General features: G+C 45.3%; 4 protein-coding genes across 11 annotated transcripts in view; 2 read left to right on the forward strand and 2 right to left on the reverse strand.

Annotated features, from left to right (window-relative positions):
* Positions 1-7,616: 7,616 nt before the first annotated feature.
* Positions 7,617-82,051, forward strand: TRAM2 (translocation associated membrane protein 2). Of its 5 annotated transcripts, none has more exons than XM_036869207.1 (12): positions 7,617-7,829; positions 47,483-47,546; positions 63,900-64,009; positions 64,488-64,604; positions 70,203-70,261; positions 71,424-71,508; positions 72,061-72,131; positions 74,493-74,597; positions 74,795-74,938; positions 75,702-75,865; positions 76,305-76,399; positions 76,963-82,051. In XM_036869207.1, the coding sequence occupies exons 1-12, from the start codon at positions 7,710-7,712 to the stop codon at positions 76,984-76,986; spliced, it is 1,158 nt and encodes a 385-aa protein (XP_036725102.1). In that variant the 5' UTR covers positions 7,617-7,709; the 3' UTR covers positions 76,987-82,051. The 5 variants fall into 5 exon arrangements, with proteins under 5 accessions (XP_036725102.1, XP_036725104.1, XP_036725103.1 ...); XM_036869209.1 differs by having other exon boundaries at positions 75,769-75,865; XM_036869208.1 differs by having other exon boundaries at positions 71,424-71,499.
* A 3,198-nt stretch (positions 82,052-85,249) lies between these two features.
* EFHC1 (EF-hand domain containing 1) lies at positions 85,250-144,715 on the reverse strand. 3 transcript variants are annotated; one of them, XM_036870587.1, is made up of 11 exons: positions 144,481-144,708; positions 136,222-136,443; positions 128,010-128,297; positions 123,412-123,561; positions 122,064-122,256; positions 113,236-113,456; positions 107,894-108,034; positions 104,577-104,790; positions 104,073-104,220; positions 86,860-87,070; positions 85,250-85,476 (listed from the first exon to the last, which is right to left on the reverse strand). In XM_036870587.1, exons 1-11 carry the CDS (start codon positions 144,541-144,543, stop codon positions 85,405-85,407), a joined length of 1,923 nt encoding a protein of 640 aa, XP_036726482.1. In that variant the 5' UTR covers positions 144,544-144,708; the 3' UTR covers positions 85,250-85,404. The 3 variants fall into 3 exon arrangements, 2 of the variants coding, with proteins under 2 accessions (XP_036726482.1, XP_036726484.1); XR_005021992.1 differs by having other exon boundaries at positions 85,255-85,476; positions 86,860-87,538; positions 144,481-144,715; XM_036870589.1 differs by lacking the exon at positions 136,222-136,443 and having other exon boundaries at positions 144,481-144,703.
* Positions 144,716-154,747: 10,032 nt separating this feature from the next.
* On the reverse strand, positions 154,748-196,457 carry PAQR8 (progestin and adipoQ receptor family member 8). Of its 2 annotated transcripts, none has more exons than XM_036870413.1 (2): positions 196,282-196,457; positions 154,748-161,995 (listed from the first exon to the last, which is right to left on the reverse strand). In XM_036870413.1, exon 2 carries the CDS (start codon positions 161,974-161,976, stop codon positions 160,912-160,914), a length of 1,065 nt encoding a protein of 354 aa, XP_036726308.1. In that variant the 5' UTR covers positions 161,977-161,995; positions 196,282-196,457; the 3' UTR covers positions 154,748-160,911. The 2 variants fall into 2 exon arrangements, with proteins under 2 accessions (XP_036726308.1, XP_036726309.1); XM_036870414.1 differs by lacking the exon at positions 196,282-196,457 and adding an exon at positions 164,586-165,163.
* A 75,318-nt stretch (positions 196,458-271,775) lies between these two features.
* The window catches only part of MCM3 (minichromosome maintenance complex component 3), an 18,011-nt gene continuing 1,428 nt past the window's right edge, over positions 271,776-288,358 (forward strand). Inside the window, exons 1-16 of the mRNA XM_036870275.1 lie at positions 271,776-271,950; positions 272,833-272,945; positions 273,374-273,582; positions 274,051-274,181; positions 276,443-276,681; positions 277,146-277,254; positions 277,949-278,102; positions 278,437-278,568; positions 279,182-279,390; positions 281,676-281,850; positions 282,192-282,318; positions 283,121-283,271; positions 286,032-286,172; positions 286,663-286,766; positions 287,271-287,356; positions 287,786-287,855. Of these exons, the coding sequence (XP_036726170.1) occupies positions 271,873-271,950; positions 272,833-272,945; positions 273,374-273,582; positions 274,051-274,181; positions 276,443-276,681; positions 277,146-277,254; positions 277,949-278,102; positions 278,437-278,568; positions 279,182-279,390; positions 281,676-281,850; positions 282,192-282,318; positions 283,121-283,271; positions 286,032-286,172; positions 286,663-286,766; positions 287,271-287,356; positions 287,786-287,855 (2,228 nt within the window). The 5' untranslated portion in view covers positions 271,776-271,872. The remainder of the gene's footprint in view (positions 271,951-272,832; positions 272,946-273,373; positions 273,583-274,050; positions 274,182-276,442; positions 276,682-277,145; positions 277,255-277,948; positions 278,103-278,436; positions 278,569-279,181; positions 279,391-281,675; positions 281,851-282,191; positions 282,319-283,120; positions 283,272-286,031; positions 286,173-286,662; positions 286,767-287,270; positions 287,357-287,785; positions 287,856-288,358) is intronic.

The raw sequence follows: 288,358 nt of genomic DNA on the forward strand, positions 1-288,358 counted from the left end.
TAAACCGCTGTGGTATCAGAGGCAAGAATGTTGTGCCTGATATAATATGCTGGACCGTCGGAGCACCAACACTACACTTTGTCAAGCTGGAGCTCCATCAGCGAGACACTTCAACAGTGACTGGTAGGTGTGTGACATTTGCAAAGTTCATGTGTCTACTGTACGGAAACCAGAAAGCAAGACTCATTTTGGGTAAGAGTGCCATGAGTCCCATGAAGAAAAGAGGTGAGGGCTTCCTTGGTGGCGCAGTGGTTGAGAATCTGCCTGCCATTGCAGGGGACACGGGTTCGAGCCCTGGTCTGGGAAGATCCCACATGCCGCGGAGCAACTAGGCCCGTGAGCCACAACTACTGAGCCTGCGCGTCTGGAGCTTGTGCTCCGCAACAAGAGAGGCCGCTACAGTGAGAGGCCCGCACACCGCGATGAAGAGTGGCCCCCACTTGCCGCAACTAGAGAAAGCCCTCGCACAGAAACGAAGACCCAACACAGCCATAAATGAATGAATAAATAAATAAATGAATAAATTAAAAAAAAAATTAAAAAAAAAAAAGAGGTGAAAATATATAGAGTAAGAAGCCCTGACAAAAATTATGGTGCAGATGCTTCTGGAGGCCTGCTCCATACTAGTTCCCCACCTTTTTTCTTGCCAGGATCTAGTCAGAATCTTCAAAGGAGGCTGAATGTCTCCTCATCTCTTCTGAGTATGCCTTCCTGGTGAGGTTAATCTAATCATGTCAGTTCCACTCACCTTGCCAATGACTGGTTTAGGAATGGGCATGTGATGCATTTCTGGCCAATGAGGCATGAGGGGAAAGTCTGGGATTTCTGGGAAAGTTTTCTTCACTCTTCAAAATGTCCCCCTCTTTCTTTTCTGAATTTTGGGTCTTGTTGTAAGAAAGATAGAATGCTTGGAGCTGTTGCAGCCCCTTTGTAACCATGAGGGACAAGTCTGAGACAAAAGCAAACACACAGTGGCAAAGTGGCCGGACAGTGAGACTCCAGGTTTGGATGAATCACTTACCCCTGGGAATGAACTAACTCAGGACTTCTTGTTATATGAGAAAAGACATTTTCCATTTCCTGGGGTTAGTGGTCACACTTATACCGGCCATGGCAACAGCATCTCTCTTTCAATCATTTATTCACTAAAACAACACTTGGTGAGAGCACACCACGTGCGATTATTGTGTTTGGTGCTGATGGAATATGAGAGTGAATGGCTAGATTCCTGCCCTAAAAGGTGACACCATCCAAAGGGGGTGTAAAACTCATAGACAAATCCACTGACTGCAGGAGAACTTGCTGCTACCTGAGAGGTGTGCACAGGTGCTATGTGACGCCTCCAGCCTAAGTGCCCTGAAGACAGCTTTGTGAAGGAAGAGGTACACACCCTTTATCTTCAAGGATAGTTACCTTATAGGCAAAGGGACATAGCACGAGGGCCTTGTGAGGGGAACAAAGACACAGAGATTGGAAACCACAGGGTCTGTTCTGGAGAGAGGGGCTACTCCAATTTAGTTAAGCATTGGTGTTTCAGAATTATCAGCTGCCACGATGGGACAGGTGGGGAGAGACAGATGGTGCTTACCTGATCAGTGCCATGCTCTAGGAAGCCTGAAAGGCTCCAGTTTGGGTGGGCAGAGGGGACCCTGTGCTGATCTCTAGTCTGAGTCCTGTTTCAGCTACCTGCTAATTATGTGGCCCTTGGTCTTTCATGTGTCTCAGAACAGCTATAAGAAGGGGTTGGTAATCACTGTCTTTCCTCCCTCACAGGGCAACTGTAAAGCACAATATAAACATGAAAGGTTATTATCTCCTCCACGTCCAGACCTAACTATATATTCACCCATCTTAGGTTGTTGCCCCAGCCTCAGAGGAGTTTCCCTTCTTCCTCCTGTTGCTGGAGTGACCCTCATGCCTCCTCCTTGGTTTCATCCATGATCTCCCATATTTCTAGTATTTTAAGTATTTCCCTCTCTCTCTCCTGAGTGTTTTTTCTCTGTCTCCAAATGTGTTCTGATCTTAAAAAATAAAGATCCTTCCTTGGATCTTCTGTATCTCCTAAGACACCATCCATTTCCCTTTTTCTCACCAAACTTCTTAAAATAATAGACTATTTTCTCACCTTTTCTCATCTTCTACCCACTGTTAACTATGCCTCCTCCAATGTCCAATTAAGAGTGGGCCCTCAGAACTCTCCTACACTGTTGGTGGGAATGTAAATTGGTACAGCCACTGTGGAGAACAGTATGGAGGTTCCTTAAAAAGCTAGAAATAGAGTTACCATATGATCCAGCAATCCCACTCCTGGGCATATATCTGGAGAAAAACATAGTTCGAAAGGATACATGCACCCCAATGTTCATTGCAGCGCTGTCTACAATAGCCAAGACATGGAAGCAGCCTAAATGTCCATCGACAGATGAATGGATAAAGAAGATGTTGTATATACACACAATGGAATATTACTCAGTCATAAAAAAAGAATGAAATAATGCCACTTGCGGCAACATGAATGGACCCAGAGATTATCATACTGAGTGAAGTAAGTCAGACAGAGAAAGACAAATATCATATAATATCACTTATATGTGGAATCTAAAAAAATGATACAAAGGAACTTCTTTACAAAACAGAAATAGACTCACAGACATAGAAAACAAACTTACGGTTACTGAAGGGGAAAGGGAGAGCAGGGATATATTAGGGATGTGGGATTAACAGATACATGCTACTATATATAAAATAGATAAAAAACAAGGCCCTGCTGTATGGGACAGGGAACTATATTCAATGTCTTGTAATAACCTATGATGGAAAAGAACCTGAAAAAGTATATATGTATATATATATAACTGAATCACTTTGCTGTATACCTGAAACATTGTAAATCAACTATACTTCAATTTAAAAAATTTTTTTAAAAAAGAGTGGGCCTCAAAGGCCATAATGCCAGCACCTAGGGGCTTCATCCTCTTATCCTGCCTGGTTTATTCACCTGCCCTGGTGAAATGCTTGCGTTATGGCTTCCTCAACCTGCCCCCCTTTCCTTTTCCTTCTCCCCCCTTCTCGGGGTTGGGGATCCCTCTGATTCTGCTGACCTCGGGCTTTTCCTCCCTCAGCACACTCTCCTGGGAACACTTAGTTAACCTCATGGCTTCCACAGTCCCCTTGCAGATGAAGCACAAATACCTTTAATTCTGACTTTCTCTCCCTTAATCCAATCCAATGGTTTCCAACTGACCTGTCAAAGCATCGATGTGAACATCCTGAGACTCCTCAGGCTCAGCTTGTGCAAAGCTGAGGCCAGCTTCTCCTCGCTTATGACTGTTCTTTCTCTGTTGTTCCATATATGTGTTTTTTTAAAAAATAATTAATTAATTAATTTATTTATTTATTCTTGGCTGTGTTGGGTCTTCATTGCTGCACGTGAGCTTTTTCTAGTTGTGGAGAGCAGGGGCTACCCTTCGTGTGGTGCGCGGGCTTCTCATTGCGGTGGCTTCTCTTGTTGTGGAGCACGGACTCTAGGCACGCGGGCTTCAGTAGTTGTGGCTTGCGGGCTGTAGAGCGCAGGCTCAGTAGTTGTGGCACATGGGCTTAGTTGCCCCGTGGCATGTGGGATCTTCCCAGACCAGGGCTGGAACCCGTGTCCCCTGCATTGGCAGGCAGATTCTTTTTTTTTTTTTTTTTAAACTTTTATTTATTATTTATTTATTATGTTTATTTTTGGCTGTGTTGGGTCTTCGTTTCTGTGTGAGGGCTTTCTCCAGTTGCGGCGAGTGGGGGCCACTCTTCATCGCGGTGCGCGGGCCTGTCACTATCGCGGCCTCTCTTGTTGCGGAGCAGAGGCTCCAAACGCTCAGGCTCAGTAGTTGTGGCTCACGGGCCCAGTTGCTCCGCGGCATGTGGGATCTTCCCAGACCAGGGCTCGAACCCGTGTCCCCTGCATTGGCAGGCAGATTCTTAACCTCTGTGCCACCAGGGAAGTCCCCATATATGTTTTTTAATGGTCCCATCATCATTTATGTCATCGTAGCCTAAAGTTTTGACTCCTCCAACTCCTATACATCATATATTAAAGCAATCACCAAATCCAATTAATTAACCCGTGCAATGTCCCTGAAATAATTCACCTCTCTTTTATTCTTATCGCCACTATTCTTTGAGAAGGGTTTTGTTTTGTTTTGTTTTGTTTTTAACTGGGCTGTTCCAATAGTTTCTCAAGTGGTCTTCCTGATACCACTCTTTTTAAATCAAAACAATCTTTCATATTCCTGATGGTTCTCTCTTTAAAGACAGATTTGGTCATGCTTAAAAAATTCCCATTGTTTGCAGAATAAAGTCACAATTCTTTAAAAAATTTTTTTTCAGCTTTATTGAGGTATAATTGACAAATAAAATTGTAGGGTATTTATGATACACTGAAAGTCACAATTCTTTATCATGGCATTTGAAACCTGTTACAACCTAGCTCCATCTTAAGCCTCCAAAATTCATCTCCCACCCCGCTCCTGCATTCTCTATCAGTAAGATCCTACCAGATAAAGGTCCAGCCCAAATATCTTCTTCCCAATACCCCAGACAGAATTAAGTTACCTCTTCTTTGCACTCATAGGGTATGTATTTCAAGTTGTTCTTAGAGTCACCATCATCACACTGAATTGTAATGATGTCTCTGTCTCTTCTAATAGATTGTAAGCGCCAGCATACCTCTTGCTGCATAACCAGTGACAACAAGATTCAGTGACTTAAAACAGCAGATATTTATTATCTCACAGCTGCTGTGTGTCAGGAATTTGGGAGTGGTTACCTGGCTGGTTCTGGCTAGGGGGTCTCTCATGAGGTTGCAGTCAAGAGGTCAGCCAGGGCTGTGGTCATCTGAAAGCTTGACCGGGGCTGGAGGATCTGCTTCCAAGATGGCTCATGCAGAAGCCCGGCAAGTTAGCACTGGTTGTTGGCTGGAGGTCCTGGTTCCTGTCCATGTGGACCTCTCCCTAAAGCTGCTTGAGTATCCTCACAACATGGCAGCCCACTTTCCCCAGAGCAAGTGATCAAGACGAGAGAAAGGAGAAAAACAAAATGCCTTTATGACCTAGTCTTGGAAGTCACACACCATCACTTATTCTATTTGTTTAAAGTGAGCCACTAAATCCAGCCCATGCTCAAGGGGAAGAGGGGGATTAATTGCTATCTCTTGAAGGGAGGAATATCAAAGAACTTGAGGACATATTTTAAAACCACCAACAGGGGTTGTCCTATCTTTCTGTCTTCAGTAACTAGCACAGCATCTGGCACTTAGTAGGTGCTCAGTAGATGTTTCTAATGGAAAGATGTGTTGAAGGGGGGAGATACTGGAGGCAGTGTAACCATGGGTATTTTGTGTGGGCCCCGTGAAGAGTGGTGGAGGTGAGAGTTGGTGGGAGAGACTCTGAGGTAAGAATTCATGGGACTCCATGACCGATTGCATGAGAGGGGTTGGGAAGAGATCCATTTGGGGTTGAAGGTCTTGAAGCTAGGACTTAAGAGATGGTTGTGATGGCTGAAGTAGGCATCTAGGACTTCCTCCTTGGGGTTTCGAGGTAATGAAATATTAAATCATACAGCTAAGAACCCCATGTCTAGTTGTTCAATTATATTTGGAAGGGTCTGGAGCTGGCGGTCATCAGTATGAGCCCTAAGTCATCCCCTTTATTTCATGTTTCTCATTTATAAATGTGGAGGTTCTAGTACCTAACTATGTCCCAGGACTTTCCAACTAAACTCTTAATGTTAAGGGGATAGCAACATCCCACCTTTGCAAGAAATTCCCACCACCACATCCTCTACAAATGGTCATGTGGAAACACAAGGGAACTATTAGGTTGAACCATCTGAAATGCTGGTATTCTGGTTTTGACCTATAAAGAAATCAGTTTCATAGGGTTCAACCTAATAAATATGGCTGCAGTTTGAAGATTTGAACACCTTTTCACAGATGGAAAATTGAGATGTTCCAGAGTTCTGGATCTTTCTATTCCTCACGAGATTAAGGTCCAACTTTAAGAAAGGTCAGTCTTGAAGTTAAATTAGCTTTAGTCCGATATAGGCATTACTTTCTCATTTCCTTATGTCAGATAAAGGAATTAAAGACCAAAGACTAAATACTGGAGTCAAGAAACTTAAGATGGAAAATTTATCTCGGAACTCCAGATAAGTCCAGACTCAATCACATTTCATACACTGTGCCATTTCTAAGAAATTGTATTTACTTAGAAGTGAAATAGCTGTGGACCTAATAAAAAAGGGACTAGGAATTAAATAGTTCTTTTCTCATTTTGTATTTTTGTACCTCTGGAAAGTGATTAGTTGACTCCTTCATTACTGGTAGGAATAAATCCAATATTTGCCAATTTAATTTATGAAAAATACCTTTTGTCCTCCATTAGTACTTTTATATATTTTTTAAAATGTATTTATTTTAGGCTGCATCGGGTCTTCGTCGCTGTGCACGGGCTTTCTCCCGTTGCGGAGAACGGGGGCCACTCTTCGTTCCGGCACTCGGGCCCCTCATTGCGGTGCCTTCTCTTGTTGCGGAGCACAGGCTCCAGGCTCCCGGGCTTCAGTAGTTGTGGCTCGGGAGCTCCAGAGCGCAGGCTCAGCAGCCGTGGCACACGGGCCCAGGGCCCAGCTGTTCCGCGGGATCTTCCGGGACCAGGGCTCGAACCTGCGTCCCCTGAATGGGCAGGCGGATTCTCAACCACTGCACCACCAGGGAAGCCCTCCATAAGTACTTAAAAAACTTAATATTAAACAGAAACTTTCGATGAGAAAGTTCTTTTCTTCTTCAGTGTTTATTCTTCCACTTTTTCAGATCAATTAATATCGAAGGTAGACTTTGGGTAAAAAGTGTAAAACTAATTTATAGTAGCACAAAGTTCTCAAAAGTTAAGAGAGCACAACTGCACGGATCCATCCATTCCCGCCCATTGGAAAGCAAGCTCCCCAAGGGCAGGGTCTTTGCTGCATATTCCTAGCAATCTGAACCGTGCCTAACCCTCTCTAGCTCTCAGTGAATACTTGGTTAACCGTCCATTCATTATCATCCGTGCAGGCCGCTGTGGCCAACGAGGATGCCGGCCCGCACCGAACCTGCGCTGCTCTCAGCCCCCCAGGGCCACAGCCCGCACCTCCGGAAGCAGCGAGCTGAGCTGCCCACCCCGCGGCCTCCGCGGCCCTTCCCTTCCCGCGGAGGAAGGAGCGCACGCCGAGGAGTGGGAAACCCGGGCCCACTTCCTGTCCGGGCAGGGCCGTGCGTCCTTGCGCCCCTCTGCCGGCTCCCGGCCGGGAGAACGCGGCGGGGCGCGAGCCCCGGGCAAGGGGAACCCAGCCTGGAGCACCGCCCTCCGGCCCCGCCCCGGCCCTGGCCCCGCCCCCTCGCGTCCCCGGCGGCGAAAGGGTTAAACGCGCGGGGGGCGGGGCCCGAGTGAGCCAGGCGCAGTGAGTGCGGGCCGCGGGCGGCGAAGGGGCTGCGCCGGGGGCGGTCCCGGACGGCGGGGGCGGGGGCGGGCGGAGGAAGGGGGCGGGCCCCAGAAGTTGTTGGGCGCTGGGCCGGCGGCGGGAGGGTTAGAGGGCGGCGGGCCGGCGGGCGGAGTGGGCCTGGGCTCGAGAAGTTTGCGCGGCGGCTGGTGAGCGCCGGGTGCGGGCCCCGCCGGCCGTGCGCGCCCGCTGCCATGGCTTTCCGCCGGAGGACGAAAAGTTACCCGCTCTTCAGCCAGGAGTTCGTCATCCACAACCATGCGGACATCGGCTTCTGCCTGGTGCTCTGCGTCCTCATCGGGCTTATGTTCGAGGTGAGCGACAGCGGGGCGGGGAGCGCCCCTCTCACGCGCCGCCCGGCGTCCCCCTGCGCGTCTCCGGGGTCCGCGTCTGCGCCCGGTCGCCCGGCCGCCGTGTCGGTCCCCCGCACCCCCGGCTTTGTGCACTGTGCGCCCCTCGGCCTCCTAGTCAGCCCAGACACCGCCGCCAGCTCCGCGCCGTGCCCGCCTGCCCTGCCGCCCTTTGGGGCACCTACCGTACCCTGCAGCTCTCCCTGCAGCCCCGAATCCTCAGCCTGGCCTCGAACCAACCGCAGAGCTGCCACCCGGCCCGCCCAGCGCGTGTTCCTTTCTGGTGTCCGGGAGCCAAGCCCGGAGACTCCCAGACCCGCAGTCATTGCACAACTCCCCTTCCCAAGCCGTGGCTGCTAGCTCCTCTGGGCTTTTCCAGTGGGAGGGACCCCGGCCCTTTTCCTCCTCCCACTTGATTTTCGGGGTCTTTTGCATCCTCTGCTCTGGGCCAGACTCGGGGTGTTCACGTGTGGCCCTGGCCCCATCCCAGCAGTGCACTTCTGCCGTCCTCCCGCCACCCTCCCTACCCCCTTTTTTTTTTTTTGCTCTTGCCCAAAAGGCCAGTTTTCATAAACCCTGTTTCACTCTGTGAACTGTTCCTTCAGATCCATCTGTGGTGGACCCAGAGCTTCTCCTGTGACAGGAGCAAGGCGTGGGCCAGGGATACCCTCTGCTTTTAGGGGAAAGGTGATTCTCTCAAAGCTGTTCGGGTAGGGGGAGACGACGGGGACCTGCTCAGGACAGCTGGGGCAGGCCTCATAGAGCAGGGAGTTTTAGTAAGCCCGAATGGGGTCAGAATCCAAGGGGGCTGATGGGAAGGATTCCCTACTCCCGACAGCCAGAAAAATGTGATATTCACAAGTGGGGAGAACTGGCAAACGCTGGGTGTAGGACTTGCTGTGGTCTGTCTTGTCTCAAGGGTCAGATACGTGAGTGACACTTCGTCGGCAGCTTATCTGCATTCTCAGGAATGGGTTAGGAAGCTGTAACTCTCTATAAATTGCCTTGAAGATGGAAGATTCCTGGCGTGGCTAATTTCCTCTTCCGTGTCCCTCTGTCTCTGGGTTCCCTATCTCCTCTCTAAGGATGACAAGGGCCCTGCTTGGTCAGTGAAGCTGCCCTCAAGCTGGGGACATTCTTGTGGTGGCCGAGTCAGCGTTGGATGTCTGCATGTGTCCTTGGCTGGGCTTCAGGGTCTGCAGGCCTCCTTTACTCCTTCCACCCACCCCGACAGCTCTCGTGATGTATCAGCGGCGAGGGCTTTGTCAAGCCAGGGTGGTCCCCGTGTCACAGTCCCTGCTCTGTCACTAATCTGACGAAATAAAAAACAGATGCAGCCTCAGTTTCCCCATCATTACAGATTAGTAAAACCTGTCTTCCTCACAGGGTTATTGTGAGGTTTAACTGAGATCATGTGAGCAGCAAAAGCCATAACAGGTTCTACCAATGTGAAAGCAGGTCGTTTGCTCCTGAAACCCTGTTATTGTTGATCGTAATAGCTTAGCGGGATAGGAGAAAATTTGTTTGGTCCAGCCAGGGCTCTCAGTATCTCCTTGCTGTCCTCCATTCTAAGAGGCCTCCCAGTGCCTTGTCACCAGACTTGGAGGGTGTGGTTGGAAAGACACACATGACAGCTGTAGCCCTCACAGCCAGTGACGTCTCTTGCATAGCCTGGTGGGTCTCTCTGCTGTGTCTCTGGCATTCGTTAAGGGTGGTGGCTCTACCTGCTTTTACCTTTGCTCAGAAAGAGCTGCCGAGTATTTGAGCTCGGTATCTCCTTCCCTCGCTGCCTCTGGTCTGGTGGAAAGTCCTATTGGTTAAACCTGGCCGCCCATGGGAGGTGGAAAGTGCTAGGAGCCCTTAATCCCAGTACATGACAAGAGGAAGGCCCAGGGTGGAAAAAAAAAAACCCAAAAAAACTGCCCTGCCCTCCTCCCCCTCTTGGGATTGGACTGGGGAGTGTGGAAAGGGCCAGGGCTGAAATGCCTGCCTGACGGCTCCCTGTCCTACCACCCTCTTCGGGTAGAACCTTAGCCCCGCGGCATCTGTACGTACAGGACACGTTGTCTCCTCGGGAAGGTGCACTGGAGGTACGTTGTGGGTCGGTGCAGGCTGGTCTGGGAGGAGGAGGGCCGTGCCCAGACCTCCCTTATGAATCACGTGTGTTCTGCTGCACTAGGCACACAGTAGGTCTTCATTGTCTGTACCTACCAACTGACTCTCCACAGAGACAGGTATCGGGCGGGGGTGGGGGGCTCAGATTTCTGGAACTCTGCTCTCCCTACCAAATGAGAGCAGGACCTCAGAGAAACACGTGTGGGCATCCTCACAGGTGGGGTAAACCAGCAAGGGACTTACTATCACTCAGGGTCACCTGGGTTCTTCCCTGGAGGGGTGGTGTGTATGTGTGTGTGTATGTAGGGATGCAGATGGTGGGGGGCAGGCCAGCACTTAACACAACTCGCTTTTTCTTAGGAGTGAGGACGGAAGGAGATGGAAAGGGGAGGGGAAGGCAGGGAGAGAGGACGGCAGGTTTTTGGGTTTCTAACTTGGGCAGGGCTAGGATGCCTTCATTCAGAAGCTGAATCAGGAAAACTCAATTATAATTCTTCCCACAAAGAGCGAGTCTCTTGGCTACTTCTCCCTCTGGGGTCCCCTGCCCAGCCTCTGCCAATGAGCTGGGGCCCTCTCCCCCGACCCAGCCAGCCACAGCCTGGCCCTTGCATCTTAACTGGTCTCCACTTCTTCCCTGCCTCGCCCCTTCCCCAACTCACTGGTCAGCTCACCAGCGTTCAGAGGGGCTTTCGTTCCCCCGCAGGGACCCCAGGACTTTAGTTCTGTCCCCTGGGAGATGATGACTCCCAAGTTCCTTCCCTTGGGATCACTTCCTTTGGGGAACACACATGAAAGGGTTGCCCTCCCACCTCCGTTTGGTTCAGTTTTGAACCCTCCTGAGGTTCCTTCTCCCATTTCCGAGGCCAGGGGCAGGCTCTTCCCCCTGAGCCCAGGTTTTCTTTCCATCCTGCGGGCTGTTTGCAATAGAGCTGCTCTGTGCAGCCACAGCACTTGGCTAAAAAATGTCAGGAATGTGGAGCTTTATTTTCCCCCCTCCTTCCCTTCCAGCTTTCTCTTTCTTGACTCTGCTGGGGAGAGGTGGTGCAAGGGGGATTTCTACTCCACACTTTGGTCCTTCAGGCCTGTCTGAGGTGGAGCCCGGCCGGAGCGGCCTTCAGGGTGTGGGCAGCCAGTGGGGTGTGTGTCACATTTGAAAGCCGCCTCCCCTCTCCTTTCCCTTTCCAATGTCCTGTTCCTTTGGTGCCACGGTGCCACGTTTCAAACTGAAACAGGCAGGGGGAAGAGAGAGGAAAAGGCGCTCATTAGCGAGAACAGAGAATGAGAACAAGGGAGCACATCCAGCAGAGAGGAAGCCACTTGTACATTACCTACAAAATGTCATTTCGAGACAGACTTTTTCTGTTTGTTGCAAAGCTCATTTGCAGGCGCTGCTGGCTCTGCAGCACGGAAATGGTTCTGAAATTCTGGGCCCGTCATTTGGAGGTTGGGTTCCTGTTTGGTCTGTGATGACTTTAAGAATTTAGGACCCGGAGAACTTTGGGGGTAGTGGCTGGTTTTTGCTTTTTAATTGTTTTGGAGGCAGATGTGGTGGAGCCACCTTTTCTCCAGGAACTACCTTCTTCCCGGTTGCTGACACCACGGTCGACTTGTCAGGGTGATGTGTTTGCAGCGTGTACAGTGGGAGCCCGTCGTGTCACAACCTGGCAGGACACGGGTTCCGTGGCACCAGTCCACATCCTCCCAGGCATACCTGTAGACGTCAGGGAGCCTGAAGGGAGGCTGCTGGTCCTGCCCCTTAGCATTAGTGCTGTAAGACAGTTCTGCTCGCATTCTGTTAGGACAAAGAGCCGTGTATATGGCACAGATGTACATCTGAGGGCAGAGGTCGCTTTTACTTTAATTCCTAATCACTTTTGAAGACGTTCTTCTGCCAGCTGTTATAGTTCCTGACTTACGCATCTTCCTCTCCAGCCTCTGACGTGGCCCATCAGTGGCGTTCTAGAGAAATGAGTCAGGGGAAGCCGAGAAGGGCCACTTAGTCTCTTAGGTGCCCTTGTTCTGTGGTTGGATTTTTACCCGCATTTCAGTGATCTGAACAAAAGAGCAGAGATTTGGAGCTAGTGTTCCTCCTGGTCCAGCCTCAAGTGTAAGTAACCCTGTCCTGTGGGATGTAAGGGCACCTCGGTGATCCCTGTTTCTTCCTTTGGCAAAAATGTGACATCCAGAAAGGTGGTGTTTATCAGTGAGTGAGGTTTTTTTAAAAATTAATTTATTTATTTTTGGCTGTGTTGGGTCTTCGTTTCTGTGCGAGGGCTTTCTCCAGTCGCAGCGAGCGGGGGCCACTGTTCATCGCGGTGCGCGGGCCTCTCACTGTCGCGGCCTCTCCCGTTGCGGAGCACGGGCTCCAGACGCGCAGGCTCAGTAGTTGTGGCTCACGGGCCTAGTTGCTCCGCGGCATGTGGGATCTTCCCAGACCAGGGCTCGAACCCGTGTCCCCTGCATTGGCAGGCAGACTCTCAACCACTGCGCCCCCAGGGAAGCCCAGTGAGTGAGTTTTTAACCCTCACAGCAGGATAAAGGTACAAATGTCCCGCACTGGGCCTGGCAGACGGGGGCCTAATTGATGGTCTCAGCAACCACGCTGGTGGCCACTGTTATTGGCGTCATTGCTGGGTGTGTGAGAACACTTTCCGCCATCAGACTGGCTTGAATTTCAGTTTAGATAGGACCTGTTTTTTCCATGGGACCTTTCCCCCAAGTTCTCCAGTGCCAGCCGTCTGCTCCAAAGCGGGCGATCACTCTGCCCTGGGTGCCTCTTTCCCCTGCTCCACAGAGAACGTCTGTTGTCCCTCTGCCATCCATCTTATTGGAAGGTGGGCCGGGGGTGCTGGAGGGTCTCAGAGCTGCCGCTGTCAGCTGCCCCGCCAGCTCCGTCGGTGCCACTTTCCTCTTGCTCCCTCTGTTGTCTGCACCCTCAGCCGCTGCTTCCTGGGGGCACTGTTCGGCCCGGTCACAGCAGAGTGCCTTAGTCCTGCCTGTTTGCAGAGTTGCATGTGTTGCTATGGAGAAAACTTCACTCTGGCAGGCATGAGCTCCTTTCTGATCTGCTTCGTCGTGGGCAGGGGCCCCAGAAATCAGTCTGTGGCAGAGCTGATATATCTCCCGTTCCCACCCTGATAAATGCCTAAGCTGGAGGGTTGATAAGAGTGGATTAGAGTTCCCAAACTACAGAAGTGCTTTCTAATCAGCCTGAGTGCTATTAGCAAGCTTTGGTGGGAAACTTTACTGATACCATCTCTAAACCTTTTCATCCAGCACTGTGTATCTGGTGTCCATTGGTACCTAATGGTTAAAGAAAAGGGGGCAAAAAAAAGGGAAAAGAAAACAGTAAAGCTACTACCACGGCTCCTGACACAGCCCTTCTCATTTCACGAGCAGACCTTTGTCTCCTACACAGCCTGTTGCTTTGCCTTGACTTACCTCAATGTCTCAAGTGTCCCCGGTGGAAGGAAACCCAGCCCAACTTAGTCACCACTGGTTAACATTGGGAGTTGACTTTGCGGTTTGAAGAGCTTTGCAAGCAGGTCTCCTGGACAGTGTAGGTTCACACAGCTTTCCTGCATGAAGGAACGGAGCCCAATTGTGAGTGGGGGACTGGGAGGCCCCTGGAGGGAATTCGGGGGCACGCAGGGTTAGGTGAGCCGCTGCTCCGTGGCTCTCTGCCCGAGCCACGTTGCCTCATGACAGCTCCCCTCATCTGCCTCGAGGGGTTGGCAGCATTTTCCATCTGTGAAATGCTTTACTAGCCTCACCCTGTAATCTGGATGGTTTATGGGAGTTGTCATAGCCATCCAGAGCCTGGCTTCTAGAGGAGAGACTTGGCCAAGGACCATCCGCTCCGAGTTAGAGTTGGAGCCAAAACAAGAAGTCAGCCACGTCTGGCTCACATTTAGAGCTCAGCCCCGATGCTTCCACTAATGGGGCGTCTACGGAATATAGCCACAGGCCGCTCTATTTTTCTCTGTCTGAGTGGAATCTGTTTATTACCTGGAAGTAATGTCTGCGGGTCATTGTTCCACTTGGAGGCTTTCCTGCCTGGAAGCGTCGTTGCCATTTGCAGTGACTCCAGGGAGTGACCCAAATGTGTGTATCACATGTGACCGTGGGCGAGTGGGCAGAGGCTTTACCTCCTGTTTAAGTTACTGCCTGCTGTTAGCCCACATCTGCGTGAGAGTCGCTGCTTCTGGCTGCTATATCTTCATTGCCCGTATCATCAAGTGAATATCATGGCCATAGCTCAAGGGCACATCTTTTCTTCACGTTTTACAAGTCTAAGGGCTAAAGGGAAACCTAGACGTCATCTACTATGTTTACAGAAGAGGAAAATAAGACCCCAGAGGTTGGGTGATTTGCCCAGGACAGTAGAGTGAATTTCTGGTAAACTTGGGGCTTGAACCCCTATCGTCTGACTCAAGCCCAGTGCATTTTTTACACATCTGCTCACTGGCTTTCCCGACGCTGCCTTTGAATGCCATTGTGTGTGCAGAAGCCTCGAAATTGACAGATCCTTCCTAAACGTGCTGCGTTCATTTAGTCGGCAGCTGTTTGTTGACTGGGTGCCTGCCGTGTGCCTGTGTGGAGCTCTGAGAATGCAGATGAATAAGGTGGGGTCCCTGTCTTCAAGGAGGTCACAATGTGGTAGCTTAAAGCTGATAGACTGTTTGTGGATAGAAGTGAGGTCTTGAACTTGATGAAAGTGGCAGGTGCAATGTACAGATCATTGGGCCTCACCCTCAAGCCATTGCCGTTGGTGGAGGGGGAAGTTTATTGAATAGAGACCCAACACCCTGAGTGGTCAGCAGGCAGAAGACAAGCATGGCGGTGACTCTTGGGCATCTCGTATGTCACAGCTTTGCGGATGAGTGAACTGACCAAAGGCAGTGAGTGTGTATGTGTGTGCAAGGTATGATTTCTGGCACTCGGAGGCCTTCATTGATTGGAACCTTGCTTGAGGTTCAGAGAACTCTTCCGTAGGGTTTCTTAAGATTTTCAACATCAAACCCCAGCGGGATCTGTGATGTGCCTTTTGGGTTAGTGGGGGTGAGAGTCGCACCTGAGGTGAGAAGGACATCATCCTCAGAGCCTCAGTTGTCCTGCCTTTGAAGAGGGTTTCTTAATAAAGCTCCTTAAGTTTTAAGGACAGAGTATCATTAGTTTAATCAGTTTGTTCTTTCGTCTTTATCATAAAGGTGCAGATACTCTGTGTTTTCACGGAGAATTTTAAAAAGAGACTTTTAAATGATGAAGGCTTCCGTGGCTTTGGGGAGGGAGAGGGATGTGCCTACCTATGGGCAAAGCGTGGGGATGTAACGTATAGCCACATGCCTATCCCTGCTCTGTTAACCTCTGCCCCCTTGCTTTGAGGAAAGCCCGCGACCTCGCTGGTTAGTTAGCAAGTGTTTCTGGTCTGTTGTGCATGCCCGGCGCAGTGCTGGCATCTTCGAAAAGATAGCATTGAGAGTCAGTGAGAACGTGGCTTTGGGGTGAGAGGTGACAGGGGATGTATTATCAGCTCCTTTCCTGAAGGTTAAGGGCAGTCTGGGAGCTCCTGACCTGGAGGAGTGATCCCAGGATAGGCAGGCCTTCGCTCCATGATTCCCGGAGTCCTGCGGGAAGTCGCGGAGCCCCTTCACGATGCCCTGTTTCCTGCGGAGCAGGAGTCCTCGGAACTTGGGACGGGATGGGGTTTTTCAGACCCAGCGCTTCTGGAGTTTAGAGTGTGTTTGGTTTGCTCTCCGACTTTGTACTGGATCAACTTTTGACCTCGATGGGCAGGGAATAACTTGTTTGTATGGATTTTGTGACTGCTGTTTGGAAGAGGGAGGTGGAGGTGGAAAGGAATGGGGGATCGCTGATTTTTTCTTTTTTTGTAATTGCAGTTTGATCTCTGGTTTGGCGTGACGTGTGGGCACGTGCTCCTCTTCCAGGGTCCCCGTGACAGAGCCCGGGCTGGGAGCTGTGTGGTGGAGGGGTGAGGACTGGGCCCCGGGGCCTCTGCCCCTAAGTAGCTGTGCGGCCCCTTCTCCAGTCTGGGCCCCGCTGCTTCCTGGCGGTGTCAGTTGCCCTGCGGCTCAGTCATGCCTTCCTAAGATGCTGATGCAGAACAGGGCTGGCACATATGGGTAACACTTCAGTTGAAGGAGCACCTTCCCCCCAGCCACATAGATTCAGGGTTAATGAGAAAAAAGTTGCCCTCCACTACCTCCTGATGTTGAGGTAGTGGTCTCAACTTCTGCTTTTGGTTTCATTTCTTATTTGAGTCGAAATCTAGCCTGATATTGGGTTTGACATGTCATAGAGCTTAGTGGAACCAGCGGTGAGGGAGGAGAAGGCCCATATGTTAGAAAGGAATCACCTGGGATGGGAGAGGGGGTGGGCTCGGTCTGTGACTTTCGAGTCAGAGGCCGTGTGGCCCCTCCCAGGCTGACAGGGAACCCGGGAAGAGCAAGAAGAGGTCACTGTCCTGGGCAGGACGGCCAGTGCCTGCCCGGCCCGCTCAGTGTGCGTCGCGCCGGTGCTCAGGGTGGACGGGGCCCTGGCTCGAGCGTGTTTGCACGTTCAGGGGCCCGCTTGTTCCCCCCAACCACTCACGCCCCTAGGGGCCGGTTTATTTCGGCTCAGTAGGGTGAGCCTAGAGTGTGAAACGCTCTACAGCACCTACAGCAGCGTTCTTAAGGCGTTGCCCGGCCAGCTGATACACTCCCACTCCATCTACAAGGCCTGCAGCTCCTCTGCCCACGGGCATGCTTTCTGCCTCGAAATTATGAGAGGGAATTAACAGCGGTACAGAGGGGGAGAGATGTTGCGAGGAGATGCATCAGCACTTAGTGACATCCTCCTGAAGCCTAGTTTCAAGTAGGAATTATCTGTTATGGTTAATGTTTGACGTGTCACAGTTTTGGACTCACCAAACGTAGGCCTCACCTGTGCCGTCCAATAGGCAGCCACAAGCCACACCTGGCTATTTATTTATTTAGATTAATTAATTAATTAATTAATTTTTGGCTGCATTGGGTCTTCGCTGCTGCTCACGGGCTTTCTCTAGTTGCGGCGAGCGGGGGCTACTCTTCGTTGCAGTGCGCAGGCTTCTCATTGCGGTGGCTTCTCTTGTTGCGGAGCACGGGCTCTAGGCGCGTGGGCTTCAGTAGTTGCGGCACGTGGGCTCAGTAGTTGTGGCGCACGGGCTTAGTTGCTCCGCGGCATGTGGGATCTTCCTGGACCAGGGCTCGAACCCGTGTCCCCTGCATTGGCAGGCGGATTCTTAACCACTGCACCACCAGGGAAGCCCACACCTGGCTATTTAAACGTAAGCTCATCAAGATGAAATGAAACGAAAGATTCAGTTCCTCAGTCACACCAGCCACATTTCAAGTCCCCAGAAGCGCTGAGATGGAACATTTTGATCATCACAGGAAGTACTATTGGACAGCACTGGTCTCCACGTCGCTTCCTGAGAGTCTGGTTTTTGTTTGTGTAGTAATAAGTAATGAGGGGTCCTTGTGGTGTGGTTCTGTTAGGGACTGTTAGAGGCATGGATTATAGGCCTGAGGTCGTGGGCCTTGAGCCACATGGCCTGGGTCTGAATTCTGGTTTTCCATGTCCTAGCAGTGTCATCTTGGTAAATTATTTAATCTCTCCGTGCCTCAGTTTCCTCATCAGTAAAATGGGGATAATACTATGTATGAGAGTTGTTGGAAGGATTAGAAACATCAACACAAAATACGAAATGTTAATACAGACACAGCGCTCAGGAGATGGCCCGTTGCAGGGTGAGAGCCCAGCGCGTGTTCCCCGTTGTTCCTGTTACACTCGGGAGGTGTTGGAGCGATGCCTCGACCGTGTGGGGCCCCCTCAGCATCTGGAACGCAGCTGGGAACGGGATGCACGGAGAGGTCAGCACTGTGCCCTGTCCTGTGGCCTCCACACCGGGTGAGTCGCTCAGGCCCTTGCTGACAGCCACCTGCACACACTTTACGTACAGTTACGGGAAGCTTGGGTATCTGGTCCAAGGTTACCGAAGAAAGAATACGTTAAGATGGGAGCAGTGGCTGGGGCAGGTGGACGGTGGTGGCCGACAGCTTGAGACTTTCTCCCGGAGGCAGTGGGGGCCTTTGAAGAGCTTCGGGAGGACAGTGCTGTGAGGCTGTGTCCCCTGCTCTGGAGGTATGTGGAGGTGAGATTGGAGGTGAGTCTGGTCAGGAGGCTGTGGCAGTGACCCCCAGGAGAACTCCCCCAAACCCCCAACACAATTGCAGTCTCCACCCCAACTGAGAAGTATGCCCCGGGACCCACACACCTGAACTCCCTGGCTTCCACTCAGAGACTCTCCCCGTCTGCTCGGTGTGGCAGGCACGCTGTGCGACCCGGCAGTTGTGAGGAGCTGACTAGGGCGGGTGGGGCGGGGAGGGAGGAGGGCTCCGCCTGGGACCCGCTGTACCCCGAGGCTGCCCCGGTGCGGCGCTGTCCTGGAGCACCGGGGTCTCTCTGGGCCACTGTCTGGTGCTGGCTTCGCGTGACTTTATCACCAAAGTGTCCTTCAGACTTATTCAAACAGTATGTTTTGCATCTAATGTGATTTCTGATTTTTTAAGAAGTCGGGCCTCAGACAGGTGGAACATCTCCCCCCCGCCCCCCGCTTTTTTCTTTCGGCTGCATAAGCCGTGAAGAGGCTTACGCTCAAGTACAGCGGCCTGACCCGAGGAAGCTGGGTTTGTTCCAGTGTCAGAGGAGGTGGAGGACGGGGGAGCTCCTCTGGGGAGGTTTCCTGGGGATGGGCGGGGATGGGGCTGCAGGGGGTTGACTGGGGACAGAGGAGGGAGGCTTGGCCTGCGTGCAGCTCCGTTCACAGAGTTGCTGCGCTCACTGTACGTGAGGGGCTGCCGCGCTCTGTCAGGCGGTGCTGACAGGTGTCAGTCGTCATTCTTTGACGTGCGCTGGACAAGGTGAGGGCTGCCTGATCTGCCACGTGCCTTCCGTCTGAGCTGGTGCCAGGCCCCTGGAAACAGAAGGAGAGGATTTGCCCCTTGTCTGATTTCTCGCCCCCCTGGTGGAACCCTGGGAGTCTTCTTCCCGAGGCCTGTTGGTGATCACCCACGATTTTATGAAGTCCCCCTGACCCCCAGTGCCTGTAGTTTACATGGTGTGCGGAGGAGGGAAACGCTTTAAAGCAAGTGCATGTGTCAGAACAGACCCCCGTGGCCACTGCTCCCTTGCCTCGCCCCCGCGTCTGGTCACTGAGTCCCACCAGCTTGACCTTCTGCGTTGCTCTGTGTCCCCGCTCGAGCACTGCTCTTCGGCCTTAGCTCAGACCCCGGGCCTCTCTCAGCTGAACAGTGACAGCGAGTCCTACCTCGGTCCTCAGCCTGTTGTCTGGCCTCCCCTCTGGCCCCTCCTCCATGGAGCTTCCGCTGATGTCCTCAGACTCAGAGCTGGGCCTGGGTCTCCCTCCCTTACAGCCCTTTGGTGGTGCCCACCCGAAGCCTGGGCCGCTCAGCATGGCATTCAAGGCTCCCCTGGAGTCCGACCAGCCTTTGTCCTCCACGCTCGGCCCACCCCTGCCCTGACCGCTCATCACAAACCATCTAGCGGCTCCTGAACACTTTCCTTTCATGCCTCCCGTTTGTTTATGCACCCTTCCCCCATCTTCTCTCCCCCTTTCATTGGACTGACTGAGCTTCTCCCTTGACGCCCATCTCCTGTATCGCACTGGCGCCACCTGCTCAGAACGCTCTCCCTGGCCCCTAACAGAGTTCACACCTCCCTGCCGCCTGCCTCTGTATTTCTCTCGTTTATTCATTGAGCCCGACTCGCACTGAGCATTTGCTCTCTGCCACGCACTGTTCTTGGGGCCAGGGTCACAGGTGACGAGGCAAAGATGCTGCCGTCACAGAGCCCGGAGTCCTCTGGGAGGGGGCGGTGTCGTCTGTGCTTTTGTGTGCACGGGTACAGTGTGAGTCAGAGGAGGGCGCAGAAGCCCCCGGAGGGTTGGGGACAGTTCACTGTAAACAGGAGAAGTTTGCGCTGGGCCTGGAGGCCTGAGGGATGCTGGCCGGGCAGATGGGCCGGGGAGAGGGTGTTCCAGGCAGAGAAGGGACCTGTGTAAAGGACAGAGAGATAAGGGGGTGGAAGGTGGCTCTGTGTTGCCAAAGCTGGGGAGGTGCTTCAGGAAGGAAGTTATGGAAGATGCGTCTGGACTGGCAGGCAGGGCCGCGGAGGCCCGAAGTTTGGATTTGCTCCTCGGCTTAGGTAATAGGGAGCCACTGCAGATTCCTGAGCACGGGAGTGACTCCATCAGAGTTGTACCAGGAAAGTCACAGGCAGAAGGGACAAGGCTGGCTCCTTGCACTTGCTGCGAGTGCTCCCCAAAAAGAAGGGTTGCTTCACATTTTCTCAGTGTCCCCCACCCCTCTGTGCCTGACCCGTAGCCGGCGTGAAACGATCAAGGCTGGGCCAGTGCACACACAGGGAAGTGTGTCTTGAGCTGCCTTTCTGCTGCTGCTGGTGGTTGTTTGCAGCTTTTCCATCCACGCTTTCTTCTCTGGGTCCTCAGCTGCTCGTGAGCTCCCTAGGAATACTGGCTACTTTAGCATGTGCATACAGACGGAGAGCCTAGAATCTTGGCCTTTTAAAGCTTAAAAAAATAATGTTTTTGAATAGGTGATATTTGGCAATACAGTCACATTGTTCAAAAATCAAAAACATGTAAGAAGAATAGATTGAGAAATGTCCCTCCCCTACTTCTTCCCATCCAGCTCCCTTCCCCTGCCCCCAGGTAACCACTTTTATTAATTTTTGCATATCCTTCTTAGGTTTTCTGGAAAGCCCCCTTTGCCCTGGGCGGGGTAGTTGCTCCTGCCTCAGAGCTCCGGCCCCTGCACCTCCCCGTCTCTGCCCTTACTGCCCTACCTCCACCGTCTGGGACAAGCAGCTATAAATATGTGATAGATTTTCCACATACACACATGTATATATGTATGTGTATGTTATATGTGTATGTATGTATATGTGTGTATACACATACATACATATATATAGAGAGAGGTATATGTAGACGTATTCCTGCCTCCTTTCTTACGTGCCTTGCTTTTTTCTGCTTGCACAATATCCCTGAGATCTTTCCATGTCAGCACACAGAGAATTTCCTCATTTGTGTCCAGGGTTGCTTAGTCTTCCATTGTGTAGATTCTCTGTACTTCATTTAACCAGTCCCCTTTTGATGGACACTTGGGTAGTTTCCAGTCTTTTGCTCTTATAAACAATGCTGCAGTGAATATCTTAGTACGCACGTCATTTGGTACCTATACAGGCATATCTTGTAGCATATTTTCCCAGAAGTGGCATGATTGGTTCCAAGCATAAGTTCATTTGTATTTTTGATAGATATTGACAAATTTGTCCTCGTCCTTTTAAAATACCATGTTCAAACCAAGGAATCAGTTAGCCGTGGCCTATTTATTGTGTAGCCGTGAAAATACACGTTATATACTAAAAGCTGTGCCAGTGTCTGCATAGATCTGGTTCCCTGTTGTATTCTCAGCATCTAGCCCGACGCCTGGTACATGACAGGAGTCAAATACTTGTTGGATCTTTAAATTACATCATTTGGCACGTTTGAGTAACGAGGCCCTTCCCTATTGGTTATCTTTCAGCCCCACTGTGAGGTTTCTCTCGCCTCTGGCCCTTCATACAAATTCTTCCCTTAGGACACTCTGGCTTTTCATTTGGTCAGCTGGTCCTTGATCCTCAGACCACGGCCCCCTTTTTGTGGAAAGCCCCCCTTTGCCCTGGGCAGGGTAGTTGCTCCTGCCTCAGCGCTCCGTCCCCTGCACCTCCCCATCTCGGCCCTTACTGCCCCACCTCCCGCCGTATGGGACCTCATCACTAGGGCGGGAGAAGGGCTTGCTCACCGCGTGTCTCCAGCACCCGGCCCAGCACTTGGCGTTCCAGTGGTTTCCACATCGTATTCTTTCAATAAAGAAGTGGTAAAGTAGAATCACCTATTGATAACCAGTTTTGAAAGAATCTTTTTTGCATATTTAATAGAGATATAATTCGTATACTATAAAATTCAGCATTTTAAAGTGTATAGTTCAGTGGTTTTTTGGGTATATTCACCATGTTTCGCAACGATCACCGTTATCTAATTCTACATTTCCATCAGCCCACAAACAAAGCAGTTAGCAGTCACTTCCCATTGGTCTTACCCCAGCCATGAATCTACCTTCTGTCTCTTTGGATTTGCCTGTTCTGGACGTTTCATGTAAGTGGAATCATATAACGTGTAGCCCGTGACTGCCTTCTTTCACTTAGCCTACCGTTTTCAAGGTTCATCCATGTAGTAGTGTGTATCAGAGCTCATTCTTTTTGATGGCTGAGTAATATTCCACTGTATGCAAATGCTGCATTTCCTTTATCCGTTCATCAGTTGGTGGACATTTGGGCTGTTTGCATCACACCACATGAATAATGCTGTCGTGGACATTTGTGTACAAGTTTTTGTATGGACATAATATTTTCAGTCTTCTTGGGTATATACCTAGGAATGGAATTGCTGGGTCCTCAAATAATTTTAGTATGGAAAAGCAGCCGGCATGGAAACTATATTGAACTATTTGTCTTTTTGGTCTGAGAGTTAAATCTCAGGGCCAGCACTGCAAATATTGCCCACTACTATCCAGGCTTCACACAGCAGTGCTGGCTTTTGAAATTTATATTAGGTGGACTGCGTCCCAGTGACCATCTGCGACCCAGAGGCAAATACTTTTGGAGTTTACACAGTAGGATTTACTGAATTCTCACCATGTGCGCAGTGCCACCTCTATGAAGATGCCGAAATAGAGGGCACAGATCTTGCCCTAAAGTCATCATTCGTTTGAAACAACCTAAATATCCGTTTATATTGAACCAGTTAAGTAAATTGTAGTATAGCCATATGCTGGAATACTCTATAGCTGTTTAAGAGAGAATAAGGTCAACCTTTATGTATTGACATGGACTGATATCTGAGGAAAAAAATAGATTAGTATATAGAGCATGAGTCCATTTTAATAAAAAATTTATGTTTATATATGCAAAATCTGGAAAGATCACAGCAGACTGTCAACATTGATTGTCTCCAGGAGGTAGTTTATGGAAGACTTTAGCTTTCAATGTTATATCTTTCCCTTAAAAAATTTTTTTTACAGTAGGTAAAAAAGTAGCTTTTACTTATTTTTATTTAAAATTTATTTTATTTTTATTTATTTTATTTTTTTACTGCATTGGGTCTTTGTTGCTGTGCGTGGGCTTTCTCTAGTTGCGGCGAGCGGGGGCTACTCTTCGTTGTAGTGCGTGGGCTTCTCATTGTGGTGGGTTCTCTTGTTACGGAGCACGGGCTGTAGGCCCGCGGGCTTCAGTAGTTGTGGCTCGCGGGCTCTTCAGTGCAGGCTCAGTAGTTGTGGCACACGGGCTTAGTTGCTCCGTGGCATGTGAGATCTTCCTGGACCAGGGCTTGAACCCGTGTCCCCTGCATTGGCAGGCAGATTCTTAACCACTGCGCCACGAGGGAAGCCCCGTTTGTAGCTTTTAAATTCATTTAACCCCACCCCCCAGTTATGTTTTGGAAAAAAAGGAACTTGACATAAGATTTCTTCTATCTGAATCACTAGATATCAATGTAGGATATAATACTAGATATCAGTGTATGACTAAATGCCAGATACATTTTTAGTGAATATAGTGGTCTTCCACACCATGTAAGCCTGGAGGTGAAAACGCTTTTAGATTCCGGCAAGGGAAGCTTCATAAGAGAAGAGTGGGACTTGGCTTGGGCCTTATAGGATGCTGACATTCATATAGCACTTTACAGTTTGTAGGGTCAAAGAATGAAGTGTGTTGAGTGCTGACCTTGTGTCGAGCACTGCAGTGAGCGCTTTTCCTGTATCCTGTCATCCCATCCTCACAGTCACCCTTGGGGTGGGTACCATGATTGCTCCCATAGTACAGTGAGAGAACTGAGGCCTAGAAAGACCAGGGAACCTGACCAAGCTTCCATTGGTCAAGAGGCCAGAGTCAGAATTCACAGCCCACTTGTCTGATTTCAGAGCTCGAGTCCTTACTCCATTTTAAAGGGAAAAAGACTGAGGCTGAGAGAATTCAAATAACTGCCGGAGATCACACAGCTAGTAAACTGGGGAGCCAGGTCTGCACTTACGATATTCCAAATAATCCGTCACGTCTGTTACACTGATGTTTCCTGTTATGAGTTCCAGGCTGTTGAAATCCCCAGGGGTGGTAACAGGAGGCTGTAAGGTTCTGGGTCACAGAGGTATGTGAAACTCTTCCTTCCAGGCCCCCTTCCTTGGAGATTCATACACCACATATACCTATTAAAGAAGCAGAACATCTCAGACCTATTGGCCATCTCTTTCCAGTAGGCTTTAGTAACACCCACAGATCTGCTCTGTGGAATGCCACCCTCCCATCCTATAAGGAGATGGGAGTGAGGGAGGTTTGTGGACAGCTTTCTCTGTCTCTCCCGTAACAGGTGAGAGTGCCAGCTCTAAGGTCTGCGGATGGCAGGCTGTGAGGAAGAGTCCAAATTCTTGGATGGATTTGGGGCCTCCTCTCTAATGCTTTAGGACACCAGGAAGGACCTACTGAGTGTCGTATTTGACATCTGTTTGTGACATTTTGTTTCAGTGAATCATGATTCACTGTTGATAACAGTTACCTAATTAAACCCACCCCATACTTCTTAAACTTCCAATTATTGGAAGTTATTCAATAACTTCCAATTATTCAACCCACACAATGCCAGATTTCATACAATGAGTATTAGAAGTATCTGAGTGCCACCACCGGTTTTTTTCTGTAATACATGCTATTATTGTTTTCTTTAAATTGTGGTAAAATATATATAACATAAAAGTGTCTTACCGTTTTAAAAAGTTTTAATTATTTTTAATTGAATGAAAGATTCTTTAAATTCTATAGTGCTTTACAATATTCAGAAGTTTCACACTCATGATTTCATATAACCCCATAATAACCTTTTTTTCCCCTACCCCTATATTACCAATTTTCAAGTGTACAGTTCGGTAGTGTTAAGGACATTCACACTGTTGTACAACCATCACCAGAACTCTTTTAAATTTCTTCCCTAAATATTTATTGAGCACCTGCTAATTGAAGGTGCCTGGGACCTGGAGATGGTTGAGACCGGCTCCGTGCTCGGGCTCGTGCAGGGAGGGGTAAGAAAACCGATGGTTACAGTTCAGTGTGGCCATAGTCATGAGGGGCTCTGTACGGGTTGAATCCTTGCGGGGCTCTGTGCCTGGGGATGGGGCCACGTTTCCACCTCGTGCTGCAGGGCTCCCTCCCTCCTGGCTTCCCGTTGGCTCCGTGCTGGTTGGTTCTCACCCCATCACTTCCTGGAGTGGGAAGAGTCGGGGATTGTGCCTGCGTGAGAGCCAAGCCCTAGAGCCACGTGGCGGGCTCTGGGCGGGGCGGGTGGGAGAAGGGCGCTGCCGCCCAAGCCAGAGCTCTACCAAACCCCCAGTCAACGGTTTGCCCAAATACCGTATCCTAGCCCTTCCACCTGGCACGTTTAAGTTAAATAGACTGTCTTTCAGCTTGCAAGCTCTGCTGCCTCCAGGAATGACTTCTGTGATTAGTCCTGAGTGCCTTTGCTCCACTTTACTGCTAAAAAATGACCATGGTGACGTGGCCGAAGTCCCAGACAAGGGGCATGTGTAAACTAAACTAAATAGATCGGAGAGGACTGGCTCTAGGGCGCATTTGGTTTTGTGCATTTCCATGGTGACCTCCTGGAAGTGAAAGGCAGTGGTGGATTTCTTGTGTCGGTTTATTAGTATGGTTCACTCCCAGGCTCTCCTCCCTCTGGAAAACAGACTGCAGCTGTGAGGCTTGGCTGCCCTCGACGTCTGGGTGGGCACCCCGATTCCCAGTGTCACGTTGCCAGATCGTGCCGGGCTTGTATATACCATGAAGTGTGTACAGGTTGGGGGTGCAGGCTTTGCATTCACATTGCCTGGTTCTTTACCAGCTCCCACACTTCGCTAGATAATTTAAGTTACTCAACTGTACCCCATTTTTTTGGTCAGTAAAATGGGAATGAAAGTAATTGTGCCTACCTCATTGAGTTTTTGGAAGGATCAAGTGAGCTAATAGTGCCTCACTGAGTTTTTGGAAGGATCAAGTGAGCTAATAGTACCTGTACATACAGTGTTTTTTTACAGAGCTTGATATCAAGTAAGGGCTCCATCGATGATTGTTATTCGTGAATATTAATTAATTCCATGACCGTTGCAGCCGTCATTAGGCAGCTACTTTTCTGTGCCTCTCATTTTCACGTTACAGTTATATATAGTCCTGGTGCATCCATGCCATACCAGACACGCCATTTGCGCTCAAACGCTGCTTCCTGGGCCACCGAGACTGCTAAGAAATGTGGAAGCGGAGTCCGTTTGCTGAGGGTTTCTCCTTGGTAGGCGCTGAGCCCCCAACCCGTGGTTCAGTGGGCTCTCTCAAGCGCTCAAGCCTCAGAATTACCCCTCACCTCTTCCCCGTCTTCTCAAAGATCATACGGCTTCAGACCACTGTCTCCTTTTCGCCTTGGGAAGAAAACTGTGAGGTCCAATGAAGTGGAGATCAGCTGCTTGAAATATTTTATATTAAGGCGTGACCTATCATAGCATTTTTTAAGATAATGAGGAGTTTGCGTTTTATGAGTTATTTTTGTTGAACGACTTTCTTTGCTGTTTGAATACCACTTTTATAAACAGATTTCTTCGCGCTCTCCCACTTAGCACAATTGGTTTATGTCTGGACACTATGGTTTTTCATGATTGTAATAAAAATGCACAGACCAAATTCTGACTTTTCCCCCACTCAATGGTATATCCAAATATTTTGAGACGTTAGCATTTTTAAAAGATAAGGTTGTTCCTAAATGCCCACCAGCAAGGGATTGGTTAGATCGGTTGAAAATGGTGACATAAATCTATATGCAGTGTCACAGAAGGATTTCCATGACGTATGGGTGTGCGTTTTTTTTTAAGCAGGTTATAGAATGTCATGTCAGTGTGGTCCTCTCTAAAAGTTTGGATTTGTTTTATTTTTATAAAAAGACAGCTGTAAGGATAATGATCGAAATATAGTCAGTGGTTTTGTTTTCTACGTGTGGTAGAATTTCAAGTAATTTTAATTTTTTTCCCATGCTCGTATGTATCATACATGTATATTTTTTCAATGAAATATATATCGTTTTGCTAATCAGAAAAGGCACATTAAGGCTGTTACCATTTTGTAGATGGAAAGAAGGAAAGTTTGGATTGGGGCAGAGCCTGTTGCTTGGAGAGCAGGAAAGGCGAATGGAGAAATGGGGGGAGAGAGGCTGGAGGTGGAATTGTGTGTGTGTGTGTGTGTGTGTGTGTGTGTGTGTGTGTGTGTGTGTGTGTGTGTGTGTGTGTGTGTGTAGCTGGAGGAGGGCGTGTGTGTGTGTGTGTGTGTAGCTGGAGGAGGGCGTGTGTGTGTGTGTGTGTGTGTGTGTGTGTGTGTGTGTGTGTGTGTAGCTGGAGGAGGGCGTCCGCAGAGTAGCCAGGGGATGCTGTAAAGATACACTCGTGCCTGGATCTTAGAGATGTCATTCCCACCTGCTATAAATAAGAGTTTGCTTTTCAGAAGCCTTTTGAAGAGTGGCTCAGAGGGTGAAATGAGGGTATTTTAAACCATTCAGAGAAGCATCTACAAACGCATTGAGAAAAACGCAAGTCAGGATTGACCAGAAGTGGAAATGAAACTTCTCAGTTCCAGTTATTAACTGAACAAGTCACATGAATGAAAAGGCCTGTGGTGAAAATTTAAGCTTTTAAAAACAGCAATTGAAAAGTTCAAGTTTAAACCCTAACACGCACGGCAGCCCATTGTTGCCCAGTGTGGGCCTCTGGAAAGGGGCCGCCCGGTCCACTTTTTGGGTGAGACCCACTCGCTTTGGTTTCCCGAGAGCCTCCCCACCCTTCCAGGGTTGCAGAAGGCGGACAGGTGGTGGGGGGCAGGGCAGGATGGTAACGCCTCGGGGGAGGGGTTCTGGGAAGTTATGGGACTTGACTGCCTTGAAGAATCTTTGGACAGCCTCTTGCTCAGTGACCATAGCCCGGAGCTGCTGACTCCTCTTCCCTGTCCAGGGGTGCACTCACCTGGCTCCCTGGTGGAAGGGGAGCTGTTGGTGGCGGCGGCCTTATCAACACATTATTTGTTAAACCTGATTATGTAGAGGGGGTGGTGGGAGAAGCCTTGGGGCTTTCAGTGGTTTCCCATCTAGAAGACACACAGAAAATGATAAATGACAAAGCAGTGATAACCAATTAGAAGAAAAATGGCTAATTGTTACTTAGTGAATGTGTGGTGTGCCCGGCCTTGTGCTAGATCTGACCTTCTAATTGCACTAATCCCCGTAACAGTTCTCTTTAATAGATTCCGTTCTCTCCCTCTACACAGAGCAAGCCGAACAGCTCCATCTGCATTGCTGAGGGCAGAGCTGGGATTTAACACAGTCTCTCTGAATTCAGATTCCAGGCTCTTCACTGTCGTGCTCTCCTGCTTCTCAGGAAGGAGCATGGGCAGCGCGGGCTTCTGGGGTGACGGAAGGAAGCAGCACGGACGGCAGGGTGGGAAGAAGGCTTCCGGAGGAGGTGAGGCCAGAGCAGGCCCTCAAAGGGAAGTCGAGGCAGAGACACAAATGGAAGGCAGAACAGAGGGCTGGCGTTCTGGGCAAGAGAAGGCGTTCAGAGAACCGAAGAAAACAGTTAATAGAGGAAATGCTACAAAAGTTGTCGGGGCCGGGTAAGCTTGGGAAATGCGAGGCTAAACAGGTTTCTTTACCGCAGGACTTGTCAGAGCCTTTAATGTAGTAGTAAGCAGTAAGGAGTCTTGTATACCTGCAGCAAACATATTTGTTGACCTTGGAGAGTATTTCATGGAGTAATATTCTAGAATATTTTTTAGGACATCCGGGGCTGTTGTACTGAGTCTGGGGAGTTGTGATAATCAAGGGTGGAAAGGGAAGGAGGTTCAGGAATGTCAGATTGAAGGGTTAGACATTATCTTGAAAGCAGAGGGAGCTTGGAAGGGGGTTTATATTGTTCATATTATGTATAGCATGGCTGTTCTATCTAGGATGGTGGGAGGAGAGGGAGGAAGGTTGAGTCCTAAGGGAGAGAATCCAGTTAGAAGCCTCTTCTGTAGGCTGGTGAGAGATGAGGGTGTGACTGGAAATAATGGATTTAATAACATAATAAAGGAAAAAGCCAGCAGGTGGCTGTAAGGGATGGTGGGACTCCTTGTCTGCAGCCTGGGACATGGGCAGATATAGGGATGTCTCTTGGGTACCAGCTTTTGGAATAAAGATGCATAGTTTGATTTTTGGCATGCTGAATGGAGTTGATGGTGTGATGTTTAGGTAAAGATGCAGGAACGTCCCCCAGCAGAAGATCTGAGCAGGAAAAGTAGATCTGAGTGTCACTGGAATAGAGGTGGTCCCTGGGGCAGGATTTCTAAGGGAGAAGGGCCAGGCCTTGAACCCTGTACCTGGGGGGGTGAATCTCTGTCCTGGAGGCCTCCGTGTGTGAAAGAATCCGAGGGAGCAAAGGGACTTCAGAGAACATCCTTTAAAAGAGGAGAACCCCAAGGCCTTGTGAGTGGGGTAGTAGCCTGAGGCTCACATCTGGTTTGTGGCTGAGCTCCTAGGAACCGTCCTCCTCCCTGGGCTGTTCTCCTTCTGTTCTGCAGGGCCGCCTGCTTCCTCTTCTTGGTGGTGTATATTGCGTCGGGGTTAGATGTTTGCAGGTGCTTCAGGAGGGCTGCGGGTGGCTTCCTTGCAGGTGTGGCCACCAGTACCCACCAGGACTTTGGGCTTGGGTCACTTCTTGTCCCCCGCACGCTCACCCTGGGCAGCAGAAGGACGTGAGGGTCTGGTGGGCTTGTGGTCTCGTCCAGTGGTCCGTCTCCTCCCAATCCTTGCCTTCCGGACTTCGCTTGGGCGAGGCTGCAGCCTCTGTCTTTAAGGCTGGAGATGGGCTGGCCGCTGGGACTCTCTGTGCCCTGCCTGCCTGGCCTCGGGCTGGGGCCCAGTGTGGCCCGGGGCCTGCTTGTCAGCACGTGGCTTGGGTTCCCGTGTTAACGTTCCCGCATTGGGATCGCAGAGGATCGAGTGTCGAGCCGGCTGATCGCTGAGCCTTCTGGAGCAACCAGCTGTGGAACTTTCAAAGGGCCGTGTGTAACTGGCTTGGGAGATGTGGGGGGTGCCAGGGGGACCGAGATGGGGACAAAGAAGCCAGTTTGTAGAAGGAAAAAAAATAAATGAGCATAACAGCCTTGGGCCGTTTGGGTGGGGCATGGCGCTTGGGCACCTTCGAACCCCTTTCCTCTTCCCTTCGGACTTTTCCGCTTCCAGAGCCCCCTTTGGCCAGTGACCCCTGCAGACCCCCTCTGGGTAAATACAGCCCCTGTCTCCCACCCCCTCGCTCATTACGCATTCCTTTAATCCGGCCCATCTCCAGGTCGCCAGCTGGCAGAGACTCAGCAGATTCCAAACCCCAGCTGGTGCCAGAGTGTTTACACGGGGAAGCTTGGCAGACAACTTGCCCCCAGGCTGCTCAGCTGGAGGAAAAGGTAGAAGGGCGTCCCAGAGCTGAGGGCCAGTTTGTTTGCAGACTTTCCCTCCTCCCTCTCTCCCCCACCCCTTTCCCCCACCTTCCTTCAAGGCGCACTCTATCCCCAAAAAGTAAAAGGGAAAAGAATCCTCTCTGTCTGAGGAGGTGCTGGGCTGGGGACTCCCCAGCTCATCCCTTCCACCCACTTTCGTGCAGCGCTTGGAGCACATACAAGTCGAGAGCCTTTTACTTCCTGACTGGAGCAGATAAGATTATTGAGACCTTATTTGTCAGTGTAAAGTCAGTCCCCAGAGTGGGTGTGACTTTCCAAAATCAGTGCTAGAAGCTCTGTGGTCGAATATCTGTGGCCTGGGATTCCTTCCTGCAGCCTGAGGGCAGTGGTGTCCTCAGTAGAGGCCCCTGAACATGCAGGCAGGTGGTCGCTGGTCCACAGCGGGGGCTTGTCTTGATGGGAGTTTGTGAGAAGCCAGCCCCAAGGCGTCCTGCACAAAGAAAGCGGTTTCTCCTGGTTGTCAGCATCGTTGGTCACTGGGGACTCAGAGAGTGACTGTCTGCCTGCCTCCCACTAGTTTCCCAAGTAATATTCCCAGCATGTGTGGATGGGAGAACATTTTGCTGATTTGAAGTGCCCTGTTGCCAGTGGTTGTATTGATGAGGTTAATTATTGTCATGTGGTGTTAGTATTAAGCCTTTTATTTGAGGAGCCTAACGGCTTCCGTCAGGGTCCCACAGGAAACAGATGGGGTGATTGAAGGTTATTGAAGGCGCTCTTCACAAGGGTGGGGACGGGATGAAGGAAGACAGATTAGGGATGGTAAACCCCCCAGGGCTTGCAGTCGTGGAAGATAGCCCTAAACCTGAAGAGAACGGGGATGGAGTGGATGCAGAACTTGTTGAGATGTAAAGGCGAGAGAGAGGGAGAGGTCATGGCCACGGGAGCTGTGGCTGCAGGAGGGGGGCTGGACCTTTGGTACTGGATCTAGCCACTGCCACGTCGCCCAGTGGGGAGGGAGCCCGGCAGTGACCCCCTCCTGGTGCCCTCTCACCTCCTGTGGATTCAAGCGAAGCCAGGGGTCCAGGAAGCCCATTGCTGCACTCCATAAAGGTCATCCGCCCTCTGCCCTGGGCCCCGGGGCAGGATGGAGACTCACGCAGCCCAGTAGCAGTTGCCGATTCTCTTCTATCTCCTGTTTTGAGTCCTGCCTCCTTTATGCCCACGGGCAGTCAGAAAGGGGGGGGGTGTGGCGAAGCGAGACCGGTGCTCCTGAAATACTGCAAACGCTGACAACAGCCCTTCGGGACAGATGTTTCCTGACTGCAATAAGCCAAACCATGTAACGCGTTTACTTTAAGCTACTTATTACCCTGATCTCTGGTGAGACCAGGATTGCCCTGGCTTCTGAAAAGTGGCAGCACGTCAAATGCTTCCGCATCCCTCTTTTGCCCCAGTTCAGACAATACTCAAGTACCACTTAAACCCATTTCCTTCTCGGCCAGTGAGTGCTCTGTACCCTCGGCCCTCTGGGACCAAGAGGAGGTTCCAGGGGAGCATAAATAGGATTCTGATCATGTGTCCGATTACCACTAGTCTTGGAATATCTGTATCCATCGGGAGATTACTTCCCTGACAGTTTCAAGTGGAGGAGCTCAGACTCACTAGACTGTCAGGTAACTGATAAAATTTAATTGGTAAATTATGAAATGTGGGACAGCCTGTAGAGTTTTGTGGCTGGAAATAGAGTTTGAATTTTTATGTGACAGTGTTGCCTCCCTAATTGAAGGAAGCAGTTGTTTTTTCATCTGGGCTTGGCTAGATGTTGAAATGCCCACGATGCTGGAATGGACAGCATCCCATTGATGAACTCCGTAGGCAAAAAGTTGACTTTGGAGCCCGGTAGCTTTTAGAAATGAATGGATGCATGCAAGCTCCAAGGGGTCTGAGGGCCAGATTTCCTCTCTGCGTCCCGGTTTAGACTAGCTTGTTTGAAACACAAGGGGATCTCAGCTGTTCTGAAGTTGGCCCATGCAGTAGCTGGCCCCCCAAAGCCGCCATGATGCATAAGCCAGCTGGCTCTATCTGGAGGTCTCCTGCACTTTCTCAGCACGATCGTGATTCTTCTCCCCCTCCCCCCTCCCCTCTACTTTACCACAATCTGTACGTCTTCCTGGCTCAGCTCCCCCCCGTCCCAGAAGTCTTTCCTGAGGAGATCCATAGATCTCCATACCCAGAGCACTTACTGATATTTACTGAGTCCCTCCTTTGTGCCAAGGACCCTAGGGGTGCAAAGATGAATGAAGCCGTGGTCTCTGCCTTGGGAAAGTAAAAGAGCCCCGACTTGTCCTTTGTCGGATCATGTCCTGATTCATGACATCTTTTCTCGTTGTCTCACAAATAATTCTTCACTCGGCAAAGTCTCCATCCTTAGTTTTCAGGCCCATTGTTCAGGGGTGCACGTGGTTAGGAGTCCACACGCCACAGTCCGGTGACTCTTGGGTTCCAGTCCCACTTCTGGGGCTTATTAGCTGTGTGTGCCTTTGGGCAAGCTTCCTAAGCTTTTTGAGCTTTGATTGTCCTGTATAATAGGGCTTCTGGGAGGATTAAATGAGAGAATTTCTGTTAAGTGTTTACAGTGATTCCTGGCACATAGTAGGAGCACAGTAAATAGTAGTAGTAGTAGTGGCAGTGATAGCAGCCGTAGTAGTTTCTTCTAGAGCTGGAGGTTAAATGAGGTGAAGCTGTTTGGTGTTTAGCACAGGGCCCAACATTTAATGAGATCTCACACATTCAATGTTGTTCCTTACAGACTTGTTGAGGTAATCACATAAAATGCCTCAACCTGGCCTGACTTGCAGTAAATGTTCAATAAAGGGCGGTCAGTTTTATCACCTCTGAAATTGAGGAGTTGTGCTAGATTGATAACTTCGCTTCTGATTTTGGTCTCTGAGCCTTTGAGGGAAGGAAGTGGGTCTTAGAATTTTTTTCATCTCCAGTGGCATCGTGCCTTGCCCAGGGCATGGACTCAGTAAATATTCTGTGATTGACGGGTTGATTTTATATTTTTAAAAGTTTTTAAAATTCTTTAATTTTTAATTCTTCAGTTCTAACCAAAGGTATGTTTCTGGGGTGTGAAAGTGTCTTACCAGCCTGCTTTGCGTGCACATGTGTGCGTGCCTACACACACACTTCTAACGCTTTCCTGGACACATCCGTTAGAAAACCCGGGGGGACCATTGGCAGATCCAGGAGAAGGCCCCAGGAGCCCCCTCTGTGGCAGTAGTGACAGGCACTGCAGGTCTCTGAACGTGGGCCCTGGCCCTCGGCCAGATGCTTATGGGCGTGTCTGGGGGCTCTGATTCCGAACCCCATCAGCCCGGCTGGAGATGGTGAAGGCTGATGGAGGGATGGGAAGCCACAGGCCTCCCGTGGCCAGCACCCTCACGATCCCCCCGGGACCCGCAGAACAGCCGTCCTCCCGTGAGTCCATCCAGGTGGCCCTGCCTCCCCCTCTCGGGACATGACTGAAGGTGAAGCGATGGCCTTGGAGAGGGGCAGTGCGGTGCTGGGTCAGAGGAAACGATTGACGAGACAGAGATGGTGCCCAGCCCTGCAGTGCGGGACGGGGAGGGGGTGTTAGTTTTGGTTTTGCCTCTCCCACCACGTCCTCCACAGCCCTCTTTGACTTCCTGTTTCCCCCTCTGAATTACATCAACTCAGGGCGAACTGATGGAGCCTCTTCTCTGGATCTAGACAAGTGTCAGAACTTCAGAGGCGGCAGGGATCTTGGGGAGTGGGGCCTGAGCGGGGAGCTGCCCAGGGCCGGTGCTCCCCTCGGCCATCCCTCTCCTGTGGTTCTGGAGCTCATTCCCTGAAGAGAGCCCCCTTGAATAGATGTATTCCTTGCAGCTCTCCCGTTTTCTGCATATCCAGTCCCTTTTCCTCCAGCGGTCTCTCTCGTCACCACACGGAGGTTCGAGCTCTTGCATCCCTCCCTGACCTCCCGACCGCTGGAACAAGCGGTGCAGGCTCATTTCCCCTTCTCTCTCCCCTTCACGCTCACCCCGTGCACCAGCTTCTGCCCCCTCCTTCTCTGCAACATTTACTCAGCAAGGTCCCTGATGACCTTCCCATCCCCAGATCGGATAGACTCTTCATGTACTCATTCATTCCACAAATATTTATTGGGTTCTCACTGTTCCAGCTGCTCTGGATCCATCAGAAAAAAAAAAAAAGTTAAGACCCCTGCCGCCTGCAGCAAGCATCTCAGTGCCAGGCTGACTGGTCCTCCCCGGAGCCCGGACTCCTTCCGACGCTCTCCTCCCCTGGCTGACACTCTCCTCCCCTGGCTGTTGGACCCCTTCTGCTTCCTTCTGCCTCTGTGACTGGTCCTTCTCAGCCCACTCCCTCCCTCCCCCTCCCCCTCCCAGCCCTGGACCACAGCTGTTTTCCCTCTCAGTTGATGATCCCACCACCCGCAAGGTTTGGAACAGCCATCCTAACACCAAGCACGTCTCATTGAAGCTCTAGGTTTCTACGTCCGTTTCCTGAACAAGACCAGAGCACTGCTCTTGGCTACTCCCCACCTGAATTGACTGTGCCGTCGAGCCCTCTGAGAACGACCCCACGCTGCCTGTGTCTGTGGCCGTCCCCTTCATGCAGGCCTGTGTTACCCTTCCTTCCTACTGGCTTCCTGCCCCCCCACGCTTCCCCAGCCCGTCCTCTGCGCCCTGAGCAGCACGAGCTCTCTGCAGTGGAGACCTCATCATGTTATGCCTTGCTTAAAGCCTCCTGCAAGTCGGATGAAGTCCAGTTTTTATACCTTCCATAAAGGGCCCTTCATAGGACCTGGTTCTTGCCAGCCTTCCCGCCTCATCGCCTTCCTCACACAGACCATCTCCTGGGAGTCCTGTTTCTTCTGCTTCTCTGCCTGCGTGCACGCAGCCCCTTCCTGCCTTCTTTCAGCCTGCCCATCCCTTCAGGATGCAGATTGGGCAGAACCTCCTGGCTGAAGTTCTCCACGGCAGGTGGGGCCCCCCTCTGGTCTCCTGCGCTGCTGTACGTACCCCCTAATAATGACGATGTTGTTGTGATGCAGATGAGCTTTTCCATACTGATTTGTCTGGCTGGGCTCCAAACTTGGGTGGTGCCTTTCCTGCCTGGGACGGTGTTTGGGGTGAGGGCATTCCTGTGTCTGGGAGTTGAAGGGGCAAAGCTTAGAAAGCTGAGGTGGGGTAGCTGTGGAGTCCTGGGATCCAGGCAGGGGTCCTGATTCCTCTGTAGGCACCAGGGAGTCATGGAGGACTCTGGAGCGGGGCCTGTGGTATTTTAGGAAGGCAGATCTGTAGTCTTCCTCAGTCAGGGAGATGGCAAAACAGCACTCAGGGTGGTTCCCCTCTGCAGGCCACGGCCTTGGTTCCTACCTTAGGGTGAGGGTACAGAGGGGGACAGAGTAGTGGCTGAAGAGCTGTCCCCCCTCCCAGGCCTCGGCAGGGAGGGGTCCCCCGCCCCCTTGTGTGTGCCTGTGTGTCTGCGTCCTCCCCTTCTCTGCCTCTTGCTGTGTGGTTGTCTTGCAAGGAGATCATCTGTGCTTCTCGGCCAAAGCTTAAGGTCCCTGGTGTCCCTGGCGGTTCCTGTTCCTTCTTGTGTCCCCCTGAAATAGAGTGGGGCACACCTGGCCCCTGGCTCTTGCTCCAAGGCCTGGCTTCACCAGCAGGTGGGGAACGGGGCGTTGCACACCGAGTGTCGGATGAGGGTGCCTGCGGCCTCCCGTCAACCTCCGAGAACCCACTGTGAGTTCAGACTCTGTCCGGCCTCTCCCTCTGAGGTGTGGTTTTCTTCCTGGGCTGCCTTCACCTGTGTGAGGTCACAGGCAGCCTCCTGGGGTGCTGAGAGGCTGTGATGGAGGCTGGCCTCCAGGGCAGAGAAGAAACACCACACATTTTTAGATGTCATTTAAAATACCACTTTCAGTTAGTAAAATGAGATTTTGTACTAACATATATAGCTTTATCTGAGTGTGGGTATGTGTGTGAGTGTGAGAGAGAGAAAGTACCTTAGAATACAGCATGTAACCTAGATATCAGCGTTTGTCTGGGCTTTATTTATTCAGTTGAGGGGTATGGAGGGACTCTTGCGGCAAAATGTGGGTAGTGTTTACCTCAAGCAATGCCTTTGGGGTTCGATATGTATTTTCTGTTTATCTGTAGCACATTTTTCTGGGAACTCTTGCCTTTTATGTTGTTATTTTCCTTCTCCACTTTGAAGACGATTTGGAACATCCCCTTGTGAATATTATTTGCTGACAAACAGGGATATTTGAGTGCTGGGTGTTTTTTATTCACCTTGATGGCCTTGATTTAATTCACCTGAATCAAATCATCATCCATTAAGTTCTCTCAGGTGCCCTCCTGCAGGTGGTCCTTGACAGGTCTTTGTAGACTCAGGCAAAATAGGCTGGATGCCTGCCAAGGGCGGGGTTATAAGGCATGTCCCGTGAGAGCGGGAAAGAGGCAGTTCAGAACTAGGATGCGCAGAGCAGAGCTCCCGGCCTGGCCTCAGTTTCCTGCGAGGGCGGAAGGTAAGGCTGGTATTAGGTGGCACCACAGAGGCCATTGCTGGGACCTGTCACCTAATCCCTCACCCCTCAGTGGGGTAGGGGTGTGCAGAAACCGGGACAGCAGAGATCACACATCCTCAATGCCAGAGGAATGGCGTACTGTAAAAACTCGCTTATTTGCCCTAGTTTGCTCAGTTTGAGCGTGGGCAGAGGTGGACAGCCTGGGCCAGGGCCTCCCTTCATGGGCCCGACACGAACCCGAGAGGAATCTGAGGGTTCCCGTGGGAATCAGCCTCTGCCCCGCCGTTGGGCCTGGTTGGTGGCCCCTGGAGACGCTTCTTTGCTGTCTCAAGTTCATCTTTCTAGCAAGCTCTACTCCCCATGCCTGGCTCTTCAGTCAGAACGTGGGGATGGACATGCTGATGTTTTGAGTAGGAAACTTTCCAGATGGTGGAGAATAATTAAACATGGTGGCGGTCGATCACTGTCTGCCTGCTCTTTTCTTCCTTAATGGTAAATAAGCAAATGAAGGCAAATCCACCTGGGCCCCCGCCTGGTCCAGCTACCTGGCTCTTCAGAGCTCCTGAATAATCCTTTCGCGTCCCCCATACCTGGCAGCCTCCCTCGACAGTTGCCAGTGATTAGTGCCTGGCCATTGCAGACACATCTGTGCTGGTTAGAATTGCCCCCCTCCTTGTGCAGATGGAGCTAAAGCTTCTTTGGAAACTGAACCTCAGACGCCCTGTGATGTATTGGTGCCGTGGTTCCTTTTCTGCAATCAAATCTAAAATGTTACTGAGTCGGAACCCTCCGAAAACCACTCGGAGCCTAAAATTCTACACTCCAAAACTCTTTCTTTTTTCTTTGTTGATTTTTAATTTATTTTAAAGATCATATTGCATCCGAACAGGCGGCTTTTGCCCAAAAGGTAAAGATATTTTGTCCTGACCTGTGTGGGTGTTTCAGGAATATCCACAAAGAATCTGAACTCTGCTATGCGGTGCAAGAGAAGCACATTTTAAGAACATTGACATTCTAAAAAGTTATTTTGTGTGAACACTTCCTTATTTTGTTGTTATTTAAAAAATTTTAATGACCAAGCGCTTCTTTATTTTTATTTAGTTTTTAGCTTCTGTGAGGAATGGTTTATGAGTATGCTGACCCACCCAAACAAGGGGAAAGCTCCTGGGGTTGGGGGTGAAATATATAATCAAGTAAGAGTATTTGAAATATTGACCCAGGGCTCTTTTTTGAGGGAGCAGATGAGAGTGTATATATATTAAGGCCTCCAGAGAAGAAGTATATTTATTACATGGAATGTAGGTATTTTATCTAAGGCTATCGGTAAGGCACATAGTAGGTCAAGTTCAATAGGACTCGGTGCTTTCACTGCCGAGGGCCCGGGTTCAATCCCTGGTGGGGAACTAAGATCCCACGGCGAGGCCAAAAAAAAAAAAAAAATTAAAAGCTCAACTTCAAAGATTTTTAAAACTCTATAAGTGACCCTTTCTAAATTCCTCTCGATCCCAAAATAAAGTTTAGACCTTGGAACCGATGAATGTCCTAAAGCAAACACTATCATTATATTGCGGCTGCTCCAATGATGGGTTTTTCTCATAAATATACAGTGTCGTGTTTTAATCCGATAACAAAACTGCAGTCGTGACTGTTAATAGGGAGTCTTCTCAGCGTGGTGAACACAGGCTTGTAGAGAATCTGTTTTGTGTGTTTGGGTAGCTTTGCCTAGTTCTTACATTAAGGCAGTTTTTCAAGTGAGAAAACTGAATCTCCAAACGTTGCTAAAAGCCACCCAGAAGGTCCTGTCAGCATCCTGCCCCTGGCTGCAGGCACTCGGCCCTCCCCGCCAGCCCCTGGTCATCCAGACGGAAAATTTCAGAAAGCAAGCATGAAAAGCATCTTTGTCTCAGCTGTATCTGCCTTTTATTGAGTGACAGTGGGGCTGCAAACCTCACCCCTCAAGTACTGGCCCTAAAAAGGTGTGTGCAGGTGACCAGCCCAACTCATAAAGCCAACACTTCAGGAGAGAAGGGCTAAAAGACTCTTTTATTAAAAAGAAAAAAGAAAAAACAAACCAAAAAAACCCTTCCTCATCAATTGGGCACGACTTTTATTTATTTATTTCTAATTTTTTTCTTTTTCTTTTTTTGCAGTGTTTTTAAATTGAAGTATAGTTGATGTACAATATTATATGTTACAGGTGTACAGTATAGTGATTCACAATTTTTAAAGCTTATACTCCATTTATAGTTATTATAAAATATTGGCTATATTCCCCATGTTGTACAATATATCCTTGTAGCTTATTTTATACAAAATAGTTTGTACCCCTTAATCCCCTGCTCCTGTGTTGCCCCTCCCCCCCCTTCCTTCTCCCTGCTGGTAACCACTAGTTTGTTCTCTATACCTGTGAGAGGCATGACTTTTAAATGTTTTCCTGTCTGACTGAAATTTTTCTATCCGCTGCCTGGGCAGAAAGATGCAAAATCAATTTTGGGAAATTCTGAGTGGGGGTCGTTTGGCTTCCTGAGAGCAGGCTGGGCCGGGAGAGGGGGACAGGTCACTTGGCTCTACTTGTGCTCCTGAGGACCAGGGCATGAGCATCTCTCGGTCAGAGGGGTTCCGGGTCGGCCACGTGGACTGTGTTTCAGCCCCGGGGTGAGAGAGGCGTTGTTCATGGTGCAGAGCAGTTTGGAGCAGGGCTGCCTGTGAACAGGGGGCCTCCTCCCCTCTCCTGCCCTTGGTGGCTAATCTTGCAGCGCAGCCCCTTCCAAGGACCAGTGCGTGAATGTGGCCAAGAAATAAACAATAAACCAAACCAAAGGTCAAATACTGCTTACCAGGAAAACCATGAGACTGCCTTCATGACATCTCTCCTCTCTTATCTTTGGTGCCCAGATATCAGCTTGCAGTGTAAAAGAGCAGATTGGGGTATTGGGAAGCCCAGGTGTGCCCGGTATCTGGGGCTTGCGGGCTGGCAGGTTGACTTGAGAGGCCTTGTTTTCTCGCTGTTGGATACAGATGACACCTGGGCCTCATCTTCACAACCTTCAGAATCAGGAATATATTTTAAACTTGTGGGAAGACCTCTCAGCAGGCTGTCAGCGTGAGGCAGTGTTTTTGGCATTGACAGGAAGTGGAACCAGGAAATGATAGCCTTTTGGAGCTGAAGGTGGAGAGGACCTTTAAGGACGTCCGTTCTGACCACCTGATCCTTTATGTGCTTATCTATAAAATGGGAATGTTATGAGTGTCTGCCTCATAGGGTGGTTGTGAGAACTACATGAAGTAATTTCTGTAAAGCTCCTAGAAACGTGCGTGGCACTGAGTAAACCCTTGATAACATTCACAGCCATTATTTTTGTTGTTCATGGATGAGAAGACTGGGGTCCAGAGAGGTAAAATGCCTTGCCTGAGGTCTCCCAGCTGCCGCCCCAGCAGAACTGGGACTGGAGTCCAAGTCCACTGTGCTCTTCTGGCGGCAGCTGTTTACTGGCATCCTTGGTCTAGTTGCAACTGAGAGCTCAGATTCATGTGCCCCTAATAGAACACGGCATGTGGAACGGTTTTGGTTTTGTTATGGCTACACAAGCATGCTCAGTGTCACTGCCTTTGTGCTTGATGCCCTGTTTGAGTTAAAAGTTCAATGAGGCTTCCTCTGTGTGTGTTTGTGTGTGTGCGCGCGTGCGTGCGTGTGTGGTGGCCCCTGCTACGTAATTTAGTGCTCTCCTTTGCATTAGTGTGTTAGCATGTTTCCACTTTTAACCTTTCACCCACTGATTCAGGCATTTAAAATGCTATTAAACTCAATAATGTTTCCTATCAATAGCCTTAGAGGTATGGGAAATAATTGGAATGACATTTTTAATAGGCTCCTGTTTCTCAGCCCTCTGTGTTACACAAACCCAGCCAGTGCTGGCAGAGGGGGGCTTGTTGGCCATTTCGTCCCTGGTCTGAGGTTGGGAGAAGTTGGGAGTGAAGTTTCGGGGTGCCAGAGGACCTTTTAAAGCACAGAGAATGGTTTTTGTGCTGGAAAAGTAGAGTTGCTTTTTTAGGGCAGTCTTTTTTAAATGATATTTTTTTTTCCAGAGAACTGAATTTTATTTATTTATTTATTTATTTATTTATTTTTTTGGCTGTGTTGGGTCTTCGTTTCTGTGCGAGGGCTCTCTCTAGTTGCGGCGAGCGGGGGCCACTCTTCATCGCGGTGCGCGGGCCTCTCACCATCGCGGCCTCTCTTGTTGCGGAGCACAGGCTCCAGACGCGCAGGCTCAGTAGTTGTGGCTCACGGGCCTAGTTGCTCCGCGGCATGTGGGATCTTCCCAGACCAGGGCTCAAACCCGTGTGCCCTGCATTAGCAGGCAGATTCTCAACCACTGCGCCACCAGGGAAGCCCTAGGGCAGTCTTTTTTGTTTTCTTAATTAATGGGCGAGGTGAATCCAGGAGCTGATCCCTCCTTCCTCCTTCTGATGGCTTCGAGAAAGCTTAGGGCCAAATTTCTGGGGGCCTTTAGCCAACGAGTTGGACTTTCTGGAATGAGGTTTTGTGGATCAGCCTCATTCCGGCTCCTTCTTTTTGCCTTCAATATATATTTTTGTTTGTTCTCTCCTGCTTCTGTTTTATGTCACCGTTCTATTTTATGTGCCGTATTGTGTGTCTCCTAAATTTGTTTTTGGAACACAGTTTTAAAAAATCAAATTGAATGTTGTCTTTTCTGTTTGTAAAGTTGTGAGATCCTGCTGGGGAGAGGACCTCTCTGTGCCCCAGGTTTAGCCTCTTCATCGATGAAACAGGGAAATGGACATTATCTTGCTGAGACGTGTAACGTGGGAGTGAGCACAGCTGCCTGAAAGAAGGTTGCATGGTTCGGAATGGTTTCTCCTGCTACGACGAGGAGCGCAGGGATGGAAAAATACTGGAACCTCAAATTTTTTGCTTTAATCAGAGTCCCAGGTCCTATTCTCTTAGAATCATGTTCAGAGAGCATTTGTTAAGCATTCGTCTGCGGTTACTAAATATTATAGCTGCTTGCCGTATTCGCTCATCAAATAGGCATTTATGAGAGACCTACAACGTGCCCAGCACTGGGACGGACCCCAGGGAGAGAGAGGGGACATGCACAGGGGAATGAATGAGGGCAGAGGACAAGCTGAGGGTCAGGTGACAGTGCAATACCGGCTCCCCTGCTTAATCATGTCTGCATTTAGCAAGTGCTTGCCGAGCACGGGCTGTTTCTGGGCACTGTTGCAGGCAGTGGGTTGAAGATAATCAAGATGAGTGAGATCCCCACTTTCTTAGAACTTACATTCCAGTGAAGGGAGAGTTTAAAAACGAGGAAAGACAAACCCCATAAAGCTGTCTACTTACCAAGGGTGAATTTTATGGTGTGTAAATTACACCTCAATAAAGGTTAAAAAAGAAAAGAACCTCGGCCCTCGTTGGCCTTTGGGTTTGCCGCAGGACAGCTGACCCTCACTCTCCGCGCCTCTTGTGTGTGCAGTGGGGCTGCTCGCTGACATGTATATGTGACCTCAGAACCTGATCTCCGGGTTTTGCGGTATCTGTGGACGTGCACAGGGCGGTGAGACGTGTGGCTCACCCAACGAGATGTCCCCAGATGAAGGGGAACCCGGCGACACTCTGCCCTCCTGGTCCAGCTCCTGCTGTGAGCAAGTGGGCTTTTTGCCATCTGCTTAGTGCCACGTTCTTGCATCTTTGTGCCTTTTGTCGGTGACCTGGCTGCTTAAAATGGCCCTCACGCGTGGTGCTGGGCCGCCGCCTCGGGGTCCGGAGCACGGCGAGGCCGTGAGGGGCCTGGCGGAGAACATAAGAGTGTCAGAAGGGCTTCCTTCAGGTGCGAGCCACAGGTTCAGTGTTCACGCTTCAACAGCCTGTGTTCCATACAGCGTCTTTCAACAGGAACACACGTAAACCAGGGTTCCATGTTGATTGGTTGATGGAAAAGGACCAGAGGCCTTTAGGAACCTAACCCCTAGGAGCAGTGGTCCTTTGTCGCTGGGATCACGGTAACTTCCCAAACAGAACGACTGGGAGTAACCAGAATGGACTGGATATGCAGGGCCAGGCCAAGGGCATCTGCCCAGCCTATATGCCAAACGGCTGTCCTCCTTAAAAAAAGGGGGGATTATTCTTCCAGCAGGTACAGGCTGATGCTCTGTTGTGTCAACTCCTGTGTCAATAGCTGTTTCCCTTAATTCAGGGTACAACTTCTTGTGTAGGACAGCATTACTTCACATACCATTTTTGTGGGTGTGTATATATCTGACTTGGGGCTAATTGAGACAACAACAGAGCTTTTTTTTTTTTTCCCCATAAATTTATTTATTTATTTTTGGCTGCGTTGGGTCTTTGTTGCTGCGCACGGGCTTTTCTCTAGTTGTGGCGAGCGGGGGCTTCGTTGTGATGCGTGGTGTGGTGCGGTGGCTTCTCTTGTTGCAGAGCACGAGCTCTAGGCGTGCGGGCTTCAGTAGCTGTGGCTCGAGGGGTCTAGAGTGCAGGCTCAGTAGTTGTGGCACACGGGTTTAGTTGCTCCGCAGCATGTGAGATCTTCCCGGACCAGGGCTTGAACCCGTGTCCCCTGCATTGGCAGGCGGATTCTCAACCACTGCACCACCAGGGAAGCCCACAGCTTTTTTTAAAATTTAAGTGTAGTTGATTTACAATGTTGTGTTTCAGGTATACAGCAAAGTGATTCAGTTATACATATATATATCTATATATATATTCTTTTTCAAATTCTTTTCCATTATAGGTTATTACAAGATATTGAATATATTCCCTGTGCTGTACAGTAGGTCCTTGTTGTTTATCTGTTTTATATATAGTAGTGTGTATCTGCTAATCCCAAACTCCTAATTTATACCCCTCTCCCTGGCTTTCCCCTTTGGTAAACATAAGTCTGTTTTCTATGTCTAGAAACACAGCTTTTTAATTTGTTTAAAACAGACTTTCTGCCTGTTACATTTTGTGCTTTTAACCAATTAAAGAAGCCAGTGGCATTCTTAGTTTTATCTTGTCTATGTTTTCCACTAGTATATCCCTGTGATTTTTTTGTGCCCTTTATTAACTGCCATCTTCTAAAATCTTTTTCAATAAAAAGAAAGGATGCCAAAAAAAAAAAAAAAGTCCATACATCTGTATACACTTTCACAGTGAGCCCGTTTTATTTGGCCGAGCTTTTCAGTGTTAAACATTAGGGGTAGCCCTGTGGGAAACAGTAATGAAAAGCACTAGTATGTGTAGGAAGTTTTTATTATATAACCACTTATCTCTACATTGACATCAGTAAACAAAAGGTTGACCTACATGTTTTCTGTGTCACTATACTTTGAACACTTTCATGTACTCTGAATATTTTTGTGCCTTGGTCTTTATGTTCCTGTAACAACCATTTGATTAACAGAGCTAAGAAGGTGATTTAAATAGTATTTAATAAGTTGTAGCTCTTATACTAAATAAGTCAGAAGGAGAAAGACAAATACCATATAATATTGCTTATATGTGGAATCTAGAATATACAAGTGAACTTATTTACAAAACAGAAATAGACTCACAGACATAGAAAACAAATTTATGGTTACCAAAGGGGATATATTAGGAGTTTGGGATTAGCTGATACAAACTACTTTGTATAAAATAGATAAACAACAAGGTCCTACTGTAGAGCACAGGTAACTATATTCAATATCCTGTAATAAACTATAATGGAAAAGAATTTGAAAAAGTATATATGTGTATGTATATGTTTATATATGTGTATATGTATATATATATCGCTGAATCACTTTGCTGTACACCAGAAACTAATACAACATTGTAAATCAACTATACTTCAATTAAAAAAAAATTAGAAAAGAAAGTTGTAGCTCTTGTCAAGTGGCATAAACACAATCCAAGTTATAATGTCAGAGTAAAATGAAATAAATTCCAAGTGTAGAAATGCATGGGAAAAGCTCTCAGAGAACTGACCCCATACATGTGGAGAGAGAGAGGAAAACCAAGACCGTAGAGTGAATATTCAGTTTTTAACTTTACGTATTTCTGAATTGTTTCACTTTTTAAAAAGTATGTTTCTCTTGAAGTTAAAATAAAAATTGACCTAAAACATAAGCTGGGTAAATGAAATGAATTCTCTGGAGGACGCAGACAGTGACTGGCCAGAGAGGCCTGCTTTGCGAGGCTGGTGAGGGTGGGGCTCCCATGAGGGGCTCCCGGGCTGGGCTCCGTGTGGGCGGCTCCCTGATGCCCCCGAGGGGCAGGGTTAATTGGCCGGGGCAGCCCAGGCATCGAGATTCTAGAACCTCCCCCAGGGGTTCGAATGTGCTCTATGAATGGGATTCTGATGTCTCTTAGGAATGGACTCTGGCCAACTTCAGGAGGCCGTCTGGGGGTTCATACAGGTGATGGGGTCTGGGGAACCCCAGCAGAAAAGTCTGGAAGGCACTCAGGGCTAACCAGCTCTTCCTCCATCCCCGCTCAAGATTCAGAGCCCAGGAGAGGAGGTCTGATGGGCTGGGGAGAGGGTCTGCTCCCTGTATCCTCCTGGGAGGACCGTGGTCACCACAGTGACAACACACAGCTGGGGTGGGGTGTCTCCTCTGGAAGTCCTGGTATGTTGGGAAGGGGCAAAGGGGTACTGGTCAGCCAGAACCCCACAGAGGTCCACTTCAGCCCACCAGCTGAAAAGACAAGTGTGTTTCCTGAATAAAACTGAAGGAGAGATTGTGCCTTGAGCATGGTACAGCATTTGGTGGAGGGGCCGGAAGGCATCATTCAACCATTTCCCTGCTGCTTCTGCCACAGTCCAGTGTGTTTCCTCCACACCCACGGTGCACCCTTCACATCTTTTTGTTTAGAGGAGAACCAGTAACGCTACTGATGAGGTGTCCCCAGGGGCCTCCCAGAAAAGGCCTGGGGTCTGGCCGCCCCTCACCTGGCCTCCGCACCTGCTGCAGAACTTCTCAGCCCCAGCTGCACGTCAGAAACATCTGGGGAGCTTTAAACAACGCTAACAGCTGGGCCATCGCCACCCAGACCAGCTGGAGTACCACAAATATCCTGCCTTTTAGAGACACGGGAAGTGAGGCGCCAGGTGTAAGATCACGGCCCATGGTTGCGAGGTGGGCAAATGCAGAGGCAGCGTCTGAACCTAGGCAATCGGTTCTTGAGTCCAAGCTTCGAATCCTGCATCCTGTAGTCTCTCCCCTGCAGGCTGAATTGAAAGAGGACTGAGCTGGCCGTTAATAACCAAGTGACGACCACAGTTCTTTCACAGCACAACCAAGATTTTAAAGGCAGCTTTCGAAATAAACAGACCAACGGTGTGGAGTGTTATGTCCTGCCCCGCAATAGGGCATATGTGAAATTAGCAGCTGGAATTCTCTGTTTCTGAGGCTCAAGTTTAGACTTTGCGGGCTGCCGCCCACGGTGCAGTTAGCCAGCGTGCTGGGGAACCTCGGCTAGGTCCTAAGTTCTGGAAACCTCTGGAAGGCTGTGACCTCACCTTCTGTTAGTTTCTGACTTCACCAATGCTGGGGACTTAAAACTAACTTGATAAACACTTGAATGAATGAATGGCAGACAGATTTGTACCCTTTGCTTTTGAGCTCTCGGCCGGCCGAGCACACCTTGTTGTATTCCATCTGCAGCGAGTACAAGTCTAGATACCATCCAGGACTTGGGATTGTTTCGTTTGTTTTTAGTGCAGGGTATTGGGAGGGATGTCATTAAAGAAAATGGGAAAAAAACAAATGGTGCTAACTTATGCTCTAGGTGAAACCCTTCATTGGAGAGGCCTGTGGGTCTGAGGTGTGAAAGGCGTGGCCCCAGGGCTGGTAGCAGGCTTTGCTTGTTTCTTTTTTTTTTTTTTAATAAATTTATTTATTTATTTTTGGCTGTGTTGGGTCTTCGTTTCTGTGCGAGGGCTTTCTCTAGTTGCGGCGAGCGGGGGCCACTCTTCATCGCGGTGCGCGGGCCTCTCACTATCACGGCCTCTCTTGTTGCGGAGCACAGGCTCCAGACGCGCAGGCTCAGTAATTGTGGCTCACGGGCCCAGCTGCTCCGCGGCATGTGGGATCCTCCCAGACCAGGGCTCGAACCCATGTCCCCTGCCTTGGCAGGCAGATTCTCAACCACTGCGCCACGAGGGAAACCCCTGCTTGTTTCTTTTGATGTGGACAAAAAGCTAACATGGAACTTTTTCCCTCTATTTCACAGGTCACCGCCAAGACTGCCTTCCTATTTATTTTACCTCAGTATAATGTTAGCGTGCCTACAGCAGGTAAGAAAAGCACTGGTCTCTATCTTTCCCGGGCCCTGTTAACCCCAAAGTTCTTGGAAAACTTCCTTTTCCTGTGTATGCGTATGATCATTTTAGATATTTAGACTCAGCATCCAACTCCCTGTTGCTCTGAAGATGCAGCTTCGGGCCACGTCTAGCCCTTAGCCTGGCGCTCTGCGAGCTTGAGGTTCTCGGGTCCACCTCCAGGAACTGGGCATCGCTGGTGCCCTCATGGCGAATAAAGGTGGAATGTTCTTCACTGAATCCAGCCCTCCCCTCTTCATTCTGCAGTGGACAGGCGAGTTGTCTGGACTTGGAGGTCAGATTCCTTTCTTGGCCTGGCTCCACCAGCGGCTAGCTGAAGGACGCTGGGGGCAAATCCCTTAACCCGTGGTCTCTGCAGGACGTGGCCGGAGTCTTTCCTGGACTCGCCTGCCACTGCAGTCCCTGTAGCCAGGCTCTGGGGGAAGTCACCCCTCTGGGACAGCCAACTCGGCCCTTCATCTAGAATCAGAGCGAGGGACGCTGGCAGGAGAGGGAGAAAATTCCACGCTCGTGAAGGAGGAGACAGGAAATGCCATGGCCAGCGCCGTAGTCAGGAGACAAGGCAACACCCGCTCATTCCCAGGCACACGCCAGCCTGGCAGGCACACAGACTGTCTTGTTTGATGCTGTGTGGTCCAAGGTCAAATTCAGCCTTCTCTACTCCTGTCTCTTGACAATCCTAATAACTAGGACACCTCTAGACCCAGCTGTACTTATGATTTACGGATTTAAATTTTTCTTTAAGTTGTTTTGGTTTTAAAAAAAATTGGGGTAAAATACACATATCATTTGCTATCTTAGCCATTTTTAAGTGTACAGTTCAGTGGCATTGAAGTACCTTCACTGTGTTGGGCTGCCATCACCACCATCCATCTCTAGAACTGTTTTCATCTTGCAGAACTGAACTCTACCTCTTAAACAATAACCCCCCATTCTCCCCTCCCCCACCCGCTGGCAACTACCATTCTACTTTGTCTCTATAAATTTGACTCTTCTAGGGCCTCATATAAGTGGAATCATGTAGTATTTGTCCTTTTGTGACTGGTTGCAGTTTATTTTTAAATAAACATTTTCCAAAGTATATTTATGACTCTCACAGGAAATTTATAAAATACAGCTAAACATAAGAAGATAAAAATCACACATGACCCCACCACCCAAAAACTACAGTTAGCATTTTGGAATCTTGAGTCATAACCAGTTTTTTGCTGTTAGCAGATGATGAACCCTTTTACCATGTCCTTCAGTATTCTTCCATTCAATAAGACATTTTGAAAAGCTACAGAGTATTTATTAATAGGGATTACTACAGTTATTTATTCAATCCCATATTATTGGATATTTCCAGCTTTTATAGTGCTACAGTAAACATTCTTGTGACTTCCTGCATTCATGATTATTTTTTAGGATAAATTCCTATTACTGGAATTTCTGGGTCGAGTAGTATGTACATTTAAAGGTTTTATATATGTATTGCCAAAATACCCTCGGTCATCTAATTCTTATGACCCATAAATCCTGTTTTTTGGTAAATATAAAATGCATAGGCTTCTTTTTTTAATGTCAAAATGCCAGTTTATTAATTTATAAAGAGATGTCCACCTATCAAAGGTTGTGCTCGTATTTTCATTACATTTCTGCCCGAAGTCAATTTCCTTTTTTTTTTTTTTTTTATTTTTTAAATTAAAAAATTTTTTTTTGCCATGCCACATGGCACGTGGGATCCTAGTTTCCTGACCAGGGATCGAACTCGTGCCCCCTGCAGTGGAAGCGCGGAGTCTTAACCCACTGGACCGCCAGGGAAGTCCCTGAATTTAGAGGGGATGCCAGATCATACCCCAGCACTGCTTTGTTAACTACCGGGAGGAAGTATTGTCCTGGGGACCATGGCAGTTGAAGTACATGTGAGCGGGACATGCCTTTATTGTAGGAAGGGCCTGTTTGTAAAGTCAGATCATGACCAGAGGGTTGATTTTTTTTTTTTAGTTTGAAAAAAGACTTTCCCAGAGAAATTGGGAGACAAGTGATACCTAAACGCTTCCCTCTCATTTAGCATGAAGCAAAGGCTTCTTGCTCCAGGGCTGAACCCAAAGCTTCTGAGCGGGAGGAGCGTTCCCCCAAGTTCCTATCATGCCCTCAATTTGTTTGTTTTAACTAATTAATTAATCGATTAATCCAGACAAATATTTGTGTGCCTGCTGTGCGTCAGGCCGGACTATAAAGTAATTATAAAACATGTCTGATCTCTGACTCACGGAACTTACTGTTTATTAGGGAGAGAATAGATAACACACAGCAAACAATAAATAATTATAGTTGTGATAAGGGTGGTGAAGGAAATATACAAGGTTGTGTGATAAGGAAAAATGAAAGGGTGATGACCAAGTGTTTCTGGGAAACTGCCATTTGAACCGAGTGTGTGTGCAGGTGGTGTAGGGGGGTTTAGGGAGGGGGTCTGGGCAGAAGAAAGAACGTTCCAGGCATAGGGATCAGCATGTGCAAAGGCCTCAAGTGAGGCACAGACACCTTGGTGCATTCTAGTCACTGAAGGAAGGCCAGTGTGACAGGAGCCTGCAAGGTTTGGCATTTTTCTCGGGTGGGGCTATGCAATTCTACCCCTAGAATCCTCCTCCAGGCCAGAAGAAGGCCTGGGTAGAGGTGAAGGGACATAAAATCCATACTGAAAGAGAAGATCAAGTATTGCTAAATAGCCTGACTTTTATTTAAATCTTGCCATTTGGGGCTGTTTGAAATAGGACAAGCAGATCATCCAGAGAGACCGTGCAATCAGAGTAGCCTGTTTAATTTTGTTTTGAGCTCCTTGATCACCAAACCCAGTGTGGTGATGTTTGGTTTATAAGTTGCAGAGGAGGGCAGATTTCTCACGGGAAAGAAGCAGTTCCTAACCGAGGCCTGTTGAGGTTGCGAATTTAAAGCCCTCCCCCCAAAATCGCTTTAAGGCTGCAGGTGCTTGGGGATGGATCCTATTTGTATAACCAGGGTCAATTCTGATTTCTAAGGTTTCTTCTTTAAGTGGCCTGTAACTCGTTCAACTCAATGTTTAAAATGTGAATTTTAGGAGAGCAGTAATGGTTTTCATACAAAGTGATCTACTGTTTCTAAATCCCTCATCCTCCCTCAGCAGAGGTTTTCAAGTTCTATAGAAAATAGCCAGTGGGAATGCTGATGAGTTTTTTTGCCTGTTTCCTTTCCTCCCTCTCCTTCTCTACTATCTTCTTCCCGGCTCCCAGCATGTGTTTATAGGCCAGTGGTGACAAACATACCACAAGGTGAGTGGCTTAAACAACAGAAATGTAACGTATTGTACAAGTCCAAGATCAGGGTGTCAGCAGGGCCATGCTCCCTGGCTTGTGGCAGCGGGACACCAATCTTTACTCTGTGTCCATAGTAGCCTCTGCGTCCCGTTTCCCCTTTCTAAAGGGACACCAGTCATATTGGATTAGGACCCATTCTACTCTACTATGGCGTCATCTTAACTCTTTACATCTGCAATAACCCTAACTCCAAATAAGCTCACATTCTGAAGTGCTGGGGGTTAGGAATTCATGAGAATTTTGTGGGGACGTGGTTCAACTCATAATACTAGCTGTAAATACATGATTCTGTCACATTATAATAGCTAGTTAAGAAGATTAAGCTCCGTTCAGAGAGATGAACTCAAAGAAGAGATGGGTACAGTTGTTGCAGTCAGAAGTTGTGCATCTCGGGGCAGTGCCAGCGTCCTTGGCGTTTTCTTTAAGGTCAACAGCGATGAAGCAGGAAATGTTCTTTTTTTTTAATTTACAAATTTATTTTTTTTTATTTATTTATTTTTGGCTGCATTGGGTCTTCGTTGCTGTGCACGGGCTTTCTCTAGTTGCGGCGAGAGGGGGCTACTCTTTGTTGCGGTGCGCGGCCTTCTCATTGTGGTGGCTTCTCTTGTTCTGGAGCACGGGCTCTAGGTGCGCGGGCTTCAGTAGTTGTGGCACGCGGGCTCAGTAGTTGTGGCTCGCGGGCTCTAGAGCGCAGGCTCAGTAGTTGTGGCGCACGGGCTTAGTTGCTCTGCGGCATGTGGGATCTTTCCGGACCAGGGCTCGAACCTGTGTCGCCTGCATTGGCAGGCTGATTCTTAACCACTGCGCCACCAGAGAGGTCCCTAAGCAGGAAATGTTCTTGTCACCACATCCCGTCTCTCCTCATTCCCACCTGTTAGGGTTGCCAGACTTAGCAAATAAAATATCCAAGGCCACCTGTTAAATTGGCATTTCAGATAAACAGCAAGTACTTTTTTTAGTGTAAGTATATCTCAAAGTATATATGGGGCATAATTACAGTAGAAAAGTATTCTCTGTTTATCTGGAATTCAAGTTTCACTGACCGTCCTGTATTTTATCTGCAACCGTACACCCAGCCCAGCTCCGGCAAGGAATAAAATGTCACGTGTCTGGTCTTGCCATTAGACACTCCAAGTCCTTCTGATTGAAATACCACAGAGTATCTGCTATTATGGCCAGAAGTATATAGACCGTAAAAGGTCAGCAAAGAATAGAGGCTTGAGTCTTCCCACAGACAGACTCATGGGCTGCTGGCTCCCCTTCTGATGTAGAACAGGTGACCCCAGAGAGGCTAAAATATACCAGGTTCTTTTGAGTCGTGCCACTAGTTTGCTGAGTTGTCTTGGGCAAACCATGTAGCGTCTGGGTCTCCATCCCCACCTGTCAAATCGAGGGTGAAGGTCACTGTCTCAACCCCAGCGATTCCTCAAGACAGGAATCCAGGAGGCACTTGCTACTCAGGTTGTCCACAGACCAGCATCACCTGGGAACTTGTTAGAAACACAGACTCCAGGCCCCACATCAGACCTTCTGCACCGGAACCTTCATGTTAACGAGATCCCCAGGTGTTTGAAGTGCTGCTGCCCTGGGTGAAAAGCTCTAAGTAGGCTTGCAGATGACCCTGTGCTTCCAACCCCAAAGGTAAGAGAGGGAAACCCCATAAATCCAGTAATTCATTTGCATCTTTCTGTTCTTGTCCAGTTTTGGTTTTGCTATAACTGTTTAGGAGCGGGGGAGGGGGGACTATCATGGGTGGATTTGGTTTCCAGCTGGGCTGCTGCTGCCCAGAAGTCACGGGCACCTGGGTGTTCCTGGGCACCTAGAGCGAGAAGGCTGGGCGCGAGGGGCCTCTTTGAGAGAAGGGTTGGTTTCACAGTAAGCAAAGGGAACAGGGACCCATCACCTGGCTCTGTTGGTCCCAGTGGTTTTATCACCACCAGCTGCCGTGTAGCATTTAGCAGCTGGAGATGAAAAGCCCGGGACCCTCCCACACCATAGCGTGGCCCTTGTTGTCACAGCCCTTCCAAGATGAGACACACGGCCCCATCAAAACAACCTCAGACAGATGGTTTTAAAGCCTCATTCAGCGAAGGCCTTTGTCCAGGGCTCAGAGTGTGTTTTGTTCCCTTGCTAGCTGGTAGGAGTTAGTCTTGTCTTGTGCTTGTATCATGTACTTGGAAGATTGGCATCACATATCAAACCGAGCCCCTGTTTGTAAGATGAGCTTGTGGGGGACAAAAAGGGAAGAGACAGGTGGACGACAGGGGCTCCAGAGGAGGAAACCTGACTTGATTACAGACGAAAGCTGCCCAACCCGGACCTGTGGTCTGTCCAGCTACAAGAGACTTGAGACTCACAGAGCCTGGCCTTGTCCTTTTATACCAAGGGAGAGAGTTGCTGGACATTCCCAAGGATACAGCAGTAAGGGCAGAGGAGGGTCTGGGCTGCTCACACCCCATGCAGCACCAGGGCCCAGGGGAGCTGTGGGAAGGTTGGGTTGCCAAACGGGATGGTGGGCATGGCCCAGGGGACCCATTGAGGAAGGCAGAGATCTGGGTCCATCCTGGTCCCTCGGGCCAAACAGCTGCCAAGATCCCCTTTGGCCCTAAGGTCCTGTCTGTATGAATAAGAGAAAATAAACCAGAGTCTTCAGTGCCCTCACTGTATTGGTTGGCATCTGAGGAAGAGTGGGGCTTATAGCCAGCCCTGGACTTGAACTTTTATTTTTTCAGTAAGCAGAAACTACTTATTAAACTTTCTTAGTCTGTTCAGGCTGCTATAACAAAATACTGCAGACTGGGTGGCTTATAAACAACAGAAATTTACTTCTCACGGTTCTGGAAGCTGGACGTCCGAGATCAGGGTGCAGCCTGGTCAGGTGAGGACCCTCTTCCAGGTCACAGACTTCTTGCTGTGTCCTCATGTGGTGGGCGGGTAAGGGAGCTCTCTGGAGCCTCTTTTATAAGGGCACTAATTCCATGCATGAGGGCTCCATCCTCATGGTTTAAACACCTCCCCAAAGGCCCCACCCACTAATACCATCATCTTTGGGGGTTAGAATTCCAACATGTGAACTTGGCAGGGGACACAAACATTCAGACCATAGCAGTTATTATCTAAGTATAACAGTCGTGCAGGAAAGTGGAGGAACCGTAAGAGGTCACCTCCAGGTAACAGCACCTTGGAAGTGTGTCCCCTTCCCACCTACACTTGATTTTTGTCCAATCGCCTGTTACAGCCTGGAGAATTTATCCCACGTGGAGCTTCTAGAGGTTTAAGCAAGAACCACTGGGTTGAGTCACTGTGGCTAATTGTTAACCAGCCTGAAGCTGACCAGGCCGGTAGCATCTTTGAACAGCTGCCTCCCCTCCCCCGCACTCCCATTTCTCCTGATCAAATCTTTTCTTCTCCTGTCTGGCCAGGATCATGTTTTTTTCTTACTCCGTTGTTCTTACTGAAATAATTTTTGTCCTTAATTTAACAATGAACTTGTTGATGTTATTTTTATCCAAGTTAAAAAAAAAAGGCTGTGATTTTAGACATTTTTTGGTATGTGATCTCGAGGAGCTGTTTCCTCTTTATGGCTCTCAGTGAATTAACAAAAAGTTCACACCTTCCGCCTGGCGCTGCATGTTGTCTGCCCAGGCCAGTTGTAAGTAGAAGCCTCAGACTTAGAAACAGTGGAGGGGCTGAGTGTGGGCCTGGCACCAGGAGTTGCTGAGATATTTCTTTCTTGAAGGCCACAGGCTGGGTTACATAGCCTTATAAAAAGGAATGGTACATCAGGAAAACTACGTAGAGGCTGGGCACTTTTATTTCCAAATTCTCTTTAATGCATCTCTCATTTTTGCTACATCTCTCATTTTTTGCTACATTTTTACATCATAAAAATATACTTGTCTTCCTACGTTCTATAAAGCTGGAGAAAATAGATTACAAATCATGCAGTCTGGGGTTAAAATGGTAACTCTGCAGATTCTTTAATTCTCCGGGCAGCCTGGGAGAGAGAGGGAGGGAGAGTGTGTGTGTGTGTGTGTGTATTAGTTTGCTAGGGCTGCCATGATAAAGTACCACAGACTAAGTGGTTTATACAGTAGTAAAGCACACACATTCTTAAGGGCACAGTGTGATGAATTTTTACATCTGTGGGCACCAGGTCGGGAGACAGCCTTCCCAACTTTCTCATGCCCTTCCAGTCAACACCCCCTCCCAAAGCAACCGCTCTTCTGCTTTCACGTTTCCTGATTAGTTTTACCTGTTCTTGCCCTTCATTTCTCCCTGATTTTTAAAAATGGCTCCATTTTTTATATCAGTACGTGCGTCAGAATCCCCTGGGGAATTTAAGCACAGATCCCTGGGTCATGCCCAAGTTTCTGATTCACTGGTCCTGGAGTGGACATACATGCAGCAGTGTGTACCCCTGGGATCCACGGAGAGGCTGGCACTGTGGTCCACAACCACAGCGTGTTACAACTGTGTGTTATAAGCCCCAGTGTCTGTAACTCTGGTCTGTTTACCCGGTCCTCCGTAGATGAAAACTTCTTGGGTTGTTTCCATCAGTTTATTGTCAGAAACCATGCTGCTGTGTGCAACCTTGTGCATGTGTCATTTTGAACGTGGCAGGTACGGCTGTGTGATAAATTCCCAGAAGTGGAATTGCCCCATCCAAGGGCTGATGCATTTGTAATCGCGATGGAAATTACCAAATTGCCCTTCCGAAGAGGTGGTCCATTCTGCATCCCACCAGCAGTGTGAGAGAGAGCCTGTTTCCCCGCAGCCTCAGCAAGAGTGTGCGTCAAGCTTTGGATTGCTGCCAATCTGATAGGGATGAGATGGTATCTCATTGTAGCTGTAGTTCATTTCTCTTCTTTTTCTTTTTTAAATAGTTTTTTCTTTTCTTTCTTTTTTTTAAACAGAATGTTACTGAGAAGAGTGGCATTTTTTTTTTTAATAACTTTATTTATTTATTTATTTTTGGCTGTGTTGGGTCTTCGTTGCTGCGCACGGGCTTTCTCTAGTCATGGAGAGCGGGGGCTTCTCTTGTTGCGGAGCATGGGCTCTAGGCACACGCGCTTCTGTAGTTGTGGCACGTGGGCTCAGTAGTTGTGGTGCACAGACTTAGTTGCTCGTGGCATGTGGGATCTTCCCCCACCAGGGCTCAAACCCATGTCCCCTGCGTTGGCAGGCGGATTCTTAACCACTGTGCCGCCGGGGAAGTCCGGCATATTTTTTTTAATTTTTATTTTATTTTATTTATTATTTATTATGTTTGGCCGCGTCGGGTCTTAGTTGCGGCACACGGGCTTCTCTCTAGTTGTGGTGTGTGGGTTTTCTCTTTCTAGTTGCGGTATGCGGGCTCCATAGTGCGTGGGCTCTGCAGTTTGAGGCACGCAGGCTCTCTAGTTGAGGCGTGTGGGCTCTAGAGCGTGGGCTCAGTAGTTGTGGCGCACGGGCTTAGTTGCTCTGCTGCATGTGGGATATTAGTTCCCCGACCAGGGATCGAACCCCCATCCCCTGCATTGGAAGGTGGATTCTTTACCACTGGACCACCAGGGAAGTCCCTTCATTTCTCTTCTGTGTGAGGTTGAGCATCCTTTTCAATGTATAAGGGCCATCTGTGTTTCTCTTCTCTGTGAACTGTCCGTTCATACCCTTTGCCCATTCTTCTGTTGGGTTATCTTTTCATCCTTAGGTTCTAGGTGCTCTTCATACATTAGCGAGATAAGCCTTTGTTTATGATCCGAATTGTAAACATTTTCCCCTTGGTCATCACTTGCGTTTTGATTTTGCTTATGGTATTTTTTCATATCTAAGTTCTGGATTTATATATATTGTAAAAGATTCAAAATAATGGGAAAACAGAGTTGGCCAAAAGCACAAAAACCAACAGAAAGTAACTCACAAATCCAGGTTTGCAGGGCTTAGGAAGGAAGCCGGGAGAGAAAGGAGGCATCCACGTGTGCAGTGACGCTCTATAAGCCACCAGGTGTTCGGACAAAGGCAGAAGCCTCACTGGCAGGTGGCCAGACTTTAAGGGGATGTGAAGAGCAGATGGGGCGTCAGCCACAGGTGGCCACGGGCCAGCTCAGGTCCCGGGGAGGAGGTCAGAGACTGCACAGCTGTATCCGGACAAGACGGGACCTGTGAAGGCATGCGGGAGAAGCTGCTTACAGGTGACACCAGGGGAAACAAGAAAATGTCTGTTAGTCATAGGAAAGCAGACAGGAGGCCAGTAAGAGTGCCGCTCCCAAAGGGCCGGCGGCTCCACCTGAGGCTGTCAGGGCAGCCAGGTTCTTAGTGATCACGTTGACTCTCTTTTTAAACTTTGATCAGAGATAAACAAAGCAAGTGTCACTTTTGACGGAAGACAGGATGACATCCACAGAGGGTGGGTCGTTATTGAAGGTGCTCCTTCCAGGGTGAGGTTAACCCCTCCGGGGGATATACTGACCTACTCCATGGTGGTGCATAGGAAAGAGGGCTCACAGAATATGGGTGTTGGGAGGTGTCAGGGGTCATCTGGGCTGGGGATTGCAAATTGGTGGCCTTTGGTCAGAGTTGGCTTGTGTGCATATTTTCTTTAGCCAGTTTGGTGTTGGCCCATAAAGTGTTTTTACAAGTTTGGAATTAGTCACCAGCATTTAAAAATCAGATGATTTGACGTAGGGATTTCTCTCTTTGCTTTTGAAATATGGGGCCACACCCCTCCCAGGGCCTTCCCCACTCCTTTCTTCACCCCTTGGGACATGTATTCTGCACTTTGCCAAAGTCTCCACTCCTCTCTAATGTCTTCTCGGCATTGAGACTGCCTGGCAGCCACCATGTATCCCAGTTTGAATTGTTTTTCTTTTAGTAAGGTTGAAATGGAGGTGGATCTTAAACTTGTTTCTCTTGCAAAGTGGAAATGTGGAAGACAGACCAAGAGGGCCCTAGAGCTAAGGAAAAACAGTGGGGAGCATATTGTGGCACTGAAGACCGTTCCCTGTTCAGTGCAGCGGCCTCTGTGTTGAAAGGATTTATCTTAAGACGCCTGGACCACTTTGCTCATTGCATTCCCCACCTGGTCTCTGCGGGCGTTTTGCTGTGACTCAGGGCCGGAATCACTTCTCTGGTCTAAGAGCTCAGAGATGTGCTGAAACACACTCTTCTAAAAAATCACAGTCGCTCACTGCCAGACCATCGCCGTTCTTTTTGAGAGCTCATGCAGGATAGGGGCACTGCTTAAAGGGTCAGAGCTCTAACTTGGGGAGTGAGAGGATTTTTATAGGAATTAGTGAGCAGCCAAAAATTTAAAAAGAAAAAAAATCCAAAAATATCCATTTGTTTATAGCCTCTTGGAAAAACACAAAGTTCCAACCTCCTCCACAGCTCTGTGGCAAGCAGAAGGGGCCAAACCAATCTACTTTCCTGCCCTGCTCAAAAGCAGGAAGGTAGCAGACAAGGGGAACCTGCATGAATCAGAGCACAGCTTGTGAGTATTTGGATGTGACGCTGCTTGTTCTGTTGTAGGGAGAAGGAGATCAAAGGAGCAGCTTCTTACTAGTAGGGGGGCGGGGGCAGGGCCGGGGGGGGAGGATGTGAGGTGGCTTTGGGGGCTGGGCTGGGCCGTCGGACACTGGGAGACTTGAGAAATGGCCCCTGTCCCTTTACCCTGTGAACCCTGTTTCTTCATCCCCTCTGCCCACCCCATGGGTGGTTACAGGGATCAAATGAGACAGCACGTTGAAGCATTCTGAAACCGTGGGGGCTGCAGAGGACAGACAGATTCCAGAGGGAGCTTTAGGGTCATTCTCCACGGCCAGTCTGCCAGCTGGTCTGGTCCTTTTGGTTCCATCAGCCACACCTCTCCGAATTTGTCTTCTCCACCACACTGCCACCATCTGAGTGCAGGGCGCTCCCGCCCGCCAGCCTGGGCTCGTGTGAGTGCCTCCTGACTGCTCTCCCGGCCCCATTCCGGTCCCCTAGCCCATCCGTCTGGCAGGAAGAGTGCGTCTGTGACTCAGTCCTCCAGAACCTTCCCTTGCCTTTGGAAGCGTGTCTTAACCACGACCTGTCGGGGGAGCCCCCCGTGGCATGGCTTGCCCACCCCTGCTCTGCAGGTCACGCCAGTCCTCTGTCCAGCAGGATCTTCCCCGGGTGCCTCGGCCCAGACCACTCCGCCCTCACCAGCTCTCTGGCCCGCGCCACCTCAGTGACCCTTCCTCCCCAGGGCCCTGCCCCTCCTCATGTCCTGCCCACCTCACAGCACTGATCACACCTGGCCGCCGGTGTTTTTTTAAAATTATAGTGAAATACACATACTGTGAAATATGGACCATCAATCATCTGAATGTACAGTTCAGTAGTGTTAAGTACATTCACACTGTTGTGCAATCTCCAGAACTCTTCATTGCAAAACTGAAACTTTGTATCCATTAAACAGCAACTCGCAATGCTCCCTGCCCCCAGCCCCTGGCAACCACCGTTCTTTCTGTCTCTGTGAGTTTTCCTCCTCTGGGAAGCTCCTGTGATGGAATCATACAGTATTCGTCTTTTAGTGACGGCTTATTTCCCTTAGCATTATGTCCTTTAGGTTCATCTCTGTGTAGCATGTGACAGGATTTCCTTCCTTTTTAAGGCTGAATAATGTTCTGTTGTATGTGTAGACCACATTTTGTCTTTCCATTCATCTGTTGATAGACACTTGGGTAGTTGCTACCTTTGGCTGTTGTGAATAGTGCTATGAACATGGGTGTACAGATATTTCATCAAGATCCTGCTTCCAGTTCTTTCGAGTCTGTATCCAGAAGTAGGATTGCTGGACCATCTGGTAGTTCTATTTTTAGTTTTCTAAGGAATCATCATACTGTTTCTGATAGTGACTGTACCATTTTACATTTTCACAAACAGTGCACGAAGGTTCCAATTTGTCCACACCCTCGTCAACACTTGTTATTTTCTGTTTTTTGTTTGGTTGGTTTTGTTTTTTTTTTTAATTGTGGCCATTCTCATGGGTTTGAGGTGGTATCTCATTGCGGTTTTGATCTACATTTCCCTAATGATAGTACCCTGTGCTATACAGTAGGACCTTGTTGTTTATTTATCTATAGTAGTTTGTATTTGCTAATCCCAAACTCCTAATTTATCCCTCCTCTCCCTCTCCACTTTGGTAACCATAAGTTTGTTCTCTGTGTCTGTGAGTCTGTTTTTGTTTTGTACATAAGTTCATTTGTATCATATTTTAGATTCCACATATAAGTGATACCATATGATATTTGTCTTTGTCTGACTCACTTCACTTAGTATGATAATCTCTAGGTCCATCCATATTGCTGCAAATCTTTGCCCATTTTCAGTCTGGTTGTTTTTTGTTTTTGTTGTTGCTGTTGTTATTGGCCTCTGGTTTTTAGGTATAGAGAATTTGGTGTGCACTGGCTAAGCTCCGAGAGGGCAGGGCCATGCCCACCTCGTACCCTGCTGTCCCCCAGCACCCAGCATGGGGCCCTGCACGTGGTTTATTAGTGGATGAATAAACATGCAAGGAGCTCTCATCAGCAAAGGAAAAAAAGAATGTATTAGTCTATCCATCCATTCTTGTTTCAAGAAGGTTTTAAGGCTCTGGTCACATCTCTTTGGAACCATAGTATATGGGGTGAAGAATGGAGGTGACTTGAAGAGGCTTTAAGATGGATAATTCAAAGTCTTGACATGTTATTTAACTACTTTTGGACCATGCTTGTTTGATTGAGCATAAATCCTATTTTGCCTAATAATGTTGGTCTCGATGGTGAAACTTTGCATGTGTTTAGTTATTTTGTAGTTTCAAAATATGCTGCCATCTAATTCGTCTCCTTTGATCCTCCCTTATGAAGAAGGCAGGGAAAGGGTAATGCCAGCCTCATGATGGAAGGGCAGGAAGGAGAGGCTGACCCATACGCCCATCTCTTCCCTTTCTCCCATGTTTCCTCCTCGGTCCTCGGTGCTGATTCCCCTCCCTGATCTCAGCCCCATCCCAGGTCAGTCACCTAGTCTTACCAGGTCTCTGTCGCTGATGGCCCTCCTCCCTCCCTGTTCCCATTTCCCCTTTAATTCAGGTCCCTGTGGTTCCTTACCTGCATCACTGGTGTCTACCTCCAGGCACGATGCTGTTTACTGCTGCCAGAGTAAACTTTCTGAAGCCCAAATTTGCTCATTTTCCTATTGAGTTTGAATTCTCTGATGTTTCCACATTGCCTTCAGGATAAAGTCCACACCCTTTGACGTGGTACCCTGGCCGCCTGCAGCACTGCATCCTCCTTGCCTGCATCCTTAGCAGATGCTGCGTCCTCTGCCCAGGATGCCCTCCTCCCCGCACCTGACTACCCCAGCTTGTTCTCAAGTTTCTATATCTTCCTGTTTACCCTGAGGGGCTGCCCCAGCTGGAGTCGGCCCTCGCTTGCCTTGGCTCGCTGTGTGGCTGTGTTTACCTCTTGGCACCATGTGGCTGTCTGCCTGTGTGTAGGTCATTGTACATTTATTTGTCAGTCTCCCCACTGGTCTGTGCTCTCTGAAGCTGGGGCAGCGTGTTTCAATAATTAGCCCGGTGGCTCTCACAGAGTAGGGTCTTTGTGGAAGGTAGGAGGGAGAGGAAAAGGGGAAGCTTGTCTGATCTCAAAGTTCATGCGCTCCATGTCCTTACTGCCCCCTCCCACGCCCCCCCCCCCACCGCCCACCAGTGCATTCTCCCAGTCCAGGGTGGCGGGGTCATGGGTTGACTCCCAGAGTGACATAATCAGCTCTGCTTCGCTCTGCAGCCACCCTGAAACTCACCCACCCTGGCCTGCCTTCTGGTAAACGCATCCCAGCAAAGAGAGATGACTCGTGTGTGACTCAGCACGAAGGCAGCACAGCTGGAAAGGGGGCCAGTGTGTCTGCTTGGGGGAGGGTGGGCCACAGAGCACCAGGGATCCAGGCCTGCCAACTGGAACGAAGGCACGAATCCTCCTCTGTCCGTGGAGAGAGAGGCTGTAGTAGCAGAGCTTTACAAGACTTAGATACCTGGGATTCCATCTAATTTATTACTACTAAATAATATTTTAATAAACTACTATTTAGTGCATGTCTACCCATGGTTATAGGCACTGATAAGCATCTTGCATACAGATTATCTCGTTTAATCCTCACAATAGCCCAACAACAACAAAAATAATAGCAAATACATGTGTAGCACTTACTATGCACCAGATGCTATTCTAAGTAAGCACTTTGCGTTTTTGAAGTCACCTCATTCTCACAGTAACCCTGCAGTACAGGAACTGCTGTTATCCTCATTTTACAGATGAGGAATCTGAGGCACAGAAAGGTCAGAGGTGCTCCAGAGTCACATAGGAAATAAAAGACATTTTCTTTATCCATTTGTCTGTTGATGGACACTTAGGTTGCTTCCACGTCTTGGCTCTTGTAAATAGTGCTGCTGTGAACATTGGGATGCATGTATCTTTTTGAATTAAAGTTTTCATCCTTTTTTTTTTTTTTTTTTCTGGATGAAGAAGATGTTTTATACACACACACACACACACACACACACACACACAATGGAATATTACTCAGCCATAAAAAAGAATGAAATAATGCCATTTGCAGCAGCATGGACGGACCTAGAGAATATCATACTAAGTGAAGTAAGTCAGACAAAGACAAATATATCACTCATATGTGGAATCTAAAAAATAATACAATTAAATCTATTTACAAAACAGAAACAGATAGACATGGAAAACAAGCTTATAGTTAGTTACCAGAGGGCAAGGTGGGGGGAGGGATAAATTAGGAGTATGGGATTAATAGATGCACACTACTATATATAAAATAGACAAGCACAAGCATTTAATGGATAGCACAGGGGACTATATTCAATATCTTGTAATAACCTGTAATGGAACATAATCTAAAAATATATATATGTATAACTGAACCACTTTGCTGTACACCTGTAACTGACACAATATTATAAATCAACTATACTTGAATTTTTTTGAAAAAGAGGGAGTTGTGGGTTCCCTGGTGGCCTAGTGGTTACGATTCCGGGCTTTCACTGCCATGGCCTGGGTTCAATCTCTGGTCCAGGAACTGAGATCCCACAAGCCACGCAGTATGGCAAAAAAAAAAAAAAAAAAAAAAATCATCAATATCAAAAAAAAAACAAACAAAGAGGGAGGAAATAAATGACAGAGCTTTGATACAAGCTCAGGTTTCCGAGTCCACACTTTTTTTTTTTTTAATTATTTTTATTTTTGGCTGCATTGGGTCTTCATTGCTGCGTGCTTTCTCTAGTTGTGGAGAGCAGGGGCTACTCTTTGTTGTGGTGCATGGGCTTCTTATTGTGGTGGCTTCTCTTTGTTGCAGAGCACGGGCTCTAGGCGCGCAGGCTTCGGTAGTTGTGGCTCACGGGCTCTAGAGCGCAGGCTCTGTAGCTGTGGCACATGGGCTTAGTTAGTCTGCGGCATGTGGGATCTTCCTGGACCAGGGATCAAACCCATGTCCCCTGCATTGGCAGGCGGATTCTTAACCACTGTGCCACCAGGGAAGTCCTGAGTCCACACTCTTAACCCTGCATCATGCTTTCTCGATGAAGTATAACTGCAGTCCCATTTTTACAGGGAAGGCGATTACGGCTCAGAGAGGTTGGTCACTTTTCTATAGCCACACAGCCAGGGAATGATGAAGGTTGGCTGTCTCCAACTGCTGGCTGCAGCCACTGTGCCTTCCTGCCCAGATCAGGAGACATCGTCATGATATGCCGTGTGCCGGCTTGTCCTTTCCCCTCCGCACTGGTGCTCCCAAGGGCCAAGTCCAGAGGGTGGGTGGGGTTCTCGGGAAGAAACTCTTCTCAGTCTGGGTTACAGCCAAAGGGAAGCATTTGATGGCACATTCTGCTCCAGATCTCCTTTCAGTTTTGGGTCCCAGAGCACTTCCTCACCCAGGGGTGCTGACGTGACTCTCGTTGCCTCCACAGATGGCGAGACGGTGCACTACCACTACGGGCCGAAGGACCTGGTCACGGTCTTGTTCTACATCTTCATCACCATCATCCTGCACGCTGTGGTGCAGGAGTACATTTTAGATGTGAGTGACGTGTCTGGATTCCGAGATGGGAAGCTGGGGGGATTCGGCGGGTGGAGCGGCTGCAGCTCTGAGGCCTCCGCTTTGTGTGGAGGCCCTGGTTGGACCTAGCAACTGGATCTCCTGCACCACAGTTTGGTCTCCGTCCCCCCTCAAAGCCTTCGTAGCACGTGGGACCACAGTGTTTATTACACGGGAGGGAGCTGCCTGAAGTATGACGACACGGTGTCCTCAAGGGTCGAACACAGCAACCCTTGGGGGATGTTTTCTTTACATCTCAGCTAAAGACATTAATCTCGCTGCTTTCTCAAGATGCTTGCCTTAAACTAAACACTATATGCACACACGAGGCTTCCACGAAATAACTTGGATGAGGCTGGCTTCAAACTTCAGCCCTTTTGTGGGGAGAAAACAGGAGTTTGAAACCTGCCGTTACCTATACACTCATATGTTAACATGCAGGATTCTCTTTATTCTTTAGAAAATCAGCAAACGGCTTCATCTCTCCAAGGTCAAGCACAGCAAGTTCAATGAATCTGGACAGCTGGTCGTCTTTCACCTCAGCTCGGTGATCTGGTGCTTCTACGTGGTGGTGACGGTGAGTGGTCCTAGGGACTGCTGATGGCTGGGGCCCGGGCTGCCATGTTATCGCCGTGAGAGAGGGGTCAATGGTTTAGGTGCTATTTGATAGCTGGGGAGCGTCCTCTGGTCCAAAAGTAAACACTTGTTATCGTTATGATGTAATGTCACGGTGATGACAGCATATAGCTCCATAGCTCTGTGTTCCGTCCTAGGGCCCTCGCATGGTGCTGTCCCCTGAGCTAAGTTTTATGTTCATTCCGTTATCTGTGTTATGGATTGAAGAAATCCAAGCTCAGATTTCACAGTCGCCCCATGGTCACGTGGTTCTGAAGTGGACAGGCCTTGGACGTGAGGGTCTGGTTCTGTTGCACCACACTGGCCTCCCGAGGCTCGGCCAGCATCCCCCCGCGTGCACATCAGGTCCCGTGAGAGTCAGCGCTGTTTCTACAAATGCCTGGAGGACCAGACAGTTGACTCGCCTCTCCTTTTGCACAAGAATACTCTTATTTCAAGCAACCTTTGATACAGCAAAATTTCTTCGTACAAAGGAATGTGGACAGCCCTTCGGGGTTCTTTGTAACAAGGCTGTCATCCTAGGAAGTCTTTAATCCCCTCCATCCCCCCCAACCTGGAGCACCTCCTGTCTGTAACCCGGTCTCTTCCTCAGGAGCTAGAATTGTCCTGTGAGAAATCCAGGCCCGGGGCTTGGAAAATTCAGCAACCCTGTGACCTCCTAGAAGCTTCCTTCCCTGCCTCCCCTGACCTCTCACCCCCTTGCGGGCTGAACACTGAATCCATATTCTCAAAGCGGGACTCAGCATGCCCTTTTGTATGTTATCTTTATTTCTATTATCATTTAATCACAGAACAATAGGAATTTTAAACGCAGGGCCCAAGGCCTCTGTGCTCTGGAGCAGGCCTGCCACATTATACTCTACTCCCCCTGGGGCAGACTTTGTGTGTGGTCTGTGTGAGTAGCGCCCCCTACCTTTGTGCAGCACACGTGCGGCCCCGGGAAGTCTAGGTACCACTGGGCTCAGGCCTCTCCCAGCCACTGGGTGTTTGGTTTTCGTGGCCTCTGGAGACCCCGAGCTGCCGTGAAGCAGAACAGCCCTCGGGTCCCACGGACATTTAACTGCTCTTGCAGGAGAAGCGTTGCCTCATCTCTGAATCACTTTTGCCCTTTCTGCCTCACCCCACTGTCCACCCCAGCTGTGACCCAGTTTCACCAGATTCGCAGGCCGACAGCCAAGGGATTTCCCCCCACTTCCAGAGTGTGCAAGGCTCAGTGCTGTCTCTTGGCTTCTCCTGGGCCGCCCAGGGCTTAGAAATGATGCTCGTTAGTCTGGAGCTGCCCCGCTTTTCTGGGGGCGTTTATGACAGGCTTTTACCACGGTGACAGCCAGCTCTCCACTCAGCAGCTCCAGCAGGAGGTAGAGACCAAGGGAGCCTGGAAAGTTCCAGTGACCCCGGGTCCTGATACATCGTGTGGCTCTCAGCCCTCACCTGCTCCCTCCAGGCCATTCTGCGTGGAGTGAAGGTGACTGAAGAAGAGAGGGTCGTTTTGTAAAAGGAGTGAAAACAGCTAGTTTTTAAAATCCTGTGTTTCTGTTACGATGAACTTGTTCTCGATTCTTCTCTTTCGCTCTCCGGTCAGTTCATCGGCAGGTTCCCCCACCCACTGCCACCAGCACGTGGAGCGTCTGTCGCCCGCTCTCTGCCTCCACCTCTGCCCCCGGGCCCGTGGGTCTCTCCAGGGGATGCTTGACAATGTGCTACCAGCATCTAGTGGGTCGAGGCCAGCGATGCAGCTGAATGTCCTGTAGTGCCCAGGACAGTCCCCACAGCAAAGACAGTCTGGCCCCAGGTGTCACTAGTGCCACGGTCAGGAGGCCCTGAGCTGTAATCCAAGCCACCATCATCTCTTGCTGGACCACTTCTGGAAGGAGGCCGTTTCCACTCCTGTGTCCGCTCACCCCAATCCATTGTCTGCCCAGCCAGACAGATCTTTTTAGAACATAAACCAAATCACGCATCCCCTGCTTCAAATCCCCTGTCGTGCTCGCGCTGAAGTGGTTCTTCTTCCTCACTCCTGTGCTCTGGGTGCTGCTGGCCTTATCCATCGGGCTCACTGGCCCCAGCCCCACTGTTCCTCTAACTCTCCTGGCTCTCCTGCCTCCTGGGCTTTGCAGGGGTGCTTCCTCTGCTGCAGTGCTCCATCCCCTGACATCCCGTGCCATCCGAGTCTCCACCTAAATGTCACCTCCGCAGAGAACCCCCCCCGCACTTGTGTCTGCTGCACCACGCGTGTTGCTGTGGCGTTTTCTTGAGCTGTGTATTCTCTGCTGCTTGCCTCTCCCTCATACTGGCCCCCGAGCTGCTGGGAGCAGACACCGTGCTCACTGCTATCCCCCCAAGCACAGTTCCTGGTGTGTACTAGGTGCTCACTCAATATTGTTGTGAGAGGGAATAAGTAGACTGCAAATGCCTCTTCTTGTTCCAACCTTCAACAGTTTTTAAAGTAATGAATTGCTTGTTTTTATGGACATCATAGATGATCATTTAAAAAAAAATAAGCCATACATAAAAGTTGGAAAAAGAAAGTAAAAATCGACCCTAAATCCCTCCCTCCACGAAATAACCAGTTTGATCTTGGTGTTGAATTCAGACATTTCTCTCTGCATTGATCCAGGCAGGGTGATGGGGTTGTAGATGGGCCAACTGATAATTTAATAAGAATGTCGACCTCCTACCTTTAGTCTAGCTCTCAGCTACTGTTCATCGCTCAGGGGAGACAAAACGCTGTACTGGGAAGGCAGGGCGGGAGGGTTCCTGGCTTCCCGGGATGCCTCCCTTCACAGTTTAACCTGCAGCTCAGCACGCAGCGGGAGCGCCGCACGGGAGCGCCTCTGAGGCCGGGGCTCAGGTAAGGGCCGCCTCCTGACACACAGGCTGCCTGGGGCAGAACCTCAGCAGTGGGTGTCCCTGAAGGACCAGTGGGTCTGGGTAGCAGCTGGCTGTGTCAGGACTGCATGCTGCTCTCTCTTCCTGTGGTGCTTTTCGTTCATCCACTGGAAAGGAAGGCTGCAGGGGAGGGGAGGGGGTGCGCCAGCTCGCCGAGGCCTCCCTTGCTCCTGGTCGATTTGTAGAATCAGGAGAGAACAGAGGATCTCAAAGTCTGCCCCCCCAGACAGCAGGCCCACTGGCGGGTGGGATCTGGGGGCGAGCCCACACTCGGTGTGCTGTGCTGAGCTCCGAGGGGCCCCGGCCCAGCCTCCCTGGGCGGTTGCCTGGCCCGAGGTCTGGAAAAGACTGTTCTCAGAGCAGTGAGTCATTCTTCCTCTGGCTGCCCTGCTCGCCTCCCTCCGCCCGGGACTGCCCCTCACAGGCCGGCAGCATTGTTCTGGGGCGTTTTCTCTGCTGGTTGGCTTCACAGTTCTGATTTCTTTGTCTCCTAAGTAAAGGGCCAAGCCGGGGAGGGTCCCTGTTTAAAATCACAGGATCGTCTGGGCTTTAGATTTCTGTCAGGGCTGCTTTTCTTGGCCAGTCTTTTTTTTGGCGGAAATTCTTCTCCCACTTCGATCCCTGAAGTACCATTTTCATCCTTAAGTACATCGGTGCTTCCTCTAGGAAGGAATGTCCTGCCCGCTTCGGTTTCCCTGGAAAGGGGGTAGGGAGGGTGGAAGGCCGTGAACCTGTGTGCCCGGGCCCAGCATCTGATGCAGGTGGCGTGTGGGGGCCAGAGAGGGGTGGCCCCAGTGTGGGTGCAGAAAAGCCCTCGTCCCACCCCGCGTGCCCCAGAGCCTCCCCCCTCTGCCGGACTCTGAGGAGGGAGATGGAATGTGGCCGGGAGGGTCTGGTGGGGAGACCCTTTCCTTCAAACCTAAGTTACTGTGGCTGCCCTGGGGCCTGCGCCTGGTGGGACCCGTCCGTTGGGTCACTGTGCTAATGGGGCCCTGGTGTATCTGAAATGCCCGGGGGCACTCAGTGACTCGGGGTCTGGGTGGGGGGCGGACCGGCCCTCCCGTGGGAGTACGACTGAGGCTCCAGTAGTCACCTGGCGGCTCCTCTGGGAACTGCTGGGCCTCCTCCCCGCCGAGTGCGGCCCCGTCCTCGGTCCCGGTGGGAACATCTGAGGCTCTGGGCCCCCTCGTCAAAGCCACCAGTTTGGTTGGTTTAGTTCCGACTGACCGGGACAGCCCGGCCTGGGGCGTTTGGACCAGGAGGCTTGAGGCACAGCTCAGAATTCCGTCGTGCTGCTGAGAAGCCACCTCGTTTGGGGGACTCCCTCCTTTCCCTGTTTCTAAAAGGAGGTCAGGCTGGCGTCACCTCCTCCGCCCTCTCTGAGCGTCGCGTGGCGTCAGCCTCCTCTTGCTCGTGGTGGGCCGTTTCCTCGTATGTTCTGTCATCTTGGATTATAAACTCATCTTTAGCGAGGTTGTGTGTGTGAGAACCCTGTACGTTCTCGGATGAAAGTACGTCCCGATGGCTTCACCGGCCCACAAATACTGTTAATACCGAGTTCTTAGCGTGAGGGCTCCTGAACACACAGGTGATGTCCATTTGAGCTCCAAACCCACGTGAAAGTGAATCTGAGGTTACAGATTTTCAGCGGGTCATGTTTTTGTTTCCATCCTGAGCCCCGGGTGAGCAGACATGGTCCTCTTCTCCCTGCCTTGCTCGTCAGACCCTTCCGAGTCTCCCCTTTCTCTGGGGTGCTGGCCCTTTAAGGGTCTTCTGTTCCCACGCAGGCACGAAAGCTCTGGCCCTACAGCCTCACCCCCTGCTCAGGCTTTTAGCTCCCTACCCTCTTGGGCCCTCGGGTTTTCCCTTTCTTATTGTGAGTTCAGCTTTGCATTGAAAAGAACATTTGTTAGACTGCATCCAGCATGTCCAGATGTTTTGTAACAGGAGGGTTTTCAGGTCACCTCCCCTACTCTGTAAGAGGCCCTGGGCTAGATACTGGAGATGCAAGGAAGCGCCAGAAAAGAGCCAGAAAAAAGGAGCCAGAAAAGAAGGCATGAGCAGAGTCCTGATGGTGCTATGTGATACGTGTCACACGTGAGGCCCACTGGGGAGGCCTGTGGGGTCCTGCTATTCTTTTTATTCGTGTGGTGTAAAAAGCCAAAGTAGGCTTTTCGTTTTTCCAGTGGACGGTGGTTCTGGAGTCCATTTGCTTATTCACTCTACAAGCATTTCCTGAGTGCCTGCATGCCAGGCATAATACTCGACGCTGTCACATAAACATAAACTGTCACATTTATTTCTAACAATAACCCTGGGAGGGTATTTTTATCCTCATTTTACAGATGAGCCAGCTGAAGCTCAGGGAGACTGACTTGCTCAGAGGATGCAGCTGATTAGTGTCAGACCCACAGTCAGACTCGGGTCCTCTGACCCCAGAGCAGGCCTCTTCCTCCTACATCACGGCTCTCTTTTATAGTAAAGAGACCGGCCAAGTGCCAGAGGGCCTCCGTGTTCACGTTTCCTGTTCCTTCCTCATTCCGGCAGCTGGGGACTAGGTGCAACCCTGACCCTGACCCCTGACCCCCGGGCCCGCCCAGCAGGCCTCACGTTCACATCTCTAAACGCTGTCTCTTCCCGTCCACTACAGGAAGGATATTTAACAAACCCAAGGAGCCTCTGGGAAGACTATCCGCATGTGTACCTCCCGTGAGTATTGTCACCCTTGGTCCCCAGGGAGGAGCGGGCTGGTGCACTGGCTTCTCGCCCCATAATGTGGGCAGAACACGGGCCGGCGGGCCCGAGGACCGGAGCTCCCCCAAGCCTGGCAGGGCCCAGTGTCATGGAGGCAGACGTGTGGGAGCTACTTCCTCCCTGTGTTCTTACGGGCAATTCCTGAAATGACACGTCATCTGCAGGAGCCAAGGCACAGGGTCCTGTCTCTGCCCAGGCTGCCATCACAGAGCACCGCAGGTGGTGGGGTTCCCAGGGGCTTATAAACAGCAGACATCCCTTCCTCCCAGTTCTGGAGGCTGGCAGACCCAGTGTCTGGTGAGGCCACTTCCTGCTTCATGGATGATGTCTTCTCTCTGTGTCCTCACGTGTGGAAGCGGAGAGGGGCCTCTTTCACAAGGGCACTAATCCCACTCTGGAGGGCTCCACCCCCGTGACCTAATCACCTCCCAGAGGCCCCACGTCCTGGTACCATCACCGTAGGGGTTAGGATTTCAACGTGTGAATTTCGAGGGGGTGCAAACATTGGGTCTGTAGCAGGTTCCTACAGCGCCTGGGAGGGACGGGGAAGCAGAGCCTCTGCATGGAGCTTTCTGGGCTGCGCCCTCCTGGCACCTGCACACGTTCGCACACGTCTCCCCTCGGGCCTCCACGGGAGGCAGCGCCCCTCCTCTCCTGCGCCGACGGGACACCGGGAGGGCAGAGCTGGGCCCGCGTCCCCCAGAGACCACGGCCCTTAGAACAGCAGCACCAGAGACTTAGCAGAGTTAGGTCCTCCCTCTGCTGCTGAGACCACCCCCTTCCTCAGCTCATTCCTGCCACCCACCGTCTCCTGCCCCGACAGCGCTCTGGACTCAGCCCCCTCCTCAGCCTTCCCTCCTCCGCTGCTCTCTTCATCCTTCTTGGGTCTTTTCATGGACTTCCCATGCCCCTCCACGTGCACGGTCTTGTCTGTGGAGCAGTGTCCTGGGCTCAGGGGCGTGGTGCTCACCATCCCCCCATCTCCTCCCTCCACTCCTCCCTCTCGGCCCAGCTCCTCACACCGCCTGGCCCTTGCCCCCCAGCCCACCCCGTGCTTGGCGAGCACCTGCAGGGGCTTCTCTCCATCCCTCTGGGTGACTGGCCCCCTTGTCTCCAGCTTCCAGGTGAAGTTCTTCTACCTGTGCCAGCTGGCCTACTGGCTGCACGCGCTTCCTGAGCTCTACTTCCAGAAGGTACGGAAGGTGAGTACTGGCAGCCCCTCGCTGACGCTGCTCGTCCCCACTGCCCTCCTGCTGTCCCTCCCTCTGGCCGCCCACGCGTGGGGTGGAGACGGGGGTGTGTTGGCGGGTTGAGTGAGATGCTGAGCCAGTGCCTGTTGGAATCTCCCTGATGACCTCCAGGAGGGGGGCCGCCTTGTCAGCCTCCCGCCTCCCACACGAGATGTGTGGCTTTGGGGGACCTGACTCATCTTCGGGGGAGCGGATGGAGAGGTCTCTGCCTTTCCTACAGTCTTTTTTTTTTAAAGCCTCTCTCTGGTTGATTTCCTAAAGCCCTGTTCCCCAGTCCCCGTCTCTTCTTTCTCAACCTAGTTCCGCCCCCTGACCACCGAGTCTCCTTCAGACGCTGTGCAGCCAGGTGCGCGTGTCTCCGGTGGGACCTGGGGCTGTCTGTGTTAGAGCAGCCCCGCCCCGCAGGCTTGCCGTGTCCTTCTGCACTACCCCTGCTCCTCTGCCTCCCCCTGCATCTCCAGTTAGGGAATGAGCACGTGCACTGTTCGCCTCTCTTGTCTGCAGGAGGAGATTCCCCGGCAGCTCCAGTACATCTGCCTGTACCTGGTCCATGTCGCGGGCGCGTACCTCTTGAAGTGAGTGACACCCGGAGCGGGCCAGATCTCCCTGCCTTTCATGTCTGTGCCTCTCTCCACACAGTCATTTAATCAGGAGGCCTTTATTGGACACTCACTGTGTGCCAAGCACCATGCTAAGACCTGGGAATACACCGACAGATAATGGAGGGTTCCTTTACGTTTACTGGCTTATTCTCCGCCGAGCAGGAGAGACGAGTTACAGACAAAGGTAGAGACGGCTGGTGGGGCGAGCACTGTGCTGCCGTACGGACCACCTGCCGCGGGAACCCAGAGCAGCGACCACCTCCACCCGAGACAGGGCCAGGGCAGGGTCCCAGGGCCGCGGGCCGCGAGCCAGGGCTTTGCAGGTTGAGGGCAGCCTGAGCGGGGCGCCTGCCCCATGCGTCCAGGCGGCGGCGCTGTCAGAGCTCGTGGCCCTGGGCTCCCCTTCCCTTCGATTTGTCATGAAGGGTAGCGTAGTCACTGCTTGGTTGTCCTCATGTCAGAAGAGTTGCCGTCGCCTTGAGTGTCTCTGTTGTGAAGAGAATCACTGCTGAGCAGCACCTGTCCTTCTAGTTTGGAGTTTTCTCGGGCTTGGCTTTTGCGGTATAGGAGAGCACGCGCTGTATAACCTGCTCAGGTGCCCCGGGGTCGCGGGCCCGGGGTCTCCTGGGTCCGCGTGGCAGGCATCCCGTGAGAATGACTGACCTGGGGGACCGGAGCCAGGTCTGCTCTGTGGTCTCTGGAGGCCGAGAGCAGCGTCCGTGCCTGGCTGGGCCTCTGAGGGGCAGAGGCCGTGTGGGTCCAGCTCTGCTCCTGTGTCGCAGGCTCCTGTGCGGGCGGGCGGGGTGGGTCTGAGGACGCCAGCCCGCGGTCGTCCAGCAGTGCCGCGAGGATGGGGACGGGGAGGAGCAGGGCAGGGTCTGACCCTGTTTGGGCCGAGTTCTTGTTCTGGAAAGAGGCTAGAACAGAAGGCGGAGCAGCCGGTCCTCCAAGGTCACGCTGGCCCGTCCCCAGCGAGGCCGGCCCGGCTCAAGGTGCGGCCGCCTCTCTCCACTCCTTTTAATCTAGTTTTCAGGAGTGAGTGAGTGTGGGGAAAGGAGAGACCCTCGGCTGCAGGATTTCCCAAGGAAGACAGACCTTTGAAGTGCCCAGCGATGCGGGGTCTTGTTTGGGGAGAGCTGGGCGCTGGGGGCCTTCACTCACCCGTGGGCCCAGCCCTGCTTCAGGAGGGGCAGTTCCATCTGGGTGAAGGCAGACAAGGCCCTGCTCTCCTGGGCCGTCTGTTCTAGTGGGGCCGGGGGGTGGACCATAAATAAGGAAATGGGAGAGTTTCCCCAGGTGGTTAAGTGTGAGGAAGAAAGTAAAGCAGGGTAATGGGACGGCTGACTCGTCCACTTGGCCCCCTGTGGTGAGAAGAGCTCTCTGAGGGGGGACTCGGGTAGAGGCGCGCGTGACAGAGCCAGGCAGGTGGATACCTGGGCGGAGCTGTGCAGGAGAGGGCGCCGCAGGGTCAGGGCCCTGAGGTGGGAGCAGAGCTGAGCGGTAAGGCTTGAGACGGTCGAGGGCAGGATCCCGCTGGGCATCCTCGGCTGTGTGGAGACACTGGGTTTTCACACCATTCTCTTGACCGTTCTCAGGATCCAGTGACTTTCCTGAATGATTCCGCACTTCTTTGGTCCCCCTGTGTGGAATCACGGGGTCCCTCTTCACGGCCCGCAGGTTTTCCACCCTGCCCCCCAGTATCTCCCTGACTTCCCAAGGCCCTGCCTGCTCAGCAGCACCTGTAACTTCGCTGTGCAGCCTTCTTGCGTTTGTTTGAACCACAGCCGACCATCGGCAGCAGACTGCCTGGGAAAGTCAGTAAGAGCGTCGTGCCCGGAAGTGAGCAGGGGGCATGGGAATGGGGGCTCGTGTTTTAAGAGGTTGGTTCACTAGCACATATTTTGATGTTGAGTTTTGCTTCTTCGTATACCTCTTAGCTGTGAAGACTTGGGTGACAAAAAAAAAAAAAATCAGACGGTAGGAATCCCCCTCCCACCAATCCCTCATATTTCTGCATGCAAAGCTCAGCAACTTGTTCTGAGCACCTTTTCTGTGCTTGGTCCCGTGCCAGGTGATGAACACAGAGTGACAGGTGCTGTGAAGTCAGCCAGGGCCACAGTGGGAGCAGGAGGGGCGCTGGGCCCAGACGGGACAGGTGAAATACCGGGGGTCGGTATTAAGAAAAATTCTTGAAGGTGTGGCAGCAGAGCTGAATCCTGAAGGATGAGGCAGGGCTCGCAGGGAGGGTGGGAGTGGAGAGAGGAGCCCAGGCCCCTTGCCCCCGGCTTTCGCGGTGCCTTGTGGGGACTGTGAGGCTTGTCTGTGTCTCCGCAGCCTGAGCCGCCTGGGCCTGGTCCTGCTCCTGCTGCAGTACTCGACCGAGTTCCTCTTCCACACGGCTCGGCTCTGCTACTTTGCAGACGAGAACAACGAGAAGCTGTGAGTGATGCGGACGGGCTGAGGCCTGGCGAAGGGGAGGGCCCCGCGCTGGCGGTAGGCAGGGCCCTGGGGTTATTTTTTCCTGGAGCGTCTTCCTCTAGACACCTCATCCCTCAAGCACCCTCCTCGGCCACCCTTGGACCCTCTCCCCGCTTGCTGCCTGAAGGCTGACGTACCTCCCCCGCCTCCTCGGGCAGGTTTAACGCCTGGGCTGCTGCATTTGGAGTCACCCGCCTCTTCATCCTCACCCTCGCTGTGCTGGCCATTGGCTTTGGCCTTGCTCGCGTGGAAAACCAGGCCTTTGACCCCGAGAAAGGGAACTTCAACACGTTACTTTGCAGGTGAGTTGGGCAGGAGCCTCCCGAACTCGGCACAACTTCTGCCGAAGGTCAGGAGGCCGCAGACCGCTGGGTCTCCCACACCGTGATGTTTGGGGGGGATCTCAGACATCTGGCCGGAGTGGAGAAGAGATGCCAGCCTCCTGCTTCCATCACAGCCGTCTTCCCTCCCTGGCCCCGGTCCGTCAGGCTGCAGTCCTGGTGCCGGTACCGATGGGAGCCCCTCCCCTGGCCCGCGCCTCACTGGGGGTGCCGGGTTCACGTCCAGCCTCTCAGTTGGCTGTTACAGCCACGCGTGGGCTCTTTACAGCATGTTCTCAACAGTGTGGCCAGTGGCCTCGCACGGTGGCCAGAAGGGCAGCGAGGAGGCCACGGTCTTCATGACACCCGGGGCCCAGCGGGGGTCAGAGGTTTGTCCAGGTTGCTCAGCTTCTACGTGGCTCGCCGGGTGAGAAGCTGCACTTCTAGAATTATTTCTGCTGCATCGTAGTTCAGTTCAGTAGAATCCTTCCGACGTACACGGGGCTTACATGGGCCGTGCTCTGTGCTGTGGGTCCAGCAGGCACGGGGCGGTGTGACAGGAGCTGGACCCGCATCTGTCACCTCCTCCCGCGGGTCCCTCCGCCCGCCCTGAGGCACCTGGAGCGGAGCCCGGCACGGGCCACGCTCCTCCCGGAGGTGGCGGTGGGCCGGGCACCGCGGGGTCCTGGCCTGCCCCCTGCCCGGGGCGCGTGCAGCCCGAGCCCACCGAGCCCTCTGCCCACAGGCTGTGTGTGCTGCTCCTGGTGTGCGCCGCCCAGGCCTGGCTCATGTGGCGCTTCATCCACTCCCAGCTGCGGCACTGGCGCGAGCACTGGAGCGAGCAGAGCGCCAAGCGCAGAGTGCCCGCCACGCCCAGGCTGGCAGCCAGGCTCGTCAAGAGGGAGTCGGGTGAGTGCCGGGTCCGTGTGGGGCGGGTGGGGACCCCCCAGGGCCCCGGACCGGGCCTGCCACTGCCCCTCCCCCATCCCACCCCCTCCCAGGCCCCGGGCTCCTCGGCTCCTGCCAGGGCCTGACTGGCACGTGGCTCGGCCCACATGGCTTGTGGGCAGGGCTGGCCGACACGGCGGGGGCCCTCGTGGCCGCGGTGGGCAGGGCGGCGGCTGGGTGGGGAGCTCTGGCTGGAAGCATGTCCGCAGGGTGGCCTCAGGGGCCCCACTGAGGGCGGCTGATGCTCTCTGGGTCCTCCCCTGCCCTCCTGCTCCGCATCTCGGCCTGGCCGTCTCCCAGGATGCTGGCTCTGCCTCTCTCTTCAGGGGTGACCTGAGGGGACACAGTGCTCGGGGGGCAGCGTTTGGGAGACAGCCGCTTCTCCTCTGGCCCCCGCCAGGTCCTGGGGCGCTCGCCGCCAGCCCCGCGCTCTCTGTCCAGCCTGGGGGCCGTCTGCACCAGGCTCTGTTTCCTGAGTCGCCGGCCTCTCTCCAGGTGTGGCCTGCTCGGCAAGGGCGCGTGCGCGGCTGCGTGTGACGAGGAGTCAGGCCTGGCTGGCGGTGGGGCGGGTGCGGGGGGGGCCACAGCCAGGTGTGCCTGACTTTGAGCCAGCAAACGGGGGTGTTTAGGACAACAGTGAGAAGCACGGCTTTTCTGTCAGAGGAGCGTCAGGCGCGGAGTCAGAGTAAGGCCTTGTCCCTGCAGCCGCTCTACCTACCCGCAACCATTCCGCTTCCTGGGCCTTTGCTGAAGGGGGCTGGTGCCCTGCAGGGGCCCGAGAGGAGCTGAGGACTAGGGCCTGGCCCGGCGGGCGGGCGGGCCTCTGCCCGTTCCCTGGTGGCTGTGTGCCATCCCAGCCCCTCCCGCGGAAGGACAGTCAGAGACCACCCACCTCAAGTGAAGCAAGACCCTGGGGGGAGCAGGAGCCCCTGGGAGCCACGTGCTGGTGCCCTTCGCCGTCGGGGGCTGCGGCCCGGGTCCCCTCGGCTCGTCCTGTGCACAGCCCCCCGCTCCTGCTCCAGCCCCGGCAGAAACACCGCGCTTGTCTCCATTCCCAGGTTACCACGAAAACGGAGTGGTGAAAGCAGAGAACGGAACCTCCACACGGACTAAGAAACTCAAGTCTCCTTAGGGCCGAAGTGCTGAGAACAGGAATCCTCTTGCGGGCCCAGCAGGGAGGCCCCCTCCTGCTCCAGATGCCCCATCTCACACAGCAGAAACCTGTCTTCACGCAGGGCCTTTTCCTCTTCCTTACGTCTTGGCTTTCTCTTCTTTCTCTGTGAACCATTCTCAATAAAACCAAAAATCTTCCTCTTTCCCTCCCTCCAGCCACCTCACGTCCTCACCTCTGTCCTGTGTCTGTCGGGTTTTCTAGAAGCCCAGGCTCTCACGGTTCCCTTTCTGCTGGCCTCCTCTTTCTCTTCCTTCACAGCTGTTCTCTTCTCTTTTTACTTGTTAATTTACCTTACTGTGCAATTTTTCTGTGTCTGATTTTTACAACGAGAGGAGGCGAAGCCTGTAGTGCTGGCCGTCCCCCACCCAGTGCCCAGGACCTGTCCGCGTCGGCAGCCTCGTGCCAGGGAGCCTCCACCAGGGCCGGCGGCAGACCCCCGTGCGGATGGGCAGCAGAAGGGGAGACTGGCCCTCCTGGATCGTCATCTCCTAGGTGCCGATGAAATGATGAGAGTAATGATTCCAGTTCTGCGCGTACCATCTTGAGGCCCCGCGGGGCCACTGCTAGTTGGAAGTGCCAAGGCATTTGGCTTTGGGACATGATGACTCGGTCCAGAAGGATGGTGTTGACTGTCTCGGGTCCCATGACTCGGGAGAGCTCACCAGTGGCCGGTCCTGGACACCAGCCTGCTCTGTCGGGGACGCGCTGAAGGAGGACGCGTCTTCCCACTCTGCAGCAACGGCAAAGCGACCAGAGCGGCGGGCTCTTCTGGAAAGGTAATGCGGCAGAAATGATGGAGGCGCCAACCTAGCCTTTCTTTGGCAGGTCCAGCTGCATTGCTCTTCCCACCGTTCACCAGCATCCAAAACCAAACCAAGCAGCAGTTAACAAACCAGCCCGGCCGGGGACATGCTGGTTCTAAACCCCAGGCCCAGCAGCCCAGTTGGGCGCCGGCCTTGCACCTGACTTCATCTCTCTCGCTGCAGGAACACTAAGCCCCCCGTGGCCCCTGGTGCCCCAGGGAGGGTCACCTGGGCCCCTCGCCCTCTGGCCTCACTTGTTGAGTGTCCTTTGGAATTGTCGTTGTCGTCTGCTGCTGTTTGCTGAGCACAGCCACAGCGTTTTAGATGGTTTGAAACCAGGCTGACTCAGAATCGCTCTGCTGGTTAGATGGGCAGACACAGCCGTGCTGATGTGCATCTTTTGGCCCCCTTCCCGCACATGTTCTCCCCCTCTCCCCAAAGACAAGGCCTCCAGGCCCTCATGGTGCCTTGTGAGGACTCCAGCAAGGAGCTAGGCTCTCAGCAAGGAGGCCTGAATGCTGTGGGCAGCTGTTCCTGTGGGCACAAGAATGTTAGTGTCATGTGATGTGCTGGTCCTCTTCCTGACATCACAGTAGAAACCAAACTGGATTATTACCTAGAAGGCGGGGAAGTGGGTCTTTTCATCAAGGCAGCTCCCTTCTCCAGATCACTTGCATCAGAGAGAAGTTTTTATCTACCAGTGCCTGGGGATTTGCTTCCTGACACCCTGGTAGACCCTCATCTCTCCGTTCAGGATAAGGCCGGAGAGAAGGGAAGAAATTCTCTTATTTTGATTACCCTTAGGAGAGGGACAGCACTTTTGAAAATGCGAATTCCTCCCGTCTTTCCTTCTCCTTCCCTGACACCTATCTGGGCTGCAAAGCAGAATGTTGGTGAAAGGGCGGCTTGTACCAACCCCGCAGGCCCAGTCTGGAACCCCTCAGCCATTCAGTCAAATGGTCCTCCCTGCCCGCTCGTGGCTGTGGCTGAGCCTGAGCCAGTGTGCCTACTTGGCCTAGGGACGCTGTGCAGCCCACGTCAGCCTGCAGCCTCCTAAGCCTGGCCCAGTCCTCTCCAGGCTGTGTCCCTGGCCTTGGCACTGCTCCTGCTCCGTGCAGGAGGCCGCCCCCCACCAGGGAGCCCTGCTGAGTCATGCCTTCAGCGGGCACCTGGCCTCCTTGCCGTGGGCTCGGGAGGTGGGAGCTGCAGCCGAGGTCCTGCCACCGAGCAGCGACTCTTCTCACATTCAGAGGTGATCGCCGCCAGAGGACGCGTGCTTGGTGTGCCCTTGGTCTCCTGTAAGTTGGCCCCTCGGTACCGTGTGCCTCCTCAAGGCAGTACCACCAGCCCGGGGCCGGGCCAACTCTCGCCGCGTCCTAAAGGACGGGGTTGGGTCCCTGTTTGAGAGTTGGGAAAATCTTTCCTGCTATGGGAAACCCTTGAGACCATGAGTGAGGCTAGCATCCCACCGGCCGGTTTCAGGAATGGTTTGAGGGGAGGGTGAGAGGAAAACTGTAGGTGCTCTGTCACCCCGGGCGTGCCTGGCATGTTTGCTTCAGAGCAGAGCCAAGCCTTTGGCAGGCTGGCTCAAAGCATGTTGCCAGGGGCCGAAAGAACTCACTTCCAGTTCGTCCTGAGAACTTGTTGGGTCCTGAGAACTTCTTGGGTTGGCTTGTCCTGATTTGGCCGTTCTGGCTGTGTTCTTCAGTCTTAAGCACTCTCTGTGAAGGCCCGGCCAGACACCCCCAAGTTTGAGAGGCCGCTCAGCGCCATCCGCCAGGAGGAGAGCAGATGCTCACCTACCTCAGCAGCCCCCGCCCTCCCCGCATCCCTGGCTGGCACGCGTGCGGGGGCGCCGGGCGGGGTGGCGTGGGAGAGGAGGCCGTGGGACGGACGGGTGATCCCGGCTGCCAGAGCCCCTCCTTGGAGGCTCCGTGATGGGAAGCTGTTTTTACCCTCCAGGCTCTGATAGCTACACTATAGTAGGTTACAGGTGTCCCTTCTGAAGGCAGGGCAGGTTCTGGGGGAAGGAGGAGCAGGCCGAGCCAGACCTGCATCGCTGCCGAGAACCTTTTCCGTGCCTGTCCCACGGTGGAGCTACCAACGTTTCAGAAAGCAGACGAGACACCTGTGCTCTGGCCACCTCTGCAGATGCTCCTCTTGACTGGAAACCCTTGGAGCCGGGCTGGCTGTTCTGGGATGCATGCAGCTGGGTTTGCTTTGGGGACCTTCTTTCTCCGTACCTTTGACTTGCTCCTAAGTGCTGAATAGGAGGTAGGGGCGGAGAGTGCGCCCCCTCCTGCCTCCACACAGAGAATTCTAGTCCCTGGGAGCCTTTTTAAATTCAAAGTGGCGCGATGCCCCCCCACCACTTTGGGTTTCCTTCCGGGCTTCAGCCTCCCTGGTGGTCTGTCCTAGGCCTGGGGGCCAAGAAGGCAGGGAGATCTGCGCGGGACTCACTCCCCTGCTGGGGCGGCAGCGTCCCGGTGAACAGACCCGTTCCTGAGGGCCGGGGCCTCTGCTCCTGTGGAGAGCGGCCTTCCTCCCCCTCCCCGCTGCCATCCTAGCTCCTCAGGCGGGACCGGGTGGGACTGGAGCACTGGGTCTTGACAGGTCACTTGGAACGTGGGTCGAGTCTCCGGCCCGGTGCTTCACCAGCTCCTCACTGGATCCCAGTTCTTGCGTGAACGGTGACGCCCCTCAGAAGGCTGAGGATGACCACCAGTCCCCCCCCCCGCCCCCAACGGCTCGCTCTCTTTACGGAGGGCCCCGAAAAGCACGGGGATTCTGGCTCTGCGCGGCCCCTTTTTGCCCTGAGCGGATCCTGTATCTTTGTGTCGGAAGTGCCTTACGTGCCGTGGTCTCCTGGCCTCCACTCGCACTGTGTGGCCAGCCCCCGGGCCCCGGCACAGTTACATGTTAAAGGGACACGGATCGTGACAGTCTCACCTCATTCGTCTTGGCCTCGCCGCCACCCCCGCCGTTGTCAGGGTCTGGGGGTGTCCGGTTTCTCCCTTGTGTCCGGTGGCTGTGAGGCCCCTTCACGGGCCCCTGCCTGTCAGGGAAGCTCGGGGCTCCCAGGGGCACCAGGCCTCCGCGCCTCGGCCCACGTGGTGAGCCTTGCTCATCCAGCTCCCCTCACACGTAAAGGAAGAGGTACCCTGGCTCTAGCCTCTCCTCATCCCTACTGCGTCCCGTTCGACCCCGCGTTCCTGCGGTAAGGTGTTTACTCTCACTTCCCGGCCACAAGCGTCGCTCACAGGTGCCCGTCTGACGTGGGTCTGGGGGGGCTGTTGCAGCGCACCCCTCCTCCCCCCGCGCGGTGTTACCCTGTTGAGCAGCAGCCCCCCCTCGCCCGCCTCGTCCTCGCTCTTCCGGGTTGTGCAATACCTCTCCTAGCCAGTGGTCTTTCCCGCAGGCCGTCTGTCCCTTCCAGTGCCTGGCCACTGGGGCGGACGGGACCCATGGGAGGGTGGTCGTCATCCCCACAGAAGCAGCAGTAGCCACGCTCCCTCTGTTGCCGTCATTCTTGTGACCCTGGTGGCACTCTAAGTGGAACATTGTAGCATCATCTTTGAAGTCCATATAGTTTTAAAACTGTTGAAAAGGAAAAACACCATCCTCACGATGGGGCATTAATAAGTCAGCATCTGGGAATAAGATCCGTGTGACACCTGAGGCCTCACCATCAGTTCGCTGTAAGGGTTCTAGAGCTTCTTGTTCGTGTGGAGAGGAAGGAGGTTTTCCTGGGAATCAGCCACGCATGGACAGCCCTGGTCATCTGATCAGATCTGACTGGTTGTAAGTACCACCATTTCCTTGGGTACAGAGTCAAGTGTTTATGTAATGAGACTGCACACCTCATTTTTTCAGTTCCTCTTGTTTAATAAACATCTGAAGGATGAGCTGAGGCTGCCGGTGCCCTGAGCAACTCATAATGCAAATATGGACAAAGCGTCTTTTTGTTTTTCTACTTTAGCCTGTTCATGTTATGGACCAAATTTCAACAAGGAACTCAAGGAAAATTTGTACCTGCCATATTTATGCTTTCATGTAAAAGGGGTTTTTTTTTTGGCGGGGGGGGCTCTTTTTACTTTCAGTGAACTTTTTTCCAAATCCTTTTTTTTTCTGTCCGGTTTTAAAACAAATTACGGTTTTGTATGGATTTTTTTAAATGTACATTTTGAAACAAATGATCAACAAATATTTTTGAAATAACTGAATAAAAGGCATTGAATTATTCGCCTACTTATCTCGGGTATAATTCCTTCTATTCCTTTTTATCTGGGTGCTCACATTTGCTTTTTTTTAAAGTTGCAATCATTATTTTATTACACCTCTTAGATGGCTATCTGGGAATTGATTAGGGTGTTGCTTCAGTGCATCATAGAGTATGTTTTTCCCCTGAAGACTGAAAAGGATAAGAGTGCTTTAAAATAATGATATTGCTGGCAACTTTATTTTTTCCAAGACTTTGCATCAACTAGTCTTAAGTTTGTATTGCTCACATTTGCTTTTATATGAAGGACGAGTTTGCATCAATTTCAGCCTCATTTCTAACATTTTTCACTCTGTCATCTCTTGCATATCTTTTGAGATATATATTTGTTCGTTGTGGTCATGTGAGTTAGGGAATTGGAATTAAGGACAGAGAAGGAGTCAGTTATACTGAGTTGAGTGGTGGGTAGTAATAAGCCTCATTTTTATTGGTGTCTGTAACAGGGAAGTGTGAACGTGGAAAGGAGTGTGATGACAGGGGGTGTGTGGGCAGGAAGCGCCACAAGGAGGCGCACTGTGCCTGATGCCTGCTGTATGGCTGCCCCCATCATCCATGGGAATATGTTCTGAGATCCCCCAGTGGATGCCTGAAACCCCAGAGAGTTCCGGGCCCTAAATATGCTATGTTTTTTCCTATACGTAGCTACCTATGGTGCAGTCTATAAATTAGGCACAGTAAAAGATGAACAATGATAATAGAACAATTATAACCATATACCATAATGAAAGTTATGTGAATGTGGTCTCTAAAAATATCTTACTGAGCTGCACTCACCCTTCTTCTTACAATGTGAGGTGACTGAATGCCTGAGTGATGAGGTGACGTGAGCTGGATGATGCAGACGCTGTGCTGGAGCGCTGGGCTACTACTGGCCTTCTGACGACACGTCAGGAGAGGATCACTTGCTTCCGGTGATCATGGATCACTGAGCCATGACAATGTCGACAGCTGGGGATCCCAGGTGGGACAAAGTGGGAGGGTGCAAGATTTCATCACGCTACTCAGAATGGCGCACAATTTAAAACTTATGAATTATTTCTGGAGCTTTCCATTTAATATTTCCAGACCATGGTTGACCATGTTTAACTAAAACTGTGGAAAGTGAAAGTGTGGATAAGGGGGACGACTGTGTTATGGCATCACTTGGCTAGGAGAGGATGGGGCGAAGTCTGTGTGTAAAAGCCACCAGATGTCAGTGTAGGTGCTGGATAGATGCTGTCCGAGCGTTGGTACCAGCAGTGGGCACAGGACACTGCTGGCATCAGATGGCCTGTTGCCCATGGCTGTCTGCTGTTTTTCCAGAACCATCTCCAGAGGGAGCTCAGGAGATGAGTGCAGTTAGTTGAGGACAGGCATGGGCTACGAGGACCAAACAGGAACCATGTACCTGAGGCAAAGGCACGGTGCCAACGGAGAGCAAGCGGCTCAGCCGGAGAAGCTGGTGACCTTGGGCAGTCGGCCTTTCTGAGCCTGCTTGCTCATCTGGGCTCAGCATTTTGGGGGTGTGTTGGCTGGCTGGTTTGCTTGTTTTTGCAGGGAATGGTGGTGGTAAGATTTAGGGATAGTGAATGCTAAGTTCATGGTTCAAATAAAGCACTCAATAATTAATTTCTTATAGGAACATGCTCGTGCTCCTACACCAGCAGGATATTCACTCACCCAAGTGACCCTTGATTTTCTGGAAACATCTAGAGACATCTTCTCAGGTACCCCTAAAGCCTATAGATACGGGCTTGATACACCCTAATTAGATGGTATTTTCAGGCCCCTGGTGGTGTAGACAGAGTACAGGTAGGAAGGAATCAGAGACAGCATTTATAAAGGTGAAGTTGGTGGCTGACTTCAACTAAGGAGCAGCCCTGCTTCTGAAAAGTCCATCAGAGCTCAGTCGATAACCAGTAGCTGCTACTAGTCTTTTCTGCCTATCTTGAGGCCAGGCTCTCTAGAAGCAGTTTTTCTAAAAATTTTTTTTTTTTTTAACTACAGCCCACATCAAGAAATGTTTTACATCATGACCCAGTAAATACACACTCATTTGAAACAAAAGTTTCATGAAACAAATCAGTGTACCACACTGTGATATGTCCTATTATCACAGTGTCTGCCTGCCAACGCAGGGGACATGGGTTCGAGCCCTGGTCCAGGAAGATCCCACATGCCGCAGAGCAACTAAGCCTGTGCGCCACAACTACTGAGCCTACGCTCTAGAGCCTGTGAGCCACAACTATGCGCCCAGAGCCCGTGCTCCGCAACAAGAGAAGCCACGGCAGTGAAAAGCTCGCGCACTGCAACGAAGAGTAGCCCCCGCTCGTCACAACTAAAGAAAGCCCGCGCGCAGCAACTAAGACCCAACACAGCCAAAAATAAATTTAAATAAATAAATAAATAAATAATAAAATGAAATAAAATGCAGGTCTACTAATGGGCCTAGAACTGCAACTGAAAAACATGGTGTCTACTTCCCTTCCCTGCCGGGGCGGGGCGGGGCGGGCGGCACTGTCTGCAGCACCACACCCGAGCTGACGTCTCTCTGAGCAAACTGTATGCATCCTCCTCCTGCTCTTAGTCATTCTACACCTGCATTAGTCAGGGTTCTTTCTCCAGAGAAGCAGAACCCATAGGCTGTATATATAGAGAGAAAGGGACTGACGATTAAGGAATTGGCTCCTATAACCGAGGAAGCTGACAAGCTCCAGCATCTGCAGTCAGCGACCTGGAGGCCTCTGAGGGCTGATGGAGTAGTTCCTGTCTGAAGCCAGCGGGCTGGAGCCCCAGAAGAGCCGACGTCTCAGTTTGAGTCCAAAAGCAGGAAAAAGCCGATGTCAAAGCAGGCCGGAGGAATTCTCTCTCATCAGGGAAAGGTCAGCCTTTTTGTTCTATTCAAGCCTTTAATGGAATGGGTGGGGCCCACCCACATTGGAGAGGGCCAACTGCTTTACTCCATCCATCAACTCAAATATTAACCTCATCCAGAAATGGCCTCACAGACACACTCAGAAATGTCCAGGCACCCCATGTCTAGTCAAGTTGACACATAAAATTAACCATCACAACACCCCTATCTCCCCTCCCTAAATAAGGCACCAACCTTAGCTCCTACAAGATCCAATTTAATTTAGACTTCAGCGGTAAAAGAACCAAAAAGGAAATATGATTTCAAGAGCTCTGTAAATGCCTCTATGAAGAGTACAGGTATACGTAGGCCCAACCTCAAAATACTGTGCTGCGTTCTGTCCTCAGCAGGTCAGTTGGAGAAAGCACGGACAAAGTTATAGTAGTCAATCTTGTCTTCTCCGTGAGAGCACATCCTGATGAGCTGCGGGAGAGAGAAGGGGAGCCCGTGAGAGACAGATGGGCTGCTTTCAGCTCAGCTGCAGGGCGCTCTTTAGTGCCTGTCCCCTGCCTTTGTAAACCAGCTCAGGCTTTTTATATCCTCGGCTGATTCTGAAATGATCCTGTAAACCGGGTAGGTAGGTCAGAGTATCCCCATCTTCACGAAATCAAAGCTCAGATGGAGTAAATGGCCTGCCCAAGGTTTCAGGTTTAACGTTTATAAGAGCACTGTCATTTCCAAAGCATTTTTGTTCTTATATTCGATTACAAGACTTTGTCCATCCAGTCAGCACAGAGTAAGACTTAGAATAGCAGGTTGCTGCTATCACAGCCTAACAGAAAAATCTAGTCATGTCACTGCTCAAACCAAGTCCCCTGAAACACCTGTGAGTGGCAGTAAGCACACTGATCTGCCGTGGCTACTTTAAGGATGTGTGCAAATCCATCCCGCCCATGCTTTCCCTGTCCCACCTCCCCTGACTGCAGCTCCTCTCTCCCAGGTCAGGTCACAGATAGCACAAATGACTTAGAAATCGAAGGCTGGGTGTGCTGTCAGCCTGAGACTTGGGAAGCTAGATGGGCATTTGGCCCACTTGAACTGCTTCCCTCACTCCTTGCTAATGTTCCCGTCTGAAAAACCCTCGTCTCCAACCTAGTCACACTGGCCCCAAACAGAAGGCTTCCCTAAATGAGTCCTAACTTCCAAACATTTTTGCTAACGTATCATTAAGAAGGACTACAGCATCACAATGTTCTTAATCAGTGAGAATGTCTCAATAACATTAGCCACCATCGTTGGCAACTGTGGGAGAAAGTTTGTCCCGACTTCTAGGGGAACCCTGGTCAAAGGGGTTTATAATGAAAAAGAGGTATGAAATGCCCTCTTCAGCTCCCTCATGGAAACTCTCGGAGGAGATTGTCCGTGTCATCCCTCCACTGGCAGCTGACCATGGACCCCTACTGGCGGATGCTGCCGTCCAGGGCAGCGGTCACGCCCTCTCCCACGCCAGCCCTACTGATGGGCTAACGTAGGCTGTGAAGGTGTCAAAGGCTCCCACCATCCTGCTCAGTCCAGCTTTTCAATCTGCCCTTGGCAGCCACCCTCCTTTAGCCCTGACGTGGCTCACTGGCCGCTCTGTGCTGTCTGGCCCCTGCCCACTTAAAGAGATGCCCTACAGCAGCAGTTAGGAAAGGATGCCGATGCTAGAGCCGAGGGCAAATGCCATAATCAGGACCAAACAGCAGATCTGATGTGAACACCCCAAGTCTTCCCCAGTTAAAACGAAATACAAATGCAACTGCCTTTGGGAACGAGTGAGCGGTGCCCAGCCTCTGCAATCAACCCCCAAGAGGAACTCCTACTCACCTCCTTAACCAAGGAATCGTCAACTGGGAGGTGAAAAGAGTCACAGATTTTAAAGAACGTCTCCCTGTCCACATGTCCTGAAGCTTCTTTGTCATAAATTTGAAACATCTTGCGGATGTTGTCCCTGCACAGGCGATCTTTCCCTTGCTTCTGGATCGTGTCTATCAGGGCCTCCAGTTCCTGCACACCTGGATCCTCTTCCGTTTGCTGGCTATGGAGAGAGGAGATGGATGGATGTGGTGTTTATTCTCGAATGGTCTTACCTCAGCGACCGAAGTTCTCACTTGGTGAAGTCGGGGAAGCATCTGATGACAAACAGCTCTGATGCTGAGCTGATCAATAACTGAACACTTGCCTGCAGGGGCTGGCAGATGGCTGAGCTCACGTCAGGAACCCCGACTAGGCTCAGCCTCCCTTGCTGCCGTCTATTAAATCCCTGCAAAGAGCCAAATCTACCACCACTACCACCCCCAAGTCTGGTGTTTGTGGGAGTCACATGATTGTCATCATCTATGTTACAGCATCTAAAAATAAATGTTTTAGAAACAGACTTAAAAGTAGTATGATGGGGACTTCCCTGGTGGTCCAGTGGTTAAGAATCCGCCTTTCAATGCAGGGGATGCAGGTTCGATCCCTGGTCGGGGAACTAAGATCCCACATGCCGCGGGGCAACGAAGACCTGATGCAGCCAAATAAATAAATAAATAAATATTTTTAAAAATAGTAGTATGATGAAGAAATCAAAGAGGATCAAAAGGGAAATAAAATATCTAGAAGCAAAAATGGAAATACAGTTGACCCTTGAACAAAGCAGGGTTTAGTGGCATCAACCCTTCGCACAGTCAAATATCTGCGTATAACTTACGGAACCACCACATATTTGGAGGGCTGACTGTATCTGCAGATTCAACGCATTAAGGATTGTGTAGTAGTATAATACAAATTTACTGAAAAAATGTGCATATAAGTAGATGACACAGTTCAAACCTGTGTTGTTCAAGGGTCCCCTGTACTACACACCAAAATTTATGGGATGCATCAAAAGCAGTTCTAAGAGGGAAGTTTACAGTAATAAATGCCTACATTAAGAAAAAAAGAGGGAGTTCCCTGGCAGACCAGTGGTTAGGACTCGGTGCTTTCACTGCTGTGGCCTGGGTTCAATCCCTGGTGGGGGAACGAAGATCCTGCAAGCTGCATGGTGCAGGCAAAATAAATAAATAATAGGAAAAAGAAAGATCTCAAATAAACAATCTAGTTTATACCTCAAGGAACTAGAAAAAGAAAAAAACTAAGCCTGAAGTTAGCGGAAGAAAGGAAATAATAAAGATCAGAGCAGAAATAAAGGAAAGAGAGACTAGAAAAATTATAGAAAAGATCAGTGAAACTAAGAGCTGTTTTTAAAAAAAAAGATAAACAAAGCTGACAAACTTTTAGCTTGACCAATTTAAAAAAAAAGAGAAAAGACTTAAAATCAGAAATGAGAGGAGACATTACAACTAATACCACAGAAATACAAAGGATTGGAAGAGACTTCTATGAACAATTACACATCAACAGATTGGATAACCTGGAAGAAATGGATAAATTCCTGGAAACATACAACCTACCAAGCCTGAATCATGAAGAAATAGAAAATCTGAACAGACCAATAACAAGTAAGGAGATTTAATCAGTAGTCAAAAATCTCCCAAAAAAGAAAACCCCAGGACCAGATGGTTTCATGGTGAATTGTACCAAACATTTAAAGAAGAATTAATACCAATCCTTCTCAAACTCCTCCAAAAAACTGAAGAGGAGGAAACACTCCTGAATTCATACTACAAGGCCAGCATTACTTTGACATCAACGCCAAACAAGGACACTACAAGAAGAAAATTACAGACCAATACCGCTGGTGAACACAAAAGTCCTCAACAAAACACTAGCATACTGAATTCAACAGCACATTAAAAGGATCGTACATCATGATCAAGTGGGATTTATCCTTACTATGCAAGGATGATTCAACATACACAAATCAATACACCACATTAACGGAGTGAAGAATAAAAGTCATATGATCATCTCAATAAATACAGAAAAAGCATTTGACAAAATTCAACATCCTTTCATGATGAAAACTCTCAACAAATTAGGTATAGAAGGAATGTACCTCAACATTATAAAGGCCACACATGACAAGCCCACAGCTAACATCATACCCAGTAGTGAACAAGACAATGATGCCCACTCTGTAAGATCAGGAACAAGACAAAGATGCCTACTCTTGCCACTTCTATTCAACACAGACCTAGCCAGAGAAATTAGGCAAGAAAAAGAAGTGAAAGGCATCCAAATAGGAAAGGAGCAAGTAAAACTGTTTCTGTTTCCAGATGACGTGATCTTAATACCATATATTAGTCTTCAGAAAATGCTAAAGACTCTACCAAAAAACTGTTAGAAGTAATCAACAAATTTAGTATACAAAACCAACATACAAAAATTAGTTGCTTTTGAACTTCCCTGGTGGCGCAGTGGTTAAGAATCCACCTGCCAGTGCAGGGGACACGGGTTCGAGCCCTGGTCCGGGAGGATCCCACATGCCACAGAGCAACAAAGCCTGTGCGCCACAACTACTGAGCCTGCACTCTACAGCCTGTGAGCCACAACTACTGAGCCTGTGTGCCACAACTACTGGAGCCCGTGCAACTAGAGCCCGTGCTCTGCAACAGAAGAAGCCACTGCAATGAGAAGCCCGCGCACCGCAACAGAGTAGCCCCCACTTGCTGCAACTAGAGAAAGCCCGTGCACAGCAACGAAGACCCAATGCAGCCAAAAATAAAATAAATAAAATTTATTAAAATATTAGTTGTTTTTCTATATACTAACAATGAACTATCAAAAGAAAAATTAAGAAAACAATTTCATTTACAATAGCTTTTTAAAAATTACTTAGCAATAAATTTAACCAAGGAGGTGAAAGGCCTATACACTGAAAACTGTAAGACATTGATCAAAGAAACTGAAGAAGGCAAATGGAAAGATATTTTGTGTTCTTGAATTGGAAGAATTAACACTGTTAAAATGTTCATACTATGCAAAGCCATCTATAGATTCAATGCCCACCAAAATTCCAATGGCATTTTTCACAGAAATAGAAAAAAAATCCTAAAATCTGTATGGAATTACAAAAAACAAAATAAAAACCCAAATAGCCAAAGCAATATTGAGAAAGAAGAACAAAGCTGGAGGCATCACACGTCCTGATTTCCAACCGTATTACAAAGCTATAGTAATCAAATCAGTATGGAACTGCTATAAAAACAGACACATAGACCAATGGAATAGAACAGAGAGCCCAGAAATACGCCCACACATATATGGTCAACTAATCTTTAACAAGGGTGCCAAGAATACACAATGGAGAAAGGATAGTCTTCAGTAAATGGTGCTGGGAAAACTGGATATCCACATGCAAAAGAATGAAACTGGGGGCGGAGTCAAGATGGCGGTGTGGGAAGACACAGAGTTCCCGTCTCCCCACAACTAGGGTGGCTGCTGGACGCTGGTGGGGGGCCTCGACGCCCAAGGAGACAGAAGAACCCCCAAGCGAACTGGTAGGACATCAGGGGACTGAGTGGGGAGAAGTGGAGGCCAGACAGGACCAGAGCCCCTGAGGGGCGGCTGAGAAGGGGGAGGGGTTCCCACGCCTGGAGGGACCCTCGGGGCTCGGATCGGGGGGAGCACGCCCAGCATTTCACCTGCCCAATTGGCCAGGGAAGTCTGCATGACTCTCAGGCCAGGTCCTACGCCCTCAGAGGACCACTGCAGGCCGAGGTGGCCCCGGGGGTGTAGGGGGAGAACAGGAGAGGCAGGTGGGAGGCGCCCTCCAGGACCGGCAGGTGTCTGCCTCACCCACTCGAGCCCAGGAAGCCTGCTGGGCTCCCAGGTGGGGTCCCCTGCCCTCTGAGACCGGAGGCAGGAGGGACGCCTGGGCCCCCTCTGTTGAGCCTAAGCCCCACCCCCAACAGCCTCCAGGATGTTTTCCAGCCCTGTGGGTCCTAAGCATAGGCCCTGCCCACCACCCAAACCCCACCCCTGCTTAGGCCCCACCCTCCACAGCCAAGGCCTTTTCCACCTTTTTTTTTTAATTTTTATTTTTCTCCTCCTCTTTTTTACTATTGTGGTTCTGTTTTACCTTCTGGTTGTTGTTTCATCTATATTTTTATTTTTATATTCTTTCTAACATATCTGTTAGTTTCCTAGTCTAATTATATTTTTTACTTTGTTATTGCTCTCCTTTCTTTTGTTTGCCACCCCGCGCAGCTTGTGGGATCTTGGATCACGAGCCGGGGGTCAGGCCGAAGCTCCTGTGGTGGGAGCTCTGAGTCCGAACCACTGGACTAACAGAGAACCTCAGACCCCAGGGAATACTCATCGGAGTGAGGTCTCCTCGAGGTCCTCATCTTGGCACCAAGACCCAGCTCTACCCAACAGCCTACAAACTCCAGTGTTGGAAGCCTCAGGCCAAACAACCAGTAAGACAGGAACACAATCCCACTCACCAAAAAAAAAAAAAGAGATGACAAAAAAAATATGTCACAGATGAAGGAGCAAGGTAAAAACCTACAAGACCAAATAAATGAAGAGGAAATAGGCAATCTACCTGAAAAAGAATTCAGAGTAATGATAGTAAACGTGATCTAGAATCTCGGAAATAGAATGGAGGCACGGATTGAGAAAAAACAAGAAATGTTTAACAAAGATCTAGAAGAACTAAAGAAGAAACAAACAGAGATGAACAACACAATAACTGAAATGAAAACTACACTAGAAGGAATCAATAACAGAATAATTGAGGCAGAAGAACGAATAAGTGAGCTGGAAGACAAAATGGTGGAAATAACTGCTGAGGAGCAGAATAAAGAAAAAAGAATGGAAAGAATTGAAGACAATCTCAGAGACCTCTGGGACAACACTAAATGCACCAACATTCAAATTATAGGGGTCCCAGAAGAAGAGGAGAAAAAGAAAGTGTCTGAGAAAATATTTGAAGAGATTATAGTTGAAACCTTCCCTAACATGGGAAAGGAAATAGTCACCCAAATCCAGGAAGCACAGAGAGTCCCATACAGGATAAACCATAGGAGAAACACATCAAGACACATATTAATCAAACTAACAAAAATTAAATTCAAAGAAAAAATATTAAAAGCGGCAAGGGAAAAACAAAAAATAACATACAAAGGAATCCCCATAAGGTTATCAGCTGATTTTTCAGCAGAAACTCTGCAGGCCAGAAGGGAGTGGCAGGATATACTTAAAGTGATGAAAGACAAAAACCTATAACCAAGATTACTCTACCCAGCAAGGGTCTCATTCAGATTCGACGGAAAAATCAAGTTTTTCAGACACGCAAAAGCTAAGAGAATTCAGCACTACCAAATCAGCTTTACAACAAATGCTAAAGAAAATTCTCTAGGCAGGAAACACAGAGAAGAAAAAGACCCACAAAAACAAACCAAAAACAATTAAGAAAATGGTAATAGGAACATAATAACCTTGAATGTAAATGGATTAAATGCCCCAACCAAAAGACACAGACTGGCTGAATGGATACAAAAACAGGCCCATATATATGCTGTCTACAAGAGACCCACTTCAGACCTAGGGACACATACAGACTGAAAGTGAAGGGACAAAAAGATACTCCATGAAAATAGAAATCAACAGAAAGCTGGAGTAGCAATACTCGTATCAGATAAAATAGACTTTAAAATAAAGACTGTTACAAAAGATAAAGAAGGACAGTACATAATGATCAAGGGATCAATCCAAGTAGAAGATATAACAATTGTAAATGTTTATGCACCCAACATAGGAACGCCCCAATACCTAAGGCAAATGCTAACAACCGTGAAAGGGGAAATCGACAGTAACACAATAATAGTAGGGGACTTTAACACCCCACTCACACCAAAGGACAGATCATCCAAACAAAATAAATAAGGAAACACAAGCTTTAAATGACACAACAGACCAGATAGGTTTAATTGATATTTATAAGAACATTCCACCTGAAAAGTAGCAGAATACACTTTCTTTTCAAGTGCACACAGAAGATTCTCCAGGATAGATCACATCTTGGGTCACAAATCAAGCCTCAGAAAATTTAAGAAAATTGAAATCATATCAAGCATCTTTTCTGACCACAACACTATGAGACTGGAAATCAATTACAGGAAAAAAAACTGTAAAAACACAAATACATGGAGGCTAAACAGTGCACTACTAAATAACCAAGAGATCACTGAGGAAATCAAAGAAGAAATAAAAAAATACACAGAAACAAATGACAACGAAAACACGACAACCCAAAACCTATGGGACGCAGCAAAAGCAGTTCTAAGAGGGAAGTTTACAGCAATTCAATCTCACCTCAAGAAACAAGAAAAATCTCAAATAAGCAATCTAACCCTACACTAAAGCAACTACAGAAAGAAGAACAAAGAAAACCCAAAGTCAGTAGAAGGAAATAAATCATAAAGATTAGAGCAGAAATAAATAAAATAGAAATGAAGAAAACAATAGCAAAGATCAATAAAACTAAAAGCTGGTTCTTTGAGATGATAAACAAAATTGTTAAACCCTTAGCCAGACTCATCAAGAAAAAAAGGGAGAGGACACAAATCAATAAAATTAGAAATGAAAAAGGAGAAATCACAACTGAGACTGCAGAAATACAAAGGATTATAAGAGACTACTACAAACAACTATATGCCAATAAAATGGACAACCACGAAGAAATGGACAAATTCTTGGAAAGGTACAATTTTCCAAGACTGAACCAGGAAGAATTAGAAAATATAAACAGACCTATCACAAGTAATGAAATTGAAACTGTAATTAAAAATCTTCCAATAAACAAAAGTCCAGGACCAGATGGCTTCACAGGCGAATTCTATCAAACATTTAGAGAAGAGCTAACACTGATCCTTCTCAAACTCTTCCAAAAAAATTGCAGAGGGAGGAACACTCCCAGATTCATTCTACGAAGCCACCATCACCCTGATACCAAAACCAGACAAAGATGTCACACACAAAAGAGAAAACTACAGGCCAGTATCACTGATGAACATAGATGTAAAAAGCCTCAACAAAATACTAACAAACAGAATCCAGAAGAACATTCAAAGGATCATACACCATGGTCAAGTGGGATTTATCCCAGGGATGCAAGGATTCTTCAATATACATAAGCCAATCAATGTGATACACCATATTAACAAATTAAGGAATAAAAACCATACGATCATCTCAATAGATGCAGAAAAAAGCTTTTGACAAAATTCAACACCCATTTATGATTAAAAACTCTCCAGAAAATGGGCATAGAGGGAACCTACCTCAACATAATAAAGGCCATATATGACAAACCCACAGCAAACATCATACTCAATGGTGAAAAACTGAAAGCATTTCCACTAAGATCAGGAACAAGACAAGGATGTCCACTCTCGCCACTATTAGTCAAGACAGTTTTGGAAGCCCTAGCCATGGCAATCAGAGAAGAAAAAGAAATAAAAGGAATACAAATTGGAAAAGAAGTAAAACTGTCACTGTTTGCAGATGACATGATACATAGAAAATCCTAAAGATACCACCAGAAAACTACTAGAACTAATCAATGAACTTGGTAAGGTTGCAGGATACAAAATTAACGCACAGAAATCTCTGGCATTCCTATACACTAACAATGAAAAATCAGAAAGAGAAATTAAGGAGACAATCCCATTTACCATCACAACAAAAAGAATAAAATACCTAGGAATAAACCTACCTAAAGAGGCGAAAGACTTGTACTCAGAAAACTATAAAACACTAAAGAAAGAAACCAAAGATGACAGAAACAGATGGAGAAATATACCATGTTCTTGGATTGGAAGAATCAATATTGTGAAAATGACCATACTACCCAAAGCAATCTACAGATTCAATGCAATCCCTATCAAACTACCAATGGCATTCTTCACAGAATTAGAACAAAAAATTTTACAATTCTTATGGAGACACAAAAGACTCCGAATAGCCAAAGCAATCTTGAGAAAGAAAAACGGAGCTGGAGGAATCAGGCTCCCCGACTTCTGACTATACTACAAAGCTACAGTAATCAAGACAGTATGGTACTGGCACAAAAAGAGAAATATACATCAATGGTACGGGATAGAAAGCCCAGAGATAGACCCACGCACATATGGTCACCTAATTTACAACAAAGGAGGCAAGAACATACAATGAAGAAAAGAAAGCCTCTTCAGTAAGTGGTGCTGGGAAAACTGGACAGCTACATGTAAAAGAATGAAATTAGAACACTCCCTAACACCATACACAAAAATAAACTCAAAATGGATTAAAGACCTAAATGTAAGACCAGACACTATAAAACTTAGAGGAAAACATAGGAAAAACACTCTGACATAAACCACAGCAAGATCTTTTTTGACCCACCTCCTATAGTAATGAAAATAAAAACAAAAATAAACAAATGGGACCTAATGAAACAAAAGCTTTTGCACAGCAAAGGAAAACATAAACAAGACAAAAAGACAACCCTCAGAATGGGAGAAAATATTTGCAAATGAAACAATGGACAAAGGATTAATCTCTAAAATATACAAACAGCTCATGGAGCTCAATATCAAAAAAACAAACAATCCAATTAAAAAAATGGGTAGAAGACCCAAATAGACATTTCACCAAAGAAGATATACAGATGGCCAAGAGGCACATGAAAAGATGCTCAACATCACTAATTATTAGAGAAATGCAAATCGAAACTACAATGAGGTATCACCTCACACTGGTCAGAATGGCCATTATCAAAAAATCTAGAAACAATAAATGCTGGAAAGGGTGTGGTGAAAAGGGAACCCTCCTGCACTGCCGGCAGGAATGTAAATTGATACAACCACTATGGAGAACAGTACAGAGGTTTCTTAAAAAACTAAAGTAGAGCTACCATATGACCCAGCAATCCCACTACTGGGCATATGCCCTGAGAAAACCATAATTCAAAAAGAGACATACGTACCACAATGTTCATTGAAGCACTGTTTACAACAGCCAGGATATGGAAGCAACCTAAATGTCCATCGACAGATGAATGGATAAAGAAGATGTGGCACATACATACAATGGAATATTACTCAGCCATAAAAAGAAACGAAATTGAGTTATCTGTAGTCAGGTGGATGGACCTAGAGTCTGTCATACAGAGTGAAGTAAGTCAGAAAGAGAAAAACATATACTGTGTACTAATGCATAGATATGCAATCTAAAAAAAAAATGGTACTGATGAACCTAGTGGCAGGGCAGGAATAAAGACGCAGACATAGAAAATGGACTTGAGGACATGGCGGGGGGGGGGAGGGGGAAGCTGGGGAGAAGTGAGAGTAGCATCGACATACAACAGTTAGCTAGTGGGAAGCAGCAGCATAGCACAGGGAGATCAGCTTGGTGCTTTGTGACGACCTAGAGGGGTGGAACAGAGGCTCAAGAGGGAGGGGATATGGGGATATATGTATGCATATGGCTGATTAACTTTGTTGTACAACAGAAACTAACACAGTATTGTGAAGCAATCATACTCCAATAAAGATCTATTTAAAAAAAAAGAAAGAATGAAACTGCATCCCTATTTTATACAACTCAAAAAAATTAACTCAAAATGCACTGAAGACCTAAACATAAGACCCGAAACTGTAAAACTCCTAGAAGAAAACATAGGAAAAAAGGTCCTTGACACTATTCTTGACAATGATTTTTTGGATATGACACCAAAAAGCACAGGCAACAAAAAACAAAAATAAACAAGTAGGACTACATCAAACTAAAAAGCTTCTGCATGGAAAAGGAAATAATCGACAAAACAAAATAATCAACAGAGTGGGAGAAAATATTTGCAAACTGCCTTCGTCCATTCGGGCTGCTATAACAAAAAACTAGAGACTGTAGTCTCTAGTAGTCTTTGTAGTCTCTAGTAGTCTTTGTTGTCGCTTATAAACAACAGAAATGTATTTATCACAGTTCTGGAGGCTAGAAGTCCAAGATCATGGTGCCACAGATTCCATGTGGTGGCTAGTGAGGGCTCTCTTCCTGATTCATGGCCAGTGCTTTCTCACTGTGTCCTTGAATGGTGGAAGGGGGCTAGCCAGCTTCTGAGGCCTTCTTTATAAAGCCACTAATTACCTCCCAAAGGCTCCACCTCTTAATAGCATCACATCAGGACATCAACATGAATTTTGGGGGGACACAAACATTCAAACCATAGCACAAACCATATATGTGATAAGGCGTTAAGATCTAAAATATATAAGGAATTCACATGTATTCACATGAATTCACATGAATTCATGTGAATTCAAGTTTTGCTACATGTGAATTCACATGAATTCACATGTAGCAAAAAACCCAAACAATTCGATTAAAAAATGGGCAGAACTGAATAGACATTTTTCCAAAGAGGACATACAAATGGACAATAGGTACACGAAAAGATGCTCAACATCACTAATCATCAGGGAAATGGAAATCAAAACTACAATGAGGTATCACCTCACACCTGTTAGGATAGCTATTAACCTCATACCTGTTAGGATAGCAATTCCCAACAGTGGTGGGAATTGGTGCAGCCACTATGGAAAACAGTAAAGAGGTTCCTCAAACAATTAAAAATAGAGCTACCATATACTCCAGCAATCCCACTTCTGGGTGTGTATATATATATGAAGGAAACAAAATTAGTATCCCAAAGAGACATCTGCACTCTCATGTTCTTTGTAGCATGATTCACAATAGCCAAGATATGGAAACAACCAAACTGTCCCTTGAGAGATGAATGGATTTAAAAAAGAAGTCCTGCTACTTGCAACAACATAAATGAACCTGAAGGACATTATGACTAGTGATTTTAGACATATTAAAAAATGCTGAACTCATAAAAACAGAGAGTAGAAGGGTGATTGCCAGGGGCTGGAGAGTAGGGGGAAAAAGGAGATGTTGGTCAAAGGGTACAAACTCAGTTATGAGGTGAATAAGTTCTGGGGACCTAAGGCACAGCATGGTGACCATATAGTACTGTATACCTGAAATTTGCTAAGAGAGTAGATTTTAAGCATTCCCGCCACTCACCCACGAGAATAAACGGTAACTGTGTGAGATGGTGGATGTGTTAACTGACTTGACTGTGATAATCACTTCACAATGTATATGTATATCAAATCATCACATTGTACACTTTAAACATATACGGTTTTGTCAATTCTATCTCAATAAAATTAGCAGAGGAGAAGTAGTATGATGAATTTGGAGCCAAGTTCCAGAATGACTGGTCTGGCCAGTGTGCGCAATGGATTAAGGAAGAGAGTGGAGGTGGGCAGAGGAGTCTGGAGGCACTGTGGGCGCCTCGGCAAACACTGGTGGGTACCTGCCCAATGTTCACCCCTCCTTCTTCCTAACAGAGCCCTCACTTTGTTTGGAGCAGCAATCAGGAGCGGCCGAGTGATACAGCCCAGACAATGAGATGTAAGGAGAAGTTGCTCAGTGGTGCTTCTGGATAAGCCCTTTAAAAACAGGAAAGACATGGCAAGACTGGCTTTTCAGTCTCTTACCCCTTTGTCCTTCCCCTCTTCCTGCCTGGAATATAGATGCAATGCTGGAGATGGAACACTCACTTGTAACCACAGAGAGAAAAGCATGAGGACAAAAGCTACTTGCTCAGAATATCTGAGGAGAGAGAGAAGTCAGGTCTCTGTTGGGCTGGGAAAGCTCTGGACCACTGACCTCCAGACATCGTGTTCCATAAGAAAACATAAAACTCCACTGGGTTAAGCTAATATAAATTTGTTTCTGTTGTTAGTGCTGCTGTTGTTAAGTTCAGATAAATGTAATTCCAAACTGACTGAGTGCTTTAAATTAGGAAATGGTGGTGAGAATGAAAAGAAGTCAGAGGTGAGAGATATTGCAGAATAAAATAAAGGAACTTAGCAGCATACTGAATATGGTGCAGAATAGAAGAGGAGGTTTCAAATCAAGGTAAATGGAGCCCTGAGGTGACCAAGAGAAAGAGGGGAGCCGACATTCACTGCTTGCCTCCTGTGTGCCCAACACCAGGCTGGTGCTTTACACACATGAGCACAACTCACTGTCATCGCCACTTGATGAGACGGATGAACAGAAAGAAGGAAGAAGGACGAGGGAACAGCAGGTGTGCCAGGAAGGTGAAGACAACAGTGGTCTCATTTTTAGCTGCACGAAGTGTGAGGTGCTGGTGGCTCAGCTGCACGGAGACCCATCGAGCAGGCAGACAGGAACCTGGGAGCAGAATCAGGAGAACGTCAGGATGGAGAGCGACTTATTCAGACACTCTGCGATGTGATGAGATCGTCCAGAGTTCAGAGCAAGAGAACAGGAGAACCAAAACCAGAACCCTGAGAAACACCAACCTAGCAGACAGAAATAGGAAAAAGATACAAAGAACAAGCTTCCAGGGAAGTAGGAAGAGTATCAGAGACTCTGACTTTCTAGAACTCAAAACATAGGGTTTCAAAAAGGGTGTGGTAAAGAGTAATTTACATTATATGTAGATCAATAAGGCTCAACACTAGACCAGGGGGTTGGCCCAGAGGCCAAAGCCAGCGGGCAGCCTGTTTTTCTAAATAAAGTTTAATCAAAATACAGCTACACCTGCTCATTTACACATTGTCTACGGCTGCTTTCACCCCACGGGGGCACAGCTGCATAGTTACAACAGAGATTCTGGTATGGCCTACAAACCTAAATTATTTACTACTCTTTCCAAAAAAGTCTGCCAACCTCTGCCCTAGACAATGAGCTCCTATTCCCTCACCTGGCTGCCTAAATGTTTATTAAAGTCTGGCATGTGGTGCAGGCGCCAATATCACTGAATTAATGAATAAATGACAAGAGATCATTAGATTTGAAAACAATCAGTAACCTCAAGGAAACAACTTCTGAAGAGTGTCTGGATACGAGAGGAGTCAGAGAGGAGGCGGTGACAGACACAAAAGAACTAAATTTGGAGAAATGGGAGCTAGTTAGCTGTGACAAGAAGGTAAAGAGATAAGTAAAGAAACACTCTAAGGTGAAGAGTAGGAAAACAGAAGCAGCTCACACTGGATCACTGGGTCTGACTGAGACCATCTGCAAAGTGAATATGGAGGCGCTTGGGGCTTAAAGAAAATGGAAAAGAAAGTGAGAATATTTGGAAATGCCTATATGGGAAAAATTGCTGGAAGTGAAAAAGAGAGGATGAAAAGGGTCATCGAGCAGGGGAGGAGGGTCCTCTTGAAGCTGAAGAGCACAGATGGGCAGGTCAACCGAACAAGGACAAGATACGCGAACACGCGGGTGTTCACGCTCTTCACACAGGGAGGGTTTGTGCAGAGGAGTGGGCTTATGGGCAATCTGTTATCTGTTAGGCTGAGTTCAGTGTACAGCAATGAAGACCCAAGCCCGAAAAGAACTTCAGATGAAGTCAATACTCCAATCACTTGTGCACTGTTTTAATCTTCTAGCTCAGAGAAAGAAGATGGCTAACTCCAAATTTCATCATCCTGTAACTAACACTTGATATAAAAAGTTCTCAGGCCTGACAAGTACTCAGGATCCCTTTTCATTATTCGTAGCAATGATTACTCAAATACAGGATTTGTACTTCCTTAGAGCATGACCCTTGTATTCATATCACCTTCAAGCATCTTCTCTCATTCACCTCTCTGACCCATCACAAGAGAAGAGGGGTAAAGTGAGGATCAAAACAAGGATAGCCATGGATTTCTTAACCCAGAACTTGAATTTCTCTTTATCTTATTCTAAGACACCAATACCTTCTCTTGACCCCACTTCGCCGGCCAGCTACTCCCCCATTTCTCTGTTCCCCTTTGCACCAACTTCCTCAAAAGAGGGGGCTATACTTCCAAGCTCGAATTCCTCTCCTCCCATTCTCTTAAGCCCACTCCCGCCCCTCCTATTCCAGTGGCAGTCTCCACTGAGGTCCCCAGTGTCGCCTACACATTGCTAAATCCCCATGTGACACAATGAATCACTGTCTTCCTTGATTTGCAGGCAATTCTTGCTTTTCAAGGCTCAGATATACATGAATTTCACTTACCACCATTTGGTTAAAGAACCCAGTCCCTCAACAACACAGTTCAAATTTCAGTTAGTAACTGTGAGTAACTGCCTAAAGTGCAAATTGACTGTCAGATTTTCAGTCCATGAATTATTACATAAATAATAGATGTGCATCACGATCAACGACAATCATATCACTTCTTTGAAAGTCTGTCAGTGACTGATCACTGGGCATGTTTTTCAAGTCACACACAGACAGCAAAGTGTGTAGCTATGTTGCCTCCTTTTCTCTAAAGGATAAACTCAAGTGACATTTTACAAAAATGGATAACTGAAAGAGAGAACTGGTCAACAAAGATGAGAGTGTGGCAAAGAAACCAAAAGAGATAGAGCTAGAAGCAGAATTCAAGTCAAACACAATGGAGTTATAGAAGAACTAGCTGACTGTGGGAATGCTGACACTGCTGTGGTTTAAGAGACTCTCGATGTGCAGGCAGAGGACCCTAGCAAAGGCTGGCTTATTGACATAAATGAGGGAAGTGGTCGCAACGAAAAGGATGAAGACACATGCCTTGGAGCAACTAAGCCCGTGCGCCACAACTACTGAGCCTGCACTCTAGAGCCCTCGAGCCACAACTACTGAAGCCCGTGTGCCTAGAGCCTGTGCTCTGCAGCAAGAGAAGCCACTGCAATGAGAAGCCCACGCACCACAACGAAGACCCAATGTAGCCAAAAAAAGAAAAAAAAGGATGAAGATATCCCAAATGCCAGCAAACAAAAAACTTCACATTAAAAGAACTCTGAGAGATTTCACTCATTAAAGGAACTCTAGGATGTATTTCGCAACATTGAAAGCAAAAATAATAAAATGTTGGAAGTCAATCCAAACTTGGAAAGGAATATGACCATTTGCCGAGGCACAGAAAAGACGTTCACTCTGTATCATAAGTTATATGACAAGATGGCAAGCACTGTTCCAACTACTCTTAATATGCTTTTTATAAAGAAATAAAACACTTTTAATTCTCAATGTTGCCAATGTCTTAAATTACAGTGCACTAAATAAAAATCAATTTTACTATTTTTGATTTCCCTATACATTTATAACCATCAGAGCTTTTCATGTTTTGACAAAAATTTTTTAAAGTTGCAGAACAGCAGTAAATTTTCCCATTGGTGCTAAGATTGTTTGCATGGTCACGTTTACAGTCCCGCACTACTGTGCAAAAGGGGACGGCCTGGATTCAGGACACCACACCCACTTGGCTTTCTTCCTGCCTCACTAGTTGTCCTGCTCAGTTTCTCTTCCCAACTCTTAGCGCTGGAGAACCCCATAGCGCAATCCTTGGAGCTATTCTCTCTTCTTTGTCTACAATGACTACCTGAGAGATTTCACCCAGTCTCATGGCTGAAAATATCATCTATATGCCCACAACTCCCACAGCCCAGACCTCTCACCTGAGCTCCAGATTTATATATCCAACAGCCCATTTGATCTCTCTACTTGAATATCTAATAGGTATCTTAAACCTAGTACACTGGACTTCCCTGGTGGCACAGTGGTTAAGAATCTGCCTGCCAATGCAGGGGACACGGGTTCGGAGCCCTGGTCGGGGAAGATCTCACATGCCACGGAGCAACTAAGCTCGTGCGCCACCACTACTGAGCCTGTGCTCTAGAGCCCGCGAGCCACAACTACTGAGCCCGTGGGCCACAACTACTGAAGCCCGTGCACCTAGAGTCCATGCTCTGCAACAAAAGAAGCCACCGCAACGAGAAGCCTGCGCACCGCAACTAAGAGTAGCCCCCGCTCGCCGCAACTAGAGAAAGCCTGTGTGCAGCAATGAAGACCCAACGCAGCCAAAAAATAAATAAAATTAAATAAAAATTTAAAAACAAAACCAAAAAAACCTCCCTAACATATCCAAAACTGAAATCCCTCCTGCCCCCGCCCTGCCAAAAAAAACCCTCCTCTACCCACAATGGACTTCTTCCCCATCTCAATTGGTGTCAACTCCTTTCCAGTTGCTCAGGCCAAAAACCTTAGTCATTCTTACCTACTCTCTCTCTTATCTCCCCTATATCATCTGCCTGAATCCTTATTAGCTCTACCTTAAAATATACCCCAAATCAGACCACTTCTCCCCACCTTCACTGATACTACCCTGGTCCATGCACCACCATCTCTTGCCTAGATCACTGCCACATTCTCCTAACTAATCTCCCTCTGAATCTATTCTTAACACAACAGCCACTTCTTTTAAAACACATGTCAAATCGTGCCCCTCCTCTACTCAGAAGCCCCACAGTGGCTCTCGCTTTCACTCAGAGAAAAGCCAACATCCTTCCAGAGACCTAGCAGGTCCTACACAATCTGGCTCCTTGCTAATTTTCTAACTCCGGCTCCTGCTCCTCTTCCTCACTCCTCCACTGCAGCCACTCACCGGCCTACTTCTTGCCAGTGTTACCTGTGTGCTCCGGGTTTGCTCATACTTAGGGTCTTAGCACTCACTGCTCCCTCTTCCTGGAAAGCTCTTCCTCCACATGTCCACGCAGCTGACTCCTTTACCTTCAAGTGTCTGCTCAGTGCCACCTTCACAAGGTATGACCACCTCCCCAAGGTGTGACCACCTCCCCCAACCAACTGCAACCCACCCCCACCTTCCAGAACCCTTATCACTCTTGTTTTGCTCCACTTCCCCACAGCACTCATCACCCAACACACTGTATAACTAACTTACTGATGCTGTTTATTAGCTAACTCCCACTGCTTAGAGGGTCGACTCCATGAGGGCAGCAACTTCTGGTCTATTTTGTTTACTGATAAAAGCCTAAGGGCCTAGTGATAGTGTCTGATACATACAAGGCACTCAATAATTATTTGCTAAATATATGAAGTTGAAAAAGTTCTAAGTTACTAGCTATTATGTTGGACCCAGGTAACCTATGTACGTCTAAGACCTTCCATTGGTGAGGGAAATCTGAAAATCTAAAATGTGATTATCCACTCATTTTAAGAACTGCTTCCTGAATATCTCATTGTGCCAAAGCCAAAATGGACCTTAGATGGTCAAACATACTTGTCCAATTCTGGTGCAGGAGCTTCTTGCTTTCGAACACGGTTCTGAATTGACAGGAGTGCTTCTGGTGAATACCGGGCAGCATTGCGCTCCATGTATTTCAGAACACAGTCGTCTGTATCAAGGATGACGAACCGGTGGCCAAACACTGGGGAAAGGGTAGAAATACACTTAGCCTGGTCATGTTTTTATCAGGCAACCAAGAGTAAAAATTCACAGGTGTGTATTTGTGACGTAGACTAATGAACTTTCAGTTGCTCTCTAAACTAATATGCACTAGTTTGCTTGGTGTTTAGGGAGCTCAGAGTCTCCATCTACAGCCAACAAATGCAACCAATTTACAGTTTAATTGATAAAGGAGATTTATAGATTTATACACTATACCACATGTACAGCTGGACTGCAGACTAACTGCTTCCTACAAGGGTTAACTGAATTAAATTCCTAATTAGAAGAACCCATTCACTTGGCCAGAAAAAGAGCCTAAACTGTGTTGAGACTTACCCTCAATCACAGCACCAATGAAGAAGTCACTGGGGCCATAATAGATGGGGTTTTCCACTGAGGAGCCTGGTTTGACAACTTTAGTTCTGCCAAGATACTTGCCCCCAATGATACCAGAATTGCGAACAGGAGGCTCAAAGATACTGATCATGTCAGTGGCTAGAAAATAAGAGAAGACAAATCGGCGGTCTTTGTCTTCTGGGATGGGGGATTCCTGGAAAGGTGAAGAAAAGAAGATATTACGAAGGTACGTGATCTATGCAAAAGCCTCAAACTGAAATATCTACAGGGACTAGGGTACAATATAAACCTAACATATGAAGTATAATATAAATGAACAGTATGGGGTGGGGCTCGGGGGGCCGGGAAAGGACATACCTCATCTAAGGGAGGCTGCCCCAACTCACCTCCACTTGATTGTGGGAATGAATATAGGCCCAATGTTGCTAGATCCAATTTTTCATGAGAAAACAGAAATCTGGATTACTATATAAAAACCCTGACTTTAAAATGTTGACTTCAATGCTTTAAAAGCACCAGGCAGGCCAAAGAAAACATATGGGCTGCATTCAGTCCACAGGCTGCCAGTTTGAAACCTCGTGGCTGACATTATGTTCAACGTCGAGGACACCAGGTGATTATGCAAAGCTTACGCCTTTAAACAAATCCATTTTTATACATAATTTAAAAAAGAAAATTTAAGAAGGGACGAAGGAGTAATATAATGTCATAGAGTTGAAAGTGATTCTGAGAAACTACGTTGTTGATAAGACTTTTCCTAAATCAAATCACCAAGAAACAAATTCCAGACAGAACAAGCCTAAATACAGACATGTTTATTCTTGACTAAAATCCTCTCACATCACAATTTCAGCACACACCTTCTCATTCAGACCATGGAATTATTTGTGTCATTTCTCATTTAGTAGAGAAAGTCATTGAATTTCCTCTTGGTAAAATAATTTCCTCATACCATTCCCTATCTGACAGTCTCCAAACTTTTTTCGTTGAACACCCTTATAATAAAAAAAAATTTTTTTAAACAAACAAGAAATAAAAATTAAATCACATCCTTCCTCTCCTCTCAAACCTCCAGAGGATCCCCATCACACTTAGAAGAAAATAAAGTTCTGAGCAGGACTACAGGCTCGGGTGTGCAAGGGGGCTGGGGGCAACAGCTCACCCTGGCAGGAAGGAGTATTTAAAACTTTTTTAAAAATGTTTTTGCCATTTTATTTTGAACTAAGTTTATCAGACTTACAGAAAAGTTGCATAGTTGAGAATTCTCATAAGCCCATCACCAAGCCTCACCTAACAGTAATATCTTACATAACCATAGCACAATTATCAAACCCAGAAGATGATGGTATAATGCTTTAAATAAACTACTGTCCTTATTCAAATTTCACCTGTTTTCCACTTATGTTCTTTCTCTGTTTCAGGATCCTATACTGCATTAGTTGTTATTTCTCTTTAATCTCATCCAATTTGTGACAGTTCCTCAGTCTGCTCTTGTCTTTCATGACCCTGACATGAGTACTGGTCAATTATTTTGTTGACTGTCCCTCATGCATCTCACTTTTGCATCTTTGGCAAAAATACCACAGGAAAAAAAAACAAAACACGTCCTTCTCTGTGCATATCAAGGAGTTCATGATAACAGAACATCTTTTTATTGATGTTGAACTTGATCACTTGGTTAAGAAGATGCCTGGTGGGTTTCTCCCCTGTAATGTTACCATCTTTCCCTTTGCAGTTAGTAAATATCTTGAGGAGATATTTTGAAACCATGAAAATCTTGTTTCTCCTCAAAGGTTTTCCCACTAATTTTAGCATCCGTTGATGGACCCTGTCAGCAACAAGTACTGCTGAGGTGTGCGCTTAACGGTAATTTTCTATTGCACTCTTCTCTTCTCCATTTGTTCATTGAAATTCTACTGTATCATAATCTCCAGGTCCATCATGTTGCTGCAAGTGGCATTATTTCATTCTTTTTTAGGGCTGAGTAATAGTCCATTGTATGTATGTACGTGTGTCTGTGTGTGTGTGTATATACATACATACATACATACGCCACAACTTCTTTATCCATTCATCTGTTGATGGACATTTAGGTTGCTTCCATGTCCTGCCTATTGTAAATAGTGCTGCTATGAACATTGGGGTGCATGTACCTTTTCGAATTATATTTTTCGTTAGGTTGAGTCCTAGTCCTGCCTCTGTCTAAGCAGTAAGACCTGGGACACACCAATTAGCCTCTCTGATTCTTATGTTTTGAAACATAAAATGAGTATATTATATTGCCTGACTCACAGATAGTGTATGTGTAAATAAATTCATTTACCCATTCATCCAACAGTTATTGAGTGCCTACAAAGTCTAAAGAGACATGACTCCTGCCCTCAAGGAGTTCATAGTTACTATGTCATAATTCAACAAACCTCTTGAACTTTAACAGTAACTCAAAGAACTTAGCAACAATGCAAAACCTTCATTAATCAGAATTCTTAACGTATGGAGTGTTCTAGTTGACCTAGAATTTGCTAGAACTCCCTTGTTTCAAAGCTTTTTCAATATTTAAAAAATACATTAGTCAACTATGTTCTCATTTACTTTTTATTTTTTCAAATACATTTCTATTCCCACAGTAACTTATTTCAATTTCTCCTATTTATGTCTATATTTCTAAATAAAATGCTTATATTTCTATTTCTGCATTTTTTTCTACTTTTAAAGACATTGTCCTTTGAATTCTTATCAGTAATTTGCTTCAGGTAATTCAGCCAGTGAGTGGAACACTCAGGATTTGAATTTATGTCTGTTTCCAAACCTCTTAGCCACTAGCCACATGACCTCTCAAAGTTCACATCTATTAAATTAGTATGATTCCATTTGTTACATTTAATGAATATAAAATACATCAAGCTAGATATCACCAATGATAAAAATTAGTAAGACATGGTCCCTACCCTCAAGAAAATCACAGTTCACTGGAAAGGCACACAAATAGATAATTTGAATGTAAGTCAGGCTTTCATAATTGCTTAATAAAAAAGGCCAAAATGCCTGTCAAAATTTGAGGGATAGAGAGATTAATGATTTAAGAAAGATTGTGAGGGCAGATAGGACTTGAGCTAGGTCTTGGTTCAGGGGCACCATACTTAATACTATCCAACCTGCCTGAAGGTTGGAGCCAGTGGTTGTTTAAATAAACACATACCTCTGGCAGCTGTTACTCTAGAGCTTACAGACAAAATGGACAACTGTGCACAGTACTGACACAGAACAGAATCTTAGGATATAAAAATTGTCCTCACCAGTGCAGCCAAATAACGAAGCACCTTGTTCTCATTCATCAGCATTTTAATAACATCTTTTTTTGGAGCTTTTGGAATGAGCGCAAAGCAATTCTGAGCAGAGTCTTCAACTAGTCCATAACCGTTATAGGGAGGTAATTCCTGAAGAAACACAGGAAGCAAGAAATAAAGCAGATGCTCCTTGTTCTAAAAATTAAAGGTAACTAAGTTTCTTTTTAAAATCTAGAAAACATTTATTTAAAAGCAATTTCTACATATACAAATGTAATCAGAAAAAATAACATATCACACATTCCATTCCTCTTTATAGATTTTACACCATGATCACTGCGCATACAAGTGACTGATGATGCTACAAAGTAACACTCGGGGCTGGATTTAATCTATCACTTATGTCCACTGACCCCTTACTGCCAAAGCAGAGCCTGGCCCTGCTCCCAGCCCCAATCCTGGCCTGTGTGGCCCTCCAGCACGGTTAAGCCTATGGGTCTGTGACTTCTTTGTCTGGGGTGTGGGTCTCAGCCTGGCAGATCTGGAAACTGTTTTCTCAATTCACCCAAAGTGGGCACGTGTGTGTGTCGGAGGTGGGGGTAGGGTGAGGGTGTCAGGACTTGGTTCATGCTACTTCCGATTTACCTCTGTATTTCTAATATTTTTATTTCTTTTTAAAAATTTTTTTTAATTTTATTTATTTATTTTTGGCTGCGTTGGGTCTTCGTTGCTGCGTGTGGGCTTTCTCTAGTTGCAGCGAGCAGGGGCTACTCTTTGTTGCGGTGCGTGGGCTTCTCATTGCAGTGGCTTCTCTTTGTTGCGGAGCACGGGCTCTGGGCGCATGGGCTTCAGTAGTTGTGGCTCGTGGGCTCTAGAGCACAGGCTCAGTAGTTGTGGCGCATGGGCTTAGTTGCTCCGCGGCATGTGGGATCTTCCCGGACCAGGGCTCGAACACGTGTCCCCTGCATTGGCAGGCGGATTCTTAACCAGTGTGCCACCAGGGAAGTCCCTATTTTTATTTCTTCATTTTTGCCTAAGAGAATGACAGCCATACTTCACTGAGAACACACATCCCCCTGTCCACACAGGATTCCCCTTTCTTAGTGAAGGAGCAAACTCATGGAACTAAATTCCAGATGCAAAGGTTATTTGATGAGTGTGAAAGTTTAGGATGAACTTATATTTTTCATTTAGGTTCCATGAAGGGCTGAAAGCACCGCTATAGGTTGCTAAGATCTGTTTGTCTAAAAACTTAAGTAGTTCAGAGGTTGTTTTCCTCCCTCTCATCAATGCTAGGCGGACTGCAGCTGAGTTCTTTTTCTCTGACTCCTTTCTGCTATGCTTTCTCAGCAAACTAGCTTGTACCACGCTTTTACTAGTAGATACCCTCCCCAAATCTTTTAATATATTGTATTCAGGGACTTTAACAAATTAGTCTATATGAGCCCTGCTCCATCTGCAACAAGGGACTCCCTCAGAAACCAGGGACTCTGCTCTTTTCGTCCAAGGTGGGGTGCTTAGAACACTGATCCTTCACCCACTTCCTGGGCTGTAGTTAATGTGATCTTCATGGCTGGAATATGACTAATGGATCCAGTAGATGGACGATGACTTAATTTGCTCCAAATGCAAAACCACTACTCAGTGAATATACACAGTTGCCATGAACAGAGGGACTTTGGGTGAGATACTGCATGCTAAGCTCTGACTGACTCTGGAGGTGGGCGGAAATGCACAGTGGTGGAGTCTAATATCAATACACAGTGAGAGCAGCCTGGTTGGGGGGTGTGGGGGGAGGTTAAGGAGTTTTAAAATAGGCAGGTAAGTTTCTGAGCACCTTCCTCTCAAATTCCTTTTGTTTTAACAGGTTTCTACCTATTTTTCCCAAGTTGCATCTCATTTCCTCTGCTTGGAATAAAGACTTTCTCTAAATATCAGCCCCTGTGCCTGTGGTCCTGGCACCATGCTTTTCATGCTCCAAGCTACCGCCTGGGTCCTGTTCTAAACGAGAGCCATTCCTCTGACTGTGGACATTATCACGCCTAGACACTCCTGTTCGTATGACCCACCTTCCAGAGTTTCTGCCCAGGCTTTCTTAATTATGCACGCACACACAAAGTCTTGGAGTCCCTCATCCTTCAGAGGCCAGCTCCACGGCAGATGAGCTCTCCTGGTCCTGGCTTCTTCCTCCTCCCTACTAGCATGTCTCCAGATGGATCCAGCCTGAGATCCAGCACGTCTGGCTTCTGGATCCATGTGGACTTACTCCTGATCTGGCAGATCAGCCTGACCTGGGTACCGAGATTCCCAAATTAAATATACGCACTGCATATCCACTTCTGTCCCTGCCCATCAGCTTGACTCGGGCTTGGTCCCTCTAGAACCTGCTACGGCTCTCATCCCTGTGTTCCAACTACATTGTGTAGAGTTTAGATGACTGAGAGGTAATGATTGAGGAGAGCTAAAAGGTATTTGCTGTTTGGTAAGTGGAGCTTTCCTACTCATTTCCAACAAAGACTTTCATGGACAGGCAGAGAGGATTTATTTGTAGCAGAATTATTTATTATAGAGAAAATAAACTGACCAAACACTACAACTAATGTGCCGTATGTAAGGATGGAGAATTCATTGTATTATACAGAGTGACTGAGACAGTGCAAAACAAACAAACCAAAATCTATAGTGGTTCTTCAGTTCTCTCTGCTCTCTATCCAAGTCTTCCCTCCCTTTCTTTCTTTAGAAGACAAATTTGGGGGGTGGAAAGGTGATAGTAATGAGGATGGAGAGCAGGGCTATTCTAGGACTCAAAGCTTTTATCAGCTCAAAAGACAGATCAAAGCCGTCCACTAGGAAAAGTGCACCAGTGTGCTACAAGCCCTCCCCATCCTACTTCCTGGTTAGGTGAGACTCCTCCTTATGAGAATGTTTGACATTTAACAGCATCACCCTTGTACTTTTCATTGTGATGCCTGGACTGCAATCTCACACAATACTTATCTATAAACTCAAGTGGTAGAGTAGTTTGGTTGATCAAAATCTACATCTGTTCACATGGTATTTTTTCCTGTAGACTGCATCAAATGCTGCCCCCAAAACTGGGGCATAGGGACATGGGTTTTATTATAATTCTTAATCCATGAGCACATTCATGGGTAAGGAGCTCTATCAGAGGAAAAACTGACAGCAAGAGGCATTATCATCACCCACACTCCCTTCTGGAAGTTTTATTGCCCCAGGAAGGCCTAGCACCAAAATCCAAATCCTTCTTTGTAACTGTTTTTATGAGATGTTGGTTCTAAAAGCCTTGCCTAAGATATCACTTGCCTTTGAGGGGAACAAATACATACTGCCTAGGCAGTCTTCTTCAGTCTATCCAGGAAACACACCACATACCTCCTATTTGCCAGGCACTGTGTTAGGCGCTAGGAGCACAAAGATGAACAGTGGTCCTGCTGTCAAGGAACTTAGTCTCATAGAAAAATTCATAAACAGATGTTTAAATACGATAAGTGCTAGTGGAGGGAGGCACAGAGTATCCCAGGAACACAGACGATGGGGGGCGAGCCCTGCCTGGCACTTCAGAGAAGCCTTCTTGGAAGAGAGAAAGCCTACACTGAGTTGTGAGAGGTAAGAAAAAGCCGTGTAGAGAAATGATGGAGAAGTGGTTCAAGCAGGAGAAAGAGCATTAGCGAAAGTCCAGGGGAATAAAACAGGATGCAGAACCACCTGTAATTCAGTAGAATTGGAGGCTAAGTGCAAGCAGCATGGGCAGCAGATGCGGGGAAGGCAGGAGGAATTCAATCATTCCATCCTTCCAGTCGTGTCTTTCAAAAAGAAAAGAGCCCACGGGCATTATTTTATACACACGCTGGCAAAATAAAGATGGGCCACAGGTGCTAACACACTATCTTATACATGGGCAACAGAGAGGTTGTTTGAGTTGTTCCTGCCCCAAATAGGTACAACGAGCACCAGTGTTTTGGTCTACGACACTGTGGGCCTTAATACTTCAGGTGCTTGTTGAATCTGCTGTGTAATGTGTAATTTTGAAAACATGCAATTGTCATTTCAAACCCTAAAATATGTGGCTGAGCCACTCTGAAGGTTCAAGTTTATTAAATTACTATTTTGGTGCATTAAAGACACCATGAACTTACTCTCAGAGTGGACTTTGAGGTGCACAGAACTGAATTTTGGGGTTTTGCGTGATTTTAAGGAGAGCGATGTTGCAATTAAAGAACACTGTCTTCCAACATCTTCAGTGAATCAGTTTTTGTTTTGCTCCCAATCACTTTTTAAGTAAAAGGGTTTGATAAATAGGCAAGAAAAAATGAAATGCCTTAGTGGTCTGGAATTTTAAAAGATGTCTTTTTTTTAATCAAAAAGTTTTTAAATTATTAAAGTAACACAAGGCTTGGTATAAAAACTGAAATTAAGGGAACTCCCTGGTGGGCCAGTGGTTAGGACTCCATGTTTCCACTGCAGGGGACATGGGTTCAAGCCCTGGTCAGGGAACTAAGATCCCGTAAGCCACGTGGCATGGCCAAAAAAAAAAAAGCGAAATTAAAACCACACGGTATAGAAAGAAAGCTCCCTGATCATCTCCCACTTCCCTCCCTCCCTCCCCTTCCCATGGTGAACTAACCACTGTTAACAGTCCGGGGAAACATTCCTCTGGGTCTTTTCCTCAGTAATATAAGCAGATGTTGTATACAGTAATCTACAAAAATAGTGCCATGTCATGTATTCACAATCCCTTAACAATGTTATGGACATTTTCTCATGTTAATACGCATAGACTCCCTCTTTTTTTAACAAGTCTGATAGTCCTCTAATTATATGGATGGATATACTATAATTTATTCTGCCAATGTCCTTACACTTTATTATAAGTAATGCTACACTACACATCCTCACACATATCTACTTATAATCCCCAAACCAGATTTTCTGGGTCAAGAGATATGTGATATTTTATTTTGAAAAAGTTAAAATGAGACAGACTGCCCTTCAGAAAAGTTTTTCTCATTGGTTCGCCTATTAACAGTACACGAAATGCCTACTGCATCACACCAGGGCAAACACTGGATATTGTGAGTCTTTTTAAATCAAATAGATCCTAAACCTCATTATTTTCATTTCTCTTTGTTTGATTATCAATTGAGGGTGTTTCCGTATGTTCATTAGCCATTTGTAGTTCTTCTTTTGTGAACTGCTCTATTTCACATGCTTTGTCCATTTTTTTTTATTGGGTATTCACAAAAGAGCCTTTTTTATCCCTTTCCTTAAACTTCTATTAATGCATCAGAAGATGAACTCTCTCTGTAACCTCAGAACCAGTGTCCTGTTACCTGTTTCACAGGAGGTGGCTCCTTCTTGCTCACATCAATGCGTGGTAAATCGGAGATTCCAAATTTTTCTTTGTAATACTGCCGAGTAAATGGATCACAATCATAAATGAAGAAAGTTCTCCCAAGTATAGTGAGTGGCTTCCCAACAATGAAGTCTTTGGCAGTATACCATTCCAACACCTCCTTGTCTGAGATTTCCAGCACACACCGAGGGAAGTTCTCTAACAAAAGACAGCAGGGAGAGGAAAGAGAAAGGAATGAGGATGGGAAGAAAGACTGACACACAGCAGCCAGCAGCCAGGCATTCCTGAGAACCAGAGGGAGTGCAGGCTTCAGCTCTGACCGAGGGTCAGGGGCTCCTCCACACTCCCGGCAGAACACAGGGCTGAGTATTTCCATCTGCGAACAGGACACATAAATAATAGCCCAGACTGTTTCTGTAAAGTCTCTCTCCCATATTCGGCTTGAACTATCCCTAGAGGTCACCAATCTTAGTAGAATTAACGCTTAGAAGGAATCATTACAAGAGAAAAGAATACATGTCCTTCTATAAAGACAGAGTATTGGATCTAGAGCGGGGGGGGGCCCAGTCATTTACTTCAACCACCCACCCATTTATCCGTTCATCTAACAAATTATTAGTGACCACATATACCATGTACCAGGTGCACTGCTGAATACAGAGATTATAACAATTAACAGTATGGATAAAATTCCTGCCTTGATGGAGAAAACATTCTATTCGGGGCCACAGACTCTAAACACACAAAACATGGTTTCATTTCAATTGTGGTCACTGCTATGAGGGCAGTCTGATCTAGTCCTGTGCCAAGAGGCACAGGAGGGACAGTCAGCACGATGGTTCCGGTAATCCGTTCATCTGGGAAATCAACAGATTTTCAAACGTAGAATCAACCTTCCATTTTTGGAATAAATCTAATTTGTCACACTCTCTTATGAAAACTAGGTGTTGATTGTTTAAGACTGATTCCCTGTAGCTTGGCCTCCATGGAAACCATAAGATCATCAGTCAGTTCTAGTAAGGTGCCACACTTTGTAGCTGGAACCACAAAGCTTGGCACCAGAACTCTGATGACAGGGGGCATAAGAGGGGGGTTGGTACTATCCTAACTGATAATTGCTAAGAAAATAAGGAAGGAGGCTAAGGTTCTGCTACAGCATTCAGAAAACCTAACACTCCAGCCCTTGATTTGCCAAAGAAAAGGGTTGGCTGCTTCCCAATCATGCATCTTAAACGCCCTATAGACCAAGGGTTCCTTCTCCCAGTGTCTAGCGCCCAACCCTACTAGAGCTCTCTGAGTTACCCCAGGAAGTGATGGGCAGTGGAGGACACAGCTCATGACTCTGTGGCATTGTTTTCTTTTTTTTTTTTTTTTGGCCACGCCATGTGGCTTGTAGGATCCCAGTTCCCTGACCAGGGAACAAACCCAGGCCCTTGACAGTGAAAACACAAAGTCCCAGCCACTGGACTGCCAGAGAATTCCCCAATAATTATTACTTTAAATGTAAGTGGACTAAATGCTCCAATCAAAAGACATGGAGGGGCTAAATGAACAAAAAAACAAGATCCATCTACATGCTGCCTACAAGAGACTCACTTCAGACCTAAGACAGACAGACTGAAAGTGAGAGGATGAGAAAGGGTATTCCATGCAAATGAAAATGAAAAGAAAGCTGGGGTACCAATATTTATATCACACCAAGTAGACTTTAAAACAAAGGCTGTAAAAAGAGACAAAAAAGGGCATTACATAATGATAAAGGGATCAATCCAAAAAGATATATATATATATACAGCCAACACAGAAGCACGTAAGTACATAAGGCAAATATTAACAAACAAAAGGAGAAACTGATGGTAACACAATAATAGAAGGGGACTTTAACACTCCAGTTTCATCAATGGACAGATCATCCAGACAGAAGATCAAAAAGGAAACACTGGCCTTAAATGACATTAGACCAAATGAACTTAATAAAAATATATAGAACATTCCATCCCAAAGCAGCAGAATACATTCTTTTCAAGTGCACATGGAACATTCTCCAGGACAGTTCACATGCTAGGCCACAAATCAAGTCTCAGTAAATTTAAGAAGACTGAAATCATATGAAGCATCTTCTCCAACCACAACACCATGAAACTAGGAATCAACTACAAGGAAAAAAAAAAAACTGTAGACCTTGAGATTATCTTATTAGTGAAGTCAGAAGGAGAAAGACAAATATCATACGATATCACTTATATGTGGACTCTAAAATATGACACAAATAAACCTATCTACAAAACAGAAACAGACTCACAGACAGAGAACAGACTTGTGGTTGCCAGGGGTGGGGTGGGGGAGGGATGGTTTCGGAGTTTGGGGTTAGCAGATGTAAACTACGATATGTAGAACAGATAAATAACAAGTTTCTACTGTATAGCACAGGGAACAATATTCAACATCCTGTGATAAACCATAATGGAAAAGAATATAAAAAGAATGTGTGTGTGTATATGTATGTATATATACGTATAACTGAACCACTTTGCTGTATAGAAATTAAGACAACATTGTAAATCAACTATACTTCAATAAAAAAAAGAAAAAACACTGTAAGAAACCCAAATGTGTGGAGGCTAAACAGTATAGTACTAAACAACCAATTGGTCACTGCAGAAATCAAAGAGGAAATAAAAAATACCTGGAGACAAATGAAAATGGAAACACAATGATACAAAATGCTATGGGACACAGCAAAAGCAGTTCTAAGAGGAAAGTGTATAGCAATATAAGCCTACCTCAGGAAATAAAAAATCTCAATCTAACCTTACACCTAAAGGAAGTAGAAAAAGAAGAATAAGCAGAATCCAAAGTGAGTAGAAGGAAAGAAATAATAAAGATCAGAGAGGAAATAAATGAAATAGAGACTAAAAAAAACAACAGAAAAGATCAATGAAACTAAGAGGTGTTTCTTTGAAAAGATAAACAAAATTATAAACCTTTAGCCAGATTCATCAAGTAAAAAATGAGAGAGGATCCAAATAAATAAAATCAAAAATGAAAGAGAAGTTACAACCAACACCACATGAATACAAAGAATCATAAGAGATTAGTACAAACAATTACACGTCAGCAAAATGGACGACCTAGAAGAAATGGATAAATTCCTAAAAACACACAATCTCCTAAGACTGAATCAAGAGGATATAGAAAATATGAATAGACTGATTATTAGTAATGAAATTGAATCAGTAATCAAATACCCCCAAGAAACAAAAGTCTAGGACCAGAGGGCTTCACAGGTGAATTCTATTAAACATTTAAAGAAGAGTTAACACCTAACCTTCTAAAGTATTCCAAAAAACTGAAGGAGGAGAAATGCTTCTGAACTCATTCCATGAGGCCAGCATCACCTTGATACCAAAACCGGACAAAGGCACCACAGAAAAAGAAAATTGTAGGCCAATATCACTGATGAACATAGATTCAAAAACCCTCAAAAAATATTAGCAAACAGGATACAACACTATGTTAAAAGCATAATACAATATGATCAAGTGGGAATTATCCCAGGGGTGCAAGGATGGTTCAAAACCCACAAATCAATCAATGTGACTAACAAATTGAAGAATAAAAATCATATGATCATCTCAATAGGTGCAAAAAAAGCTTTTGGTGAAATTCAGCATCCATGTATGATAAAAGCTCTCAACAAAGTGGGCAGAGAGGGAACTTTCCTCAACTTAATAAAGGCCATACATGACGAGCCCACAGCTAACTTCACACTCAACAGTAAAAAGCTGAAAGCATTTTGTCGAAGACTAGAAACAAGAGAAGGAAGACCACTCACTCCAATTTTATTCACCGTAGTATTGGAAGTCTTAGCCATAGCGATCAGACAAGAAAAAGAAATAAAAGGAATCCAAATTGGAAAGGAAAAAGTAAAACTGCTACTGTTTGCAGATGATACGATACTATATATATAAAATCCTAAAGGTGCCACAATAAAACTTAGAACTAATAAATGAATTCAGTAAAGCCATAAGGTACAAAATATACAGAAATCTGTTGCAATTCTATATGCTAACAAAGAACTAACAGAAAGAGAAAACAAATCCATTTACAACTGCATCAAAAAGAATAAAATACCTAGAAATAAATCTAACCAAGGAGGTAAAATACTTTTACTCAGAAAACTGTTAAGACTCTGATGAAAGAAACTGAAGACAACACAAACAAATGGAAAGATACACTGTGCTCATGGATTGGAAGAATTAATATTATTAAAATAAACATATTACCTAAGGTAGTCTACAGATTCAATGCAGTCCCTATCAAAATACCAATGGCATTTTCCACAGAACTAGAACAAATAATTCTAAAATTCGTATGGAAACACATAAGGCTCTGAATAGCCAAAACCATCTTGAGAAAGAAAAACAAAACTGGAGGTATCATGCTCACTAATTTCAAACTATACTACAATCCTACAATAATCAAAACAGTATGGTACTGGCACATAGATCACATAGATCAATGGAACAGAACAAAGAGCCCAGAAATAAACCCACACTTATATGGTCAATTACTCTATGACAAATCAGGCAAGCATACACAATGGGGAAAAGACAGACTCTTCAATAAGTGGTGTGGAGAAAACTGGACAGCCACACGTTAAAAGAATCAAACTGGACTACATACTCACACCATATACAAAAATTAACTCAAAATAGAATTAAAATTTAAATGTAAGAACTGAAACCATAAAACTTCTATTAGAATACATAAGCAGTACATTCTTTGACATCAGTCTTAGCAACATTTTTTTGGGGATATGTCTCCTCAGGCAAGGGAAACAAAAGCAAAAATAAACCAATGGGACTACAAAAAACTAAAAAGCTTTTGCACAGTGAAGGAAACTAGGAACCAAACAAAAAGGCAGCCTACTGAATGGGAGAAGCTATTTGCAAATAATACACCTGATAAGGGGTTTAATATCCAAAATATAGAAAGAACTCATACTACTCGACATCAAACAAAAAATCCACCTGATTAAAAAAATGGGCTGAGGGCTTGAATAGACATTTTTCCAAAGAAGACATACAGATGGCCAACAGGCACATGAAAAGATGCTCAACATCACTAATCACCAGAGAAACACAAATCAAACCCACGAGATATCACATCACACCTCTCAGGATGGCTGTTATCAAGATGACAACAAATAACAAATGTTGGCGAGGATGTGGAGGAAAGGGAACCCTTGTGCACTGTTGGTGGGAATGTAAATTAGTGCAGCTACTATGGAAAAAAGTATGGAGATTCCTCAAAAAATTAAAAACAGAACTGTCATGCGATCCACCAATTCCACTTCTGGGTATTTTTCTGGGAAAAAAAAAAACACTAATTCAAAAAGATTTATGCACCCCTCTGTTCACTACAGCATTATTTACAATAGCCAAGATATGGAAGCAATCTAAATGTCCACAGATAGATGAATGGATAATGAGAAAGTGCTGTATACACACACACACAATATTACTCAACAATAAAAAAGAATGAAATCTTGCCATTTTTGACAACATGGACCTAAAGGGTATTATGCTAAGTGAAATAAGTCAGACAGAGAAAGACAAATACTGCATTTCACTTGTATGTGGAATCTAAAAAAGTAAAACAAAAGAATAAACATAACGAAACAGAAACAGACTCATAGATACAGAGAACTAACTGGTGGTTCTCAGAGGGGAGTGGGGTAAGACGATGAGTGTAATTGATGAGGGAAACTAAGAGGTACAAACTTTAGTTGTAAAATAAATAAGTCATGGGGGTGTAATGTACAGCATAGGGAATATAGTCAATAGTACTGTAGGGACTTCCCTGGTGGCGCAGTGGTTAAGATGCCATGCTCTCAATGCAGGGGGTCCGGGTTTGATCCCTGGTCAGGGAACTAGATCCCACATGCACGCCACAACCGAGGAGCTGGCAAGCCGCAACTAAAGAGCCCACGTGCCGCAACTAAGCAGCCAGTGAGCGGCAACTAAGGAGCCTGCGAGCAGCAACTAAGGAGCCTGTGAACCACAAATAAGAAGCCCGCCAGCCACCACTAAGGAGCACACGTGCCGCAACTAAGACCCGGCCGCAACCAAATAAATAAATAAATATTTAAAACAAAAAAAGCCTGGCTATGCATTAGAGTTGTCAGGGGAACATTGAAAATAACGATAATAATAATAATACTGTAATAACTTTGTGTGGTGACAGATGATAACTAGAATTATCCTGGTGATCATTTTGTAATGTATAAAAGTATCAGACCACTGTGTTGTACACCTGAAACTAATATAGTATTGTAAGTTAATTCTATTTCAATAAAAATAAATAATCCATAAAAATACCCAAACATTTTTCAAAATTTGTTGTTTTTTAATCCTATCACTGCTCCAATATCATTACTGTAATAAATTTTAATTTTACCTTGATATTTTTTAAGCCCCTCAAATTTAACATTGTTCCTTTAGTTTGTATAGTCAATGTTTATTTAGATTTACCTACATTTTACCGTTTTCTTTATTTATCACTTCTTATATCTCAGATCTTACTTCTGGAATCATTTTCTTTCTATACGTTAGATTTTTCCTAGTAAGGGTCCATTGTTTAGGTCCACTCCCAGCTCTCCCGCAAAGCCTTTAGTCTTTCTAGCTCACACCTCTTCTTCTGAGCTTTGTCTACATGACATAACTGGTTAACAATCAGATAATCTGGAGCACCTGTATTACTGTTTAAGCGCTTTGAGTATTTATATGACTTGTCTCCCCAGCCGCTAGAAGTGACTGAAGGGCAGGGATTCTAGGTCTGGGAGTAACATTTTCATTTTATCCTCCACAGCACAGCACTTAGCACATGACGTAGTTCCCATAGCAGATATTTAACTCTTGTTTAACTGAATTCAATAAAAATTATCCATTGGCTTAATGCCCCTGGGAGTCAGTCAGACGCTTTAACACCGTGGTTCCAGTTAAAGGAATTATTTAGCTGATGGAAGCTTAGCCTTTTCTGTCTGCAAGACTAACAATAACTTTCACAAAAAGATATGTGTCCTACCTTTTCAAAGGACTACATAGATCACCAGGCTGCCTTTTCCATCTACCCCTGCTGAAAATTGTTAAAATTTGGGAAGTTATAGATGAGGATGATTACATATTGAAAAGTCTAAACATAGGCCATAATGGTAAGGCACATTGATAAGGCAGACACAAACATGGAACCTGAGAATTCAAGAGATTTAGTGACACTTTTTTCATGCCACCCTGAATACATCCCCATTCTTCTTCTTAATCATAACTCTGACGTTTGTCAGCTCCAGACGGCAGGCATTGCAGGCTCATTTAAGCATTCTGGAAGGCCAAAATTAGTATATTAGTCCCAGTGTCACAGAACTCTAAGAGGGTTCTATGGGAGCTAAGTAGAAGAAACACGGCAGGCAGCAGCCGGACTAAGTTGAACTAGGGCATGGATCCAGTTATCGCTATTTGAGAATGTAAACTGTGTTAGCAATTATTCTCATTTCTCAAAAAAAGAGGTGTTTAATGTTGTCTCTTAATTTTAAAATGATGACAATTTTTACTCCCTTTTATCCTTTTCCCCAATCTCATTCTCCTCTGCCTCACATGCAACCATGCTAATGAGCAGCTTTCTGATTATATGCATATTTACAGTTTTGTGTACATTTTACTTCATGTAAATGGTATTGCGTTATACATCTCCTTTTACTTTTTTTCTACACAGCACTATGCATTTAAGATGCATCCATTTGCTTTCTTGTACATTTTGCTTCTAACTATTACATATTTATCAAGATATACCTTCACCACATTCTGATTATCTACTCTCCCAGTAATGGAAATCTCCACCTCCTTGCCCCCAAATAACTCTGCATTTTTAAAAAACACTCTGCAGACCAAGCAATACATGTGGGTAGGTTGGATTTAGCTTTCAGACTGCCAATTTGTTTATAACCTCTAAGCCAAATCTCTTGCTCAATACCTGGAATTTCTTATCTCTTAGTTCCAAAAAATAGAGTTAAAAAAAAAAACCAAAAAAAACAAAGTATTTATTACAGAGTTCTGTCAGCCATCCAAACATTGGTCATTACATGTGACCAAGATGACACTTTTGTAAGAGAAAATTCTTAAACTATTAAGTCAATAACTAAAGCAAATCTACTTATTCCAAAGAAGCAGTGACAGACAGCCTGTCTCAGCTGCATTTTGTTTGCATTCTCACACTCCAATTGATAAGGTTATTTAATACCAGCAAAGAAAGACCAAGGGGTTGATACAATGGGGATCCACCCTTATGAACCACAGACATGCCTTTTCCCATCTGAAGTTATCCCACATAGAAACTTCCTGATTAGGAAGTGGTTGAGGTGAGAAGCAAAGTCTGAAAAGCACATAAGGAAATGGTACGCTATATCTCTGAATGAAAACAAGCTTGTTTTAGAAATGCATTAAAAATCTGACATGAAATTGCTTCAGCTCAGAAGCCTTGCTCTTCCACACTTTAAACAAATCTTCCACTGCTGTTTTGGTTTTGTTCCCTTGATCTTGGTATCAGTCATCTCTGCCAGACCATTTGAGATACAAGCTTGGATTGAGGGGCCAGTAAAGGAGGGAAGTTATGGGAAAGCCGCTTTTTGAGTACCTACGAGAACACAGCAAGCACCTCCCAAGTGTAAAGGGAATGACCACACTGATTAACTCCTTTGAGATCCAGGAAAGGTCCCAATTAACAGAGGATAAACTGAATCACACATACTTGCATTCTCCACCAAAACCTTGGGCATGCGCTGGCGGCTCATGAGGAGTGGGAAGGGATCTCTCCCATCATTCCGTTCGTGGACCTCTCGAATTTCCACTGTATCATCCATAAGATAGTAATGAATGATGTAGGTCCGACATTCGCCAAACATGCTGTCTGTATCATCCCAGATCGCATAGAATCGAAGAACCTTTGAGGAACCCAAAGCAGTGACTTAAGTAAAAATTCTACAGGTGGAGAGTTTAACTTAGCTGCTTTGGCATTTCTGTATCAGACAATGATGAAAAGATTAACCAGAAAGACTATGACATAATCTCAGATGGTTAAAAACAAAGTATTCACCAAAGATATAAAAACATCTGAAATCATATACCAGATGTCAACAGCTGGAAAGTATTAAATAATAGTCTTATAAGCTTGTGCTGAGAAAGAATGATTCATTTTGATCCAAAATATTAGTCAGTGAAAGAGAAGCTGAATTAAAAGAGCAGTGGGCCCTTTGTTCAGTGCTTTATGCGTATTAATAAAGGTACATGTGAATGGTTTGTATATAATTAGTATGGAAAGAATTTTCATTTATTAATCTTTTTTTTTTTTAGTTCTTTCAACTGTTCCTTCTAGTAACAGTATCAACAACACAATCTTTAAATACAAAATAATGACAGACATATGATTGATATAAAGAATGTCCTTAAAAGACCTTGCTAGTGCTAGGTAAAATTTTCTGAACTAAAAGGAATTACATGTCTGAGAGAAAAAAGCAGCAAAGAAACACTGAGGGTGATCTCTCTGTTTTCTCTTTCCCTTTAGTACAGTAAAGGAGAAGACTCAAATACACCAGCCCACAAGGGGAAGATAGGAAGGTTGGAACAGAGCTGGAAAATACCCAGAACATTATGTACTCACACATCAATATAAAATTGAACAAGGAATCATCTGCAATGGGAATGCTGTGAAATTACTAGTTTAACACTAGAAACCTACATATATGCAATAGCTTTGAAATATCCCAATAATTCATTTAAGGTTTCCCAAAGGATTCTTTGACATTAATTCATATTTGAGAAAAGAAGCAGGTGGTTAGAAGTATAAAGCAGGGAGCAGATGTTGCTCAGGAATTGCCTTAAGATTTAAAAGTTTGGTGGAGCTCACAAGACTTAACTCCACAATCATCTTTGAATCTCTGATATGAAACAGGCATTCCTGCACCTCTAACCCCAGAAAGATAGCACTGTATCTGACCAGTTAAATTACAGATGTATGTTTCAAGATACACATCTACCAAAATAACTTGCTAATAAGCAGTGCTGCATTTGGAAACAAGTAAACCTACCAGGTCACTTACTTGTTTGTCAAAGGTGAGAAACTGCTTGAGCTGATCAAAGTCTGTTGGAGTCACATACTTACGAAGAGGCTGTTTCCGGAGTTCAGTGTAAGGATCGAGAGCCATCTTCTCTGGTGGATTTAGTTCAATTCCTTGACTTTCCAAAAATACCTACATAATTCAAAATTAATAATGATTATCTTTCTTGAAGCTTCTCAAAGTAAATATTAAGTGATGCTATAAAAATAAGTATAATAAGAATTTCTAAGCTACTGCCCACCTTAACCATTAGTTTGCAGCTTGAGCATGACTTAGCAGTACTAAGCCTTTGACTGACCCAGTTCTATAATGCAGATAATAATTGATAATTACCTTAAGTATAAATGGAAGACATGATGGTAAGGTAACTGGCTTCAAATATGAATTCAGATCAATTAGATTTAAGTAGGTGCCCAGGAACAGAGGAAGTACTCGGACTGCTTAGATACATACATCGTGAACCTAACCATAGTCGGAACAATATGTAATTCATATCAGGTATAGGGGCAAGCTGCACAATGGCAAAGTTAAGCTGAAATCAAATCCCCAGCTTTCCATCTCATTTAAAACAAATATATGATTAAGTACTTCCCACCAAAAAAAGAAAAGAAAGCATACCCACTGGTTATTTTAGACCAAAAAATATTTCAGCTAAATAGGAAAGATGAATCAAGTGCTCAAATCTCACTAAAAAAAAGTGAAAGCATCTGAACTTGATGTGATCATTGAATTTTATTTTGCTAATTATGAGTAAATAAAATATTTTAAGTCACTATATATTTTAATACAACTTGACAATTCTTCTTAAAAGCACAATAAACTATCTTTTTTGTTGATCAGAAAAGAACAATTTCCTGGGATCTGTTTACATTCTGGAACTGGAAATTAATCTGAAATCTGGGTTTCTTTTGGGAATTGTGTGGTTTGCTTTTGGACAATTCAATAGAAAATATACAGAACTCAGGGCCAAAATACATGGGTTCTAGTATCAGCTCTACTAACTAGCTTATAATCTTAGTATTTAAAGTTTTATTAGGCAGTCTCCAATATCCTTTCTTTTTAAAAAATTTATTTATTATTATTTTTTTGGCTGTGTTGGGTCTTCATTGCTGCATGCGGGCTTTCTCTAGTTGTGACGAGCGGGGGTTACTCTTCATTGTGGTGCGCGGGCTTCTCACTGCAGTGGCTTCTCTTGTTGTGGAGCACGGGCTCTAGGTGCGCGGGCTTCAGTAGTTGCGGCTCACGGGTTCTAAAGCGCAGGCTCAGTAGCCTGGGCACACAGGCTTAGATGCTCTGTGGCATGTGGGATCTTCCCGGACCAGGGCTCGAACCCGTGTCCCCTGCGTTGGCAGGCAGATTCCTAACCACTGTGCCACCAGGGAAGTCCCTCCAATATCCTTTCAATATTAAAATATTATGATCTCAACATCTATTAAAACTACTGAACTGCAGATGACAATAAAATTCTCCCCTCCCTTGAGATGGTCTACTAGTGTAGCAGGATTATTGATTGAGAAATTTAATGGGTGTTTTAGTCCTTTTTGTTGCTTGCAACTGATAACCAGGCCCTTTGTCAACCTTACTTTAGGGATTTCGGCAGGTATGTAGAAGCTTCCTGAAGTTGACTGTTCTTCCTGTCTCTTAGAAAAAGCCTAAACTCTTTGAAGTGATTATTCTAAAGTGTCCCAGGAGGAGGGGTGAGAAGGGAATGTCTTTGAGGGCAAGAAGACAGAAAGGGGGAGATTCCCCCAGACTGGAAAACAGACACAGGTTGGTGGGCCTTAGAAGAGCAAGACTCCCCAGGTCTCTGCAGGGACGCTCGGAGCACAGGTGCAGCCAGTCAGCACAGGTGTTCACAGCCCAGTCTCTTACTCAGCACCAAGCTTCAGGGAGGTGCCCTTGGTCACTGAACAACCTAGGAACCCTGCACAGATGACCCCTTTGGGTCTGGGAGTGCTGCTGCTTACTTGCTATTCTTAGGGCTTAGAATCTTTGGCAAAGCTGAGGGCGAACAGAAACACCAGGCCAGTTGGACTGGAGCTCAATTAGGTCTTAAGTTACTTTAAAAAAACAAAATAACATTTCTTGTGCACCTGTATCTGTGGAGTAGGATTCACATCTGTGACACCAGCGGTAATACTTTAGTGGAGATAATAAATTCTAGCTCTCTGAGTTCTGGAGCTTTATTTTTTAACATGTTCAGTTCATTCTGTCTCTAGGACCATTTATGTGGAGCCATGAGGAGGAGGGGGTGAGAAGGGATGGTGATGATGATATGTGTGAATGGAGGTGGTTCCTTGTCCAGATCACACTATAAAGCCAGTCTCTTCCTTATCCACTCACAGGTCCAGCTGTAGTGAAAACCATCAAATTAGATAAGATGTGAACAAATCTCAAACTGTTATAGAAGCCAACTTGTAACCTAACAGATCAATTATTGAAAACATAATTCAATCTAATCATCAGTGCCTGAAATACTCAGCTCTTGTCTATCATTAGTAATTAAAATACAGCTGATCCCCATTATTCACAAATTTCTGTATTTACAAATTTGTCCACTTGCTAAAACTTATTTGTAATCAACCCTCGTGGCGCTTTTGTGGTCCTTTACAGCTGTGCACGGAGCAGTGAAAATTCTGAGTTGCCAGCTGAGGCTGAACAACATGAAGTTCTGCCTTCTTGTTTTCAGCTTTCCTGGTGGAAAAGTGTCCTTTTCATGGTCTATTTGGAGCCACTTATTCTCACTTGTGTGCTTTCTGTTGGTGATTTTGCTGTCTGAAATAGCCCCCAAAGAGCAGTGCTGTTTTCTGTTCTCAGTACAAGAAGACTGTGATATGTACTCAGTGCCACTAAACTGTACATCTAAACATGGTTAAAGTGCTAAATTTCAGGTTATGTACATTTTACCACAGAAAAAAAGGCAGTTGTGATGTATCTTAAGGAAAAAATACAAGTGTCAGCTAAGCTTCATTCAGGCATGACTTACAGTGCTATTGGCCATGACCTCAATGTTAATGAATCAACAATATATTTTAAATATGGCATCTGTAAACAGAAAGAACACACAGAACAAGGTAACGTTTTGACCAGAGGCTTGTAGGAACTTAACTCTGTATTTCTCTTAGGAGCAATGGTTCAGTATTTGCTAATTCAGTGTTTGTGGTGACTGCAGTGAACATAACTACCATTAATAATGAGAACTGACTGTAACTGGCTTAGATCAATGGCTCAGTGATCAACTTGCAAATGTTCAAACTGTCAGTAAAGACACAATTGTAAAAACAATTGTAATACCTTAAATTTATACATTTCATAATATTTCACTGTCAGCACAATTCTGGAACTGCCTATGATAAAAAGAACTTCAAAAACCTAAAAAATGAGAGATCAAAACACATTTGAAGGGGACAATATCTCAAAGATGGTCTGGCACCTCCACCTTCTATACGGTTTTCTCGGCAGCTCTGGGGCGACACGGATGCCATGGCTCCTTCCCTCACTGCCCTGAGGTCCTGTCCCTGCACCATCTCATCAGTGAGGCCTTCCCTGACCAGCCTTTACATATCGTGCCCCCTCCAACTCCCATCTCCTTTACTCTCTTTAGTTTCTTCCATAGCTCTTAGCAGCATCTGACATATTATTCATTTGTTTGCTTGTTATTTGTCTCCTCCAACCAGAATGTAATAACCTCCATAAGGGCAAATACTTATACCTGGCACCTAGAACAGTGCCGGGCACACAGCAGGCACTCAGTAAGCATTTGCTAAATAAATTACTAAATGAAGAAAATAAATGAGTGAACTCACAGGAGCTCAGTGCATGGTAAAAATTAATCACATTTGGCATTAGGTCACATGGGATTAAAGGCATAAAAAATTCAGGAACTATACCTTTGCTACTAAAATTTGTTTTAAGTGAAACAAATTTGGAATTGATTTCCTAATACCTACACTTTGTGCTAAAGAAAGCGCTCTCTCTCGCTCGCTTCTTTCTCTCTCTACAATTAAGTATAAGTTATCAAAAAATCCATATTTACGAAATAGAGAAATGGAGGATTTTTCTCACTATAAAAAAGTGTTTTCCTTTAAAAATGCTTTTATTCCAGGAATTCTTTAAGTAGCAAGTTTCCCTAGAACAAAGCAAGTATGAGTTATGGAAAAAATACAAATTGTACAAAAAATTTTAGGCTCATATCTGCTAATAGTGGTAGTGCTATTTTTGTAAACCCAAACTTCAGCTAAATTGCTCAATGCCTCTTCCATATTTCTACCCCATCAAGGGAACTAGCTCCCCTATTCTCTACCTGAACTGGCATGTGAACTGATTTCTTATCAAATGATTCAGCTGTGAAGGGAGTTTAACTTTATTTGAATGGATATGTAGCAATATCATTTTGAAAAAAATGATGTCACTACATAGTGATGGCACATAGGACACAAACAAATGCCAAATTAACCTGCACGATAATCCACTCAGGACAGATGATCAGTGCCCTCCTCTTACCCTAACAAGTGACATGTATCCTTGCGTAGATTAGAATAATGCCTCAGCACCACAGCTTCCAAAAACATATACTATACCTGTGTGAACTTGTCGCAGTCAACAATGCGGAAAGTTCTGCCATAAATTGTGATGTTTATTCCTCGGTTTAGATCTTTCCAATGGTAATGGTCTCCCCGGTCATTCTTGGCTAGGCGCTGTCGTTTGATTAACTTGCCTTGAGGGATCCCGGAGTTTTCCACAACAGGCTCTATGACAGACATGCTGTCATCTTCCAGATAGTAGTAAATGTTCACTCGGCGGATCCTGTAACGTTCCTCAGTTGACAGAGGAACATCTTCTTGGAAATAGGCATCAAATTTCAGCACCTGTAATACAAAAGGGAGGGAAAAATGGTGTATTAGTGTCTCATCCAAAAATACCAAGTACCTTCCTGTGCCGAGAACCACTCAGGGAGATTCGAATACTCATCACTCCCATCTTCTAAGTCAAGGGTTGCCAAACTACGATCATGGGACAAACCTACCCCTGCCACCTGTTTTTGTATAACCTGCAAGCTAAGAATGTTTTCATATTTAAATGGTTGAAAAATCAAAAGAAGAATAAAATTTCAAAACACATGGAAACTATACGAAATAGTTAACACGTAATTGCTAATGGTTGCTTTCCCATTACGAGGGCAGAGCTGAGTAGCTGGGCTGCTGCTATGGACTGAACTGTCTCCCACCCCCACAATACTCGTATGTTGGAACCCTAACCCCCAACGTGACTGTATTTGGAAATAGGGTCTTTAGGAGGTAATTCGGATTAAATGAGCCCTAAGGGTGGGGCCCTAATCCAACAGAACCAGTGGCTTTGTAAGAAGAGGAAGAGAGCTCTCCCCTCTCTTAGCCCACAGGCACTGAGGAATGGCCACGTGAGGACACAGCAAGAAGGCATCTCTCTGGAAGCCAGGAAGAGAGCCTTCACCAGAAACCAAATCAGCAGGAGTCCTGATCTTGGACTTGAAGCCTCCAGAACTGTGAGAAAATTAATTTCTATTGTTTAAGTCACCTGTCTGTCTGTATTTTATTACGGCAGCTCAAGCAGACAAAGACAGCTGCAAAGCCCAAAATATTTATTATTTGGCTCTTCACAGAAAAAGCTTGCTGACCTCTGCTCTAAATACTCAAACTACATGTAGACTGTTTATTAACACGTTCCTTGACAAGATGGCTTAAAGACCTTACTTAACTCTACTAGCTTTACTTCAATGTCAAAAATCCCTCTTAGAATTTCTGGAAAGAATAAGAGACTATGACTTTTGGTTTCAAAATGAAAATGAAGTCTCCAGTCCATTTCTTTAGGAGTGCAGTCCCTTGTAAATGCACATTAATGACATATTCATTCTTAGAGACTTTATATGAATGACTCTCAAATCAACAATCCACCATAGACTCTTGGGTGGCGTGTCAATACCCTCATTGCGCTCAGAAACATCTATCCTAGACGAAGCAAATCCTAGGTCCTCTGGGAGCATCAGCAACAGTGTAAAGTCAAAATGACACATCTACTGTACATTTGAAAAAACATTTTAAAATAATATAAAAAGCTTATGTTGGAAATTCCCTGGTGGTCCAGTGGTTAGGACTCTGCGCTTTCACTGACAAGGACGCCGGTTCGAGCCCTGGTCTGGGCACTAAGATTCCACAAGTGGCACGGCGTGGCCAAAAAAAAAAAAAAAAAAAGCTTATGTTGACATGCGTTGGGATTTAAAAATTTCTATAATTCTATTTTTCATACTTCTTTTCAGGGCAAGAACGTATTAGAAAGATGCTTCAGGGAGGCAAGAGTGTTAACCCAAACCTCTACTAGAGTAAGAGGAACAAACCAAGGAGACTCTTTAGTGAAGACAATTATGGTTCAATGGATGGGAAGATGACATAATGTATAATGTCTGCTGTGGAAGAACAAGATAAAAAGCAAAAGAGAACGGGCAGTTGCATAGGAGAAATATGAATATAATGGAGTCAAGACCTTAAAACTCATAATAAAAAGATGAGATGGATGAATGTAATGGAATGTTTAAAGGAGAAAAATCATATGGTAAAAGCAAAAGACAAAGATCCTTTTAAAGTAACATTTTACAACAGTTGCAAAGAATTGAAAGAGGACATGATCAGTAATTCACGTACGAAATGGTCTGTACCTGAGCCACAGGCTTACACAGATTTACCTGAGAAGACAACTCTGTAGCACAGAACGGTGAGCTGGATTTTAGACTTCCTGAATTCAGCACGCACAGTTACTGTGGCAGGAGGCAACCTGAGATGCAGGGCTGGGTTTTGGGAAAGAAGTCGGTATTAGAGGAGAATCAGGATGACTCAACATTCTGACCTGAGCAACCGAGAAAATGGAACTGCTATCAACCTGATACGGAGCAGAATGCAGTGGAGCAGGTTTGGGGGGGGTGGGAACAAAATTAGGCATTCGGTTTTGAACACGTTTAGTTTCAGATATCCATTGAACATTCAAGAGGAGATGTCAGATAGGCAGTTACACGCAGAATTCAGGACACAATTCACTGTGTAAAGCAGGGGTCCCCAACCCCCGGGCCACACAGCAGGACACGAGTGGCTGGCGGGCAAGTGAAACTTCATCTGTATTTACAGCTGCTCCCCATCGATCGCATTACCACCTGAGCTCCGCCTCCTGTCAGCAGAATTATTTCATTATATATTACAATGTAATAATAATAGAAATAAAGTGCACAATAAATGTAATGCGCTTGAATCATCCCAAAACCTTTCCCCGCCCCTCCCCCCGGGTCCGTGGAAAAACTGTCTTCCACGAAACCAGTCTGAGGTGCCAGAAAGGTTGGGGACCGCTTGTGTAAAGGACATTTCAAGGCATGGGTCTGGACCAAAGAAGTGAGCATAGACAAAGAAGAAGACCAAAGATTGAAGCCTGGGGCACCCCCAGTTTCCTATGCCATCTGTTTTCTAAGATGGAGGGGATGAAAATACCTTTGGCAACAGGAACCCGGCCTCAGAATGGGAGGCAGGGAAAAGATACACACACATTTTAAAGGCTCAAATAATCAGAATTTTTTGCATTCTGTTTTTTAAAATGTTAATGATAATGAGTTATTTAAAAACAAACCTTATAGAATTATGTCATGTGATCAGTACAAATGAATCCTAATCTCCTATCTTCGTACATTTACAGTAGTGAATTGTGACCACATGATCATTTTGTAAAATCCAAAACATTCCTTTTGAAGCAAAGAAAAATTAAATAATGCAAAATTAAATAATGTACAGTTAAGTGTTTGCTTTATATTCATTTCAGTACATTCAGATTGTGCAGGGAAAAGAAGTAACTGATTATGTATATATGGTATATTTGGTATTTATTGAAGAAACTGACTATTCAGTTAACTAGGACACTAAATTCTTAAGTACTCGGTTATTTGGGAGTTTGTTTTCTGACATAAACTGTAAGTGGTAAAAATTTTACCCATTAAAAAAAAACCCTAGAAGTTTTTTTCTGTCTGTACATTTATCTCTGATTTTTTAATATGAATCAGTTTGTGCAATAAAGTACTTGGGTTTCCTCTGGCATATGATCTATACATATGGCTAAAACTACATGTTTTCACCATATAAGTCATATTACAGAGAGCCAGACCAACATGTGAAGACTCAGGAAAAAATACTCTAACCTTGAATGTACTTATTTATTCGACTGTTAATCAAAAAGGCACTTAGCTACTTATTAAGAACAGAATTAAGAGTTCTGTGCTCCACCCAGAAAGAAATGACTGGAAAAGAGTTAATCTAGGAAAACTGTTTAGCAAGTAGTTAAGATAACATTAGCTTTCCCAGGTAGAATAAGAAGGAAATATATTATGTAAAAAGGAAGGAAAAAGTAATATTTAGATACTGTGTTTAAAAATTTATTTTTCATGGAATTTTACAGCTGGATAGATTCCTACATGTATTCTAACTAATTATATAGATGAAGACACTAAATATTGAGACTCCTCAAGGTGCCAACACAACACCCAGAATTAGAATCCAAGTCTCCTAACTCCCAGGAAGTGCTCAGAATGCCCCAAAAAACTTGGAACTATTCGCAATGATGTCAAATTGATGGGGAAGATGCTGAATATTTTCATATCACATACAATTATAAAAAGCCTAGCTACACTTTTTTTATTATTTTTTATTTTACTCTATTATATCTGTGCGTTGCATGCTCAGCTTGCCAATTTTCAGCAGTGACACAAATATGTTAATTTTATTTGTTAAATAATGATTCATCTCATTTTTTTCAACTAATATTTATTGAGTACCAATCACAGAATAGACCAGATGAGTCCTTGCACTAATGAAGTATACACTCAAGTAGGACAGATAAACACTAAACAAACCAGCAATACAAACTGTAATACACTACTGTGAAGGAAACAAAGAAAAAACTGATAGAGAAAAATACGGAGGGACCACCTTAGCATAGTGTCCAGAAAAAGCTTCATAGTAAGTCACGCTGAAGGATGAGATGGAGTGAGCTGCTTAAGAGCAGAGGGAAAGCTATTCCAGGTAGGGGGAACAGCACATGCAAAGGTCCTGGGGTGGTGTATTACAATCTCAAGAAAATAAGGAAAATAAATCTAGTGGGACTGAAACACAGTGGGTGAGGAAAAGAGAGGCCCAGGAAAAGGCTGCAGAAACAGCAGGGAGGGCCAGGTCTCGTGGTGACTGCAAGGAACCTGTACAGTTGTATATATGATGAGAAAGCCATGGAGAAGTATTTAGGTCAGTACGTGACATGTTCTGATATTTATTTTTAAAAGATAGGCCTGGCTGTTCTGTGGAAAATGAATTAATGGTAATAGTGGAGTTGGAAATATGTAAATGGATTAGTTATATATTTTAGAGACAGAAATGACAGAGCTTGATGATAAGATTGGATGTGGGTTTTGAGGGAAAAGAAGAGTCAAGGATGACTTTCAGGAGGGGGTGGATAAATTAGGAGTTTGGGATTAACAGATACACACTGCTATATATGAAATAAATAACCAACAAGGACCCACTGTATAACTCAGGGAACTATACTCAATATTTTGTATAATAACCTTACAATAATAAGGGAAATGAATCTGAAAAAGAATAGATATATATATATGTATAACTGAACCACTTTGCTGTACACCTGAAACACAACATTGTAAATCAACTATACTTCAATTAAAAAAATTAAATTAAAAAAATTTTTAAAAAAGGATGACTTTCAACTGGGGGCTAGAGCAGCTGGGTAGTGGTAATGTTTTCCCTGAGAAGTGATATCATCAGAGCTGTGCTTTGGGGAATAAACCAAGCAGTAGACCTGTCATGAGCATAAAAAACAAGAAAGAGACTAATACAACAGTCAACGACATGTTAGCTGTTAACACGCTGCTTGTCTGAACTAAGATAGCGGGAGAGGAAAGGGAAGTGAGAGATACTTGATTCGGCAAATCACTGAATGTGGGGAGTGAAGCCAGAAAGAGCCAAACGCAGCTCAGGTTTCAAGCTCTTCAAGCTTGGATTACCTCGGGGAGCACAGAAAGAGCACACCTGCAGGAAAAGGTGATGAGCTGAGCTAGAGACACACAGACCCTGAGGGGCCAACAGCTCAACAGGTGAAGAGATCCCGCGGCAGGTCTGGAGTTTCAATACGGTCAGAATTGGAAATAAACACTGATAGTTGTCTACCTTGAGATGACAGCTGAAAACAGAAAAGTGGGTGAAATCTCTCAACAATAGAGAATAAGGAATGAGAACATAACCTTGAAAACACTTACCGTTAAAAAGTGAGAGGAGGAAGGAAGTCCAGAGCAGGAGCATTGAGAGAGAGAGAAAGAGAAGAAAACCGGGAGAGTGAAGAGTCCTGGTAGCAAAAGAAAAGTAGAGTTTCAAAGAGGAAGGGGGGTCAGCAATGGCAGATGTTGTAAACAGGTCAAAGAGAATGCTGGCAAAGAAAACCTCTCCAGATCTGACAAGAAAAACATCACTGGCTACTAAGAAAAAGTAGTTTGGGGCTTGAGGGTGAAGAAGTCAGCTTCTAAGTGAAGTGACAATCAAGTGAGGAAAAATGTTGCTTAAAGGGTTACAAGTAGAAAGAAGGTTTCTTAAGACAGGATGGTATGACCCTAGGTAGAGAAATAGTTGCCTGAGTGTTTGAAATGGCAGTAGGATGGACGTTAAAGATGAAGAAGATGAAAGAAGAAGAACACCAGGAACACAGAGTGGGAAGTTAGCCTGGGAAATGGATACAGTGGGTGATGATGACGAGAACAGTACGGGAGCAAAGAGAAAAGATGCAAGCACTCCTTGGAGATATCCTGATCTTTATAATCTACATAAGAAATAGTTATAGTCTAAGGATGAGGAACGGTACAAAGAATGTCCAAAACATGGACAAATATGTTGGCTATTAAGTGGACTTCTGGGTATTACCAAAAAATTTAAACTCTGATTTAATTCAGAAAACCCATAGTTTTCTTATCGCAAAAAAAATCTTAGTTTCAAAACCATGCATTTAACTACTCTACCTCATTATCTATGGTAAGAATCATTTATAGAGAAATGGTGATGATCCAAGTAAAACGAATAGGAAAACAAAAATGTAAATATTCTTTTCATGAGCACTATCTTTAAAGAAATGAATTACAAATAATATTTTAAAAGTATAAATTAAGTAATGACAATTAGCACAAAATTACATAGAAAAACAAAAAATACGAAGCTTATTTCCTATTCTGGCACAATTCTCCCTCTTTGAATTTCATTAATACTCTTTTTCTTAAGTCTTTACTGAATTTGTTACAATATTGCTTCTGTTTTATGTTTTGGTCTTTTGGTCACCAGGCATATAGGATCTTAGCTCCCCGACCAGGGGTCGAACCTGCACCCCCTGCATTGGAAGGTGAAGTCTTAACCACTGGACCATCAGGGAAGTCCCTCATTAATACTTCATCACTTTCTAGTTTACAATAGTTATTTGCGATTGTTTTCAGTAAAAATTGAACCTAACCATTTATATCTTGATAAACTGTTAAATGCCTATCCCACTCCTCTTGTATTTTCACCCCTTTCCCTATTCTACTGGTTTTGCAGTGCCTGTCACAGCTGTAAATACACAAGAGAAACAAGAAAAAGGTAAAGAAATACCCAATCATATCATTGATATGGATGTTTAGGTTCAGCCTATAAGTGGACATGTCAACGTGTTTGTATCAAATGAGTTAGTTGAGATGGGGAAGGGGAGATGATATAGATTACAGCTGATACATTAAAAAAATTTTAAATTAAGTGATTATTAATGTAAATGGCATATTTCCACCACTAGATGATTTTGTAACTTCCAGCCTCTAGCTTCAACAGGTACTCTATTAATAAAGATTGGCCAGCTGGATGAAAATGGTATAGACATTTAACAAAAATAATAAAATGAAAAGTAAGACCAAAAAAGAGAGAAATAAGATAGGCTAGGAGTAAATGAAGAAAGCTAACTTATAAAAACTAGTCAGTAGTTCTCACAGCCAGTTATACATAAAAGTCATCTAGAAATTAGAATCAGTGAGGGCTGGGGCAACATCCAAGTTTCTTAAAAGTCCCATCAGTAATTCTGCTGCATGGCTAGGGTTAGGAGAAGCTCACCTTAGTGAAAAGAGGAAGCTCAGTGACAAGGAAAATCAAGGATGATGTGGAAATGTTAACAGACGGAAATAAAGCAACTCACATTACAAAAGCATAAGGGTAAATAAGACACAAACAAAAATGTTATACTACCCTTTGGTTACATTATGCCAAATCTGAAATGTTCCCTGAAAAACAAAACTTACGGAGACAGCCTGGAGAAAACTGACAACAGATGAAGTCACTGTCATGATGACACTCTGCACTACACAGAGATTAAGGATTTGTCATTACTACAGAATACAGGACATTTAAAAAGTAGAAAACACAGAACAGGTAAACATAGCAATATGAACTCAAGAATTCAGAACTCATCCAACTTTTTTAAACTGTATTTAGAAAATATTTCAGTGACGTCTACAGGGAATTATTTTCTGTAATCGGCTTCCTGAGTAAAGAAAGGGTCTTTCAATCCTGAGTTCAGCTGTCTATGACTAAGGGTTGAGGCATTTGAACAATTTTCTCCTCAGAGTATCTGGAAAGGCTGTGGTTTACTGTTGACTTTTCTGCAAACAGTTGGCTCTCAGAAATTTGAATTCAAGGGGTACCCTTCCATCCCAGATGATACCTTTTTGTCGAAAGCCACATAGGCAGGAATGAATTCTGCACGCGGGGCCTGCTTGGGCTGGCCGTACGCGAGGACTGGTGCCTTGCTGGCCAGCTCGTCCAGCTCAGCCTGAGACAGCTGGCTGACCTGGAGCCGGTCCCCGCCGATCCCAACTGTTGGACGTCGAACAACTGCATAGCCATTCCTATAGCCAAGCGTCTGGCTTCTATGAAATGCTGTTTTCTGAAGAAAAAAAAGAAATGTGTCTTTATATTATAAATATTTGTTAGGTAAAAAAGCTAACTTTCAAAAATATCATAACTTCAACCTTTGTTTATAAACATCCACAAACCTTACATCAAAAAGCTTACCTACTTTAGAAGGTTCTTGTATTTTAAGCTAAAACACTCGGCCAGAAAGGAGGAGGGATGCAGCAGCCTGAGCTTAAAATAAAACTTAAAGCCCTGCTGCTGAACGTCCAATTTAATTACCAGCTCACTTTCCACAAAAAACTAAAATATTATCTCATGTATACTCCTAATTTTGTACTAGTCTTCCCATGTTTTTCATTTTATCTGGTGGTCATAAACCATGGAACTGAGAAGATCTAGTTCTGTGAAATGAATTTTTACCTGAAATGAAACAAAGGCCCTCTTGCTACAGTGATGCTAATATATTCATATAACTTTTTGGAAAGCAAATGGTTATTACAGACTTAAATTGAACAGACTTGAACTCAATAATTCCACCCCCAATCCTTTAAGGATATAATCCAAAATTACAGGAAAGAACAATATGCCTAAGGCTGACCATTATAATGTTCAATAGTTATAATTACAATAGTAAATTATAATAGTTATAATTACAATAGTAAGACATGGCATGGGAAACAATCTAAAAGACAAGTATGAGTAACTGATGGAAGGCTCACCTAATGGGCTATTATGCAGCCATTAAAATATTGGTTTTAAAGACCATGTGGTAATCTGGGGAAATTTATGATTTAATAAGTCCAAAAAAGCAGCTTACAAAATTATATGCATATTAATTACAAGCATGCAAACAAGTGCACAAAAAAGACTGGACTTGGAGAATGTTCTCTGTCTGTACTGTACATTTCTGAATTATGTTGCTTTTTTTTTTTTTTTTACAATCAACACATTTTCATTGGTAATTGGAAAAAACAAAAGATTACAGAAAAAGTGGAAAGGAAATATTTTTGAGGGCAGAGGAGACCAAAACAGTGGCATAGGATACCCAGCCTCCCCATCCCTCCACAAAGATCAACAGTTGGACAGCTGTCCATGAACAACACCTCTGGAAGAGGTCCAGAGTCCATTTAGGAGGTTTCAGCAACACAGTAAAACAAAAAACTGAGGATATTCACATAGGAAGAGAAGGAAGACAACCCATTCTGTCTGCATCATCCCATCCCCCAAGCCAGCACTGTTCAGCCCCAGGAGGCAACTTTCCCTCAACCAGGAAAGGAAAAGCAGGGTGGGCAGTCAGCTCTCCAGTCATTTGGAGACACTGCACGAAGGTCCCACCTCAGTTTCACCCCACCCAGACTAGTGAAGCAGAAGTGTACAGAGCTAGTTAGGAACAAGGAGGAAAAGCAGGGGCTACTGGCAGCACCCACTCAGTGGGAGCCACTGTGGTTCACAGAGACCTGCTTGGCAGACAAACAGCAGATTTTGACCCACAGCCAACAGCCAGCATAGCTGCAGCTGCCATGTAGCCCCTGCAGACTTCACCAGCTTTTGTCCCACAGGCATTCAGGGTTGCCCAGGCCACCACCTGAGTCCCTCCTGGCTCCCTCCTCTCCCCTGTCCCCAGCAGAGCCCAGGAACCACACGGGCAGCCAGCTTAGGCCTCTAGAAAGTGATGAAGAAAAAAACTGCCAACCAAGAGTACTTTACCCAGAAAAGTTGTCCTTCAGAAATGAAGGCAAGATAGAGACTTTTCCTAATAAGTATAAGCTATAGGACTTCATCACCACTAAGTTTGCCTTACATGAAATGCTGAAAAGAGTTCTTTGAGCTGAAGCAAAAAGGTGTTTATTAGTAACGTGAAACTATACAACACACTGGTAAAGGTAAATGGAGACACCCTAATACTGTAACATGGTGATGTGTTATCTACTTAACTCTAGTATAAAGACTACTTAACCCTAGCTTCAACAATTTGTTAATGGATACACAATACAAAAAGATGTAAATCGTGACATCAAAAAAATAAGGGGCGGGGAGTAAAAGGGTAGATTTGTATGTGATCAAATACTGTTGATCTGAAGGGCGAAATAGACAACAAAACAATTATAGCAACGGACTTCAATACCCCACTCTCAACAATGGACAGATCAGCCAGATAAAAAAAATCAACAAGGAAAACACTGCACTTGAACCATACTTTACATCAAATAGACCTAACAGACACATACAGAACAATCCATTCAACAGCAGCACTCTTTATTCTCAAGCGTGTGCAAAACATTCTCCAGTATAGATCATATGATAGGCCACAAAATAAGTCTCAGCAATTTAAGAAGATTGAAATCATACCAAGTGTCTTTTCCAATCACAATGGCATGAAACTAGAAATCAATAAGTGGAGGAAAGCTGGAAAATTCACAAATATGTGAAAATTAAAAAACACACTCCTGAACAACCAATGAGTCAAAGAAATCAAAGGGAAACTTAAAAAATCTTGAACAGATGAAAATGGAAGCACAAAAATGAAAATCTACAGGATGCTGCAAAAGCAGGTTTAAGTTTATAATGATATATGCCTGCATTGAGAAATAAGATCTCAAATAAACCACTTCACTTTATACCTCAAGAAACCAGAAAAAGAAGAACTAAGCCGAAAGTCAGCAGAAGAAAGGAATTAATAAAGATCAGAGCAGAAATAAATGAAATAGACACTAGAAAAATGATAGAAATGATCAAAGAAACTAAGAGGTGTTTTTTTGAAAAGACAAACAAAATTGACAAACCTTTAGCTAACTGATTAAGAAAAAAGAGAGAGGACTCAAATAAAATCAGAAATGAAAAGGGAGACATTATAACTGATAGTATAGAAATACAAAGGCGCATGAGAGTCTACTATGAATAATTACATGCCAACAAACTGGATAACCTAGAAGAAATCAATAAATTCCTTGAAATGTACAACCTACCAAAATTGAATCATGAAGAAATAGAAAATCTGAACAGACCAATAACAAGTAAGGAAACTGAATCAGTAATCAAAAACCTCCTAATAGAGAAAAGCTTGGGACCAGATGGTTTCACTGGTGAATTCTACCAAACATTTAAAGCAGAATTAATGCCAGTCCTTCTCAAATGTTTCCAAAAAACTGAAGAGGAGGGAACACTCCCAAACTCATATTATAAGACTAGCATTACCCTGATACCAAAGTCAGATAAGGAAACTACAAGAAAATTACAGACCAATATCTCTGATGAACACAGATGTAAAAATCCTCAACAAAATAGCAGCAAACCAAATTCAACAGCACATTAAAAGAGTCATACACCATGGTCAAGTGGGACTGATTTCTGAGATGCAAGGATGGTTTAACATGTGCAAATAAATAAATGTGATACATCACATCAACAGAATGAAAGATAAAAATCACACAATCATCTCAACAGATGCAGAAAATGCATTTGGCAAAATACAATATCCTTTCATGACAAAAATGCTCAAAAAATTGGGTATAGAAGGAACATACCTCAACACAATAAAGTCCATAGATGACAAACCTACAACTAACATCATACTCAAAGGTGAAAGGTTGAAAGCTTTTCCTCTAAGATCAGGAACAAGACAAGAATGCCTACTCTCACCACTACATTCAACATAGTACTGGAAGTCCTGGCCAGAGCAATCAGGCAAGAAAAAGAAGTAAATGGCATCCAAATAGGAAAGGAAGAAGTAAAACTGTCTTTGTTTGCAAATGATATGATCTTATACTTATAAACCTTAACGACTCCATCAAAAAACCGTTAGAACGAGTCAACAAATTCAGTAAAATTCCAGGATACAGAAATCAACATACAAAAATCAGTTGTGTTTCTACACACCAACAGTGAACTACCTCAAAGAGATATTAAGAAAACAATCTCATTTATGATAGCATCAGAAACAATAAAATACTTAGGGATAAATTTAACCAAGGAGGTGAAAGACCTGTACACTGAAAACTACAAGATTTTGATGAAAGAAACTGAAGATAACACAAATAAATGAAAAGAAACCCATATTCATGTTTTGGAAGAATTAATATTACTAAAATGTCCATACTACCCAAAGCCATCTAAGAGTCAATGCAATCAGTATCAAAATTCCAATGGCATTTTTCACAAAAATAGAAAAAAAAAATCCTAAAATTTTTATGGAGCCACAAAAGACTCTTAACAGCCAAGCAATCCTGAGAAAGAACAACAAAGTTGGGGGCATCCTGATTTCAAACTATACTACAAAGCTGCAGTAATCAAAACAGTATGTATTGGCAGAAAAATAGACACATAGACCAATGGAACAGAATGGAAAGTCCAGAAATGAACCCTCACATATACAGTCAACTAATCTTTGACAAGAAAGCCAAGAATACACAATGACAAAACGATAGTCTCTTCAATAAATGGTGTTGGGAAAACTGGATAACCACATGCAGAAGAATGAAATTGGATCCCTATCTTACACCACTCACAAAAATTAACTCAAAATGGATCAGACTTAAACCTAAGACCTGAAACTGTAAAACTCCTAGAAGAAAACATGGGAAAGCTCCTTGACATTGTTCTAGGCAATGATTTTTTGGATCTGACAACAAAAGCATAAGAAACAAAAGCAAAAATAAATAAATAAGTGGGACTACATTAAACTAAAAAGCTTCTGCACAGCAAAAGAAACCATCAACAAAATGAAAAGGCAACCTACAGAATGGGAGGAAAATGTGCAAATCATATATCCAATACGGGGTTAATATCCAATATATAAAGAACTCATACAACCCAATAGCAAAACAAAAACAATCCAAATAAACAAAGTCTGGTTAAAAAATAGGCAGAGGAAAAAAAAAATGGGTAGAGGAACTGAATAGATATTTTTCCAAAAGAAGACATACAAATGGCCAAGAGGTATGTGAAAAGGTGCTTGACATCACTAATCATCAAGGAAATGCAAATTAAAACCACAATTAGATAACATCTCACACCTGCTAGGATGGTTATCATCAAAAAGACAAGAGCTAACAACTGTTGAAAAGGATATGGAGAAAAAAAGGGAACCCTTGTGGGAATGTAAATTGGTACAGCCATTATGGAAAACAGTGTGGAGGTTCCTCAAAAAATTAAAAACAGAACTACCATATAATCCAGCAATCTCATTTCTGGGTATATATCCAAAGGTAATGAAAACAGGATCTTGAAGAGATACCTGCACCCCCTTGTTCAATACAGCATTATTCATAATAGCCAAGATATGGAAACAATCTGTTTCAACCAAGGGATAAAGATATGACATATATGTGAGTATGAATGTGTATATACATATTTATACATGTATATACAATGAAATAGTATGCAGCCATGAGAAAGAAGGAAATCCTACCATTTCTGACAACTTGGATGAAACTTGAGGGCATTATGTCAAGTGAAAAACATCAGCATGAGAAAGACAAATACTGTATGCATGATATCATTTATTTGTGGAATCTAAAAAATCCAAACTCATAGAAACAGAGAGTAGAGTGGTGGTTACCAGGGGGTGGAGGTAGAAGAAATGGGGAGAGAGTGGTCAAAGGATACAAACTTCCAGTTTATTCAGTTATAAAATGAAATCATTCTGAGGATCTAATGTACAGCATGATGATTATAGCTAACAATGGTGTATTATATACTTGAAAGTTGTTAAGAGAGTAGATCTTAAATGTTCTCATCACAAAAAAGAAATGGTAATTATATGACTGAATGGAGGTGTTAGCTAATGCTATGGTGGTGATCATTTTGGAAAATACAAGCATATCAAATCAACAGGTTATACACTTTAAATTTATATGTCAATTATATCTCAATAAAGTTGGAAAAAAGTGGAAGGGAAAATTAGAGATTATGTTAATTTGATGGAAATTTTTTTCCTTTTTCTGTTCTTTGCAATGTTGCTTTCAAAATCATATTTATACACATACATATATACACACACATAAATCATAAAATGTTTTTTATGAAAAAAATTACTGACTTACCTAATTTCTTTGCAGCCCAACCTACCATCTCTCAGGATCTGTACTAACATAAAAGGTGCAATAGAGTAAACTTCTTTTGCTAAGAGTTATGGACTGTGAACTTTATGGGTTGTACATTCAGGGTCACCTATCAGTTGACAGGACATAACACAAATGACACAGAACAAAATGGGCTGAGTTGACTTCATCACTGGGTAACCTGTGTAACTTCAAGCTCCTCTTCTCCCACCTCTAAAGACAGAAGCAACATCAGCTGCTTCATTTGCTTTTCCCGTTTGAGACAGACATCTCTACCATCACTCAGCTATACGACCTTTATCAGTGGACTTCAAGGGCACCCCAGGCAAGGCCACCTCAGGCTCCCCACCTTAGTCCCTGTGGTTCATCTTCTGAAGGTCTTGAGAGTTACACATACCTAGTCTTTCAGGGCTGAAGACAGTGACCATGTTTTTCACATATCAAAATAAGGCAAATTGGCTGACACTTGGCCAATGTATTTAAAATCTGAAATATGTCCAATGCACAGTTCATCTTACTTGTAGTACGGCAATATATGTTCTCAGAGCCTGGCACCTCCAACCCACACCTCTGTAATCCCAAATCAAATCAACCCTGCCCCATGGGTAACCCACACTCACCAACAGCAAATGGTAAGCTGTTCCTGCACAGGGCAAGAACGTGCCTACAACATTTTTAAGTTTCATAAAACTGAAAAGCCCACTGAAGCAAAAAATCTACAATGCTTTGTCTTAATGCAGGAATAACTATGAAGAAGAGATTCAGAATCCAAATTCCCTCACCAAACATTCAATTTCAATTCATTCTCCCAAAGAAAATAAATTGACTATGTATTTTATCTGACCTTCATGATCAGGGAGAGGAACTTATAGTTTAAATTATTAAACTACATACATATAAATTATTATTGTTTCATCTCTGATAATCAGCCTATCAGCCTACTGAATCTTAATGTTGATATTCCAACATATATTTCAGTAACCCTGAAATTTCAGAATTAAATAATAATTTTGTCAAGGGCTAAACTATGTCAAAGAAAAAAAACCACAAGCCTATTTTTTTTTTCTCTTCAATTTTGTCTAGAGGATGCAACTAAAAACACAAAGTAGGGGAAGAGTGAAACAAAATCTAAACAGGAATCTTTTATAAAAATGTTAAAGCGAAAAGAAAAGGGCTAGGAGAAGAAAAAACAGCAACGAATCAACTGTAGTGGAGGGAATTTATGTGGAATTATCTCCTACAAAGCACCTGAGGATGGTTTGGGAGGAAGACGGCCAAGTGTTGAAAGTCTAACTTTTGGAGAAAGAACAACTGGGAAAGAAGGTTAAACAAGAACAGGGTGAAGGTGGGACTAGACTGTAGAAAAGGGATGAGGTGCGGTAGACGCATAAATGAGAAGGGAGAAGACTGCAGTAAAGGACCTGGCAGAAAGAAGCCAATGGGTGGAAGCGGTAAATAACACAGGAAATGCAGCTGGGAGTGGGAGCGATTACTGGGTCTAGGATTCAGAAGAGGAAGAACGCGGGCGGGGAAGACAGGCCTGGGGAGAGTGGGTGGGATGGGGCTGTGGAAATAAGGATGAAGGTGTAGAGAGGCTGAGTCCGGGAAAGGGCCCAGACTAGGGGGGAGGGTTTAAGGATGGAGCTGGTCAGAGAGGGGTACGGGGTGGGAGAATGAGCTAGGGAGAGGACCGAGGGAGAGCTCGGGAGCAAGGTGGGTAAATCAGTGATCTAGAGGAGGAGAGCAGCAAGTAAGAACGCCGGGAGGCCAACACAATGCCAGGGTGGAGTGGAAAAACTAGAGAGGGATGGGCGGAGGGCAAAATGGGACAGGGAGGGTGAGGCTGGGTGAGGGAGAAAAGAGAACAGGGTTGGGGCAAAGGGACGGGTTTGAAGGGAAAGAGGACAAACTCGCGCGGACGAGAAAGGAGACGCAATCTTTCGAGCAGCTGCGAGCCCTCCGAGGCCGCCCGAGGGTGGGGACAGGGGGTTGGGCAGAGAAGTGCTCACCGTGGAGTCCTTAAAGGACGTGCCCGGGAGAAAGGGCAGGCCATGCACTGGGTTGGACATCATCGCAGCCGCTCTCGCCGCGGCCACCTCGGTCGGGCTTGGTCCTCCCGGGTTGCCGCGGGGACCAGCGGCGTTCTCAAGGGCCCCAGCAGCTCCTTGGTAACGCCAAACATCCCGAGCGCTCACGGAAGAGGGGCCGGGCCTGAGGCGCAGGCGTGCCGGGTCTGCGCGTGCGCCGCCCGCGGGACTAGGGGCTCTCGCGGGAGTGTGGCCGCAGCGAGCTGGCCCCGCCCCTCCCCTCTTGGGCCGCGGCGACGTGAGAGCGGGTGGGAGGGGCGGGAGGAGGCTGTTGTGATGACGCGATGGTTTTCGCCGTGAGGTCCAGGGTCGGGGCGGGCCCTTAGATCAGTTACAGGGGAAGGGGCGGTCCTTCCTTCGTTCCACCGCAGTCCTCACCGCGCTCCGCCCTCTCTCTCTTCTCCCACCTGTGGGAAAAGGGCTCTTGTCCCAGTTCGCGCTGAAGTGTCAATGGTTGGTTCCGGTTGAAAGTGTTACCTCTCTCGGACCCGTGCTTCCCTGGGGCCAGGGGCTGCGGATTATTCGTGGTTATAACTCTGTTGCTCAAGGATGTTCAATGAACAAACGCAACCGTCTGGACCCTAATCCTCCCACTACAGCATTCTGGGTTTTTTCCACTTTACCTTTCTTTATTCTACTGTCAATCTCTGCAGTTCTGCACCCTCCCAGTTGTTGGCCGGGCCTTTGGGTCTTACACATTCACCGCAGGACACTCAATATTTGTTGACTGAAGAGCTACAGGGCGCTCGTGTCAATTCTCCATGTCTCTAGTATATACGTACTTGCAGCTGCAATGAAAAGATCAGAACCAAGAGGGGAAACGCATCTCCTTCAAAGAGAAAACTAAGTTATAAGAAAAAAGCAAATAAGTGTGGTGACATATTATCAAAATCATAGGTACTCTTTTTACAAAACTTGTTTAAATTACTATCCCTTAAAAGAAATGTAATCCTATTCCTGAAACATTTTCAGGAAAGAAAAAACAAGCTATCCAGCAGCACTGAGGAGCTTAAAAAGAAAAAAAGCAAACAAAACCCAGCTGCCCAGACATTGGATTCATCGGGTCTGAAATGGGTTTCAGGCATCTGATTTTTGTAACAGCTGTTTCTGATAATGAGCCAGTTTAGGAACATGATAGAGTAACAGACCTCAATCAGAAGGCATCCATGTCATGGGGTAGTTTACTGCCAATACAGACAGCAACTTTAGTTTTACTGCTGCTTGTCCAAGCAAATCACCCTGCTGGGTTTCACTAATAGGTGTAAACCTCATGGGGCCCAGGACATCAATCCACTAGTGGCACCTGAAGCAGTTATTGGTGGCTGTCTCCACACCCTGCCCAAAGAGTTTCTTTCCTTTTTTTTTTTTTTAATTAATTTATTTTATTTTTGGCTGCATTGGGACTTCGTTGCTGCGTGCGGGCTTTCTCTAGCTGCGGTGAGCAGGGGCTACTCTTCATTGTGGTGTGTGAGCTTATTTCGGTGGCTTCTCTTGCTGCGGAGCACGGGCTCTAGGCACGTGGGCTTCAGTAGTTGTGGCACATGGGCTCAGTAGTTGTGGCCCGCGGGCTCTAGAGCGCAGGCTCAGCAGTTGTGGCACACAGGCTTAGCTGCTCCGCGGCATGTGGGATCTTCCCAGACCAGGGCTCGAACCCGCGTCCCCTGCATTGGCAGGCGGATTCTTAACCACCGTGCCACCGGGGAAGCCCCGAGTTTCTTTTCTAATAACACTTCCTCTCCCCAACTACTTCTAGTTCCCATTTTTGTCCCCTCTCTTTTTTTCACCTTTACAATTTTTTTTTTTAATTTCTACTGGTGTAGTACCTTCATGTAGGTGTTTAATACATTTTTTTTTTTTTAAATCAATGCATTGTTGAAGATACTGAAGACCTTAAAAGTATCTGTCCATTGCATTATATCTTAGCCACTGACCTAGAAGGGAAGTGTGGACAAAGCATGTCACCTGCCATATCAGTAAATAACGGATGTCGCCAACCATCGAGTCAGCAGCCACTGTATCTCCCCACAACTGTGCACCCTGTGGGAATTCAGGATGGAGAAAAGCAGGCTACTGGCACAAATAGCTAAGGTGCACATCAAAGGAATGAGTTCAGTGAGCCCAGACTCTGGCACCTTCCGATACAAAGAAAAGCACTAAATTCATTAACTTGAGATGTCTGCGTTTTGTGACTAGCAGTAATCTTTTGATGTTCCAACTATCTGGTTTTTGTTGCAGAAACTCCTATGTACTCGGGCTCCTCCCCTACCTCTTTGGAACAGTCCCTCGGAGCTATCTGAGAGGCTGTCTTCCTGGCTGGAGTCCTCAGAAAGTCCACCGAATAAAACATAACTCTCACCTTTGAGGTTGTGCTTTTTTTTTTTTCATTCAACAGAAGCCAGCCACTGGGAGAATATTTCAAAATGGCAAGTTTAACCTCAGAATCACTGGGAACTGTAATCCTTGCTGACTCTTCATGGTAACCTTAAACTCTTCCCAGTTATATGATCCCTTCCTGCCCTTTCTCTTAATAAAAGTAAATCCATGGCATTAGGATACACTCAGAAGAGCCCTCCTGGACTAACTGAAGGGTTGCACTTGGGTCTGTATTCCCTGGGCTGGATAGGGAAGGAGCCAGTGGGGCTTGGAAAAGGTGAATCATGCCTAAATCTATTGTTCTTTGTGGCATCTGTTTCTGTTGGAGGAGTGCCCTCTGCTCAAATGCCTTTCTTTCCCAGAAGAGCACACTAGTTAAATGGTTAACAGAGTGTTTTAACTACTTTCGGACCTAGAAATGTAAGGTGAAGGAAATTTCTCTTGGCCTATGACCTTGTAAAAATGCCATCACCTCTGAGGCGGGGAAGCCAGGCCATACTGCATCAGTGCTAAAAAGCGCAGGTACAGGTCTGTGAAGAAGGGGGGGAAAGGGCGTCAGAAAACCCCTTGAACCCTGAGAAGGGTGCATGTGATTAAGAGTTGACAGCCTATTTCTCCCAATCAGGATGACTCAGCATGGATTGCACTCTCCATCAACCTGCACTCACCACTTCCCACCTGTGGAATATATAGGAGAGGGCGGGAGCCTGACCATCCCCAGCAGCTAAAGTAGAAAGTGCGATGTTTGGAAGGCTGTACATAAAGCCTGGACTCAGAAGGCCACAGGGACGTTGCATGACCTTAGAGGGTGCTACAAAGCTTGGGGAATGGAAAAAATGGGAAGATCAGACTGCCAAGAGGCCAAACCTGAAAGAGGGCCTCGCTGGGGCTGGATGACGTCTCCCAGGGACTCCTGATGGGAGGGGTCGGAAGGCAGAGGCTGCAAGCAGCCACCTAAAATAAAAGTCTCCTTTTTCAGCATTTTCCCCGGAGCTGGCTTTACCTAGAATTTGTTTAAAATCCTGGGACATCCTTATTCTTCAGTACCTAACATCACAGGACAGATATCAAGCAGGTTGCGTGCGCGCGCGGGCGGGCCTTTCTGCAGTGATTGTGGTGCGTTACTACCCTCTTCTGGACAAAAACGGTACAGCAAGGTTTCTGAAAAGCAAACTCAATGACCCACCTGCAGGTTTGAAAGTACTGGGGGTGTGGCTAGTGAGTGACTATGGAGATGACACCTTGCAAGGGCGTGTCCCTCAGTCAGATGCTCTCTACCCTTCGTTTCTATCACTCCGTGGTCTCTGGAATCGATTACCTGAAAAGCGTGCCGGTCAACCACTTTGATCTTTGCAAGGTACGGAGAAAGGTGAGAGAAGCCCTGATTTCCAAGCGGATTCTGGAACAGATTTAGGACCCACAGGAAATCTTCATTTGACACAAAAATCACACAGTTTGGGTTTAGACTGTTTTAGTTTTGCAGTGGGCTCCTGCCAGGGGGTTGAAAAAACTTGTGTTTCTGATGCTTTTTCCTCTAAGTCAAACCCATTCTATGACTTACCTGATTTACTCAAAATTCCCTTCCCTCTGAAAAATCCTATCAAACATGACCTCACAGAATTAGAGATTCCATAGGCTGTAAGCACAGGATAAGTGCTTTGTTTTGTTCAGTGCCATTTTCTCAGCTCCCTCCACAGTGTCTAACACCTCTTAAATACTCAATAAACAGTTGTAAAATGACTGACCAAGTAAATGAATAAATGATGACTTGAAAATCACCTGGTAAAGTATTTTTCAAATAGCCAGTGGATCCCCATTACTAGGTCTTAAAACCATCTTAATGCTTGTGAAAACAGCTAGAATTTTTTAAAAAAAGAAATAGAGTATAAATGATCAGGAGGCATCCCATGTTGAATGGGTAAGAATAATTCAGTGAAAAAGTATTTTAAGATGTATACAAACATATGCATTGGTATCGTGGGTATTAGTGCGGTCAGAGTCAAAAAACTTGGAAAATGATTAACACAACCCAGCCCCTCATTTTACTGATGAGAAATCCCCAGATCAAAAGAGATTAAGAAACCATGGGTTAGTGACTGGTTACTAATCGGGTGTTTCTTACACTCAACCTCAATCCTCACACAGCTGGGAAGGATATTCTTCCTTCAGCACATGAGGGATCATTGATCTTAGCATCCAGCTTGTAAGACATCTGTGCCTTAATCAGGTTCTTCACAGGATGGAGAAATAGAAGTGTTAGAGTGATATGGCAGTAATATTGATTATAGGTTTAGATTCCAAATGTGGACAGGGCACGAATCCATTGATCCAGGTAAATGGCAACCTTGAACATGGGGAAATGCCTCTGATTCCTCCTCTCCCACTGAACATCTCAATCCACTCATCCTTCTCTCCTCTCACACATGCGGCATGGAACAGAAAGTGAAATGCCCGTTTGGGAGTCCTGAGGGCTACATTCACGTCCTCACTGTGTCCTGAATATTTGTGTGAGCTTGGACAACTTACCTACCTGTGTTTCTGGTTTCTTCATCTCTAAAATGAAAAGCCTGGACCAGAATTAATGATCATTAATCGTTTTGAAAACCTAGTGAAAGCTATGGGTCCTGTCTCCCCCAAATGCACATACTCACAGGTATAAATTTTAGTTATGATTTTATGATTTTATGGAGCCCCAGTGGGTCTAGGGTCTAGAACTGTTCCCTCTCTGAAATACGATGCAGAAGGAGTCCGTATCATAGCTCCCCAGAGGCGGAACGACGTGTAAGTAGGGAGTACTGACTGTAGGAAGCTCTTCAGGACAGATGACCCTTTTTTGCCAACAAATGAATTGCAGGGAGGGGGACAAAGAGTAAAGTGGAAGGGAAACCAATAGTTTAAAAGAGACAAATAAGTCGTCCAACTGCAACTTGTGGGCCCTGTTGAGATCCTGATTCAAACAAATACACTTTAAAAATAACAATGCCCTTTATGAGACCGCTGAGAATTCGAATGTGAGAATGTTAAGAAATTGTTCTTCAATTTTTTAGGCATGATCGGTATGACGGTTTTGCAAGAATGTCTTCATCTTCTCTAAAAACTTTTAGAGATACATACCCAAGTGTGTATCATGGAGAAAAGGATAAGATGTCTGGAATTTGTTTCAGAATAATATGAGAAGGAGCAAGTAAGTGAGGGTAGATGACACCAGATTGGCTGTGAGTTGACCCTTGTTGACATGACTAAACACTTCATTAAACATTTCTGTCTACTTTTGTATATATTGAAATTTTCTATAATAAAAAAGTTTAAAAAAAAAAAGTACGGACTCTGGAGCCAGATGGCCTGGGTACAAGCCCTGATTCTATCACTTGCCAGATCTGTGACCTGTGGGAGTGTCTTAACCTTTCCTTACTATAAACATATAATAATAATTATTTGCAACTCATAAGGTTGTTGTGAGCATTAAATGAGTTAGTATATGCAAGCATGAAGCATGGTGCCTGGCACATAGGAAGTACCCAGTGACTGTTTGCCATTAGCGTGGTCTAGGGGACTCTTCTGAATGGACTGTTTGGAGAGTGACTGCGGACTTGGAAAAATTGTGGATGATCAACTAAAGACAGGAAGGTAAAAGGAAGACAGGGAAGGGGGCAAGTGTGTTAGGCATTTTAAAGCCTGTGTAACATTTAGAAGGTTTGGCACATGTGACTTATGTCTTTCCTCTTTACTCTTGTACCCTCCAAACTCTCTCTAAACATCTCACAGAGACAGACACACACACACACACAGACATACACACACAGATACACACAGACACGCAGACACAGACACACAGACACAGACACACACAGATACACACAGACACGCAGACACACAGACACAGACACACACAGATACACACAGACACAGAAACACACAGATACACACAGACACACACACGCAGACTCACAGACACACAGACACAGACACACACAGACACAGAAACACACAGATACACACAGACACACACACACACAGATACACACAGACACACAGACACAGACACACACAGATACACACACACGCAGACACACAAAGATATACACAGATACACACAGACATGCAGACACACACACACACAGATACACACAGACACAGAAACACACAGATACACACAGACACACACACAGATACACACAGACATGCAGACACACACACAGATACACACACACACACAGATACACACAGACACACACACAGACACAGACACAGACACACACAGATACATAGACACACAGATACACACAGACATGCAGACACACACACAGATACATAGACACACAGAGACACACAGACACACACAGATACACACAGACACGCAGACACACACACACAGATACACACACACGCAGATACACACAGACACACACACAGACACAGACACACACACACACAGATACACACACACACAGATACACACAGACACACACACAGACACAGAAACACACAGATACACACAGACACACACAGACACAGAAACACAGACACACACAGATACACAGAGACACACACAGATACACAGACACACACACACGCACCCCAGATCCCTTTAGGGGGTGGGACTCCAAACTCTCTTTGCGGTTTGGGTTACAGAAAAGCACCAGCCTCCTCCCGTGCGCTGTGGAGGAGGCTGGGGACCGGAGCTTCCCACAGCGCCCCGACCTTTGCCCTGTTCCTGTGGTCACCACCTCCTTTCCATCACCACTGGGATGGAGAGCAGACTGTGGCTTTGCAGCCTCTGCAGCCGAGGGTGAAGGCACGCAGGTGGACGGGTCGCTGTGGGAGCTGAGAGGAGGCAAGGACCCGGGAGGGAAGTTGCCAAGGCGGCCCAGGAGCCCCTGCTTCACTGGGTGGAGTACTGAAACTGGCCTTTTGGAATTTCTTCTCTGTATTTAACCTCCTACCACAGAGGTGCTACTGCATCACACGAGTGATAAGCTTCCCAGGAGTATTTCCACTGAGTTCACCCATGAGACCACAAATCCCATTTCTCCCTTTAATGGAGTGTGGGTGGGGACAATGGGGTCTCCATGTTCTCTTCTCCCCCTGAGCCTGCTGAGCCCAGGGCCACTGAGCAGCCAGAACGTATCAGCTGATAGAAGTAAGAACTGAGAACGGCCTTGAACCTGGTGTTAATTTCCTAGGGCAGACATCACACAGTAGCACAACGGAGGGGCTTAAACAGCAGAAAGTTCTGCTCTAACAATTCTGGAGGCCAGAAGTTGGACATCATGGTCCCAGCAGGGTCACACCCTCCCTCCTGGCCTCTGGCTGTTCCCATCCACCCTTGACCCTCCCTGCCTGCATAACTCCAGCCTCGGCCTCTGTTGTCACCACTGTTCTCCCCGCGTGTGTCTGTGCTGTCACGGGGCTCTGCGTCCTCACCTTTTCTCCGTGTCTCTCTCTTCCTATAAGGACATCGGTCACCTTGGACTAAGGGGCCACCCTACTCCAGTATCACCTCCTTACATCTGCAGCTGCCATTTCCAAAGAAGGTCACTTTCTGAGATCCTGGGGGTTAGGACATCAACATATCTTTGGGGGGGGGATGTAATTCACGACATAACAGATGTGAATCAAGAAGTAAAAAATGAGGGGAGGGATAAATTGGGATTGGGATTGACATATACACACTACTCTATATAAAATAGATAACTAATAAGGACCTACTGTATAGCACAGGGAACTCTACTCAATACTCTGTAATGGCCTATATGGGAAAAGAATCTAAAAGACTGGATATATGTATATGTATGACTGAATCACTTTGCTGTACCTCTGAAACTAACACAACATTGTAAATCAACTATATTTCAATTTAAAAAAAAAAAAGTAAAAACAGTGAGTGGAGCAGTGGGGTTTCCTGCATAGGCTGAGAACCCCTGGGGACCACAGTGTAAAAGGACCAGACTGCTAACCTGTCCAGGTGGGTCTGGGCACTGCAGGAAGGTTCTCTGCTGATGCTTGTGATGGTCTGTGACATGCAGACAGAGTGACGAAGGAGGAACTCCCACCCAAACACACGCAGAACCCTGGGGGAATGACATACGCCTTAATCTGTCATGGGTGGAGAGCGACCCTTCCCCAGGGCAGTGAGCTCCCACTCTGGTGAGAAATTTCGGGAGCCCACGGGGAGGGTGGGCGAGTTTGCATAGAACCCACAGTTCCCTGCTCAGGGGAAGTGGTAGAAATCGTAACAATTAAGACGATTGCCACTTGGAGTGATTGAGCACAAACTTTGTGCTGTTTTTCCCCCCAGCAGCAAAATTAGTCAGATTCTGAACTAATTTGTTCTTGTTGGAAAAAGAAAATACACTGAATGGAGATGTTTTGCATGTTGCTATTAAGTTGCTTTTAAGAAATTGTTTTAACTGGAATAGTGTTCTGATTGACTTTGAGGACTAGGATATTTTTAACAGGTTCTGAAGGCAAAGAAGGCTTCATGGGAGAAGCATAGGGAAATGATGTGAGGAGAGTCGGTGGTTCTTCGAGCTGCCTGGAGTCCTTGGAGGTCATCCAGGTGGTTACAGATGGCCTCTGAGACTAACGTGATGGCCTCTGAGACTAACGTGACGGCCTCTGAGACTAATGTGATGGCCTCTGAGACTAATGTGACCAGGTGTGCGTTGGAGTACAGCACAAAGTATATTTAAGAATCTCACCATTGGTATCACATCAACGGTCACCGCCTAGGGAATTTTCTTGGCCAAAGTGCCTAGAAATGAAACAAAAACTGCCTCTTTCAGTTTATTTCATTTATCAGAGCAAAAAAAAAAAAAAAAAATCCTCATTACATTTCCCTTTCAATTCTACACTTTTTCCAGTTCACCCAATTGGTAAAGGTCTGAGTTTCTGTGAGATTCTATTACTTAATAGCAGGTAGTTTGGGGGAAATTTATTTAATCTACCAGTTTCCTCATTTATAAAGTGGGAGCAATAACAGTACCTACCTCCCGAGGATTACATGAGGGTTAAAGGAAAGAATCTAAGCAAACAGCTCAGTGAAGGACTTGGCAAGGAGTGAGCACTAAATAATGTACACTGTTCAAGTTGTTATTATTCCTGGTTTGCAGATTCTGCCCTGGATGTTTCACTGCATTTCTGCCTGGAGGATTACCCAGAGCACAAACCAGGGTCAGTAGGACTTAAGGAAACATTCAAAGCCTGTCTGGGAAGCAGAGGTCAGCATCCTGTGAGCTTAAAAAATGCTCTGAGAATTTGGGAAGAATCCTGTGAGCACGAGAGTGTGTCCACAGGAATGCAACCTATAGGGCTAAGCCCACAAGTAGAATAACTTAAATGATAAACTGGTTTCGTGTAGATGGCAGGCAACAGAATTTACTCTACGTTCGGCCAGCAAAGGTCATGTGCAATTAGTAATTAGTCCACATAGATAAATGGCTACCCTGCAATTTTCTTGGGCAGGATTCTTCCCCAGCATTCCCCATCCTGAAGTCACAGTAAAAGCCCGACTCCTTACAAGGATCTCACAATCTGTCCTCATCTCTGGCTCCTCGACCCCTCTCGACCCCTCTCCGTTCAGGCAGGCTCTGGCCTCAGGGCCCTTGCAATTCTTTCCTCTGCCCCGGGGAGAGAAAAACACACACACACCTCTTTCTGTAGTCTCCCCTGGTCCTGGTTAAAGTTGCACACTCACTCCATCCCTCTGGCCTCTCCTTCCTTGCTTTCTGTTTCTCCTTGGCACCAACACCTTCTAACACCTTAAGTCTCTGATGTATTTATTTGGTTTGTCTTTTTTTTTTTTTTTGGCCACGCAGCTTGTGGGATCTTAGTTCCCCCACCAGGGATTGAACCCGTGCCCCTTCGCAGTGAAGGCACAGAGTCCTAAACCACGGGACCGCCAGGGAAGTCCTGGTTTGTTGTTTGTCTTGCCCTAGCCCCCCAACTGCTGAGGGTAAGGCTCTGTCAGGGCTGGGATTTGTTTTGTCCATGGCTGTATCCCTGGTGCCTAGAACAGGGACTGGCACCTGTGGCTCAGTGTTTGTGGAGTGTGGGGCTGGATTCACACACAGAGTTCTTTCAACGCGAGATAATGTATCATTGGCTTTGTTTCATAAGCCAGTGTCCCAGCCACAGCACCAGCAAATTACCTACGTAAATGTCAGAAGGGAGTGTCATGTGACTGTAAACTGAGCCAGACTGTTGATTGATTTTTTTTTGTACTTTACAGAATCAAAGTATTAGGTTGCCTAAAAATTCCTAACTTCTGGCTTTTCAGGAAGCTTTATATCACACTGCTAATTTACTTATTGACAACATTTTGACATGGCCTTATTCTTACTCTGAAGGGACTCATTTTAGTGATGTGTCCATGAATTATCTTTTTTCTCTATTTTTTAGCATTTTCTTTAATAAGCCTTTATTACTTGGAAATGAGAAATAACCAATGCCTTTTGAGGGGGCCTTCCTACTAATGTGTGCAAAACTCTTTTATGAGGCAGAGAAACATTTTTAAAGTCATTGTCACTTGTCAGAATCCCTGGGAGAGCCAATCGTTTGAAGAATTGACAATCCCAGTGAAAGAGCAGAGGGCGGGGTTGTATCATCTTGGCGAGATTATCAATACTTGGTTTCTCTTCCCAGGATTCAAAGGTATTTTCAAGAAGCCATGACTGGAGAGTGAGATTTGACTTTAAAATCTAGGCCACTGAGGGCCTACAGCCAATGGAACTTTCTGGCTTCTGAGGAGACCATGAGATGCAGAGAATCCTTTATTTGATATCCAAGGACATCCACGATATACTTCTTAACCCCCAAAGAAATGATACGACCCTGGCTATTCATGAGGTATTTAGGAACAAAAATTAAAATGAGATTAGGTAAAGTATACACAATACGTTAAAAAGTGCTTTACACACTGCAAAGGGCTCTGCAAATATTTGGTGTTGATGTTTCGAATTAGCTGGGCCCTGAATTTATCTGAAGGAAAAAGGACTTTGAGTTTAAACATTCCTAGTTGTGTGACTTTGAAGCAATCATTCTACTTTCTTAGTGTGTTTTCTGGTTTAATGGAGCTCTTTTTGGTTTTACCTCACATGACTCTTTAGGAACGCAAATGGTTGTGGAAATATTTGGGGAAGCATAGTGCTCTATATAATCTGAGCTGTTATTCTGGAGCCGTTGAATTGGCCAAGGCCTCCTAGAGTCTAAAGTACAGTGCATAATTTCCTATGAGAATCATGTGGTAAGAAGTGCCCTTACCTTAGGTAGATATGCTCCCAAAGTTAATATCTAAATGAATTTTCTCTTTAATGCAATGATTTTCCTTCTATATTAAATATTTCTTAAAAAATTCCATGAGGGATAAGGTGGATTTTTTTTTTTTTTTTTTTCCAAAGGAGGAAGCCAGGGTGTAGCATGCTGTTTCCAACTTACCAAATCAGGAACCTGCACTCAGGTTGGAACCCTACATCCCTTTCCCTAAAGGATGGGCTTTATGGGAAGTCTATACCACCTGTGGAAATATAGGCCTTCTCTCTGAGTCTGGCTGTGTCAAGGATTCCCCAGGACTGGATTAAATCAACTAGAGGGCAGGAAGATGGGCTGGGGAGGCAGCAGGAGTATCAGGAAGGGTTGAGGTGACTCTAAGGTGACAGCCTTGCTGGAGTGGGAAGTGTTTCCAGCCTCTGGAGGGGAAAGGAGAGAGCTCAATCCTTTTGAAAAGGGGCTGGCCCAAAGCAGGTCCCAGCCTCCCATGGGTCTGGCAGGCCATCTGGCCCTCAGGCTGTGATTGGAACCAAGTCCTGGAGAGGGGCCCCTATCATGGCCCAAGGTGGGAAGACACTGGTCCTCTGTTAGCATGGAGGGTCCCGGTTTTTTACCCTCACTGTGGTATCTCCAGAGCCAACATGGAGTCTGCCACCAAGAGATGCTCATAAATACTTGCTAAATCAATAACTGAAGAGTGGTTAAACTATTAGCAGTGACAACAGAAGTATTTGCAAACTGCCCGGGGTCCCTACTGGTGATAAAAAGGATTTGGGCAAGAGGGGTATCCATAATTCTATCAGTGGAGCCTCTAGCCAGAGAATGCTGTTTTCTTCCTGTTATGGTGATAGTAGAATCACCTTTTCCACAGCTATTTAAATCTAATAGTTAAGGCTACAGAATCCTTTGGTTGATAGGTGCCACATTTCACAACCATAGTACCTGTTACAGTATAACAATAGTATAGTTCATAATTTTTAGGTTTCAAAAAATACAGTCTATCAATTCAAAAGTTTGGAATATTTAACACTATTGTCCATGAGATTAAAATATTTATTCAGTTAGATTGAAAATCCTTAGAGAAATCAACTCCATAGCTTTTGGGGAGGGGGCCCACTTTGATCTACTCACAAGTGGGGATTTGGGGGAGGGGGAGCATATTTTGGGATTTTGGGTATGGAGATTTTTTTCAAAGTTTTTATACTTTCCTACTTCTAGGTGGCTATGAAGTGTCCTGATCACCTTCTGGCAATGTTTGTCTAGATAAAACCTTTCTTTAAGATAGGCCTTGTCAAAGACACAAGGTAGCTGTTGAGAGTACAATAATGCATTTACAAAATCTGTTAAATGGTCATTTGTGTAAGTAGATTTATATAAACAGAAAATAGTTCTATTTTTTCTTTGCCAAGCAATCAAGCAAAACCCTAGGAACAACAAAATTAGGCGGAGGCCTTGGGGACAATGGCCATGCCTTCTCTGAGTAAGACATGAGCACCATCTGGAGGACCCATTTGAAAGTACAGCGTGGCAACTGAAGAACCTAATGTTTTCAAGCATCAGGGTACAACTGGTGAACAGGTGGGCAACAGAGGCAGGAAATAACTACCTCCATTCCATGGCTTGAGCGCCTACTGTTTCAAGCTTCCAGTAGAGGACTGAGAATAGAGTTACTGAGTGAGGTACTTTCAGCCAAGGTGGGAGATGAAACCCTAACATCTGAAGAGTATTAACATTAGGTCCCTAGTAAATATAGGTCAGGAAGTGCTTGCAAGAGGGAAACAAACAGGCAAATAGGTCCCCAATTCGCTGCATCCTGTTATTCCCTCTCTCTACCCTGAGTAGCGGGCCACATACAATACCCATTTTATTCCCAAGACATAAATGACTAATAGTTTAGTTTATGTTTTTTTTTTTCCCCAGAGGCATTTACATTTTAATAGGTTGAAAGCCTTAGTAAAAAAGAGATCAGTAACAGGAGAATTTCCAACAGATGTCAACTTTTGGCTTTGGTGGAATAAGAAGAACCATCCCCTTTATCAAATACTTATTATTCCTTTTAAACAAACTAGGTCTCTTCCTTACTGATTCAATCGTTTGAATGAAAATGTTTTAAAAGGAGTATTTAACCCCTTAAGAGTCTGAGTATTTAAAAACGCCTGCATCTCCTGTTTCTCTATTTCTCATGAGATACTGGAATTTCTAACCAGAAAGTAGTCCCTCAACACTTCTCAAATATCTCTGGTGAAAAAATTTTTTTTAAATTTCCAGTACTTGAGGGACCAATACTTGGGTAAATTAAAATCAAAATGTTATGAATTTTATGTTCATATCTAAGAGTTTAGTGTCTCTCTGTACTTATCTTGTCACAGACCAATAAGTGTGCAGAATGGCACTGGTCTGCGGATGGCGTTGGAGGACCACTGCTGTACCTTGTGTTTTCTCCCTTAAAAAATACCTGCATTTGGCCTAAGATCTCTGCCCACCATGACCACCATGGTTACATGCAAGAGCTTGACTTACATCTCCCTTCCAATTTTTAAAAGAAGATAGCCTCTGAATCCATAATTACAGACATTTCAGACACTTTCTCATCTCCATTTAAACTGACCCTCTACTTGCACTGTGTTGACAACAACTTTCCATTCCCTTGTTCATCAGTTCAACCGGTTTGGTGTTGCTAACTTTATTGGCGGTGAATTTGGCCTGGATGCCAGAAGCTCGTGTAAGACACTTGGGTAGCACAGAAGTTCAGGTATTTGAGGATTCCCAGGAGAAATCCATCTAGGAAAACAACATAACTGACAAGACATATGCTTGCTTTTTTTTTTTTTTTTTTTCGGTCACTCCACGGCATGCAGGATCTTAGTTCCCCGGCCAGGGATTGAACCCGCACCCCCTGCAGTGGAAGCGGAGAGTCTTAACCACTGGACTGCCAGGGAAGTCCCGACATACGATTTCTTGATATAAAGATTACAGGAAAGCCTCAGTTGAATTTTTCCCTCCAAAATACAGGTTGAAAGAGTCTTCTGATGGATAAGCAATTCTGGTATTCTGAAGTTTCTTCATCCATGGGTTGGAAGGCAATTAATTCTTTTTTCCTTATGCCTATAACCCCAAACTGAAAATTCCACATGGCCATGTATTAAGTGTATTAAGTTTGTACATTTCCATTTATAAGGCACAAACCCTACACATCTCTCAAGAGAAAGGAAGAAAACAAAGACATGAAGACAACAAAGTAATCTAGGAAGAGAGGAGATTCATCAAACTGGAATGAAAACCCACCTCCCTTTTTAGTAAACAGAGACCTTATACTGATAGGAAATACAGCCTCTGGGGAGGGTTCCAATGCAGCCCCCTTCACTGGATCAGGGCAGAAGGCAGTCCTCAGGAGGGCTGCGTGGCCAGAACACATCAACCGCAAGCCCCTCCATCCCACAGAAGCTGCTGGGCAACTATGTCCTAAACAGAACATTCTGCCTACAGGGTGCCCAGTTCACCATCCTCACCCAAAGGAGCCTTCGGGGACCAATCCACCATGAATGCACACATGTGCCTGTCCTGGGGCTTGATTAATTTAAGCTGCTCTAAGCTGAGGTACAACTGCCTCCCGAGGACCCTGAACTAGGGTAGTTATGCGGGTCCTTCATGGGGCAGCATCTATTTAAGAGGCTGGACCTTGAGTTCCTCTTGAAATAATCAGATCCCTAGTGGGACTCTTAGAACCAATTCACTCTACCAGGGGCTTTTTGAACATGCTGGTCAAAATCCGGAGAAGATGCTCTGGAAAAAGCTCCAGACCTTCTGGCATGTAAGGCAGCCCTAATAGATCTCAAGTAATCCTGCAATACACAGGTATAAAACAGAAGGGTCCCATGACACCAAACAGTATCCATGCTTGCTGGCTGGACCTCCTGATGGCTCTTGGCACTGTATTTTCTACTACTGTTTCCATTAGTATTATATGAGAGTAAGTTTCCTGAATGTCCACATGGATCCAAGCATTTCCTGGAAGTATGACTGCTTCATCGTCCTCTCTATCACCATGCAAGGTACAGATGGGAGTGAACAGCACTTGGGAGAAAACAGCCAGGAAGACATCATCCTGAGAAAAGGGTCAGTGCTAGAGTGGGCCAGAGAAGGGACCAGAAGTCAGACAAACCGAGTAATTCACGATGTCTGAGGGTTTTACGGAATCTTCTTGAAGATTCTGACTTCTCCACCCCGGACAATCTGAAATCCAAATGAAATCGGGTCCTTGGGCCAATGTACCCAATTACCAAAGACCAGCATCATAGAAGAATGCTCATTTCAATACAGTGTGGTCCAGCCACCTCCTAACTTTTCCAGTCCAGTTGGATCATCCCTTTAGACCAGGCCTTGCCCCTGGAGGCCACAGTCAGAATTCTACTAAATTTTCAGCCATGACGATGGTTCTTAATTCAGTGTCCGATGAATCTTAGCCAAGGTCCCTTCCCTTCCTGTGTCTCGTAAGGCTACAGCCCAGAGGATAAAGGAATACTTTCATTTACAACAATAACAGCAAAACTCTTGGACCCTTTGGCTTCCTAATGCCATAGCCATAGCCACCCTTGGAAATATGTACTCATTTAAAAGCCTGCTCTAAAAAACAAAAAGTCAACTCCTACTGTTGATTCAAGTTTTCCCCAAATCATATCAGGCCAGCTCCACACCGCGCCCCACCTGCCGGCCTCAAGAATCTTTCTTGGTCAGTCTGGCCTTGATTTTTTGCCTCAAGAAGGCTGCAGTGGCTGCACTGCAGGTGACCAAGAAGAAGAAGGAGAGGCAGGCCACGTAGATGGACAGGGGGCTGTGGCGTTGCAGGAAGACCTCCTGTCGCCCCTTGTAGTCTAGGAGGATGGCCTCCAGCTGGGACAGTGTGCAGACAGACAGAAAGGCATGGAAGATCTGATGCCCGTGGCCCACGATGTCACAGGAACCCGGGAAGTACTTCTCCGGAACCGGGCAGGAGAAGAAGTAGGCACTGACCAGGAAGAAGACGATCTGGAGGGAGTGGTACCAGACCGCCTGCTCCTGGCAGCCAGACAGGTGGCACAGAACCACGCGATGTGCCACGGGGCTGATGTCCAGGATGAAGGCCAGCCCCGCCGGCACCACCTGACAGATCTTCCTCATGACTGGGTAAGGCCTGCGGTAACGGTACTTAGCGTAGCAGCAGCCGGCGCAAGATAACCAGCCACAGAAGGCGGCTGCGGGCAGGAAGAAAAGCCAGAAGTGCTCGTACCAGGCCTGGTCGGAGGTGTAGAAGAAGTGGACCAAGGCACTGCCGTACTGGTAAACGCTCACGCCCACGTAGTCCACAAAGTAGAAGGTGTAGTGGGAGAGCTCGGACTTGGACTGCAGCAGGTGGGCCAGGAGGCTGAAGGTGAGGTAAGTGATGGAGGACAGGACGTAGAGGAGCAGGGGCAGGGCGTGGGCAGAGGTCCACGGCAGGCCCTCGGCCTCCACAAAGGCCCAGAACCGCAAGAGGACGGCCAGAGCCGCCAGCAAGTGGGTCCAGACGTTGACCACCTCGTTGTGTTTCTGAAAGAGACTGAAGAAGTAGTAACGCCACTCGTGGCCGGTGGGGCGGTACCCAGCATGGATGTAGGGCTCCCGGAAGAGCTGGGGCACGTCGGTCTCCGGGACGGTGCCGGGCATCTTGGGCAGCCCATCCTCCAAAATCTTGGGCAGGCGGCGCAGATGCTGTCCACTCACGGACAGGGTGCTCAGACGCTCCAGGATGGCAGTCGTCATGGCTACACGGGGATGCAACCTACAGGAAACAGAGTAAAATGGGCAAAGATGCGGTGAGGGGGTGCTGAGCAAAGACTGCGAGGGAACTATGGGTTTTCTAGTGCAGCTGGGGAGGCGGGACTGCAGACAACTTCTTTGAGCCTCCTTTTTTTTTGTATGTAGGATAATAGAGTTGGACCAAGATCGCTTACTGCTCTGACATTCTGACTTTGTCTCTACTACTCACTACAGAGTGAGGCAAAGTCACATCTTGTAAAATGGGAATGTCAGCCACCCCATTTTAATGACATCTAGAAGGTAAGTGAGGGTACCTTTAAAGCTTTCGAGTTTGCTAGATGATAATAAAATGTAACCATCAGGGCTTCCCTGGTGGCGCAGTGGTTAAGAATCCGCCTGCCAATGCAGGGGACATGGGTTCGAGCCCTGGTCCGGGAAGATCCCACATGCTGCGGAGTAACTAAGCCCGTGCACCTCAACTACTGAGCCTGCGCTCTAGGGCACATGAGCCACAACTACTGAGTCCACGTGCCACAACTACTGAAACCCACGTGCCTAGAGCCCATGCTCCGCAACAAGAGAAGCCACCGCAATAAGAAGCCTGCACACCGCAATGAAAGGGTAGCCCCCGCTCGCCGCAACTAGAGAAAGCCCGTGTGCAGCAATGAAGACCCGACACGGCCAAAAATTAATTAATTAATTAATTTAAAAAAATCACAGTGAGCCACAAACTCACTAAAAATCGCTAAAATAAAAAAAAAATGTAATCATCAGACAGGCTCTATCAGTACAAAGTTTAAGTTTTGTTTTTTTTTTTTAAGGAATGGTATAGCAAGAGACACTGTTCCATTTTATTTATAACAGTAAGAAATTGGAAAGAACTTTCTTGTTCAACAATAGGAAATTGGTTTTAAAAAATCATAGAACCATAATTTAAGCCGTAAAACAGAATTGTGAGCAAACAATAGAAATATGTTGTGAATGTATTTAATGACATGAAAAGATCTAGCTGTATATTCATTGTCTATTATCCCAATGTCTTCCTAGTGGAACCTAGTACTTTTCTCTCTTCAAATCTCCTATACTTCTTCATCCATCCTCACTCAGCCTAACATTTTTCCTATTTTACTGAGAAAACGCAATCAATCAGAAGAGACTTCTGCAATCTACTACCACAACATTTACCCACCAGCCAGCATTTCTGTCACATATGCTCCTTTCAATGGCTGGAACCATCTTGGTGAAGACCAACCCTTCACTATTCTGTCCCTTGGCGCCATCCATTGAAGAGTTGCACATCATCGTAATGACACAAGAGGGCGCTTTAAATGAGGGATCTTGTAAACCACTCCAAATCAAGTCTCGAATAGTCTTGAACTGGCATAGACACAAGCACTCTTCAACCATACAAAGCTTTTTTATGTATTTTATTTAGTATGAAGTATTATATCGAAATACAAAAATTATCAATGTTGATATTACTAATGAGAGCCTACATTTCTTGAGCACCTAATCTTAAATTACCCACTAATTTCACTGGGAACTTGAAAATCTGAGATAAGCAATAGTTACTTGAGCCTCAAGGTCAAATGAGTCATCAATCAGGTTGGTAAAAACCAAGGCATATTCTGAGAAATATTTTTTTTATAATTAATTAATTAATTTTTGGCTGCATTGTGTCTTTGTTGCTGCGCGCGGGCTTTCTTTAGTTGCAGCGAGCGGGGGCTACTCTTCGTTGCGGTGCATGGGCTTCTCATTGCGGTGGCTGCTCTTGTTGCAGAGCACAGGCTCTAAGCGTGCAGGCTTCAGTAGTTGTGGCACATGGGCTCAGTAGTTGTGGCTCGTGGGCTCTGGAGCGCAGGCTCAGTACTTGTGGCGCACAGGCTTAGTTGCTCCGTGGCATGTGGGATCTTCCCGGACCAGGGCTCAAACCTGTGTCCCCTGCATTAGCAGGCGGATTCCTAACCACTGTGCCACCAGGGAAGCCCTATCCTGAGAAATCTTAAGAGCTGAACAAAATTAACATGTGGCCTAAATTTAATGAAATCTAATTGCAAAGACTGTGTGTGTATTTTTTTTTTTTAATTATGCTCTGGAAAGCAAGTGGTTTTGGACTTGCCTCTCCTGAGAACCCAAATCTGTATGCAATAAATTTCAGCCCTCACAGATGTTTAACTTGGGCTTCCCTGGTGGCGCAGTGGTTGAGAATCCGCCTGCCAACGCAGGGGACACAGGTTCGAGCCCTGGTCCAGGAAGATCCCACATGCCGTGGAGCAACTAAGCCCATGCACCACAACTACTGAGCCTGCGCTCTAGAGCCCGTGAGCCACAACTACTGAAGCCCGCGTGCCTAAAGCCCGTGCTCTGCAACAAGAGAAGCCACCGCAATGAGAAGCCCATGCACCGCAATGAAGAGTAGCCCCCGCTCGCCGCAACTAGAGAAAGCCTGCATGCAGCAATGAAGACCCAACACAGCCAAAAATAAATAAATAAATTAAAAAAAAAAAAAGAATGTAGATCAACCATAGAGCTTTTTCAGAGCAAGGATTGTCTGCTCAACAATATTCCAGGCTACCAAGGCCACAGAGGAAGAATAAAATAAGACCACCTACCTCAAGCCGCTTACAAGAAGAGTCAAACTTCACGAATCAACAGCCACCACCAGACCGCACGTAACAGAGTGTTAAGTGGAGAGAAATACAAACAGGCCTCTACGGAGCAGAGCTGCTCGGGGCGGCTGGGGTGGCCGAGGGGGACACAGGCCTGTGCTGGGCCTGGGAGGATAGGACTTACACATGTGAAGGGGTGAGGAGCGGGCCTTCCAGGAAAGGGGCAGAACACGACCCAGGATGCTATGGCCTCTGTGGGCCCACGAGCAGAGGGGCCGATGCGGAAAAAGGAGGAAGTGAGTGCGGTGGGTGGCGTGGCATTAGCGAAGTGAGTTTAGGTTTGATGTTGCAGAAGGAAGAGGGGAGGTTTCTCATCCCTGGAGTTTTTGCTTGTTCAATCCTTATGTCACCTGAGCTCGGGGGACTCATGCTATAGACCAGCACCTCCTCTCCTGGCTTAAGTGACACTGCCCTCTGTGGTCCCGCCTCTGCTTTCTTCTCCCATCACCCTGTCAACTGCGGCATCTGTCCCCAGGGTTCCACCATCAGCCCCCTTTTCTGCCTCTGGTACCTCTCACACAGACACTTCTGCCAGGTCCTTGGCTTCAGCCAGGCCCTGTTATCATAGGATCCCCAAATACATGCCTCCAGCCAGATCTTTCCTGAGCTTGGCTTCAAATATCCAGCAGCTCTGGTTTTGTCCAACTGAATATCCCACGGGCGTTTCAAACCCAACCTCTTCAGCCTCCCCCTTCAGCCCAGACTTGACCCGTCCCTACCTCTAATCAGTCATGGAGGCCTGTTGATTTTATCTCAACGTTTCTGGAATCCATTTGTCCTTTCCATTTCTACTGCTCCCCCTTGATTTGGGCCTTCAAGATGAACTTGTGTTGATGAGGAAAACAGCGGTCTCATAACTGACCTTTCTTCCTCAAGAGATGGTTCCCCCACCTCACATCCCCAAACCCGCCCTCTAGTCTCCAAACCACTTCACGGTGATAGTTTAAAAGCGGAGACTGATCACTACTCCCCTCCTCAAAGTCCCTCAAGAGCGCATCATTGTCTACCACACAAATTCTCAGCCCGAATGTGCAAACAGGCCCTTCTGTAGACCTCCTTCCCCGTTCCTATTCCAGCCTCCTTTCCCAGAGCCCACACCCAGGCCACTTGGATGGCCTGGATCATAACACTGGGAGTTTTTCAAAGGTGCAACACTCTCTGTCTCCCCTGTATGCTTCTGCACAAAAGGGCAGCTCCAGCAACCCCAGCTCATCAACACTCTGCCCAGGCGCCAGCTCTGCCTGTGAGCTTTCCTAACCCCAGGCTGGATGAGGGCACCCCAGCTCCCACCTACCCTGGCCTTGCCTCCCCATCACACTTCTCTCCTGGGGCCCTGACCCTTGGTGATGAGCTCACTTCCCACCACACCCGGCTGCTTTAAGGGCAGGGGCTGTGTGGCATGCAAGTTCCTATGTCTAAGATGATATGTGGCATATAAAATAATCATACACCTAATCATGATTTACTGAACAAATAGTTCTTTAGGCCCAGACGTACGGCATCAATTTCCTTCTGTTCTGCCAGGTTAAGGGAAAAAATGAAATAATGGTTTACAAGTCGGGAAGTCTGGCTGTTAATATTTGCTCTATACAATGAGCTATGTGGCCATGCCCAAGACATTCAGCTACTCAGGGTCATTTTCCTCATAAATAAGGGTGGGTGGGAGACGATTTCCTGTCTACCTCTCAGGAAAAAAAGAGAGTCGATAATGATAAAATGGGCAGTAGCTGAATGATGCTTTGAAAAGGCCAACCATGCACATTAAAGTACCAGCAATATCTGAACTAAAGAACACACAGAAGGATTATAATTTAGTAATATATATATATTTTTTTCTACCTTATAATTGATTTTAATGCAATCTTTGAAAATTGAAAAGGAATATAATATTTTTAGTTACATTTCTGGGATTCTTCCAACTGCTTTATTAAGAGCTTTAATTAGATTTAGATTATAATGGGATTGGAATTAAAAGTTCTATTTCTTGAGTACAACATCTGCACCATGAATTCAGTTAACATTCACAAAAAAGTGTTATAAAATGTTACATCATGCCTTGGACTCTTTAGGGGTCCAATTTTAAAGTTTTATCTCAGGTCCTCCTTTAAAACTATTAATAATGCTAATAGTTTTACATCTAGAGTATGCCATCTAAAAAAACTAAAAGCTCCATGTTTGCGAAACGGACATAGTTTGGTACTGATGACATTTTATCCGGTGGCCAAATAGAGGACTCTAAAGCAATGGTGTTCCCTGATCTATTACAAGGGCCCTATGGGAACTGACCACAAACTTGGAATAGCTGATTCCCTGGAGAAGCCCTGGATGAGGAATTAGCAGTTCCAGCTCTACCACTGACTATGGGATTTTAGGCACATCACTCAACTTCTCTACACTTGTGTCTTTGTCCATAAAAGTGGGGGTATAATCTCTACAAGTTCTAATGCTAAGAAATTCTGTAGTTCATCTGGACTATGTTTTGCTTCGTGCTAAAGATCCAGCAGTGTGCTGAAGTCACCAACAAACAGATCCTGTGACATCACCTCATGTCACGGCCTCATGCAGATGTCAGGAAGGTGGCCTGCTGGTTGCTGGACAGAGAACAAAAGAGCAGCAATTTCCATCAAAGAGGGCAGAAGAAACGCTTCCAGAATCCACAGAAGCCCAGCCTCCCACAATGCTGCAAAACCATAAATGGCTGAGAAGGAACAGCAGCCAAAATGCCAGCTTGATACCCATTTATAAGGCCTGGAACCCTGCTGTGAGCAGCCTTTGGTCTGACCAGAGACAGAGGTAGACTTGCAATGGCCTCAGACAACCCCAGGACCTCCTCAGTCATCCATCAAGTGAGAGGCTGCTGGGCCCACACTGATCTTTGCAGCCACATCTGCCAAGTATCATACCACTGTTTATAAAGTCATATTTTAAAAAGCGGCAGTACCAGCAGAATCCTATTATGAGCAGAGACAATTTTAACATGGATTCAGATTCACCAACCGTTAATGCATAACCACTCCATATTTAAGAAAACCTAAAAAACAAATAGCATTTCAACATCCAAAAATGGGAGATCTGATTTAATGATGATAAATCTATACAGTAGAATACTACACACCCATTAAAATAATTATGTAGATATATTACACTTATTGTTATAGAGAGATACGCAGGACATAAATATGTGCTCTATTTGTTTCTCACTGCAGTCTCCCCGACACTTAGAACAGTGACTGACCAGCACATAGTAGATGCTCAACAAAGATTTGCTGAATGAATACATGAATGGAAGACATTAGTACAAAGAAGAAGCAAATTAAAAGTATGCATCCCATTTTTGTAAAGATATACCTATGGCACAGAAAAAGTATGGAATTGCAAATAATCAAAACATCAATACAGATATTGCTAAGTGGTGGGATGACAGGGGAATTTTACTTTTTGTCTGGAGTCGATACTATTGTTATAGTACTTTTGACGATGAATATTTACTACTTTTGTAAATGAAGTTACTGCTATTCAACAAATAGGAATATTTGACAGAAATCTGTAAAAACTGGTAAAACGATTAATTAGTACAATTAATTAGTACATCCTCCCCCCAGCTGCCAAAACACCCCAGCTTTATAAAGGAATACATACTTATTGGTATTATTCTGTGGATTTTGAGCTCAACTAGTTAGCAGATCATGTAATAAAGTTATTGTCAGGAGTGTCGACTAGAGAAAAAACACACAACCTAAAAGTTGAGAATTATGTTTTATTCGGGGAACTTACTGAGGACTATAGGCCAGGAGTCAGCCTCTCAGATACTCTGAGGATCTGCTCCAAAGAGGTGAGGGAGGAGCCTGGATATATAGGAGTTTCTGTTGGAAAAACAACAACAACATGTAGCAGAACATTGCAAGATCACTACTCATCTCAAAAAATAGACATCTCAAGTTAATGATTTTAGTGCTTTTCTATGTATGGGCAGATGCAAGAGTCTGGGCTCCTTGAAATTATTCCTCTGATATGCGTCTTAACTCTGTAGGGCCAGTATCCAGTTTTTCTCCACCCTGAATGCCCCTCAGGGCTCACCGCAGGGGCAGCTGCAGTGGATGAGGGCTTGATGGTGGACAACATTCACTGTTTACTGGAATGGCAGGCAACACGTTTTGTCTGCAGGAGTAACCTAGCTATACTTGCCACCACGGATGTAAGCTAATGGTCATGGGGCTGGGGGTGGGGCGTTAAACGGGAAAAAAATTGTGTAACGTCTGCTGGTAAGGCAGCAATCACGTTCTCTTAGCTTGGGAAAACCAGTATATGCAATATTGTCGCAAGACTTTTCCCGCTGCGCACAAACCCAAACAGAGTTAAGAAGGGAGTCAGTCCCCGACCTTGTGGGCACCTGGCGCGGCTGAACCCTGCCTATAAAAAAAAGCGAGGCACACCTGTGTGCCAGTGTGCCAGGAACACATGTCACCTGGGCTCAGTGACCCCTCCACCTCTGAACCTCTTCCTCTGTGGCTCCGCCTAACGTGGGCAGGAGAAAGAAAAGACAGCATTATAATTTGCTGCTCTGCCCTGGGGATTTTTCTCTTTCTCCAGCTGGAACTCTCAGCTGGGACTCCTTGTATTTTCTTTTTTGTTACTTCCCGTCCTTCCCACATCTCAGCTCACCTCCTCACTTGAGCAGGTACTATTTTCAAAACGCATCAGTACAGACCCAGAATGCACCGCCCACATGCAATAAGTAGTATCTGTGTTTAATTCTAGCGGGAGAATTCGGAGGAGCTGGGAACAGTTTAGAATACATTGAGCAGTCTAAGGTCAACAGCCAGGCTGGCTGGTATGGTGATCCTTTTCCTTCAGAGACTGCTTGTTTGGGTAAAGGTAAGCTCTGATGTCTGAACGGCCTGTTAGTTAAAGCCTGGGGTCAGGAAGCCTCCCAGGACTTTCCACAAGAGTGTAACCACTGGCTTCATTCGGCATGGTCTGGCTTCAGCTATGCAGCCTCTCGCCTGTAGGAAGCTTCATCACCTATCGGCAAACCTGCTGGGACCCGGGCCAGCCCAGGTGAACTCCGAAGAGAGCCGCAGATTGCCATTGGCAGGAAATCAATCCTGGAAATGTACTTTCCATAGCAGAAGAATCTGATAACCAAGAAAAGCCGGGTTGGTGCGCTGTGTAAGGAGTTCGGCGTTTCCTAGCAATTCAACGTTAACCACTTTGCAGCTAATGCTGTACACTCCCCTGGTGGTCCCAAGACCTCGGCTTTTTATTTGCTACCAAGAATCAAGCAGGTTGCTTCATTCTCAGTTTCTCTTTAGACAGCCTCAAGGCCTTAGTTCAATTCCACATTGGCCATGAAGTTTTCTCCAGGTCATCTTAATTTCTTTCCTCCCAGAATGCTTACCTACCTACTCCACACGTTTCGGTTAGCAGAACGTCTGGACTTACGTGCTACTTCCCTGCTGTGTGTGCAGAGAGCCCTCCTGGGTTGCAAGTTCCCTGAGACAGAAACACAGACTTACCTATCCTTTATTCCTCCTATCAGCAATTATCAGAGGAAAGGTGGCCCAGAATGTGTCAATGGATGATTGTTCAAAAACAGAGTGAAAGAAGACTCTCCTTTGGCCCTCTTTGCTTCTAAAGGTAAAACCGGTGAGATTTTAGACAAGGAACATGTTAGGGATTTTTCAACAGGAAACAACATCTGACTTGGATGTTGTTTATCTGGGTGTAGTTCATCCACTTGGGAGGTATCCATAACAATATTTAAATTGTTCACCGGATTTCCAATCACCAGATGACTTTTAGTCTATTTCCTCCTATCATTGGTACTTTTGTGCCCAAGAATGCCTAAGCAAAGATGCAGGGAAGGGAGGCCAGGCAGAAGAAAAATAAAGTAAAAGAACATTGAGGCGGAAGAAAAATAAAGTAAAAGAACATTGGAGCAGGAGTTAGGAGACCTAGTTTTTTATTCTCATTGCATAGAAAAAAGCAGAACAGACTGTCCTGGTTCCCTGAACAAGCCACACACTTCGCATCGCCAAGTACCCCTCTACGCCTGGCAAACCCTGCTTCTCTCTCAAATCCAGGCTCAGCTATAACCTCCTCTGTGAAGTTTAGCAACAGACTCAAGCAGAATTAATCACAACCTGTTATATCCCCTTAGCCTTATGATGTAGCTGGTTGTACGTGTGCCTTCTTTATATTAAACTGTGAAATTCATTGAGTTGCACAAGGAAGTCACTCAAGACATTAAAAAAATCTAAGTTTGTGTTACTTAACTGTGAGACTACCTGAGGCATGGAGAATTTTTTTCGAGTTTCCACTATTATCTTTTTTATGCATATAAAAATTTGCATTTTTAATTTTTTAAAAATAATTTTTATTGAAGTATAGTTGATTTACAATGTTGTTAGTTTCAGCTGTACAGCAAAGTGATTCCGTTATACATACACACACATATATATATATATTCTTTTTCAGATTTTTTTCCATTATAGGTTATTAGAAGATATTAAATATAGTTCCCTGTGCTATACAGTAGGCCCTTGTTGGTTATCTATTTTATATATAGTAGTGTGTACGTGTTTAATCCTGAACTCCCCTGCCCCGAGACACAGAGAACTGAAGTGATTTATTCACAGCTCTAAACCGAATCAGCCCTAAGGTAGGGGCACTGCTTCTGACTTTCGTGCTCAAGAGCCCAGCCACCTAGGTCTCCGAAAATGAAAGCCCATAAAACACAAATGGAATAGGAAGAGCTGGATAAGACGTGGGAACCCGTGTGCCTGTGAGCTGACAGCAGGCTAGGAATCCTGGCTCCCGCTGGGACATCTGGCTATGTTGTCCAGAGCCCTCTCCCAGGACATTCCAGGAGGCTCTCCTAAGTGAACCCCTCTCCACTATGGCCTTTTCTACAATATGAAGGAGAAACTCATAATCAGTAGCTGATCTGGTTAAAAATCCTTAGTTATTCCACAGGCGAGTTTCATCGGAAAAGTTGATTATTCAGTTCAGACCAACAGCTGTGAAATGTCGCACTGCTCTGGTCTTCATCTCCATTCTATTACAACCTGGCTTGCAACAAGGCGGTAGTGGTTTCTCACTCGGGGTTACTCGAGCTCCAGGATCTCAGATTTGACGTTCCTCCTTCCTGATCACAACGCTCCTAATTTCCACCTGGACTATTTCCTCACCCCAGCTCACACGCTCCGGGCTCCTCATAACCCCCAGCCCTTCTGTCTTACTTCACCTGCTTCACTTGCCCCACTGCCATCCCAACGTGCCAGCCCCTTTGCTTCTACCCTGGAGTACTCCACGCCTGCCACCCAGCCCCATCCTGATGACATCGAATTTTTCTGTTTCCCTCACCAGTACAGTGTACTGCTTTAAAAAGGCATCAACATTATGAGACCATGTTGTATCCGTGCCTTTTAACCTCAACAAGACTTCACTTTATCCATCTGGAGATCCCATCAGCATCTTAAGCTTTGCGTGTTTAAAACCAGACCTCTGCTGGGACTTCCCTGTCAGTCCAGTGGTTAAGACTTCGCACTTCTACTGCAGGGGGCGTGGGTTCCATCCCTGGTCAGGGAATTAAGATTCCACACGCTAAGCGGTGCAGCCAAAAAAAGTAAATAAAAAACAAACAAAAAATCAAACCTCGGCTGTGCCTAGTTCTGTTACCAGTGTGACCAATCTCCTAGTCACCAAGCCTTGAAATCAAAGTGAAATTTCTCCTTTTCCTCCTTCCCTCACATTCCAGTCATCAAATCCTGCTCTCCCTCCTTTTTTTTTTTAATTGCAGTATATTCCTTCTCTCACTCCCCTGCAGGCTGGTACACTGTCCCAGCTAAACCATGATGATAACCTCCTAACAGACCTTGCCTCCTCCAATCTCTGGCCACAGTTCCGTCTCATTTGATTTAGCTAAAGTTCAGCTCTGATGAGGATAATGCCCCAAAGCTGCCAGGAGCCCTCTCCTCTCTGCCAAGTAAAGCTCAAATCCCTGAGGCTGCCGTCAAAGTCTTCCCTGCCCTGATCCACATCCTCAACATTATCCACTGTCGATTTCATGAAGAACGAAACAGAGTGAAGGGAACAGAACATGTCAGGGTGCACCTCACACATTAAGGATAAGTACTGTCATGAAACTCCTGGTTCCTAAAATAAAATAGATCTCTTACTAAGGGTCACGTTAAAGTTTGAAAACCATGGATCTATATACCATTTACTATTCCTAAACATGCCCTGTGACTTTCTCTTTCATTCTGAAATTACAAAATACTTCAAATATACAGAAAAGTATAAAGGATGATACGACAAACAATTGCTTGTAAAATCTTATGTCATATTTACATAAAAATAAAATCTTGTCAGATTTTATTTTTAAAAAAATTTTTTAAAGGTATTTTTTAAAAATTTTATTTAATTTATTTATTTTTGGCTGCGTTGGGTCTTTGTTGCTGTGCGTGGGCTTTCTCTGGTTGCGGTGAGTGGGGGCTACTCTTCGTTGCGGTGCGCGGGCTTCTCATTGTGGTGGCTTCTCTTGTTGCAGAGCATGGGCCCTAGGCGCCCAGGGTTCAGGAGTTGTGGCTCATGGGCCCTGGAGTGCAGGCTCAGTAGTTGTGGCGCACGGGCTTAGTTGCTCCGCAGCATGTGGGATCTTCCCGGACCAGGGTTAAAACCCATGTCCCCTGCATTGGCAGGCAGGTTCTTAATCACTGTGCCACCAGGGAAGCCCTACTTCAGATTTTAAAATACATTCATGATCCAGAGAAAACTCTAATTTGAAAAGATACATGCATCCAGTGTTCATAGCATTACTATTCACAATAGCCAAGACATGGAAACAACCTAAATGTCCATCAACAGATGAATGGATAAAGAAGATGAGGTAAATATACAATGGAATACTACTCAGCCATAAAAAAGAATGAAATAATGCCATTTGCAGCAACATGGATGGATCTAGAGATTATCATACTAAGTGACGTAAGCCAGAAAGACAAACACCATATGATATTACTTATATGTAGAATCTAAAATATGCTACAAATGAATTTATTTACAAAACAGAAACAGACTCCCAGACATAGAAACAAATGTATGGTTACCAAAGGGGAAAGGGGCGGGGGAGGGATAAATTAGGAGTTTGGGATTAGCAGACACAATCTACTATACATAAAATAGATAAGCAACAAGGTCTTACTGTATAGCACAGGGAACTATATTCAGTATCCTGTAATAAACCATAATGGAAAAGAATATGAAAAAGAATGTATATATATATATATATATATATATGTATCTGAATCACTTTGCTGTTCACCAGAAACTAACACAACATTGTAAATCAACTATACGTCAATTAAAAAAAATATATATGCATGTATATAAATATAAATATATGCATGTACGTATATATGTGTATGTGTGTGTATATATATGTATGACCGTACGCGTGCCTGTATGTATCATCTATGTCTATAATGCAGGTAACTGGGACCTAGCCTCCTATAATCACTCATTCCTTTCCTTCCTCCCCAGCAGCAGCCACTATACACTGAACCTGGTGTTTTTCATTCCCACTGTTTTCTTATGAAAACATTAAGAGATTATAAAATTATATAACTACATGTAATAATATAATAAAAAATCATAAAATTAAAAATCCAGGGCTTCCCTGGTGGCGCAGGGGTTAAGAACCTGCCTGCCAATGCAGGGGACATGGGTTCGAGCCCTGGTCTGGGAAGATCCCACATGCCACGGAGCAACTAAGCCCGTGTGCCACAACTACTGAGCCCGCGCTCTAAAGCCCGCGAGCCACAACTACTGCAGCCCACGCACCTAGAGCCCATGCTCCACAACAAGAGAAGCCACCGCAGTGAGAAGCCCGCGCACCGCAATGAAGAGTAGCCCCCGCTCGCGGCAACTAGAGAAAAGCCCGCGCGCCGCAACGAAGACCCAATGCAGCCAAAAATAAATAAATTAATGTTAAAAATTAAAAATAAATAAATAAAAATAAAAATCCATAAACTATATATATTGTTTGGATATTTTTAACCTTTATATAAATTTGGCAGCTAACCTCCTGCAGCCTTCTTTCTTTCATTTAATGTTTTGTGTTTTTTCCACATTAATTGCTCCATGCTTCTCTAATTGATTCATTTTCTCTGCTGAATATTTTCCAAATACCCCAGTTTATTTGTCCATCCTCCTGTGGACGGACATGCAGGTTATTTCCTGTATTTGCTATGACGAACAAGGCTGCAGTGTGGTCTTCTTAGCTGTGTGCCTACAACGGGGATTCCCCTTCAGGTCTTGGGCCAGGCTGTTCCCTTTACCTGGAAGGGCCTCCTCCCTATCTCTACCTTAGAAAACCTCACCCATTCCTGAAGGCACCTCTCAGAGGGTGATTCCTCCACGCCTTCCGATCTACCCAAAGCAATATCCCTTCTCCTGTAACCTGCAAGTTTGTGTCACAAAATGATGTCATCACATCTAACTTTGTCCTGTGGTTGTTTGGGTACTTCTATATCCCTAGCAGGTCTTACGGGCAAGCACTGTCTCATGTGGCATTAAATTCCCTCCCCCCAACTTAGAGCCTGGCACATAGATTTGCCCAGAGTAGACCCTCAATGAGTGAATGTGGAGTCCACTGAGCTTTCCTTCTTTCTTTTGCTACTAAGTACTGCTATCACCACGGAATGACTTATATCTAATGACAAAGGTATATACCTAAAGGGTGCTACCTTCCCATGAATTATCATTTCACCACCAAGAGAAGCCTGTCTCTACCGTCCACACTCTGTGCTGGGAGAAAATGGATGTAGAGGGGGACACTCTCAGCTTGATAACCACCTGGGGCCAAATGCCTGTGGGCAGCTGCTTGTGCATAAAGATCAAGGAAAATATTCTTCCTCCTCTCTTCAAAGCTCCCAAGATACCACGTTTATGCCAAAAATTTTATAAGAATTTTGTTCAGGGAGTTCCCTGGTGGCCAAGTGGTTAGGATTCCGGGCTTTCACTGCCATGACCTGGGTTCAACGCCTGGTCGGGGAACAGAGGTCCCACAAGCCGTGTGGTGTAAAAATAATTTTGTTCAGAACTAAAAGCAAACATTGGGCAGATAACAGTGTTACCAAAACACGGGTTGGGGGGGTGAGGATGGGGCTGTTTTTGAGCTTGGTGCTGTGCTTTTTCAGTCAACCTATGCTCATTGCCATCAGCGTAGACAGGACTTAAGAGAGGAAGTATGCTTCTCCTCCCTTCACCTCGCCCCTGCAACTTTAGCAATGATCGTGCAACTTTAGTCTGGGGAGAGAGTCGCAAACAGCATGTATGTTTTCAGTGGCTGCTGGTGCGGCTTCAGAATCCTCGCCTGGGGCCAGGATCTTGAAGGGGCAAAGGTGCCTGATACCTACAGATGTTCATCTCCCTTCCAAGTTCAGTGTCGTGGAGGTGGGGGCATGGTGATGGATTTCTTCCTGATTCCAAAGTAGAGATTCATGCTCATTGTACTTCTTTTTGATTAGACATGGAAAAGGTTAAAAAATGAGATGTGAAAAAAATCAACTCAAGAATCACTGCTGCAAACCTCTTTCAATTTTTTTCCTGAGTACAAAGTAGTGGCTTAAATGATGGTAAGTTGATACCTCTGTATACCAGCCTCATAAATTAGTAATCTAACATGTCCAGATCACAGGATTTTTATAAGCAGCTCACCATTCCATGCCCTATGACCTACCAGATAAAGAAAAACAGAAGTAAGTACTCTTGAGCTGCACTGCCTAGTTTTGGGTTGACAGAAAGCTCAGCTGAAGCCCTGAAAATCCTAGTCTTATGGAGTTTAAAACATGTATTGGAAATGGGCTAAACAACAACATGCAAACTTAGGTGTAATTAAAAAATCAAACTCCTGACTGTTGTTTCTAGGTTATGGAGTTTGACTGTAGAAAGGGCCAAGTATAAGAACAACCATTTCTCTTTACTGTAATATAACCTCAAGTCTCAGATGACATCTGATTATAATCTGTGCAAAGTGCTACCGGAGTGCCTGGATTGTTTTTCCAATTGAGTTGAAATGCCCGTGTCCACAGTTTCTGCGTCAGCTGCCCACCACTCATGAACTTTACAGATACACACCACGTGATCATTGCCCGGGCCTCGCCACATATCATCTGGGGGCCCTGGACGATCTAGGTACCGACTGTAATCACAGCCGAGAGACAGACAACTCCTTCCAGGCCTTGCTCAAATCTCATCTTCTCAAGGAGGTGCAGACAAAAAATGTTGCCTGCCATTCCAGTAAACAATGAATGCTGCCCACCACCAAGCCGTCAGTCACTGCAGACACCCCTACAGTGAGCCTTGAGGGGAATTCAGGGTGGAGAAAAACAGGATACTGGCCCTACAGAGTTAAGATGTACATCTACGGAATAATTTCAATGAGCCCAGACTCTTGTATCTTCCCATAGATAGAAAAACACTGAAGTCATTAACTTGAGATGTCTGGTTTTTGTGACTAGCAGTGATCTTTTGATGTTCAACTATGTGTTTTGTTTTGTTTTGTTTTGAGCAAAAACTCCCATATATCCTGGCTCCTGCCTTACCTCTTTAGAGCAGATCCTCAAAGCTGTCTGAGAGGCTATATCCTGGGCTATAGTCAGCCCTCGGTGAGGTCCCTGAATAAAACTTAACTTGCAACTTTTAGGTTGTGCGTTTTTCTTCAGTCAACAGGGGCCTCCCCACTGCCCTATTGATCTAATACTGCATTTGCACCCTCCCGAGCTCTCTAGAACCCTGATACTCTGCTTTACTCTTTTTTTGGTTTTCTAGTGTACTTTTCACCTTGTGACCTAATATATTATAGTCTTTCTCAAATTTTTTAAAAAATTGTGGTACATACACCTAACATAAAATTTCCCATCTTAACCGTTTTTAGCTGTACAGTTCAGTAGTTAAGTACATTCACATTGTTGTGCAACCATCACCAACATCCATTTCCAGATCTCCCTTCATCTTGCAAAACTGAAATTCTATACCCAGTAAACAACAATTCTCCAATTCCCACTTCCTCCAGCCCCTGGCAAACATCCTTCTACTTTCTGTCTCTATGAATTTGACTACTCCAGGTACCTCATATAAGTGGAATCATACAGCATTTGTCTTTTTGTGTCTTATTTCACTTATTTCACTTAGCATAATGTCCTCCAGGTTCATCCATGTTGTAGACCATGTGTCAGAATATCCTTCCTTTCTAAGGCTGAATAATATTCATTGTATATATATACTATATGAATATGTATATACTCATCCATTGATGTACCTTTAGGGTGCTTCCACCTTTTAGACTATTGTGAATAACACTGCTATGAACTTAAGTGTGCAAGTATTTCTTTAAGACTGCTTTCAGTTCTTATGGGTATAACTCAGAAGTGGAATTGCTGGATCATTGGTAATTCTATTTTTTAAGTTTTTGAGGAACTGCCATACCATTTTCTATAGTGACTGCACCATTTCACATTCTCACAATAGTGCACAAGAGTTCCAACTTCTCTGCATCCTTGTCAACACCTGTTATTTTCTGGCTATTGACTGTAGCCACTCTAATGGGTATGAGGTTAATATATTATTTTTATTTATTAAGTTTATTGTCTGTCCTAGCCCTGCTGCTGGCCCAGAATATAAGCCCCATTAGCAGAGGTATTTTTGTCTGTTTGTTCACTTATGTATCCCCTGGTACCTAGAACATTACTTGGCTTATACAATAAGTGCTCAGTAAATATTTATTGTAAGAATGAGTGAACAAATGGATGAATGAAAGAAAGACATACTAAAAGTACACTGGCTTTTACCTTCCTTGTTTCTATGTCAAAATCTCAATCTTGGCTTTGACCATCATATATATATATGAACCTCCATGGATGAACCTGGAGGACATTATGCTAAGAGAAAAAAGCTAGACACAAAAAGACAAATGCTGTATGATTCCACTTACTTGAGGTACCTAGAGTAGTCAAATACATATATATATATGTGTGTGTGTATGTGTGTATATATATATATATATATAAACCTTTATCTAAGCTACATAGGACATTTTTTTTTTGGCTGAGCCATGAGGCTTGTGGGATCTTAGTTCCCTGACCAGGGATCGAACCCGGGCCCCCTGCAGTGGAAGCGCAGAGTCCTAACCACTGGACCTCCAGGGAATTCCCCCTTAGCACCTTTTGAAAGCATTTGCTGAGTCTACTATGTGCCGTTATTATGTTCAATATTATTCAGATGGAAATTCTGAAGCACCTGGAATTTAATTTGTTTTTGACAGCTCACAAGAAATCCAAAAGAAAACCAAGGAGAGAACCCGTAGTACACAGAAAACTTAGTCATTACATGGAATGGGGCTTATTTAATGCCCACAAGGTATCTCTGCTCAGCTGTAACAAAGATACCTCAAAATGAATACGACCCACAGAGAGAATTGAGCTTCCTCCACTAAACCTATTTCTATCCCAGGTTCCTTGTTCCTGTTCAGTAAATAGCTTCAGCCAGGTGCTCAAGTCAGAAACCAGAGAGAGATTTTTCCCTCATCTTAACCTGGTGCTCCTCTTTATCTAGTCACCAGTAATAGTTATTATAATAACTCAGTATAAGGAGCATTTATTCTACGCCGGGCACCGTTCTAAGTTCTTTGCATGTTATTAACTCACAATCATTCCTCACAACTCTATGACATGGGATTTATTCTTTCTACCTATTGTACAGATGAGGAAAGAGGTTAAGTGTCTTGCCCAAGGTCACCTAGACAGGAAGTAGTGGAGCCAGAATCCAGAACCAGGTAGGCTCACTCCAGAGGCCACGCCCTGAATGTCTACCCTATTCAGGAAGTGCTTTCTGTTCCAACCTCATTTATTGAACATCATTCTAAAATGCATTAGTTCACTTTCCTAAATGTGTAAGTGATAATTTTGATAATTCAGAACTGTCCAGGTCCTTCCTCTCCTTCTCGATGTCAGTGGTCATGACGCAGCTTGGATGATGGAGGTACCAATGGTCAAGAAGACTGGACGGTGCCTGTGGTGAACCTAAGGATTTACTGGGAAGTTGTTCTTAAATAAAAGTTCCAACAGGACTTATTTTCTTGTGTTTTGATGTTTTTGTCTTCAAAGTAGAATATGTCAGTAAATATTAGTTTAATTGAAGACTTTGATTAATCAAAGCTACCCTGAAGTAGATACACGGTCATTAATATCAACAAGCCACAGCCATTATAAACACCATTAAGAAACAGACAACTTCTTCTTTGAAGTTGTATTGATCTTGGAGGTAAAGTGAGCTGGAAGGCAGAAGGCCCAAATCCTACTCTCCTCAAATTAAATGAATCACATACTTACAAATAAACCACAATCCTTCTGGCACCAGTAGCGCCATCGGTAAACTGAGAATATTAAAGGCCAACAATTTGATATTTCTGAATTAAAGTTGAAGGAAAAAAAAAAAAGAATGTCATTACAAGCCTAAGACAAGATGACTACAGGTCCAAAAAGTGTCACTTCCAAGTTTTAAGCTTATTCAGTGTCTAATAGCTAATTATATAAGCTCACCATCAAGTCAGCATTCAAATAAGATGATTTTAAACTCCAAAGAGTGTGTTCTCAAGTCCCAGGGTGCCGGGAGAAAACAAAAGACACAGTACCAGCCAGAAGCTATTCCAGCAAGTTCCACAGATCATATGGTCTTGGGAAGAGACAAGCACTTATTGTTACGAGAAAAATTCAAGGTCAGCACAGTACTTGCAGTTCCACTGCCCCAGTGCTCCCTTCCACAAAGGATTGTAGTATCTACTGAAAAGTTGCAATTATTCCCCAGCTCGCTATTTCAGCCTCACAGGCCACTTATCCACACCAGAAAATTCAAATACTTTGGACGTTCCTGAATAACAACAGCAAATGATGTTTTTTGGCTTATTTTTATACGATGTCCTAAAAGATGGAGAAAGTAAAGAATAATAGTAAGCCAGGAGTGATTTCAGCTTAAGTATGATTTTTAGATAAGCATTCCTAGATAAAAGTACACACTTAGGACAGGGATTCTAAACCTAACCTGATTTTTTGAAAAATACCTTTAGAACACTTGGTCAATCTAATGCTTTCTTTGACCTATATGGTTTTCCCCCTCTCCCTTCCTCTGCCCTCACTATCCTGTTGAGAGTTCTGAAATGGAAAAAGTACCTCTGCTGGTCCTTGCTGGTAAGTCAGAGCACTCCAAAATGAGCTTTTTCTTGCAAGAAGACTTTTCTTGACTTTTTCTTGTAAAAGAATGTACCGTTGATTAAAACAAGAGAAAACCACACTCATGCACACCAGCCTGATCTTAACCTCCCAGACAGCAGCTCGGCATCCTCTGTTAACCATCCTGGAGACAGCCAGGCCTGCAGCAGCCCTTGCAGCTTCTGCCTGACCAGCTTATCAGACGGTAACAATTTCTGGTGACTACAGACGGGACCAAACCATTCCTTACAGCCCTGCACATTATCTATAATATGGTCATAAATACTTATAACATCTTCTGTCAAGGAAGTCCTGTTGCTTCACAGGCATTATCTTAATACCTTCCAAATATCTTCAAAAGGATGTTAGTCAGCTGAGAGTGAGTTAATTATAACCAGGCACTAAATTTCTCCTCCTCGCATCTCATTAAACTACACTGAATCTAAACTCAGCTTAATACAACTGCTCTACCAGATTAGGAACTCCTAAAGGACAGGCTTTGGGCTCCCATTTCCTTTATATTCCCCTTGGGCATTAAACATTCTGGTTCTCCATAAAAAGGATGACCTTAATTAGTCTTACTGACTCACCAACCAAATTACAAACCCAATCTACAAACCCACTGTGGGTTGGAAAGGGAGAGTCACGACCTCCAATTCCTCCGTGAACCATCAATGTTTAAAACATTTTCCCCATCATCTGTTTTCCAGAAAGGGTTTAGCATGCTTGAGTGGTAACACATCCCCTCCCTTTAATCTGATTCCTGGTGAAAGAGGAGAGCTGGTCCCTTGCTGTTAGGGACCTAATGTGACCACAGGCAGAAAGGCTCAAGAGATTTTAGTGTGGGAAGGGCTTTAAAGACCACTTACTTAGGAGAGGGCACAGAGGTGTCAACCCTAGGCCACACTCTTGGTAACTGGCTTCCTGGGGTCCCACACTGAGAGGCATTCAGGCCCCGACGAGCTCCAGAGAAGATGCTGTGATCGATGTACAAGTCTGCCACCGCTCCTGGGGGACATCAGGCTCAGGAGGGGGCTGTGGCACAAAGCCATGTATTTGCCATCCCTGAGCTGACTCTATGATGAAGAGTTAGCAACTCACAGTCTACTGTTTTCCTTAGTTTTCCAAAAAGTAGAAGTCACAGCAATCATAAAAAATTATTTCAGGGACTCCCCTGGTGGTCCAGTGGGTAAGACTCTGTGCTCCCAGTGCGCGGCCCAGGTTTGATCCCTGGTCGGGGAACTAGATCCCACATGCATGCTGCAACTAAGAAACTCGCACACTGCAACTAAGAAGTCCGCATGCTGCAACTTTAAAAAAAAAAAAAAAGATCCCACGTGCCACGACTAAGACCTGGCGCAGCCAAAATAAATAAATAAATAAATAATAAATAAGTAAATAAATAAATAATTTCAAAGATTTGCAACAGCAAAGGTTTAAGGAAAATAGATGTTCCCTGAAAAATACACAGACTGAGGTCCTCACGGACCCAGAAATTGTTACCGTCTGATAAAGTGGTCTCATGGTGTTCCCAGAGAGAGTCAAAGGTGGAATTTCTAGGCTCGTTCTCACCTGCACCCTGACAAGGACCACCATTCGGTGCTTCACAGGCGAGAGGATTAAGAAGGGCTGGGTAGTCCTCCAGTGATTACACGGCTTCTGTGATTGGACTTCATGGGGAAGGGGGTAAGAAAAGAAAATGAGGTTTGAGAATCACTTAAAAGTCAGCGATTCCCAAAGCCAAAGGACAAGTATTAAACAGAAAAGTCAGTGTGATGCTTGTTTTGATAGGAAAAAATGGAGAATCAATTTCTTGAAATTGAACTAGCAAAGCTCCTGATCAGTCAGTCAATAGTATTCATGTGTTTTCTGCTCTGTTCTTAACCCTGATGGGCCAGAAGGGCAGCCACAAGGCAAATGATACGGTTCCTTTCCCCACCAGCTTATATAATCTCTCTCCCTCTCCCCTGAGGTGGGCTTGGACGCCTGAGGCCAGGTCAGATCTCTGGAGAGACAGGTGGCCTCCCAACATCTACTCTGTGCTGTCAGCCAACTGCTCCCAGGTGAGAGGAACATTTTTGGCAGCAACCGTAGTACACAGCAGGCAAGATACCTTAAGAAAAGGCAAGGGAGAGGAGGCAGACATGTGATTCTGGAGACAAATAAACACAATTAGCTGTGCTAGAAACGAACTGAAAAGACTCAGTGGGAAGACTATGATTCCTTCTGCCAAGAGAGAAAACCAGAGGAAAATTCATTTTAAAAGAAACCTTTTACTTCCCTTGGCAGCCAAAGCACAATGACAGTCATATTCTCTGTGAAGTCTTTTTCATTGTGGGTTTCTCCACCCTTTCAAACACTAGCACGATAAGGGTTTGATTGCTTTGTCAGATTTGCTGCCCAAAGAGGATCCATTAATATTTCAGGCCAGTCTTTTCATTCCTTGAGATGACAAGTCTAAGACTTTCACAGCCATTCTGTCCCTGTGTACCTAAATAGACCCTGCTTGCAGCAATGATTGGGTGGTTGAATTCACAGAAATCAATAGTGTTGTCCCTGGGAGTTTGCTTTCCTGCTTCCAGGATCCAATTCCGCAGTGCAAGATTAGCTACAGCAGAGGGGTCTAGTGGCTACCTTAACAGAATGTGGTGGTTAACAGGACAGGCTTTGGAGTTAGGCAACTTGGGTTTGAATCCTGACTCTGCCTTGGATGACCTTGGGCAAATAATTTAACCTCCTTGTGTCTCACTGTCTTTACCTATAAAGTAAGGATATAATGGTACCTAATAGGGTTGTTGTCATGTTTAAAGAATTATGATAAAAGAGCCCTCGTCTTTTAGAAATGCACCCAAATCATGAAATGGTGGCTTGGGTTTGCTTCAAAATCATTTGGAGGTAAGGTGTATGTAGAGAAGTTGGCCATGAGTTGGTAATTGTTGAAGTTGGGGATGGGCACGTGGAGGTATATTCTACTATTCTGTCCACCTCTGTCTGTCTGAAATATTCTATAATAGAAAGTTTAAGAGAGAGAGGAGATAATACAGGTAAAACTGCCAGCACACAACATGTGCTCAACTAATGCAATCTGTCCTAGATCAGAGAGGGTTTTGAAGCTGTCATTTCTAGGTTCAAAAGGAACCGGGATCACAGCCTGCCTCTCTAGACATGGGTTGGCTCTGGGGCCAGAAAGATGGGGGGTCAGGGGGTTGCAGCTGAGAACTTCACTGTCACTCTAGGCCATCCATTATTGCCCAATCTTTTCATCATCAAACCTGGTTTTTTTCTGGTTTTTGGGTTTTTTTTTTTGCCAAACTGTGAAGCATGTAGGGTCTTAGTTCCCTGACCAGAGATCAAACCTGTGCCCCCAGCAGTGGAAGCGTGGGGTCTTAAGACTGGACCACCAGGGTAGTCCCATGAAACCTGTTTTAAAGTGATTATTATAAATTCTCCATGTTTTGAAAGTTTTCTAAATCAACCACATCCATTAAATGATTCATTACCCTGTATCTTTCAGCCAGATACACCTAATCACAGGCCAGAGTTTAGATGAGCTGTCAGGTGGCTCCAAGTGAAGCTACTATCACCCCAGCCTAAAGCAAAGGACTTTCAAGTTTTAATGGTCTGTGCAGCTGTTTGACACACATATAAAGTATGTGGTTTTGTAGGCATATGAAATCATGAAGACGGGCTCAACGCACTACCCCCAGCCCCTGCCCCCCTGAGCCTATGCTTTCAATAGGTTCAGGGAACCACATATATAAATTTAGCAACTCCAAGCTTCTGGAATCCCTTAAATAGGGTGATGAGCTGGGCGGACAGGAAATCCCACCCTGGACCCATTCCAGGCTACAGATGCATTGTAAGGGAGCCCTTTATTAAACCCAAACTCATCTGCCCCAGGCCCTCTCAGAAATGAGGATCTGTAACCAGCTCTAATACTTACTAACTGTAGTGGCCTTGAGCAAGCCACTTCATTTCTTTTTCTCATTGGTAAACTGGGATCTCTCTCTCCTAAACTTGTTTCGGGGAGTAGAGACAAGGTTAAAAAAAAAAAAAGTGCATTGCACAATGCCTGGCACACAGGAATTGTTCAATACATAGTAGGTATTTTATGTTTCTGTATGCCTTCATGCACACGTGGGTGTATTATCATTACCTCCTTCGGAATTAGGTCAATATATCTAGACACGATGGTCCTCCAGGCCATAAGACATATCACAGCCACATAATTATAAATAGTTTAATTTTTTTTCTTTCATGGGACAAAATTGTATACATACTTCATGAACTAACCTGAACCTCTTCACCACAATGAGATTTGATGAATCAGTTTCTACCTGCCTGAAATGCTGCCCAGTTTCAATGAAATTCTTGGTGCTTTACCTGAACCTGTCTGTTTGGGTGACATTCTACCACTGCAGCCAATTCCAACCCCAGCATTAGCCCATGCATGAAACTGACTAATGCTACTTTATGAAGTGCTCAGGGTTCCTGGTAACTCAAGAGAACAATATTGATGCCCCTATCTTGCTTAAGTGCAGGAATAGAAAAGCTAAGATGAGACTCCTGGAATGACTTCTTTGGACGGAGTGAAATACACCAGGGAGAATATAAATTTTCTAATTCAAGAGCCACTACACTCATCATTGATTTTACATCCTCCTCCTTTTTCTTCCATATTTTATACAACCAATTTGAGTCTAAAAGGAAAATGAGAAGATAGTTTTCACCAACAAAGTTTCATTTCTCACAAAAGAACGATCTACAGGCAATATTCAGCAGAGTATGTGTATTTTCATTCCGTCTTCAAGTGGTTTGGGTAAGGGTAGCCCTTCTCCAGTTTCTAGACTGTAGACTTATCTTGAACCTCGGGAAATTCTCTCAGACTCCAAAAAGCAGGTGCAAGAATAGGGCAAATACATAGTTTCAAGCTACTGGTGAAAAGCAACAAATTATCTATTCCTTAAGAATTGAGGTTTTTTTTTTTTCTTCTTTGCTTTTCTTTTTAAAAAAAAAAAATTATTTATTTATTTATTTATGGCTGTGTTGGGTCTTCGTTTCTGTGCGAGGGCTTTCTCTAGTTGCAGCAAGCGGGGGCCACTCTTCATCGCGGTGCGCGGGCCTCTCACTGTCGCGGCCTCTCTTGTTGCGGAGCACAGGCTCCAGAAGCGCAGGCTCAGCAGTTGTGGCTCACGGGCCTAGTCGCTCCGCGGCATGTGGGATCTTCCCACACCAGGGCTCGAACCCGTGTCCCCTGCATTGGCAGGCAGATTCTCAACCACTGCGCCACCAGGGAAGCCCTTCTTTGCTTTTCTTAATCTTGGACTACATCACCCTAATAGATAAATGTCACTGCCCTTAATGCTAGTGTCTCAAGACCAACAAAAACCTCTTAAATCAATAACCCTAGCTCTGATCTCCTTTAGGTTCTTACAGCCCCTGGAACCAGCTCAGCCTGGAAAGAGGGGAGAGCTCGGTTCTTCTCTGGGTGTGTTCGTCTCGAAATCTTGAAGTCTCCAATTACCTCTTTCATAGACTAATATTTATTATAATTATTATTAATTCACTCATTCAACAAGCCCTGCTCTGCTATAGTATGGAGTCTTCGTCACATAAGAGAACAGGGTCAGTTTATTAGCGATCTAGATGGCTTGGAGCTTGTACCCTTCCAGACACGCTGAGGACGAAAGACTTCCCTAAGCCCCAGGCTTAACTCAACCTGAGCGTCCAACCCAGGTGACTTCCAGCAGAGGGCGGTTCCCCACCTTTGGGGAAGTGGGGTTCTGAATGTCATGTGGGATAACATGAGGTCTTTTTTTTCTTCTTTAATTAATTATTTTTTAAACATCTTTATTGGAGTATAATTGCTTTACAATGGTGTGTTAGTTTCTGCTTTATAACAAAGTGAATCAGCTATACATATACATATATCCCCATAACATGAGGTCTTATTCTTCCACTCTAAGCTCCTGAGTACAGCCAACCAGCACCTTCTACTTACACATGGCCTGAGCTTCGCTTCAGCTCTGTGCACAGGTATGAGAAAGCCTTGAGGAATCCTTTCCCCACCTACCTCTGAAGCAAAACATCCTCCCTACAACTCAACTCCAAACTGTCACCTCTGTAGGGGCGGGGACTGCATTTGGGTTCAACGTTCCATCTTTACCCCGTGTTCAGCATAGACCCTGGCCCTGGTAAGCCCTTAATACTGAGGAATGAATGAACAAACAAACGAATGAACAAGATATCCTTTGCTTCTCAGACCACTTCCCAGAAGTCCATCAAATCCCACTCCACAGGGTTACTGTTCAGGTTCCTTCTCAGCCAGGACTACCCAGGCCACACATAAGGTTGGCGCTCCTAACCCCCAGGCTGCTCAAGGGTCAACTGTACATTTCCTGACATCAGTAGATGTTCAGTCAATAGTTATTATTTTGATGTATTATTTGAAGTTGCATCAAGTTCATGCTCCATCTACATCAGAAGAGACAGAAAGGTGTGGTGGATGGAGCCCTGTAGCAGTAATCGGAAGCTACTCAGCCTGGGTTTGAGTCCCTGTTTTTGCCCTTTTCTCATTGTGACTTTGACAAATTTCTTACCATCTCCAGCCCCAAGTTTCCCTCACGTGTAAAAAAAAAAATCAATATGATATCTGCCTTCCATGCCTCACAGGGTGGTTGCAAAAGTTGTATTTGACAAGGTATATAAAAGCACTTTGGAAACTGTCCAGCAGGACTTCCCTGAAGGCACAGTGTTTGAGAATCCACTTGCCAATGCAGCGGTCACGGGTTAGAGCCCTGGTCTGGGAAGATCCCACATGCCGCGGAGCAACTAAGCCCGTGTGCCACAACTACTGAGCCTGCGCTCTAAAGCCTGCAAGCCACAACTACTGAGCCCACGTGCCACAACTACTGAGGCCCACACGCCTAGAGCTGGTGCTCCAAAACAAGAGAAGCCACGGCAATGAGAAGCTCGCACACTGCGATGAAGAGTAGCCCCGCGCTCGCCGCAACTAGAGAAAGCCTGCATGCAGCAACGAAGACCCAGCGCAGTCATAAATAAATAAATAAATAAATAAAATAAAAACAAAAAAAAACCTGTCCAGCAGATGCATGCACAGAAATATTGAAAGAGGTAAATTTGTCAATATTAATTAAATACCTCTAAGGCTCTAAAGCAAAGTTTTCCAAACTTTTTTGACTGCAACCCATTAGAAGGGACATATTTTACATCACAAGCAAGTATACATTCATCACTAAAACAAAAGCTTAACAAAACAATACTTATGTTACTCTCACATTTTTAATTCGGTTCTCTTCTTTATATTTTTCTTTTTTTTCTTTCTTTTTATCCTTAAATGCAGGTCATTAATTTCACAAGGCATGGTCCTGACTCTCAACTCTCACTGGGTATCAGAATCATCTAAGGAGCATCTTAAAACATCTGATGCCCAGGCCCTGCCCACTGAGATTTCGAATCAACCGTCTGGGGTGGGGCCCAGGCATCTGCATTCTTAGAAAGCCCCAGGTGATTCTATTGTACAGCCAGGACTGAGAACCACAGAACTGATGGTTTCTAGCTCACAGCTGAAAAACCACTGCATTATTTACATGTTGGTCTGCTAAACACTTTGGAATGTCATCCCACCCTCACCCTGCTGAGACTCCCCTGGTTACTCTGAATGGACCACCCACTCCTCTGGCTCAGAGTGCAACAGAAAAACACAGCAAAGCAGTAAAGTCAAAGCGGAGCCTGGGCTTTATGGGCGGCCTCCTTTCTCCTCCCAGATGGCTGGGGAGCCCCATGCAAAGCAAAAACTGCAGCAGATTCGGAGTATTTCGTTAAAACTGAAGGGACCCCTCCAAAAACTTTTTGCTTGAGTAGGAGGGGCTAAGGAAAAGTAAAGAGAAACTGCCAGACACACCTGGCCTGCTCACACAGCAGAGGAAGCTCTGACCATACAGACACAGGGTCGAGTCGAGTAGAGAGCCTAGAAGACAAGCTGGGGGGGTGTGGGTAGGGCTTCCCCACCTGACCTTCTCCTCCTTCCAAGTGTGGCTTGGAGGAAACCGAAAGCTGCTCCAGCCCCAGCTCATCTTTGCCCTCCACGAGAAAGGCCTGGCCGTTGCCCTGCTCACCTGGTTGGAGTCATCTGCACCCCACTGCCAGCAGAACCAGGGCAGAACCTAGGCCAGAATGCAGAAGGAACCGCAGACACCAGGGGCCCTACTCTTGGACACGTGAATGGAATCAAGAAACCTGACTCGGGGTTTCCCTGGGGGCGCAGGGGTTAAGAAGCCTCCTGCCAATGCAGGGGACACGGGTTCGATCCCTGGTCCGGGAAGATCCCACATGCCGCGGAGCAACTAAGCCCGTGTGCCACAACTACTGAGCCTGCGCTCTAGAGCCCGCGAGCCACAACTACTGAGCCCACGTGCCGCAACTACTGAAGCCCGCGCAACTAGAGCCCGTGCTCCGCAACAAGAGAAGCCACTGCAATGAGAAGCCGGCGCACCGCAACGAAGAGCAGCCCCCGCTAGCTGCAACTAGAGAAAGCCCGTGCGCAGCAACAAAGACCCAACACAGCCAAAACTGAATAAATAAATTTATTAAAAAAGAAAAATGAAACCTGACTGGGTTCTGTACACAATGGGTTCAAAAGCCAAAGCTGTCTATTTAAAGCATAGTCCCTGGATTTACCAACCAGACATAATACTAAGAGTTACCATTTACAGGGCACCTCTGTGAGCTAAGTACTTTATTTACACTATCTCATCTAATTCCACAATAGCACTTCAGACTTGCATTTTATAGACACTCAGGTTAAGGAACTCACCCAGGGTTGTTCCAGGATGCTAACAGGTTGGTCCCCACTCCAGGTCCCTTGCTATAGTCCAGGGTCTCTCAGCGCTACTGACATTTGGGGCTGGAAAATTCTTTGTTGTAAGGGGATGTCCTGTGCGTTATACTTTACCTAGCAGAATCTACCCATTAGATGCCAGTAACATCTCTCCTCTTCCCAGCTGTGAAAATCAAAAACATCTCCAGACATTGCCAAATGTCCTGGTGGGTTGGGGGGCGGGGGGATGCAAAAACACAGCCCCTACTCCTTATTAAGAACCACTGCTCTAGTCTAAACCACGCTGCTGTATTGTTTTCTGGGTGTAAACCACCATTCAGAAGAGAGATAGAGCAAGGGCCAAACACCGCTATGTAGGTGATAATCAGAACACTCCGGGAAAGTATGGAACAACAATAATAGCCCCCTATCCTATGGTTATACAGTGATCCCTCAGTATCTGTGGGGGATTGGTTCCAGGACCCTCCTCAGATACCAAAATCTGTGGAGGCTCAAGTCCATTATATACAATGGCATAGTATTTGCATGTAACCTACCCACATTCTCCCATACACTTTAAAACATCTCTAGATTACTTATAACACCTAATACAATGAAAAGGTTATGAAAATAATTGTAAATACAATGTAGATGCTATGTAAAGTAAATGCTATGTAAGTAGTTGCCTGTGCATGGCAAATTCAAGTTTTGTTTTTTGGAATTTTCTGGAATTTTTTTCCTAAATATTTTCTGATGTTTATTTCAATTCACAGTTTAAGGCAAGACAAATTTTACACATGAAATTTTTCTCTGCACCTTTGGCCTCCTCCCTCCCCTTTACCATTCATTGTGAATCTGCTTATGCATTAACCAGACTCCCAGTGGCAGAAACACCTGTTCAAAACATAAAGATCAATGTTCTTCTGACTGCCACATAACTCCTTAGAAGATAACATATCCTTTGTCAGTCCTTAAGGGTCATAATAACACACCCTCACCTTATACCTGCAGACATCGTGGTGAGTTTTATGTACAATACCAATATATCATTTCCCTTAAAGATAGCGATTAATGCAGAACAGACTGATGAGAGATACTGGGCCACACCTAATGAAAGCTCTTCACTTAAATACTTGCTTATGACCTTATTAATGCTACTAGCTATATTACTTGTATTCTGCCTATTGTACAGGATTATTGTTTCTTGCATGACCAAATGTGTGACTGAGCTTCCAATAAAATTAATGATGATTAGTCGACTTGAAACAACTGATCAAAGATATAGGTCTACAAAATCAATTATTATAATAGTGTAACTCTAGATGTGGGAAGAAGCAACAAGAGGGAACCATTTCCTGGACCATAACGGAATATAAGACAGGTGATCCAGAGGCTTTTGGCTACTGTTAACGGGGCCTAGTCCAGTAATAGCACATTGAGTGGCTTATCAACCAAATCCTCGCCTGACCTGGGAATGAGCATTCCTAGGGCCGTGGGACAAAATGGTCATGAAATGCCTCCCAAACCTTGACTGAAATTAAGACTAAAAGGGAAGGGATTGTAAGACGAAGAATGTTGCCCACCATCCATTTCTACAAGGAACAAGTCATTGGCCACTGCAGTCGCTGACCTATGTAGTACCCCCTGAGAGGGATTCAGGGCAAAGATCAGGATGAGGCATTTTGTGCTGCAGGAAAACTAACAGAACTGGCCCTCAGGTAGTTAGATATCTTCAGGAGAAAATTTTATGAATCCAGTTTTTTGCATCTTCCCATACTTACAGGAGCACTAAAACCATTAACTAAGGTACCTGTTCCTCGCAAATAGCAGTCACCTCTACCAAGATGTGTGCTTGACTGCACGTACTCCCTTCTCCAAAATCACATCTATACTGGCCTCCCCCTTTACCTCTTCAGAACAGCCCTCAGAGCTCTCTGAGACACTGTCTCCTGGGTCATAATCCTCAGGTTGGCTCAAATAAAATTTTCCATTTCTTTCTCGGATTGACTATGGATTAATTTTTTTTAACATCTTTATTGGAGTATAATTGCTTTACAATGGTATGTTAGTTTCTGCTTTATAACAAAGTGAATCAGCTTACATATACATATATCCCCGACTATGGATTAATTTTTTGTTGACATTTCCATCCACAGTTGGTTGAATCTGAGGATGCAGAGCAGCACCCCCCCCATCCAGCCCCCACAGGGAAGGCAGACTGTGTATCACTTTACAATTCACTAAATACTTTTAGAGCCCTTATCTCCTTTTATGGCATCTGAGTGCACACCAGGATCTAATCCACGTCAAAAAATATGAACACTATCGAGAGATCTATATATTTAACCTTCTCCAAGAAACTGAGGGAAATGAACATGCAGTGAAATCCATATTAATCCTTAGCCCTATAAGCCATTAGGTGAAAAAAAACTCTTGCCAATGCAATTGTCCTAAGAGAGGCACATTATGTGAACTTCCTGGAGGAAGAAATCTGTCTTATACCTCTGTCTCCTGAACAAACATCGCTGAAACAACAGAGAACTCTCACTAAATGTCGAACATTTCATGAACCTCTATTCATAGTAACCCCGAACCATTGATTAAAAATTAAGATAAAATTATTGTATGCAAATATTTTTAATAAAATTCATTCATTCATAAATCTGCAAAAAATTAAAGTCAATATTTATGGAAGAGCTGAGAACATAGTGCCAGGTTCTTCCTCCCTATCATTTAAAAAAAAGCAAAACAAAACTCCAGTTTAACTGAAACAAACGTTCCCCAGAATCATCCCTTTCAATATATGCCAAGAAAACTATAGCTATGTCGTTAGAATAATATTTTATTGGATCAAGGGAAAAAATTATAGGAGAAGCTTTTAAACAATTTTCCTTCAGCTTTTTTTTTTTTTTTTTTTTTTTAAGGGAACGCTATTTATTTATTTTATTTTATTTTTGGCTGTGTTGGGTCTTTGCTTCTGTGCGAGGGCCTCCTCTAGCTGCGGCGAGCAGGGGCCACTCTTCATCGCGGTGCGCGGGCCTCTCACTATCGCGGCCTCTCCCGTTGCGGAGCACAGGCTCCAGACGCGCAGGCTCAGCAGTTGTGGCTCACGGGCCTAGTTGCTCCGCGGCATGTGGGATCTTCCTGGACCAGGGCTCGAACCCGTGTTCCCTGCATTGGCAGGCAGATTCTCAACCACTGCGCCACCAGGGAAGCCCTTCCTTCAGCTTTTGACCAAACTCTTATACCTAACACACAATCCAAACAGGACTGTTCGTTTTTTTAAAATATCAGAATTCAAAATAAAGTAGCTAGCTCTGGTTGCAGTTAAGGTGACTCTTTAAAAACTCCTGAGAGGCCAGGAGAGTAAAAACCAGGTGTTCTCATTGACATGTTCATTTGCAAAGCCCAGCCAAAGGGAATGTCATTACTTGGAAATGATAAATTTCTACATGGCTTAAAAGGAATTTTAATACAAAACTATCCATAAGCACTATTAATAACAAGCAAGACTTTATGGAGCACTGATTATGTATGGGACACTGACCTCAGGGTTCTATATGCATAATCTTATTTCATCTTCATCACAGGCCCATGAGGTACCTACTCATTATATCTTCATTTTAGGGTAGAAAAACAGAGGCCAAAAGAGATGAATAACTTGTCCAAGATCACAGCTAAATCAAGATTCAAGCCATGGCTATATGAAGCTTTGGATTAACAACCTGAAAAAAACTTGGGAATTTATGGAACCAATGGCAGAAAAGGGATATGTTAATTTTTCACGCTGTGTGTGCTATGGAATCCCAAAACTGAAATGGCTTTTCAGAAATCATTCTCTTCCCCTTGATTCTATATAGATTCTTTCACATAAAAACTCAAGTACCAGGCATTAATGACCCATGAGGTAAGTGACTTTCTGACTACATTGTTTTCTGAAAAAACAAGTCTTTTGTTCATCTTGCTTTAATGCAAAGGGATGGAAACTGCCTGGTAAAGAATACATGGAAGGGGAAAAAAAAAAGGCTTATTTTCTCCAGCCCAGTAAGCCATAAGGTACAGCAAGGTACTATAGGGCCAGTTTTTTACACACATACCAGAGAACAAACATCCAAATGAAGGTTGCATTTCAAAGCAACTACTTTACAGTCCTAAACACATACATATACTCTTTACTGGATGACCCCTGTAGACCTGCTAGTCCTTCAAGAAGACTTTCATTACCTTAATGGACATACTTCCTATTACAACCTCGATTCTCCACCACAGCTGGCTCCACACAGTGTTTGGCTGTTTCCCAGCTTCAGAAGGTTTGCCATCACAGAGGCAATTCAGTCAACGTGTTGCCAGCTCTGAAGGCAACTCCAAAGCAGGAGCTCCAAAATTATTCTCAGCAATGACAGCATCACTAGAATTAGTACACAGCTGGCCAAGCCAAGGCTTCTGAAGGGGGGAAACATGCATTTATTTGAATGTATAAATACTGGCGTATTTATCCTAACATCTGGATAAAGAATTGGAAGAATCAGCTAGCTCTACGTCCAAGTGGATAAATATGCTAACGCAATAATAATAATGCAGATTTTGGTTCAAGGTTCTGACCACCCCCTGGTGAAAAAAAAAGAAAAGCTTGTCCTGAAATGATACCTGTGAAATGAATAGATCACTCTTCCATTAACTTGCATAATTACTGAAGAGCTTTCCTTTTCATGAAGGGGAAAAAAAAAAAGGCCCAACATATGCTAGTTGCCAAAAATCTTTGGTCCTCCCAGGAAGCTCAAATCTCAGTGTGCATCAGAAGATGGACCTATAACTACAGCAGAAAAGAAAGGGAGTGGGAGGCATCTCTCACCCACTGCCCCTTAAAGCCCAGGAACCTTCTAAGGGAGAAATCCACTTAACAGGATTCCCAGGGCCCTGGGTCTTCCAGAATTAGCTGTTATATCAAATAATTAAACTAATTACAACACATAATTAACCATACAGGATATGTTAATATAAGATGTCAATATTATTTAACTAATTAAAGGGAGCCAGGCACCCAAGACAAACAACAGAAAAAAACAAACCAGACAGGGTACGAGTCGTTTGTTTATCTTCAGAAAGACTCTAGAATGCCCATCCACTGAGGTCCTAAGCCGCCTAGTGCCCTGCCGGGTGACCTGTTCAAGGGTGCAGCAGCTCAGGAGTGGGTATAGGCTGTGCACATCCTAAGAGGGCAGTCAAGGGCAGTCCACCTTCCATGCAGGTAACTCCTATTAACTCCAGTAAAGGGAGCCCTCGCCAAAAGAAACAATCCAAAACTGCACAACACTCCTCGAGTTTACTCGGCTGTGGAATGCAATGCATTTGCGGGCGGTTCGGGTGTGTATGTGTGCATGACAGCGCCTTCCTGATTATCCTCCAGTTTTTACTCAGAAACAGCCTCTCAGAAGTACAGGAGAGGGGGCAGCAAGTAGCACGTGTGCATCTAAAAATTACACACACACACGTAGAGCTTACCTGTACATTTGAAAACTCACTCCAGAACTATTCTTTTAAGCCCATACTCTTCTCATCGGATCCCTGGGCAAAATAACTTCTAACCCAGCTCAGAAATACGAGATGCAACCAAAAGCCTGTCCGGCCCGCGGGTCTCCCTTTTGTGAGTCTGTGCCTGAGGGCCCACAGATGCACAGGGCGCTGCGGTGCCCGCGTGGGGTCAGCGAGGTTCGCCCCTCCCTGGTCCCCCCGCCCAAGGTCCCAACAATCCCCGAGCTCGCTTGGTGCGGGGTCCCAACCTGCCCCCGTCTGGGGTGGCCCGTCTTGCTCTCTCGAGTGGGTGCCCTCTCGAGATTGCCATGACCCCATTCCACCGAGGAGGTTGCGTCCCCTAGGCCGAGATGTTCCCTGAGTCCCTGACGCACCCCTCAGCCCGCCACCTTGGACCCCCGCCGCGGCGTTCCGGCCCTCCAACCCCCTATCCTCCAGAACAGAACCCCAGGCTCCCCGCACGACTCCGCTTCCCGCGCCCGCCCTCTCGGAGAAGCCCCCTCCATCTTTCCCCAGAGAAGCCACTCGCTTCGCCCCACCCTACGCTTTCCGGGGCTCCCCTCACTCGGGCTCCCCTCCCGCCCCGCCCGCCTCGGGCTTCCTCTCTCCGCACTCCCTTCCCGGGTTCTGCTCCCCTCCGCCCGGAGGAGGGCGCCCCAAGAATGCCGACAGGGCACCCCTCATTCCGCACTCCTCCGGACCTCTCCAACGTCAGGATCCTGACCGCTCAGTCCTCCAGGCTCGGGCTTCGGGACACCCTAACTTCGCCTTCCTGACCCGCCGCCTCGCCCTCAGGGCTCCCGGACTCCCCAACCCCGGGGCACTGACTCCCCGCCCCCGGGCTCGGGTTTCTCCACATCGCGACGCTCCTCCGGGCTGGGGTCTGGGGCTCCCCAACGTCTCGAGCCTGACATCCCCGAGCTTGAACCCGGGGTCTCCCCAACAGCCCGGTCCTGACGCGCCTCCCGCCCCGCTCCGCGCCGCCGGCCCCGGGACTCACCGGCAGCGGCGGCCGAGCCCGTGCACGCAGCCCAGCCCGCACTCCCGGCCCGGGGTCCCGGCTCCCAGCTTCCTGCAGGCGGCAGAGACTGAGGCCGGCGCTTCTCAGTGGAGCAGCAGGGAAGAGGGGACCGCGGGGGGCGGGCTCCGCCCGGCTCCGCCCCTTCCCGACCCGGGGGCGGGATGCGCACACCCGCGCGGCCACAGCCGCCGCGGTTGCCGCCGGCGAGGAAGTTGACTTACGCCTCTTCCTTCCAGCCCGGTGTTAGGTCCGCACAGCCCCCTTTCGGCGGCTAAAAGCCCAAGGGGACGGGAGAAACAGAGACGAGTCTACCGCTGCCCTGTTCTTTCCAAGACCCACCCCAGGGGGGCACTGCCGAAGTCTTTCGGGCTGGGGAACAAACAACAAACTTCATCTTTTATCCTAAGACTGAATTCAATCTACTCTCACCACCCGAATTTGCACATTAAGGGTCATTCTGCCTGTGAAATCATGTTTTGACACACCCAGGAGGGCTATTGCAGACACACTTTCACACCCCTGAGATACACCCTCGAAGGACTTATGCACCACAGGAACACACCTCTTATACTGACATGCTAGCACCCACTTCTATACTCCTGTCTCTTCTAGCGGGTACCGATAACCGTGACCTACTTACACAAGGGGGGCGGGGTGGTCAGGAGAGGAAATTCCACATTTGGTCCCAGATTTGTCCTCCCCACCCACAGTGCTGTCCATATTTTACCATAAGAAAAATACACTTAAGATATAGGAGCATCAGTACTTCCCTGGCGGTCCAGGAGTTAAGACTCCGCACTTCCACTGCAGGGCGCTCGGGTTTGATCCCAGGTAGGGGAATTAAGATCTCGCCTGCTGCGCCACGTCAATTAACAAATCAAATTGGCTTTGCTGTTAAAAAAGCAGTCTTCATTATCTGGAAAAAAAGAGAAACCCATCAGATCCTGGGAGGATGGTCCACACCAGCGCTATTCTAAGAGATTCATTTAATTCATTTCATGACTCTGCTGAGACAGGCAGGTCCAACTCTTGTCTGTTGAAACCTGGCACTTTTCCATTATATACTGTATGAAATCACTTATATGTGGAAACTAAAAAATAATACAAACAAATGTATATGCAAAACAGAAACAGACTCACAGATATAGAAAACAAACTTGTTACTGAAGAGGAGGGACAAGATAGGCCTATGGGATTAAGAGATTCAAACTGCTGTGTATAAAATAGATAAGCAACGAGCATATACTGTATAGCACAAGGAATTATAGCCATTATCTTGTAATAAGTTAGAATATATTCTTCAAAAATACTGAATCACTATGCTGTACACCTGAAACTAATGTAATATTGTAAATCAACTATACTTCAATTTAAAAAATTGCGATCGGGCTTCCCTGGTGGCTCAGCAGTTAAGAATCCGCTTGCCAATGCAGGGGACACGGGTTTGGAGCCCTGGTGTGGGAAGATCCCACATGCCACGGAGCAACTAAGCCAGTGCGCCACAACTACTGAGGCCACGTGCCACAACTACTGAAGCCCACCCGCCTAGAGCCCGTGCTCCATAACAAGAGATGCCACTGCATTGAGAAGCTCGCGCACCGCAAGGAAGAGTAGCCCCCGCTCACCACAACTAGAGAAAGCCTGCACGCAGGAACGAAGACCCAACACAGCCAAAAATAAATAAATTAATTAATTTTAAAAAAAGGTAACTATCCTTTAAAAAAAATAAAAATAAAAAATTGAGATCAAACCAAAAAGTAACAATAAAAATAAAATTTGCTTTGCTAAATACACATAACAAAATTTAAAACATTTTAATTGTGGTAAAATATGCATAATATAAAATTAACCACCTTAACCATTTTAAAAAACATACAGTTCAGTAGTGTTAAGTACTTTCACATCCTTCATGCCTTTTAAATCTACTTGGATCTCATACTGGCCCCTTTCATTTCCTACTCTGAGATGATGGCCCACTTTGGTAACTCTGGAAAAAAGAGTGACCTTATTATTATTTTTGAGTCATTATAAGAGGCTCTTGGATCTTTCATAAAAGGGATGACATAAAATTCATATTTTAAGCCAAGAAAACTTTAAGCATAAACCTTCTTCTCTGTCCTTTGGCCTCCTCCCTCCCCTCTACCAGTCATTGTGCATCTGCATTCTGCATTAGCTAGACTCCCCAATAGCAGAAATACCTGCTCAACCATAAATGTCAGTTGTTCTTTGGATGCCAGCCACTTAACTCCTTAGAAGATAACATTCCTTTGTCAATCCTTAAGGGGTCACAATGACCCACCGCTCACCTTGTACCTGCAGACGTCTTTAGTGAACTTTACATACAATAACAATATGTCATTTCCCTTAAAGACAGCTATTGATGCAGAGCAGACTGGCAGACTGGTCAGATGACCTGGGGAGATACTGAGCCACACCTAATGGAAGCTCTTCACTTAAATACTTATGACCTTGTTAACGTTACTAGTTATATTACTTGTATTCTGCCTATTGTACAGGATTATTGTTTCTTGCATGACCAAATGTGTGACTGAGCCTCCAATAAAATTAATGATGATTAGTCGACTTGAAACTACTGATCAAAGATATAGTTCTACAAAATCAATGATTATAATAGCGTAACTCTAGATGTGGGAAGAAGCAACAAGAGGGGACCATTTCCTGGACCATAACGGAATATAAGACAGGTGATCCAGAGGCTTTTGGCTACTGTTAACGGGGCCTAGTCCAGTAATAGCACATTGAGTGGCTTATCAACCAAATCCTCGCCTGACCTGGGAATGAGCATCCCTAGCACTGTGGGACAAAGTGGTCACGAAATGCCTCCTAAACCTTGGTCAAAATTAAGACTAAAAGGGAAGGGATTGTAAGACGAAGAATGTTGCCCACCATCCATTTCTACAAGGAACAAGTCATTGGCCACTGCAGTCGCTGACCTATGCAGAACACCCTGAAAGGAATTCAGGGCGAAGATCAGGATGAGGCATTTTGTGCTGAGGGAAAACTGACAGAACTGGCCCTCAGGTAGTTAGATATTTTCAGGAGAAAATTTTATGAATCCAGTTTTTTGCATCTTCCCATACTTACAGGAGCACTAAAACCATTAACTAAGATACGTGTTCCTTGCGAACAGCAGTCATCTCTACCAAGATTCGTGCTTGATTGCACGTACCCCCTTCTCCAAAATCACATCTATACTGGCCTCCCCCTTTACCTCTTCAGAATAGTCCTCAGAGCTCTCTGAGAGACTGTCCCCTGGGTTATAATCCTCAGGTTGGCTCAAATAAAATTTTCCATTTCTTTTTTAGATTAATTATTGATTAATTTTTTTTATCCACAAAAGACAGAATAGCCTCTAGTACATAGAAATTCATAGCTAATGTCCCTCTATGCAACACTCTCATATGGCAACAAAATTTTGACTTGTGGTTTTTCAAAAGCTGGAAAGAGGCAAGATCTTGGATTGCAGTGTTTCCTCTAAAAGGAGAATGCTAAACTCTTACTGCAATCCACATTCTATCAGACACAGTGCCCTTTCAGATTGCTCTTGAAAGCCACAGAACAGGCATATGCAACATGATTAAAAACTAGATATGCAAGACTAAGGGGCTATTTTTGTCCCAAGCTCTAAGGAATTAATTTGGTCCATTTTATACTGTGTACATACCACACTGACAGTGTTTTTCTGTCATTTCTACTGTGTGTTTATATAGAATTGCTTCTCCAAGAAGTCCAAAGTGCAAGTGATGACATCATATCCCTAAACTTCATAATTTTATGTAAAGTAGGAAAGGGGTAAGAAATGTTAGCCTTACTGTAACATGGAGACATGGAAGTGTGATGTAGTTAAACCATCTGCCTGGAATGTCTGGTATACTCATTTATACTGGTCTATCCTAAAAGAAGACCAACTACAAGACCTACTTGTGAAAACTTACACAAGAAACAGAGCTGTTTAAAAGTCCTAGTTATTATTGTTTTCTTTTCACATCTAACAAAAGACTGAGGGCCATTGACTTCTTTGTGATGTTGGCAGAGAAAAAGAGAGGCACTTTGCGATGAGGTTAGAAGTGTGGTCTTGGAAGCGAGACCATTCTGAGTCTGAGGCCCAGCCCCACCACTTAGAGCCTTTGGTAAATTACTTAATCTTTCTGTGGTTCAGGCTCCTTATTTGTAAAATGGAAATAATCATAGCCACTTCATGCAGTTATTGCTAGAATTAAATGAAAGGCACACATTAGACACTCAGCATTGTGCCTATCACATAATAAGGGCTTGATAAATGTGGGTAAAAAGGCAATAGTTTCATGTAAGTGGTTGCTTATAGGATCCCCGATCCAATTCTACTTGAAGGAAAGATGTAGGGAATGGCATGGGAGGAACTGGGGAAACTTAAAGATCTATATTTTTAGCCTGTCAACTGAAATAAAAACAGATAATGTGAGTTTCAGTTTTATTTGGGGACTTACTGAGGACTATAGCACAGGAGACAGCCTCTCAGATAGCTCCAAGGAACTGTTCTGAAGAGGTCGGTGTCGATGTGATTTTGGCAAAGGGTATGTGCAATCAAGCACACATCTCGGAGAAAGGGCTGCTAGTCACGAGGAACAGGTATCTTAGTTAATGGTTTTAGTGCTTTTCTAAGTACAGTATGAGAAGATACAAGAATTTGAGTTCATAAAATTTTCTCCTGAAAACATCCAACTATCTGAGGACCCGTTCTGCCAGTTTTCCCAGAGCACAGAGTGCCCTGAATTCCTTTCAACTTGTACTGCATGGGTCAGTGACTGCAGTGGCTACTGACTTGATTTTTTTTTTTTTTTGGCCGTGATGGATGGCACGTGGGATCTTAGTTCCCCCACCAGGGATTGAACCCACGTTCCCTGCAGTGGAAGCACAGAGTTTTAACCACTGGACCACCAGGGAAGTCCTGACTTGATTTTTGTAGAACTTGATGGTGACAAACACTCTTTAGCTGGCAAACCCTTAAGTCAAATCTATCTATTCCTTAACATTCCATCATCAGATAGCTGCCCATACTTAGCTTTTCTATTTATATTCCCTGCCATCTGGCCAACTGGGAAAGTGACCATGACACTAATTTCACCAGTTTCACACACAGGATGCTGATGAGCCATGGTTGAATCAGATTGAAAATGAAAATAACGATTTTCTTATATTGTGTGTCTATGTTATCTCATTTAATGGTGGAATGATAAGTTTCATTAAAGGCTAGCTTGATTTCATCTGGTGTGGTTCATTCCTTTTAATTTTTTCCCTTTTATTTCTTTTTCTTTTTTTAAAATAAATTTATTTATTTATTTTTGGCTGCATTGGGTCTCCATTGCTGCATGCAGGCTTTCTCTAGTTGTGGTGAGCGAGGGCTACTCTTCGTTGCAGTGCATGGGCTTCTCACTGCGGTGGCTTCTCTTGTAGCGGAGCATGGGCTCTAGGTGCCCAGGATTCAGTAGTTGTGGCACGTGGGCTCAGTAGTTGTGGCACGCGGGCTCTAGAGTGCAGGCTCAGTAGTTGTGGCACATGGGCTCAGTTGCTCCGCGGCATGTGGGATCTTCCTGGACCAGGGCTCGAACCCGTGTCGCCTGCATTGGTAGGCGAATACTTAACCACTGTGCCACCAGGGAAGCCCCTATTTTTTCCCTTTTATTTCTTAATAATAACTATTAATTAACAATTCTGGGAGCAAACCAATTAACACAGGTAGACAAGAGAGACAAGATGCAGAAATTGCTCCTGGGACCTCAGTAAATCTGAGCACGTTTGCGGTTGTGTGGCATTGCATCTGATCTCCCCTCTAGGTAACTAGTTCCTGGTTGAAGACTTAGCAATGGCAAACTGAAAAAAATGAATGATAAAGTGACCAAACAGGAAACCTTCATATTATTAATAAAATAACATGAATTGCTAAATGCCAGCAACATTTGATGTGTACAAGGGTTAATTTTAACATTTGTTCCTAAATGAGACTTAAATTTAAGACATACAGTATGTAATTGGATCAATTGGATCAATTTTAAATTACCATTTACAATTACAGTATGTGATTGTAAATGGTAATTTAAAGGCAAATAAACATGTGGATATTAAAATATGAGGCCTTTTCTTACTCTTCAGTAGAAATTTGCAACTAAAAAGCCTCAGAGTAAAAAGCCCCAATGGCTCCCCTCTTCAAAGGTCCTGAAAACTGTGTTTCTTCCATTCACTTTGCTCCTGATTCTTAATCATTATATCCTGGGGTAGGAGTGCGTGGGTGTAGGGGATGGGGAAAATCAGAAAAATTGAACTTCAAAGACTGATGTCAAAAGTTTTGAGAAGTAAATATTTTTCAGTCTGCCCAACTCCAATTCAATCCAGACTGAGTTCTAAACGAAGATTTTGGAGGGAAATTTCTCAGATTTACTAAAGAAAGAAAGCCATGTGAATTTACCCAGGATGGAAAACTGAGGTTGAACCTTTGGACTTTGCCACTCCCTCGCTGGTGTGTTGCTAGGGGTGCTACATACCCTCTGATGGCTCATTTTGGTCAATCATCTGTCATCTAAATTAGGCCGATGAGCAAAGCCATGCACCATCCTCTGTTGAACATCTGGGGCTCAGAATTCCCTGCAGTGGCAGTGTTCAGTCCATAGCTTTTTAGCTGATTTCTGTCTGGAGGACTTATCTTGGCTCTCAGTTCCTTTAAATAGGATGGAAAAATGAAAACGGCAATTTTGGACAAGAAGAGTAACAATTGCACTATTCATGCTTGATTCTGGTTTGGTTTCAGAGTTTTAATGATTTAAAAAAGAAAAAAAAAAGCATTTTATCAATTGACCAGTTTAATTCAGCTGGTGTTTACTGAGTCTCTTTTCACTGCTTAGGGGGGAGCAAGGGGGCAGAACTGGCCTGTCCAGATGAGACTGGGATGGGACAGATAAGTGTTGGAATCTTCTCCAGTTCATATTTATGCCTCTCTGAATGAGCTCAGGGACCTGGGTAATGAGACATAGCAACTTTTTTTTTTTTGAGACAGCATCCCGAGCTGACTTCTCTTACATCGTTACATCATTTTGTAATTCCCCATTTACTTCTTTAGCTCCTCCATTGGACTGTAAGCTTCTAGAGAGCAAGGTTTATGTACATGCTATTAATTGCCAAATCCATGTGACCTAACACATAGTACACGCTGGAAAAATATTGTTGAATGAATGAACCAAATAACATGAATGCTTAGCATATTTGGAATTCAGTTAGACTAGGAGTCCACGATCATTTACTCCAGAACTCTTAGAGGATGCTAGAACAATCTAGAAATGGACTAGAAAGGGATGTGTCCTAGGCGTGGAAAGGACGACAAGGAAAAGCAATTGAGGTGAAATGCTTTCCCATCTGGGAGAAGGGGAGAGAGAAGGACAAATAATGAACAGGGTTAATTCTGGGTCCCTAGTAGGATGTGCTGCAGAAAAGACCACTCAATTTTTTTTTTTTTTAAGTGACGAATTGAACTGAAGTAAACTGAGTTGTAGGCATGCAGCCTACAGAAGGGGCATCCAGAAGAGTTCCAGCTAAAGCAAGAATCTCCTTCGTCGACCTCCCAATTAAGTTGAATTTCTCTATTTCTCTGATTACCCTTCCCACCAACCTGGGATCCTTCAGCTCTGAGGACAACAGGGAGGAACCTGAAAGCCACTCATGTGTGGGACCCAACTTCACTAGGTCTTTCTCCCCAAATGTTCCTCAGAGACTCCAAGAATGATGTGACAGCCTGGGGGTCTGTACCAGAGCCTTAGAATCCTGGCAACGCCAACCAAAGTTTCTAGCAGGAAGCTTACAAGGCAAGTAGTCCCTAGGATAAGATATAACCACTGAGGGAGGCCTGACCAAATTAACTAGGGTCCGTGCATGAGATGGAATGCTGTACAGTCTTCAAAAATTGTAGGGGATATATGGCACAGAGAAACACGCTCCTGCAGTTCTGTGGTTTAGTAAAACAAAGCAGGTTAGAGTGAAGTGTGATCCAATTTTTTTTTTTTATGTTTTTAAAATCCATTTATATTATGGTTCTACTAAGAAGTGATCCAATTTTTAAAAAGACATATATGCGCTACAAAAATAAAAGCGATATTCCCAGAAAACTTAATTTTCTTTTTTATAATTTTCAATATTTTTCAAAAATAGCCTTAATAAAATAAATACACAAATGAATGGCTGTTGTTCATTGTTCTGTACCTAAGTATAATTCTCATGGACTATAATTAAGTGTAGATTATTACAGGACAGAAATATAATAAAGTTAATTATAGCAATTGTAGGGTGCTTTGTGGGCACTGTGCTTCTGAGCTCATAACAACAACAAACGAGAATCTTTATTCTCTTTTTTAAATAGTTGTTAAAAGAGGTAACCTGATCAAGGCAGCAATGAACTGTGTCAGTCACTTCATCATCAGTGGTACCACAGGAGCAGGAGGCAGGGAGGTCAGCCTCAGCGAGCTCAGATTCTAGGAACCCGAGGTTCTTGGAGGGGACATGCGTGCAATAGGCAATGTGTCCCTTCTCTTCACAGCCACTAATGGGCATGATTGTCTCCTTTGACCTGCTCCTTTGGATCCCTTCCTTCCACATACCCTTTTAATGGTGCATTCAACACTTGTCCCTCTATTAAATCAGGGCTGGAGGACAACTGTGCCAGCTGATCCAATTTTATTGAGATTGAGTCCAGTAAACTTTGCAGCAAGATGAGGCTTGGCTGCTTTAAGTCTCTCCCACCCCCCCCCCCCATCATTCTCTTCCCTCTCTCTCTCTTTTTCTCCCTATCTTCTGTTTAGATAAATCCAATTAGCCCTGACCCTTCTACACTTCTAACAAGGGGATCAGCAAATTGTTTAGGTGAGAAGGGAAGCTCCTTATTAGGATGTTGTGAGGATACTAAATAAGATTTAGTCTGGCGACAAAGGGATATGTGGCAATTATTCAATATGCAGTATTCTGTTCTTAATTCTTTCATCTCTTCAGAAACTATTTATTGAAAATGACCTAGATTGCTAAGAGCGCTTTGCTAAGACCTAAAGATAAAGAGATGAACATGATACAACCCCTCAACCTCCATCTAGTGGCAAGGACACACAAATAATTACAATACAGTGTTACAAGGGCTGTAAGAGAGGCACACTGGATGTTATGGAAAAAGCAGAATAGGTGCTAGTCACATAGCTTTTTAGCGTTAAGAGGGTCAGCAAGAGCTCCAAGGTGAGCCATGAAGGATGAGGTCGAATAAGCAGATAAGATGGGAGGGAAGCATTCCAAGCTGAGGGAACAGCAGGTGCGAGAGCACAGAGGCACACAACAGCCCGGTTTACAGGGAATGGCTATGGCTAGAGTGTAGGAACATACGGGTGCAACCCCTGCTCACACCCCTCAATGGAAGGATGCGATGGTACCATCCCCAACCAAGTAGTTTTAGTGTTCCTAGCTATCAACACACATGGATTATAAAAGAAAGTAAAAGCAGTTCTTTGCTTTGGGCATGTTCCAACTTGTATAAAATCCTCAAGAGAAGAGATGTTTGGGGGCAGCTCTTCTTACCCAAACAGTTCCTTTAACTTGCATCAGGACTCAGTGTCAACATGCCCAGCGGCCACACGGTCCACTCCCAGAGGAAGCGAGGGCAGGGAGCCATCTCTCCTCGTCCGGCTCTTTCTGTCTCCTCTCTCCTGCCTCCTTTCCTTGGTCCATTTAAACTCTTTTGTTTCTTCCTCTCCCTGCACTGCCCAGTGTCCCTCCTCTTCTCGAGCTGAGTCTTATGGAGGTAGTCAATCACTCAGTTCCATCCACTTCTGCTGCTGGACTGGATGGGGGCTTCAATCAAGTGGGTGTGGGATAGAGACCATGAACTGGCCTCAGGGTCAAATATCTGAAAGATTTTCAGAACTTTAATGTGGCCTTAGTTCAGCTACCTGGCAACAAAGAATTGATGAATTTTTATAATAAGTCTATCAATGTCTCTGCCTCGGGGAGCACTCTCAGCTTGGTGATGAGTAGACTATGGGGATTGGGAGAAACTGGAGAAAGAAAATCCATCCTCCAACCACATGGGAGGAGCCATGGTAGTGAGATTGGAGAGGTAAGCAGGGGTCACCTTATGAAGGACATGGCATGTCCTGGGAAGGAATTTGAACTACACAATGATTCTCCACCGGAGTTGAGGAAGAGGGTCAACCCTCTTCATGTCATAAGTCACTCTAGCCTTTGCTCTGATGGGAGCATGTTATAGCCTTCAGGTGTATTGGGTCACTATAGGAGATAAAATATTATAAATAAGGAAATTGCATGAGGAGGCGTTTTGTTTTTGAATGATCTTTCTGGCAGCAGGGTGGGAGGAGGATTTGAGACTAGCAAGGCTGGAGGCATGAGAAACTGGGACAAGGATACTAGTTAAGAAAGCAGCTGTGGTCATGTAGACAAGGAAGGAAGGCAAGGGTGCTTTGAATGAGGAGCAAACACCAGATTCAAGAGGTACTTAGAAGGCAAAATCAATAGCATTTGGTGAGTAATTGGGGGTAGGAGTTGGCTCCCTGTACCCCCGGGCCATTGTTCTCATCTCACTGTGTTGGAATGATTGATTAGTCTCCCCAGGGTCCTCCACAAGGGCCAGAACCATGTGTGTCTCATTCCCAGCTATGTGTCCAGCACAGAGCCCTGTGTCTGATATGTGACAGGTTTTTAAAAAAGATTTGCTGAATGGATACACAAATGATTGAATAAGGAATGACTCACACATGGATGGCTTAAATGACAGAATGGTCAGGGGAGCTATCAACTGAGGGAGGAAATACAGGAAGAAAAAGAGGTTAGGGTCCAACACTGCAATTTTATTTTCATCAGGTTGGGTTTGAGGTGCCTATGGGATCTCCAGGAAGGTGTCAGCTGCAGGGGAGTCCTAGGCTGGTGTAACAGATTAGGGAGCTGTCAGTGAATAAACAGACATTCACACACAGGTGTAGGTAGGACAAGTATAGCAAATGAAGCAAAGAAGAGAAAGAAGCTTTTTCTAATCAGAAGGCTGGTGTTTTTAAAAATTTGTCATTGTATTGTTTTTGTTTTATTGAGATATAATTCACATACCATAAAATCCATCAATTTGAAGTATACAGTTAAACTTGTTTTGTATGTTTGCAAGGTTGTACAATAGTCACGACTAATTCCAGAACATTTTCATCATCCTCAAAAGAAATCCTGTACCTGTTAGGAGTTACTCCCCGTTCCCTCCAGCCCCTGGCAACCACAAATTATCTTTCTGTTTCTATGGATTTGCCTATCATGGTTATTTCATGTAAGTGGAAACATACCATATGTGGCTTTTGTGCCTACCTTCTTTCATGCAGCATAATGTTTTCAAGGTTCATCCATGCTGTAGCATGCATCAGTACCTCATTCTGAAGGCTGGTGTTTCATCTTGAGAAAGGTTCCAGCGCAGTCCCATCCTTGACTTACAAAAAGCTCCCTCGGACCTTTTGAATACAACCTTCAAAGTCCACATGGGGGGACTTCCCTGGTGGCGCAGTGGTTAAGAATCCACCTGTCAATGCAGGGACACAGTTTCAAGCCCTGGTCCGGGAAGATCCCACATGCCGCGGAGCAACTAAGCCTGTGAGCCACAACTACTGAGCCTGCGTGCCATAACTGCTGAAGCCTGCGCCCCTGGAGCCTGTGTTCTGCAACAAGAGAAGCCACCGCAATGAGAAGCCCGCGCACCGCAACAAAGAGTAGCCCCCACTTGCCGCAACTAGAGAAAGCCCGTGCGCAGCAACGAAGACACAATGCAGCCAAAAAAAAAAAAAAAAAAAGGTCCAGATGGGGTCCCTTCATTAATCCATAGAATCTGGAAAATCTTTGTGGTGAAAGGAGACATAGAAAGCGTCCTCAGCCACTCCCCGACGGTGTCCCTGACTCTCTGGTCCACAGGGAGCTCTCCTCTCTCTGATTCCCAGGGCACTCACTGTGCGCCCTGTACAATTAATGCCTGGTTCTGTAAATTTTTCCTGTCTCGAATGAAAGCTCCTGAAGGCAGAGGGTAGGGAGTGTCCTGTGCTATATTTTTCTTTCATTGTTTGCAACACTTGGCACACTGTTGTGCTAATAGAAACCAAAATGGCACTTAAATAATCCCTCTACTTGCTAAAAAAAAAAAAAAAAAAATTCCAGGAACACTATTACTTTGTTTTTAACATGGGCTTGAATATTTTTTCATAGACTCTGGATAGACCACTCTTGGATTAACAGCCCAGTTCATGATTATTTTCCATTTGCTGGGAACTTGTCCTCTTCTTTCCCCATCCCAGGCTAGACTGGTCCAGCTGCACTGATTCTCTGTGGCTGGTGTCCATTCTCAATCACTGAAGCCCATCTCACACCAATTGTTAAGTATTTCCAATATTGTTCCTGTGCTATCATCCACATTGTAAGAGCAACAGGCTCCCAGCGGCTATTTTTTTCCCAATATGATGAAACCATCCCGGTCACAGGTATATGGTCCAGGAAAAGGAACCTGACCCAAGCTTTGCCAGTTAGACCCCTTTCAAGAGGAATTTGGATTTGGTTCATCCCTAGTCTACGTGATATTTAGAACATATTTATTTGTTGGGTCTTCGCTGCTGCATGCGGGCTTTCTCTAGTTGCTGCGAGCGGGGGCTACTCTTCGTTGCGGTGCCCGGGCTCCTCATTGAGGTGGCTTCTCTTGTCACGGAGCGCGGGCTTTAGGCGCACGGGCTTCAGTAGCTGTGGCACGCGGGCTCTAGAGCGCAGGCTCAGTAGTTGTGGCGCACAGGCTTAGTTGCTCCGCAGCATGTGGGATCTTCCCGGACCAGGGCTCGAACCCGTGTCCCCTGCATTGGCAGGCGGATTCTTAACCACTGTGCCACCAAGGAGGCCTCTGTACATTTCTTGAAGGCAAATACTATCAAATATATACTGTATACTATATATACTGTATATCAAATATATTTCTGTATACTGCCAGGATAAAAGCATTTAAAAATCCATTAAAACCTTGAGTAGAACTTCTTAATGATACCTCAATTGAATTTAGCAGCAGTGTATCAACTCCCTTCTGTAGTGGTGATCAGTTTCTACTTGGCATCTTTTCCTTTAGAAGCTCAACCTCCCTCGCATGGCGGTGCTGACAATCACATCGCTCCACTTTCCCTGGCCTGTGGGTCAGGAATGGATCCGGGCTGGCCAATCAGAGTTTCCTAACCCTTGGCAGCAGGGATGAATATGGAACCCAAACTGGACCATTTGGTGTTTTCTCTGGGACTAGCAGGAATCACTAGTAAAGAGACACACTTTTTCTCTGCATCATCTGCTTAGCAAGGACCATGTAAACTCAATGCTGCCTTTGGGAATAATGACTGCCATTTTGAGAGAATCTGCCTGAGAATGAAACCATGTACCTTGTTCTGGCCTATGCAACTTAAAGAAAATCTGCTAGGCTTGGCTCTGGAAAAATTTCTGTTAGTAAAGGAGACGGTCATGGTCCCTTTTAGTTTTCTCTTCTGACATGAATGCATACGTTATGATTGGAGCTGAAGCAGCCATCTTGAGACCATGAGGGAAAGACAAAGATCATCACAATGACATCAGTCCTGACATCTTCAAGCCACCCAAACAGTAACTAGCAACTACCTTACTCTAGTCAGGGGTTGGCAAACTACAGCCCTCAGGCCAACTTTGCGTTCCTATGCCTCAGAGGTACCGTAAGCTGAGGAGACCAAGCCAGGGCATCCTGCTCTGCCCCTACTCCCCCATCTGCCCTCCTCACGGCACAGAACATCTCGAACCCCCTGTATCTACAGCGACTGCAGCTCAGAGCGGCAAAGCAATCTCATTTTTCACTCCTGTGAAGAGAGAAACTTTTTGACTACAACCAGCATTTTTAAAAAGAATGAATGTTGTAAATCAATGCCAGTAAAGATTTAAAATGAAATAAAATAAAATAAAAAGAATGAATGGAACAAAAAAAAGGTAGCGTATTACACATAGTAAGGGTACGTATTGTTTTGTAAAACTTATCTTCTAGTTATATGTGTGTATGTACATATATATATAGGGTCATAATGTAAAAAATACACATACATTACATATATACATTTTAATTATAAATTATATATATTACTTTAAACATATAATATATATTTTATAATATATAGTGTATAATTTTATAGTGCATATATATTAGATATAATATATAGTTAAACATTATATGATATATAAATATATGTATATTATGTGCATTTTTAACATTTTGACTATATATATATAAACACACATGTAACTAAAACAAATGATTTACAAAGCAATGTTTACCCTTACTATATATAATACACAATCTTTTCTCCTTTTTATATATTCTATATTTTATATATAATTTATAGTATTATATATTATGTTATAATATTTCTTGTTGTGGGTAATGATAAAGTGAAGAGTTTAAGAAACTCTGTAATAGAAGATGGTGAAAAGGTAGGCTGGGGCTAGATTGTAAATGTGAATCTGAGGAGTTCTGGCTTAAAGCTGCCTTCCATGAGGTGCCCTGGGGGCTTTTCAGGAAGGAGATGGTGTAACCAGATACACAGAAGCAAGAGATTGAGGGGGAGAGAGACCTACTAGTGGGCAGTAAATTCCGCAAGGGTACTGCAGGTGCTAGAAGGCTGAAAAGAGAGTGTAGAATTTGAGGTTCTTTCTGTGAAAGTGATAGAAATTCAACTCAGACCCAGGGAAGCAAGAGTTTATTTATTGCTGGCAAGGCTGAGAAGAACATGAGGGTATTCCAGAGAATCGAATGGTATGAGCTGCAGGAAAGCAGAGCTTTGGTGACAGTATGGGGACTCCTTGTTGCTAAGTCTCTCCTTCTCTCTCTGAGTTTGGCCTTGTTCTTCCCTCATTCTCCTTCTCTCTATGAGTTTGGTACAGAAGCCCTCCAAATGTGGTGGTAAAGACTGTTTCCCCAGTTTAGCAAGCCTACAGGACTTTGTCCAGAATCGGGACGTCAATCCCAGTATATGACTCTGAGAGGCCCTGCTTTGGTCGCATGCCCATCCCTGGTTCCGAACTTTTTACAAGGTTTCAGAGTGTTTTGGGCTGGAAGCTGTAGAACATCCATTTTAAAGTGATTTAAACATGAGGATAACATAATATTTTACTTACAAGAAATTCTGAGGCAGGTTACTGTTTGTTAAAATAGCGATTCTATGATGTCAGGGTCCCAGGTGGGCTTCTCTGCTGTTCTCTTGACTTTCCCTCAAGGGCAAGACAGGTTGCTGCATTTCCAAGAATCATCTCCTTTTATAACAGGTCCAGGGCAGGAAGAAGCAAGTCCTTGACTTGCATCTATATTTAGGATGAAGAAATCTTCCCAGGAAGAACCCTCTTCAGTTTTGTTTGTTAGAATTGTGTCATAGACCCGTGTTCAACCAGTCAATCATTGGTGAGGCAAATGGAATAAATGAGACCGGTTTAGACCAATCAACCTATACCCCATAGGGTTGGAGAGGGACCCATAAAGCACATGGGTGCTCAAAACCTAAAACACAGTTAGTGTCTGACAGAAAGAACATAGGGGGAAATGGCTGATAACCAACTCACATATTTGCCATGCAACAGGGAATGGGATACTGCATTAGTTTTCTATGGCTGCATAAAAATTTACCACCCATTTAGTGGCTTAAAACAAGACACATGTCTTATCTCGCAGTTTCTATAGGTCAAGAGTTTGGGCAAAACATCACTGGGTTCTTTGCAAAGCTGCAATCAAGGGGTCAGACAGCACTAGGTTTTCATCTAGAGCCTAAACTTGGGCAAGGTCTGCTTCACTCAGGTAGTTGGCAGAATTAATCATCTTGCTATTGTGGGATTGAGGTCCCTGGTTTCTGGCTGGCTATTGGTTGGAGGCTGCCCTAAGCTCCTAGAGGCCACCCACAATTCCCTGTCACTGCGCTTCCCCAGCATGGCCACTTACTCATCAAACCTGCCAGAAGAATCTCTACAGCAAGTCTTCTAGCAAGACAAGTCTTATATAACACAATGTAAACATGGGAGTGACAGCTCATAGCCTTTTGCCATAGTCTGTTGGGTAAAAGCAAGTCATAGGTTCCACCCACACTCAAAGAGAGGAGAACACACAGGGGCATGAGCCCAAGGAAGTGGAGACCATGAAGGGTCACCTTAGCATCTGTCTGCCACAGACATCATGAGTAGCCATGCCTGGGTCATATACCCGCTCAGTTACCAGAAGAAAGGGGATGCGAAAGCTTTCTGGGAAATAAAAAAATATGGCTCCTTCAGTTCACATGAAAATGAACGAGATATTCTGAAAATGGAATTGCTGAGACTTGGCAACCACTGAGTATGGCACAATGGTGTAGGAAATGGAAGACAGAAAGGTGACTCAGGGCTTTAGAGCCCGTGACTGGAAAGAGGACAGCGCTATGACTGAATCTGGGGATTTGAGAAGAACGAGAGAGAAGGAAGATGAAGACATTCATCTGATGTTCCCATAGGATATCCACATGGAGTTGTGTATCTGGAGCTCAGGACAGAGGCCTGAGACTTAGATTTGGATATCATCAACCTAGAAGAAGAAGACATGTACAGTTGTGGGAATGGATGAGACATTTGTGTACATAGCAGTGGGTGACCATGTCCACACACTCCCCTGCTAAAAGCCTTTCATATTTCCACTCACACTCCTTAAGCTTGCAAGATCCTTCGTGGTTTAGCTCTTGTTTATCTCTCTCCACTTTTGATAGACCCTCTCCCTAGAACTCTAGTGCACTCCCTACAAGTCTCCAAAATGTCCTGTGCTATTTTCTCTGAGCTTTGCTTACCATTTTCCCACTGCAGGAAATACTCTTCACCCCTCCCCCCTCTCATTGCCTGGCTATGTATCCTTTGAGTCTCCATGTAGATTATACCCCCGGAAAGCCTCCCATGATTCTCTGAGACAATTTACATGTTCCCTCTTTGTGCTTCCATAACATGCTGTACAAACCGCTTTTGGAGTACTAATGGCACTGTCTTGCATTATCTATTTACTTGTCTCTTACTAGCTTACAGGCTTCTTGAAAGCAGAGATAGGGTGTAGCTTACAATGGTCTCCAGGTCCTAGCTCAGTCCTTAGCACAAAGAAGATACTTGATGAGTACTTGTGGTTGACCGGGAAGTGAACGTTAATGTATCTCTCTCTCAGTTAAAATTCATTTGCTTATATGTATCAGAAAACTCAATCCAAAAGGGGATTAATGCTTAAGCAGAAAGGGGACTTAATGGCTCATGGAAGCAAGGAAGTCCAAGAGTTATGTTGCTTTCAGGTGTGAGTTGACACAGAGGCCCAAATAATGCCACCAGGACCCAGGTTTTCTTTCACTATATTTTGGCTCTGCTTTCTCTGGTTATAGCTCCATTCATTGGCTAGGTCTCCCTCTTGGGACCAGCATGGCTGCATTTGTATCTGGTCTTAAATCTTCAGGCTTTCAAGCCCAGTGGGAAAAAAGGGCCTCACTCCCAGAAGCCTCAGTAGATATCTCAAGGACCGCAATAATGCTGTGGAGTCTCCAGGCCATTCCTGAACCAAACACTGTTTGTCCAGGAGGATGCAAGACTCTGACTTGCCATGCTCAGATCTGCTCCCTCAAAACCACTCGCAAAAGGGTGGGGGGTAGAAGGAGTCAGGGAGGGGGGAGGTTGGGAAGGGAGAGACTCTCCAGGCAGAAATCTTGGACTTGCCCTGGATTTTTGGCGAGGGGACCCACCCCCCCAAAAGCTAATTTCCACTAAGCAATGCCTGCAATTCAGGGGGATTGGGAGGATAAAGATCCTACAAAGAAATTCTAAGTAAGAGAGATTAAAAAATAAACAAACTAAAAAGACTGTATAGTGTCATCAAAGGAAAAGAGACTAATATTTGTTTAGCATCTACCATGTGACAGGAACTTTTCACACAATATCTCATTTAATCCTCACAATAACCCTGTTGCATAGAATTTTCAAATTCCCAGTCAACAGAGTCTCAGGGTAAACATCCCACAAGAGGGCTGGGACAAGTGAGCACAAAGGTGAGGATTGGACATTTGGAAATAGGAAGTCCCAGCTGATGTTCCTGATGGTTATTTCTCAAGAGCTAGGAGGACCACAGGGAATGAGTAATGAACAGGTGGTTATTCTTCCAGGGAGTTTGACAATGAAAAGAAGGATAAAGGTGGCACCAAAATACAACTGTTTAAATGTGCTTCCTTGGGGCTTCCCTGGTGGTGCAGTGGTTAAGAATTTGCCTGCCATTGCACGGGACACGGGTTTGAGCCCTGGTCCGGGAAGATCCCACATGCCGTGGAGCAACTAAGCCCACGCACCACAACTACTGAGCCTGCGCTCTAGAGCCCTAGAGCCACAACTGCTGAGCCCACGTGCCACCACTATTGAAGCCCATGCACTTAGAGCCCGTGCTCTGCAACAAGAGAAGCCACCGCAATGAGAAGCCCGCGCACTGCAAGGAAGAGTAGCCCCCACTCGCCACAACTAGAGAAAGCCCATGTGCAGCAATGAAGACCCAATGCAGACAAAAATAAGTTAAAATAAATAAATAAATAAATGTGTCTCCTCGACCACAAAGTGGGCTTCTTAAAAGGCAAGGACCTTATCTGTTCCTATGTCTCCAGCCTAGGAGAGGGCCTTGCCCACAGTGTCCATCACTATGTATTTGTTAAATTAATGAGTAAATGAGTGAATGAATGGAAGAAGAAAAACCGTATCCCAAGAGGAAAGGAAGAAAGAGAAAGAAATGTAGAGATAGGTTAGATTTAAACATGTTTCTAGAGCAAGTGCAAAGAGGTTGACAATGAAAGAGAAAGTGGATGAATGAAGCAAAATTCCCTATGAGGTTCAAATCCCATGGAGGAATAAGTCTCAGATAAAGATTTCCATTTTCTTCCCCCAAGGCAAGAGGGAGGGCTATGATCTTCAGAAAGTCTAGGGTGGAGGGGATGAAAACCAAATGCACTTGTGTCTACTGCCCTCAGTCTTCACTGTGAAATAGTAAACGTGCTTATTTCTCTAACTCTGTTGAAGGTACTTTCAAGGCAGCCCTAATATTTTAATTCATGTCTCACTCCCACAGTGCTGGGCATAGAATAGATGCTAAAATAAATGTATCAACTCAGTGAGTTGAGTTGCATAAAATTAAATTATCTTTTATAAAGTTTGAACAGAGCCTGCAGAAAGGACAGCCACAATATAGTCCTGATTTGGTGGCTTGTAGGGACTTTGTAGACGTGGAAAGAGGGAGGCAGGCAGTGCAATGTGTACATGTGATCTCCTCTCCAGAATGTCTTTGATGGGCAAATAGCTCCTTATCATTGTGTTTTTTGTTTTTTGTTTTTTTTGTAGTACAAGCTTACACCCCATTTCTTCAGAACATTTAGGCTTTGGCTGTGATTATGAGGTTGAGCATTTGTAATGACAGGTCTGTCTTGGGAAATTATAGGATGTAAGGTCTCAGAGGTTAGCAGTCAGGAGGGATTTACTAAGCCTCTTCTGGGACAATGCCAGGGCCATCCCTCTTAACAGACTGACTCAGCCATCATTGCCACCTATTCAGCAGGTGGCAGAGTTGGTCACACCGCCTCTGCCCACATGCCCATTCTGCCCATCCCCTCAGGGTTTCTGACACCAGCCAAGTGAGTAAAGCCTAGGGCTGCAGGGTACCTCCAGCTTCAGGGGGCAGCTTCACCTTGAACTCTAACATGGCTTTAAATGTTTCACTCCATAGAATGAGGTGACCGGGAAGATGGACGACTGCTGATTAGAACAATACTGAATTGAAAAAATAAAATAATCCACAGTGAAAAACTCACTCTCCCGGCTGTATTTAGTCTCTAACAGGTACAAGGATAAAGTAAATGGATGGAGTGGGGGTGGGATACGAGGTGGGGTGGTGACATCAGGAGGCCCCCTTTGGCGTGGGCACCCTTATGGATGTGTTCCTGGGAGGAGAAACAAGGAAAGGAGGCTGGAGAGAGTGGAGTTTAAGTCCACGCCTTTGCGGTCGTGGATGGTCAAGAGCAGGCTGGGCTGGGCAGGGAAGCAGGAAGTGTCTTGCCCACTTCCAGGGATTTCTGCTCTTCTCTGTACAAGCAGGTGGTTTATTTCCATGTAAGCTATTTTGAATTTTTACTTTGTACAGAGTTGGTGTGTCTTTTCTGCAGAGGCCCAGAAAGAGGCAGGGAGGGCAGGGAAGTCTGGCATTGAACCCAACCAGAATGAGGTTCTTGATGTATGACTCTTTCACCTAATTTCAAGTAAATATATCTGCTCCCTTTACTGTTCCACTTACCCAGCTCTACCAGGCAGGGTTCCCATCTGTACCAACAGGTGTACATTCATCAGCTGTCCGTTTATGGGGGAGAGTCTATTATCAAAACAGGGGCCAGTCCTCGGAAAAACTGTACAATGATTGAAATCCATCTCAGCTCCTCCCTCTCCTGGCCCTGCCCTCCCCACCGACTCCCCAGCACAATCTAGTTGTCAAGGAACTCAGTCAATTTATGGTTGAAGAAGTGACCTTTCTCATTGTCTATATTCATTCTAATAACAGACCTTATACTTTGCTTTCCTGTACATTATCTCATTTGGCAGCAACCCTGTGAGGAAGGCAGTCATGGTCATTATTTCCCAAAAGGTATTTCCGACCACTTATGAAATGAACTGTCATTTACTCAGTACTTTTTGCTCGCCAGACCCTGTGCCAAATGCCTTACATACCTCGATTAATCATCATGATTACTCTCGGAGGTTGACAATATTATCCCTATTTTACAGAGGAGAAAGCTAAATATAAGCAACTTGCCAAAGGCCATGAAGCCAACTAGTGGCAAAACCAGGATTAAGGCCTGAGTCTGGCCAAGTCCAAATCCTGTGCTTTTATCTCCTATGCCATTCTGCCTGTGCAGGAGGCAGGCTAGTTATTAGTACATCCTTTTTTAAGGGATCTCTTTCTCTTTTAAAAATGGAAGTTCAGAGAATTGTTTTATAGAACCTGGTAGAGCTGGGGCTAGAGCCCCCTCAAATAAATGATACCAGAAAACAAATTACTCCATCTAGAGGGACTGGACTGCCGTGTTGGATTTCACGGTAATAAGCAGGAATAGGGACTTCCCCGGTGGCACAGTGGTTAAGAATCCACCTGCCAATACGGGGGATACAGGTTTGAGCCCTAGTCCGGGAAGATCCCACATGCCGCGGAGCAACTAAGCCCGTGCACCACAACTACTGAGCCCGCGCTCTAGAGTCGCGAGTCAGAACTACTGAGCCCACGTGCCACAACTACTGAAGCCCTCGCACTTAGAGCCCATGCTCTGCAACAAGAGACGCCTCCGCGGTGAGAAGCCCAAGCACCGCAACGAAACCCCCGCTTGCCGCCACTAGAGACAGCTTGCACACAGCAACGAAGACCCAACACAGCCAAAAATAAATAAATAAATAAATAAATTTATATGAAAAAAATAAGCAAGGAATAATCTTCCTTGTACCTCTCAAATTATACAGTAATACCTGACTATAATACCTCCCTCTTGCTTCGTAAGTTGAGTCCAAATAAAATAGAAGAATTTCCTAAACCTCCTGCAACTGGCTTCCTTCCCTACTATGTTCCACTGAAATTGCTCCTGTCAGGATCACCTGTGACCACCTGGCTGTGTTATTCTACCTTACATGTGTATCTCTCTTGGCCTCTCTGCAGCATCTAATTGCTGACCACTTATTGAAATTCTCCCCTCCCTTGATTTGGGGGCAGCAGTCTGTTCTGGTTCTAGTGCTATTTCTCTGGCCTTTCCTTCTCAGCTTCTTTCAAAGGCTAAGGTTTCTGTGACCATACCCGTGATGGTTTAGGTGCAAAGGGCAGAACCCACCCTGGCTAGTTTAAGAGGAAAGGGATCATTACAAGGTATTCATTGGCTTATAGAATCCATGGGCGAGCTGAAGACCCTAAGCTGAGTTACTAGGAACAAAGATAATGTTAGGACCGAGTTGCCAAGGGAATTGCAGCTCCTGCCACCACTGGGAAGTGCCTGCTGAACCAGGAGACTGCTGGGATGGCCGCCCACCTGAGAACTAGGGCCGCGCCCTCAGCACCAGCAAAAGGGGTGCCTCCGCCCTGCCTGGCCCCACTCATTCCACTTGGCAGTTGGAGTCTTACATGAGGGCGTCTAATTGGCAGAACCTAAATCACATCCTTGGAAACCCTAGCTGCCAGGAGTCTGGGAAATGACGTTTTAAGCTTTCCAACTTTGCTGTACAGGAAGGCACGCTAAAAGGAGATCCAAATAGGCATTGAGTCACATAGTCCCTTATATTTTGGTATTCTTCAGACTTATGTTCTTGGCCTTTTCTTTTCTGGTGCTGAGACTTGTCAATTCATGGCGTCAACCACCATCTGGGTTATCTCTAACCCTGGGCTCCAGATCTGAATGTGTAGCTGGCTACCAGATAGCTCCTCTTCCTCTGAAGTCAGTGTTTTCCATCTCAACAAGTGGCACCACCATCTATCCAGTAATCCAAGCCAGAAACTGGGGACTTTGCTCTGTCCCTCATCTGCCTTGTGAAAAAGGTTTTTGGGGTATGCAGTTGGTCTGTGTTTTCCAGTCTTCCTGCAGTTAGGTGGAGCCATGAGTCTGCGTCCTGGCCAATGTAGTCTGAACATAGGTAGTGTGAGCAAAGTCCAGGTGAAACCCATGGAAACCTTTCACGCAGTGTCTGCCAACTGAATGGAGAGATCTTTAGAAACCTGGAGGAGGGCAGAGCCATACATATAAGGAGCCTGGGTCCCTGAATGACTTGATGGAAATCTGCAACTCCCAAAACTGATCCACATGAGACCAATGATGAAGTGGGTGTGGGGTCATGAAAGCATGCTGTTCAGATCTCCTGCTGGGGGGAACAAGATGTACTATGGCTTCAGCTCTGCCCCACTGGATCTATCATTGTGTCTGTGCCAAGCCTATAATTTCCGTGGGCTGGTCTCTGCCAATGACAGTCTAGTGGGAGTACAAATTTGGATCCATTCCTGCAAGACCTGGGATTCCTCCAGCAGGTGACTTTGACTATGGATTCTCCATCAGCCTGGTTGAGTCTTTCTTGGGACTACACTGAACGCTTCCTACCCATCCTCCTTTCTTGGCTTTCTCCTTTGCAGGTGTCAGAGCTTCACTGTGGTCTGAAAGTTCTTCTTGCCTCCCCTGGCATCCTCCTATTTGTCCTTCATAGGCATTTCCCCCAGTAAATCTCTTGCATGTCTAATCTCATCCTGGCATCTGCTCTCAGAAGATCCGAACTAACACAGAGTGAGAAATAAAAACTTTATTATATTATACGATAGAGATTTGGGGGTTGACAGTAGTTAGGTTACCCTAATGTAATCATCAAGTTTTGAATAATTCTAAAAGGTATTCTCTTTCCTCTTTGCAACTGCCTCCTGAGCTAACTGCTCCTATTATTAGTAAGTCTTCTGTATCTAATCTTGGTAACCAAACCAACTTCAGAATCCACATCCGAGTCACCTTCACAGTGATCTTTCTACTATTAACCACCCTTTTTTTGTTTGCTTATTTGTTTCCTCTTTTTTTGTTTTGTTTGTTGTTTTTAAATTATTTTTTTTATTATTTATTATTTATTTGTACTTATTTCTTTTTAGTTTTTTGTTTGTGTGTTTGTTTAACCGCTACTTTTGAAACACCTATACAAGGCTCTGAATACATGTTCTTTCACTTACCTCAACAATCTTGCAAGGAAATTATTATTAGCTCTATTTTACATAAAGGGAACAAAGATTTAGAGAAGTTAAGTATCTTGCCCGATGTTATATCTCTGGTAACTAACAGAATTGGTTCTTGAACCCAAATCTGTCTGTTGCCAAAATTTGTCTTTTTCTTACTACCCCATCAGTGCTTGGATTTAAATGTTTTTTCCTGTTGCAATATACCATAACAAATGACGTTCGCAGGCATTATCTACGCTTTTGAGTTAACCTAAATTCCGATGCAAATTTAGCTGGAAAGTAAAGCAAATAGACCACAGGCTAATCAGGGAAGGGGCATTATATTCATAAAAGCATATTATAAATATGTGAGTAAATAAAGTATCCATTTAAGGATATTGATGCTCTAGGCGTGTTTTCTTCATTAAAATTTTCTCTCTGTTTTAAACTAAAAATATAATCATTAAAAAAACTGAAAAGAAAGTGGGAAAAATGTGAAATGATAAACAATCCCAATATTTGAATCTCCACTGGTATTAGAGGTTACATTAGGTGCCAAGTTGAAACATTGATAAGCTGGGTGTGAGGTATGCATGCTACACCCACGGCTCTGGAGTTCTTCTGAACTCCATTCAAAAGAACATTTAAAAGCAAGCAGCTCAGAGTGCTGTTACGTAAAGGTACAACCAAGTACCTATTTTAATGCACTAAAAGCAAGTCATTTATCATTTCCATTCACTATTATTGTTTTCAGGGTTTAAAAGCATCTGATAGAGAAGCAATCTCCACGCACAGGCGTGAGTACCACAAGACTCTGCCAAGCCACATGCAAATTTGATGACATCATGCCCTGATAAATAGCTTTCGGAGGCTCCACATCCCACTGAGCTTAAGGAGTAAATTCCTGAGACCAGCACTGCAGGCCCTCTGTGAACTGACCCTTACTTCACCTCTCGCGACAGTCTCCATGGCCACGCTCCACTCCAGCCCAAACACAGCAGTGACAAGCTCTCCCGTGCTTCCTCCTGCCTCTGGGTCTTTGAGAATGCTATCCCCTCTGGAGGGAACATCTTTCTCCCACTCTTGTCATCTGAAAACTCCAACAATTCCCCAAGATACAGTTCATGCGCCTCCTTGTCCAAAAAGCTCTCCCTGAAACCACTCTCAGCCATATCCAACTCCCAGGCTGAATTCGGTGCCCTCCCCACCGACATCTCCCCTCACCCCTTTCTTTCCTGCTCCTCCAGGACCCTTGTCACAGCACACAATTGTAATTGTCTATTTAAACATCAGTCCTACCCATTAACTACTTTGATTCTTGAAGTTGGAGATTGATTTTACATAAAGGTGTTACTCCAAAATAGTAAGTGCTTAGCAAGCAAATGTTTGTGAAATGAATGAGTGACTAACAGAGGGAGGAAGGAAGGAATAAAAACGTTGGTTTCTTTGGTACACAATTCATATATGCTTTATGCAATTTATAAGGGCAATTCATTTGCCAATATCCAAAAAGAATGGATCTTGTATCTTGTCGTGGGCATCCAACTGTATTTTAGTTTGGCTAAAATTTGGGGGTCACAATTTTAGGAACTGAGAGTTCGGCAAAGAAAGCAATTAAGTGGTTATTAACAGGGATTTATTCAGGGGTCCTGAACTCACTGAAGTTATATGAAAAATTGTGTTTGTGTGTATATGCATGATGGAATAAAAATTCATATTTTAAGACAAGAAAATTTTGTTTGTTTATTTATTTATTTATTCTGGCTGCGCTGGGTCTTAGCTGCCGTACGCGGGATCTTCGTTGCAGCATGCGGGATCTTTTAGTTGCAGCATGCGGGATCTTTTAGTTGCGGCATGCGAACTCTTAGTTGCGGCATGCATGCGGGATCTAGTTCCCCGACCAGGGATTGAACCTGGGCCGCCTGCGCTGAGAGCATGACGTCTTACCCACTGGACCACCAGGCAAGTCCCAAGACAAGAAAAATTTAAACATAAACTTTTCTTTGCTCTTTGGCCTCCTCCCCCCCCTCTACCATGCATTGTACATCTGCATATGCATTAACCAGACTCCCCAATGGCAGAAATACCTGCTCAAACATAAAGATCGATTGTTCTTCTGACGCTAGCCACATAATTCCTCAGAAGATAACATTCACTTGGCAATTCTTAAGGGGTCATCATGACCCACCACTCACCTTGTACCTGCAGACTTCTTGGGTGAACTTTATGTACAATAATAATGTATCATTTCCCTTAAAGATAGCAATTGGTGCAAAACAGACAGGTCAGATGACCTGGGGAGATACTGGGCCACACCTAATGGAAGCTCTTCACTTAAATACTTATGACCTTGTGAATGCTACTAGCAATATTACTTGTATTCTGCCTATTGTGCAAGATTATTGTTTCTTGCATTATCAAATGTGTGACTGGCCTCCGATAAAATTAATGATGATTGGGTGACTTGAAATGATTTACCAAATATATGGTTCTATAAGATCAATGATTGTCATAGTGTAACTCCAGGTATGGGAAGAAATGACAAGAGGGAAACATTTCCTGGACCATAATGGAATGTAAGACAGGTGATCCAGAGGCTTTTGGCTACTGTTAACAGGGCCTAGTCCAGTAATAGCACATTGAGTGGCTTATCAACCAAATCCTCGCCTGACCCGGGAATGAGCATTCCTAGGGCCGTGGGACAAAATGGTCACGAAATGCCTCCCAAACCTTGATTGAAATTAAGACCAAAAGGGAAGGGATTGTAAAACAAAGAATGTTGCCACCATCCATTTCTACAAGGATCAAGTCATTGGTCACTGCAGTCACTGACTTATGCAGTACACCCTGAAAGGAATTCAGGGCAAAGATCAGGATGAAGCATTTTGTGCTGAGGGAAAACTGACAGAACTGGCCCTCAGGTAGTTGGATATTTTCAGGAGAAAATTTTATGAATCCAGTTTTTTGCATCTTCCCATACTTAGAGGGGCACTAAAACCATCAACTAAGTTACCTGTTCCTCACAAATAGCAGTCACCTCTACCAAGATGCATGCTTAAGTGCATGTACCCCCTTCTCCAAAGTCACGTAACTGGCCTCCCCCTTTACTTCTTTGGAACAGTTCTCAGAGCTCTCTGAGAGACTGTCTCCCAGGTTATAATCCTCAAATTGCTCCCAATAAAAATTTCCATGTCTTTCTTAGAATGACTATTGATGAATTTTTTCATCAATGTTGTCTATTTATATAACACTTCTTCCCATTAACTGCTTTGATTCTTGAAGTTGGAGATTAATTTTATATATGAATGTATTACTCCAAAATAGTAAGTACTCAGCAAACAAATGTTTGTTAAATGAATGAGTGACTAACAAACAGAGGAAGGAAGGAAGGAATAAAAATGTTGGCTTCTCTGGTACAAAATTTATATATGCTTTATGAAATTTATAAGGATTATTCATTTGCCAATATCCAAAAGAAAATGGATTTTGTATCTTGTCATGGGCAAGTGTATTTAGCTAAAATTTGGGGGTCAGGATTGTATGAACTGAGAGAGAGTTCAACAAAGAAAGTAATTAAGTGGTTATTAATTGGGACTTATTCAGGGGTCAGATTTGTATGAACTGAGAGAGAGTTCAACAAAGAAAGCAATTAAGTGGTTATTAATTGGGACTTATTCAGGGGTTCATGAACTCATTGAAATTATATGAAAAATTGTGTTTGTGTGTATATGCACAAGCCTGTACCTCACATTCGTGTGTTCTCATCAGGCAAATCGACAAGCATTCTTTAAAAGGACAAGTGGAACAGCCAGGTCTACTCCAGACAAAACATGGTAGAAACATTTTGATGGACAGTGAAGAGACTGAGGAGGGGATAGGAGGTCATAAGAATATGAGATGGCAGCTCCAAAGAAGGGGTGAGTCATACATTTTAATTATTATTGGGTTCTTCTCATCTGGTGAAGTGTATCTTGTCAAATACAGAGTTAAAAAATACAACATATTTGCCAATTCAAGGGTGACGGGGTCCAAGTTTACAGTTTCCCCCAACCCCAACCAAGTTAATGAGTCTCTGTTTGCCCTTTGCATGCTGTTGAGGATAATGAGGACAGGAGAAGGGAGAAGTGCAGAGAAAGGCTAAACTGATTTGCATACATAAAATTGATTTGCATATATACTTGGGAAAGAAAACACTAAGTCCACAGGTAGAGGAAAGGGTCTTCGGAGTTTGCCAGCAATAGGAGAGAGATCTGTAAAGCAACGCCTTGGATGAACGAAACCTAGGAATGAGCTGATGAAGTAAAAATTCACATTTAAGGCAAGACGAGAAAATTTTAAATATAAAAATTTTATTTGCCCTTTGGCCTCCTCCCTTCCCTCTACTAGGTGCATTGTGCATCTGCATTATGCATTAACCAGACTCCCCAGTGGCAGAAATACCTGCTCAAACATAAATACCTGCTTCTTCTGACACCAGCCACCTAACTCCTCAGAAGATAACATTCCTTTGAGGAACGTTAACATTCCTCAATCCTTAAGGGGTCACCATGACCCACCACTCACCTCATACCTGCAGACATCTTTAGTGAACTTTATGTACAACAACCATGTATCATTTCCCTTAAAGACAGGGATTGATGCAAAACAGACAGGTCAGACGACCTGGGGAGATACTGGGCCACACCTAATGGAAGCTCTTTGTTTAAATACTTACTTATGACATTATTAATGCTACTAGCTATATTGCTTGTATTCTGCTTATTGTACAAGATTATTGTTTCTTGCATGACCAAATGTCTGACCGAGCCTCCGATAAAATTAATGAAGATTGGGTGACTTGAAATGACTGACCAAATATATAGTTCATAAGATCAATGATTGTCACAGTGTAACTCTAGGTATGGGAAGAAACGAGGAGAGGGAAACATTTCCTGGACCATAACGGAATGTAAGACAGGTGATCTAGAGGCTTTTGGCTACTGTTAACAGGGCCTAGTCCAGTAATAGCACATTGGGTGGCTTATCAACCAAATCCTCGCCTGACCTGGGAATGAGCATTCCTAGCGCTGTGGGACAAAATGATCACGAAATGCCTCCGAAACGTTGACTGAAATTAAGGCTAAAAGAGAAGGGATTGTAAGACGAAAAATGTTGCCACCATCCATTTCCACAAGGATCAAGTCATTGGCCACTGCAGTTGCTGACCTATGCAGAACACCCTGAAAGGAATTCAGGGCAAAGATCAGGATGAGGCATTTTGTGCTGCGGGAAAACTGACAGAACTGGCCCTCAGGTAGTTAGATATTTTCAGGAGAAAATTTTGAATCCAGTTTTTTGCATCTTCCCATACTTAGAGGAGCACTAAAACCATTAACTAAGGTACCTGTTCCTCACAAATAGCAGTCATCTCTACCAAGATGCATGCTTGATTGCATATACTCCCTTCTCCAAAATCACATCTATACTGACCTCCCCCTTTACCTCTTGGAACAGTCCTCAGAGCTCTCTGAGACACTGTCTCCGGCTTATAATCCTCAGGTTGGTTCAAATAAAGATTTCCATTTCATTCTTAGATTGATTGTGAATTAATTTTTTTTGTAGACAGTGCTGTTGAAACAGGATTTTTAGGAACTATAATTTTTTAGGAAGTATGATAAAACGTCCTTGCACACTTTCACCAGGCTTCAGTGAAGACATAAATAATTTTTCAAGGTCTTGGGCATCAGATTTATGCTTCTTTTTAGTGTGGGTGCCACTTCTCCTTCTCGAAGCAGAAGCTCTCAGGCCTCCATGTGTTTGTTCTGGTCACACAGGCTTGCCTGCTTGTCCAGCTACGGAGTAGCCTGGCGTCCACACCCAATGCACCTGTTTTGGGTCTGGGTTGGGTAGATTAGGGGCAGGTGAGTCATGCCAGGCTAACTGACCCCCTATCACAGTTTCACTGACCAAGCCTCTCCCAAGTTTCTATTTATTTTGTGGGACGTCTGGACCATTCTTTAGGTGGGGAAACTTCCCCAGGACAAACCATGAAGTCTCTGTGGACAAAATAACTCAAAGGATGTCACCATTTTTCTCCTGAGCATTTTTTTATGACTTGATTTTTTTTTTTTTTTTTTTTTTTACTACTAAAAGACAATAATAACAACTTAAAAAAATGTAGCAGTGGACACTGTAGTGTGCTGCCCAAACACAGCTCCTCGTTTCACGCCTCCTCCTCCAGCTGCTTGGAGGCGGAGGGTGGATGGCTGGCAGATCCCATCGAAGCCCCCCCGCCCCCGCTCCCTGTGATCATCCTCTGCTGAAGTGAGCAGCTTCATCCAAATCTATGTCTTCTTCCCAGGGACAGCCCATATCCAAAGCCTGGTCAACGTCCCCAGTTTGAGGACAGCTCTGTTAGGACCCTCACAGAATCTGCTGAGCCCTCTGCAGTGACAGCCTCACAGGCTTCCTTCTCTGCTCAGTCCTGCTTCTTCACACCCCTACAGATGTTGCTCCCAGAGCACCCTCCAGATAAATCTCCTGCGTGCAGATCTCCACTACAGAGTCTGCCTCGCAGGAAACCTAGCTTGTGGTGGCAGGATTGCGTGCAAGAAAGCAGATGCTAAAGCTGGGTCACCCACCAGATGGCTGGAAATAAGGATCCCGTGGTGGGTGGGTGGCAGAGTGTGGATAAAGCCAGGCACGCAGCAGCAGGGAGGTTGGTGACGCTTTCTGGGAGGACATGCCTTTGGAAGGGCATGCTTTGGCTGGGGCAACGGAACCAGTATTTGAGAAGCATGAGCAAGTTAGTAATTATAAGGATAATGGTATCGGATGGCTGTTGCTGGGGACAAAAGAAATTCTGGAGAAAGACAAGGAAAGGCAGAGGGTAATGAATGAGCAATTAAAGGCCAAGCATAAAAGCCAGAGGGCCTCCTTGGCAGAGTAGAGTGGGATTTGCATCTCATATAGCTGCAGGGCAGATGAAGCTGAAGCTCAGGCTCAGGATTTAAGCATAAAAGTAGTAGGCTCCAGAAAAGATTGAATTCCCCTTGGCAAGTCCGCTACACCTAAATCCAAGCTCTCATTGGGAAAGAGTGAGGCCCTGATTCAAGGGGTGTGGATGTTTGGGTTGATGCAATGAAAGTCTTCAGTTTGCGTATTCCCTGAAGCCTCTTGGCCTCCAGAAACGGCCCACTTCTTCCTGTCAGAGGCTCATGCTCATCACTCACCTGAGAATGGTCTGGAGGTCTCTACATTGGAAGACAACATGTGCCCCCATCAGGATCTGCCACATTTCCCTTCCTGACACTAGACCCATCACAACCCATTATAGCCAATAACATAACCCTTTATTCAAAACAAATGCCATCAGGGATATACTGGGTCTGCTGAGGAGAAAAGGGACTGTTTCTTGAAGGAGCGGGAGGACATGGTCGATATGTACCAGCAGAGATAAGAGAGCAAGTGTGGGGTAAAGGGGAAGCAGAATATAAAGTTGGCTATGAGAGTGTTAATTGATATGGGAGCATTCTTTTAGGTGATGGGATTCTTTTTTTTTTTTTTTTTCTTGGCTGCTCCGCACAGCTTGCGGGATCTTAGTTCCCCAATCAGGGATTGAACCCGGGCCCTCGGCAGTGAAAACACGGAATCCTAACCACTGGACAGCCAGGGAACTCCCTAGGTGATAGGATTATTAGAACCTGGCAGGACCCCAGCACACACTGCTAAGATGGCTCTTTGACACTTGGAGAAAATGATGCCCACACTCAATGAGTAAAAAATGCCAAACTTCTCTTGCAGACAGTGGAAAAAGGAACCAAATGTCTCATAGAAGGGGGTATGCTTGTGTGGATTTATTAGTTGAGGCTGGAAAAAATTTTAAATTAATTAATTAATTAGTTGAGGCTGTGTTGGGTCTTCGTTGCTGCGCGCGGGCTTTCTCTAGTTGCAGCTAGCGGGGGCTACTCTTCGCTGCAGTGCACGGGCTTCTCATTGTGGTGGCTTCTCTTGTTCCGGAGCACGGGCTCTAGGCGTGCGGGCGTCAGTAGCTGTGGTATGTGGGCTCAGTAGTTGTGGCTCGTGGGCTCTAGAGCGCAGGGGCTTAGCTGCTCCGCGGCATGTGGGTTCTTCCCGGACCAGGACTTGAACCCGTGACCCCTGCATTGGCAGGCGGATTCTTAACCACTGTGCCACCAGGGAAGCCCGAGGCTGGAAATTGAATCAGATGACTATTTACCATGTGAGAGCTAAGAGGACCCTTCACTTACCAAAGCAGCAAGGCAGGATCTGGTAAGAGGGATATCAGATTCACTTAGAAACATACTGGTGGTTCTCCTTTATAGTCCAGAGCTCATGGTAAGCGATGTCATTATAGAACTGGGCTCTTTGATGGGAATAACAATAGCCTGAGATATTAGAGATCACGGGAGTGCTTTAACCATTGGAAGCAAAGTGCGTTCAGTTGTTGCAGTGAGAGGCAAGGCTGGAGAGGCAGCAAGAAGGGCCTGACCCGCAGAAAGCGGTGGAGATGGTTAATAGAAAAGAGCATGCTTATGGGCAAGACAGATGGGCAGCCAACAAAAGTATTGTGCAATCTTCCCAATCACAATAGTCAAGGATGAACGATCAAGAGGCTAAGGGCAGCTGCCCCAATACAAACTCATGATCCCTCACAGTTTCCATATCTGAGTCAGTTTTCACACCCAGAACTCTTGACTAAACTACAGAAGAACCTAAGCATTAAGTAGACAGAATGACTCAGCCAGTTGACATCAGCCATCCTCTTTGTTGAGCCTCATCTGTTGGCACAACAAAGTAGCCACAGTTGCAGGGATGAAAGGTATGCATGGGTTCAATAGCACCAGCTCCACTCAGCAAAGCTGCTCTAGCTGCAGCTACTACCAAAGTTCCAACCTGACAGGGTAAAGACCAGCTCTATGTCCCTGATATAGCACCACCTCTTGGAGAAGACCCACCAGCCATTTAGTGGCAAATTAACTTCACTAAACTCCTACTCTGGGAGGGGCAATAATTCGTCTTGACTGAAATCAACAAATATTCCTTGGTGGGAGGGATGCATTTGGAGTCTGGGGTTAGCAGATATAAGCTATTATATATAGAATGGATAAACAAATAAACAAAAAAAATGGATAAACAACAAGGTCCTACTGTATAGCACAGGGAACTATATTCAATATCCTGTGATAAACCATAATGGAAAAGAATATTAAAAAAAAGAATGTATATATATATGTATAACTGAATCACTTTGCTGTACAGCAGAAATTAACACAACATTGTAGATCAACTATACTTCAATTAAAACAATTTTTTTAAAAACCTAAATATTACAGCTCTGAGTTTGCCTTTCCTATTTATAGGAAATTGCCCTGAAACAAATAGACTGCCAGATATTTCTCCAGCAGATGTGTTGATTCAGATCAGCAGAGAACTGCAGTTTGGAGTCCACATGGCAAGCCACATGCAAGTCCCAGCACAGCAAGGGAAGGAGACCCCTTTTATAGAGGGGGAAAAGGAAGTAAGGAGGGCTGTAGCAAACAATGAGTCTGAGGCTTTTCATTGGCTGAGTCCTTGCCAGGAAAGAAGAGGAGTCTTGTCTTCTTCCTGTTGGGCTCTGCTATCATAGCAGGGTGTGAGAGCTCCCCCTTCTGGTCTCCCAACTCTACTTCACTGAGGTTTCTGTTTATTAAATTTTTACAGGCCTCAGCACTATTATCCAAGGGCTTACAGAATGTTTGATCTACAAAGAGGAGATCCCACAAAAGATCACATTTGAATAAGGGACACACTTTGTAGCAAACAAGGTGTGGTAGTGGGTGCATGACCATGGGATCCGTGGCCCTATCCCGAACCGCACCACACAAAGCAATGGAATGGCTTGTTGAGATGCAACTGAGAGGCCAGCTGGGAGGTGGTACCTTAGAGTATATTCCCTACATCAACCACCATTCTATGGTGCAGTGTCCCTAATAGTTAGAATACACGGGTCTGAGAACCAAAGGGTAGAGAGGAGTGGCCCTGCCTCCCCAAACTACCAGAGACCCACTGGGAGTACTTTTTCTCCTGTTCCTGAAACTCTGGGCTCTGAGTACAGATCTTGGGTCCCAGGAAGAGGATGTTCCACCAGCGTGCATAGCAGGAATCCCATTCAAGTTTTGTTTCATGCCCAGTCACTTCAGCTTCCTCATGTCAAGAAATCAGCAGGCTGGGAAAGAAAACACCTGCTGAAACAGGACCCTGTTCTGGAAGGACCTTGTTGTTTATCCATTTTTTTTTGTTTATTTGTTGATCCATTCTATACATAATAGCTTATATCTGCTAACTCCAGACTCCAAATCCATCCCTCCCCCAAGGAATATTTGTTGATTCCAGTCAAGACGAATTATTGCCCCTTTCAGAGTAGGACTTGGACCCTAATCGTCCGGAGGTAGGCCCGTTGCTATATAATGGAGGCATTGGAGACTACATTTGACCTTAGATGATCTACTTGGTGCTCCCTTGCAGCAGCCTTAGCCTGAGAAGGGCAAGGTGATCAGGAGCTCAGGCCCTGAAGGCATGAGAGTCCTGGTCATCGCACTTAGGAAAGCCACCTAGACCAGCAAAAGTGCTAGCTGAGGGGGAGGGGACTCCATCATGGATAGTAGAAGATGGAGATAATTGACTACTACGTGGGTCTCGAGACCAGCTGCAGCTGTGGAGACTCTAGTTTTTCCCATTAACCTTCCTCTTAGAAGTTTCCCCCAAGGAAAGATGCCCACCGGGCTGGAGAGAGCTGCCTCACCCAAAGCCATTGCTGCTTCTCAGGGCCAGCCCAGCTTCTGAGCTCCTCCTGGAATTCCACTGCAGTCCAACTCCCCCTCCACCCTCTCCTGCTGCCATCATTCCCCCTCAGGTGCTGATCCTGAGGGATCAAGAGGTAAAAAACCTCTTGCATTAAAATTTCCATCTCTTCTCTCTCTCTCTCTGTATATATATATACATATACACACATGTATATATATTTTTTTGGTTGTTTGTTATCTTTGTGTACCTATACTTTCGTGTTTATTTCTTATTTTCTAACTTAACACTATGTCATAAAGCATTCTTTTCACATATTATTACATAGTATTCCTAATTACAACTTTAATGTCCATATAACATTCCCTTCATTTGCTGTAGCATAGTTTTTTAAAACCATCTTTCTATTGTTGGGCATTTAGGTTTATTTTTATTATAGAGTACATCTTACGTAAAGTTAATATCTTCCTTCAGATGGCTATCTTCTTCAAATGACTTAACTCCTTATATAAATCCTGCGTACTCAAGTGATCCAGTGGAAGGGTGTGAACCACCTATCGAGGTCCCGTGGTATCTGGTACCAAATTGCTTTCCCAAAAAATGATAGCAATTTATCTTGCTGCCTCAAGGAGGATTTCGGCACAATCTTCCCATCATTAGAAATGATCACTATAGAATTTGTTGCTAGTTTCATAAATGTAAAATAGTACCTCATTATTGTATTACTTTGTTCTTGGTATCTTTTTGGCAAATTGTGGCTGAGATTATGTTTGCTGTTATTTGAATTTCCTCTTGTGTATTACTGTTCCTGGGAATATTGACATTTTTATAAATTGGAAGGCACACTGTCACCTCCATCACCAAATTAGTGAAAGGGTTTCTGATGATTAAAATTCAAGTAGAAGCAAATTCCCAATCTATTGGAAAGAGTGCTGGACTTGGAGTCAGTGGATGTAGCCTCGAGTTCTGGCTGAGTCAGCTACTACTTGTGTTATTTTGAGAATGTTTTAGACCACCAATAAAATGGAGAGACCTCAAAGTAGGCCAGGCCCTATTTTGATTCCTTTTTTTTTTCAAAGAAGGTTGGGAATGACAGAAAACAAAAATAGCTGTTCAGAAGGATTTCAGTCTCCCTTTTTGCTCTGCAAAATGCTGTATCAAGCAATACCCAGAAGTACCCTCATTATTTCTGCCCTCCACCTGGAGGTTGGAATCTTCAACTTTCCACGTTGTCCAGGGCCCTGGGGCTGACCAGCACAGTTCACTCAGTTTTAGGCAGATGGTGTTTGGTGATAGTGGGGTTGGTGGGTATCTGAAGTGGACACTTTGTTGGCAAAACAGAGAACTAAGCTAAGATGGGAAGGTGTTCTGACCTAAAAACATTATTTTATATTCCATGGTCTCAAAAAATTTAAGAGAAATAGGGCTGGTTGACATTAATGCCAGTTGACATTAACAGACTTCGCAAATGACAGTTATTTTAGCCTACGTAGGATTAGATTATTGGTTTTTTAAAAATTTTTCAACAAACATTTATTGAGGCACTAAGCTAAGTGCTAGAAATATAAAAAGGAATAAAACAGTCCTCTCCTCAAAGAGGATCATTAAGTAAACAGTGGAGACCACCACTTGAAAGATTATAACTACAGGGAATTCCCTGGCGGTCCAGTGATTAGGACTAGGCACTTTCCCTGCTGTGGTCCCGGGTTCAATCCCTGATCAAGGAACTAAGATCCCACAGGCTGAGCAGTGTGGCCAAAAAAAAAAAGATTATAACTACTACATGTAATTATAACTAAGACAGTGTAGTAACCACAGCTGTCAAAGTATACTCAATGACTTTCTTGTTGTGAATTATATATTTTAGAGTTCTAGTGTTCTAAAATATCTTGTACTTTTGATTGTTAATCAAAATAAAGAAATCTGAGGCTGAAAAATTGGAAAAGAGGCCAAGATATCATGATCCTAAAGTGATAAAACTGCATATCTGAAAACCCTGAGAATCAACTAAAAAACTACTATAAGCAATAAGAGAATATAATAAGGTGGTTGCATTTAAAATTAATATACAGAAATAATTAACCTTCACATATACAAACAACCAGTCAGAAATACCCAGAAGAGACCCCAGTTACAAAAAAAAATTTTTTTAAGATAAAATAGCTAGGTATAAATTTAACTATAGCTACATAAAGCCTACATAAAGAAAACTTTAGAACACCACTGAGGAACACAAAAGATAATTTGAACAAATGGAAAGTCAAAGCACATTTTTGGAGAGGATGATGACTCTACGTTATAAATATGTCTGTTCTCTCTAAATTAATCTCTGAATTTAATCCAGTCACCACCACCCCGATTTAATTAGCAAGCTGATCCACTAATGACATATGCCATTGGGAGACAAACTCAGAGTAGGTGGGGTGGGAGATGCATAGAGGCCCCTAAGATAGTGCTCAGTTTGATAATTTCATTACAGTTACCCTTGAACAATGTGGGCACCTACCCTACTGCAGTCAAAATTCTGCATGTGGGCTTCCCTGGTGGCGCAGTGGTTGAGAATCTGCCTGCCAATGCAGGGAACACTGGTTCGAGCCCTGGTCTGGGAAGATCCCACATGCCGCGGAGCAACTAAGCCCGTGAGCCACAACTACTGAGCCTGAGCGTCTGGAGCCTGTGCTCCGCAACAAGAGAGGCCGCGACAGTGAGAGGCCCGCGCACCGCGATGAAGAGTGGCCCCCGCTTGCCGCAACTAGAGAAAGCCCTCACACAGAAACGAAGACCCAACACAGCCATAAATAAATAAATAAAATTAAAAAAAAAAAAAGTGAGGGGGGGGAAACCGTTCCTCGCCTCAGTTTCCCCTCCTGCCGCAGAAAGAACCAGAATGATGCCATCCTCCCCTCCCCGGGGAAATCCACAAAAAAAAAAAAAAAAAAAAAAATCTGCATGTAATTTATAGTTGGCCCTCTACATTCATGGATTCAACCAACCTCAGATTGTGTAGCACTGTAGCATTTACTATTGAAAAAAAATCCATGTATACGTGGACCCACACATGGGTTTAAACCCATGTTGTTCAAGGGTCAACTGTATTCTGTGGCTGGTTCTGCGATGTGCCAGTAAGAACATAGAGGCTTGGCAGCGATCCACACTAATAATTATACTCCAAGGGCATTGCCATGGGACGAAGGTAAGAAAGAGAGGTGTGCAAGGGATTGGAGGGCGTTGAGAGACTGCAGTCCTTTTTAGTAAAAATGCTAAGAAGGAAAGAAAAGCCAGAATCCCACAGGAAAGGAGCAAGGCAAGGCAGGTGGCTCCATCACAGACTGGATTCTAAACCCAGGCTCGCTCGCTCTCTATTTATGTGTTTGTCCTTGAAGAAGTTGCACAACCTTTCAGATCTTTGGTTTCCTCATTTGTAAAACAGAGATGTAGCAGTACCTTCTGCACAGAATTCTCACTGAGATGAAAGGTTATAAAGCATCTAAGTGTCTGGCCCAATCCCAGGCACATAGTGTCTGCTCAATAAGAGCTGGGATTTTGTATTACTATTACTTTTCTCTCTTGTTTTAAAAGTAGCGTGATGGTGCAACGGGGGACATTGGTGGGGCATTTCCTCTTTCACAAGCAGCAAACAACAGTGAAACCACACTTCAGGGGTAGACATTCCTTGCAGATATCCTGAGAAAATGGAAGTTAAACCCCAAGGACGTGACTGAAACCAAGACTTGGGTGTCTGAAGACCATCTATTTCGCACCCTGTCTCTCTAACCTGAAGCCAGCAGAAGTGAAGGTATCTTAGTGACTTATAACAACCATCTGCATAGGGGACAAAGGTGCTTTCTGCTCTGGTGGGAGGAAGAATTAGTGAGCTATTTTGTACTGCAAACCTCGCAGTCAGAATGTCAGAACTGGCTCCTTGCCTTGTGCCTGAATGGCCGCCAATAACCCATTTTAATGGATTTAATCCATTAAATTTAATTCCCCTTAAATTCTTAAAAGCTGCTTCAATGACGGTGAGAGTTTGGGGGGCAACTTTTGAGCCTTAAATATGCACAAATAAATTAGGTGGTTATTTAATATTGGGCTTGTTAGTCTGTATTTGTAATAAAACTGATAGGTTATATACATTATTTACAGTGTCCTGTGGATTCAATTTTGTAAGATTTATGAGATGGTGGATGTGTTTGTACTTGAGTTAAATTAGAAATAGTGGTCATCATCTATCATGTAAACTTAATTTAAATCTCAAGGCTGTGTTTCCCCATTTTTTATAGCCAAGTATGCCTTTATCCCTCAAGATTATGCCAAGGTCACCAAATTATGTCCTGGTTCAGCCAGGATATTTCACTTCCACTAGGTGGTCCACATGGAAGACTACTGAATCTAAATGTCATCAGTGATGTCTGTTCTGCCGTGTGGTTTCTTAGCCTGGTTTTTGTACTCTGGAAAATTCTATGAATTTCCCAATATTTAAAAAATAAATCCCTTTTGTGCTTAAATTAGCCAGAGTTGGCTACTGTTGCTTACTACAGAAAATCCTGACTGATACATACTTCTCATCCATCAGGTTTTTTTCATGTAGAATGTGAGTAGTGTTAATTAAACATTACTAACCCTAAATTGGGTATTAAAATGTTAAGTAGGTAGTCTGATTATCTTTCTTGCAAATAATTACCAAGAAAATTACTGCACATTTAAAAATGAAATTAGGTCACTTTGCTTCTTTCTTCTTCTATTTTCTTTCAAAGAAATCTACAGGTATTAAAATAGGAAAAACTAATGTCTTTTTTTTTTTGGCCGTGCCACGCAGCTTATGAGATCTTAGTTCCCCAACTGGTGACTGAACCTGGGCCCTCCACAGTGAAAATGCTGAGTCCTAATCACTGAACCAACCACTGGACCACCAGGGAATTCCCAAAATAATGTCTCTGAGTGAGTTGGAAAGTCATTGATTTTTTAAAGACAACTGTAAAGTATTTTGGTAATAAAAATATTACAATACCTTGAACACCATGGATGCTGAAACTTTGATTAAGTAAAGAGGTATTATTTTAAAAAAACTTTTAAGAAGCTTTGATCTTCTAGGAAAATAGATGATAAAAATATAAGCTATTCTTATGTAAAGATGTTACAATAGACATATAAAGGACTTAGACACATATCCATACCCAGCTGCAAGAGAGAGCATGAAAAGTAGTCTTTATTCCTAGGGGCCATGTAATCAGTGATCACTGAGGGTCTGCTATATGGACCAAGGGGAGGATGGACATGTGGGTCTCTGCCACATGGGTTTCTTCCACATCAAAAACTACAAACAACATTGTCATTTTTAACAAATGCATGGACATTGATATTTCACATTCTCCATTAATTCAATGTCATTTTAATATCAGCTTTATGTTTTACATGGAGTAAGAATTTTTCTCACCTCATTAAAGCTTTGTTTCAAAGAGAAACTTTTAAGGAACTAGACAAGATGAGGAAATATATGGAGATGCTCAGTCACAGAGGCCAGTGGTCAATCCAGCGGCTGCCAGAGCCTCTCTATAATTAGTGATTAGTGTCCAGCGGGCAGGTGATGCTGTATCAGGCAGCATGAGGCAAATGGCAGCAATATTTGGGCAAGAAACACAAAATACAGTCCTGACTCTCTCCCTCTATTTTCCATCTATGCAACAAGGATTGAGAAATTATCTCTTGATTTAGAGAGAAAAAATGTAAACTCATGCTCTAATTACCTCAGACACTTGATGATAAAAAAGATAAATCCATGGTTCAAACTGTGCTGAAGTTTCAAAGGAAATATGTGCTTGTTTCTTCACATTTTTTCCAGTTAAAGATTATTTAGGGTATTTATGTCAGAGTATCTGTGCTTTCGCATCTATGTCCGCTATGGTTCAAACCTTGAATGCTTAGAATTTAATAAGGTGTAGTGGTGGCTATAAAGGAATAAAAAATAGGATCCCTGCTGTTGAGGAGCCCTTAGAATGTCAGCCGTGGAAAAGGGGTCTGTTAGCTGATCTCCCCAAACCTCGTCTCTGTTCTTTGCCCAGTTCACCATCGACCTTGCACTGCATCTCCCACTGCTTTCATCATGTTTTCTCTTAGAATGGCTTTCAAGCCCCTCCACAGTATGGTCTAAACCTTCCTACCCAAGTTGGCCTTTCACCATTTCCAAGGGAGAAACAGGCAGGCAGGCTAGTGTTTCAACTGTTCTGAGACCAGCAAACCTATCTTTACAGCCCAGGCTTCTCATGCTGCTCCCCCAACTCAGAATGCAGCCCCCTCCTCCATCTACCCAAATCCTGTCCATCTCTCCTCTTCCTTGAAACTCTCAACTCCTCCCTTATATATACATGTCTCTTTTCTGGTTTCCTTTTTTTTTTTTTTTTAAAGACTTTAATTCTTTAGAACAATTTCAGGTTCACAGCAAAATTGAGAAGAAGGTACAGAGATTTCTCATATACCTCCTACCTCCACTCATGCATAGCCTCTCCCATTAACAACATCCCCTACCAGAGTGGTACCTTTGCTACAACTGATGAACTTATGTTGACACATCATAATCACATCATTCACAGTTTACATTAGGGTTCACTCCTGGTGTTGTACATTCTATGGGTTTAGAAAAAAATACAATGACATGCATCCACCATTATAGTACCATACAGACTATATACAGAGTCTTGTTATTTCCTTTTAATTCTAGGCATTTTTGCATTGCCATTTAACTGCTTTAGGAGTATGTACCTTTCCACTCTCATTTATTAAACAAATGTTTAATGAACACTTATTGTCTGCCAGACACCATGACTGGAACTGGACATACAACAGTGAACAAAACAGGGCCAGTCTCTACCCTCCTAGAGGTTAAAAGTCAATGAGGCAAGATAGACTATAAGTAAACAAGCAAACAAACAAACATAAAGTAATTTCAAATAATAAGTGCTGCAAAGGCAAAACAAAAAATCCTCCAAACTTTAGGAAGTTATGAAAGAGTAACGGGGGGGGGAACCTAAATTAGATGGTGTGGAGGGTGAAGGCAGGGTGTGGCCAGGGAAGTTCTCTGAGGAAGTGACATTTAAACAGATAACTGAAGGGTGGATAGGAGTCAGGCAGCCAGAAGAAAGATGGCAGGAAGACTATTCTAAGGAACAGCATCTGCAAAGGTCCTAAGGTAGGAAAGAAGGAGCTCAGTGAATGTGAGGAACTGAAAGAAGCTGGGGAGGCAAAGGAAAGATGGGAAAGATAAAGCCCACTTCTTACCAACTAGATCTTGAACACCATAAGCCAGGGGACCCCTTTTTATCTTTTGTTTATCACCCTTCACTCCACCCTGAGTACTGAGCACAGTACTTATCACACAGTAGGTACACCAACACATTGAAGGATTTGACTACCTATTGATTTACAGTTTTACTGAGACATCGCGAGTGACATAGGAAATTATAATAAAGTATGAAATAATGCATAATCAAGCAGAGTTGTTTTAAGACTCTGGTAGGTCCCAGGCACTCTTATTCTCAGAGGCCCTACTACCCTACATCACTCAAAACATGTTAAAATGAACCTACAGTTTACATCAAACATTACTTATATGTTACCACCTAAGACTAGAGTTGAGTTGAAGTTGCTTTTCGTAATGTTAAATTTGTGGACATTTAAAGACACATATATTAATTTTGATTTTGCAAGTTTTTTTAAGTCAACTTCTTCCTGGTCTCAAACATTTTTTTAGACCCTAGAAAGAACTGCAGGTCTTGAGCACTTTGTGTAATAGGTTCCAGACCCTGTGATCAAGGGGTAGAACAAACAACAAATGCTACAGGGATTCAGGGAAAGGAGACATCAGTAGGAGCAGGAAGGCTCACATGCTGTAGGAGTAGGAGCAAAACAGGCTCATTACCTGTTTTGTTTTGTTTTACTTTGATACATTTATATCTTGTAATTTGGTTGCTGTTATAACAATATTTATCATATTACGTATTTATAGTATAATATTATTATCTATATTCAATATACTGTACATTAGAGCTCTATGGCTTATTTAGGCCTTGTTACACGTTTGTACCCTTAAACACCATCAATCTTATCTCCCCAACACCCCATTCCCTGATTACCACCATTTTATTCTGTTTTTGATTTTGTTTTTACAGGTTTGACTTTTTTAGATTCCACATATAAGTGGTGTCATACTTGTTGTTCTCTGACTTTTGTCACTTGGAACCATGCGCTCAGGGTCCATCTGTGCTGTCACAAACAGCAGGAAACCTGTGATTTGCCTGACTTACAGCTGTAGCTCCCAGGAGACAGAGGAAGTAAGAGGCACTGCTCATCTGGGCCCAACTTGGACCCCAAAGCAGATAAGTAGGTCAACTGGAAGCACTCAGAGTCTTGGTAAAAAGTAACCATGTCTTTTTAAAGTTTGGAGTACCCAAGAACAGACACAGATTTTATAAAGGCAAACGTCAAACCATTCAGGAAAAAAACACAGGTCTGATTAGCTGGCCAGAGACACTAAACAGGAGGATGTGTCCAGAGGGTAAGAGAACAGTCACAACCCAACACAAGGATACAATGGACAATGGGAAGGACAGGAAGCTGGGAGCTGAGAGACTGACAGGCTGAAATGCAAGCTCTTGATTGAGGTCAGGTTTGAAAAAGGAGGGCATGGATGCAGCAAAAGTGTATGAGTCTGTCTGGACTGTTCAGACTGTGCCAGAACAAAATACACAGACTGAGTGACTTAAACAACAGATATTTATCTCTTATATTCTGAACACTGAGAAGTCCAAGATCAAGGTGTCAGCAAAGGTATGCCTCATTCTGAGACCTCCTTTCTTGACTTTTGACTTGTAGGGGAGCACCATCTCACTGAGTGTTCACAGGACCTCTTCTTTGTGGACATGGGGCGGGGGGGGGGAGGGGGAGGGGGAGGGGAGGGAGAGGGAGAGCTCTTTTGTGCCTCTCCTTTTTTTTTTCTTGAATTTTTGAATTTTTTTTATACAGCAGGTTCTTATTAGTCATCAATTTTATACACATCACTGTATACATGTCAATCTCAATCTCCCAGTTCATCACACCACCACCACCCTGCCCCCTGCCACTCTCCCTCCTTGGTGTCCATACCTTTGTTCTCTACATCTGTGTCTCTATTTCTGCCCTGCAAACCGGTTCATCTGTACCATTTTTCTAGGTTCCACATACATGCGTTAATATATGATATTTGTTTTTCTCTTTCTGACTTACTTCACTCTGTATGACAGTCTCTAGATCCATCCACGTCTCTACAAATGACCCAATTTCGTTCCTTTTTATGGCTGAGTAATATTCCATTGTATATATGTACCACATCTTCTTTATCTATTCGTCTGTCGATGGGCATTTAGGTTGCTTCCATAACCTGACTACTGTAAATACTGCGGCAATGAACATTGGGGTGCATGTGTCTTTTTGAATTATGGTTTTCTCTGGGTATATGCCCAGTAGTGGGATTGCTGGGTCCGTATGGTAATTCTATTTTTAGTTTTTTAAGGAACCTTCATACTGTTCTCCATAGTGGCTGTATCAATTTACATTCCCACCAACAGTGCAAGAGGGTTCGCTTTTCTCCACACCCTCTCCAGCATTTGTTGTTTGTAGATTTTCTGATGGCCATTCTGACTGGTGTGAGGTGATACCTCATTGTAGTTTTGATTTGCATTTCTCTAATGATTAGTGATGTTGAGCATCCTTTCATGTGTTTGTTGGCAATCTGTATATCTTCTTTGGAGAAATGTCTATTTAGGTCTTCTGCCCATTTTTGGATTGGGCTGTTTGTTTTTTTAATATTGAGCTGCATAAGCTGTTTATATATTTTGGAGATTAATCCTTTGTCCATTGATTCATTTGCAAATATTTTCTCCCCTTCTGAGGGTTGTCTTTTCATCTTGTTTGTAGTTTCCTTTGCTTTGCAAAAGCTTTTAAGTTTCATTAGGTCCCATTTGTTTATTTTTGTTTTTATTTCCATTACTCTAGGAGGTGGATCAAAAAAGATCTTGCTGTGATTTATGTCAAAGAGTGTTCTTCCTATGTTTTCCTCTGAGAGTTTTATAGTGTCCGGTCTTACATTTAGGTCTCTAATCCATTTTGAGTTTATTTTTGTGTATGGTGTTAGGGAGTAGTCTAATTTCATTCTTTTATGTGTAGCTGTCCAGTTTCCCCAGCATCACTTAGTGAAGAGACTGTTTTTTCTCTATTGTATATCCTTGCCTCCTTTGTCATAGATTAGTTGACCTGGGCTTTCTATCCTGTTCCATAGATCTATGTTGCTGTTTTTGTGCCAGTACCATATCGTCTTGATTACTGTAGCTTTGTAGTATAGTCTGAAGTCAGGGTGTCTGATTCCTCCTGCTCCGTTTTTTTCCCTCAAGACTGCTTTGGCTATTTGGGGTCTTTTGTGTCCCCATACAAATTTTAAGATTTTTTTGTTCTAGTTCTGTAAAAAATGCCATTGATAATTTGATAGGGATTTCACTGAATCTGTAGATTGCTTTGGGTAGTGTAGTCATTTTCACAATATTGATTCTTCCAATCCAAGAACATTCTTCCAATCCGTTTATTTCTGCTCTGATCTTTATGATTTCTTTCTTTCTACTAACTTTGGATTTTGTTTGTTCTTCTTTCTCTAGTTCCTTTAGGTGTAAGGTTAGATTGTTTATTTGAGATTTTTCTTATTTCTTGACGTAGGCTTGTATTGCTATAAATCTCCCTCTTAGAACTGCTTTTGCTGCATCCCATAGGTTTTGGATCGTCGTGTTTCGCTGTCATTTGTCTCCAGGTATTTTTTGATTTCCTCTTTGATTTCTTCAGTGATCTCTTGGTTATTTAGTAATGTATCGTTTAGCCTCCATGTGTTTGTGTTTTTTACATTTTTTTCCCTGTAATTAATTTCTAATCTCAAAGCATTGTGGTCAGAAAAGATGCTTGATATGATTTCAATTTTCTTAAATTTACTGAGGCTTGATTTGTGTCCCAAGAAGTGATCTTCTTGGGTCACAAAGAAGAACATTCTGGAGAATGTTCTGTGTGCACTTGAGAAGAAAGTGTAATCTGCTGTTTTTGGATGGAATGTCCTATAAATATCAATTAAATCTATCTGGTCTATTGTGTCATTTAAAGCTTCTGTTTCCTTATTAATTTTCTGTTTGGATGATCTGTCCATCGGTATAAATGAGGTGTTAAAGTCCCCCACTATTATTGTGTTACTGTCAGTTTCCTCTTTTATAGCTGTTAGCAGTTGCCTTATGTATTGGGGTGCTCCTATGTTGGGTGCATATACATTTATAATTGTTATATCTTCTTCTTGGATTGATCCCTTGATCATTATATAGTGTCCTTCCTTGTCTCTTGTAACATTCTTTATTTTAAAGTCTATTTTATCTGATATGAGTATTGCTACTCCAGCTTTCTTTTGATTTCCATTTGTATGTAATCTCTTTTTCCATCCCCTCACTTTCAGTCTGTATGTGTCTCTAGGTCTGAAGTGGGTCTCTTGTAGACAGCATATATATGGGTCTTGTTTCTGTATCCATTCAGCAAACCTGTGTCTTTTGGCTGGAGCATTAATCCATTCACGTTTAAGGTAATTATAAATATGTATGTTCCTATGACCATTTTCTTAATTGTTTTGGGTTTGTTTTTGTAGGTCCTTTTCTTCTCTTGTGTTTCCCACTTAGAGAAGTTCCTTTAGCATTTGTTGTAGAGCTGGTTTGGTGGTGCTGAATTCTCTTAGCTTTTGCTTGTCTGTAAAGCTTTTGATTTCTCCATCGAATCTGAATGAGATCCTTGCTGGGTAGAGTAATCTTGGTTGTAGTTTCTTCCCTTTCATCACTTTAAATATGTCATACCACCCCCTTCTGGCTTGTAGAGTTTCTGCTGAGAAATCAGCTGTTAACCTTATGGGAGTTCCCTTGAATGTTATTTGTCATTTTTCCCTGGTTGTTTTCAATAATTCTTCTTTGTCTTTAATTTTTGTCAATTTGATTACTATGTGTCTCAGCATGTTTCTCCTTGGGTTTATCCTGCCTGGGACTCTCTGTGCTTCCTGGACTTGGGTGGCTATTTCCTTTCCCATGTTAGGTAAGTTTTCGACTATAATCTCTTCAAATATTTTCTTGGGTCCTTTCTCTCTCTCTTCGCCTTCTGGGACCCCTATAATATGAATGTTGTTGTGTTTAATGTTGTCCCAGAGGTCTCTTAGGCTGTCTTCATTACTTTTCATTCTTTTTTCTTTGTTCTGCGGCAGTGAATTCCACCATTCTGTCTTCCGGGTCACTTATCCGTTCTTCTGCCTCAGTTATTCTGCTATTGATTCCTTCTAGTGTAGTTTTCATTTCAGTTATTGTATTGTTCATCTCTGTTTGTTTGTTCTTTAATTCTTCTAGGTGTTTGTTCTTTAATTCTTTTAGGCCTTTGTTAAACATTTCTTGCATCTTCTCGATCTTTGCCTCCACTCTTTTTCAAAGGTCCTGGATCATCTTCACTATCATTATTCTGAATTCTTTTTCTGGAAGGTTTCCTATCTCCACTCATTTAGTTGTTTTTGTGGAGTTTTATCTTGTTCCTTCATCTGGTACATAGCCCTCTGCCTTTTCATCTTGTCTACCTTTCTGTGAATGTGGTTTTTGTTCCACAGGCTGCAGGATTGCAGTTCTTCTTGCTTCTGCTGTCTGCCCTCTGGTGGATGAGGCTATCTAAGAGGCTTGTGCAAGTTTCCTGATGGGAGGGACTGGTGGTGGGTAGAGCTGGGTGTTGCTCTGGTGGGCAGAGCTCAGTAAAACTTTAATCCACTTGTCTTCTGATGGGTGGGGCTGGGTTCCCTCCCTGTTGGTTGTTTGGCCTGAGGCGACCCAACACTGGAGCCTACCTGGCTCTTTGGTGGGGCTAATGGTGGACTCTGGGAGGGCTCACGCCAAGGAGTACTTCCCAGAACTTCTGCTGCCAGTGTCCTTGTCCTCATGATGAGCCACAGCCTCCTCCTGCCTCTGCAGCAGACCCTCCAACATTAGCAGGTAGGTCTGATTCAGTCTCCTATAGGGTCACTGCTCCTTCCCCTGGGTCCTGATGCACACACTACTTTGTGTGTGCCCTCCAAGAGTGGAGTCTCTCTTTCCCCCAGTCCTGTCGAAGTCCTACAGTCAAGTCCCACTAGCCTTCAAAGTCTGATTCTCTAGGAATTCCTCCTCCCGTTGCCGGACCTCCAGGTTGGGAAGCCTGACGTGGGGCTCAGAACCTTCACTCCAGTGGGTAGACTTCTGTGGTATAAGTGTTCTCCAGTTTGTGAGCCACCCACCCAGCAGTTATGGGATTTGATTTTATTGTGATTGTGCCCCTCCTACCGTCTCATTGTAGCTTCCCCTTTGTCTTTGATGTGGGGTATCTTTTTTGGTGAGTTCCAGTGTCTTCCTGTCGATGATTGTTCATCAGTTAGTTGTGATTCTGGTGCTCTCGCAAGAGGGAGTGAGCGCACTTCCTTCTACTCCGCCATCTTGAACCAATCTCTGTGCCTCTTCTTATAAGAGCACTAATCCTTTTGTGAGGTCTCCACCCTCATGACCTCATCTAACCCTAAATACCTCCCAAAGGCCCATCTCTAAATACTATCATATTGTGGGTTAAAGCTTCAACAAATGAATCTGGGGGGGACATCATCCAGTTTATAGCAAAAGTATATACCTAAAAGAGGGACAAGACTTGAAAAAAATAAGCTTTTTTTTTTTTTCTTTCTTAAAGCAGTGTAATAGTGCAGAAAAGGGCAAGGGCTTCAGAGTCAGACAGACCTGGACTGAATCCCATTTACTAACCGTGTAATCTTGGAGAAGGTACCTAACATCTCTAAGCCTCAGTTTCCATGGCTGTAAAATGGAGATAAGTGGACGTGCATTATAGGATTGTTGTAAGAATTAACGAGGTAGAGAGTTTAAAGTACCTGGACCAGAGAAAAGGGCTTTTCCAGGTTTTGATGGAGCACGGAAGGTACAGATATGTTGCTCAAGTGCAGAAGTTGTGATGGTAATGGGTGATGGAAAGCAGCCGTTTAATGCTGAAATGTTTCATGAATACTGGTCTCATTGAGTGGGAGGAAGGTCTGGGCAACTTCTCCAGAACCTTCCAGCTCTGAAGTCCCATGAATTCACATAAATTCACACATTGAAGAAGCAGATATATTCACCTCATCTGCTTTGTTGTTGCTATCCATTCTTACAAATACTTTCTCATTCATTCTTCACTGTTATCTGACAACCTAATAATAATAGCAGCTATTATTAGTTCTATTTTACAGGTGGGCAAACTGAAGCTCAGAGAATTGGATCACTTAGCCCAAGATCGTATTGCTAGAAAATGACGGGATATGGATTTGCATCCAGGACCTCCTGGCTCCCACCTCAGAACACCAGTTTTACCTGCTCTAGCTTTTGTGACGTTGGATACACATCATACAGATATCAGTAGGAAGATACTGAAGCACAAAATGAATGGGATATTGTAAGAGAATGCATGCCTGCCTTTAAATGAGCTGTCTCCAAGCTTGGACCAATTCCAGCTGGGGTACCAATAGAATTTATATATGAGAAGATTGTTGGCAGGTTTCCAGGGACTATGGAGCCAGGGAGGGGTGCCAGAGGACTGTTGATGGGTACACACTGTTCCAGTTTGGGAAAAGGGGAAGAAAGTTGATTCTTCAGACTGTAGGAGCCAGTCCTGGCCAAAGTTCTTGAAGGGCAATATGGGAACATCAAAAGGGGGAAGGAAATCATTACTAGGTGCCAGCAAGTTTTCCCTGAGAAGACATTATTCCAGATGAATCTTGCTGGAATGGTTTTTTGATAGGGTAAAAGACTGGTATGTTTTTATTTAGACAATGCCTTTTGCTTATTATAATCAGCAAGTTAGAAATGTGTAGACTGGAGGACATGGATTCATAGCGAATTGAAAATCTATTATTTTCAAATTAATAAAGAATTTAAAATTCCCTCGTTTCCAGGAAAAATTTTTTTTTTGGTTATCTACTTTAAAAAATTGAGGGCTTCCCTGGTGGCGCAGTGGTTGAGAATCTGCCTGCCAATGCAGGGGACACGGGTTCGAGCCCTGGTCTGGGAAGATCCCACATGCCGCAGAGCAACTGGGCCCGTGAGCCACAACTACTGAGCCTGCGCGTCTGGAGCCTGTGTTCCGCAACAAGAGAGGCTGTGATAGTGAGAGGCCCGCGCACCGCGATGAAGAGTGGCCCCTGCTCGCCGCAACTAGAGAAAGCCCTCACGCAGAAACGAAGACCCCACACAGCCAAAAATAAATAAATAAATAAATAAATAAATTTATATAAAAAAAAAAAAAAATTGAGACAATTGTAGATTTACATGCAGTTGTAAGAAATAAAACAGAGAGCTCCTCTGTACACTGTCCAATTTCCCCCAGTGGTTATATTTTGCAAAATTATAGTACTATTTTACAATCAGGTTATTGACACCGCTGATCTGATTCTGATTTCCCCAGTTTTATTTGTACTTATTTGTGTGTGTGTGTGTGTGTGTGTGTGTGTGTGTGTGTATTAAAGTCTATACAATTTTATCACCCATGCAGTATTGCCTATCCACCACCGCAATCAAGGTACTGAATAGCTCCATGTGAAAAATAATTTTTAATGGAGCAGATGGAATTTTAAGTAAGCCTTGAAGGACAAAGGAGAGAAAATAATATTTCAGAAGAAAGAAGAGCGAAAAAAAAAAAATCAGAGACATGGATGAATTTTGGATGTGGGGGAGGGCACTAGCTCTTTTAAAGGGAGGGATGGCTAATGAGAGAAGAGATAACCAGGTTAGTTAGATAAGATGCATAGCCACATTATAAATGGCCTGAATACCAGGGATCATATTGCTTGTATTTAAAAACAGGGAATTCCCTGTTGGTCCAGTGGTTAGGACTTGGTGCTTTCAGTGCCATGGTCCAGCTTCATTCCCTGGTCGGGGAACTAAGATCTTGTAAGCCACGTGGCGTGGCCCCCAAAAATAAAAATAAAAATAAAAATAGTATACCTGCTAATCAGTGTTTTTGCACTTGCTGTTCCCTTTGCACAAAACACTCTTCTCCACAGATACTCAGGTCTGGCTCCATCTCATTATTCAGGTTTCAGCTTAAAGGTCACCTCCACAGGGGAGGCTTCCCTGATCACCCATCCTAGAGTGCCCAGCCTGCTCACTCTGCTCCACCTCCCTGCTTTATTTCTTTCATAGAACCTACTATTTAAAAAAAAATCTTATGTATGTGTTTAATTACTTGTTTATTATTTCTTTTCCCCCACTAGCATTTATGCTTTATGAGAAAAGAAATCTTGACTGTTTTGCTTACAGCTGTATCTGACTGCCAAGCACAGCACCACCACTCAGTAGGTGCTTAATAGTTGTGGAATGAATAAACAGGCTGCCTGTAGAAGTTGTGGCATATACAGCTTTGAAGCTTCCTTGGTCTTGCATCCCTCTTCCTATTTTCCTTCCTATTCTCTCTGACTTCGTGGGTTCAGAATGCACAAATATAAAATGGAGGGGATCATCATTACTCCTCTGTAGGCTTCCCAAATTTCACTTCAAACCATACAAAAAGCAGATGCTGAGTAGTAAGAGGATAGAAGGGTATTATTTGTTAATATGTGATCATGCCCCATAAAAGGCCATTCATTAATTTACAGATTTTGTGCCCATACTAAGTACTAGGCAGCAGCCAGAGAGACCCTACCTTCAAAGAGCTCAGAGCCTAGCGTGGGAGAGAGGTGTGGAAAGGGAATGTTGCCTGCCATTCCAGTAAACAATGAATGTTGCCCACAATCAAGCCATCAGCCACTACAGCTGACCCTGACGGTGTGTCCTTTGGGGAATTCAGCATGGAGAAAAACAGGATACTGGCCCTACAAAGTTAAGATGAATATTAAAGGAATAATTTCAATGAGCCCAGACTCTTGCATCTTCCCACATGTAGAAAAGCACTAAAATCATTAACTTGAGATGTCTGTTTTTTTGTATTTAGCAGTGATCTTTTGATGCTTTTTTTTTTTTTCCCAACAAAAACTATATATAGTGGCTCCTCCCTCACCTCTTTGGAGCAGATCCTCAGAGTATCTGAGAGGCTGTCTCCCAGGCTATAGTCCTCAGTCAGGTCCCTGAATAAAACTTAACTTGAAACTCTTAGGTTGTGTTTTTCTTCAGTCAACACAAGTATGTAAAATTACAGTAATCATGAAAAGTGCAACAATGGAGGCATGAACTAGGTGCAGTGCTGCAGCCACTTAACATCTGAGTCAGAAAAGGATTCATAGAGGAGGAATCACTGAGATTAGGACTGGAAATAAGAGTAGGTATTTACCAGGTAATCAATCAGAATGAGGGCAGCTTTACATATTCCTAAAGATAACTCTATCCCTCTCACCACCATTTTTCTTTTCTTCCCTTCTCCTTTTCTCTCCCCACCCCCCACCATTTCTCCTTTCCTTACTTCCTATCATTTAATAGTTTCTGAGCATCTATATCTCTCTGGAGAGATACAAAAAGGCAGACTCAGTTCCCTGACCTCAGGATGTTCCAAGGCACAGACACCAGAGCTCCCAATCTGGAATCACACCCCGGGTTCAAATCCCAGCTCCACCAGTGCTCACTAGCTTTGTGACATATGAAAGGAACTTGACCTCTCTAGGCATCAGCTTCCCCATCCACAAAATGGGGATATTAACAGTACTAACCTCACTGTTCCTTGTGTATGGTAAATATTCAATAAATAGAGCTGTAATTATTATTATTATTTTCAATAAACTATTAAAAGTCATGGGACTAGAAGAGGGAAAGAATGAAGCACAGGATACCAATGTTAATCACAACCATATCCTCTCATATGTCTTCTGATAGTCTTTTAGCAACTCCTTTTCGTCTATGTTGATGAAGTAAAATTTGCTTAACTGTCTATGACCATATTCACTTCCTTTTCTCATCACTCAGTTTCCATACGTTTTATATCAACTGATGGCTTCAACCTGGCTTCCCAAAATATCTTCTCATGACTTGGGAGAGGCAGGTCAAGGTACCAAAGAGTCCCTGGGAGGTATGAGAGTAGGCTAAGTGCAGAAGATGAGGGTCAGCCTTCTGGGGAGGAGTGCTCCCAGAGAGCAGAGGAGTAGGGCAGAGGCCCACACTCAAATGCTCGCAGGGACCTGGCAGGAAGCAACGTGTGCATCTGCTGCAGATGCAGTAAGGACTGCATCTAACGTATCTAATAACTGTCTTTTGCTAATATGTGGGGAATAAAGGTCCAGTGGTGATGGAAAGAATGAATCTTTCTTTCCCCCCAAAGCTGAAAATTGAGATTTTTATAAGAAATCTAATATTTTAAGGTTAGCAACTAATTTTTAAAAATTAAAAGAAAACAAGTCTACAGGCATGTTGGAGACAGGAGGGAAGGGGGCAGGGCACAACCTTTAAAAGAATGACATAGCCATTGAGGATATGACATCAACTGGTTAGAACCCATTAGGCCCAAGATGGCAGCAAGATTCAACTTCCAGTAGACCTTGAGCCTCATTATACACTCGTAATATATTAACATGCTAAATGACACACTCACAGGCACCACAATGGTTCTGAGGCCAACCATAAAAGGCCAAAAAGTGGGTGGTGACCCAGTTCCTAGAAAACTCTACCCCTCCCTCCCAAATAGTTAGAATAATCCTCTTACTCATTAGCCTATGAAATTACCCAGCCCATAAAAACTAACTATCCCGTATTCCTTTGGGGTCGCTCTTGCCTTCTGAGAAGGACCACATTCTGTCTATAGAATGTGTATCTCTGCTTTCACTTTACTATGGCTCTGCTCTTGAATTCTTTCCTGCCTGAAGCCAAGGACCTCACTTGACGGCCTGTCCCAGGGACTCATCTGAGACCTGGGGCATGACCATCCTCTTGTACCCTATTTTCCTGTAACCTCTTTACAAAGGTTATTAATAAATCTATTTCTTACCTATCACTTTGCCTCTCACTGAATTCCTTCTGTGCCGAGACATGAAGAACCTGAGCTTCATTAAGTCCTGAGACAAGTTGTGTGGTTTCAGTTGGAAGACTGTGGGTTGGAGTCCCATCCGAGGTGTGCGGTTTCAGTCTGAGCCCCCGGCCCATGAGCCTGGACTCTGAGAGTGCTCAACGTCCCAGGTGCAGACAGCCTCCCAGTCGTCTACACTGGACTCTGGAAGCCACACAGCTGGTTGTAGAAGCAACAGAACTAGAACAGCGCTGACAAAGCCTGAGTAATTTTGTCATTACAGGTTGATTTAAGCCTATGTTTCTCCAACAGTCTACGTCCCCTGGTGGCCGACTTCTTGCACCAAGGACTATCACTTATGTGAATTTTGTTTTGTAGTCGCTCAGGGAAACCTTTACTGCAAAGAGAGGAAGTGGGAAGCCAGAACGTGTAGGTTTTGTTTTGTTTAGGTCTTTGTTTGTTCTTTCCTTGGAGAACTTATTTCTCTCTTCTCTCCCTGTTCTCTACTTTTTTCATTCTAGCTTTCCCTTGGTGAGCGCCAAGTTCCCAAACTGCAGAATCCAATTCAGGTGGTCCCTGCCAGGCGACACCCTCGCCCTGGACCTGTCTCTAAGGATCAACTCTTCTTTGTGCGAGGATCTGCTTTCAGCTAAGAGTCTGACTGGAAAAAAGCTGATAAACTCACTTCAAGTGTGAATAGCGGCAAAGTCAGCGGCCCAGGGTTTCGACGTCTAAAAAGGTACTCGAAGTCATCCCTCCTGAGGAGGGTTTTGCAGTTCTTTAACTTCTTTAACGTCAAAGTCAACTTCCCATCCCTGGAACTGCAGGGCCCTCAGTGGGTGGCCGGGAAAGACCTCCGGGTGGCCTGGTGGGGGAGAGAGGGCCCCTCCTACTGAGGGTAAAGGCCGGCAAATGGGGCAAAAGGAGACAATTGGCGAATTTAGGTAAACGGCAGGAGGGGATTCCTCTGACTCCTTTTGAAACCTTCCCGTTAACTGGAAATTAAAAAAAGAAAAAAAGGTACTTTAAAAAAGTGACTCAGGTAGGCCTGGAGGAAGCGAGGAGGAGGGAAACGAAGAACGAGAGGGAGGGAGAGAAGAGAACCTGAGGAGGGTCAGAGATAGTAAGGCGGGGGTGGGGGGGCGGGAGGAGGAGGAGGAGGAGTGGGAGCGGAGGTGGGAGGAGGAGGAGGAGCGGGGGCGGGGCGGGGGCGGGAGGAGAAGGAGGAGCGGGGCGGGGCGGGGCGGGGCGGGGCGGGGCGGGGGGGAGGAGGAGGAGGAGGAGGAGCGGGGCGGGGAGGGGGGAGGAGGAGGAGGAGGAGGAGCGGGGGCGGGGAGGGGACGGGAGGAGGAAGTGAGGCGGAGCGGGGCGGGGCGGGACGGGAGGCGAGGAGGAGCGGGGCGGGGAGGGGCGGGAGGGCGGGAGGGGCGGGAGGAGCGGGGCGGGGAGGGGCGGGGAGGAGCGGGGCGGGGCGGGGCGGGGCGGGGCGGGAGGGGAGGAGGAGGAACGGGGGGGTGGGGGGGCGGGGAGGAGGCGGGGGGGGGCGGGGCGGGAGGAGGAGCGGGCGGGGGGGGGGCGGGAGGAGGAGCGGGGGGTGGGGGGGCGGGAGGAGGAGCGGGGGGGGTGGGGGGCGGGAGGAGGAGCGGGGGGGTGGGGGGGCGGGAGTTGGAGGAGGAGCGGGGGGGGGTGGGGGGGCGGGGGGGTGGGGGGAGTGGAGCGGGTTGGTGGGCAGTCTGGGCTGCAGGGTGGGTGAGGGCTGCAGGTGGACAGCTCGCGGACCACCGGCTTCCAGTGCCTTGGGGATGGGGGCGCTGTGGGCGGGGCGAGGACCGCGGGTTCTTACCTGCCTCCGCTTGGAGCCTGAAGTTCAAGTTCAGTGAACATAAGTCCCTCTCGAGGTGAACCAGGGAGGAGGGAAAGCGAGGCATTTTAGGTCAGTCTTTTCTGTTCATCGGTGGCACCTGCATTGCAAAGACGTAGTGCAGGTTTTCAAGTTTAACAAAACACCTTTTCCTTTAGAAACTGTGGGCGGCGGGGTACGGGGAGGGAGAGGAAACCTTTGGCAGAACGGAGGGATTTGAGAAAGGGGATCTGGGGACCAGCTTCTGTGAGAGAAGTTTCGAACCTAAATGGGAAAATAAAGTTCTTAAACCGTCTTCATCCATTTTTTTTTTAAGGTGTGGGGCGGGGCCAGGTAGGAACTTTCATTTTCCTTTCTCTTTTCACCAACCAATTAGTAGAAAGCGGCTTATTAGCAGCAGAAGCACTTGCTTCGTATGTAGGCAATGGGATGGGGAGAAAATTAGCTGGAAACTCCCCTTCACCTCCATCTCTCCTCATAGGGTCTAGTGAGATCAGTCTGGGACTGCTCAGAGGAAGTTTAAATGATTTGTGAAAAGCCCTGACATCTAGGATAGTAAGGTGTTAGCAGTAACTAAGGAGGAAGCCCGGAGTTGTGAACACGTTAGGAGGAGGTATTGCGGAAGATGGGTCATGAAGACGTCTCACACCAAAGGAAATCATAAGGCAAAGAAAGCGGAAGAGAAACTCACATTTCCTCTTGATCAGTGGGGGTTAGCTACATTGTCATTTCCAAGTGGAAGATGCCAAAAGTTTAGTGAGAGTAATTTTCCTGACGGGCAGGGAATATGCTATTACAATGAGACTACAGTCAGCCCCAAGGTTGTGACAGTGACCAATAAACTCTTCCCCAGATAGAGTTTTAGGAAATATGTTTAATTACTCCATAAAAGGAATCATCTAAATCATTAAAGACTTAAGTGCCAGAATATTCAGTCCTGCCCAAGTCAAAAATTAACAGCAAGCAGACTTTTCAGTTACAAACAGCTACATAGAAGGGGATGACTAAATACTGCATATTCCTTCTCCAAGCTGCTGATCCAAAAACCAACATGAAATTTAGTATCTGTGATGGCTATTTCACTTTATCCTCTGTGCCTATTGTAATTCCTTAAACATAATAAGGCTCAATAAATATTTGTGGAATGCACTGTTCAGTTAATCATGTTTACCACATTATATTTATTAAACTACCTGGAGACAAGCTCTGAGATGTAGAGTTTCAGCCACCTTCTCAGCTGACATCGAGTGGGATCTGGACTTTGAAATGAACCTGAGGATGTTAGCGCAGCAAGGAACTTTAGGGTTAGGTGAGTTAACCTATTTGTTTTCACTTGAAAAACAGAGAGGGATGGTAACTTTCCTAAGATCACACAGCCTACAGAGCTAGGATACAAATGCATCATCTTCTGACTCCTAGTCCTGTCTAGGATGGACACTAGCTCTTAGAGAAAGAGCAGCCTAAAGGACACATAATATTATGGAAGTCAATTTTCATTAGGAGGAAAAGCATCAGGAAAGGCACTGCAGTGGTGTGAGCAGAAGTCCTTTGAAGCCTCTTAGCTCCAGCTCTAGGTAGCTCATAAGGGCATTCCATGTGAGTTGGCAATGCCAGAACTCTCAGATCTAGAAATAGCCAGTGCTAATATTAAAGTCTGTTCTTCCTTGTGGTTGTTCATCCTGAAAGCTCTAAGGAATAATTCATCTTTCCTTTTTCTGCATTCCTGTGAAGCAGGCCCTTCTTCATAATAATGAAGTCAAAATCCAGAGTTAAAATTTTAACTAAAAGCCAGGAACCTGAGATTGAAAATGATCTTGTCTTTTTGTCGAAAAAGTACTATCTTTTCATGTGTTTCCTTGTGGGAGCACTGCATGATCAGGGCAAGTAAAACCTGTGAAACAGTCTGGTTTTTCAGGGCACTCTTTCATTTCAGTGTGTGGGAGGGGACTTTCCATAGCATTTCACCAATGTGTTTGCTTGGAGAAGAGAGTCAGAAGGCCTGGTGAAATTTAAAGTCCTTTAGAAGGAGTCATTAAGGAGAGGAGGTCTGTCTGTGAAGAAGAGAAGACAGTCTGAAATCCCCACTAAGAACCTAGTTTTATTTGCTCCGAGCTATTTTATCCTGGCTCTTTGTATTGCTGAGTCTGTAAGAAAATGGGCAGAGGATGAAGATGTGTGGTTTACACAGATGTAATTACATTCACACCCTTAGCCGGTTCATAATGGCAGGCCTGATATTCATCAGCTAACTCAGCCTTGAGCTTCCTGGTGCCCACACCCACCTGGGGGAGAAGAATGTCACTGACCATCATGAGGAAAAGCATACACACCCACACATCGCTGCTCAGCTCAGCTCAGCGATGCCCACCACTCCCAAGCACACTCGGTGATCCAGCTGCGGAGTGGCCGCATGGCTGCCACACTGTGGCTGAGGGTGGGGAGGCTGCGATGTGGCTGCTCTGACCCCACTGAACCAAGCCATCCTCCATCCGTGGTCAGCCACGCTCTGCTTATAGAGCCACCGTATCCTGCCTCCTTGCAAGAAGAGCCCCCAGGACCAGGGCTCTCTCCACACTGCCTCATCTTTGGCAGGACCTCTGAGTGTGTAGACTAAGTCCCACAGATGGAAGCAAGCCTTCCGGATGTCTCAGGAGACATTTTACTGTATCTGCAAAAAGCTGGGCCCCCAGCTTCAAATGGAGCCCGCCCACATGAAATTGCCTCTCTCTGTGCCGCAGAAAGCAGCTGTTGGACCCTATTGGCTGGCTTCCCCGGTGCCTCTGACCGTGTGGGTAGATCTAGGGCTTGGTGTGCCTTCCATGACATCAGGGTTGCCATCTGTGCTACCTTTTGGCACCTCCAGAAAAGGTGGCTTGACCTAGAGGAGGTCATGGAGAGGTCCCAATGTGTGCTGGGGCTACTGGAAGCACATGTAAAAGAACTATCTGAACAGCTGTCGGTGCCTTTCAGTAATTCTTTATGTCGTGCTGGTCCTGACCTTCATTTCAGCCAAGTGTTTGTCAGCTGCCCGTGATCCGGCCATAATTCACATGTGTTGGAAGCAAGTCAGCTTTGCCATAGGGGAGATGCAGGCACTCTCTCATCCACCGTTCAAAAAAAGAAACGGGGGGGGGCGCCACAGGGCTTGTCCCCGTGGGTGGTGGAGCGTACCCTCTCCATCAGGGGCTGACAGCCCGGTACCAGCAACCCATCACCCCCGAGGACCTGTGTTTCAACAGGCGCTCTTGGCTGGCTGGGGCACTGTGGAGCAGGCCTTCAGGCAGCTGAGAGGCCGGGGGCAGTGTGGTCAGGGTAAGGCGCGGGGAAGCAGAGTGTATCTGTGACGTGGTCACTGGCTGTTCCTGGCTCCACAATCTGTGTATTGTCTGAGGAGAGGTCCAATGCCCAGAGCTGGACCAGAGCCTCCACCCTCGCTATGGCGTGGAGCAGAACCAGCCTGCAGAGTGGCAAAGGATGAGGCACAAAGGCCGCTCGGGTTCCAGGTGCATCAAGCCATCAGCTGGCACCTGGCATTCCAGGCCGGGCCAACTCGGGGTGCTGACTACCCATCCTGCTTTTTCACTTGAATTCCACCTTCAGGCCCTCTTTCTTCTTTCCATGTTAGCCCTCCCTCCCTTTTCCATTCCTGAGGATTATTCTGTCGTTGATGTTTGTAACGCTCCAAGGTGTTGTATCTTTTTATAAAGTGCCTGGAGAGGGCATGCAGGCTGGTCAGGGGCGTGGCTGGTTTATAGCCCAAGCAGTTGATAGTGGCCCATCTAACAACTTTAACTTTCCTGAGCACTGCTTTTATCACCCATAAAGCCAGAAACATTTATCTATCTATCTATCTATATTTACACTTGTGCACACAAACCTGCCCTTCTCTGCACCAACTCTGTTCAAAGAATAATCTTTATTAGTTTCCTGCTGCTGCTGTAACAAATTGCCACAAACTTAGCCACTTAAAACAACACAAGTGGGCTTCCCTGGTGGCGCAGTGGTTGAGAATCTGCCTGCTAATGCACGGAACACGGGTTCGAGCCCTGCTCTGGGAAGATCCCACATGCCGTGGAGCAACTGGGCCCGTGAGCCACATCTACTGAGCCTGGGCGTCTGGAGCCTGTGCTCCGCAACAAGAGAGGCCGCGATAGTGAGCGGCCCGCGCACCGCAATGAAGAGTGGCCCCCGCTCCCCACAACTAGAGAAAGCCCTCACACAGAAACGAAGACCCAACACAGCTAAAAATAAATAAATAAATAAATAAATTTATAAAAAAAAAAAAAAAAAACAACACAAGTGGGACTTGCAGAAGGCACAGGGGTGACACACTGTGGTCCTTTGGGAGAATGGCAGTTAGTTCTGCAGGCTGGAGGGCACGGTGGGAGTGGGAAGGGAAGTATGGGGCTGCAGAGGTAGGCAGGGGCCGCAGGCCAAGCTAAGGAGGTTGAACGTATTCCTAAGAGCCAAAGGGAATCACTGATGGAATTTAATCAGGGGATGACGTGATCACTTTGGCCTTTAAAGAAGATAACCCTTAGTAGTAAAGAGAGATGAATTGGAGAGGAAGGAGAGGGAGCTGGGGGCAGGAGGACCAGCTAGGAGGTGAGCAGGGTATGTAGGAAGGCTGGAGACTGAACTGTACAGCCATGTGTGTGGAGGGTACTCAACCAGAACACACAAACTTCTTCCTTGTTAAGCACCCACCCTCTTCTAGTGGTGATTGGCCATCGTAGGACTGCAGCCCAGTAGCTCATTGGATGATGGCGCTGTCTGTTCTCCAGGTTGGGTTAACCTGAGGGATTACTGGGAGAGGTAGTTTCTGCGGCTGCCCTGCCCTTTCCAGCAGTTTTCAGAAGGCAAGAACCTTTCCTCTGCCCCTCTCAGCCCACCTCCCGGCCCACCGTCACCCACCCAGTTGATGCTGAGCCGCAAGAGTGAGAGGCAAACCGCGGGCTGGAGTTCTGCAGAGCTGGACAGGAGCCTTGGCTTCCCCATCTTTAGGAATGGAGCGGGACCACCCCCAGACCAAGCTGTAATTTGATTTTGCTGTGTTTACCGTGTGCCCCTCCCCTTTTCCAGTTTTCTCTCCTTCCCTCAACACAACGTCCTAGAAGTGAAAAACCTCACTGGAGGGTGGGTGGGTGTGTGTGGAGGGAGGGTGGGAAAGTGGGTAGTGGGGTGTGGGGAGGATTACAGGGTGAAGACCACAGTGAGAAAGCTCTAGGAGTTAAAAAGTGTCATTTAAAAAAAGTTTTCTTACTCTTTTTACCTCCTTTAAGGTTTATCGGTTGGGAGCGGTGGTGGTGTGGTAATAGGTGGTTTTTAATATTAACGATGAAAATAAGGCAGAGAAGGAAGCCTTTGTTTTGCTTAGGGGACACTGCTGAGATGCGGCAGGTGTTTATTTACTAATCTGGGGGTCAGAAGGAAGAGGAACAAGCCTAGGCCTGAGCTGTTTCAGGCTTGAGGTGAGAGGAAGGCTGGTCTTGGGGCCCCAGAACCCTAAGCAGCTGGAATCAGTGACCAGTGGGGAGGGGTGGAACTCAAAGCTTGATCGGGAGAGTAAAAGCACACCTCAGGCCCACGTTTCACTTGCACCCGCACTCTGCCGAGAGAATACTGCTGGGAAGATAGGAGTTGGGGGTCTGTTGAGATTAAAGTAAGCTTTGGGTGGACCCTAAACTTGGACAAGTTCTGAACTGGGAAGTCCATCTCCTAGGACCCCAAGGTCCTGGAAACTCTCCAGGCCTCAACTTCTCTCTCTGTAACATGAGCGAGCCCCACTGAGATCAGGGAGCTCTGGCACCGCTCCACTTCCTGTGCGAAAATGTTGTCACTGTGCTTGCTCACTGTAGACCCAGCAGCGTTCTCTGGAGCCTCAGGGAGTTTGGCTGATGATCAGAGTCAGTCCCAGTTCCTGGGTGGAGCTGGGTGGCAGTAGAAGGGAAGAGGGAAGGGGCCCTGCTTCTCCTGTCCCTGACATTCTCAACCTTCTGGAACCACAGAAGGCAGGTGCCTACCTAGAGGTCTGGTCATGACCTCAGTGAGGCCTGGGCTGAGGGGAGTTGAACAATGGAGCAGAGGTTGAGACAGTCAAAGGCACAGAAAGAGAGAAACTCCCCCATGGCTTTACCATCATTTGGTGAGAGAGCATCACAGGTAACTGTCTTCCCTTCACGGAGTTTGAAAATATCCACTAAAACACCTATCCCCATGGATTAGTAGTTGGAGGTGAGCAGTATGAGTTATCTGTGTATTCTACTCTCTTTACTAATCACCCTAAATAAGACACCAAGGATGCTTTGAGACCTTAAGGCCTAAAATAGGCAGTATCTATGCTTACAAAGACTAAAAAAATTCATACACAAAATGCTTACCATAATATCACACAATTAAGAATGTTCTGGACTTCCCTGGTGGCGCAGTGGATAAGAATCCACCTGCCAATGCAGAGGACATGGGTTCGATCCCCAGTCCGGGAAGATCCCACATGTGTGGAGCAACTAAGCCCACGCGCCACAACTACTGAGCCTGCGCTCTACAGCCCGCATGTCACAACTACTGAGCCCGTGTCACAACTACTGAGCCCACACGCCACAACTACGGAAGCCCACACACCTAGAGCCTCTGCTCAGCAACAAGAGAAGCCACTGCAATGAGAAGCCTGTGCACCGCAACGAAGAGTAGCCCCTGCTCGCCGCAACGAGAGCCCGCGTGCAGCAACAAAGACCTGACACAACCAAAAATAAATAAAAATTATATCTTTTAAGAAAAAAAGAAAAGAAAGAATGTTCCAGTGTAGGTTCAGGCAGTTAGTTGTCACCCTCAGCCCATTCTGTCCTGAAGAATGGCTACTGCCTCCTGGGGCTGGGTGTAGGTGGACCATCTGGACCAGGACGGCCATGTGGGAATTGTGCTGGTCTCAGTGGCCCTGCAGCCGGGCAGCTGATTCCCAGGCCAGTTCACTGGCCAGGCGCCTGTTCGCTGCCATATCAGTGGCAATCATGGCAACAACAGGCAGGTGGCACGTAAGGGTCAGGCTCTGGGCTGGAGCTGGTGCACTTGGCCTACCTGTGCTCTAGGGGGCACTGTAGACACGCCAGGAGCTGATGACGAAGTTTCTCTCTGAGGCTGGTTTCTGTCTGGAGACTGGTCCCCTCTGGACTTCTGTTGGAGAAGAGAGAGAAATACTAGCTGTTCTCCTTATCCCATTTTTTCCAAGCCCCAGTTTTAAGACTGGAAGAGATTACCATGATGCCCCATTATAAAGTACATTGAAGGCAAGAGTCAGTTATAAGCTGGTGGAAGGATCATTGTGCTGGGGTTCTAGTGTCAGCCTTAGCATTAACTTGTAGTGTCTGTCACCTTCTGCAAACTACTTTCCCCTGGCTTAGTTTTCTCATCTGTAAAATGTAAGAGTCAAAGATGGTCTCCCAGTGTCCTTTCCAGCTTTAATATGCAGGTTCCAACACCAGCAGTGAAACCATGCTTTCTTAAATTTTCAGGAGCCCCAGGTCCTTTGAGGGGATCTCAGCCTGGGTTTTATCACTTGTGACTTCCCTCTCCACCCAGTCCCATGGCATTAGGGCTTTGGTAGAACACATTTGGCCACTTACCTGGCCCAGTTTCTTAGGCATCCTGGCCAATCTCCATCTCGGTTGTCTTGTTGGTCTGGGTACCAGCCAGGCTTTCAAGTCGGAGGTCACTGGGCAGCTCCAACACTTCCACTTCTAGCTTAAACTGATGCTCTGTCTCCGTCTTCCACCTCTGGTTCTGGTGCCTCTGCTGCTGCTGCGGCTGAGGAGAGCACCCTTCTGGCCCATCTTTCTGCTAATGACTTTTTTTTTTCTTCCCTGGGTCAGCTGGTTGTGGTGGTCAAGATCCCATGGCCGGGTCTGCTCCCTGAGGTTGGCTGGGCTGGTGCACCCAATCCATCTCTTGATCTGCAGCACCCAATCCATCTCTTCATGGAAGGGGCAGTCCTGAGGGGCTGGCCCAGAGCACAGAATAGCCATGTGGGCCTTCTTGTAGGCACCCTGAGGGCCTTGAACTTGATATGACAGTGGTGTGTATACGAGACATATTCCTGCACCGGAAGACACCCGGCCACATCTTCATAGACTGAAGTGTTGAGTTGAATCATCTTCAGGCACCTCTTGATGGCAGGCTCCTCCATGATGGCAAGCAGGTGTCAGCACTCTGCTGGGGCCCAGTGGACCCCAGATGGATCCTGCTGTGGCGCCTGGGATGTCCTGCTGGCTCCTGGCCTGGGGGTGTGAGGGCTGAAGCCATCAGTGGAAGTCCTGGACTGGCCCTGTTAAAGAGAAACAGCACCAGACACTTGCTGAAGGCGTAAGACAGATTTTATTCAGACTACTGCAGTAGGGAAGCGAGACCCAAAATAAACTGGGCTCAACTCCAACTAAGACAAAGGTGGCTGAAGTTTTAAAAGGGAGAACAGAGAGGTAACTAAATGCAGCTATAGGGAAGTGAAAGCGGGGAACAAAAAGAGGCTAGGGAAATCTGTGGGAGCTAAAAAGGGGGCTATGGGGAAATGGAAAATTACAGAAGGGGGTGTGAATGGAAGATAACTGAAAACAGTTCGGCAATGTAGGTTGGGACTAAATATATCTTGTGGTTTGGCAGCACAGCATTTTCTTGAGCAAAGACAGCAAGGGGCTGGGGTCCCTTTAGCACAGGTAGAAGCCAGGCTAAAATTGGTCAATTGCTGGCTGGCCAAAGAGGAAGTAGGTGGGGCCAGTCACCCTCCATCATACCGTTTGCACAAACATCTTTGTTGGAAAATCCCTTCAATGGAAATCAAACAGATCAGTTCCCACAGCACAGCTGACAGAAATATCTTGCTGGGCCAGACTGCTGTCTCTGCTAAGATGCCTCCCACAGCTGTAAGCACCAGCTGACTCCTCTTGAAAAGACACGACTGTTACGAAGAACAGGGCTGGCTTTGGAAGGCCAAGGCTGGGTGTGAGAAGGCTGTTGGGGGCTCCACACTTCAAGCGGGGACACAGGGGAGGAAGAGCATGAACCCTAGGTGTCAGGAACTGCCACATCCTTTTCTGCTAGCCTCTTGACCATGGCTCCCTGCCGTGGCTCCCACAGTAAGACAAGTCAGGTGCAGGATTCTGTGGTGCTTCTGGGGCCCCCCAGAAAGTTCCCATTTCCAGACATTGTCCTTAGTCTGTCTCCTTTGTTTTCCTGACAAAGCTCCCCCAGAAGTTAGTCTGAGTGTCCCAGCTTAGGGCTGAAGGAAGAAAAGGCTTCAAGGTTTCAACTTTTTTTTTTTGCCCTGCCTCGCGGCATGCGGGATCTTAGTTCCTTGACCAGGGATCGAACAGAGCCCCCTGCAGTGGAAGCGCGGAGTCCTAACCCTGACCGCCAGGGAAGTCCCCAAGGTTTCAATTTTTGAGCGTCTCAAAGAGGACCCATGAAGGCAGTGAAGCAAGAGGGAAAGGCTTGGAGGGCCTAAATGAGAGGCCAGGAGATCATTTATATAAAAGGTACTGTACATATCTTTTGGTACCTGATTTTTTCACTCGGCATTCTCTTGATTAAACTTCTGTATTCCATTATAAGAATAAACCACTTCATTTCTTATTTATTCTATAATAGTTCTTATGCTTTCTATTTACCCAGCTTTTCTTTGATTTTTTTCCCCACCTCTTTTCCTGTTTTCTGTGTATCAACAGTGTTTTCTTTATTCCTCTTTTCCTTTTATTGCTTTGGCAATGATAAATTTTATTTCAATTTTTCTAGTCTTTACCCTTAAACTTTTAGCCTAACTGCCTTCAAAATGTCATTCTCCTTCCAAATAAATAAAGACCTTAAAATATTTAACTTTGATCAGCTCTAGCAATTTGCCATGTTACTACACCTAAAGTTGCGCTGTGTAACACGGTAACCACTAGCTACATGTGGCTACTTAAATTTAAATTAATTGGTGTTAAGTAAAGTTAACAATTCAGTTCCTTGGTTACACAGCCACATTTTAAGTGCTCAGTAGCCACAAGTGGCTAATGGTTACCATATTGAACTGAGCAGATATAGAATATTTACATCATTGTAGAAGGTCCTATTGGACAATGCTAGTTATTTCCATCTAGTTTCTGCCCCCCTCCAAATTAGTCATTATTATCAGTATTGCTTTTTATTTTTTTTAATGTATTTATTTTTAAAATTTTTATTGGAGTATAGTTGATTTACAATGTTGTGTTAGTTTCAGGTGTACAGCAAAGTGAACCAGTTATACATATACCCACTCTTTTTAGATTCTTTTCCCATATAGGCCATTACAGAGTATTGAGTAGAGTTCCCTGTGCTATACAGTAGGTCCTTATTAATTATCTATTTTATATATAGTAGTGTGTATATGTCAATCCCAATATCCCAATTTATCCCTCTCCCTAATAACCCCTGGTAACCATAAGTTTGTTTTCTACATCTGCAACTCTATTTCTATTTTGTAGATAAGTTCATTTGTACCCTTATTGCTTTTTAGAGTCAATACTTCTTTAGATTTACTTTTATGTTTACCAGTTTCTTCGCTCACCGTTGTTTTTGCATCCCATTCCTTACTTCTGTATTCAATTTCTTTCTTCCTGAAATGTATCCTTTGGGAGTTGGCTGTGGGCTGAATTGTGTCCCTCCAAAATTCATATGTTGAAGCCCTTGTCCCCAATTTGACTGTATTTAGAGATAGGTTCTTTCGGAGATAATTATGGTTAAATGAGGTCATATGGGTGAGGCCCTAATCCACTAGGACTTGTGGCCTTATGAGAAGTGTAAGACACAGAGCTCTTTCTCTCTCTGCACATGCTCAAAGGAAAGGCTATGTGAGGACTCATTAAAAAGGTGGACATGTGCAAGCCAGGAATAGAGCTCTCACCAGAAAGCAAACCCTTCCAGATCTTGATCTGGGACTTCCAGGCTCCAGAACTGTGAGAGTAAATTTCTGTTGTTTAAGCCATCCAGCCAGTGGTATTTTGCCATGGCAGTCCTAGCAGACAAATACAGAGTCCATTCAACAAGGGCCCAGAGTGTTATTCTGAAAGTATTTTGCCTCTTTGTTAATAGTTTAACAAGGTATAGGGACTTCCCTGGTGGCGCAGTGGTTAAGAATCCGCCTGCCAATGCAGGCATGGGCTCGAGCCCTGGTCTGGGAAGATCCCACATGCCGCGGAGCAACTAAGCCCGTGCGCCATAACTACTGAGCCTGCGCTCTAGAGCCCGCACACCTAGAGCCTGTGCTCCACAACAAGAGAAGCCACCACAATTAGAAGCCTGCGCACCGCAACAAAGAGTAGCCCCTGCTCGCTGCAACTAGAGAAAAGCCCGCATGCAGCAACAAAGGCACAATGCAGCCAAAAATAAATAAATAATAAATAAATAAATTTTAAAAAATAGTTTAACAAGGTATAGAATTCTAGGTTGTCAGGTTTTTTGTTTTTTGTTTTTGGACCTTTGAAAATATTATTCCATTGTTTCTGGCCTTTGTTATTAAAGTTGGCCTTTGTTCTGGCCTTTGTTATTAAAGTTGAGAAATCTGCTGTCAGTCTAAAATGTTCCTCTTTTCTTTGGGATTGCTTTTAATATCTTCCCCATATTTCTGGGTTTCATTACAGTGTGTCTAAGTGAAGGTTTAATTTAATATTCCTTGCTTAGGATTCATTGTGATTTTTTAACCTGAAGATTCTTTGATCAATGTTGGAAAAATTTTAGCTATTATTTCCTTTGTTCTTCTCCATCTGAAATCCCCACGAGATATATTTGAACCTTTTCCTTCTATCATTCATTTCCCTTAACTTCTCTATATATTTTTCATTTTCCCCATTTTGCTGCATATGGCAATTTCCTTAGCTCCGTGTTCTAGTTTACTATTTCTCTTTTCAATGTGTCTCTTCTTTTAACCAGTCTTGATTTATTCTTTCAATAACTATACTGTTCAATTCTAAATGTTTGATTTGCTCAAATCTACCTTTCCTTCAGGGTCTTGTTGTCTCCTGAGTATTTCTTTACCTTTTAAAAAAATCTCTACTTTAAATATATTGATTTTAGAATCTAACTGGATTTCTTTGGACTTCAGTTGTCTAGATTATAAAATGAGGTTTTAGACTAAATGACCTCTAAGGTGACTTTCTGCTCTGCAATTCTAGCATACACCCTGATATTCATTTATTTTTAATGAACATTGTTGGCACACTTTGCATTTCCATTAATGAAGGTGGCATTGGAACATGGCAGTGAATAAAGAATAATTATTTTAAAAGCCACCTTCCCCAGACCTCTAGGGCTCCAAGCCAACACCTTCCATTTTCTCATATCCCCTTCCTGTATTCGCACAGAGAGAAACAGGTGGCTAACCAGATGAACACAGGCCAGGAAAAATATCCATCTGGGTTTGGTTTCAGATCAGAGATATTTTTTGGAGGCTTATCAAAGAATCCAAAGAAAGGCTTGGGAAAGAAGTAAACACTAAACCTCTCACCTTCTCAGAGATTTTTGTTTTGAGCATTGTAGCACTTAACATATAAAATTAGAGTGTTAACAGTTTTTCTACACTCCTAAAACCAACAGAATAGCGCAGGGCTGGAAAAAGGATAACAAACGCTTGTATTTCTTTTTATCTAAAGATTCCCACAACCGAGCTAGAAGAATGTAGGAAGGTACTGGAAGTGAACTGTGGGTATGAGCTGGGGGATGGGGCATGGAGGAGGCGACCTTAGTATATTTCTGTAAAGGGCAGATGAGTGATCAGTACAACCATTTTTGAAGCTTGTATACCAGGGTTTTTCACAAATATCTTTCAAATTCTGCTCCTATGTTGTTGAATGTTCAGTGAGTAGAGGATGCAATGAGATTCAGTCTTTCCAAACCCTGGCCTCTGGTCTATCAAGCTGATTGTAAATGCTGTGGACTGGAACTGTGGGTTTTTAGGCAAATGGCATGGAGCCAATTAAAATTAATACTCAGCTTGCTTCAAAGAACACCAGCTCTTCTCCTGCCCACTAGCTGACCACACGCAGTCATGGTGCTTTTATGATTTATTTTCTTTGCTTAGGTTTTTAGAATAAACTTGCTTGAGGCATAATTTATATATATTTGACTTTACTGAGGTATAGTTTATATATACCTTGTTTTAAAATTCAACAAAATAGAAATTTCCTTCCTTTTCCATACTGTCCTAGAAAAAGTTGTGGAACTAAATGTCAGAGTTGTATTCCTCTCCTGACTACTGGTGTTTTAAGGATACCTGCTTGTCTCTTAAGTTTGTTTTTCTATGTCTTAACTGCAAAATAATTATTCATTCTAAATAAAGATCATTAGCAACTGTATGCTTTTTGTAAGCCCTTGAGGCACTATGTGTGAGGCCTGTGTGTGAGAATGTATTTATTCTACATATATGTAATTTCTCTCTCTCTCTCCCCCTCATTCCCACTTCCATCCAAATAGCTTTTAGATCTGTTCTTTTTTACTCTGGAATGTCTCACTCTCATCCTCTTCTTTCTGTCCCTTCTTTGAATATGCTTTCCAGGCCTCCTTTCTTTTTATCTGATTAAAATCATCATTTCTACACATCCTCTGTCTAGATTAATCTTGCTGATGCACGACTTTAATATTGTCTCTCCTTTGCTCAAAAGCCATCCATGGCTCCCTTTTGCCTACTAACTCCAGCACAGTCTTCTTACTCTGCTGGTGAGTGTCTTCTACAGTCAGGCTCGATATACCTGATTGCTTTCAGTCCTACCCACCTGTCCCACTGACCCTTCATTCCAGCCACCTCAGTCTCTCCCAAGGAGTTGGTCATTGTTGCCTTTACATTTTGCTTAGAATGTCACTGCTGTCACATTTCCCTAGAGGAAATATTGCCCACCTTTTGATCCTCACATCAAATACTACCCCCTTTCTTTAGCTTCCCCTCATCACTCCTGTGCAAATTTATGTCTGCAGCTTGTACCCCAAGGTACCTCACAAACATACGCATAAAAATCTGCCATTTTTATTGCATATGGCACCTTGTACCACGCCTAGAACACATGTGCCTTTTCTCATGGTTACTTATGTTTGTGCCTTATTTTCCATACTGGATTATAAACTTTTCATCTTATTCATCTCCATATCCCCCTAAATAGCTTGCATACAATAAAATACCAGTAATATTATTTATAGTATGAATAAATGTCAGCATCTCAAAGCTCTGTTGGACGAATAAAGACAGGCATTTAAAATATTTTGAAACTTCAAAATAATGATGTACAGTTTACTTGAAGGATAAGATAGAATAAAAACTGATTATAAATAACATCTAATTTACTGTCTCATACATAGCTCACACATAATTGATTAAATGAATGAATAAACAAATGTTACAGGACACATACAGATGCTAGCCCAACTTTTTTTTAAATTGAAGTATAGTTGATTTACAATGTTGTGTGATGCTATGCCATCTTAAATTATCCATCGTATCCAGAGAAGGGTCCCTCTATACCTTAAACAGTAAAATGAATAAGAAAAACTATAATGTACTAAGGTAAAAATAAAATCCACTGTCTTTTTAACTCAAGTAAAGTATTTTAGAATATAAAATATCTGTTTGCTTAATATTTAAGTAAATTCTACTGAGTCTTTTGGGTTAGATTCTGCATTTGGATCTTAACATACTCATTTGTTCTTAAATGCTATTTGATAAAGATATATAGATTGGGGCCAAATCCTGCCTCTGTCCATTACTGGTATGGGAATCTGGGATCTTTTAAGCTGTAGTCTTCTCACCTGTAAAATGAGGATTAAAAATAACCACATCACAAGGTATTGAAAAGATTAAATAAGATTACATAGTAAAGTACTTAGCATAGTGTCTGGCATAGAGTATATGTTCAATAAATTGTTGCTATTATTTCAAGCTAAATCATAAGCTATTTCAAGAGACAGATTTTTATACTCTAAGGCTGTGCTGTCTGATATGGTAGCCACTAGCCACACGTGGTGATCGAGCCCTTGAATTGTGGTCAATCTGAATTGGGATGTGGGTAAGTATAAAAATCACACTGGATTTTTAAGAGTCAGTATAAAAAATGCAAAATACCTTATTAATACTTTTAAAACATTGATTACATGTTAAAATGATATTTTAGGTATATTGGGTTAAATAACATATTGCCAAATTAATCTCACCTGTTTCTTTTTACTTTTTAAAATGTAGGTACTAGAAAATTTTAAATTATATATGTGTCTTGCATTGTATTTCTGTTGGGCACTGCTGACCTAAAGTCTCTGGTCAAGGACAGAATTAGGTATATAGGTGCTCAACTAATATTTGATTGGTTGATTTACATGGCTAAATCTCTTCATTTCATCACATTGGCACAGTTAAAAGCTTAAAGGACTGTATTTTTTTAAAAACTGCACACAAATCTAGACAGATTTACAGAGTGGAGTTATTAATAGACAATCTCATATACTGTATTCACTCAGCAAGTTTTTGGTAATTTCTCCCTGTAAGTCTTTAAGGACTGAAGCAAACCTCTTCAAACAGAGCTTCTGTGAAATTTGTGCAATTAAGAATGGGGATGACCTTTTATTTGTCAATTATACCTCAATAAAACTGAAAAAAAAAACCCAAAAGAATGAAGATGACTTTTCAGGGACTAAGAAACCTGGCTGCTGAAATTAACCTTGGCAAATGACAATGAATCAACTACGCTGATTGGCAGGTCAACTATGTTGTCAAATCTAATGGGCAAATCCGGATCTCTGATGCTCTCTGGTTCCTGGCTTTTCCTGCTCTCTGTAGCATATCTAAGCCAAAAGATTACAGGAAGCCAAAGATGGGGCAGAGGCTATGGGGCTCTCCTGTCTTTACCAGACACGCTGGCTAACTCCAGGAACCATTTGGTCTTCTTCCATAACGTTCCTTAAGCATGAAGTAAACGCCTCTGATGGCTTTCAACACTGGCAGAACCTGAGCCAACCAATACTCTATGAATACTCCTGTAGGCAATTTGCAGCAAAGACGGTCTCACTCAAAGAAGTGTGTGGATTGGTTCCATTGTAAGCTTTGGGTGCGAGTGGGAAGGGGGCTTGAATTTGGCTGTTTGAATCGTTCCAGAATGTGCCAGTGTGCTTCCTCTCCTTTCTCCCCAACATCTCTTGACCCCTCTCCAAACACTAATTACCACCAACACCACCACTATCACCACCACCAATGGTTAACATTTATTTAGTGCTTACTATATGCCAGACATTTTTCTCAATATTTTCCATCTGCTATGACTTCACTGAATATTCAAACCATTCTTTGAGCAGGATGCTACTTCTGTTCTAATTTTGAAGGTGAGAAAACTGAGGTACAGAGTGATTAAGAGGGCTTCCACAGTCACACAGCTAGTGAGTAGAGCAGTCAGAAAAAGAAATGAGTCTGCTTGTCTTGGTGCTCTTGACTCTAGCTACAGCATCAGGAGAAGGTTCTGACTAGTCCCTATCACAGAAGAAAACAGATCTGCTTGGTCAGGGAAAGCCTGGACCTGTAGGTTATTCTTTAAGCTGCTCTGAAACCTAGAGGTGTAAAGTTTTTGACCTCCAAAATTTTGTGGTCTTTGAGTTAATGTCAAAAAGCTATAATGGATTATGGCACTTTCCTGAGTGCCTAAAGCTAGGGTTTTGTGTGTTCCAAATATTCCTTTTATTTTTACTTTTATTTATTTATTTTTAAAATTGAAGTATAATTGACTTACAATATTATATGAGTTCAGGTGTACCACATAGTGATCTGATCATTTTATACATTGCAAAATGATCCCCAGGATAAGTCTAGTTACCATCTGTCACCATACAAAGTTATTACAGTATTATTGACTATATTCCCTGTGCTGTTAATACTAGTTATTAATCACAGGTGTTGTCTGAAAAGTTCTGCAACTTATAATATTGTTCATTGGTTTGAACAAAGATATATATCATTTAGTAAGTATAAATAATATTTATTATGGGTTTGTTCTGTGCCTTTGGGACTTTTTGGTCCTTGAGGACATGGAAAAATGTAAGTATTACATATACTTTGTAATCTGTTTTTCACCGGCTTCCTGCATACTTTTGCTCTACAAGGAGCGAGACTGGTTTAGGTCTAGGGTGGAGTGAAAAGGGATGCAGAGGAAAAGCAAGAATGTGAGCAGATATGGAAACCATAGATGCCGTGCTTCATCCGGTGACACCTGCTTCTTCATTCTGGTAGAGGAGGGCGTTGGCTCCACTGGACTCTATGACATACATACAAATGCCCCTAACTTTTTTCTTTTAGCAACCTGATTGACTGGCCTTTCTGAGCAGTTTGGAGGAGCAGGGAATAATGAAGGAAACACTTTCTCTGCTCAAAGATCTCACGCCCTAATGAAAGGGAGAAATACCAATTAAATATCTGAGTGTCACCAACAAGGACCTACTGTATAGCACAGGGAACTCTCCTCAGTACTCTGTAATAAGCTAAATGGGAAAAGAATTTGAAAAAGAATAAAAACATGTGTATGTATAACTGAATCACTTTGCTGTATACCTGAAAGTAACACAACATTGTTAATCAACTATACTCCAATATAAAATAAAAATTTAAAAAAACCTGAATGTCCTTCACAGATGAAGATAATGACGTTAAGGGAAATCAAGTCTTTATCCAGAACCATGGCAGGATGGTTCCATGTGCTGAACTCCACAATTCTAAAAGGAATTGTTGGGAATTCCCTGGTGGTCCAGTGGTTAGGACTCCATGATTTCACTGCCGGGGGGCCTGGGTTCAATCCCTGATCGGGGAACTAAGATCCTACAAGCCCCATGGTACGGCCAAAAAAAAAAAAAGGAATTGTCTTTACAGTTTCCAAATTTGCCATAGGTTCATGGAATGTTACAGATTTTCTAATTTCCTCATCTTTTATATGAGAAAACTAAAGTCCACAGAAAAGTGTGTTAGAGTCAAAGGTTTGGTTTTTATATTTCTACTCCTTTGGACTTTCCATTGGAAATAATTTGATTTCTTGTTTGAACTAAACTTCCCGGTTCTTTTAGTGTTAATTTCAAGTTGTTTCCAGAGAAGAGAATATTGTCTGCATTACCTTCAATATAGTCATAAAATGACAGTATGATCAAGTATGATAAAGGCATTCTCAAGTTAATGAGTAATTATCTCTTACTACATAATTGCAAACAGAATCTTCATCTAGAATTCCTTTCTTTCTTTTTTCTTTTTTTTGGCCTGTTAATATAAAAAAAAAAAGCAAGCAGGCAGATGACAGCCTTTTTCCTTTGACTAAGGATTGATGTATCTGCCTGCTAGGATGACACAAAAAATATGCTAACTATAAACTGTAAAATAGGACTTCCCTGGTGGTACAGTGGTTAAGAATCCGCCTGCCAATGCAGGGCACAGGGGTTCGAGCCCTGGTCTGGGAAGAGCCCACATGCCGCGGAGCAACTAAGCCCGCGCGCCAAAACTACTGAGCCTGCGCTCTAGAGCCCAAGAGCCACAACTACTGAAGCCCACGCACTTAGAGCCCGTGCTCCTCAACAAGAGAAGCCACCGAAACGAGAAGCCTGCGTACCACAACAAAGAGTAGCCCCTGGTCGCCACAATTAGAGAAAGCCCGCGCGCAGCAACGAAGACCCAATGCAGCCAAAAATAAAAATAAAAATAAATAAATATAAACTGTAAAATAACTAAGAATATATATACACATACAAATAGATGGCATATATATTGATATGGTTTAGGCAGCTTATACTTAAAATATTTATCGGGGCACAATGAGTCCTGGAGACCTTCAAACATAATTTAATAATTAGTTGGCCTAAATTTCAAATATAGAATTACCAGGTGTCTAGACCTGTTCAGTAAAATTAAAAATACATGCAGGGACGATGGGACTGCTCCTTACTGTGCACTGGGTGGTTACGGGGGTGTATACATAATAAAAATTCATTGAGCTGTACATGTAAGATTTGTGAATCTTACTGTATATAAATTACACCTCAAAAATAAAGCTAAAAAATAGAAACAAATCGCAATATGTAATTGGTCTTTTAATTATTTATCATTTCAGATTTGCTATATTTTAATTACTAATTGATACTTAAGAGTGGCTTGAAACACCTTTTTTGTTTCTCCTTGTGTCTTTTTATCTTTCAATAAACTAGGTTTTTCAAAAAGAACTTGTGATTTTCTCACAAGGCGAGAAAACCTTTAACTTACCCGTTTGCAAGTAGGATGGTGTAGTAATTACGTCCAGAATTTCGTTTTTTTATGGGGTACTTCAAGCCACGGTATTCAGATGGCAAACGGGTCTCACTGAACTAAAGAACCTCTCCCAAAGATGCTATGATTCTATTTTCCACCCCCAGATTCTCGAAATTCACATTTTCCCCCTGGATGCCACTAGAGGTTGGTGGTTTGAAAAACATATCTATGCACACCTGATTTAAATATATTTTTAAAACAATTTGCCTTTATGTTTGTATTTCCCTGCGTTCTAAACCTCCCCGCTCTCACGTCTAGTCTACTTTCAGTCCAATCTCCGGGCTGAGTTTCTTTACTCTGCGGCAGGTCAGGGAACCACAACTTGAAAAAAAAAACAAACCCCTATAAAACATCCGGAAAAAAGAGGAAAGACTACGACTCCCAGAATGCAGTGCTCCCAGGTCACGCCGGCTCTCCGGCTGCCCAATGACCGGGCTCCGCGAGCATCCTCTCGTCCTATTGGTCAGCTTTCCCGTCGGTAAGGGCGGAGCGGAGAGGGCCCCGGATGGTACATTTCCCGCCACAGCGAGGCGCCGCGCGGAAATCTCGGAGAAGAAGCAGCTCTCGATTGGATACTCTCTATTCTCGCGTGAGAGGATTCAGCCAATCAGAATGTAAATACCCTCCAAGATACCCCGCCCCTTCCTCGAGGTTACGTTTCTTGGCGGGAAAAGTTGGGAAGTTTTCGCGCCGGGGCGGGGTCGGGCTACGGGCCTTCCGCACGGCTTTGGCGGCAGAAGTTTCCGTGCGGCGAGCATGGCGGGGACCGTGGTGCTGGACGATGTGGAGCTGAGAGAGGCGCAGAGAGACTACCTGGACTTCCTGGACGACGAGGTGAGAGAGGCTCCGGGTCGCGAGACTAGGGCGCTGGGAGCCTCAGGGCCGCGCAGGGGCCGAGGCAGGCCGCGGGGCTCCAGGCTGCGGCGGCGGGGCAGCGGCTCGGGACCTTCCGCCCTGATCTCGTAGCTTTCCTAGAGGCGGAGTCAGTGGTTAAAAGCGATCCTGTGACTTTTTCCCAGGTACAAATTGTGGCCGGGTCTCGCGAAAGGCAACAGGTTTCCTCCAAGTGCAAACCAGCTGCAAAGACCACGTTGATGACTCCCTGCTCTCTTAATTTGAGGGGAGGGTGAGGGGAAGGACGGCAGGAAAACGGTAGTGACCCGCCGCGTTTTAGGGTCCCCAGGTTTTAGTGACTGACTTCTTAACCGGAGATTTGGCCGCAGTCTTTTTCCATATCTAGAGGGTTGCGGAGAAAGAGTATTGGTATGCAGATAAAGGGGGTTTTACATGCAATTTAAGACTGACAGCCATGGAATGTTGGTAAAAAAATCTTGAAGTGTTGATAGTGCTGTTTGTAAATGTAGCTAAGGCTCCCTACTCCTAGGTCCGGAGTTTGACAAAGTTTTTATTTGTTGTCCTCGTAGACTTACGAGCTCGTTTTAATTCCCCATTAAAGGTTGAGAAATGACTGCACACAGAAGAGCTGTTGGTGATAATAGGAATAATATGGACCTTGAGGAAGTCATTATAATTCATACACTGGCCTCTTAGGGCGTATTTGGAATCTGAGGCTAGTGAGTGAAAACGTGGGGGAAATTGGGGTTCAGATGTGCCGCGGAGATGTATATATTTTTCTTGCTGTGAGAGCTGCCTCTGTTTAAAAACATCTGATTTTTGAATTTGTGGCTGCTGTGGCATGCGGTGGCTATTTTGCAGGAAGACCAGGGAATTTATCAAAGCAAAGTTCGGGAGCTGATCAGTGACAACCAGTACCGGTTGATTGTCAACGTGAATGACCTGCGTAGGAAAAACGAGAAAAGGGCTAACCGGTGAGTGTGGCTGGGGGTCTCCAAGGGCACATCCTGGCCCTGAGTGAGAATGGCTCCCCTCTCTTCCCTGGATTGGAGCAGGCTTCACAGGAGAGGACCTGGATGAAATGTTTTTGACCCTGAAGCCCTTAGTGTCTCACCAGCTCTTGTGTTTTTTTATCTCTTCCCAAAGAAGGTGGTGGACATTTTCTTCTCAAGAGCTCCTCCTTCCATGTTTAACTGAGTGTCATTTCTCCATCATTGAATTAAAAGTTGACCCTCAGTTCTGATGTATTGTACTGGGCCTTGTAGGATGGCAGGAGAAAGTAGAAGCTAGATTTTGCCATCAAAGCTTTGATGATCTAAGAATGACCCACTTCCGTTTTGTGGGTCAGTTTTTTGAGTTCTGCCCTCTCTGCCTAATGATTCTTTCTCTCGCCCGTCTGCAGCCTCCTGAGCAATGCCTTTGAGGAGCTGGTTGCCTTCCAGCGGGCACTGAAGGATTTTGTGGCCTCCATTGATGCTACATATGCCAAGCAGTATGAGGAGTTCTATATAGGCTTGGAGGGCAGCTTTGGCTCCAAGCATGTCTCTCCCCGGACTCTTACCTCCTGCTTCCTTAGCTGTGTCGTCTGTTTGGAGGGCATTGTCACTAAATGTGAGTGGGCTAAAGTAGGGGACTAACGGAATGGAGGTGGCATAGGCTTGGGGGGCTGGAAGGCAGGAGAGGCGGAGTAGAGTTGGGGAGCTAATGGCTTCAGAAAGGTGGAGCACTGAAATTACGGGGTGAAACTTGGAGGAGCTCAAGTATTGCACAGTAACTAGGGGGACTTTGAGTGACCACCTGTGCCAGCAGAACGATGAAGTTTGCTGAGAGTGGAGGAGTCTTGGCTCTTGGCCGTCTCCTCATTCTGACCCTGAACTCCTACTTCTTCTCAGTCAGGATCAGCTGTACTTGAAGTTTTACTTGGATTATGGTGTTGTTCTAGGTATAAAAGTGAATTAATGACAAGGAGTATTGAAATTGCTCAACTAGTTGGAAGAACACAGTACTTGGAGTCATCATGGGCTTGCCTGGGTTAGATCCTCCTTCTCACTGTCTAGTTGGGTGACTTTCCATTCCTAGGCTCTCTAGTTCGTCCCAAAGTCGTCCGCAGTGTTCACTACTGTCCTGCTACCAAGAAGACCATAGAGCGACGTTATTCTGATCTCACCACCCTGGTGGCCTTTCCGTCCAGCTCTGTCTATCCTACCAAGGTGAGGAGGATGAATTGATTGGACCTCTTTAGAGGTTGGGCTCAAAGATGTCTGTTTTAATGCAAGTAATTGGGTAATATGTGAAGTCTTTCTTCTAGATGTGAATAGGGTGAAAAGTAAGGGTTAATCTGAAGGAAAGATTGATTGCTACTCAGAGTTTAATATGGAAAGTCCACAATTCTTTTTTGTTTTTTAAAGAAAAAATATTCTCTTTAGAAAATTTGGAAAATTATGGAAGAATTGAAAGAAGGAATAAAAGTCATCTAATGTACATTGAGCTTTTAGCAAAGTTATAATATCATATGATTTTGTAATCTACTTAAAGTAATATGGAAAAATACTTAGGCAGTAATGTTACTCTGAAATCTCTGCAAATATTTTACTGTGGATTTGAGAGACGGTTGACATAGAGAATGGCTTTAGTCTTGGTGTTCAGATTGGTCTGAATTGAGGATGGTGCGAGGTCTTCTTAGAGACAAAAGAAGATGACTAATACTGATTACTTGATGTCTGAACACATTTTATCCCTGCCTGTCCCTGCCATCAAATTTTTTTTTTATAGGTGCTTTTCTTTGTTTTCTTTTCTTTTCATTCATCCATTTTTGGCTGCATTGGGTCTTCGCTGCGGCGCATGGGCTCCAGTAATTGTGGCACGTAGGCTCAGTAGTTGTGGCTCGCGGGCTCAGCAGTTGTGGCTCACGGGCTGTAGAGCGCGGGCTCAGTAGTTGTGGCGCACGGGCCCAGTTGCTCCGGGACACGTGGGATCCTCCGGACCAGGGCCCGAACCCGCGTCCCCTGCATTGGCAGGCGGACTCCCAACCACTGCGCCCCCAGGGAAGTCCCTGCCATCAAATTTTAATTGAGAGCGACTGTATCCAAAGGATTGTCTGGCACTGAGGAGGACACAGATATAAAGAAGACCCAGTCCTTGTCTACAGTTTTATCAACTGGTGGAGGAATCGTAACATATAAACAAGACCGAGTTTCTTAGAATTGTAACTGAGTCATACTTGAGAACCATATAGTCTATCTCAGGTGAAATGTGAGGCTCGGCGAGGTTGCTTATGTTCCAGTTAGTGATGGCCCTGAGGACAGGAGCCTGTCTTTTTACTCTCAGGCCAGTTGCATTTCCTCAGTCACCCGGCTCTCTTCTTCATTAAGATCCCTACTTTCTAGAATTTATTCTCCAGGAATTACTCAGGGGTACTCTGCTGATTGCTGTGGCCAAGCTTCTTTGCTCAGGACCTGAAATACACCAGACCAGGTCTCCTGGAGGTTGTCAAGTGTGGTTCTTAAGAACATGGGCTTTGGTGTTTATTGTGTGACCGTGGAGAACTTCTTTAACCTCTCCCAGCCTCAGTTTCCTTATTTGTAAAATGTGGAAAATACCAGCTTTGGGGACTGAGTTGTGATGATTACATGAGATAATTTCGTGAAGTTACAGCACAGTGCCTTGCACATAGTAGGCACTCCACAAGTGATAGCTGTTGTGTTTCTAGAAAATTCAAATGACGAGGAAGTAAAACTTTAAAATGTTTTTATTGAAGTTTAATATACAGAAAAGCTTACATAAGTGTACAGCTCAGTGAAATTTTACAAGCTGAATATAAAGTCAGCATCCAAACCAGGAAACGGCACTTTACTAGTGCTCAGAAGTCCCTCTTGAGGCCACACTGCTCTCGAGATCCTGACATCTAGCAGCTTCGAATACTTTTCCCTGTTTTTATATTTTATCTAAATGCTCATCTGTGTTGGGCTTTTTTTGTTCAACATATGTTTTTGAGTTTCATCCATGTGTATAGGTGTACTCCATACGTTTTCACTGCTGTGTAGTATTCACTCATGTGGCTATACCACACTTATTTAACCATTCTGTTGATGGCATTAGGATATTTTCTAGATTTTGGCTATTTGGAATAGTGCTGCTGTGAACATTGTAGTGTGTGGCTTTGGGTGAACATTTGTGTTGGGTATTACCTAGGAGTAGAAATACCGAGTCATAGCATAGGGGAAGTAAGGACCTCAGTATAGATGTTAATACAGCCGTGGTCCCTTCTGGCTGTAGATCACCCCTTCCATTAGATGGTTTGTAACTAGAACAGACAGGAATGGAAAAAACTGGAGACGATATTTGGGGTTTATTGTTCCTGGATACTAATCTCGTGAGGTTTATCTACAAATTATATTTGTTTCCTACAACAAACGAGTGTGGCATTCTAAGACAGGGTCGAGATGACTGCCTCTCTGTGTGGCTTTTCCAGGATGAGGAAAACAATCCCCTTGAGACAGAATACGGCCTTTCTGTCTACAAAGACCACCAGATCATCACCATCCAGGAGATGCCGGAGAAGGCCCCCGCTGGCCAGCTTCCCCGCTCTGTGGACGTCATACTGGATGATGACTTAGTAGACAGAGTGAAGCCCGGTGACCGGGTCCAAGTGGTGGGGACCTACCGCTGCCTTCCTGGAAAGAAGGGAGGCTACACCTCAGGGACCTTCAGGTAGATGGTTCGTCCTGAGGTGTTTGGAATGCTGCTGGCAGAGTACATTCTGGTAGCAGTCTTTCTCCAGTTTGCCATCTTCCCCAGAGTTACATTGGACCGGTGAAACACTCTACCTGCCTGGGAGATAAAACTCGCCATACTGTCTTATGCTAGAAGTGGGAGTTACTGGTCACATGGTTACAGCCTCCTGGCTTACCTGGGGGTTTCTTGCATGTTCCCACCTCCCTCCCATACACTGTCCCAAGCTCTGTGGGTCAGCAGGAGGTAAATTCCCAGGGTGAGGCACCATCAACATATTTGTGTCTTAGATGAAGAGAATAAGTAGTTGAATTCAGAACAGCTTTGCTTCTCTGTTTTTTCTTTTCTTTCTTTGTTTATGATTTGCTGTTCTAGGTTAGGAGCCTAAGAAGGCTTTGGTGTTAGGAATTGAAAATAGCCTCTTACTATCCTCTCTGTCCCAGGACTGTCCTGATTGCCTGTAACGTGAAGCAGATGAGCAAGGACGTTCAGCCTTCCTTCTCTGCTGAGGACATAGCCAAGATCAAGAAGTTCAGTAAAACCCGTTCCAAGGTCTGGCGTCCTTTGGGGACTTGAGGGTGGGGATGGATTTGTTAGGGTCGTATTTGGGCATGCCCATCTTTGTACTGCATCAGGAGGAAGGCCAAGGCTTGTTCTCTGAAGTATTTGGTGCCAGCTTCTAGTTTTGAGTCAGTAAGCAAAAGGGTGTTTTTGCTGTTTTTCTTTAATATTTCTGTTGTGCTACCTGCTAAGTGAACCTAATACAAATATTAGGAGTTAGAATATTAGTGTACCAAGGAGTCTATACGGAATACACCAGTGATACATTGTTACTTAAAGATAAAATATGTTATTTTTGTTTTAGTTCTCTAATTTATTTTTCTTTAAAAAACTTCTCCTTTTAAAGACAGAATGTTCACATTTAGAATTGAACAAAATCTGTGCATGTGTGACAGAGGTTACTGCTGAAGCATAGTACATATTCTTATTAAACCTAAAATGTTTGGAGCCTGGAAACACTTTTTTTCCTAAAGATTAAAGCTCCGAGCAGGTTTTGGAATCCAGGCTTCCTCTGTGTCTGTTCTGATAATGCTCTGCTGTGTGTGAAAGTCTTAGAGAAGAAGCTTTTACAGTTAAGAACAGTGTATTTCTTCAACCATCTTCTGTGGGCTGAAGTATGAAGTGAGTTCATCCAACCCCATGGAGGCTCCTTAGGCTTTTCACTCCGTGGTTGTCCTTCCTCCAGGATATCTTTGACCAGCTGGCCAAGTCACTGGCCCCCAGCATCCATGGGCATGACTATGTCAAAAAGGCAATCCTCTGCTTGCTCTTGGGAGGAGTGGAGCGAGACCTAGAGAATGGCAGCCACATCCGTGGGGACATCAATATCCTTCTAATAGGTACGGTGTTGGGGATTTTAGTCTCCTGGTCTCCCCCTGTGGGGTGTGGTTGCAGGAATCTATCATCTGTCAAATTGTGTGTCTGTACCTGGCTGTATTTCAGTCCCATCAAAGGGCAAAAGTCTAAAATGAATTTTTAAAGTTATTTTTATTATTTCTGGGGTTCGTGATTTATAATGTCTAAAATATATTCTGTGAATGGGAAAGGGAAAGAAATAATATTAACAACCTGTTACTATATATTTCTATTGTGTCAAGAGCTGTGCTAGAAAAGCAGCACTTGCTGGGGGGCAGGGGAGTTTCCAAGAGTCACTGCTGCCCCGTCCCATTACAGGAGACCCATCGGTCGCCAAGTCCCAGCTTCTGCGGTATGTACTGTGTACCGCACCTCGGGCCATCCCCACCACCGGCCGGGGCTCGTCTGGAGTGGGTCTCACGGCCGCTGTCACCACAGACCAGGAAACAGGTACGGGTGGAAGGGTCCTTGGCAGAGGTCCAGCAGTGAGATGAGCATAGGTGGTTTGAGCTTGCTCCAGGCGCTGGCCTGTGTTGGGAAGATACACTTGAGAGGTTAGTGTGGGCCAGATTGGAGAGGACCAAGTATCTGGCAACAATGGGTGAATTATTGAAATGTTTGGGTGGCCCTGTAGTGACAAGAATGTCTCCTGGAAGGCTGTTGGAAAGAGCTGTGAAGGAGAAAGCTTCTGACATTTGAAGGGAAATAAAGATGAAGATTGTACTGCTTTACACGTTAGAGGAAGAGATTTGAAGACCAGTGAAAAGAGAACAGAGATCTAGTTGGGAAATGGCTCGAAGATGAGGATAAAGAGAGGAAGTCTGTGAAGGAAGTGTGTTGGAGGCTAGCTGCTTAGGTATCAAAGTGGGACAAGGAATACTGTTCAGATAGGAGCTTGAAAAGCTGACCCCAGGGTTTCCTCGGAGTCTAGAAGCTGACACCTCTTAACTACACTCTCGTTCTCATGTATGGCAGTGCGCGGCGCTTAGGGAGGAGGTTGACATCTAGCCCTGTCCCCTACAACCTGGATGGTAGTGTGTGTTCTTCCCTCCCCACCTCCCAGGGGAGCGGCGTCTGGAGGCGGGGGCCATGGTCCTGGCTGACCGAGGCGTGGTCTGCATCGATGAGTTTGACAAGATGTCTGACATGGACCGCACGGCCATCCATGAGGTGATGGAGCAGGGCCGAGTCACCATCGCCAAGGCCGGCATCCATGCTCGGCTCAATGCCCGCTGCAGTGTTTTGGCAGCCGCCAACCCCGTCTACGGCAGGGTGAGTGGGACCAGGCACTCAGCTGTTGTCCTCACCTTCATTTGGCTTTGCTGAGTGACTGGGCTGCGAAGTTTATTGCAGGTGACCTGGGGAGTAACAGGCCACAGACTAAAGTAAGCTTGTCATCTTGTTACTGTCCTTGGTTTAGGGCAGTGGTTCCTCACCCGTTCATCCATGTCAGAATACCCTGGAAAGTTATTTATTTAAAATAAGTTTTTAAAAATACAAAGAAGAAAACAGAAGTGACCTGCAGCCTCACAACCCAGGTAACCTACATTGACACTGAAATAAAAGTACTGCGTGCAGATGGTCGGAGGATTTATGAGCAGAGCAGAGAGATATAATAAGGAAATTAATAGCCTGCCTTCTCTCTCCTGTTCCTTTCCCAAGAGATGACCACTGACAGCTCTTGAGTGTTTCAGGAAACAAAAACTTTATCATGTGCCAGTAAATACATTATCTCCTTGTTAAGAATTAATCTATTTATCTTTGTCTTTTAGTATGACTATGATGTGCTTAGGTGTAATCTTTTATATTTATCCAGCTTTGGGTTTGCTGAGTTTAGGCGTTTTGTTTTTGTTTTCTTTTAAGCAGCTGTCTAGTATTCCATTGTATGGACTTATAATAATTTTGTTTAACCAGTCTCCAATTGATGGGCATTTGGTGTTTTCCCTTTCCCCTCTGCTATTATGAATGAAACTGCAGTGAACATCCCTTTATGTGCATTTTGTTAAACATTTGGGAATGAATACTTAGCAATGGAATCACTGGATTAACAGTTACATGCATTTTTATGGTAGAGATTGCCAAATTGCCCCTTCTAAAGATTGTACCATTATAATACTATTAACTAATATTTACAGATGCTTTATATTTATTAACTCCTTTCACTCTCACAATAACCTTGTGAGGTAGGTAGGTATTATCCTCATTTTACAGATGAGAAAATGAAGGCATAAAAGGTTAAGTAACTCGCTCAAGAGTCACAAGCTAGAAAATGGCAGAGAGGATTCGAACCCAGAGCCCATGCCGTGCTCTGACAATTTATGATCCTGCAGTGAATGAGAATACCTGTTTTGGTGGTGTTTTTTAAACATACTGGTGCCTAGTCCCCAGCCCAGAGTTTCTGAATCCAAATCTCTGGGTTGGGGCTCTTGGTAGCTATGGTTTAGAAAGGCTCCGTAGTTTGGTTCTAATGCATAGCGTGGATTGAGAAGCATACAGTTTTAGATTAATGGTAACATGTGTTACGTCATTCTGAAGAATTTCTCTGGGGAATGTAGGGAGAAGATGGCAGGTCCTGAAATGTGAACGTGGTCAGAATCGTTAATGTTACCTACGAGGTTGTCAGGCCTCTGACTGTGGGGAGGCATCAGCTCGTAGGCCCAGAGTTGAAAGATAAGAGTATAGGCGTTCTTGAGTCCCAGGAAAACCTCCCTTGATCCTTAAGGCATTATGGTTTATAGATTATCACACGTTTTTGTTGAGACTTTACCCAGTACCTTCTGAGTAAGGAAGCCAGAGGTTCCAGGTGTTTCTGGCTTAGCCAGCTCGTCATGTCTTCATAATAGGTAGGGAAGAGGGACTCATCTTCCAGAGCTGGTCCTGCCTGGGAGTGAGGAGCAGAGTAAAGCTTGGGAAGGAGAAGGCTGTTTTTTTTTGTTTTTTTTTTAATTTTTTAAAAAAAATTACTTTATTTATGGCTGTGTTGGGTCTTCGTTTCTGTGCGAGGGCTTTCTCTAGTTGCGGCAAGCGGGGGCCACTCTTCATCGCGGTGCGCGGGCCTCTCACTGTCGCGGCCTCTCTTGCTGCGGAGCACAGGCTCCAGACGCGCAGGCTCAGTAGTTGTGGCTCACGGGCCTAGCTGTTCTGCGGCATGTGGGATCTTCCCAGACCAGGGCTTGAACCCGTGTCCCCTGCATTGGCAGGCAGTTTCTCAACCACTGCGCCACCAGGGAAGCCCGGGAAGGCTGGTTTTGAGACCCACAGTCAGCTTGCTAGAGGCACCGGAGCGAGGAGGTGGGGCTCCGTTTGCTTGGAAGGAAGGTCGTGGGGCTCTGAGCTTGCTCAGGTCAGCTGAGCGTCAGTTAGAGGAGGGCTGCACGTAGAGGAAATGAATTCAGTTTCTTAGTAGCTTGCAAATGCTTTACATCTTCACTGCTTATTCGCTTTGCATTTGAAGGTCTGGTCTTCTGTTCTCACTCACATAACCAATCCGGCCTCCTTGTTCTTTCTTCCCATTGCTGTTGTCTCCACTCTCCTTTTTTCTCGTGTTCCCCACCCAGTATGATCAGTACAAGACCCCCATGGAGAACATCGGGCTGCAGGACTCACTGCTGTCCCGATTCGACCTCCTCTTCATCATGCTGGATCACATGGATCCCGAGCAGGATCGGGAGATCTCAGACCACGTCCTCAGAATGCACCGCTACCGGGCGCCCGGCGAGCAGGATGGTGATGGTGAGGCCGGGGGAAGAGAAAGGCTGACTGAGGGGAGGGCACCTAGACACAGGCCGCGCTCTCAGACCCAGCCTGGGGTTGGTGGGCGTGGTAGCGTCTGGGGTGATGTGGAAGGTGCCCTCGCCTCCGTGGTTCCTACAGTGTGTCTCTTGTCCATTTCAGGGTCTGGGAACACCTTTGAGCATCTTCTGTGGGCCAGATGGTTCTGCCTCCTTGTTTGTGGGGCTCACGTGTCTGCTTCCTTCTGGGTCCTTGCTTTGTGAGTCTTGTATCTCTTCAGAAGAAGCAATTTCCCCTGGGTTCAGCTCTTTCTTATTCTTTCTCCCGACTTGGTTTTCCAGCTATGCCTCTAGGGAGTGCCGTGGATATCCTGGCCACGGAGGATCCCAACTTTAGCCAGGAAGACCAGCAGGACACCCAGATCTACGAGAAGCATGATAGCCTTCTGCATGGGGCCAAGAAAAAGAAGTGAGCGTTCTTCACACCTCTTCCTGGAGGGAACCTGAGATTTGTGTAGAGCATGTTTATATGTGCTGCCCAGGCCAAGATCATGCTTGGAGTCATAATCATGGGGGCCCGTTTTCTCTTCTGGATCCACAGATGCACCCTTTTTCATAGCCACTTGCCTTGTGAATGTGGGTGATCAAGCTTAGGTTCTGGTCTTTTCCTAAAATGGAAGGCTTTGACGACCCACCTAACTGATGGTGGGTGTGTCATGTTACCCGTGTACGTGAAGTGTTGCACAAGTCTCGTGGCCATTCGTGGTGAGCTTTTGTTGAAGGGGCAGTAGATCACAAGCACTGGAAAGGTTGCAAGTGGATTTGGATAAAGGAGACTTGTGCTCAGTGCCTGACATGTGAGATCCCATTTCTCTATTTTTGGCCTTGGTGCAGTCGGAAGGATAGTGTAATCTTCAAACCTATTGGTTTAAGAACGTGGAATTTGGAGTCAGAAAATGAAATTTGAGTCCACTTAAGATTCTCTGAGCCATAGTTTTCCCACTGATAAAATAGGACAGATAACACTTTGTACCTAAACTACCTACTTCACAAGTACTTCACAAGTACCTAAGTAACACCATAGAATTAAATAAAAGTATGTGAGAGGGTCTTGTACATGTTGTGTATAAATGGGGTTTGTGACACTGGGTTCCAGGCTGTCTCTCTGCTCTGTCACGTGACCTTGACTTCCCTGAGGAGGGGCAAGGCTACGACCCCTGGCAGGTGCTGGGCTGTGGCAGGGGAGTGAAATTTGCTGTGTGCGGGTCCAGGGAGAAGATGGTGAGTGCGGCTTTCATGAGGAAGTACATCCACGTGGCCAAAATCATCAAGCCCGTCCTGACGCAGGAGTCGGCCGCCTACATCGCAGAGGAGTACTCATGCCTGCGCAGCCAGGACAGCATGGGCTCGGACACCGCCAGGGTGAGCCTGCCTGTGGGACGGTGACCGGAGGGTGACTGGAGCCCCTCAGGGTGAGGCTGCGGAGGGAGTCCCCACTCCCTGGGAGCACTGGAAGCATTTTAACTTAGTGATTCCTTACCTTTTTCTTTCTGGCCTGAAGGGCTTCCTGTTACACTACTGTAATCATTTCCTTTTACAAAGGAAAATGCAATGCGAACCCCAGAGCTAACGTGTTTCTCATGAGTTCAGATGACATTGGCCTCCAGAAGCTGTGATTCATTCAGCAAACATGTGGGACTTCCCTGGCGGTCCAGTGGTTAAGACTCCACACTTCCACTGCAGGGGGCATGGGTTCGATCCCTGGTTGGGGAACTAAGATCCCGCAAGCCGTGCGGCATGGCCAAAAAAAGAAAAAAACATTCCGCAAACGTGAGCGACTTCTGGGAACTGAATGAGTCTCTGTTCTTACATGCAGTCCCCCAAGAGCTCAGTCCTGGGCCCGGGAGGCAGAAGGTAGATGAAAAGGTCATATATACATATTTGTAAGTATATACCACAGTGTAGTACCCAAAGGGGAATGAATGTGAAAGACAGTTGGAGTGTAGATGCAGAAGCTGTTAATTTTTCCTTTAGACTTTCCAGAAGGGATATGAATGTCAGGGAAGGATTCCCAAAGGGTATGATATTTGGGCTGGACTTTGAAAAAAAATTAGGAGTTGGGTAGCCATGATGATCATCCAAGGCTATTTCTAGAAACCTAATACACCTGCCCGTGAATTTATCGAAGTCTTTTGGGGCAATGTAGTTTATATAGGTAGGATTTCACAGCAGAAAGACCCAGGTCCCAAACCATCATGATGTGATAGAGACGTAGACTCTTGGATTCAGACATGACCCCAGATCATCTATTCCAGACTTACACCCAGACAAGAATTCCATCTTCCGGAATTCCTGCTGGGACTTCCTTGACACCTCCAGTGACAGCATGCCTAGTACCTCACTGCATTGAAATGTTAGAATATTCTTCTATTTATTGAGCTTAAACCTGCTTCTCCGTGACTTCTACCCATGGGCCTTAATTTTGTTTTCTGGAGACTGTGTATGACTTATTTTCTTCAGATTAAACAGCCCTCTGTCTTTTTAATTGTTTTTCCTGTCACATGAACATGTTCCAGTGTGTCAAAGACCCTCTCACTGAATACAATACACTATCTTAGTTGTGGTCTTAGTGGGATTGGTAAATCTCTCAGTTTGGGCTCTGTAGTTCTGCTTGTGTAGGCTAGGATTTCATCAGCTTTAGGTTATTCAAGAATTGGAGTTTATGATGGAATGTATAAGCTGCATACTCTGGTAGCTTTCTAAATCATCTAAAAAATTGGTGAATTTATTTGAATATGAATGTATTTGTTTTTGAATGTCAGATTGGCTGTAAGTGATAATTTAGAAAACTAGAAAGCAGAAGTGACCAGATGCATCCCTGAAGCATCATAGGATGGGGGACGGGAGGTGTGGTGGAAAGAACCAGCCCTGGGCTCCGACCCCAGGGCTTCAGTAACGTTTGCACCTTGTACACATCCTTTCACCTCCCAGGTCGCAGTTTTTCAACCCATAAAATGAGAAGGTTGGATAATGTCAGGGCTGCTTCCCTAGGAGGGCACATCAGAATCATCTGAAACCTTTTTTGTTTTGGCTGCACTGTGCGGCTTGTGGGATCTTAGTTCCCCTGACCAGGGATTGAATCCGTGCCCTAGGCAGTGGAAGTGTGGAGTCCTAACCACTGGACCGTCAGGGAGGGAATTCCCTTTTTTTTAAAAGTACACATGTCCAGTCTTTTTTTTTTTTTTTAATTATTTATTTATTTATTTATTTATGGCTGTGTTGGGTCTTCGTTTCTGTGCGAGGGCTTTCTCCAGTTGCGGAGACCGGGTGCCACTCTTCATCGCGGTGCGCAGGCCTCTCACCACCGTGGCCTCTCTTGTTGCGGAGAACAGGCTCCAGACGCACAGGCTCAGTAATTGTGGCTCACGGGCCTAGTTGCTCCGCAGCATGTGGGATCTTCCCAGACCAGGGCTCGAACCCATGTCCCCTGCATTGGCGGGCAGATTCTCAACCACTGTGCCACCAGGGAAGCCCACATGTCCAGTCTTAAACCAGACATTCTGATCCGTTAGACCAGGGATGCCGTTCAGACAATAGCATTTTAAAAAGATGAACCCTCCACCACCCCCCACCACCCCGATTTGGGATACACCCACCCCTTTGGGAACCACTTGATAAGAACATGTCAGAATTCTGCTTCTCTGGACCTAAGTGAGTTTACCCAAATTTAGAAAGTTTGTCCTCAGATAACCTCTCTCATACCCCCATAGTGTGACATTGGACAAATTATTGGAAGCTCTTCGAGTCCCATTTTCCTCATCTGTAAAGCTGCTCCAGGTTATTAAGGCCATTGACTGACACAGTGAACATAAAAGCGGGATCCTGGCGCGTTGCAGGCCTGCGGCAAAGGTTTTTCTTCTCACTATCCTCTCCAGCTGTAAGATGCTAGATCGTCTTCTTCCCGGTTCACCTCGTTCTCCCTCCCTCAGCCCTCTCTCAGTCATGTTTCCTTGGTTGTTTTTATCTTTCTGAATTTTACCTACTTTTTCTGGCTCCATGGCTTGGTTTTTCCAGAGCTTTTCTGGTGGAGTCTTCCCTCTCTGTGCAGTGGGAGGGACAGGCATGACCGGCATGCCATGGGGGGATCCTGGATGAGTGGACCCCCCTTGTCTTCTCCCCCAGACGTCTCCAGTGACAGCCCGGACACTGGAAACTCTGATTCGATTGGCCACGGCCCACGCCAAGGCCCGCATGAGCAAGACCGTGGACCTGCAGGACGCAGAGGAGGCTGTGGAGCTGGTCCAGTACGCTTACTTCAAGAAGGTGAGCATCCAGGTGCTGGGCCTGAGGCGCCTCTGAGTGAATTGTCGGTGCTCGCGCCTCACAGCCGTGCACGGTTGACGCCTGTATCTGGGTTGTTGGCAGAAAGCAGCGTCTTTCCACTGGCCTCCCCCTGACTTAATCTCTTTGCTAGCATGGGGGTTGTCTTAAATTTAAATTAAACACCTGATCTATAAAGAAATGAATTGTTTTCCACCTAACCATTATGGGATAAACTTTTTTCCATTCATTTCTGTATTCAGTGAATGCTCCTTGAGCACATACTATGAGAAGGGTATGGCACCCAGCTTCCAGCAGATTTAAGGATGGGTCGCAGCCGACCCCCTGCCCCTGGTCCTGGACTCAGGAATGAGAGAGGCCAGGTCATCAGACCCAGAGAGTCACTGCTATCGATGGTGCAGGAGGGACTGTTCTTTACTCAGTCCCCGGCATCTGTGACCCTCCTGCCCACCCACGTGTGGCTTGGTCCTAGGTTCTCGAGAAGGAGAAGAAACGTAAGAAGCAAAGTGAGGATGAATCGGAGACAGAAGATGAAGCAGAGAAAAGCCAGGAGGACCAAGAGCAGAAGAGGAAGAGGTCGGATGGGGCGCAGAGGAAGGAGATGAAAGACTTAGATTAGGGCTGGGGAGGGGCGGAGGGGGACAGGGCTGCGGGGAAGGGTGACCAGACCAATGCTGCAGTGAGTCAGAGGGTGGAGGTGACTCGAGCAGAGAGGGTGACAGCCCCCTTTGTCCTCGGTGTGAAGCTTTTGGCCTCTTTCCTGCTAGGGAAGGGCTAAGTAGAGGAGCAGTAACCCGCTCGGAGGCTGTTGAGTCCACTTTTCAGAAGTCTTTCCTCCAGGTTATTTTCTCCTCTCACACCTGTGGTTGAATTTATGAGGGTGGGCGACAGGGAAAGAGCATTGGGAAGCAGGGCCTGCTTGTGTTCTAGTCCAGAGACTTTTGGTCTCTTTCAGAAAAGGCAGCAGTTTGTACAGGCCTGGGCCTAGTGTTCCATTTGGACTGTAGATGGTTCTCTGTGGTCAGAGGTGCAGGACAGAGCTCACCAAAGCCCGTCTCTTAACTGCTGTGGGCATTTTAGGAGGAAGACCCGTCACTCGGATGCCAAGGATGGGGACTCCTATGACCCCTACGACTTCAGCGACACGGAGGAGGAGATGCCTCAGGGTAAGCGAGCGGCCCCTAGTGGTACAGAGGTGGTCCCTGACTGCTGACCCTTCAGTGCTCTGCCTATTGCGTTTGCTGGTGGGCTCCCAGTGGGCTCCCCCCTTGGGACCCTGTGTCTAAGAGGTTTGTCCATGAGAATCCCAGGAAACTCAGTCAGAACTTTGGAAATAAGCTTTGCCCCCTTGTCTGCTTCCTCCCTGGTGAATTGTGCTCTTTGCCAAGCCTGGCGTGGGCGTCCCAGATCCCGTTTGCTGAGGGTCCCCTGCCTGACTTGAGGCCTTTCTCCCCGCCTGCCCTGGATGGCCCCGAGGGCCCCAGGAGTGAGTGTTGCAGGCTCATGAGGGCGGGGTTGGAGAGGGGCCTCTGGGGTCTGTGGACATGGCTTCACCTTGTTGTCCTCCCACTCTCTGCAACCCTTTCCCCCTCAAGTGCACACTCCAAAGGCGACAGACTCACAGGAGACCAAGGAGTCCCAGAAGGTGGAGTTGAGTGAATCCAGGTGAGTAGGGAAGACCTCTCCCTGGGATGGTAGGAAAAAAGCTGTTATCAATGGAGCTCAGAACTAGAGGCCCGAGGGTTTTTAGAACATTTTCTATTCTGATGATAATTTCGAACTTGAAAAAAGTTGCAAAAATAGTGTAAAGAACTCTTTACACTCTTTACTCAGAATCCCCAGTTGTTTATGTTTTACCATTTGCTTTATAAATAATTCTCTCTGTGGGAATTTTAAATCGATACCCTTGTGAGTTCAGGAAGAAGGGTCGTAGAACAAGGACAGAAGTTTTGTCTTACTGTAACCTTGGGTTCCTCTCAGTAGGAGATACATATACATATATATATATATATATATATATATATATGTTTTTTTTTTCTCTTCACTGAACTGTTGTCATTTGTTCTGAGATAAAGAATTTTTACCACTAGAGGTTCAGAAGCAGTTTTGTCTATAAATTTTATGTTTCCTGGATATCAAAGTAAGTCCACGGCTAAGGTTTGCTTTTT

This window comes from Balaenoptera musculus, chromosome 11 (assembly GCF_009873245.2).
Source record: "Balaenoptera musculus isolate JJ_BM4_2016_0621 chromosome 11, mBalMus1.pri.v3, whole genome shotgun sequence".
Classification (NCBI taxonomy): Eukaryota; Metazoa; Chordata; class Mammalia; order Artiodactyla; family Balaenopteridae; genus Balaenoptera; species Balaenoptera musculus.

What these genes read in the sequence shown, in the direction of transcription:
- EFHC1 (XM_036870587.1), bottom strand. Translation starts at nt 144,543, where the DNA reads ATGATGTCCAACCCAGTGCATGGCCTGCCCTTTCTCCCGGGCACGTCC. An exon ending in TTCTCACCTTTGACAAACAA is followed by an intron (nt 122,257 to 123,411) that starts GTAAGTGACCTG and finishes GGTTCCTCAAAG; the next exon opens with GTTCTTCGATTCTATGCGAT. An exon ending in TTCGTTATTTGGCTGCACTG is followed by an intron (nt 104,791 to 107,893) that starts GTGAGGACAATT and finishes TCACCTTTCCAG; the next exon opens with GAATCCCCCATCCCAGAAGA.
- TRAM2 (XM_036869207.1), top strand. Translation starts at nt 7,710, where the DNA reads ATGGCTTTCCGCCGGAGGACGAAAAGTTACCCGCTCTTCAGCCAGGAG. An exon ending in TGTTAGCGTGCCTACAGCAG is followed by an intron (nt 47,547 to 63,899) that starts GTAAGAAAAGCA and finishes TTGCCTCCACAG; the next exon opens with ATGGCGAGACGGTGCACTAC. An exon ending in TTCAACACGTTACTTTGCAG is followed by an intron (nt 74,939 to 75,701) that starts GTGAGTTGGGCA and finishes CTCTGCCCACAG; the next exon opens with GCTGTGTGTGCTGCTCCTGG.
- PAQR8 (XM_036870413.1), bottom strand. Translation starts at nt 161,976, where the DNA reads ATGACGACTGCCATCCTGGAGCGTCTGAGCACCCTGTCCGTGAGTGGA.